A 281,791-nucleotide genomic window follows, 5' to 3' on the forward strand; every position below is an offset into this window, starting at 1 on the left:
TGATCACCCCTGCCAAGGCCGCCAGGGCTCCCCTGCACATGACCTCACCAAGAAGACTTTGCATTATCAACAAAGAACCACGTGCCCATCGAGAGACAGATCCGCTGCCAAGGCGTAGCAAAGAGCAGGTGACAGACCAGAGTGTTTCTCGCTCCTGGCATGTTGACTGTCACGGCAGACACAGCAGTGGCTGTGGGCTAAAGCTCAGGGCAGGCTGTGCAGGACGTCAGTGGAGATCTGGGGCTACGAACATGCTTGGTTGGTGGCCACGAGCGACGGGTGCCATTCACACTGGACTGGCGAGGCAACCCTCTGGGGAAGGAAACCTGCAGCTCTCCAGCAGTTGCTGGACTACATCTCCCATGATCGCTGACCATTGGTGATCCTGGATTGGGATGAGGGGTCCAACCAGGGCCGGCCCACCCAAGAGACACGTTGAGGCAGTTGCCTCAGGGTGGCACGCTCTCAGCAGCTGGGAGGAGTGACAGAACCGCCACCACCTCCTCCTCTACTGTGCATCTGCCACCCTCTGGGTGGGCAAACGGCAGAGGGTGGTGGGCAGGCACATGGCAGAGGTGGAGGAGGAGGCTGGGGCAGCATTTCCAGTTTTGCCTCTAGGAGCAAAACATCCTGGCTGGCCCAAACAACAGCTGGATAGCCAGCAGTTCCCCCATCCCTGCAGCAAAGAGGACAATGGGTCTTCAGTTGCATGCTCTGCATTGCCTTCCTTATGTTTCTTTAACTCGCATCTCTGTGGCAAATGTCACTGTAATCAGCTGTCCTTAAATTGGAAGCGGGTGGATCTTGAAAGGTCACCTTTCTCCTTTCCTTAGTTACCTCCAGGCGCACCTGCACCAATGATTAGTGAAAGCTAATGGATGGACTGATCTCTCCATTGACTTGCAAGGGGGGAGGAGAGAAGAGGCTGTGCCCTCAAGCAAGGGCTGCTGTAGAGAAGGATGAACACAGCTGCATCCCTCCCACTGGGGACCCAATCAATGCCTGGTCGCCTCTCCCTACCTGCCTGCTCAGCCTGTAAGATATCACCAAGCCTTGCACTCACAATCGCAAGCTTATCGTTGCAACCCAAATGAACCAGAAATGTGTGTTTTAAAAACCTGAGTGTCTCAAGAAGCTGCAGCCTACACAATGCCACACTCTGCTTTTCCTGCCTTTGTGCACCATCAACATCCACCCACCCAGAGAGAGAGAGAGAGAGAGAGAGAGAGAGAGAGAGAGAGAGAGCTCTGAATGCCACCAAAACCACATTTGCACTGCGGCAATCTTTTGGCCAGCTCCAGAAACAAACCACAATTTCCCTCTCTAGAGGCTTGGTCTCACATCAGGGATCAAAGTGCTGTAACGTTGCACATGCAAAAGGTTTTGCTGCAAGGACAGCATCACTTTATTGGAGGGGAGCATGTCAAGTTGGATGGAAACTCAGCTCAGGCATATATACATTGTCCTTGATAGGAGCTCTTCAATCATCGAAAAACATCACAAGAAGATATTGTCTGGAAACAAAGAGGGGGACCTGGCTCTGTCACTTTGCAACGTCAAGTCAGAACAGTCATACAACAGCCTCGAAAAGCTCCTTGAACATGATTAGCTGGACACAGCACAGATCATCCAGTGGCAAGGCTGGTTACTGGTCAGCCTTCCTGGTAACCCAGCGCCCTCCTGAGATTTTGAACTCCAACTCCCATCAGCCCTAGCATCATATGGTCACGCCAGCTAAGGCTGATGGGAGTTGTAGTTCAAGATATCTGGAGGGCACCAGGTTGGAGGAAGGTTGGACGAACCACAAATGGGAACCTGGGTGGCTCAGCTATGGCGAAGAGAGACGCCAATACCTGGCACTTGAAGCAGCGCAAGACGAAACAGTTTGCGGCGAGGGGATGGTACAGCTGGGCCGGGTTTAAAAACAACAACGGAAGAATTAAAAAAAATGAAAAGCCCAAGAGCCCACTAAGGTCAAGTGTAGTTAATGCACTGGGTGGTGTTGAGTCTGTGCTTTTGGCCAAGGCTACCAAGAAGCTGCTTCCTCCAGAGTGGCATGGAGAGAAAAGGTTAGATGGGAAAGGTGGCTTCTTCCTGAAGCACAACAGGTGGTGGGATGGAGATAAAATAAAGTCCTGGGTTTAATTTCCACCTAAGAGAACTTAGAGTAAGTGGGGCAGGTGGGGAATAGAAAAGCTTCTGCTTGGTCCTGGGCGGCACACAGCATCCCTCAGTATAAGGCAGCTCCTTGTATTTCATGGAGCGATGAGCAACTCCACTCACTCTGCTGTGCTGAAAGAGGCTTTGCCACAGACCAGGCAAGGATCCCCCGGCCTGGTGCCGCTCATGTGGGCTGGTGCTGCCATCCAAAACCTATGGAGAGCACCAGATGAAGATTAAGCCTTCCCAGGGAGCAGAGTGCAGCTTCAGGGAGTGATCAGCCCTGGATGCTTTCAGTCTTATTTGCCAGGGTGAACCGGTTGGGGCAGAAGCATTCCACAGACGAGTGGCCTGATGTGTTCCTGATGATATGGACACCCTTTTTTGGGAGGAGGTTGCAGAGCCCAGAGGGTAACCAGGACTAGCTGTGGCAAAGGAGTGAAAGAGCAAAGCGTCTAGGCCTGGGCAACTTTAGATACCTGCCAGGGGCATCAAAGAATTCCCCAAGGAGAAGCTGTTTGGGGAATTGGTGCACAAACCTCCCTCCTCCCGCCCTGCCCAGATGCAACAGTAAACTGGTTGGATGAAACCAAAAACCAGACTCCTCATGAAGGCCCATGGAATTTAGGGGAGAAAAGAAAGGCAGTTCTGCCTGTCCCTCTCTGTGTTCTGGGTCTCACAGCTAAGGGCAGGGGTGTTGCTAGAATCAGCCCTGTGATACAAATATGACAAACAGGATTTGCACGTGGTGATTTATACAAATAAATGCTGAACTTTTCGGGGAATAGAAGCCCAAACTTCTTGCTCTTGCTGTCAGGGCTTACTCTGAGCTATCAGATACCGAACATGATTTTCTGGGCCTGGTGCCCTATATGTGGATTGGGTCACACACAAATTAGGATGGCGAGTGGGTCTGGGGTCTTGCCAGTACTGCACTAGGCAGTGCGTCCAGTTTCCCTATAAGCAAAGTTTTTTTAAAAAAAGGTTATGCTTTAAAAGAAGTGGGGAGAGAAAAGGTGGGAGATCTAGGGCTTTAAAACAAAAAACAACCCACAGGGATTCAGCGCCCTGAGCCATCCACTAACATGCCAGGCTTAGGATTGGGTGGGCTGAAGGAATGCATGTCCTGAATGGAGGGGAGAAAAAAATCTGGTCCTTCAAGAGTTTGTAGAAAGCCACGAACACCCAGAGGGTCCCACAGCCAGCAGGGCCGCTGATGCAACTCCTATTTCCTGCTCTCTTGCATCCAAGTCCACAATGGGGGCCACAGAGGTGTTTTCTCCAGCACCAGAAAGAGCACAAAGTGATAGTCCCTCATTCTCTCTCTCTCCGGCAGTTCCCAAGCCAAGCAGAGATGCAGCCCCCTCATCTTCTCTTGGCCACACCCAGCGGCTGACAGGCTGTTGCATCACCAGGCAAGAGGCGGGGTCATCCTGGGGCTGCGCTGGGGCTCCCCGCCAGCCTGCACGTCGCTGAAGGCGCGCTGCGGGGAGAGAAGGAGGAGGCGTGAGAGGCAGCCCTGGGGGTTCCCCAAAGACAAGACCAAGCAAAGAACACACAAGGGGGTGTCCAACAGGGAAGGCTTTCCCCTTTGGTGTAATGGCAAGCTTCTCTTAAGCCCTACAGGAGGCCTGCCAGTCAAAAGGGGACAACTCCGGGCCTCTGGCAAATCAGTCTTTGTCTCCACCACCTCACATCACAAGGTCGTCACGAACCTTAATCACGTTGTGGCAAATTGCGACCCAAATGCTGGAAGCTGCCTTATACCGAATCAGACCTTTGGTTCCTCCAGCTCAGTATTGTCCACACTGACTGGCAGCAGCACTTCAGGGTTCCAGGCAAGGACTCCTTCCCTGCCCTACCTGGCGATGCCATCGGGGATTGAACCTGGGACCTTCTGCTTGCAATACAAGTGCTCGACTGTGGGTCACCCCAGCTGTCCCAGCTGATGGGAATTGTCATTCTAAACATCTGGAAGGCCCCAGTTTGGCAAAGGATGCCCTTCTCCAAGACTGTCCTGTCCCCTGGGGTTTCTTAACTCTTGAGGTTTCATGCACAGAGCCAACTATTTGCTCCAACCAGCAGAACCCCCCCCCCCCTTCACCACCTGCATGTGAGGAAGCTTCCAGGCACACATATTTTTTAATGATTGTTAAGTGCTTCTGTCTTTCTTCATTTCAGGTTGTATGACATGCATCCAACATTAATTTCAGTGGCTCTGAATAACAATACAGTGGTACCTCGGGTTAAGTACTTAATTCATTTCAGAGGTCAGTTCTTAACCTGACACTGTTCTTAACCTGAAGCACCACGTTAGCTAATGGGGACTCCCACTGCCGCTGCACCGCCGTAGCACAATTTCTGTTCTCATCCTGAAGCAAAGTTCTTAACTAGAGGTAATATTTCTGGGTTAGCGGAATCTGTAACCTGAAGCGTATGTAACCCGAGGTACCACTGTAATAGACATGACACACTTAGGTCCTTTAATTTCGAAAGGCCTACTCTCTGAGTAGAACTAACGCTGGATATAGGAGGTGTAAGAAGACACCATTTCCCTTTCTGCCCTGTATTCGTCATAAGCAGTGCTGTTTCTGTTCTGCTGCAGTCCACCTTCTGCCCAAAGTGACATTATTCATCTCACAGTCCACTGCAGTGAACTTAGTTTACAAAATTAATGATGTAAGTTATGTTACTATTGTTCTCCCATCCCATTCATTTTGGTACAAGAAAACAATGCAAAGGGTGGTGCGGTGAATGCAATGAACTGGGTTGCTTGCAACAACAACACTGAGTCCCAATCATATCTGCTGGTTTGACTTCTGTTCTGGGCATGGGACGACTAAGCAAACTTCAGCCATTCCCGTTTCCATTTCACTTCTCATCTGAATTCTCCACCCTCCCTAGTTGGATGCAGTCCTGCATTTTTATGGTATTGTGAGCAGTACTGACCAGGCCAGTGGCCACAAAAGGTATCACGGAAATAATGCATTAAAAAAATAAATTGTATTATTTGTAAGTTGGAAACAAACCTCAAACTTGCTCATGAATTCGGCGAAAATGCCGAAGAATGCTTCCGAGGTTGTGACTTTGGAGTCCTCCCCAAAGAAAGACAAAGCTTTGCCAAACTCATCCATGGCTCTGTGTTGCAGGTCACTCAGGGACTGGATGGTGGGATGAGCACTTTCCAGGAAAGCCTTGAGGAAGATGGCTAAGGAGGATAAACTCTGCCACTGTCTCTGCGTACCTGGGCTGCCAGTACTTAAGAGGAGAACCACTGAACAGACCACAGGAAACAGACTCCAAGCAGCCCCCCACTCCATTTATCCCAATTAGGAGATAAAGAAAACAAACCCACAGCCGTTTTATGCACAGGGATACACATGGGAGCCCAGAAGTGTTGCTAAGCACCAAAATGGTTCATTCCATAAAACTTGCATAAAATTATCAAATGCCAATTTATATGAACAGGTGCAAATTTAGGCTTTTAAATGTCACAGGCAGCAGAAGCCACCTAATTCCCCATCCAAATCACACTCACTCATTTCCTTGGTTAATTTGCACTCCACCCTAAATCACTCCAGATTAGCTCCTCTTTAAATATTTCTCCCCCCACTTATTACTTCCAAATCGTCTCCAGATAACATCATTTCAGACTGATGTATTCACTCAAATTGATATCCTACCTAGGTATCAAGAGCACCTCCAATTAAAATCCCCCCAAATTCAGAAATGCTTGGGGACAATAGTGAAAAGGTTTGGGGGGGTCCATGTCCCAGGGGGAGCTCCTGCGAACAAAGCCCCTGCAGGGGCCAAATTGATATGAATACAAAGGGTCTGTTCAGTGTCACTATTTTGCAGGAAGAATTTGAGTGCATAACGTAGACTTGGGTTTGTGCAATTACAGAGGATTGAATTGCTCTGTCTCCTCAGCACAACAAATCCACTTTGAAACTGAATCCAGCATTTTGCACTTCGGGAAGTGACAGAGAAATGTGTTGGAAAATGTGAGATAAACAAATGGTTCATGGGAAGACACCTTGCAAGCAAATCAGGATGGAAGCGGGGGGAGCCTTGCGGGCCGACGTGGCCCTTGGCAGACGACTCCCCCTGATGCTGGCTGAGCAACCATTCAGCAAGGAGACCAGGGACTTGGCAGCAAGGCCAAGCTGGGCTCCAGGGCACAGAGACCCCCGGTGGCAGGCAGGGCAGAACGGGGATCCCTGTGTGTGCCCAGGGTTATAGCGCCCCTGCCCCCACCCCCATGCTATGCCCCAGGGCTGGAGAGGATGTCCGCAGCACACTGGCCTTTTCAACCAAAGGATACATCCATCACTGTCGCAAACCTGTCCTCCGGGCAATCCCCCATGTTCTGGCAGGCAACCTCAATCTCAGCAATGGTGGTGTGGAGGTCATGGAGGTCAGCCATTAATGTTCTCTGGTTCACTGAGGAAGAAAAAGCAGTAGAGAGAAGAGGATTCTGACAGATACGTCCCCTTCTTTCCCTTTTTTTAAAAAAATATATTTTTATTAAGTTTTACATAACAAATTTAAATTCATGTACAGTGGTGCCCCGCAAGACGAATGCCTCGCAAGACGGAAAACCCGCTAGACGAAAGGGTTTTCCGTTTTGGAGGTGCTTCGCAAAACGAATTTCCTATGGGCTTGCTTCGCAAGACGAAAATGTCTTGCGAGTTGCTGCGATTTTTTTACGCTCCCCACCCTCTTTTTCTAAGGCACTAAGCTGCTAATAGCCTTTTAGCAGCTAATCCGCTAATCCCTTAAGCCTTTAATAGCCGCTAATAGCCGCTAAACCGCTAATAGCGCTAATCCGCTAATCGGGTTGCTTCGCAAGACGAAAAAACCGCTAGACGAAGAGACTCACGGAACGGATTCTTTTCGTCTTGCGAGGCACCACTGTATCCTTTGACTTCCCTCCGCCCTTCCATGGTTACCATTATCAAACCATTTTTTCCCTACTGCTTATCTTATTTTCTCTAATTTGTTTTAAAAAATGCAAGCATTACTCAAATCCTACCGAACTTTTTAGTTGTTTACAATGTTCTCTTAAATACATTATAAATTTTCCCCATTCCTTCTTGAAATTCTTCTCTTCCTGGTTTCTGATTTCCTTCTTTCCTATGACAAGTTCACCACTAGAAAGTGTGTGTTGGGGAAAACTAACGTGGAAATGAGTAAACTATGGGCTTTTTGGCTGCTGGTTGGTTCATAAAAGATATTTGTATACTGCTGTGTCATAAAAAATATACATCAAAGTGGTTTATAGCGATAAAAACACAGAACCACACCATTAAAAAGTTAAAAACTTATATCAACTAACCATCGTGGAACGATGTATTCTTATTTGCTTGCATAGGCCTGGCAGAATAGAAAAGTTATCAGCAAGTATTTAAAAGCTGGCACAGAAGGCACCTGCTGAATTTCTAGTGGCAGAGCATTCCACCGGACTGGGCTGATTCCTCAAAAGGCTTGGTTTCTGTGTTGAATGAGCCTTGCCAACTTAGGGAATGACAGCCAATGCTCTTACAGATAATCTCAGTGATCGAGCTGGGATAGAAGGGTTCAGGCGATCCCTAAGGCATCCTATGTAGTGCAAATCAGCATAAGGATTTAAGCTTGTGCAATGGAACTTCCCCCACCCCATCTCCCCACTCTCCAAATCTGCTCCAGAGAGTGCAGGAAACCCCGGGACAGATTTAGGGAGGCGAGTTCCATTGCACAAGTTTAAAACCTTGTGCCAATAGAAGGATTTAGCTGGCTATTTCCCAAAGCCTCTCCCAGCCACTTCGCCCCACTCCCCGAAACTGTCCCTGAGGCAACTCACAGAGGGGAAAATGAGACCCTTCCTCACTAATCCCCCAGCCTGAGTCTATGGAAAACAATGAAACTGGAAGCTTAACCTGGCAGGAGGAAGCTTTCAAGATGCCTGGGGAAAGCCCTTTGCTGAACCAAACTAATTACTGAATAGGCATGATCCATTTCTTCTGTAAGTAGTTGATTTTTTGCATTTTTAGAAAAAGAAATGATGAAGGGTTTAAAAAACAGTATATTAAGAGCTGTGTGGAACCTCTGTTTAATTCGAGCTAAGTGCAGGAAAGCAAGGATAAAAGAGTTTAGTGTGGAACCCCTCATGGGAAGGCCTGTAGCTCAGTGGTTAGAGCGTCTGCCCCAGGTTCCATCTTCAATGGCATCTCGGGGGTGGGGGTGTTCTGGGAGGGCCCCTGTCTGAAACTCTGGAAAGCTCCTACTGCCAGTCAGTGTCAACAATATTGCACCAATTAGTCTAAAGTCCTGGCTCAAGATTAGGCATTTTTCTATGGACCAAAACAAGGGCTAGGCAGCCTTCCTGCAACTTGATGCCCCCCAGATGTTTTGGTCTATAACCTCCGTGAGTCCCAGGATTGCACAGCTGGCTGGGGCTGATATGAGTTGTCATCTAAGCCATCTGCAGAGCCCCTGTTTCCTAGACACTCCATCCTCGTCCGTTTTACCTTTGGCAGCATGTGGCACGGTGGGCAGGTCCTTGGCAAAGCCCAGGAGTTCTGGGAAATGTTGGCTAAGGGATTTGGCAAGAATGTGCAGGAAGGTGGATTTCCCATCGACAGTCTTGGTGGTATTCAGCTGGAAGAAAGCAAAGGGAAGGTGGAGGGTTGGAAGTGAAGGCTGCCAGGGGAACTCCAGGCCACAAGCAGCTCAGCCTGAGAATGTAGCTGACTTGGCGCAGGCATTTGCTGCTGCATCAAAGTTTCTGGTCCACATGGGTGCAAAAGAATCATAGAACTAAAGCTGGAAGTGACCCAGAGGGTCATCTAGTCAAACCTCAGGGCAAGCAGGAATAAGAGGACAGGGCAGTCCCCTTTGATTTGCTGGTGAATTGCACTGTGGTAATAATCTGCAACTATTTCACAAGCTGATTGTGATTTAAATGTGAAATGTTCAAAGGCTCAACCTGTGGGTCCCCAGATGTTGTTGGACTACAACTCCCATCATCCCTGAGCTCTGCCCTTGCTAGCTAGGGGTGATGGGAGTTTTAGTTCAACAACATCTTGGGACCCACAGGTTGAGAAAGGCTGTGGGTTTGTCTTTCCTTTTTGTTCTGAACCACACTGAGTTCCCTATTGGGAAGAAGGGCGGGATATACATTTCACAAGCAATTGTTGCACAGAGGTTGATGATTTCAGCAGACGAAACTTGCAAGGCAGGCTAGACCAGGGGAAATCCCTAGTCCTTCACAGCTATTAAATGGGCACAAGCACCACCCTCTTCCCCATCTGGACTTCTGGTTGACGACTGTAGCAGAGAGTATCTTGAAAGCGAATATTCTGCCTACACAGAAGCCTGAGGTTTCTACAAATGCACTCATCTCTCTCCATCCTCTGCCCAGGAAGCAAGAAGCATCACTCTGTTTGGGGACACATATCAGCCCAGGCAAAAGCACTTGAGCTGGTGAGAGGTGTGGCCTGGGGATGCGGGCCTGACAGATAAGCCTAGAGGGCCGCATTTTGGCCCCAAGGTCCAGGGACCACCACTCATGCCATCAGCCAAGAGAGAATGCCTCTCCCCTTGGAGGGCTCATTGAATCCCAAAACTGTCAAGTTGGAAGCCCCTTGCAATTCAGGAATGCTGCTCCCACTCCACTTACCTCAGTGAGGAAGTTGATCTTAAAGCCGGTCGTTTTGTTGGTCTTCGGTTGCCCATGATTCAGGTAGTTGCCCATGGCCAGCACAAACTGCAAAGGGAATTTCTTGTGAGTAGCCAGTCAAACGGGCCTCCTCTCTTCCCAACCCCAAGGTAGAACCTCCCACAACATGGTGGCCTTCAAACACTTCAGACTACAACTCCCAGCAACCCCAGCAACCTAGAGTCATGCTGGCTGGGGCTGATGGGAGTTGTAGTCCAAACCGCTGGGAGGAAATCAGGTTGGCAAAGGGTGGTCTACACAAGACCGAGGTCCAATTCCGCACAATGCATCTTCATTGTCTTCACAAGTTGGGACTGACTTCTGCTACACAAGGAGGTGAAAACACATTAGCTGCTCGGATCACCTTCCAGACCACCCCCAGATAGATTTCCCTGAAGCACCAAACATGCTAAATCCCATCAAGAATTTGTTCAGGAGAAGCTGGTCACAGAATTGTAGACTTGGAAGGGACTCCAAGGGTCTTCTCGTCCAACCCCCTGCAATGCAGGATTCACAGCTGAAGACTCCCTGGCAGGTGGTCATCCAACCTCTGCTTAGAAACCTCCAAGGAAGGAGAGTCCACCACCTTCCATGGTAGTTTGTTTGACTGTTGAATAGCTCTTGCTGTCCACCAGGGCAAGGTGGGGCAGAACCCTGCCATATTTTTTCTGCACCCAAGATCCACAGCTATGGTTCAGGGGTCCTGTATGCATAAATTTCTTATAGAATTATACAACTGTAGAGTTGGAAGGCACACACACAGGGTCATCAAGTCACAGATCCCTCAGAGTCCTTCTTGTCCATTTCTCTTGGTAAAAGCAGAACTGGGAAATGACTGGTGCCTTTAGGTATTTGATGCTGACCTCTGGAAATAGGGAACCTCTAGCTGTTAAGTTTTTCTTCTCTGTTGCTTGGGGAAGGTGTCTTAGCTCAGTGATAGAGCATGTGCCTTGCATGAAAATTCTAGTTTCAATCCTTAGTATCTCAAAGGATGGCTGGCAAAGACTCCCTCTCCGAAACCCTGGAGAGCTGCTGCCAGTCAGTGCACACAGAACTGACCTAGATGAACCAGTGGGTCTGATTCAATATATGGCAGCTTTCCATTGGCTTTTGTCTAAGAACTGCTTAAGCCTACACTGAATTTTTTTGCAAAGGAGGAGAACATAAGAATCAGCTGCTGGATCAGGACAATGGCCCACCTAGTCCAGTGGCCAACCAGATGCCTCAATGGGAAACCAGAAGCAGAACATGAGCACAAGCGCACTCTTCCTTCCCGTGGTTTCCAGCAACTGGCGTTCAGAAGCATCGCTGCGTCCAACAGTGGAGCCAGAGCAGAGTCATTAAAGCTAATAGCCATCGATAGCCCTTTCCTCTGTGAATTTGCCTAATCGTCTTTTAAACCCACCTAAATTGGTGGCCATCACTGCTTCCTGTGGACGGGAGTTCCACAGTTTAACTGCAAGAAGAATGGCTTTTTTAAAAATCTGTCCTGCATCTTCCAACATTCAGCTTCATCAGATGCTTACAAGTTCCAGCGTTACGACAGAGGGAGAACAACTTTTCTCTCTCTGCTTTCTCCGGACCATACAAAAAAATTTTAATTTTAAATTTCTATCACGTTGCCTCTTGAAGGATGTTGCCTCTTGAAGGAGCATCTCCAACCACATCGTTCAGCCCAGACACTGAGGTCGAGGGCCTTCTGGCAGTTCCCTCATTGCGAGAAGTGAAGCTACAAAGAACCGGGCAGAGGGCCTTCTCGGTAGTGGCACCCACCCTGTGGAACACCCTCCCATCAGATATCAAGGAGACAAGTAACTATATAACCTTTAGAAGATGTATGAAGGCAGTCCTGCATGAGGAAGCTTTTCATGTGTAATGTTTTATTATGTTTTTATATATGTTGGAAGCCGTCCAGAGCGGCTGGGGCAACCTAATCAGATGGGTGGGGTACAAATATAATAAAATATTATTATTATTATTATTATTATTATTATTATTATTATTAAGCTAAGAAAGGCTGCGAAGAGACCCAGAAAAAAAGACCTCTGCCTCTGGTCACCTTCCATTCACTGTGCTGTTGCCCCAACACTCCCTGCATTTGTGTGAGTTTCTAACCCCTCCCTTGGGTCAAAGATGAGCTTTATGTCTCCAGGAGTCCCAAGGGCAGACCAAGACGGGGATGGAGCGAGAACCCAGTGCATGCCACGTCTTGAACATAACTTTTGGGTTAATCAACAGCCGGCTGAGGACGCTGTGCTGTTAACCAGGCGTGATTCGTGGCCTCATCAGTGGGTGTGAAGAATAGTTTGGAAACCCGCCAGGTCCTCTGGCCTCTTTTTCTCCCTTGGGGGGCCAACTACACACTACAGGTGAACGAACACGTGTGGCGAAGCCCCAGAGCCGCTCACCCTGGAAGGAAAACAGCTTGGGGAAGTGAGGATTTGGAGAAGAGAGGATTGTTAGGAGCAGGGCTGCGTCACCCCTTCTGATGGCCAGCAAATTGGGCAGCTTTAAATAAGGGACATTATTTAGTTATTTATTGCCTGGCCTTCACCCAAAGGTTCCAGAATGGGTTTCATGTTGCAGCGTTAAAATAGTATATTAAAAACTTTAATGAATTGGACTGTGTGGAAATGGCAAAGTTGACGGCAACATTAAGAGACTGAAATAATGAACTTTTTAGAGTAGAATGGAGGCCTTTTGTGAACTACTTGAAAAAAATAAACCAGCCAAATGAAATTTGACAGGGCAGGATTCAAGATAGGAGCAGCGGAAGAAAAACGATAAAATAATTGTATGAGACGGGTTTCTGTAATAGAGGAGAGTTTGCTATATAATGCAGTAGAAAAGGTCTTGAACAAAAACACTGTGGAGGCTTGGGTGGGAAGTCAATACATGAAACAATGTAATTATTCAATTTGAAGTTAATTTATATATAAAAAAGGAAATTCAATAAAAATATATTATAAAAAACTCCATATTAAAAATAATTTGAAGCTACTTACAAACATAAAAATAAGGTGCCGTCCTACAAACATACGCTTCCCAGTGTCAAAAGCCAGGGTAAAGAGGCGCATCTTCAGCATTCTCCGAGCACTGTATAATGAAGGTGCTAAGCACACCTTTGTAGGGAGGGAGTTCCACAACTTAAGGGGCCACCATAGAGAAGCCCCTGTCCCGGACTGCCACCACCTGAGCCTCTGAGACTGGAGGAGGAACATTGGAAGCTGACACATACTTGGTCAGACCATGGTCCATCTAGCTTAGTATTGTCTGCACTGACTGGCAGTGGCTCGCCAGGGTCTCAGGTGGGAGATATTCTCTGCAGGTCCTACCTGGAGGTCCTGCTGGGGATTGAACCTGGGACCTTCTGTATGTGAAACAGCTGCTCTACCACTGAGCTACAGTCCTTCCTCATGCACATAAGATAGAGATCCAAGCTGTACCTGGAGGAAGAACTGTAAGGGGAGAGACTCCATCAGGCAAGGCCTCTTTCCACCTGCCTTGCTCCACCCTCTAGTCTCTGCTTCTCAATTTGTATTGTATTATTTCATGCACTGTGGCTTGCCATTGTTTTATTGATTATAGTCTAGAAATTATTTACCGTAACTGTTAAGGGTGAATTTCTGTAACTTTTATATGCTGATATTATTTTATACTACTCCAATGATTGTTGAATGTTACTTTTTTGATGTAGGTTGTTTGTTCTAAAGTTATGTTTTATTATCACATTTTTGTATTGCATTAGATTGTTATAAGATGTACATTTTTTTATTTCTTCAGTTTGTAAACCGCCTTGAGTATTGTAAGATAGAAAGACGGTATACAAATTTAAAATGTTGATGTTGTTGTTGTTGCAGTCCTTTGCAAAAAAGAGAGAGATGCACAATCGCTCCAGGATTGTGCTTCTGTTCCATTCCTTTGTCAGATTTCTCAAAAGAAGCACTGGAAAAACATGGGAGGGCCATTCTGGAGTAATAAAGATGTCGGGTAAGAAGTGAGTTTGCCCGTTTGCATTCTAAATGCCTAGAGTTGTGAAGCTCTGCCACCCCTGGAACCAGGAGCAAGGGAGGGAAGGAGCCACCAAACTCTGGCTGAGTTTGGCTGAGAAGCGGCTGCCCCCTGGTGGTGCACACAAGCAACAAAACCACCTCTCCTGACCTCTAAGATCTTGGCCAGCTTCTTGCTGTTCTTCAGCTCCAGCGAGGCATTGTAGATGCACTCGTAGCTGGCTGTGAGCTCCTCCATCTTCTCCGGCAGGGTGGTCTTGAAGTGGAGGCTGCGCAGGCGGGTCTTGTAGTCGGGGACCAAAAGCATCTGGAAGAGGAAGGGAACAGGGAGGGGAGTCCCCACTTTATTCCACCATCTCTTTTCGCTACCACCAAAATTGCTGAGGTCTGGGCAGGGCGGGGAAAAAATGCTTGGAGTGGGGGCTAGATCGGGCCCCTGAACCAAGGTCTAGCCAGCCCTTCTTTCAGTTGACCCTCCCCACATCTGCTTTATAGATGAAGTGACAAGGGTGTTTAATAGAAACATAGCTTGCTTATCTCAAAGCCAGCAAGGGTGGGTGGTGCTATCAATTTCAGTTACTCATTTATCCAATCTTAAGTGTAGTTTTCTACATTAGTTTGCAGAAACCATCATGAAAATTCATCTACAAATTTATCCTAACATACATATTTTTGCATGGCAGTTTTAGTTTTCCTTAATAGAGTGTGATTTTGTGTGTTATTTTCACTAGCATACACATTTAATGAGGCTTTAACAATGTGTTTTAGTACATGTTACTGGGCTGGAAAACTGGGCTGCAAAATTCAGAGAAGTATGAATTTTGAAGGATTGCTGTGCTTTGCTTTGCTTTGCTTTGCTTTGCACAACAGTTTCAGAAACGTGACACAGGCCTTTAACTGCAAACTGAATGGGATCCCCCTCCCAGTTCTTTGTCAGTGAGCTTCTCCAGACCTTAATGTCAGAAGGGAATAGTTCCAGCTTGAAAAGCATTTACGGGAGTCTCCAAATTGTTAGTAATTTGCGGTGTGCCAATTTGGCCAATTGAAGTGGATTAAAGCATTCTGCTGCTCTTGTGCAAGAAATCTACCTGGAAAAAATAGACTGGGAAGTGCATTGAAAAGTGTGGGACAAGCAAATGATTGACAGAAATACATAGAAACACCCCATAAGCAAAGGAGCACGAATGTTCAATGTCATTTAACCTCCCCACAAACAATTAAGGATGAGTGATCAATAGAGATCAGGCATGGCCAAACCTCTGCACAACTTTTGTGCAAACAGATAGGGTGAGTGCTCAGGAGCTTGTGTGTGCTTATGTCTCATGTGTGTGTGTGTTTTGAAGAACAGACAAATCTCACATGGTCTTTTGACGAACTACACACCTGGCCTGAATCCGTTCATGGCCCGGTGGGTCACAGCCCCCCCCCCATGCAGCCACACCGACTCCCACTCCTTGCCATGACACTGGGCCAACTTCCCTGCCTTTGTGTAGCACCTTGGTTTTCCCAAACTTAGGTTGCCAGCTGTTTTTGGACTACAACTCCCATCATCCCTAGCTAGCAGGACCAGTGATCAGGGGTGATGGGAGCTGTAATCCAAAAACACCTGCAACCTAAGTTTGGGAAACCCTGGTTTAGACTAGTGGTTCAAAAGGGGACAGCAGTGCCCCTGGGGGGCAATGGGATTAGCTAGGGGGTTGCTAAGAGGCAAAGGGGTGGCAGGGAGGTGCTGGAAGGATAAATGATTATCAGACTTTGAAATGCTGGGTTCACTGGATCAATCTCATCCACTTTGTGGATTAAACAAAATAGTTTGAACTGGATTTTGAATGCATGTTCATTTGTTTGTTGCTATTCTGAATTTTACTGTGTTATGTTCCTTAGTGGGTCATGCAAACTGCTATTCTGAAGACTGCTTTTTATAGGGTAGACAGCACTGGGGATGCATTTACAGACCAAGGGGGCCTGAGAAGATTCAGGAACCACTGGCTTAGACTCACCTGCAGCACAAACTGGTCCGGCTCGCTGAGTTTGCTGAGGCTGCCCTGGTAATTGTGGTACTGCTCCACTTCCTCTGCGTCAGGCGCATAGAGCAGCAGCTGCTTGATGTGAGAAGCCTCCAGGCGGTCGCTCTCCATGGTCAAGAGGATTTGGCGCAGCTCAATGTGGGAGAGCTTGAGGTGGGCAATTAAGATGGCTGGGCAGAGAAGAAGAGCGGGGTGGGTGCCCTGCCAAGGATTTCTAACCCAGAACCAACAGGCTGGGCCAGAGCACAAGTCCACCCATGGAAAGGACAGGCAAATCTGCCCATCTCAGGTTCTCATTTTCTTCCCTGTCTTGTCCATTCCCTCCCCCCATTTTCACACCAGGATTTTGGGGTGTTAGTCCTACTCAGAGTAGGCCCACTGAAGTTAGTAGGCCTGGCTAACTGAGACTCATTCATTTCAATGAATTAGAGGCCATGCTTTATTTTATATTTGTAAATCTGCATGAAAATACTTATGCATGCTGAAGTTTCAGGAAATATGCACGTTTTTGCGTGCAATTTCCCCATATGCAGTCCGTTTTGGTTATTTTCACGAATGCATGCATTTTTTTGTATATATTTAGTTGGCAAAGTGCATTGCAAAATTCAAGCAAGGGAGAACTGCATTGTGGGTGGTGCTTTGATTCGGGAACCATGAATTAGGTTGGTTCCCTTTAAAAACACAATCTGTGCACGTTTCTTCCGCACCTTTAATGTTCCCGAACCCACAAGGGGAGCACCAGAAGACCTTGCAGTGCTTCAGCGGATTGGCACCCTAAAAATATCACAGTCCCCGGCCCCACCCCCTGAGTCCTGCCAATAGAGACGCCAACTGGTGTTGGCTCAACATCTCTCTCTCTCGTTTACCTGCCTGCCTCTCGGCCCCTGGACCTGCTGCGTCCTTCACCAGGCGCTACTTACATGTGTTATAGGCCTTTTTGTGTGACAGAATCTCAACCACATCTTTCTTTTTCAAGGACTCTGGCAGGGGGCTCGGCTCTGGAAGAGAAACTGAAAGATTTAATCAGAGATAAGGACAGGGGTCGGAGGGATTCGGGAGAAGAGAGAGAAAAAAGAAGCGGATGGGATCAGGATGGGATGGAAACAAACGGAGCTTGCAGGGCTGGAGGTTTGCATGCTGGGTGGGGGTCCTTGAGCTCCGTCCTGAGCTTGCCCACCCCCGGCTGGAGAGAGGACATTCGGCTGCAAAAGGCAAGACAAGACATCAGATACACAGGAAATCCCAAACCCCGGTCCTATCACGGCTCACCCACTCTTCGTCCTATTTCTCCACCTGGTGTTCTCTCGGGCAGTGCTTCTTCCTCAAGAGAGTCCACTCAGCTTCTCTCATTCACCTGCCAAGCCTCTTCGCCTTTGCTGTACGCCCACTAGCCCCCCGCTCCTTAGCAGAGAGGTAAAGGTAAAGGGACCCCTGACCTTAGGGTCCAGTTGCGAATGACTCTGGGGTTGTGGCGCTCATCTCGCTTTATTGGCTGAGGGAGCTGGCGTACAGCTTCCAGGTCATGTGGCCAGCATAACTAAGCCGCTTCTGGCGAACCAGAGCAGCGTACGGAAACGCCGCTTAGCTTCCCGCCGGAACAGTACCTATTTATCTACTTGAACTTTGACGTACCTTTGAACTGCTAGGTTGGCAGGAGCTGAGACCGAACAATGGGAGCTCACCCCGTCACGGGGATTTGAACTGCCGACCTTCTGATCGGCAAGCCCTAGGCTCTGTGGTTTAGACCACAGCGCCACCTATGTCTCTTTAGCAGAGAGGTAGGGTGGAATAAAATAACTTCTGGGGCTTCTTCAGGATTAAGGGCCCTGAAGCTTAAGCTTCATTAGTTTCAGAGTACATCTGCCCCCCCATTCATGCTATACATAATTTTATAAATAGTAAAAGGTAAAGGTAAAGGAATGCTGGATAGTTAAGTCCAGTCAAAGGTGACTATGGGACGCAGCGCTCATCTAGCTTTCAGGCCAATGGAGCTGGTGTTTGTCCACAGACAGCTTTCTGGGTCATGTGGCCAGCATGACTAAACCACTTCTGGTGCAACAGAACACTGTGACTGAAGCCAGAGCACACGGGAACATCATTTACCTTCCCGCCACAGTGGTACCTATTTATTTACTTGCACTGGCGTGCTTTTGAACTGCTAGGTTGGCAGGAGCTGGGACAGAGCAACAGGAGCTCACCCCATTGCAGGGATTCAAACCGCTGACCTTCCGATCAGCAAGCCCGAGGCTCAGTAGTTTAGACCACAGCGCCAACTATCACCCCTGACTCACCTTTTCTCTGAACTAAAAAGTCCCAAACATTGCAACCCTTATTCATAGGGGAGTTGCTCCACCCCCTTGATCGTTCTGGTTTTCCATTCCTGGATCTTTCTCAATTCTGCAATGTCCTCTTTTGAGGTGAGGAGACCAGAATTGCACACAGTATCTCAGGTGTGGTCGCACCACAGATATGTCGAATGGCATTATGAAGTTGGCAGTTTTATTTCCAGCTCCTTTCCTAACAATTCCTAGCCTTCTCCACGGTTGCCACCCTCACATCTTCTCAATCTATGACTCAAGGACATGAAGGTGGGCTTGGCCTGGCAGCCCACCCAAAAGGGGAGGACGCACAAGACACCAGGATGATGGGACAGAGAAAACAAAGGGAGCCCCCGCCCATTGAAACACAGAGGGGAGGCAATCCCCTTAAAGAGACAACCACCCCCTTGGAGAGAAGACAATGGCAAGGAGATGGTCATGCTTCTCCCACGTCAACAGCCAGAGGGGATTGGGCAGCAACAGAGTTTGACAAGGGTTCACAAGCAGCCATTGTGCAAATTGTGCGCCCATCTCAGGACCATGGAGGGGACTCTGGCAAGATCCCCAAGACGAGAATGGCTTGGCTCTTGTTTCTCCCTCCACCCCCAGCTGCATCTGGCAGATGAGGGCTGCCGGTGCTTGTGGAGAGAGACAGACAGATGGAGGACTCACTCGCTGGCTTCTGGGTTCCAAAATGCAACTCCAGGTTGAGGTATTTGACCATGTCGCTCAGTTTGTCGTAGTCCGAGTCTTCCCCGAGCTGCGCAAGGAAAAGGCATGGTCAAGGATTCCAGAGGCCAAGAGCAGAGGGTAAACATGCTCTTTCTTCCATATCAGAAGCATACAAGAGGGACTTGGATGGTGCTCAAGCAGGCCTTTATCTGGCAATTTGGGGTCAACCACTGGGACACACAGAGAGAGACACACCTCCCCTGCAGAGAGGGACTTAAAGCAACATCATAGCTGGGTCTAGAACTGGCTGGAGAGAGCAGCCTCCCAGACAGACTTCCCTTGGGTTTGATACAGTGATTTGTTATCTGCAATGTTCATCTGTCTCTTGCAGACCACAAGGACAGCTCCAGCCTCTTGCTATATATTTGGGGCACTTCTCCACAGCTACAAATGTGGAGGTTTGTGCCCCCAAAAGTAAACAAACAAACACTGCCTGCAAAGTACTCTTGTGGCCCGCTCGATATGAAAAGTTGGACTGCCCTGCATTTTTCCACACATTACTCAGCTGGAAAATTGGATCGCAACATTCAGAGATGAGCAAATCTCAAAGGATGGTTGTGGTTCGGTCTGTCTATTATTTCAGAGAGCGCAAACCGAGTGGGTGGACGTGGTGTGGGGGGGGGGATGTGCTTTTAAATGCAACTGAATGGAGCATCCTCAACATTACCTGTCCCCAGATGGTACCTTCGGAATTCTCCACCTGCTCCCAGCGCAGCCGCTTGACGCTCATGTGCTTGGACTCGTTCCTGCGCTGAATGATGCCCTGAGTCACTGGAGGAAGAACACAGGGGACCGGAGGGGGCAGCGGAGGTGGAGGAGGTGGAGGGGCTTGCTGAGAGTGGCTGTCTGGGGGCTTGGGGTGGGGGGCGGAGGAGGAGGGAAAGGAGGAGGAGGAGGGAGTCTTCTTCACGGCCTCCGTGCTCCGGTGCTCCTCTTTGGGCTCGTGGGAGTGCAGCGGAGGCGGGAGTGGGGGTGGGCTGATGGGGGGCGGAGGGATGTGATCGGACAAGGTGGAGTAGGTCAAGGAGCTGCCTTCGCTGCTACTCAGGTACTCGCTGGCGCTGCTCATGTCGTTGGTGACATAGCTGCCCTGGTCGTCGTGGAAACTCATCTGGGGAGAGAAAGATGAGAGATTAGATGGCTAAAGCACTCTGGAACTCCCTGCCGATGGATGTCAGGCAGGCACCTTCGCTGTTCCCCTTTCGGCACCTTTTGAAAACACTAGTGGGACACAGGTGGCGCTGTGGGTTAAACCACAGAGGCTAGGACTTGCCGATCAGAAGGTCAGTGGTTCGAATCCCCGTGACGGGGTGAGCTCCTGTTGCTCGGTCCCAGCTCCAGCCAACCTAGCAGTTCGAAAGCACGTCAAAGTGCAAGTAGATAAATAGGTACCGCTCTGGTGGGAAGGTAAATGGTGTTTCCGTGCGCTGCTCTGGTACGCCAGAAGCGGCTTAGTCATGCTGGCCACATGACCCGGAAGCTGTACGCCGGCTCCCTCAGCCAATAAAGCGAGATGAGCGCCGCAACCCCAGAGTCGGCCACGACTGGACCTAATGGTCAGGGGTCCTTTTACCTTTACCCAGAGGTGGAGAATGCTGGTGCATGCTTTCATCTGCTTTCAGTTTATTGTTGATTTTGTCCTCTGTTTTACAGAGTTGTTCTTGCTGATGATTTTATTGTTTTGTTCTGTTTGAGGGGTGTTGTTTTTTTTAAAAAAAACCCAATCAAACAGTGTATAAATTCTATGCAATAAATAAATAGATGGGACATCTCAAGAGGCAGCTCCAGAGCACCAGAAGATGCCTTTCCCAAGAGGGGTTCTGGGATGCCAAAGGATGCCATTGGCATTGTTAAGGGGTGGCCCACAAGGACAGAGACCCACACCATTTGTACTGGGCCCTGTATCTCCTGCACCTCCCTTTGTTGGCTGGTGGGAAGGGGGCTTCACTGTAAAAACAAACTTGCTTACAGGGCAGTTCCTGGACTGGGCTAGCCTGGCCTCAGGTGCCCGTGCTCTGGTGGCATCCTGTCTGAGTTACTGCATTGTACTGTGGGGGGGGGGGCTGCCCTTGAAGATGGTCTGTAGGGTTGGAAGGGACCCAAAGGATCATCTAGCCCAAACCCCTGCAATCAATATCAATCAATAATATTGTTGCTGATATGCTTGCTGTCCTGGGAACCTTTGGGAGTAAGAGCTGGATATAAATTGAAATTATTATTATTATTATTATTATTATTATTATTATTATTATTATTATTATTGTTATTATTATTATTATGACACCAGTTACCAGCCTTCATTTATCAAGAGGCCTCCATGCAAACAAATTAGCATATGCACAATGTATTCAAATTTATTCCATGGGTCTTCACCCTATGTCCTATATGCACCAAACCACAATGCCCCCGGGCATCACCTTGGTTTTGTCCACAGGTCGAAGCATTATGGGATGCCCATTCCAAGTTTCAGCATTCCCCACCTACACCATCCAAACTGCTGGGTGCAGGGATGGGTGGCAGGGGGCAGGGATGGGTCAGAGGGTGAAGACTTGCCAAGGAAGCTTCCCCCCAGCACTTTTTACCAGAGAAGCAAAGTGCCACCCTCTGTCTCCCACCTCCTCGTAGTCATTCTCGGGCGTGAGGAAGTCATCCACAATGGTGATCCGGTGCCCCAGCTGCTCACTCAGAGCGTCCAGGAAGCGGTCCGTATCCCGGCTGCGTGGCGGGCGGGAGAAGGTGAAGAGCTTCTTCCTCCGGGAGAGCGGGCTGAGGGCGTAACCTGCATGCTTTGGGGACGGGGCGGGGCTGCAGTCCAGGCTGACATAGGGGTTGGATTCGGTGCTGCAGGGGGAGGGGATCCCACCGTGCGAGTGGTAATAGCACGGCTGGTCGGGTGGAGGGTGGTCGTTCTGCCAAGAGATGCTCAGGCCCGACTTCCGAGTACCTGCAGGGGGATGGAAGGGGAACAAAGCGGTTCCGTTGGATTTGGCCTTGCCCTGCCAAATTATTGGCAGCCGATAATTATGGCTCTGAGTTTGCAGAATGTCCACATGTGCAGACCTTGGGATGCTGCCAAGCCAAGACACAAGGAGGGTGGGGAGTATATTTTCACCTGCTGGGTTTCCTTGCTCTGGAATGGGAAGTGATGTCCTGTGCATGGCTAAGTTGCCCAGCTTCCCTCCAAAGCCAGTGGTCAGCCTGGTTTCCAGTTCTGCATAGACAGCAGACATCTGAAAAAGAGCAGAGGGAAGGAAGGAGTCCCTGTGCGCTTAGCTGCCTGCCTGGCCCTATCTCCCACCCCTCCACACTAGCTTCATCTTCCATAAGCCAGACCCAGAACTCACCATTTTGGGGTTGGGCGTCTCCGGAAGGGAAGTCCCATCCCCCGCTTGCCTCTCCCCTGCAGCCAAGCGGACTGGCACCTCGGAGGCTTCGCTGGGACCTGATGGGAAGAGAAATGGAGAGGCAGCAGGGGTAGAAGCTGCCAGAGGTGGCTGGGGACCAATTGGGACTGTCAGAGTGGAAAGCAGGGGCACAGGTGAGGCCAGAACCAATGGCAGGCAGAGCCAACACATCTTAGTTTTGTCCCCATCCTAGTGCCCAGCTGAGTTCTGCAAGGCAACATCCAGGCTATGAAGGAAGAAGCTGGCCGCCAGTTCTTCTCTGCAGGAACACTGTCCTTGTTGCACCATGGCCAAACAGCCAAAGGTAGGGGAGTCCCAAGCAGGAAAGCAGGAACCTCATCTTCTCAAGCCACGCAAGAGCCACTGTGGCATGTCCCAAAAAAGTGAAGAGCTGGGGAGAGGGTGTATGTGGCTCTCCAGGGCTCTCTGTCTGACGCCCAGAAATCTCCCCCAGCCACACCCTTCCCCACAAAGGAAGAAGTGCCTTTATTGTTTAATCATCATGAAAATTCATCAGTGCAAATTTCTCCTAATAAACACTTTTTTTGCAATTTTGATTCATGTACAGTCATACCTTGGGTTACAAACGCTTCAGGTTGCGTTTTTTTGGGTTACGGACCCGCTGAAACCCGGAAGTACCAGAACGGGTTACTTTTGGGTTTCGGCGATCACACATGCGCAGAAGCACTAAATTGCGCTTTGCGCAATTGCAGAAGCTCAGAATCGCAACCCGCGAGTGCGCAGACACGGTGCTGCGGGTTGCAAACATCCCTCCTACACGGATCACGTTTGCAACCTGAGTGTCCACTGTACACATTTTTGCAAGCAATTTCCCTTAATGCGATGCAGTCTCGCTACATTGCTTTCACTAATATATGCACATTTATGCACACTTTACCTTCATACATGCATATTTATAGACATTTCTTGGGCGGGAAACTGCATTGCAAAATGTGTGAATTTCAAAGGAGAATTGAGCTTCAATTTCATATTGTTTCAGAAAGTGAGAATTGGATAGATTTGCCTCTCAATGAGAACTGAAGCAGATTTCTCCACCATCCCAACCTCCTGCATATCAGCTGGGTGAGTGGAGCTAGTCAAAAGTGGAAATGAACAGAAAGACAATCTTCTGAGAACACACAGAGTGTGACCTACCTCCAGCTCCACTGCCCTCAGGACTGTGGGTGGGGACACTTTCCCGGCACACTGAGGCCCCCCGCATGGAGCTGCGGTGCCGATCCTCTGCCTCTGTCTCAACTGCGGCTGAAAAAGAAGTGGAACTGCCTGAGAGATGCCCAAGGCTGCAGTGTTTGGGACTTGACAGTCCCGATTGAAGGAGAGTAAGAGGAGGCACAAGAGACGCTTATCAAATCATACACCACATGGATGGTTTTTGTCTCCATCCGTTGTAACGCTAGAACTCATGGGCATCCAATGAAGCTGAACGTTGGAAGAGTCAAGACACAAAAGAAAGTCCTTCATCATGCAGCACATAATTAAACTATGGAACTCCCTTCCACAGGAGGCAGCGATGGTCATGAGTTGCAATGTTAGGAGAGAGGGTGAAAAACTTTTCTTTATCCACTTTCTCCAAATCATGCATAATTGTATAAGTTTCCTCTCAGGGTTCATCCACACTTCCTCTGGTCCAGCTGTTTCCCCCCAGGAGAAAACTGCTCTTCGGTGCTCAGTCGGAGCAGACAGCAATACAAGTGTTCTACGGATTGCTGTTTGTTCTGATTTAGAGCTAAAGAATAGATTATCCCTGGGAAGAGAGTGCGGCAGAGAGAAAACCGCAAGCAGAAGTGTGCACAAGCCCTTTATACCTTTTCTCTAACTAAAAATCCCCAGATGCTCAAAGGGGAGTCATTGGGGTTGCTCTTTTCTGAACCGTGAGGACATCCGTGAGGACATCCAGCAATAACAAATGCATAAGGCTATCAGCAGCTAGTAGCCACAATGGCTGTGTATGACCTCCAGTAACAGAGGTGGAATGCCTCCCCATATAACTTGCAAGGAATCATAAGTGGGGAGTGTTGATGTTGGACCCAAGGTCCTCTTGCAGGTTTCCCGGAAGAGGAATCCGGTTGGCCGCAGTGAGAACAGGTTGATGGACTAAACAGCCCCCGCCCCCTGTGAGATCCAGCACTGCAGGGCCCTTCATAACAACAGCAACTATTTTATTATTTGTACCCCACCCATCTGACTGGGTTGCCCCAGCCTCTCCTGGTGGCTTCCAACAAATATAAAAGCATCATAAAACAACCAACATTAAAAACTTCCCCATACAGGGCTGCCTTCAGATGCCTTCTAAAAGTTGTATAGCTATTTATCTCCTTGAAATCTGATGGGAGGGCGTTCCACAGGGAGGGTGCCACTACAGAGAAGTCCCTCCGCCAGGTTCTCTTCTCATCAACTTCCTGAAGGAAGCATGGGCTATAAATGACAAAAGTAACATTCAGGGCAAGGGCATGGAATAAAATCCAGGGGGTGGGCTTCAGCAGCTCCCAGCCAGCTATGGCTACATCCAGCACAGCCACACTGGGGGTTTCTGGTCAAACTCTCCATCCATTCATTCCAAGACTACAGGAGCTGTTCCTGGGAGGGCTGTAGCTCAGTGATAGAACACCTGCTTTGCATGCAGAAGGTCCCAAGTTCAAATCCTGACAAAGGTTATATCTAACCTTCAGAAGACATCTGAAGGCAGCCCTGTCTAAGGAAGCTATTTAGTGTGGTGTTGTTGTTGTTTCTTCCAGGTAAGGCTGGGAAATGCTCCCTGGCTGAATCCCTGGAGAGTCCCTGGCAGTCAGTGTAGACAATACTGAGTCAGTCTACAGCAGGTTCCCATGATCTTCCTCATAGCTGCTTTTGCTCTTTTTGACAGGGCTGGTGTGTTTACACACATCCTCTCAGGCGCCTGCTCTCCCAAAGCGCCCTCTCCCCTTTGGCCTCGACGGCATTTGAGCTGCTCCCTGGTGTAAAAATAATCTCATTGCCACAAACACGGGCATTTGCTTGCAAATAACTGTTCCCCAAAGCCGAAGATTAAGACCTTTCATTCTAAATTTACCCTGCTGGGGATCTAATGCCCACAATCCCCTAAAACACACAGCTGGTGCTGAGGTTGCCACAGCAACTGGAGAGAGCAACAGTGCGGGAAGGAGGTGGGGTGGGCCCTTCACGGCAGGAACTCGGGTGATGCGTTAATACCCACACACCACCGCTGCTGCTCTGTAGCAAGGACACTTTCCCTAAAAGAGAGCTTCGCAGGCTGGTATTTTTACGAGCTGGCTGGATTCCTTAACTTATGGGTGGCAAATGCAGCCCTCCACACCTTTCTGTCTGGCCCTCAGGACTCTTCCCTGGGCGCTTTTGCTTGGTTGGAATGTGCCCAGCGCTATGATAATGCCTCTTGCTTGCCTGGGTGCAGAGATATAGATGGATGTCACTCCTGTGTGGCTGGAATGCACCTGTTTTCCGTGGATTGTGTCCAGCTAAGTTTTAATCAGCATCAGACCCATGGAAATGAATACACCTAAGTTAAATCACACTCACTGATTTCAGTGGGTCTACTATAAGGATGACTAATGCGGGGCATAACCCCATTGTATTCATATAGAGCATTTCATCCCAAGTGGCCTCAATGTTATTTACACGGTCGTAAATCTAATTCCAAGTTAACAGAATGTACTAAAAATAGCTACAAGTTATCAATAACAAAACTAAAAACAAACCCAATAATATAATACAATGCAGGCTCAAAAATCATCTAACTATATGCACTCTTGAGGGATTCTCTTGAAAACATAGAACTCTTTATATAATCTATACAGAACATTGAACAGTATGAAACATAGAATCTGACCCCTTGCTTCTTTCAGAGACTTGCTTAGTCTACAAAGACTTTCAGAGTCTTATAAGACTTATGTTTATTTGGTTTTCAAGAGAATCCATCAAGAGTGCATATTTTGTGATTTTCAGAGATTTATAAGTTTTCTGTTTATTTGGTTTTGCAGAGAGTGCATATTTCATATATTTCATACTGTTCAATGTTCTGTATAGATTATATAAAGAGTTCATATTGACATCGCATTGTTGTACTTGGTCATCGTGTTGCCTTGGATATTACTAATAATTGTTTGCAACACAGGGGTTTAATATGCTTGGCTTGAGCAGACACTCGAGCTCCTGAGCGGTGCCACCCACGGGTGCTCCTCCCCACCAGGTGCTGGCTGCTCACCCGCCACTGATTTGTAGCCAAGGAACCTGGTGATCTTCTGTTGGCAGTGCTCCTGCTCCTCATACGTCAGCAGCTGGTAGATGAACTGCCAGATGACCTGCTTGGAAGGGGTGTCCAGGACTGGGTAGACGTCCACTATGAGGGTGTCTATGTTCCTGGACGAGACAAGAGAAAATACAACAGTGTTTTTTGGGGGGAGCTGGAAAATAGGATGCAATGTTCTTTGGCGCCACCAGGAGATGCCCTGGTCTCTTGACCTCTGCTGCCCCTGTGCCTTTAAAAGGAAATCTGACTGGCACAAATTAGTTAGGTGAGGCTTCCCACATTGCTTGTCCTCCTTACCAGCAAGAAAGTGTCACTTTTGTCAGGTTGCTACTGAAGGCACTTGAGAATTCAAAGATGCCTCCCATCTTTCCATAGAAAGATATAAGCTCTGTCTTGCTAGATCAGAGCTTTCCAAACTGTGTGTCGCAACACATTAGTATGTTGGCTGCAGTGTGTAGGTGCGTCAAATGAACACTCCCCATGCTCCTTCTGGGGCTAGAAAGCAGTTAGTTTAACCTCTGGTTTGCTAGTAAAACTGAATTACTGTCACGAAATGATGTAAAACTGAATTACCGTGTCACCTGTCTAAAAAGTGTGTCACCAGCATGAAAAGTTTGGAAAGCTCTGAGCTAGATAGTGCTATCAGGAAGAGACAGCTCTGCTTGGAATTAGGTTGGTTGCAATAAGGCATCAGGGCAAGTTAGACCTGCCTTAGCCCACTTGCTGGCACATGATGTTAGAAGTGGGACATTTTCTTAATAACATACCTCTGGTGGAGATGGAGACCCACCCACCAGCTCCTGGTGCTAGCCTTGAACTGCAAGCCCCTGGCTCCTGATGAAAGGAATTGCATGGACGCAGCTGTCAAAGTGTTGGGTCTACAAGAACCACACTAGGCCCAGATGCAGGACTCAGGTAACAGAGAGCACATGGTAAATGGATGCTGCTGCAGGTCCTAACAGGGCTTTGGGTGCCCCACTCAGAAATGAATGGAGGGAATAACCAGCAGGCTACCTGTGCTGGAAGAAACTCTCCAGTGCTTTGCAGATTGTGTAGCGCTCTGGCGGCGTAAGCAGATGTTCCAGCTGCTGGTGGAAGGTCCTCCCCTGGATCTTGATGCTGGAGGGCAGGATCTCAGCAACCCACTGCAAGGAGGTGAGTGCCGAAGAGGAGTTGGGGCTCTCCGATGACTCGCCGTCTGCACATAAATAGATAAATCATGGCAAAGCAGGAAAAGAGGCAGATGTGCCTTTGAGCCAAGGTGAGAGATCGGGGCATGAACCCTCCAGTGACCATTCAGCATAAGCAAGGGTTTTCGGGGGGTTGCACAATAAATGCACCCCTTTCCCTCTCATTTTGACTGTGCAAATCTTTGCATTGCCCCTCAATGTGGTAGGAAGAGAGGAAGCTGCCTTAGTCAGACCCTTTGGTCCATCCAGCTGAGTATCATCAGGGACCTTTTGCATCCACAGCATGTGCTCTAGCACTGAGATAGAGCAGTGGCGTAGCGTGGGTTGTCAGCACCCGGGGCAAGGCAAGTAATTTGCGCCCCCTAACCCGTGGATTTGCGCCCCCTAACCCTACCCCCCAGATGTTGCGGCCGGTGCGGCCGGCCCCCCCTGCACCCCCCACGCTACGCCACTGAGATAGAGCCCTTTCCCTGAAAATAAGATTCTAGTTCTCATAAAGTAAAGGATCATTAGGTCCAGTCGTAAACCGACTCTGGGGTTGCGGTGCTCATCTCGCTTTACTGGCTGAGGGAGCCGGCGTACAGCTTCCGGGTTATGTGGCCAGCATGACTAAACCGCTTCTGGCAAACCAGAGCAGCACACAGAAACGCTGTTTACCTTCCCGCAGGAGCAGTACTTATTTATCTACTTACACTTTGACGTGCTTTCGAACTGCTAGGTGGGCAGGAGCAGGGACCGAGTAACGGGAGCTCACCCCGTCGTGGGGATTTGAACCGCCGACCCTCTGATCAGCAAGTCCTAGGCTCTGTGGTTTAACCCACAGCGCCACCCATGTCCCTTCTCGTCCCCACCCGTTCTCATGGTTTGGGATAAAGGGCCAAATTATAAGGGCACAGGAAACTTCCTTTTCCCGAGTCAGACCCCGGGTCCATCTAGCTCAGTACTATCTACACTGACTGGCAGCAACCCTCCAGGATTTCATATATTTTCCCAGCCCTACCTGGAGATGCTGGGGATTGAACCTGGGACCTTCTGCAGGCAAAGCAGGTGCTCTACCACTGAGCTACGGCCTTTCCCCAGACCTAGCAAAGTGACTTATCTCTCTATACTTCCCATATACAGGAGTCATACAAACAACAGCGCCACTTCCACCGTGATGTGCACGAGTTTTCTCATGAGTCCGTCCCATTCAGGGGCTTATTCACTAGTAAGTGTGCTTAGGGCTGCAGCCTTAATGCTCATGGATGGCATAGGATTTGGACCATGTTTAAGAATTCGAGCAATACTCTCCCCATATCCACCTGGCAGCTTTATGAAGTTTCATGTGATTTGTTTCTGCGGTGCCAAAGGAGCGGATGTTGACTTCCGTTACCTCCCTAAAGCAGACAACTGCCTATTTTGCAAAATCACAAGCTACAAACTGCTCCTGTCCAAAAGCCATGTAGCAGGTTGTTAAACCTTCGTGTGTTTGAAGGGATGTGGTCCGGAAAGAACCCCCACCGTGATAAATCGGAGTTAGCATTCCCCCTGGAAGTTTAGCTGACATGAACCATGCCCAGTCCTCACCACCCTGGTGTAATCACTGCTCTGAACCTGTCTTTTAAAGTGGCAGTGCTTCCCAATGCCTCCCTCTCAAAGCACATGATTCCATCCCAAGCAAAAAAACAAAACAAAAACCCAGTGAATCCTCTTGCAAATCTTTGGTGGCTCCAAATATTAACTTTCCCCAACACAGAGATCACTCAGGGTACTAATAGCATGGCATCGCTTGTGTCCATCCTTTGAAACAGTCACATTCTCCTTTCAAGCCCTATGAGGTAATTTTTATTTTATTTTGTTGAAACAATTTAACTACAACACTAAACCACTTAACTACAACAGTCTCTAAGCCAGGCATGGCCAAACTTAGCCCTCCAGATGTTTTGGGACTACAGTTCCCATCATCCCTGACCACTGGTCCTGTTAGCTAGGGATGATGGGAGTTGTGGTCCCAAAACATCTGGAGGGCTGAGTTTGGGGGTGCCTGACCTGGGAACCTTCTGCATGCAAAGTAGGGGCTCTGCTACTAAGCTGCAGTCTTCCCCAGGCTGATCTTCTCTTTGCCACTTGGGAACTGTAGTTCTGTGAGCACCTTGACTTCCCTCTGACATAGACTCTTAGAAATGCATGGCTGTATTCCATGCTGTGCCTGCTCAAAGCAGAAGCACTGGAATTAAGGGACATGATCAAGTAAGGTTCATTACTTTCAGTAGGTCTACTGTAAGCAGAACTTGGTTGACACAACCCATAATTTTCCAGGGTTCCTACCTTGGGCGTCCTGCAAGCTGCAGGTGAGAGATGGCAGCTCGCCTCACACAGAGGCTGAGAAGAAAGTAGAATGTGCTCCCCTCCCATTCCAACCCTGGGACCAAATCTTCCCCTCGACCCATCTCTGATCTTACCACTAGAAAAGCTCACGATGCCTTCTTCAACCACCAAGGTGGGCATTGCCCCGCTACCCTGGAGCATGGACACAACCTTCTCATGGGAGCAGTTCCTGCAGAGCGAGAGAAAGACTCTTGTGACATTTCAAGGAGAGTTACAGCCGCACAAGAAAAGCCCTTCGAGGAAGGGCAGGTGGGTACTGCGCTGAGCAGGTTCGCACAAAGTAGGACAGCGTTCATCGACCTGGTGCCCTCCAGATACATTGGACCACAGCTCCCATCAGCTTCTGCCAGCACAGCCAGAGCATCTGGAGACCACCCACCAGGTTAACAAAGGCTGAAGCAGGATAATGCATCTCCTTCTTGGGATGCATGGGATCCCAGAGGGGCATTGCAGCCTCCCTGGGTGCAGGCATTCCAGAGCCCCAGGGGTGATCATAGGCAGACACAAAGGAGCAGCTCCTTCACCTCATATCCAGGCCGTTTAGGAACAAGATCCTGTCCCCAGCTCTCAAGGATGCTTTGTCAGCTGGACTCCCTAGAGATGGGGGGCAGAGGGAGAGAGCACAAATTGATCAGTCATTCAGGACTGGGCAAATGATTCCCTGCCTCAAAAGCAGAGTTTCCTGAAGATACAACACCCACCCCAACCACACACCTTTCTCTTCCCTGATTGCATTTATGGGCTTAAGGTTTGGTCAGAGAAATGAAAAACACACAGAGAACTTGGAGTTAACCCGCAAGTGCCATTTCTGGAAATGAAACCATCAGCGGTATTCCGCAGGACACCTTGGTTCTCCTTACCAGGCAAGACGGACTCTATCCACACGGGGGCATGTCCACGTAACGTAAACCCAAAGCTCCTGCTGCCTTTGTAGACACGAACAGTCCTGGGGGGAAACAAGCAAGTTACTAGTCCTTATCAGTGGCGGAGCTTCATGCTCCAGCACCGGGGGTGGGGGGGCAGAGAGCAGGCAGGGGCGTGGCTGGTACGCATCCTGGCGCTGGGGCGTGCATCCTGGGGGCTCCCCCTGCACTCCTCTTCCTCCGCCAGTGGTTCTTATGTTGGTTGGCACTGGGGAAGGAAACTCCAGGGAAGAACAAGCCTTCTTCTGGCTTCTATTCTCCAGCCCCACCTCCCTTTCCTTGTGTAGATGAGTCTCCTTCTCCCCCCCTTTTTTTAAATAATCAAATTTTATTAAGACTTTTCATAATACAATAAAACAAATTCACTAACCTAACCAAAAGAAGAAAAGAAAGAACAGAGAAATGAAAAGAATTTAAAGTCCTCTCTCACAGGTATATCTTAACTTTTGCCCCATACAGAAAAGGTTGTACCTTCCCAGCTCTCACCTTCCCCCAGCCTAGGAGATCTCACCTCCCCTGCCTCCTTCAACAACCGCCTATCACCTTCATTGGCATGCAGTTCTTCCCAGTTCTGCCATTACTACCTCTGGCTGTGGAGGCAAAGCCAAGCCATCTTGGCTAGTGGCCACTGATGGCCTTCTCCAGCTCTATGAGGAAGAGGCTCGTGAACCCTCACTGCACCTTGAACTTGGGCGTCAGGGTCGCAGTTCCTATCATGGTTAGTAATTCCTAAGCAAGGTCCTGCATCAGATAATGATACAGTGGTACCTCGGGTTAAGAACTTAATTCATTCTGGAGGTCCATTCTTAACCTGAAGCTGTTCTTAACTTGAGGTACCACTTTAGCTAATGGAGCCCCCCACTGCCGCTGCACCGCCGCCGCGCAATTTCTGTTCTCATCCTGAAGCAAAGTTCTTAACCCGAGGTACTATTTCTGGGTTAGCGGAGTCTGTAACCTGAAACGTCTGTAACCTGAAGCGCCTGTAACCCGAGGTACCACTGTATACTGGATGGCTGAAGGAGAGAGACATAGAGATGGTCTCCTCTGCTTGTTGCCATGGTTGTTGCCCCCACCATAGATGGCTTGCTGTACAAAGGAAGGTTGATATGGCACGTTACCTACGCACACCCCACAGCATCAGCATCAAGAGCATGAGGAAGCTTAGGAAAATGTGACAGATTGTTATTTCAAAGCCAGTGCTTCTTTGTTTGTTTATGACATTTCTATTTAACCGCAGGTGAAACAACAGCAGATAGAATCAGGATTCAAGGTGACCTTAACAGGTTGGAGAACTGGGACAAAAGTAACATGAATTCCGACAGGGACAAAGGTAAGGTTCTGCAATTAGGCAGAAATATTCAGATGCACAGATGCAGGATGGGGGACACCTGGCTTGACAGCAGTGCATGTGAAAAGAATCTAGGTGTCTCAACTCTACAATTCTAGGATCAACAGCTGGCAGCCTTGTACGGCACCTGTTAATTCAAGGGTAGCCAATGTGGGGCCCTCCAGTTGTTAGAATCATAGAATCATAGAGTTAGAAGGGAATCTGAGGATCATCTAGCCCAACCCCCTACAATGCAGGAATATGCAGGTGCCCCATATGGGGATCAAACCTGCAACCTTGTCATTATCAGCACCACCCCCTAACAAACTGAGCTATCCTATGAGAGTACAACTCCCATCAGCTCCAGCGCACATGGCCATTGGCTAGGGAGTCTGGAGGGCACTCCATCAACTACGCTCCTGTGCTAAACAAGCTGATACATAAAACAAAACACTTAAGAAGAATCACACAGGGGGTTGTTTTGCAGCCCTTATGATTCTGCGGGGATGGCTTCTTCCTTCATTCTACAGATTTACAGATCTATACTGCTTAAATCGCAGAATGCAGTGAGTTCCAAAGGTCTGTGGGAAGGAGGAGTTACCTGCGAGCAGCCCCTGAGCCCACATTGCTGGCGATGAGGGAAGTCGCCTTCCTCAAGCTTTTGCCGTTCTCCTCGTGGCTCCTCGGCACTGAGCTGGCCCGCGTGGAGACCAGGAGGCGCTCATGGTGGTCCTCGCTGCGGCTGCGCCTCAGCCGACTGGCGGAGTGCTTGCTCTTGGCATGGCACAGTTTGCTGATGAGGCTCTGGGAGACCACCTCGTCGAAGCGCTGTCGGTGTTTCCTGGGGATGAAGATCCTGGAGAACATGGCAAGGGAGAAGCGTTAGGGAAGTGGCAGAGAAAGGGCAGGGCAGGTTCCAGCAATCCAGAGCCTTACAAACCCATCACAGCGGAAGAAAACCCAGCATTTATAAGAGCACAGAGGGAGGTGAAGCAGAGTCCTCTGATCCTCAGCTGCTGCGTCGTCTTATTATCAGAATCAAATGCACAGCTCGTCCTCCTGAATGCTGGATCTAAACACCTTGCAAAGAGAGGAACAAGCTTCTGCGCTCACTACAGCCATGTACCGGTTGCAATTTGGTGCCTTTCACTATTTCACCAGCTACCCTTTTATTCTCCCAACATAGGAAGTACGTTGGATCTGGCAGGTGAAATCTGCACACGGGTGACACGCTTGCCGTTTGCAAGCCAGCCCCGAAGTGTGGAGTATTTTTAAAGCTCAACTCACAGATGGTGTTTTCTCTTCACTACGGTCTGACAGCAAAATCACAATGAGCTCACCAGCCCCGCATCCCACCCCGCTGAAGGCATCTTTGCTGCGCTTGGCATTCGGGAACGCAAACACCCACGCCAAGCCTACCCACGCAGGCAGAGCAGCTGAGGACGCTTTGGTCTTTTTGCAGGGCTACTCAGCAGCTACCAGGATGCCCAACATATTGGAACGAAGCCGCTGCCAGGTGGAATCAAGCGTGGGTTTTGATTTCCCATTACCTCTGCAGGGGCATCCAGGTTGAGATGGACCTCACCTGAGGCTAAAGGTGTGTGTACGGAGGTGGGCTCAGTGGAAGACTGATGGCATTGCTGTGAGATAAGGTTTAATTTATATCAATGTACCAGAATGAGTTTGACCAAACTGCGGGAGGCAGTGGAAGACAGGAGTGCCTGGTGTGCTCTGGTCCATGGGGTCACGAAGAGTCGGACTAAACAACTAAACAACAACAACAGGATGAGCATAGGATGAAAGGATGCAGGGGTGGACTACATGACCCCTGGAGTCCTTTCCAACCCAGCAACTCTACAATTAACACTCCGACGGGGCCTATTCCCCACTTGGTGGTGGGGGAGGTAATCAGAGGGCTGTTGAAGGGACCCCAAGAACATACATTGGGCAAAAGATTCCTGCATTGCAGCGGGTTGGACTAGATGACCCTCATGGTCCCTTCAACTCTACTATTCTAAGGCATCCACCTAACCCCAGTCCTACAATATTTTTCACTGACTGCTTTGTATGCAATTGGGCTATTTCCCCCCTCCCTCCACTTGTGGCAGAGATTGCAGGGCATGTGGGGCACCAGCTGGCAGACCGCCTGGGGGGCTCCTGCCACTTAAGGCACCAGCCCCACCCTGCCTAATGGCTAGGCAAGTTCTCCTCACCGCAGGCGTTCTTTGCATCGCAAATGGCTTTGCCTGAGGGGGGTCACCACCATCCTCCCGCTTCCCCTTCTTGATCCAGAGATGAGAAGGCCTTGCACCTTTCTCCTCCTCCAGCCTCCTTGCTTCTCCCTGCCTTTCCCTTCTGTCTCCAATGCCTGAAGCCCAGGCAGGCAGCCTCCCTTCCCTCTCCCCCTTCTCCTGCCTCTTTCACAGAGCTGCCTGTTTCCCATGGAGGTGACGCCACTGCAGCTTCTCTGAGGAAGAGGGCTCCAAAAAGCACCAATTAATTGGCCTCAAATTACATCCTGTGATCAGGGGGAGAAACTTCACACAGCAAAAGTATTAACAGCAGCAGCGGGAACAGCAGCTATTCTAGAAAAGGCAACACGTACTAATAGTTCACCCTTCGCAGAGTTACCACTCCTGGCTGCCCTTAACAGTGCCCAGAATAATTTGAGGTGGGAAAAAAATATGCTTGGAAGGAATTGTATGTATGCAGCCGATTGATTTTGTTGCTGGGCTTTGCTGGACAGAAGGTCTGCCCCTGGGGGCTGCTGGATCTTTCAGCCCCTTCCTCCTCCCCACTGTTACAAAGTGTGTTGCTCAGGGCACGGACCAGTGATATATTTCCCTGGTGTTAAAGACTTAAGGTGAGCCTGCTGGATCAGGCCAAGGGCATCCTGTTCTGACAGTGGCCAACCAGATGCCTCTTCTGAGAAACCCACAAGCAGCGCCCAAGTAGACATCAATAACCTTTTCTTCCTTTAATTTGTCTGATCCTCCTTGAAAGCCCTCCATGTGAGTGCCATCACTGCTTCCTGTGGCAGTGAGTGCCACAGTTTAACTATACAGTCGCTCACTTGAATCTCTCTCCCACTGAGGCAAAAAGGACATTGAATGAAAATAAGGCCGGTGGCAGAGGAGGGGGGGTTGTGGATGGGAGGCAGCAGAGAGGAGGGGAGTGGTGACCAGTGCGCTGCTTGTGGGCCTAGATCTGCTGCCACTCCCAATGGCCTGGAGGCTGCTGCCCAGAGGCAATTGCTCCACCTTGCCTCATGGGAGGGCCGGCCCAGCCCCCTCCTGATTTGTAGTCAAGTGATGGACCCAGAATGGCACATAATCAGAGAGAAGTGGAAGGTGGGATATTTCTATCTGCCTTCTCTGCACCATGCATAACCTTATGCACCTCTATCGTGTCTCTGTTTTCTTGCCTTTTTTCTAAACTAGGAAGACCCAGAGGCTGCAACCGTTCCTCATCTGGGGACTAGTCCTAGCCCTTTGATCATTCTGCACAGGTATCGTGCAGTTATATTTTTGCACAAGAGGGAGAGGCAGGCAGCTGGTCAGGGCCTGGCCTTGGATAACAACCCCTTGAACTTGTTTCAGCTGCTGAGGAGGTTTAAATAGCCAAATAGATGGGCTGAGTCAAAGAGACACTCACATCCATGTCAACAGGGATTGTGCAGAAGACCCTCCTGGTAGACTTTGATCTGTCATCTACCAGTCCCAAAACCTCCTGCCTTATTTTTCTTCATTCTGGGTCACCTGTTGACAACTCAGTGAGAGCTGGTGGACAGGAGAGGGATGAGTGGGTTATCATTGCAAAAGCAGCTAAAGTGCACCTTGGACCTATCAGCTCCACAGGAAGACACATCTCCGGGTAGATTAAATACATCGCACTGGATTACTCTCGGTTTATAGCGTATAAACCCAGCCAGGCTGCCAGATTGGGAGGGGTGGGAGGAGGAATGAAATGCCATAGCCTCAGGGGACTGTGTTAGCTTGAAACTAAGGACCAATTTACCCAGTTATAGCTGCCACAAATTGCTGAACTTGGCCTGGCGACCAATCTTGCCAATATCTTTGATGCATACTGAGATCCTTGAGGCCCATCTCCTGCCAGGAAAGGCTCCAAGGACTGTGTAGAGAGCGTCAGAAGGCTGGAGTGGGCAAATGGATTGTTTTTTAAGAGCAGAGAATGGCATGGTAGAGGAAGCATCGCTCTTCACAAACACAGGAATCCGCTTTACACCAAGTCAGACTATGGTCACCTTCACGCCATACATTGAAAGCCATATCATACCACTTTGAATAGTCATGCCTTCCCCCAAAGAATTCTGGGAACTGTAGTTCACAAAGAGTTTGCTGAGAGTTGTCAAAAGGCCCTTATTTCCCATACAGAACTTCGGCTCTCAGAGTTCCCCGGGAAGAGGCATTGATTGCTAAATCACTCCAGGAACTGTACTCCTGTGAGTTTCTCCTAACAATTCTCAGAACCCTTCACTACACTTCCCAGGATTCTTTGGGAGAAGCCAGGGCTGTTTAAAGTGATACCAATGCTTTAAATGCATGGTGCAAATGTGGCCAAACTGGTCCATCTAGCTCGGTATTGCCTACACTGACTGGCAGAGGCTCCCTGTGGGCTTCAGATGGGGACATTCTGCAGTCCTATCCAGAGACGCTGGTCCTCAGATCAGAGGCCTTCTGCATGCATAGCAGACGCTCTACCAATGAGCTGCAACCCTTCCTGTAGGAATGCAAGAAGCTGCCTTCCAGAGTCAGACCACTGGTTTAACAGGCTCAGTGTTATCTCTTTTAACTGGAAACGGCTCTCCAAGGTTTCAGGCAGGGGACATGCCCAGCACTGCCAGGAGACGCCATTGAGGGCAAAACAGAAATCAGTCAAGTGAATACAATTGGTCTTAGCGCACATTGTTTTGGGTGGTGGCCTTTTTTAAAGTCTGCAAACAAAGCATTGCATTGCATTGATTGCATTTATACCCCACCTTTTCTCCAAAGAGCTTAAGGTGTACATAGGTCTTCCCCCATCATCATTTAATTCCCACAACAACCCTATGAGGTAGGTCAGGCTGAGAGGCAGTGACTGGCCCAAGGTCACTCAGTGAGCTTCATGTTTGAGTTGGGATTTGAACCCTGGTCTCCCTAGTCATGCTGGCCACATGACCCGGAAGCTGTACGCCAGTTCCCTCGGCCCAAAAAGCGATCTGAGCGCCGCAACCCCAGAGTCAGTCATGACTGGACCTAATGGTCAGGGGTCCCTTTACCTTCACCTCCCAGGCCCTAGTACAACACTCTAAACATTACACCACACCGGCTCTCGTGCAAAATTGACTGTTCTGTTTTGAAGTTTCCTTTGCACTGAAATGAATGTAAGTTGCATAAATAGTTACATAACTCACCATTAAGTAGTGAGCGGTGATAGAAATAACATGGTTATTTGGCAGAAACTGAACTGCATTGGAACGAAAACATAGGACAGGGTGGAAATTGTTGTCTTCATACATCGCTCCCCAGGAGTATTTGATATTGCCTTTGATATTGTTGTGACAACTCTGGGAAATGTTTTTGGCTGGCAACAGATGACAGCTCCATGCTTCCCCCCCCCCCTCACTACAGCTTTTTTTCTGACAGGTTTAGTAGGGCAACCTCCTGTCTGCATTAATCCCCTCTGTGCATACCCCCTGCTGCCATCTGCCTGGCTTGCCATCGCTTCACATGGCCCAGGGCAAGAAGCCAGAAGAGGGGGAGGGAGGAGAGAGGAGAGAGGCCTCCAATGCTCTGCCAGGTATTTGGGTGACCTTCCCTATTAATAGGCAGACACTCAGTCCCTGGGGTGCTATCAGTAGACTGACAGCTTGGTGGACTCCACAGTCGGCTGGGATGCATCGGAGAGAGGTGGGACCTGCTGCAATGCACCTTTTGGTAACCAGAGAAGATCCTGCCTTCCCTGCTTGGGGAATGTAATACACACTGATCAAGTGGCTTTTGTCCTTCCTCCTCTTCCGAAGGGTGACTCTGCCAGTGGAACAGCCAAGAGGGATGGGAAGAGATGGCACTGAAGAGGCAAAGCACAAATGGCTGGCAAGGAACCTTCTGTCCCCAACTCCTCTCTTCTAAGCAGGCTTTCATAGGATCCTAGAGTTGGAAGGGACCCCATGGGCCATCTATTCCACCCCCCTGCAATGCAAGGATCTTTTGCAAAGTGAAAACAGCAAGGTTTTTGCTCTGGCTCAACCTTGTCACTCTCTGGCTGGCACTGTCCCCAGGGGACCTTCTGGCCACATGCCTCATGTGGGCCACTGCACACTCCTTGCCAAAGCCAATGCAAAATTCCTTCAAAGGGGACAGAGCTGGCCGGTCCTACCATGCAGCAGGGGGGAGCAGGGTGCTTCAGGTGCAGGTGGAATTTAGGGAGATGGATGAGTAGAGGAGCTGGTGTTCAAGAGATGCAGCTTTTTAAAGTTGGCCTTCAAACGGATGGAGGGTAAGGCAATATCTTGGGCTGGCCCTGAAGGGAAGTTCCAAAGGAAGAGCGATGCTCCTCAGGAGAGACTGAGCAGGCCTTGTTTTGATAGTTAGGAGTGTAAAGCTCCTCCTTCTCCCCAAGCTCTGGGAGCAAACTCTCCTCACTCCAAATTGGGGGCTCAGCTGACATTTGCAATCTTCAAAGCCCAGTCAATCGCATTGGTTGACTTGCTGTCAGTTCTGAGTTTTCCAATTCTAGCAGACTTTGAAATAATGGATCAGATTTTGGCTCCCCGCAGTGCTGATGCAAACGGAGGAAAGAAGCTCTGTGCATCAAACAGTGGCTCCTATGATCTGACACACACACATAACAAAAAAAAAATCTTTTTTGACAAAACTGCTAAAGCCCTTCCTTAGCTTGCTCAAGTCTTCTGCAGCAGCTAGAGCAGCTTTCCACAACCTGGTGCCCTCCAACTATTTTATGCTACAAATCCCATCAGTCTCAGCCAGCCTAATCACATAGGTACAACCTAGAGTCCAAAACATCTTACAGGGCGCTGGGTTAACAAAAGCGTCATCTCTCTTGATGAATGCAAAGAAAAGTGGATTCTTTATTACTGCGTTTGCAATTGTTCAAGATAAAACCTATTTTGGGGGGGGGACCTACTTTTGACATTTTAATGGATGTTTATTGTTTGTTTACAGATAGTTGCCTTGGTGATATTATCTTGTGTCGATAGCTGTAGTAATTGTATCACCACCCTATTCATTGTTTTATTGTTTTGGCTCCCACCTGTCTGTCCATTCTCAAAAGCAAGGGCTGGCGGTCTGGTTGGATGGGCTCCTTCGCCCACTTGCTTGCTTACACCAAGGCGGCCTCAGCTCCTGGCAACCAGCACCCCCTGGACAGCCCCAGAGGCACTATTCGCCTGTGGAGCTTGTAGTCAGTGTTGCAACAAACAGCTGTGCAAGCCTTTGTGAGGCAGAGATGTGAGAGGGCATCAGAGGAGGGAGGGAAGTAAAGAGGGACAGATGCCAGTGTTGCCTGCAGCACCCCTGACCATCATTCAAGGCACCTTAGGGTGCCCCGGCACACTGGTTGGAAACCACTGCCATAATGAGAAGCCCACAAGGAAGAATTGAACACAACAGCATTCTCCCCTCCTGCGGTTTCCAGCAACTGGCACTACAGCCTCAGTGTGCTTAGTCTGACAAACAGGAGTCCCCATAAGGTCCTGCCATGCCAACAGGGCATGAGGCAGGATGCTCAGGGCACTTCTCCCCAGGTCTGAGAAACCAAATGGCTCCCACCGTACTTCACCGGTTCAGCTGAACAGGGAGTGCTCCAGGTGGGTGGCAGGAGGGGGCTGGGAATGAAGGAGTGTCTGTCTTCAGGCCAGAGTGTTGGCCCTGTAAGAATCCAAATTATCCATATGGAATCAGATTGCCTGGGAGAGACTGGAAAGGGCTCAGTCTGCTCTCAGCCCTTGTTGGAGCACGTGGCTCCCTTTGAGCTCTCCGTGGTCCTGAAACTCCTACCTTCAGCTATGAACTCTAGCACCAGACCAGCAAGCAGTGAAGAGTCCTGGGGAAGAAATGCATTGGAAGGCCTGTCTGAGATGGTTCTTGCTGCCTGAAGTGCAGGACAAAATGCCCCACCCACCCCCATCAGACAGCCCATGTACAGAAATGAAGTAGACTGGCCCTTGAATCCTTACTTCAATAGCATCCTCCAGCCTCCCCAGGCACCTGCCTCCCTCTGCCTAATGACAGAGCTGGCTCTGGTTCCCAGTCATGACTCAGGCATTGAGACTATCACCCCTTGCCAGGCCTATGCAGAGAGACTTACCCAAATTCCGTTTGTTTTATGGGTTAGGGTTATTTATCCAGCAAGCCTCACTGATGGGTGCAACATTTTAATACTGTCACATTTTTAGCAGTTTCTGCTAAAACAAAACATCCAAGCACAGAAGAAGGAGAATAAATTGATTGCTCTTCAGCTACTGCTAAAACAAACTCTACAGCGTTTTCTTCTGTAGTGGAGTATAGTGTCCCTGATGGGAAGAGATTTAATCTCTGCCAGAGACACAATGCAGCTCAGTTCTAGAAACACATGTTCCCCTGCAACCTCCAGGCAAGAGGGAAAGAAAGTAGCTCGACAAAAGAGAAGGCTGTCTAAAATATGCGACCTGCTGCCCTTGCTAGCCACTGTTGGAAAAGCAACCAAAGTAATAGTGGCAAATCAAAGCCTCCATCATACTGCATTGCAGAAAGGGAATATGCGAAAGCAATAAAATCCACTTGAAGAGCCTTTTGGAAAAGGGAAGCTTAAACATATAACTCATTATGAAAGGTCTCTTGGGAGATGAATACAGATACTCTTAAATTAAGTGTAGCCAAAAAGAACTTTTAAAAGAAAATATATTGGATGCTGAAACCACAATCCAAAACCATTGCGGTTTGTTGTGTGAAACTGCAGTGCAAGGGTTCCTCCTGGTCCCTTAACGGAGGTCTACCTTTCCAGGTACTGAAAGAATTGCTCGACATCAGTGCCAGTTTTGGAAGCCGGAGTCAGTACCCTGAGTTGTTGGTGGTGGTGGTGTATAAAACCACAATTCTGCTGAGAAGCTGGATTTTATACATCCAACCATGTCAAGCAAGGGTAAGGAAACAGTGGAGATACAAACCAGAAGGACCCATTTGAGGTTATTAGTTTGAAGACCAGTTTTTGAGTCCATAGTGTTTGTGCAGTCCAGTGTGGTGTAGTGGTTAGAGTCAGGCTAGGACCTGGGAGACCAAGGTTCAAATCCCCACTTGGCCATGAGGCTTACTGGGTGACCTCATCTTCCTCAGAGGGCTGTTGTGGGGATTAAATGGGGGGGGGGGGCACATATACCAGCTTGAGCTCTTGGGAGGAAGAAGGTGGGATATAAATGCAATATATATGAAATGAAATGAATGAAAAACCAAAATGGAAAGTCCAGGAGGTACAACTTAGGCTGACCTGCTGCCCTTCAGATGTTTTGTACTACAACTCTCATCAGCCCCAGCCAGCAACTTGGAAGGCACAAAGTTGGTGAAGGCTGATCTAAAGCAACGGCAGGCAGAGAAATACCACACTGTCCCTCAAACCCATTCCAATTGAAAGAAGAGAAGAGCTCAGGGACAGGGACAACCCAATAACCCTTTTCTGAATTGCAGGACCCTTTCCCTTCAATTCATGGCAGCCCATAAAGACTGACTGCTAGCTCAGATCCTTATACTTTATGAAGATAAGAAGCAGCCTCCTCCATATCCAGATCAGCTGCTGGGGATGTTTCCTCAAGCAGAGATGCTACAGATAAACCCCAAGACTTTTGGGGAGCAAATTAAGTAGAGGCCTGAATCTTTTACTGTGCCCTGCATGTTTCTGGGTAGGAAATAAATTTGGGGGGAGGGGGATGAGCAGCAGGAGTGATCTGAGTCACTAGGTAAGGTATTAATTTGAGGGAATAATTAATTTAAGATGACCTAATTTAGAGATGATTTAGGAGGGAATCTGCAAACCTCAGAGGCTACCATGTACCAAGCCGAACCATTGATCCATCTAGCTCAGTATTACCTACACTGACTGGCAGCAGCTCTCCAGAGTTTCAGGCAAAGGACATTCCCAGCCCTACTTAGAGATGCCATCAGGGATTGAACTTGGGACCTTCTATAGGCAAATCAGGCACCCCGCCACTGACCTATTTGCAACAGGATCTTTGGGGAAATTAATGGGGGTATACAAATGAAAGAGGAATTGGGGTGAGGTATTCTGGGCTGGGCTGCAAATTAAATAAAGGGTTGATTTGGAATTTATCTGAAGGGGAAATCAGTTAATTTGCCTTCTGTGGCATTCTAGATCCACATCTGTTCATATGAACCGGGATGGGCAGATTTCATACAAATATGCATCTCCAGTCCCATGCCCCAAATCTTTTAGGCCCCTAGCAACATCCCCGAATGCAGAATCTTCACCCCAGACCTATGCCCATTCCCCATGCTATAAATCTCTGTAATGTTGTCACTATAAGCAAAGCAGTTTGGCCGCCTGACAAACTCACAAAAAAAAAATGCAAATACTTCAGTGAACTAATTACTGATTTTGCAGCATACTGTGCTTGTCATGCTCACCCTGAAAAGGTGACCCAAAATAGGCAAGACTGACTGTTATATTTATAGAGGACTGGCCAAAGTAGGTGAAAGAGAATGCAAGCATTTGAGTTTCACATAATTCTTCATAGGGAATGTAGCAATCTTTCAAGTACACACAGAGCACTGCTGAGTTTCATAAGTGACTGGAAAACAGTTGCCTTGCTAGGTCTGATAATGGCAAAAGCTGGAAAACCTGAATTGACAGCAGGCTGCTTGCAAAGCTAGCCTTAAAAGTGCAAAAAAGTGCAAATGTTTTCCAGTAGCTTGGAACCCACCAAGCTGACTCTAGTGAGTTCACTTTCCATTCCACCAAGGGAAGAATTCTTTGAAGACTGAAAGCTTGCATACCTCTACCCTAATCTGCCCATTTCAGTTTTCCCAAGGTTTCTTATTTTTCCAGCTTGCCACTTTTCTTCATGAGTGTGATTTTAAAAAGTCCTCATCAGAATTCATCAACATTACAGGACATGTTTCTCCTAAATATATATACATAAATATATACATTTTGCATGTAATTTGCACATTTTGCAAACTCATTTAGTGGATTTTTGGTACGTTATTTTCACATATACGCACAATTCCCCCCCAATGTATAAATTTTCATATGCATTTTTTTTGTGGACAGAGAACCCAGCTTTTGCAATCCAAATATCAACTGATAGATGTGTTTCTATTTGCATGTTGGTTCCACAACTGAAAATCAGGTAAGGTTCACACTACAATCCAAACTGAGCTGAACTGAATTTCTCCACCCATATCAGCCTGAGCTGGTTCAAATATTTTGCTTTTACTCCCTGCCTCTTCAGATTGTAATAACGGAGGGGACTGGGTGTCTGACCACGATGTGTCTAGATGAGTGGTAGAGCATCTGCTTTGCATGCAGAAGTTTCCAGGGTTCAATCTGCAGTGGCATCTATAGATGCAGCTGGGGGGTGGAAGTCCCTGCCTGAAACCCTGGAGAACCACTGCTGCGAGTCAGTGTAGACAACACTAAGCTAGATGGACTGTTGGCCTATGTGAGCTGTGCCAGTGTAATGCATGCACCCAGAAAGAACCTATTCTCACATTAGTGGGGGACCAAGAAGCTTTAGGACCACGGGTCCAGAATCACTATTTTAAAAGACCCTTTCCCCAGAAGTGTAGCACCCAGCTTCTCTGCAATCCCCCTGCAGATTTAACAGCGGTCCAAAGTCATCTCAAGCTTTGAGCATCAGCCGTCTCCATCATCAAGATTACCCACCAGCAGCCCCTAACTGCCCCGTCTTGCCACAACATCTGGTCACCCCCGCTGACCTTGGTGTGTGACAGTAACCCCATGGTGTCCAGGCCACCGTTTCCCTGGTAACGAGAGCCCGGAAATCCCTTTTTGTCATGAAACGCTTTGGACGGGATGACTCTCATGCGTCTACTGGACTGCAGCAGAATTGTAAGTCTAAAATAAAAAGTTTGTCTGTCTCTCTCTCTCTCCCTCTCCCTCTTTAACCGGGTCACATTTGCAAAAGCCGGTTGTTTTCTTTGCTTCCTTTTCTCCTTTCTCCTAGAGGATGCCAGCAAACCTTTGCAGATGCAGTGTGCTACAATTCATTGCAGAATTTAAGTGGTTTGAGTAAAAAAATCATAAAGGCATTTTCTTTCTTTCTCTCTCTCTCTCTCTCTCTCTCTCTCTCTCTCACACACACACACACACACACACAGACACACACATACAGAGCCTTCTGAGTGCAAGAAAAGACCAATTTGCCACTTACCCAAGACAGCTCATCTTCCGATTCTGTCGTTCTTCTCTCGCATCCTTGAACGGGAGACTAAAAATGTGCACTTTTCCAGTGTGTGCAAACCATATGGCAGTGTTGGGGGGGGGGGTTGGAGAGACACACAAACAGGAGAAGCACGTGCTCAGCCCCTCGCCTCCCCGCCCCAGCCAAACGGATAAAGAAAATGTCAGCAAATTAAAATCAGATAGAGCTTAATTCTGGATAAATAGGTTGGAAATCCATGGGAGCCAGAAAAAAAAGAATAAAACAAATAAATAAGCAAACAAATAATAATGATTAAAGGGGAAGGGGGAGAACGAGTCTAGTGGAGAATGTGGGGGGGGGCAGATGCAGGGGGTCTTTGATCCAGCCAGAGGATTTAGCATGTGTCGGATGTAGGGAGTCAGGGAGGATGCTACAAGCAAAATGCTATGCAAGGAAGATATCAGTCGCTCCTTCAAAAGAGGAGGGTAGTGTACTGTATATAACACAAGAGGCTGTCCGGAAGAGTAGCTGTTCTCCCACCCCGCTCCCCTTGGTGGTGGAAATAAGCAATAAAGGAAGATCCAATCAGGCAGCTACAGAAGGTTCTTGTCTCTCCTTGGAATGTCAGAGATGCATTGCTGGGCATGGGAGACTACGGCCGCAGTCAAGGGTGCGCATGGAGGGAGATGGGGAATGATTAACAATCTCACAGCACACATGCATTAACACACACACACACACACACACACACACACAAACACAGGCACTCTCCCTTCCCCAAAGCAAAAGCAGCAGGAAAGTTGTCTCAATCCCACAGCACAAGTGGCAGAGCTGAGCATGATATCACAGCCCAACCCTGGAATCCACTCTGCATGGTGTCAGTGCTGAGCCCTGGAAGGTTCCAAGTGAGAACAATAGCAGCAAAGTCTCTGCCACGGTCTCAATGTCTGACCTTGAGCAAGATTCTCTCTCTCTCTCTCTCTCTCTCTCGCTCTCTTTTCGACTCAGTTTTGCCATATGGGTAATGGGGCCACAGAGGCCCACCTCATAGGGAAGTTTTGAGAGCTCTAAAGCTTTTAAAACAGTACTTTTAAAAAAAGCAACATAGTAAAGATAATTGCAGTTTTCTGTTTTCCACCCACCACCCACCCTCCCAATCCATTTTTCCTTTTGTGTTGTGTCTTTTAGTTTGTATACATGAGGGCAGGGGACTGTCTTATCATTGACTTTTGTAAGCCGCTCTGGGAGTTGTTTCAGGACGAACAGCAAGAGGAAAATATTGTAAATAGATAAATGATATTAATAATGTGTCAAAGAAGGTAAAATTATGGCATTGGCACTCTCATGCAGCAAGAGGCAACAAGACTGTCTGACCCACAAAGTACCTGTGTATGAACTTTATTAGAAAATGCCCAGAAACCTAGAAATTCTTTTTTTTAAATCAAGATGGATGGAGGATGTTAGAAAGAAGCCAGATTTTCAGTTAGAGTTGGAAATGTAAAGCCCATTTCTGAGCACCCTTTAAGAAGGATGTTGACAAGCTGGGACATGTGCAGAGGAGGGTGGCCAAGATGATCAAGGATCTGGAAACAAAGGCTCTTGAGCTACGGTTGAGGGAGTTGGGTCCGTTTAGCCTGGAGAAGAAAAGACTGAGAGGTGATGTGATAGTCATCTTCAAATATGAAAAGATGAAGCAAGTTTGTTTTCTGCTGCTCTAGATGGTAGAATGACCAGAAAGGAGATTCCAATTAAACATTAGGAAGACTTTTCTGATGGTAAGAGCTGGTCGACAGTGGAATGGACTCCCTGAGAAGGTGGTGGACTCTCCTTCATTGGAGGTTTTTAAGCAGAGGGTCATCTCTCAGAGCTTCCTGAGCTGCGATTCCTGCATTGCAGGGGGTTGATGGGACCTTTGGTTCCCTTCTAGGATTCTAGATTTCAGTGTTGCTAGCATAGACTAATGGAGAGGAGAAGTCGCCTTCCCAGCCTGCACTATGTCTTCCCCTCTCGTATCCCCGGGGATTATTCCGCAGTGGGGCACTGTCTGCACGTGAGGCTCATAGCAGGGATTAGAGACCCTGGGAGCTCCTGGTCATTAAGCAATCAGGCCTCCATCTGGCCCTGTTTTCCCAACTCCTGCTTGTAATCTGTGGAACCAGGAGAAATTGCAATATCCAGGAAAAACACTCACAAAGGGTTAGGCAAAGTGGGATGCCAACTAACCACCCAAGCTGAGCTTAAGACAAACGTGATTCCATTTGCCAACATTCTTCCCAGTCTCTTGAGTGCAATCCTGGATATTACGGCATCTCAAACCTGCCACATTCTGTTCTTTGTTTCCCACCCCCAGCAATGTTATCTGGGCTTAATTGCAATTTAAAAAATAATTGAATAAACCAATCCAAATGCCATCATCCCACAGTCTCAAGGAGAGGGGTGGGAGTGCTTAAGTGCAGAGTACACAGGTAGGAATTGGGAAGAAATTTGGTTTGGTTCAGCATTTAATGCCAACACACCTAATATGTGAACTGAAATACAGTGATCCTTTTGACCTTGGCAGTTGCTCTGAATTCAGCGATGCAGTTCTCCAACCAAATGGTTTGGGCAAGTATGTGTGGGCAAAAGATTCATATATACCGGTGAAATGGACATGCAAAAATGTGTGATGTTAGGGAAAATTCCTCGCAAAAATGTCCGCATTAGGCAAAATACCATACAGAAATTTGTATGTTCAGCGGAAAAGCGCCCTGAAAGTTCTGTGAGGACTTCCTTTATCTAAAAAAATTGTAAGCTGGTGCAAGAAAGTGGCAGACTGAGCTGAAAACTGGGAAACAGAGAAACTGAGAGAACCTGGAATTGGCAGATTCACTCATCCTGGCATGCAGGAAGAGATGGAAGAGGATAACAGGGGCAAAGCAGGCCAGCAGGAAGGTAAGATGAGCCCTGCAGCTGGATCAAACCAAAGGAAGACCATCAAGTCCAGCATCCTTTTCTCACAGTGCCCAACCAGATGCCTAAGAAAAGTTCCCAAGCAATAAAAAGGTAAAGGTAAAGGACACCTGACCATTAAGTCCAGTCGCGAACCACTGTGGGGTTGTGGCGCTCATCTTGCTTTACTGGCCAAGGGAGCCAATGTTTGTCTGGGTCATGTACCCAAGCACAAAAAGCAACCAGTTTCCAGCATCTGGCATTCAGAAGCATCGCTGCCTCTGACATTGGAGGCACTGACGGAGGAAGAGGGGTGCGGGGGGAGCGCACCGCCCCTGGCAGCGTGATCCCGGTAGGGTGCCATGGCGGCTTCTCCCTCGCCCGTACTGGGCGCCACGCACCTGGGGGTGGCGTGCCCCGCCCCCAGGACATGCGCCAGCTCCGTCCCCGCCTGCTCTCCGCCCCCCGGTGCCGGAGCATGAAGCTCCGCCACTGGTTAGAGGTACAACACAGCCATCAGGGATAGCCATTGAAGAAATCAGGTGTGCTGGGGCACTCAGAGCCCTTTGTGCCACTCATCTCACATGCCTATGCTGCATGAAGGTTATCAACAAGGGCAGGGAGGATAGCATAGAAAAGGTGTCCAAAACTAAGTACCTGATATTGTCTATAAGGAGATGGTGTGAGTCCTTGGTGAGGATCATGGGGAGGGCGTAAGCTAAGTAATCAACCTTCCTCTCAGCTGCATATTGTTTTAAGATGGTGAACATCTTCTCTTTCACCTCTGGTTGGTCACCCAGGATCTCTTGCACCTGCACAAAGGACAGAGCAAAGGGGGAAATGGTGGAGGTTGCAATTTAAATTTGTTATGCGAGATCGTAAACCACTTTGCTGTTGTTTTTGGAAAAATGAAACTGGTGTTTTTTACACAAAATTAGAGAGATAAACATTCCACCCACTACCTCCAAAAGGTCTCCAGACCTAGAAACAACAAACTTTTCAAGGTAGCAAATTCCTTTCCTCTGCATTCTTGTTTTATGTACCTGGAGTCTTTATTGCTAGTGTTATTCTCTATGGACAAAACGGGACCTGTCAGGGTGACTATGACAGGCCTAAGAATGCTTTGCTACAGAGGCTCAAAGTTAAAAAGCAGAAAGGCAATCCCATCCCATTATGGGAAGATGGGATATTGTGCTTTTGACCACCCAATCTGTTTTTTCAAGCTGAGAATAAAAAGTTTATAAGGTCACACTTGGGTCAACTGCATGGCGAAGGGTCTGCTCCAGTGATGGCTGCAATATGGTGGGCAAATTCTGGTGCTCACCAGAGGAGGGCAGCAGAGAACCCTCAAAGCATTTAAAAAACAAAACTCCACAATGCGCACCCCACATGATCCCGACTCCAGTACCAGGTGTGCCCTTTTATAGTCTGCAATAATTGCAGATCGTTATCACCTTCCCGGGGCCAGGACCTCTCCCCAAACTCCACTCCTCATTTCCCCTGTTCTGCACTCTCATCAGAGGCTAGAGTGCGCTCCTGAATTACAGTCATGTCTTTTGCGTGCCTTAATAGAGGATGGAGAGATATATATTTGGCATTTGCATGGCTGGGACAACGTGCAAGGAGCATGTGCAAAAGGAAGGGTTGCTCCACTCACTGTGGCTTCTGGCTCCACCCACCATTGGCAAATGCCAGCCCAGAGGTTTGCCCACAGAGGCATGTGGCCCTCAGGCTGAAAAGGTCTCCGTTCTCTTGCTTTAACAGAAGGTGCAAGCTGACCTCTCTTATCCTTCTTGTTGGATCCCGTTTAGAGAGCAAGTGGAACCTTTCCTGTTATGGAGCCTATTCTGACCCCACAAGGTTCACTTATTTAGTCATAGCAAATCTGTGTACAGTAGTACCTCAGGTTAAGTACTTAATTCGTTCTGGAGGTCCGTTCTTAACCTGAAACTGTTCTTAACCTGAAGCACCACTTTAGCTAATGGGGCCTCCCGCTGCCGCCACGCCACCGGAGCACGATTTCTGTTCTCATCCTGAAGCAAAGTTCTTAACCCAAGGTACTATTTCTGGGTTAGCTGAGTCTGTAACCTGAAGCGTCTGTAACCTGAAGCATATGTAACCTGAGGTACCACTGTATTAGTATTAGGTAGAAGGAATAACAATGCTGCCCCTTTAAGAAAAGATTGCACCTTTCCCCCTTTTAAGACCCCAAGGCAGGTTGGGAAATGTAGGTACAGAAATATCCTACTTTCTATTGGCTCTGTCAGAGAGCGGGAAAATACCTCCTTTCTATTGGCTCTGGCCAGAATGAGAAGAAACCTCCCTGCCTTCTAGTGGCAGTCTAGTTATGGCAAACCCAAGAAGAAGGGTGAACTCATCCTTACAGAGCTCCACAGAGAACTTCATAAAAAGTTTCTAATCATCTACATTCAGAGCCATAGAAAAGCCTATTTGAATGTGAGCAATATTTCTACATGTGCCTTGATTATCTTCAATGACTCTATGTAGGAGAGAGAGAGAAATCACCAGATGAAACAGAACCCAACCTGCTCACTGCTGCAGATCAAATGGCAGTTAAAGTGACAGTTACAAACCCAGCTCAGGTTTTATTAAGTATCTCTATCTGGTTTTTACACCAACATACAATGGGGAAGGAATGAGAAATTCAACTCAGGTCACATTCAAAGGCAGACTTGCCTAAATCACCATTTCCAAAACAGTAAGCAAACTCATCCTTGGAAATGCATACTTTTCTGAATTTTGCAATGCAGTTCTCCAGTCAAGTAACATGTGCAAAACTGCACATACAACGTGCATACAAATGCATACGTTAATGAAAATAACAGAAAAATGCATCATATTGGGCAATGTTGCATGCCCAGATGCGTATATTAGGAGAAAACAGCACTAAATACTGATGAGTTTTTGAAAGGATTATATGCATATGTGGTGTGGAAATGTGAAGAACTGAACACCAGATTGTAAAAAATGAGAAACAAAGAGAAACCGAAATTGAGAGATGCACCTCCTCCTCACACAACCAGCTGCCAGGGCACTTTACCAAAGTTGGAGTTAAAATGCAACCAAGTATCAGCAAACTACATCTGACCACCCAGCTCTAATCAACAGCAGGGTGGGAGCTCAGACTCCCCTTCTCCCTTTTCTGCAAGATGGGCAGAGGTGAAGCCAAGGAGCACCAAGCCCCTCTGGCACTCTGTCCTTTGTGCCAAAGCCTGCCCACATCTGGGTGGGTCTTGAAGCGCAGGAGGAACAGAGGGAAGGAAAGCACCACTCATCGCCAGCGCAATCTGGCCTGAGCAGAGCTCAACTGCCCCCAAACACTCTGTGTGGGTACTTTCAAACACTGTCCCAGTTTGGACATCACACTAAGCTATGGTTGACAAGAATGAGCCAATTTCAGGAATGGGCAAATCTATTTCTAATATCTCGTCTTAAGTTTGCTTCACTCCATTTCCTGCAGACATTTGCAAAAGAAAGTATGGTTTGTTTAAAGAAGCCTGATTGATATGAAGCACAAACAAGCCATATGAACAAACCATACTTAACATGAACCACAGTTTAAGGTTTGGGCAACACACTAAACTGTGGCTGGTGGAAAGTCAAAGCAAAAGCTTCTGAACTCCTCCTCTCACCCTCATCAGAAGATAGGGTAATATGGCTCATTCTTAATGTGTTAAACTGCATTTCAGGGTGATGTACAAATGCAGCCGTACAGCCCTCATTCGCACATACTACAGACATTTTGTGCATGCTTTCAAAAGAGCGGTAAGTTGTGTCATGACCCCGTCCTCAAGGTCCCAGTGTTAATTTTGAGGAGGACTCTGGTTCAAATAATGCACGTCACCCCACTTGGGGAGTAACCCTCAGCACTGCCTGCTACACTGCCCTAGCCTGAGGATGTGGTGCAGGCATAGGCAAACTCGGGCCCCCAGATGTTTTGGGACTACAACCCCCAAGATCCCTAGCTAACAGGACCAGTGGTTAGGGATGATGGGAATTGTAGTCCCAAAGCATCTGGAGGGCCGTGTTTGCCTATGCCTGATGTGGTAGCTCTCTCATCATAGTCTGATTCTCCTGCAGCCTCCCTGGTCTACAACCACATGCAACTGCAGAATAAGCTACATAACAATGACATAGTGCAAACAGTACTCTGGTGGAGGGGGAGGCAAAATCACTAGAAGGTCAAGACTTTGTAGCCTTTTGAAGGCATCAGATGACTCCAAGCCTTTGCTGAGACAACATCTTCCCTGACTCACTAGGAGCTCTCCCAGGTCCTTATGCTCTTGACTCGCTGGAACTGTCCAAGGTCCTGATCTGCCTTGCCCTAGTCTCTGGTCCTATTCACCCATTTCCCCTGCATTCCCCTGGGACACAGCAGAACAGGATAGGTTTCTCCACCCCTGCAACAATCCATCCGCAATGCTGGCATGGTTATGGGAGCTGGAGTGAGATGCATAAGCAGAAGAGAGGGAGCTGTTCACATCCCCCCTGGTGCTCGTCCCACTTTGATGCTCTCCAAAGCCAATTATCACAGGCTTTTTGTAACCTACATCCAGAAACCACAAGGTACCCAGCAGTTTCAAGGCACCATCATGTGACCAGGATGGAAGTCCTAATGAGGCACCAGACATTTCAAGGTTACTACATCTGGAGCAGCGACAGCAAGAAAGGGGTCTCTTCAAGGAAGCTGCCTTGCATCCCTTTCCATCTCTCATGATGGGGAAAGCAGGATTCTTTGGAAGACAGAGAAGGGAGCTCAGTGGTAGAGCAGTGAAACCCTGGAGAGCTGCTGCCAGTCAGTGTAGACAATACTAGGCTACATGGGCCAATGGTCTGAGCCAATATGAGGCAGTTTCCTATATTCTTAATTTACTGCCCATTCTCGACAATGAAACTTTCCTATAGGCATTGGGCTGCAGTCACAGTCTTGCTCACAGTCACAGCCCTCAAATCCATAGCACAAACAACAGGATATACAGTGGTACCTCAGGTTAAGTACTTAATTCATTCCGGAGGTCCATTCTTAATTCGTTCCGGAGGTCCGTTCTTAACCTGAAACTGTTCTTAACCTGAAGCACCACTTTAGCTAATGGGGCCTCCTGCTGCCGCCGCACCACCGGAGCACGATTTCTGTTCTTATCCTGAAGCAAAGTTCTTAACCTGAAGCACTATTTCTGGGTTAGTGGAGTCTGTAAACTGAAGCGTATGTAACCTGAAGCATATGTAACCTGAAGCATATGTAACCTGAAGCATATGTAACCTGAAGTGTATGTAACCCGAGGTACCACTGTACATCAGATACAAACACAGGACCAGATTTTGCAGCAGAATCCAGAGGCGAATCCTGTCCCCATATTCACTTTGACAACACATAAGAAATAAGAAAATCCAGTTAGATCAGGCCAGTGGCCCATCTAGTCTTGCATCCTGTTCCCGCAGGAGCCAACCAGATGGGCCAGTGGGAAGCCAGCAAAGATCTGAGCACAAGAGCAACTCTCCCCTCCTGGAGTTTCCAGCAACTGGGATTCAGAGGTATTGCTCCCTCTGACCATAGAGGCTATAGTCTAAACCCCCATGAATTTGTCTAATCCTTTGTTGAAGTCATCCAAGTTGATGGTCATCACTTTTTCCTGTGGCAGCGAGTTCCACAGTTTAACTCTGTGCTGTGTGAAGAAGTCCTTTCTTTTATCTGTCTCACATTCAGTTTCGTTGAATGTCCATAAAGTCTAGTGCCATGCATCATTTTAGAATAATTTATCATGTCACCTCTGACTCATCTCCCCCCGCCCCCCAACTATAAAGTCCCAAATGCTGCAAGCTTTCTTCATAGGGGAGTCATTTTGATTGCTTATCTCTGAAGCTTTTCCAACTCTACAATATCCTTTTTGAGATGAAGTGACAAGAAACTATACACAGTATTTCAAATGCAGTTGCACCATAGATTTGTATAACAGCATTATGATATTGGCAGTTTTATTTCCAATTTCTTTCCTAGTGATTCCTTGCATGGAATTTGCCTATCTCACAGCTGCTGCACACAATGTTGACATCCTCATCGAACTATCCACAAAGGTCTTGTTCCTGGCCAGTCACACCAGTTCAGACCCCATGAGCATGAAATTAAGATTTTTTTGCCCCAGCATGCATCACTTTACACTTGTTTATATTGGATTGCCTTTGCCACTTTACCACTCACTACAGAGGTCCTTTGGAGAGGTCCTTTTGGAGCTCTTCACAATCTCTTTTTGTATTATTAGATTCTGTTCTCTGAGCAGGGCGTTTTTTGTGCTTACCCCAATGAAGATAGCACTTTGCTCATGCTCAGAGGCATCCTTTACCAATGGGGGGGAGGAATATAAATTGGAGAAACAGGGTTTTATCAGTCACTAGATGGCTCTTCTGTTACTCTTAAGTGATGATAGATTCACTGGGACTACTCTGAATGTGACTGAGGTTGGAGATACCCCTTGGAGTTTTTAAATCATTAGTTTGTGATCAGATGGAGGCCTTCCAGTCTTCAGGCCAAATGTGGCTCTTCAGAATACTTTCTGGCCGCCAAGGCTCTCCCCAGGATACACCCCTTGCTGGCCTTGCTCCACACACTTCTCAGGTGTTTTTGCCCGGCTGGAATGTGTCCATGAACTGTGTGATGCCTCTTGCTTTCCTGAATTGGAGAGGCAGGAGAGTGCGTAAACTTTTGACTTTTGCACAGCTGGAGTGGAGACTCCTGTGCAAAGAAAAGAGCCACATCTGCTGCTCCACCCATCCTTGCATCTGGCCACATCTAATTTTTGCCCCTGCCCCCTGCTGGTATGCAGCCCCTGGGATGTTGCCTATGTGGGAGGGTGGTCCTCAGACTGAACAATCTTCCCTGGTTCAGTAACTGTACCCATGAAGGGCGGCTTGTAATAAATCCCATATTTTTCGCTCCATAAGACGCACTTTTTTCCTCCTAAAAAGTAAGGGGAAATGTCTGTGCTTCTTATGGAGTGAATGTGTGCCCAATCGCCGGCTCCCTTTCTGGCCCCGCCCCCTTGCTCAGGCCTCCATTGTTGAATGTTCTGCAGACAGAGGCTGTTTGTTTCCCCAGAGACGTGTGACTGGCTGATTAGATTATCTGTCTGGAAACTGTAGAAATGGCTCCCTTTCCTTTCCTAAAGAAGCTGCAGAACTGCGAGTTGAACCCCATAAAAACAAGATTTTTTTCCCTTTGCAAAGTAAGCTCAACAACTTTGAGCTAATCCTCAAAAAAAGCAGCTTTTCTCCTTTGCAAAAGAAGCTGTACAACTGTGAGCTGATTTCCCCCCCCCCCAAAAAAAAATGGGGCTTTCCCCCTTTCCTCCTCTAAAAACTAGGTGCGTCTTATGGAGTGAAAAATACGGTATTTTTAACCATAAACAAACACACACACAAATGAATCACTCCTGGGGTGTACCCACAACTGTGAAGCTTGAAGAGGTTCTGATGATGCACCCTACTCTGTGACCATTGGCTGAGGACTGACTGTGATGTCACAAAGGCACATGTCTGCTGAGTGGATATAAAGGTGGGGCTTTTTCCTCTTCTCCAGCAGAACACACCAGGCAGCAGTTGTGATATTCAGCATTGCCCAGTCTTCTTCCACTTGGAGGAGACAAATTGGCAGGTGAGTGGCAGATGCTATGAAGGATGCTGTAGGAGCATATGGAACGATAACAAGGCAAGTTTACTTCCTAAGAGGTATTGGCTGATATCCATGATCTGAAGTTGGCTGATGTGTGGTGATGGACCTAGTGGAAGTTGGCAGATGTTTGGTGGGTGGAAGCCAGTGGGGTTCTCATTCGGAAGCAAGGCTGAATGGAGAGTGAAAGATGAGCAAATGGCGTTCTTCATGGATGTCGGCTGGCCGTGTGTTTGTGTCTGTGAGTGGGAGGTTTTGAATGTGGTTGAGACACATGGTGTGTATAAGCGTGTAAATGGGATGTGCAAAAGGTGACTGGTGGATATTCATGAATAGAAGGAACTTTTGGCAGTGGGCAGGCTGACGTTATGGATTAAGTTTTCAGGCTGAAGCCAGTGGAGGTGCCCGGATGATGCTGTCGGATGGTAGCCATTCCCCACCACCATCTGTTTCTCCTGCCCCAGGGACGTCTGATGCTGGTGAGTTTTCCCCAAGACTGTGCATGAAAGCATGGAAGGAGGCCATGGGGAGCTGAAACCAACAAGGCTTTCTCAAGACATTCCCGTCCCTTTAGAAAGCATGCCAACTTATAGTTCCAAATAAGTGTTTTTCAAAATACATCCAAGTGTAATGTCTATTCTGTCTGCGTTATATGATATTCCCCTCCCTGGTGTTAGCATACACGAAAGGAAAAAAATTTAATAAGTGAGTTGCTGGTGAGATGCCCCCACAATGTCAGGCCTGGAGAGGGTGACTGTTGCCGTTAGCTACAGATGGTCTGTGACATCACAAAAGGACATGGCAACATCATCCCATGTCCTAAGAGCATCTTCAGCTGCAGTATCCAGGGTTCATATATTTGTTCATCTTCCAACACGTTATATGCCGTTATCTGCCACCAATGTCCTTCTGGCTTCTACGTAGGACAAACAGTCTCCATGTGGAAGAATTAACAGGCACGAATCTGACATTAGAAAGGGCAACTTTCAAAAGCTAGTGAGGGAACGTCTCCATCTCCCAGGATACTCCACGGCTGATCTAAAAGCTGTATCTCCCAAGACACTCAGCTGCATTGATCTAAAAGATTTTCTAACAAAGGAATTTCAAAGGGAGACTGCAGTGTGAAATTTCAGAATTACAGCTCATCGGGACTTTTTAGTCTACACCTTGGGGAGGAACAAAGAGAATGTTTCTCTTTCCCACTAAGACATCTTACCCCAGCGATGCTGTTGTGCTGTCACCCAAAAACGCTGCCATGAGAGGTCTCTGCCCCTCATTCTCCATACATTTAAGATCCAATTGAATTGTCACCACCTGTATTTTTTCATTTACAGTGGTACCTCGGGAAACATTCGCTTCAGATTACATACGCTTCAGGTTACAGACAGCGCTAACCCAGAAATAGTACCTCGGGTTAAGAACTTTGCTTCAGGATGAGAACAGAAATCGTGCTCTGGCGGTGCTGCAGCAGCTGGAGGCCCCATTAGCTAAAGTGGTGCTTCAGGTTAAGAACAGTTTCAGGTTAAGAACGGACCTCCGGAACGAATTAAGTACTTAACCCGAGGTACCACTGTATTTGAAATATAAACAGCTAAGCATTACAAAACACCATAGTGATGGACAGCAGCAATTAAAACACAACAAATAAGAGCAATTCTCCAAAGAGGAATAAGATTTCTTCAATATCCATTTCCTGCTGACGCTGCTAGAGTGTAAGACTGGGGAACCAGGGTTCAAATTCCCACTCAACCAGGAAGCTCACTGGCTCCTCTTAGGCCACAGTCACTATATCTCTGCCTAACCCACCTCACATTTGGAACACAAATGCAGCAAATAAAATGAACAGATCTCCTCCACATACATACTATACACCATTTCTGTTTTGAAAGAAAGAACATAAGCAGAGCCCTAATATATGCATCTATGTAGACATTGTTTGGTTGGAGAGCTGGATCACAAAATTCAGAAAAGTGCCAAATGTTGACGGATAGCTGTTTTTCAGATCTCATATTGTTTCAGAATGCACTGGTCTCCTGTGCCTTTAAATGAGAACTGAGCAAGACTTCTCCCCTACCTGTACTCGCTAGATCAGTGGTTTCCCAAAAATAAAAAAATAAAAATTGGGGCCACTACCCCCTTCGTTCCATAAATTCACCCCCAGTGCCCCCTATCCTACCCTATAAAAAACAACATTCAAAATAGCAGTTTGTACAACCCACTAAAGAATATAATAACAGAATAAAAATTAAGGCAGTAACAATTAATTGCACATTTATTGACAATCCAGTTAGAGCCATTTAGTTGAATTAATTCAGCAAAATGGATAAACTTGATGCAGTGATCCCAGCTTTTCAAAGCCTGATAGTCCTTTGCACCTACAACACCCCCTTGCCACCCGCTTGCCTCTTAGCAATGGAATAAGCAATCCCACTGCCCCCCAGGAGGGTGGTACAACCCACTTTGGGAACCACTGCTCTAGACGGTCTGGACCACAATTCCTTTCAGTCCTGTGCTGGCTGGGGCTGATGGGAGTTGTAGTCCAAATTCTGCCGAAGGCTTCCATTTCAGAGACAGCCTTACCTTCTTGCTGAACTCCTGTGCCTTCTGCCTCCGCTCTTGATGGATGGCGTCAGCGCTTTGGACAAACTCCCGCACGCTGCTGCTGGCCCACCTCTGCTGCCGCCCGAGGCGCAGGAGCCCCAACCTGAGGCCCTTTCCCTGGCACGCCTGGATCATGACAGCTGCCTCTTCATAGAGCTTAACTGGGGTCCCGTTGATCTCCAGGATGTAGTCTCCAGCTTTGACCCCGCATTCGGAGGCTGGCGAGGCAGGATCCACGCTCCCCACTTGCAAGGGGCATCCTCCCTCGCACGCCAGAGTGAAGCCAAAGCGCCCCTCTTGGCCCGGCTTGAGTTCCACCTGCTGGATGCGCGAGACCACCCCAATGCTGGGGGGCACGTTCTCGCACTGCCTCGCCAGGGCAACCAGCGCCTCAGCGTTCATGGAGGAGACGTGCTGGCCTTCAATCTCCAGGATCTGGTCTCCCAGTTGGAGGCCGGCCAGCTGGGCGCTGCTGCCTTCTTCCACTGCCAAGATGTAGCAAGGACCATTCCCGCTGATCTTGAACCCAAATTCCTCAGGCCATCCATCATTGGTAGTTGGCATGGCGGTGACTGGGGAAAAGGAGAGCATGGAAAGGTCAGCCGCTGAATCTGGTTCCCTCATGGAAAGAACGGTTCCTTGATTCAGGCCACGTTCCCACCAGACATCTAAAGCACTAGGACAGCACTTTAAACAGTCGTGGATTCCCATAAAAAAAATAAATGAATCTGGCAGGGGAGAGTTATTAGAAGACCCATTTTCCCCTCACAGAGTTCCCTGTGAAGAAGGGTTAATGTATAAACCCATCTGGGAACTGCAGTCCCATGAGTCGAATAAGAGCCCCCTAACAATTAGCACCCTTAACAAACGACAGCTCCCAGGTTGCTAATCTGTTAAGGGTGCTATTAGGAGTGTTAGGAGACCCCTTGACCTCCACCCCCGCCGCCACCCAGTTTCCACTCCCAGAGTGGTTTTACAGTCAATCCCTCTTCCTAGGAAACTCTGGTAATTGTGGCCCTATTCCTTTCAATAGGGGCCTCCTAACAACTCTCAGCCGAGACGCAGGTGGCACTGTGGGTTAAACCACAGACCCTAGGGCTTGTCAATCGGAAGGTCGGCGGTTTGAATCCCCGCAACGGGGTGAGCTCCCGTTGCTCAGTCCCAGCTCCTGCCAACCTAGCAGTTCGAAAGCATGCCAATGCAAGTAGATAAATAGGTACCGCTACGGCGGTAAGGTAAACGGCGTTTCCATACACTGCTCTGGTTTGCCAGAAGTGGTTTAGTCATGCTGGCCACATGACCCGGAAGCTGTACGCCGGCTCCCTTGGCCAATAAAGCGAGATGAGTGCCGCAACCCCAGAGTCGGTCACGACTGGACCTAATGGTCAGGGGTCCCCTTTACCTTTAACAACTTCAGCACCCTTGACAAGCTACAGCTCCCAGAATTCTTTGGGTGGGGAGCCATGACTGTTTAAAGAGGCATTATCTCAGATGTAAGGTGTGAATGTGGTCTTAATCAGGTTCTTTCCAACCATATGCACAATTTTCAACACAAATATCAACATTTGTGTGCTCAACCACTCCTTTGAAAACTTCCCTGAGAGGACAACATGATAGTTTCTTCCAACAGCATTAAAAAAAAAAGTTCTATGGCTTCTGAAAGACTAGCGATTTAATTTATTTTGGCCTAAGCTTTTGTGGCCTCGAGCCTACTTTGTCAGAGATATGAAGTAAGTTTGCCATTGGACCTCATTGCCATTCAACTCCCAACTTACAATTAGATGTTCAGTTGCCTGGCTGTCTGTTCCTTATTTATCCTAAATGGGATCAGACCTCAGTTGAGACAACCTCTGGCACCTATGGGAGGGACTGTAGCTCCTTGACAGAGCATCTGCTTTGGAGGCCAAAGATCCCAGCTCCAATCCCTGGTGGCAGCTCCAGGTAGGGCATATCCTCCAACATTTATCTGATGGAAATAAGGATGTCCCATTCCATAATTTTACTATTTATACTCCACACATTTTACTTGGTTGCCCCAGCCACTCTGGGCAGCTTCCAACATATATAAAAACATAATAAAACATTAAACATTTTTTTTTTTTAATTCCCTATACAGAATTGCCTTCAGATGACTCAGGGGTCAGATAATGCCATACCCTCCAACATTTCTCCAGTGAAAACAGAGACATCCTAAGGAAAAGTGGGACATTCTGGGATAAAATCAGAAACCAGGCTTCTCTAATTCAGGGAGGTCCCTGGAAAATAGGCACACTTGGAGCATCTGGCAGGGCTGGGAGAGACCCCTGCTTGAAACCTCAAGAGCCGCTGCCAGTCAGTGTAGGCAGTACTGAGCTAGATGGACAAGGGATCTGATTTTTTTTTTTAAGAAGGGCTGTGACTCAGAACACCTGCTTTGTATGCAGAAGGTCCCAGGCTCAATCCTCAATGGCATCTCCAGGTACAGCTGGGAAAGAAACCCCTGCCTCAAACCCTGGCAAGCTACTGCCAGTCAGTGCAGTCAATACTAAACTAGACGGATCACTGGTCTCAGAGTAAGGCAGCTTCCTATGTACATCCCATTCTGGACAACAATATTCCCTTTCATATATATATATATATATATATATACACATACACATACACACACACACACACACACACACATATATATATATATATATATATATATATATATATATATATATATCTCCCACCTTTCCTCCCCACACACAACGGATTAAACAAAATGTCTAAAAACAATTCCAGAACAGGTGCAGTCTGGGTGGGCCTGATCTTGCTGACAGACACAGCCCCCTCAACTAAAGCAGCTACTCACAGACGATGGAAATGCACAACAGAGACACAGACACAGGGTCTAGGTTCTGAAGGGACCAGACTCAAACACTGTCCCTATATATCCTTTCTGGAAATGCATGCCCTAAGGCAGCCTCCTGTACACTCACCTGACTGGCCCTTACTTTGGCCCTGATAATAGGGCAGCATCCTCCAGCAGGGCAGCTGCGTCATGGGGTGTGAAGCTCAGGACAGACCACACACAGAGAAAAATGGCTGAGGAGCTCGGAGGGGTTGACCACTGCTGCCCCCCACCCTGGCGACAGCTGCCTGAAGAAGCCACCTTGTTCCTCCACTCCCAGGTCTTAAGAAAAGACTTACAGAAATTGCAGGCCATTAGGATCTGGAGGAGGTCTTGCGAAGAAGGCTGCCGTCATTTCTCTGCGGGGTCTGGAGTTTTGTGGTTCTCTTCAGCTTGGGAAGCTGCTTTCCCTACCCCAAAGCGTCACTTGCCACGGAAAATGGAGGACTTGGGTACAAGAGTCCCCCAAGCCCACAGTGCTGACCAGGCCACGTTCTTGAGAATGTGGAAGGCCAAGTCACCTGAGAAGTTCATCCAACGTGGGTTGGAGCTTTTACCTTCCCATCCCCACAAGCTAGGAAGATGTGACTGAGCTCCAGCACAGCTGAGCCCTACTCCTTCCCTCCATTGTCTCCCTACTTGCCTGCTTTTTTTGGGGGGGGGGGGAATATTACGACCAAGTGGGTAGATGGATCGACTAAGTCAAACCCAGACAATGACCACGTCTTCTTGTCTCTGAGGCCTCTGAGGGGAATTAGAACTGGTCGAGAGCTAAACTGGATTAGAGGCCCAGTCTGGGTGTTGTGTGAGCAAATTGAAGTCGACGCTAATGCAACAGCAGACAAGGCTCACGTGGGTTGAGACAGGAGGACAGCGACAGTTTGCTTCGGAAGGAGGTGGGGAGATGCCATCACAAAGAGGAACACTGGAAGCTGCCTTAAACTGTGCCACAGCATCAGCCCATCTAGCTAAGGCTACCAGACCTTTATTCAAAACCATGAGGCCCTGTGGAACACCCTCCTACCAGATGTCAAAGAGAAGAACAATTACCTGACTTTTAGAAGACATCTCAAGGCAGCCCTCTTTAGGGAAGCTTTTAATGTTTAACAGACTACTGTATTTTAATACTTTGTTGGAAGCCGCCCAGAGTGGCTGGGGAAACCCAGCCAGATGGGCGGGGTATAAACAATAAATTATTATTATTATTATTATTATTATTATTATTATTATGACTGAAACCACAGCACCTGCTTTACATGTAGAAGCTCTTGGGTTGAGAGACAGGACTTGGAACATCCCTTGTCTGAAACCCTGGAGAGCAGTTGCCAGTCATTGTGTAGGCCATGGGTAGGCAAAGTAAGGCCCAGGGGCCAGATCAGGCCCAATCGCCTTCTAAATCTGGCCCGGGAATCAGCATGTTTTTACATGAGTAGAATGTGTCCTTTTATTTACAATGCATCTCTGGGTTATTTGTGGGGCATAGGAATTCGTTCATTATTATTTTTTCCAAAATATAGTCTGGCCCCCAACAAGGCCTGAGGGACAGTGGACTGGCCCCCTGCTGCAGATGTTTGCTGACCCCTGGTGTAGGCAATATTGAGTCTGATGGACTTGGAATAAGAGGACATGAATCTTTTTCTAAGTGCTCTACATGCTTCTAAGTGGGTGGTGTGTTTGTGGGGAACTGAATTGGGTGGGAAGGGGGCAATGATCTGGGTTACTGGGTTGAATATTAATTTGAAGTAAGATATTCATGTAACTGAACTTTATCTAAAGAAAAATTGGAGGGCAATGAAAGTGGGTAAATGGAGGGAAAATGAAGTGATTTGGGGCAGGCTCTGTTGGAGAATTATTATGTGAGTAAATTGAAGAGGAACTGATTTGGGGTGCAAGTTAACTGAAGAATCTGTCAAGGGAGAGTTGGAGGGGGTACTAACTGACTTGCCTTCTGTGGCACTGAAATTCTAAAATTTGCATCTACACCTATTAATTAGCATATGTAAATTTTGTTTCTAGGCCCCAGATTTTTAAAGCACCTAACAATGCCACACCACAAGGATTCCATTTTAGCTGCACTGTTGCACATATCAGTCAGAGCTACATGCACCCATAAAGCATGTTTATTTATTTCATAAAGTTTATACACCACTAGATTGTAAAAGGCAAAAAAAAAATCTCAACATGGTTTACAAAAAAGATGAAACATTATCAATAAGAAGTTAAAATAACAATAAACTGAAAACAGATGAAAACTTGCATCAACTTTCTAAACATCTGGGTAGGCTTGTCTAAACAAAAATATTTTTTAGCAAGGGTACAGTGAAGGCACCTGCCTGATATCAATTGGCAAGGAGTTCCAAATTGTAGGTGCTGCCACACTAAAAGGGGAAGTTCTCACAAATAAGGAATGGGTATGTGGTGGCACCTGTGGACAGTGCCAGTTCTGCACTGCTGTGTGTGAGGGGGGGGGAGCGAGGGAGGGAGGGAGAGAAGGTAGGGCCTGCCTGCTCCACTTCTCCCTGGGTGTCAAAGCTTCAGCCACTAATTGCTGCATCCTGCTAATGGCTCAAAAAAGTGTTGTGCTAATTTTCAGGGCTATTCTAATAGCACTCCCCCCATCCTCCACCTTGACACAACTGAAAAGATGCAGCTTGCAGACTGTGATGGGTTTGTTATTTTTAAAAAGCTGTCGTTAGTCAAAAACATTTGCTTCCTTTTGCAATAGCTCCTTTGACAATAATTTAAGAAGTCTTCTGCGTTGATTCCCCCTGACCCCCTTTCCCTTCCTCCACATGAATGCATGTCAAGCAAAGCTTACCTCTCTTGCGCAGGGCCTAGCCTGCACCAGTAGCACAGAATGAGGACCTGTTACCCAGCTAAACCATCCTGGCAGTTTCAGCACTTCTGGATCAATTTCAGACCTGTGGGGCAAGCGCCTGAGTTTCTATGGCAAACTCTATCCAGGCACGGTAACCTAATAGGACAGTCATTAGCAGGCTGACCTTGGCGGGGAGCGAAGGAGTGCAAACGTCTGGGAGAGAGGCAGCTTCTCTGCAGCTACAGAGGCAACTAGGGAATTTCCCAGCTCTCAAAAGATTTAAGCAGCTTAGAGCTGTTACGGAAATTACAGGGGGGAGCACATCTTTAAAGTTGTTAAATGTTACAAATATTATGCCTGAATGTATCCTTTCGACTTCATAGCTCAGGGAAGATACCTAGCTTTATAAATCATATAAAATCAACCCCTTGAAGACATGTATACACACCTCCTACCCCAGGAAATGCCCAGAGGTGACAATTGCTGGGCTCATTGTTCTCCAAGGGAAGCCAAATCTCATCACCAGACTTGCCTCAGGCTCCAGACATGCAAAGGAAGTTCTGTTGCACTTTTGGGTGGTGGGTACTTACCTGTAAGACATGTTTGCCTATGCTATTCTTGTGTAACCTTCCCCTTTTGTGACATGTTAATGATGTAGCAATGATATATTGATGATGCTGTGAGAACTGTATTCTGGGATATGGTAGGAAAATTTTAAAAGTCAATGTCGCCTCATGCTCTGGTTTCACTCGCTGCTGTTGAACCTGTTGTGCAACAATAAAGGATCTAAGTCTATGGACAGCTGTTTTGCTCCAAATTGCTTGGCTGGAATTTCCTTTTACTGACCACATGGATCCACGGGGGACTTGTAACCCAATGAGCTGCGCTGTTGAGTAGTCTCTCAACCCAGAATTTTCCTTAACAGAGCATATATGGGGTGGATGCTGAACCCAGAGATGATGTGTGCATGCTGCTGCTACAAATTCAGGATTGGTTTGAACCCTTCAAGCTAAGAAGAAGCAACAGGCAATCTCAGAGACACATTTGTTAGAGCTGGTGTTCTTTCAACAAAGGTAAGCTCAATAAAGTTATATTATAAAAAGTCTCCTCTTATATTCTTGTTTACAAGATGGTAAAACATGGGCCGGAGAATGCTGCTGTTAGGTGACCCCCACAGTCAGTTGACTAACCAAACCCAACAAGGTCTTATGAATGACTCTGTGTCCAGGGTTGCAGATCCAAAAAATCAACACTTCCGATATGGGCTGCTATGTGTCCAGATTTTCCCAGATGTTTTTGCCACTTTTTGAAAATTCTGCCTGGACACTATTTTTGATGGACGAATCCATGGTATGTCCAAGAAATTCCGGGTGTATGGCACCTCTGTCTTACTCCTTCCTCCATCTTCTGAGAGTTAAAGTCATATGCAAGGCAAGGCAAGAGTGTATTGGATGTTCCATTCCTGGCAGAGGTGCACTTGCAGCAGGCGTCAGAATAGTTGAGATTGGAACGGTGATATACAAATGCACCGTGACTGAGGTTTGACATAACAATCCCAAGACTCCAATCCAGCCTCCCCCAATCTGGTGCCCTCAAAGCATTTTGGACTACAGCAACATCCATCAGATGGCCACATATCCTCTACTTTAGCTTACTGTAACTCAGTGCCATGCTGGTTGGGCCTGATGGGAGTTGTAGCCCAACACATCTAGAAGGTACCAGGTTGAGGAAGCTGAAATGCAAGTGAACGGGTGCCATGGAAAGAGCTACTTTTCTACTGAGCTTTCCCATTCACTTTTGTCTCTGTCCTTATCTTGACCCCTCAAAGAGATTTCCATTATGTCCCATAAACAGCAATCAAATATTTGCAGCCAGCATTAAGCGATTTGTGTAGGGTCAGGGAGTCCAAGATCTAAATCCAGCCTTCACCATTAGAAAAAGGATTTATTGGGAAAGCCCCAGGGCTAGAGACTGATCCAATTACCCACAGTGAGCTGCAGGAATACTGGAGAAGGCTTCAATCTTCCTCAGCCATATGGAACTACTATTCATTTTTCTGTTCTTCTGTGCTGTGAATAAACTGTATCATGGGCTTCTAAAACTCAGATCAGAGGTCAGCAAACTTTTTCAGCAGGTGGCCCGTCCACTGTCCCTGCGACCTTGTGGGGGGCCAGACTATATTTTGAAGGGGGGAAATGAACAAATTCCTATGCCCCACAAATAACCCAGATGCATTTTAGATAAAAGGACACATTCTACTCATGTAAAAACACGCTGATTACTGGACTGTCTGTGGGCCGGATTTAGAAGGCGATTAGGCCGGATCCGGCCCCCGGGCCTTAGTTTGCCTACCCATGACTTAGATCCACGCTATACATTTAAAGTACATGGCTTCACCCAAAGAATCCTGGGAACTGATATGGATGTGACAATGAGGGAAGAGCTCTAGTGGGCACCCATTGATACCAGGCAGGAGACTTCACTATGCTCTTTTCAGTGCCTACTACAAACATTATTGTTCAGATAAGCCCATTTAGAAAATTGATGCGAGTTTTAATCTCAGTAGTGACGCCCTCCCTGTGGAACACCCTCCCTTCGGATGTCAAGGAAATACAAACTATCTGACTTTTAGAAGACATCTGAAGGCAGCCCTGTTTAGGGAAGTTTTTAAGGATGGGTGTTTTTATTATGTTTTTAGATATGTTGTAAGCCGGCCAGAGTGGCTAGGAAAACCCAGCCAGATGGGCTGTGGTATAAATAATAAAATCGTTGTTGTTGTTTTTACTATCTGAAGTGTTATTTTAACTGTATTCAAAAGTGCTAAATTATTGTTAATTCTTATTGACAATTTCATTATGCTATCTTTTTTGTAAGGCATTTTGAGGTATTTGTTTTTTAAAAATAATAATAAAGCAATGTATAAATTTTATTAAATAAATGAACCCACCAAGCCCCCAAGCCCCACCCCAGTTATGCAGGACATGAGAGAGGCGTGACACTCAGACACTGCCTGCATCACTTAATCCGGAGCAGTTATGGCCTCTCTCCGTGGTCCCAGATTAGGAAAGTCAGCTAGCAAACCTAAACCACGCCAGAAGAAGAACTTTAGGGGGTCAGCTACCCCGTCGTTTTAATCCGTTGCAAGAGGGGCGGGGCCAGAAAGGGGCGGGGCCGTGACGCGACCGTAGCAGTCGTTGGGTCCCTGGCGTCATCGCTGGCTGCTCTCGCGTTTCCGTGGTAACGCGCCATGAGGCTTCCGGCGCTCTAGGAAAGGACTCGCCGTTCTCCGACCGCTTCCGGCTCCGTCATGGCGGCGCCCTAACTTGGAGTCACGTGAGCGAAAAGCGGCCTGCTTCTGGTGCTGTTGCCAGGCAACGCGCCTTCCCCAACCCCGGCAACTCTGCCTCAATGGATGGGGTGGGGGTCGCTCTGCTAGTTCTCCCCTCTTGGCCGTTGCATGTAGCTCTTAAGGGGCGGGGGTTTGACGGGAGCGAGGCGGGCTGTGTTCTGGCGCCGGATCTGCCCCTTCCGCCAAGCAAAGAGGAAACCCCCCACAGCCCTCCTTCAGCAGGGCCGCTCGCGGGTCTTGGGTTTAGATGGCATCAAACGTGGGAAGACGGGCTCTGCCCCAAGGAGCCTGCAGTCTCCCAAGTCCCATCATCCCTGAGCATTGGCCATGCTGGGTGTGCTAATGGGCGTTATTTATAAGCAGTATTTTTGTAAAATTTATACACAACTGGATTGTGAAAACGAACAAACCTCCAAGCGGTTTACAAAAAAAAACCATAAAATCACCATAAATTGCTAACCATAATTTAAGACCTTTGAAAAGTTATCTTTTACCCTATCTGAGTAGGCTTGTCTAAACAAGAATGTATTTAGCAGGTGCTGAAAAGAGTGCTGTGAAAGTCTCCTGTTGATATGAATAGGCAGAGAGTTTCAAAGAGTATTTTATTGTTTTTTTTATTTATTAGATTTAGATACTGCCCTTCATCAAAAGACCTTAGGGCAGTTCACAAGATAAAAATACAAGATAAAAACACAGATAGTTAAAGTAAAAACCACAAAGCAATATAATATTCTACCATGGCTGAAGAATTTTAATCAGCCAAAGTCAAAAGTGTAGGTGCTGCTGTTTTTAAAAATTGAGTTCTTACCAGCGGGGGAGAAGTATTCTGTGGCACCTGTAATAGTGCCACTTGGGCACAGCTATTCCCCATGCCCTGCACTAAAACAAGACATACAACGTTGGGAGGGGGAACAGGATGAAACTGCCTGAAGGTGTGCAGAAGGTGAGCAGGGAATTTCCCTGCTTCTCTCAGTCATAAGATTGGAACTCAGTGGGGACATGCAAGAAAGCTGGAGGTTGGGAGATTCAGGACAGGCAAAAGGAATCAGACAAATTCAGGGAGGACAAGGCTATTGATGGCTACTAGTCACAATGACTATGCTCTGCTTCCACAGTTAGAGGCAGTAATGCTTCTGAATACCAGTGGGTGGAAACCACAGGATAGGAGAGTTCTCTTGTTCTTGAATCCTGCTTGTGGGTTTCCCATTGGGATATCTGTTTGGTTGCAGTTGAGAACAGGATGGGCCATTGACTTGATCCATCAGGCTTTCCTTATGTTCATATTCTGATCCAAGAAATAGGTCCGCCTGCTCACACACCTAGCTTAGAGACCAATATCCTGGCATGTTTTATGGGAAGCTATGAATTGGCAAACCAAGAGATCAGCGCCAGACCTTGGCACACAATGGGTGAGGCAAGTGGGCAGGGAGCAGGCACAAAGCTTGTTCCTGGACTGTTAGATACAGCCTTTCTTTGGTGGTATATTTGTGGGGGTTCCCTGCACTTTTTCCCTGTTGGAATTGGCTCCTCTTTAATCAGCTGCTTTTTGGATTTTGTAGGGCAGGATGGACTTCTTGAGCCTCTTCCTCCTCTATGTGTTTCTGGTTCTGCTGACCATTCTCCTTGTTTGTTTCTATTCCGGAAGGAAGCAAAGCATCCCCTCAAGGCTTATCACCTGCATAACTCAGGTAAGGAATGTTTAAGCTGATCACATCAGTTTGTCATCCCACTGCTGTGCCCACTTGCCAACAGTGGTACTTAAAATTTGCCAGCAAGGTTTCTAGCATGATGGCAAGTCAGCTTCCATCCCACCAATCTCTATTTCATGCTGCCAGAGGAGCATCTACACAAAATGGTGATGTTCAGTCTGTGTGTCAATCCTGTTCTTCCATATTGCAGGTAAAGGCAGGTGTTCCCATCCATCATTGGCTCTTCAGTCTTGTGATAGAACGAAAGCATTTTTCTATGACAAATATATCGTGACTTGTATGTGAAAGAGAATTGACTAGTAGTGATTATTTATTTACATTTAACAATTTACATTTAATACACACACACATACACACACGCACAAAATAACTACAAATAGGCACATAAACAGCCAACAATAAGAACAGATAAAGGTAGAGCATGACCAGTGGTTACAGATAATGAGAACTGGAATCCAGCAACACCATGAGGACCACAAATTCTCCTCCATCTCCATTCTCTTTAGAAGAGATGCAAATGCCATTTCCTAAAAACAGCAAAAGGGGTAGACTTGAGTCTGGGTTGTACTATTTCAGTAGTGCAAGTAAGGAGCTCATGGATGCTTCTCCATACAGTTACAAAAATCTTTACACATAGAAAGCCAAATGTTAGGGAAATGAATTCTAGCTCAATCTTCTCTGCTATGAGCTAATTTTATATGTGGGTGAGTTTTCTTTCCTGTGGGAGGAAGATTTAGTCTTCTGAACCCCACTGGCAATCTGAAGTGGTTCACCCTCAAAACCAGTTTGAGAACTAGACCTTCATGCCAAATAAACAGTTTCTGAATTCTTCCAGTGTCAAGAATCAGTTAAGAAATACAGCTGGATTCTGTCCATGTGGCACTTACTCTGTCACCCCAAGAATGTAAAAAACTCAATGATTGGGGATGTTTTATTTCCCCCTTTAAAAAAAATATTTCCTCCCTCCCCCTTTGTCTTCTGTGATTTAGGTGCTGTTGCGTATAGTCCCATCCCAAGTCCAAGGAGCTGCTCATTGGGTGCTTCATGGACTCTTCCATAAACGGTACTCCTTCTACCCCTTCTTTTGTGCCTTTTCCTTGCCTGTCTGGTTGTTAGCACTAACATTTTAATTTTATTTATGTCACTTTTTAAATTATCATTTCAATTTATTACCACAAGGTTCCAGGGTGCAATGTTAAGACAATTTAAAACAAGCCACAGGCATGAGAATAGGGTGAGTCACAAAAACATACATCTCAGATATCAAAGGCAAGGGTGTGTATTTCTATGGTGCCTATCAGTTGCCTTTTCTAAGGAGGCTCACTTCCACATTAAGACACAAAGTATTACACCCCTAAAGTCATAGTGTAAAACTCTTTGAATTGCCATAGCTTTGCGGAATGGCTTCCGAAGATGACTTTCCTGTGCTTTCCAAGAGTGCAGCAGGTCTTCTGCATTCCTGGTTCTCTGTTGTGCACTGATGGCCATGCTGGTTGGGGCTGCTGGGAGTTGTAGTTGGAACCATCTGAAGGGCTTCAGGTTAGGCAAGTCTGTTTTAAGCCATGATTTTTCTGTATATTTTGGGTAACCCTTGGAGATAGAGAAACTTCCCTTTTTTATCTGGGTGACTGTTTTGTTGCCAAGACTGGGTGCGTAATGGCGTCCGCTTCACCATTCAAGGAAATGGAGTGGCATCCCAGCAAAAATAGATTCGAATGAAAAAGAAAACATGGTAATGCAAATTATTGATGAAAGCATACAGAAAGTGACACACAAGAAGGAACTATCAAGATAATGGGAGACAGAAACAAATAAGAGTGAGCAAATGATTTAGTAATGTGATATATCTTCAGGACTTCGCTGTTGCTTTTACTCCAGTTTAGCAAATGCAGGTATTTTTGCTTCATTTCCTGGTTGGATTAAAGTTTCTGCATTCAGAATGTCACTGATTTCATCCAGCTCAAGAGAAACAGCAAGGCTGACAAAGGGTAAAGAGGTAGTCTTATTGTACAATCCTGTGCATATTTATTTGGAAGTGTGTTTAATTGGGATTACTCTCAAGTCTGTTTAGGATGGCAGCTTTATTTCTTTTATTACAGTTGTTTTCAAAACAGGACCAGTTAGGAGACCAGTAGCTTAATTTGGCTTTTAGGTTTCTCTGAGGACAGTTACTCTTTACCTCTAAAACACCTCAGACTGCAATATCCAGTGCAAAATATCACAAGCCTGATATATTTCCGAGTGGGAGTCTAGCTTACCCTTACGCACCTCTTTTCTTTTTGCTGCAGAAACTGTACATTTGTGGTCCTGCACTTGCTCTTGGAAGCTTTGGTTTACGGGGAATATGCCTGGGAAGTGTTTGGCTATTGTCAGGAGCTGGAGTTCAGCAGTCACTTCCTCTTCCTCCCTTACCTACTCTTGGCTGTGAACACAGGTTTCTTCATTCTGTGCTCCAAGACTAACCCAGGTAAGACTGCATTCCCTGCAATTGTAACTCTTGGGCAGCGGGAAAGTACCCCATAAATGGCCTTGACTTCAGCGGATGGGGTGATGAACCTATGCCTGCTTCCAGTTAATATAAGACGCTCATTATAAAACCTGGGAATACAAAGAAATGAGCATTCTTCTTCAGTTGTTCTGTGACCTTACAAAGAGCTTCAGTTGGGTAGATTCTGCAGCTAGACTAGAGTTTTGGCTGGTGCCCTACCCATACTGTTTATGCCAGCTTTTGCCAACTGGTGCCCTCCAGGTCCTTTGGACACCCAGGCAGCACAGCTGGTTGATGGGAATTGTAGTCCGTACAAGGCACCAGGTTGGCAAAGGCTGCTGTATACACACATACACCAAGGATGCATGGCTACCTCCTTCCCACTGAGTTATCTTTGGATGGCCAAAGCAGGCACCTCTCTGGAACATGCAGACTAGGTAATTTCCCCCTCCTGCAGGGAAGTTCCTTCACAGTACCGCTCTTTTAGTTCAGTTCACTTATCTTGTGTACATTATTTTCCAGTTATTTCCTCCTTTCATTTTGCTTCACCCTTTGGGCACCGTCCTTTTGCTATGTGCCGAGCTTTATGGCCCAGCCAATTGTCTTCTTTCTCAAGTGTGAGAATTGCAGCAGTCACAACCTGTCTCCTGGGTTTTGGAGAGTCTCACCAACACGTGCAAGCACTATTATGCCTTCACCAAGCAGTTAAACTACATTATTTTCTCCCACAGGTCTTAGGTGGCCTAAAACGGGAATTAGACAAATTTGTGGAGAATACTAAGGATATAAGTGGCTACTAGTCATGATGGGATGGCTGCATACTGCCTCTGGTGTCAGAGTTTGTTATACCTTTGAATGCCAGTTGCCAGAGAGCACAACTGGGGAAAGTTGCTGCTTTTGCACTCAGGTTCTACTTTTGGGCTTCCCATTGTGGCATGATTAAGAACAGGATGCCGACTTAGATGGACCCCCTTTGGGCTGATGTAGCAGGGCAAATTATTATATTTGCTGGATTTTGAAATCGGATGTCAGGAAAGAAGTCTAGCAACAAGACACCATTTGCTACTTCCTTTCCCGGTCCAGGTACCATAACCAAATCCAACCAGGTGCAGTTTCTCCATGCATATGCCTATGACGGTGTGATGTTTGAGAAAGGGGTTGAGTGCTCCACTTGCAAAGTGAGGAAACCTGCCCGATCCAAGCACTGTGGTGAGTTTATATTATAATTATTCCCACATGACTGTATATGTGTGCCAAGATCTGCCTTGGAGGCCATCCATTTAAGGGGTCCCACCATCATGGGCCGTGAGAAAGGTAGCGGCTGGAGACACATGACGTAGGATTGTTAAACACCACTCCTGTCACTCCACTTCCACTTATTTTGCCGGTCTTGCCAGAGCAGATGGCTATCTCTTGCCTGCTTTGTCATCATACAATAATCTGACCTTCACCTATGTTGATGAGTCTTGACAGAACTTTTGGTCACCGTTTTTGTTTATTGTTGTTATACTGTTCAGTTTGTGTTGTAAAAAGCACTCTTGAGAGCATTTGTGTTGAAAAGCAGAATGTTAATGTCTTTTTAGTAATTTATTTGTTAAATTTGTATCTTAGGACCTCCTAGGATTAAAAGGGTTTGCTCATCCTGGCATCTGTTTCTGCTCTGGCCCTAAACTCCTTGTATCCACTGTGTCCTTTTTCTAGGTTGACCCATCCCATTTTGCCAAGAAGGTAGCACGCATTTCTGCTGCTCGCCCCCCCACTTACCATGTCCACTGAAGCCCTGCTTACAGAGGTCACACAGTTGAGGGCTCTGGTTCCAGTGAGAACCTCACGAAATCATGCAGGGGCCTCACATGACCTTCCCCAGACCCCAGCTGCCTTGCTTAACAGAGGCCTCTGCGTAATCTCACAGGGATCTGGTGAGATTCCCCCTACAACCCAGAAGCTGCCATAGCCACACCTGAGGCAGTTGCCTACGCCTGCCTGATGGCCCTGCCTTTTTAAAATGTCAAACACCCCCTCCCCCATCTGCCTTTAGCTCTGCTCTCACCCTGTGCATTGCTGGAGGCCTCTTCAGAAGAGATTTTGCACCAGGAGACCTACCACGTGTGGTCAAATTGGGTCAAAAATATTTTATTTGGTTTGCTGCTTTCTTTCCCTCCACTCATTCGCCCACCTTCCCCTTTGAACAATGGGGCTATTAGGAGCAACCCAGCATGCTAATAGCTCATGCCTGGTTTTTCATTTGTTTGTTTTAACTGGTATGTTTTAAACTCAGGAGGGTTTCTTGATAACCAGAACATCATGACCTTTCTTCTGGCTTTGATCAGGTGTGTGCAACAGCTGCGTGCATCGTTTTGATCACCACTGTGTTTGGGTCAACAATTGCATTGGTGCCTTCAACATCAGATACTTCCTGCTCTATCTCCTTACCTTGACCTCCATGGCTGTTTCCATCGCAGTCTTAACAGCCACTTTCCTCATCCAGGTGGTCTTTCTGTCAAATATGATGCAGGGGTATTACACAGATGACCAAGGCCAGGAGCGCCCGATTGATGCCTTCTTCCTTATTCAGGTAAAAACTGACAAAGTGACGTGGGCTGTACCCAACTAAATCCTGCTCAGAGTAGCCCTGTTGAAATTAATGGACCAGTAGTTGCAGTGAGCCTGCTGTGAGCAGGGTTTAGTTGGATACAACCCTTAATTTCTGATGCCTTCATCTGTATGTAGCTGTGGACTCCATTGAAGGGAACAGCAAGCTTTTGCTGAAAGGGTCTCACTTCTTCTGATCTGCAGAATAGATTTCAAAGCTTGAATTAAATTTAATCAAAAGAATCATTAATTTGGAGACTAAATATGCCTTTTCTGACGTTGACATTAACGTGCTTTTATTATCAAGGGGTGGGATCCAGCTAAACAGTTCCACTAGTCGCAAGCTCTTTGGATGCACAGTGGAAGTTCTTTTCCCCACCTACCCCCTAAAGCTTAAGGCTTGGGGTGACCCCCAGAACAAATATAGGGGATGCATAGGGTTGGGATTCCATTGTGCAGTCAAAAATGCTAGCAATAGTGAAACTGTTCAGATGGATACCACCCAAGAAACTAATAGAATGCACCTTCTTGAGAATAGTTGTTTTACAAAGCTACTTAGATGTGCCTTTGTCTTTCTTTGATATAAGGGCTACTGGTACTAAAAGCAAAAGATAAGTGCGTATTGTATGGTGATCAAAGGAACTATGGTTAGTCTTATGGTTAGTCTGCTTGGCAGGGGGTTGGACTCGGTGGCCCTTGTGGTCCTTCCAACTCTGTGATTCTATGATTCTAGTCTGGGCTTTCTTAGTAATTTGAATTTTAGCTTTTCTTTTACTATCAAGCTAAATTTTCAAATTATTCAAGATGCAAACTTACTGATCACATTGATCAAAGTGCAGTATTGACAAGCTGTCTGTCATTGAAGGAAGAAGTAGGCACATGAATCACCAGGACGGGGGGGGGGGGGGGTTTAGGCTATGCTTTGTGCATTTTGACTCCAGCTGGGTATTTTTATCTTTGCAGCATCTTTTCCTGACCTTCCCCAGGATCGTATTCATGCTGGGCTTCGTTGTTGTCCTTTCAATTGTACTGGGCTCCTATTTTTGTTTTACTCTGTATCTGATCCTGACCAACCAGACAAGCAATGAGTGGTTCAAGTCAGCAAGATATAGATGTTCATCCTCAGAGAACGACACCAGGCAGAGGGGTTACAAAAATATTTATTCTAGAGGCATCCAGGGTAACATCACAGAAATTCTTAAGCCAATTATGAGCCCTGAAAAAAAGCAAAGGTGAGTTACCATTGACAGCAGTGGACTGTACAAATCTTAAATTGTTAATCTCAGCACGAAAGTCCCAGGCAAAATTAATCTAGCGCAAGGGTAGTCAATGTGGTGCCCATGGGCATCCAGTGTGCCGGACACTACCTACCTCTTAACAGGGCCTGTGAAAGGTCTTAGTTCTCATCACACTGCCCAGAGAGGGTGTTTGCTCTTTCTGTCCACTTCCTTTTTGCACTGTCTCAGCCTATCCTTCAGTGGCTGGCAGAACTGGATATAGTGGTCCTCCACCCATGCTCTTGGAAGTGGCAGCCATCTCCAAATGTGCCTACTGGCCCCAAAAGGTTAGTGACTCCTGACCTTAACTGTTGAGTCAGCCTTGCAAGCAAGCCCCAACTTACCAGTGCAACTGGAGTAAACATACCTGTTTACTGCTAGTGTCTGGCTGAAATGGAAGTTGAAGCTGCAGTTTGTAGTAGGGACAAGGAACTAACCTCTAGGATACTGCACTGAAGATGGTTGGACTATACAGTGGTACCTCGCAAGACGAATGCCTCGCAAGATGAAAAACTCGCAAGACGAAAGAGTTTTTCGTTTTTTGAGTTGCTTCGCAAGGCGAATTTCCCTATGGGCTTGCTTTGCAAGATGAAAATGTCTTGCGCCTTTTTTTAAAAACCATCAATGCATTCTTATGGGAAACCGTCAATGCACAGTGGTGCTTCGCAAGACGAAAAAACTCGCAGAACGAATTAATTTCGTCTTGCGAGGCACCACTGTAGATGACCCTCATGGTCCCTTTCAATTCTATGATTCTGCTTAGGAGCCCTAAGCCCCTGCTTGCTTCTTGGAACTTTAGGAAACTTTACCCTAGTTTCCAATCATGAGAACTAGAAACTTGTTAACTGGAATAATCAAAGGCTACTGACTGCTTTTGCACAACTAACTTTCATTCATTTCAAGAGTCTGGCATATACAGATTCCTGCTGGATTACATTTAATCTGTAGGATAAGAGAAGTGACAGCTACTTTTTACCAAAACAAAAAACAAACAACCAGCTTTCATCTAATAATAGCTCTCTTTTTATTACATCAGAACTTTGTAGAAAATTATGTATTTTAAAAACATTTACAAACTGTACAATAAGCAATTAAATGTTACATGGTTACAAAATGTACATTGTGGCCTTTATGTAGCAGTTGCAGGATATTAAGATAACCTGTTTTCCTGTATAGTAAAGCATTTTCAAACTTTTCTTTAAAGTTTGCGTCCATTATGAATAGCTTACATTCCATGCCTTATATGGACTTACATACGAAAGGCAAGTAGGTGCCCCAGAAAGGAGGCCTCTGGTTGCATGGCATAGTTTAATTTCTCTGCAAATCCCCCCACCATCCATTTTTTCTCCTCCTCCCACTAAGCTAAGATTAAAGTGCTTCGCTCCATCACTGCCTGATTTCAAGCAGCACCTGAGCACAAGTGCTATGAGGACACTAGTCATCAAGCCCTTTGGCACCACCAGAGTGCCCCAGCCCCATGTGACATTTCCCACAGTGCTGAAGACCACCCACGGGGCAGCCTCCAGAGATTGAATGTAGATATGGCTCTCTCTCCCCTGGTCTAGACTATAACAGTCTGAACCTCCACTTCCTCCTCCTGGGTGGCAATCACAAACTCCCCCGTGTGCTCCATTATTTCAATTTCTTCGGATGCCACCATTGTCACCGTTGCCTCTTCAGCCTCGCTGCTCCCCTCTGTGGCCAACACAGCTCCTTCACCAATGGCTGAAGCCAGCGTCATGGCAACCTGCTCCGTGAGACTCTCGGGAGTTGCTATGGCAATTGTGTCTGTGTCTGTGCCGTCGGGTGTCAAGGCAGAACTTTCTGCCACAGTGACATTCTGGACAATTATCTGATGGCCAGAATTTGCTTGGTTGACGATCTGCTGAACTACTTTCATGATGTGACTGTCCACCTGCATGGAACGAAGGAAATACACCAATGATTCAAAGCCAGATTTGCACACACTGTACCAGAGTTGTTGCACGTGTAGTTTGAGTCCAACAGAGGATGACAAGTGTGGCATACATTTTCATGAACAGCAGCCTTCCCCAAGGTGGTGCCCTCCAAATGTTTCAGAATACAACTCATAGCCAGCACAGCCACTCTTTTAAAAATGTGTCCAGAGAGAAAGAAACAAAAACCATGGAGCCAAAAAGCCCTAAAGGAGGGGGTATGTCAACTACTTGACAATTAATAAATGTTAGTTCCTTTTCACCTATTCTATAAATTGCAAAGGAATATATAGGTAAAGGGACCCCTAACCATTAGGTCCAGTCGTGACAGACTCTGGGGTTGCGGCGCTCATCTTGCTTTATTGGCCGACAGAGCTGGCGTACAGCTTCCGGGTCATGTGGCCAGCATGACTAAGCCGCTTCTGGCGAGCCAGAGCAGCGCACGGAAACGCTGTTTACCTTCCCGCCGGAGCGGTACCTATTTATCTACTTGCACTTTGACATGCTTTCGAACTGATAGGTTGGCAGGAGCAGGGACCGAGCAACGGGAGCTCACCCCGTCGGGGATTCGAACCGCCGACCTTCTGATCGGCAAGTCCTAGGCTCTGTGGTTTAACCCACAGCGCCACCTGCGTCAAAGGAATATATAAGTGGACACAAATCTGACATGCTGTCCAGCTCCAAACTAGCAAGTTCTTCCCTCCTCCAGCAAACTAACAGATGGGGTGTGAAGAGTCCAAAGATAAAGGGTGGGGAAGAGAAGAGAAAATACAGAGGTCGGCAGTGGCTCTTGCTTTAAAATCAGAGTCGCTTTAAGACCAAACCACTTGTTTTTCTTTCTCAGTGCCAGGAACTGGGGAGGTTCTCCTCTCTGAAAGGGGTTGTGTAACTTTGGGAAGTGGACACAGAGCACCTGTGTTGCATACAGAAAAGCTCAGGTTCAATCCCTGGTGGATGGCAAAGACCTTATTCTGCCCTAGATCCTGGAGGGCAGACCCGGTAGAAAGCAGCTTCCTAGATCCACTCTCCCACCCAAGAAGGTATTAAACAAACAGGCTGCCTAGTCTTTTGTGTGTGTGTGTTTTCTACAAAGACATCTCTTGGTAATTTTATCAATGAATTAATCACTTCAAGCTTTAAAGATTTTAGTAGCAAGGATTGTAAGGAGCCTCTTCGGGGAGAGCAACCCACCTCATGCCTTGTCCCTTCTATGATTTCAGCAGCTTCCGTGGTTTCCATCTCTTCGGTAGCTGTCTAAAAGAGAGAGAACACAGATTTCCCCTAAAGCAGGAACTTTACTTTGCAGTGTTTTCACATGCAGGTAATGTCCTCAGGAATGCTCTTTGCTCCAGGCACAATCCACCACATACCTTCTGCTATGCCTCTCAGGCTCAGCCAGCACAGCCATAGGATGCTAGTGCTCATGAAAATGGTTCAAAAAGTAGAATGAACCGGGCTGGTGAAGCCTGGCCTAGTCTGTTCAGAAGCGCTTGACAGATTACAGTCTGGCTCTCACTGCCCCTGGACAAACCACAACTGAAAACCACCCACCAACCCTGCAGTGTAGGAAAACTTGGTTTTCTCAAAGAGATGCTCCCTCAGTGCTGCTCAGCTACCTCAATGATGTACTCTTGCGTATCTGCCACCACTGAAGAGAACTCCACGAGGACTGTAGGAGGATCTTCAGAAATGACTGTTGCAGCCAAATTGTCAGCAGACTGACCTTCCTCCGACACTGCTTCTTCTTCAGCTTCTTTCAAGGCAAGCAGACAGCCACCTAGGTGACGGATAAGGTAACTCTTATCAAATTAAAATAATTTCTGGATACGTGTTCAATCCTGACATGCTCAAGTCTTTTATCAAAATATCATGTCTAAAAACAATCCCCTTTCTGCCAAGGAATACCAAATTCTTGGCCCCACTGTTTGCAAATATAGCTTGTTTCCTTATTCTGGATTATTTGCTCAGGGAGCAACGAACTATTATATAATATTTTAAAATATTAAGCCATGTATACATGCTTTTAAACAAATACTCAGCCACTACAAGAAATCCAGTTCTCCCCACCACCGGATCAAAAGATTCTGACCTCTAGAAACTTCACCAGGAAGGTTCTGCATCCGCCTCCCAACCTTTTGGCCTCTAAATCTTATAGCACTCTACAGAGATGGCAGGTGATAGGGTTGCCAAAAAGCTTCTCTTATTCTAGAAGCTAGCACATGTTGTCCTTGGCTCCAGCTTGCATTTTACATGAAAAGGGCAGCTCCCTTACCTTTGGTCCTCAGGTGCCTGTTGAGGGTGCCATGCTCTGCAAAACCACGGCCACATTTGTAACATTTGAAGGGCTTCTCCCCTGTGTGGTGGCGGATGTGGCGCACCAGGGAACCCTTTTCCCGAAATCCCTGACTGCAGAACTGGCAGACGTATGGTTTGTCATCGAGGTGTGTCCGAAAATGCACCTGCTGGGCATTCTGCAGGACAGGAGAGCATGGAAGCCATGAGTGAACATAGACAAATGCAGCAAACTTCCCACACTGGACCTCGTGGGCAGACAGAAGCATTATCCATCGCACACCACTCTTAAAAGTATTTTTAAAAAATCATCTGCTTCACTTTGAGCACTTCACAAAGCTTCTTGTCTGCCAAGAGCAGTTTTTTAAATAAAGGACAGGTGACTCCAAGGCGCTGGAGGCAGACTTGCTGCCAAAGAAAAATAAACCACCCAACTTTTGGCACAAAGCCCAGCAGAATCCTCCAGCAGTGCTCAGAAATTTTCATTTGAGCACTTTCAGGACACTCAGAGAACTCTAAAGAAGCACAACTCGTGTCCTTCGGGCAAAATGGGAAGCAATGCTCCTCACAAGTCTCCCAGCCACTTTGAGTGCTAATGCCAAGGTAAAATTGCTCTGCCCACTTTTCCCTACTGGCACATGGCCCTCCAAAAGTCACCTAAAAGGGAATGCGGCCCTGGGGTTTAACCAGGTTCCCATCAAAGAACAAGTCCCAAAAGATGTGAGGCTCCTACCTTCGTCTTGTATCTCTTGCCACATTTGGGGCAAGGATATGGCCGCTCATCAGAGTGAACCCTCCTGTGTCCCTTCACATGCGCAATTGTTTTGTACAGCTTGCCGCAATCCCCACAACGGAACCGCCGCTCGTTCACGTGCACTTCCTGGTGTTTTTTCAGCAAGTAGCCCTTGGTGAATCCTTTGCCACACTCTTCACATGGGAAAGGTTTGTAGTCTGGGCAAGGGGTGGGAAGTTTCACAAAAAAGAGGATTGGAGCAGGTGGAATGTCCAGTATTTATGACATTTGAAAATGCAAGGCGGTAGGATATCAAAGAAGAAACTGCCTTCATAGCTGCAGAGGAACTGCCCATAAATTTTCTGTTCGTAGCAAAGACGACAGGTGCCTCAGGCATGAGGCTGATTTAGCCAGAGATCTCAGGGTTGACCTTTGCTCAAAGACTAACCTGCATATAGAAGCTAAACTTAAAGCCAGTATCTGCAATACTCAGCTAAATAATTGAGCAAGCCCCGAGACATCTACCATTTTTGCTATTGAGTAAATAATTTCTCAGTAATCCTGAGGCATTCAAACTATTTTTAGTTTTATGGTATCTTGCAGAAATGTGCACCAAACTAACAGAGAAAATAAATTATTTGCATGCCTTGGAAAGCCACCCAGCTAAAGCCTGATAAAACTTTGTGACTGTACAAGGAAGCAATTTGTCCATGGATACCTTGACGAGACACAACAAGATGTCCCCTTACCAAAATGTCTGCTAATGTGCTGGTCAAGAGAGCTGTGTTCCCGGAAGACTTCACTGCAGTAGGGGCACACCTGGCCCTCATCAGTCGCATCTGCATCTGGCTATGAAACAGAGGGGGGCAGCATAAGTACTTGACATTGCAAAAGCTTGAATCGGGATATCCTATTTGAAAGGCAGCATATGCCACTGTTAAAGCAGCACTGAAGGCAGCAAAGGGCGGCGCACGTCATGTGTTAACCCGTATACAGCTGCACACCACCAAGACCTGTTGTCATGAATCAGCCAAACCTGACTTCAGGAGAGGTGAGTTAACCTAAATAAAGGAAAAACAGCTACCCTGACAAACTTACAGTTTCTGCTTGCTCGATCTTCACGTACTGCTCCCCACACTGCTTCTCAGGCATCTCCACCTCTTCATTCTTTGACTCCTCTGCAACAGTCACCTCATTGGCTTCATCTGATTTGGTCGCCTCCTCCATGGACACCTGTTCTATCACAATCCCAGAATTCCTCATGGCTTCCCTCAGCAAGTTCTCATTGTCATCTCCCTCAGGGGGCGGATCCTCAGGATTTGAAGGCTAAAGAAAACCAGGGACAAAGGCAGGGCAGTTAACTGCAAAGTAGAGACCAATTGTTTTAGCCCCAGAAGTTGCTAAAAGCTCTCTCTTAAGCCAGCATTCCTCAGCCCTTTGAACTCAGGAAACCACTGGCATCTCTTCTCCTGGGCCCCACAACCCATCAGAAAATGCAAATGACTCCCAGAAAATGCTGTATGCAAGGTTTAGATTGGGATTTAACTCCCAGATGTTCCTTGCCTCTCCGCAATTTAGTTAGAATAGCCATTTTTGAGGAAGCAACATTAAACCCCTACCACTGGGCCTGCTCGCTACAGAATCTTTTTACCCTCTGCAATTTTACACTTACACACACTCAGTAGTGGCCCGTCTTACAATTTGAGACCCACTCTCTTAAACAGAAAAACCAAACTCTGTTAGCCAACTGATCTCAGATGCCTGTGCAGAGCGTACCAAAAGTTCTCAAATTTCTAAAGAGGGCGACATAATTAGAACTGCTTGCTTTCTTGCAGATGAGCTTTGAGTTTTGATGCCTTGTGTTGGGCTTGAAATTATCCAGGTAAACTTATCACCTCCAAGATTTCAAAGCAAGACTTCTTTAGAATTTTCTTTCCACCTTGCCCCTTGAGACTGGTCAGGCATGTCGTCTCATAGCTAGAAATCAGTGTGCGTCTCTAGTCTAAGCCAAATGCCAACCTTCCCCTCATCATGAGTGGCACTAACCTCTTGGCCCAACAATTTCTCCTCTGTGATTGGGAGCTCCTGCACCTGGACATGGACTTCATGGAGGACATTCCCTTTTGCATCCGTCACTAAATGAATCACAGGAGGGGACTCCACAGACTGAGCTGCTAGTGAGGGAACAGCCTCTACAGTGGAGTCATTTGACCCTTCAAGAAAAGCAGCAAACAAGAGTCTCAGCAAGCCTAGCTCCCAAATACAACTTCCCACCTTGAGGTCTTCTCTTCCCCCAGTATCCAAAGCAATTTCCTCTGTTTGCAATATTTCTGCATTTACATGATGCTTTCAAATTGTCGAAGTACTTCAAACACCATCTTGTTTACAAGCAACTATTTAAAGTAGGCATGTTGCGGGATGCCTAAGACCTCCTAGAGGCAAGACTTGGATTTCTGTATTAAGAGCCTTGTTGCTTAGCCACCATGCTACTCTACAAGAAAACGCCTCTCAGAAAACAGAGGCAAAGTTACAGAGGACACCCCTCACGTAAGGTCAGAAATGTCCCACCTTACTCAACTGCCTTCTAGATCTGCCATAAACATGAGCTGCATCTTGCTTTGGATCAACAGAGAATACTTTCAATGAAAGACAACAAAACTGTACAAACAGCAGGGCAAGCTGCTGGTCTTTTCACTGACCTGCTGCTAAATCCTCTTTGCTCACAACTATTTCCTTGTTCATATTGAAGCGGGTTTTCTCAGTACAAGGAGTCAAGGATTTCAGGTGCCGGGTCAAGGCTCCTGACTCTCGGAAGCTTTTCCCACATTTCTTGCACTTGTAAGGACGCTCATCTTAACAGGTTGAGAAGTAAAAGACAAGAGTTATGACATGGAAGAAAATGGCCCATGGACTCCAGCTAAAAATTTTTCCCTCTTCTGCTTCTCTCAGAAAAGGAGGCAGATGGGGATGATATGACTGGATCTCAATGGGATGTTCCTTTCATAGCATCCACTGCAGCATCCTTTTGGCAGTGCTAGCAAACTGGAGCCTTAGTCATGGCTCTCATGCCTTCCATTGTCACCAGCAGAGGGGGTTTGTCCATTCTGAGTCAATGATTATACACCAACAAGCAATGAGGGGTTTTCTACACACATAGCACCATCATGGATTTTATAACAAACCAATCTGTCCTCTCACCTGTATGACGACGGTGGTGTCTGATCAGCGAGCCCTTGGTCCTGAAAGATGTCCCACATATCTTACACTCATAATCCTTCCTGCTGCTGTGAGTTATCATGTGAGCTTTGAGGATGCTGGCCTGGAGCAAGGAGAAAGGAACTATTGGTGATGCTGCCAGGCACACAGATCACCTGTTTTAACCAATGGAGAATTTCAAGCTGTAGCTACACAAGCACACACATATATTCACACACAAAAACAAACACACAGTTGTACCTCGGAAGTCAAACGGAATCCATTCTGGAAGTCCATTCGACTTCCAAAACATTCAGGAACCAAGGCACAGCTTCCGATGGGCTGCAGGAAGCTCCTGCGGCCCATCGGAAGCCGCAACGGACGTTCAGGTTCCAAAGAACGTTCACAAACCGGTTTGCACCATTTAGGAGCCAAAACATTCAACTCGCAAGGCGTTTGACTTCCGAGGTACGACTGTATAGGCAAAAATGATGGCGTATACATAAAAGTTAAAATCTGGTTTCGATTTTGAAGGTTTGGCAACATTTTACTTGTACAGTGGTACCTCTGGTTACGTACTTAATTCGTTCCGGAGGTCTGTTCTTAACCTGAAACTGTTCTTAACCTGAAGCACCACTTTAGCTAATGGGGCCTCCCGCTGCTGCCACGTCACCACCGCACGATTTCTGTTCTCATCCTGAAGCAAAGTTCTTAACCTGCGGTATTATTTCTGGGTTAGCGGAGTCTGTAACCTGAAGTGTATGTAACCTGAAGCGTATGTAACCCGAGGTACTACTGTATTCAGATTTGAGTTTTTTACTTGTCTATTGCAAGCCACCCAAATGCTATGAATAAATAAATCTATAAATCAATCAATCAATCAATCTTATTTATTTTTATACGATCTGGTACAAACTTCAAACATACCGTTTTGAATGTCTTGTGGCAAAGTTCACAGACGTATCGGCCTTCTTTATTAACCAGCAGCTTAACTTTGATGAGCTCCATGGAGGCCCCTTCTTCTGGGCCTTCAGGACTATCCTGCCCCTCTCCAGTGTCACCATCAATGTGGCCATTTGGGCTTTCAAATACATGGTCTCCAGCTACAATGACTTCTTTGATGTGCCCACTACCTGCAACCAGAACACCACACAGTAAACCAGATACTATCAAACCATACAAACTATCAAAGTCTGCATAAAGGTCTTATGACAATGACCATTTTGATCCTTGTCATAATACTGTCTTGTATATTTTTTTCACTTTTTCACTGCAAGTGCATTTGATAGTTTTACTAAGTTATTCCTCACAACCCCAAATTCTCTTTCCTGGACAGCCAGTTCATTGCACCCAGAACTTGCGGTTAGTTAGTTATTCTCACAAGTTAGTTATTCTCCTAACTTATGTGCCTCACTCAGCTTACGTGTACTCAGCTTACATTGAACCTCATTTGCCGTTCTGCCGACTGTTCATCTGGTTTGGAGAGCCTATCACATTTCTCATTGTTTGCTTGGATTTTCACCATCCTGCATAATTTGGTTTCATCTGGAAACTTTGCTACTTCATCAAACCCCAGGTTAATTATTAGAGTTAAACAGCTTGGGTCCCTGAGCAACAACACTGCATTTTCCTGTGTTGTGAGAACTGTTTACTCCTACAATTTTTTTGCTGTTCTTTCACCAGCTACCAATCCCCATGACAAGCTGTGAATGAAAAGTTTACTTAGGAACTTTTATTAGGGGGGGTTGTCAAAGGATTATGGAATTCAAGCTTATACTGTTTGATTTACCTTTATGTACTTTCTGCAAGTTTATTGAAACACTCAAAATACCTCAGAAAGTTTGGTGAACATACCTAGTATTGCAGATGTGTTGCTGATTTCTTCTGTTATTGGAGAAGCTTCAACAACTATATGAGCTACAGTTATAGGCTCTTCAACAGATGAAATGACCTGTGCAGCAAACTGAGTTTTAGTAAAAGAATGCATATTGCAATAGTTATAGCCAAACAGTGAGATACAAAATTAAAAATATTTCTCTGCTCACACTTTATTCACTCTTCCCCAAAGTGATGGAGGTTTGTTGTCTGCACCAATCAAGTGCTGCTTGCAAAGGAACACCTGGGAACTCCTTTTGAGGTTCAGTGGTTCCTTTGGAATCATGTTTTTAGATGCCTTAAAACCTGACATCAGATGTGGAGGTGTGCTTTGGGGGAAATGGCCTCACAAGTCAAACGAGGACCCATGCCAGGCCCAATTAGGTCCACTGGCCAGAGGCTTCCCACTACTGATTTCAACAGTAGTCAGTTGACTTACCCTGCCACTCTTGCAGTAGGACTTAAAAAAGACATCTGTGAATTTCCAGGCATCACACCTAAGCCTCCCTCAAACCCATCCAGTAATTACCCAAAACTACTAGAGCAATATTGCCATGCTTTCCCCCACCCGCTGCCCACAATGAGAAAACTTGTCCTAGCAAGCAGTCTCAGGGCTAGAAGAAAATCCAGCCATCGCCTTCCCCACATCCTGCCTCAGGAAACTTGCCGGGGTTGTTACTGCTGTAGTATCTTGCTGCCTCTGGCAAAGCTTTTGTAATTTGTGCTGTACAAATTCTTCCAAAGAAGTGAACTCAGACTGGCACCGACCACACTTGTGTCTGTCATCTTCATCTAAAATTCAAAGGATAAGAAAACTGTCACCATCTTCAGATGGAATAACAAGACTATTTAAAGACAAAGCATTCAGACCAGCTGGTTTCTAGCTTATATTGGTCATTATATGACAGGAAGGAAGTTGTACAAATTGCTACCTAAGCATTAATAGGATATCTTGAGAACACACCTTGACATAAAAGCATCCAGTAAATATGAAAAACAAGCTGAGAAGAATTTAACATTGATTTTGCAATGCTTAATAAGGGTCAAGTGCAGAAAGGGGCAGAGCTCCTGCAGCCTAAAAAGCTGTGTAGAAGAGAATTTCAATACAGCAGCTTGCACAAGTTACACTGCTGAAATCGCCATTCCCAGCACTTCCACTGTCCTCTCTTAAATGTGACCATGAAATACATGCTTTCTCAGAGAAAAGATGTAGGCAGGAGCTATTTTACAACTGAGCAACTCTGGCTAAGAAACAAGTCTATCATGTTTCTTTCCTGACTCTGGCACATTAGCAGAAGCAGTGTTCCTGATCATTCTCATCCAGGCCGCGGTTTAAAAGAACAGGTGTTGGGTTACATTAAAAAGAAGTGAAACTTCAGGGATATAAACTCTGAAAGCTCAGTGCGGCTTTCGCAGACCTGCCACCTTCCAGACGTCTTGGCATAGATGTCAATGTTTCCCTTTTTTTAAGGGAAATTCCCTTATTCTGAATAGGATTCCTCGCAAGTAAGGGGAAAAGTTGACAGCTATGTGTCTTGGGCTACAACTCCCATCAACCTCAAGCATGGCCACGTTGACTGAGGCTCATGAGAGTAGTAGTTCTGAGAGTTGTAGAGGCTGGAAGCGAGGAACCCGACAGGAGGCTGCGTGGCACCCTTTTCCCGAGGCTCAACCAACTTTTTGCCTGCAAGTGAGTCCCACGCTTGCCATTTCTCGCTCCAAAGCAGGAGGGGCGCAGGCGCGACACCGTAATTCTCAGAAGAGGGAGGCCTCCACTCTCCCATCGTATTGGACCTTCACCTTTATTCGGTGGCTTAAGGAGCTGCTGCATCGACAAGTCCAAGAGTGGGCTGCGCAAAGAGCTGAGGGGACCACAGGCACCCCTTCCTCCTCAGGAGGAACATTACTTTACAGAGAGTAAGAGACCCCTCCCCTCCCCCCCATCCCTGCCTGCCTGCCAAGCCGGTACCTTCTTCACCGAAAGGCGCCGGGAGACTGAGGAAGGCGGCGGGCCCCTGGTTCGCGCCGGAGACCGCCTCAGCCGCACACTCCTGTCCCCGTGGCCCAACTGCCGTAAGCCCCGCCGGCCCAGCGCTCGTTGCCATCGCGGCCTCCATGTCGCAAGGCGCCGCAACCATCAAGATGGCGGCTTTACGGCCGTGTCGTCATAACAACGAGCCCGGCGCCGCCACGGGGCGGGGCCGCAGAGCCCGAACTTTTGCCAATTGAGGCGAGGCTCGGGGTTTCCTCTCCTCAGCTCACCTGAAGTGGGCAGAGCCGCCACGGCGCCGCAGCCAATGAGGAGCAAGGGCGGAAAGGCTCTATTTCGGCTAGGCCAATGGGAACCTGGCAAATGCGGACGAAGCCCGAGCAAACGAAGCGAGGAGACGGCGTCTCACCCAATAGCAAAGTGGCTTCGCTTCATCTCGGCCAATAAGCAGCTACGGCGGGCGGGGCTCAGGCAGGGGTCTAAAGGCTGCGGTCACCTCACTCTCTCCCTCAAGGCGCAAGATGAGGCGGAGCCTGAAAAGCCGGCCCCGCCCAATCAGCGCCAGCTCGCGCCGCCTCCCAACCAATCGACGTCGAGCAGAAGTCGTGAGAAGAAAGCAGCGCCGGTTTCTCTCAGTCCGTCCATCTGAGCAGGTCCGCGATGGCGAAGCGGTGCGAACGGCTGGGAACATCGGCCGCGGCGCGGTCGGCGCTACGGGACGCGGAGGCGGTGCTGTTCGACTGCGACGGGGTGCTGTGGCGGGGCGAGGCGGCGATTCCCGGGGCGGCGGAGGTGCTGGGCCGCCTGGCGGGCGCCGGGAAGCAGCTGTGCTACGTGACCAATAACTCTTCGCGCACGCGCCAGGCCTACGTGGAGAAGTTACAGCGCCTGGGCTTCCCGCCGGCCGAGACGCGGCAGGTCTTCGGCTCCGCCTACTGCGCCGCGCGCTACTTGAGCCACGCCCTTCCTGCGGGAGGCGCCGCCTACGTGTTGGGCGGGGCCGCCCTCAGCGCCGAGCTGGAGGCGGTGGGCGTGGCGCACCTGGGCACGGGCCCCGCCCCCGAGCCGGGGTCCGCCAACTTTGGCTCCCGCGCCCCGCTCGATCCTTCTGTGCGGGCGGTGCTGGTGGGCTACGACGAGCACTTCAGCTACGGCAAGCTCTGCCTGGCCCTGCGCTACCTGATGCGCGACGGGTGTCTCCTGGTGGGCACCAACCGGGACAACCGTCTGCCGCTCGAGGGAGGGAGCGCTGTCCCCGGTGCGTACACGCGTGTTATTGTGTATGTGTGCGCGCTCCCGCGCGCTTAAGTGCGTCAGACCGCATTTGAGCTCCAGCTGAGCGCGACCGTCCGGAAGGGCACAGGTGGTTGAGCGAGCATAGGACGTGACGGAGGACACGTTCACACGCTCACATTTAAAGCGCTACAATATCACTTGAACAGCCATAGTTTTCCCTAAAGAAAGCTGGGAGTTGTGGTTTAAAGGTGCCGAGAGTTGTCAGTAGACCTCTAGTTGCCTCAGTTCACAGTGTAGTGTGACAATCAGTCCCTCTTCCCAGGGAGCTCTGGGAATTGTAGCTATGTGAAGCGAATGGTGGTCTAGCAATGCTCAGCATCCTTAACGATCTGTGGCTACCATAAGTCTTTGGGCAAAGCCACAACTAGTTTAAAGTGGTGTACTGCTTTAAATGTATGGTGTGAATGTGGCCTGTGTCTGGCTACCATCTGAGTGCATGCAGTCTCCCTTGCCTTTCCCCTGCAGGAATGCTGCTTTTTAATGTTTTAATGTTTAGTTATCCTTCTAGCTTACCGTGTATTGGAAGCAATTTTTGAAATCCAGCCCAATTTTTATCATCACTACCCTGTTGAGATAGATTACGCAGTCCAAAATCACTCAGTGAGCTTCATAGAGAGCTTCATCTGAGGTCAAGACTAACCCTCATCCCAAGCTTCCTTTAGCCCATTTGTTCTGTCCTGTAAGCCCTCATTAGTATGGCTAAGTGTGAAGAATGATGGGAGCTGTAATAGGAACAGAGAATGCTCCCTTATACTTAAATCATTAGCCTCTCTAGTTCGGGACCTGCTACATTGACTGGTAACTGCTTTCCATGATCAGTACTTTTATGGTATGTGGGCTGCACGCTGCAACAACCTTTATTGGTAGTGGGTGAACACACATGAAAGAGAGGGAGGAGGCCTAAAATGAAGAGAAAGTTCTGATTGGGTGCAGACAGGTGGAGGCCTTTCTGATGAGGAGGACCTTGCTAGGACCACCACACTAGCTGCTTCCTGATATGTGGGCAGATGTTTTCATTTTAAAAAGTTTAATGTCTTTTATCTGGGTGAATAGTTGCTTCAGGGGGGAAAATGCCCTCTGCTCTAGAACCTCAACCCCTTAAAGGTAGCCTCACAGTTGTTTTGCTCTCAATTTGGTCTCTTCCCAACTCTTTTCAGCATTTGTCACACACCATGGTATGACAATCCTATGTCAGTCTTTAGCTGTGGGGGTTGTCCAGTGGGATGTACTGACTAGTGGTTGTTGTGGAGTACCAGCAGCTACTTTAAAATGGTGCAGAGATTAGGATAGACATGTGGACTGGGGGTGGGTGGGATCATTTGCGAGGCTTGGCAGATTTGACCTGAAAGATTGCCTTTAACATTTCTGAGGAACAGGACTTTAGATTGTTCAGCCAATGTGGGAGTGATACTGTTTTCTGTATGATTCCCTGCTTGGGTATTGCTCCGCGCATGATTTGTGTTTGCCTTCTTTAGTAGTACAACATAGCTGAGTTCTCACAGCTGGCTTCCCCCACTGACAGGCTTTATAGACTACTGAGATAAGTTTGGGGTTTGCACTTGTTCCTCAGTGCTGTATCTGGCTCACAATTGCTTTGCTTCTCTTTTTAGGAACTGGCTGCCTTGTCAAAGCAGTGGAGACGGCAGCAGAGCGTGAAGCATTCATCATCGGCAAGCCCAACCGCTACATCTTTGAGTGTGTGGGCAAGGAGTTCAACATCGATCCAGCTCGCACCATCATGGTCGGCGACCGCTTGGACACAGACATCCTCATGGGCAACAACTGCGGCTTGACAACTCTTCTGACCCTCACAGGGGTCTCCACCCTAGAAGAAGTAAAAGGTCACTTAGAGAGTGACTGTCCTGAGCGGAGAAAGCTAGTCCCCGATTACTATGTTGATAGCATAGCCGACCTTCTCCCCACCCTCCAGGATTAAAAAAGGGAAGTTTTCCAGCTTTTAAAATGTATCTTCTCCCCATCCCCTGCACCCTCAGTGGCTCGAGGCTGGTAGTAACCCTCAGTTACTGCAATGCACATGATTGCTGCTTGTAACTTCAGAGACTTTTAGTGTGTAACTTAGAATTCAAGGTCTCTGTTTACAAATTCCTTTAAAATGCACTTTGGAACAAAGAGGGAAGTGTGTTGTGTTGGTTAGCTTTCAGATGTTGTGAAGCATTAGGTATGTCTTAAACAACCGCAGTGTTAATGGCATCAGGGTAGAGTCTTGCTCAGCTGGGTTAAAGGGATTGGGCAGGCTTCTCTTAAAACTTTTCACTGTGGTTCTTTGTGGAAACTATATCCACGTCTGTGGGAAATTCAGGGAAATGAGCAGTAGGAGGGCAATTGCTCTTTTCTGACCTGTAGAACTTGACTTTAAGCTTGGCTTTGATGCTTACTCAGGTCCCGGTTTTAGGCAGCCTGCTTCAGATGTGATTTCAGGAAATAGAAAATCACTTGTGTGTTCAATAATTTTGTTGTTGCGCCTTTCCACACAGCCATTTGCACTTGCTTCAATATGCAAAACACGAAAGATGCTGTCGTGTTTCATGTATTCCTCTAAGATAGTAGGGGTGTGTGTGTATGTGTGTATAAATATAAATATATATATAGTGATGTGAAGAACAGATATCTATTTTAAAAGTGAATTATAATATATCAAAAATAGAATTTATTGTTCAGGAGAAATATCAATAGATTTCCAAAAGATCTTGCTTGTGTTCTTCAGTACATACCACAGCAATACCTGCACAGTCTGCAAGGTGAAGTACCATTTTAAGTAAGGATCATTTGAGGATTCCCAAATTGTGCTAATGGTTGAATTACACATGCAAAGTTACAAAAATGGCACAGTCACATGAAGGTCTTCCTATAAGTTGTAGTAGTTAATGATCCCAAGCATAAATTGTACCATCTGTGGGATCCTCTGGCATAAATATTTTGCGTTCAAGCCATTTTGAAGTCACTGCTGATCAAGCAACTACAGTAACTTGTCCTGTGCTTCCTATTAAGATCTTAATAGTGGTTTGTTCAGAGGACATTGGAAGTCCTTTGCAGATCCACCTTGGCACCAATTGTCTGCTGAAAATGGGAGTTCAAGCCATTTTGTTTTGCTGTTTTGTAGGAAACATGATTAAATGCACTCTTGAAGTGTCTGGGTAGTTTTGTCCTTTTGACACTAAATGCCAAATTGTGTAATAACAGCTGAAGAAATCTGATATGGAGATGTAAGGATGAAAGCAGCACTCACTTTGGGTAAACAACAGATGATGCTTGTTTGCTTTCATTTTCCAAATTGTGTGCACATCCATTGTGTGCAGATTATGCTTCCTGTATCACAGACACTTGAAACTTGCATGAACTTGCCACTTTTTGATGCAGCAATAATTGTGTTGTCCACCGTGAAATATATTTTGTATTTATAAATATTATAGGATTAGCATTGACACTTAGAAGTGCTAAAGATACACAATAACACCCCCCCCCCCCAGCAAGGTACCCTTTATAATCTGTTTCCCAATAGAACTTTTTTTCTTCTTCGGCTTGCTGAACTGATTTGTAAGTCTAAAGGTTTTCTCCATCTTCGATGATAATGCAAACGGTTTCTTTCTTGCTGTTTGGACTGACTTGAAAATAATATGATGTCCTTTTGCTAGGACTTGTGCTTATGCAAATCTGGGGAAATTGAGGAATTGTTCCATATATGATAAATGTTGTTTAGAAACCTGTCAACAACTGCTCATACTTACTAGCCATGCAATAGAGCCTTTCACCTCTTTTCACTGTTTCTTCCCTTGTTGTGAAACTGTGCTGGTGAAAGACCAAGCAGTCTGTGTAAAAGCATCTGGGGAAATTCAGTCCTGTTCTTGAGTCATATTAAACAAGAAGTCTCTCTTTTTTCTTTGTGTTGTTGCCTTTTAATTTTGCATGCTATAAACCTCATTCATGTTCATCAAAAATAATAAGCAAAATAAGCCTTTTACCCTGTTTTTTTAAATTGGAATTGTTTCCATAAGGTTTCATTTGAATTGTCTGTAGCTTCATGATCGAATGTGGAAGAGACCTGCTTGAGAGCTAAATTGTGCAATGTTGTAAATATCCAGGAGACACCAGTGCGAAGAAGATTTTTCTTTTATTTAAATTGGCTGTGTGTTCTTTCCTGTTTCAAATTAATAGTTTGAATTTCTGGTTCCTAATGTAAGGTTAGTGAGAATTGTTTTTTGGTAAACTAAGACTAGCAATCCTATATACCGTATTTTTCGCCCTATAGGACGTACTTTTTCCCCTCCAAAAATGAAGGGGAAATGTGAGTGTGTCCTATGGGGCGAATGCAGGCTTTCGCTGAAGCCTGGAGAGCGAGAGGGGTCGGCGCGCAGGAAGCTATCCGCAAGCTTGCAAGCCCAGCGGGAGTTCCCGCGGGCTCGCAAGGCTTGTGGGCTGCAGCCCGAAGCATGGGGCGCCCTCCAGAGAGCGCCCGGTGCTTCGCACAGGTGTCCGCAAGCCTTACGAGCCCGGCGGGAATTGCCGCCGGGCTCGCAAGGTTTGCGGGCTGCAGCCTGAAGCATGGGGCGCCATCCAGAGGGAGTTCCCGCGGGCTCGCAAGGCTTGCGGGCAGCAGCCTGTTCTGGGGGCTGGGGTGGGGGGAAGCTCGGGCGGCTGGGGGGGGGGAAATAAATGTTTTAAAATTCATTTCCCCAAAAAAACGCGGGGCGAAAAATACGGTAACTTTGTGTAGAAATAAGTCCTACTGTTGTCAGTGGAGTGGAGTTGCAGCCTTAATCTCCCTTTTTAGAACTCCGTACCTCTTTACACATACAGACTAGGTTCAGAAATAATGGCAAATTGTCTGTCAGGTCTGAGCCTTGTGTTTGCTTGTCACGTCATCCCTGGAGGTTTTGGATTTCTGGAAAAAAAATTATTCAGAATTAGTGCCCTAAGGCAATAGAGATTTAATTTAGCATGTTTTTACTTATTTTTAGTGAAAATAAATCTCCAGATGTTTTGTGCTACAACTTCCATCACTTCCAGCCAGCACATTCTTTAAAGAATTCACCACCCTGAGCCGGTATTTGGCTACATATTGCAAAGTTGATGACTGGTTTGCTTTTAGCTATTTAGAGACATGAAAGGGCTGTTTAGCCACAGCTGAGCAGGAGCAGAATGGGTGTTCTGAGGAAATGGTGCCAGAGGAAAATGTGCCCAGCCTTAACTTTGAGCCATGAAATGCACGAGTGTGTCTGTTAATTATGAGAATGAGCATGTCTGCATGAAAGCATTTTTCTTCTGGCCCCCACCCCTTTTTCTAATAGGCCTCAAGCAAACAGCGCAGGACAGCGGTATGATCTTTTGCCAGAAGAAATAGCTTGGAAGCAAAATATGGCAGGTGCTTCATAAGACAATGATGACAAGCTGTCATCATAGCCTTGCCCCAGATGATCTTGGGGCAAGCTCACTGTGGAAATAGCCAAGGCTTCAGGCCATTTCATTGGACGTGAAACAAAGTAAACTGGGCCAGTGCTGGTGAGCTGCTCCACTGACTCTACAAGTAGAGATTCTTTCTATGGGCCTTTGGATTCTATTTTCTAGTTTCTCTTTATTCCTGTTCTCCACCTATCATAGGTATGTGCCCACTTCGCTACTTGCATTTACTGACATGGATGATTCTCCTCTGCTTCCTCCCAGGAGGCTGTGGTGCAACTTGGAAACTGCCAGCACCTGAAAGTGCCTCATTTGAATGTGTGCTAGCTCCTATCACACTCCCATATCACACTCCCATCTTAAAACTTGACCAGCTGCAGACAAGGATGGCTTGAGAGAAGCAACCTTTATTCTCTCTTCCCCACCTTCTGCAAAAAAAACTTTTTAAAAAAAAAAAACACATCTAGCCTGATCATTCTCAGTGTCAATGGCCATGCTGCCATCTTAAAATGGGACGATCCAGTTTCCCACATGGTTGAAATCGCAAAGTTGTCTCCTACTTCCTCTTCCTTCAGAGTCCTCAAAAAGACACCTTTGTTTGACATGCAGTACTAAAATATATTTATATTTGATAATTAATGACATCAAGTAACATTTTCCTGTTTCTGACCATATTAATTCTGCAGAGGTTCGGAAGGTGATAGGTCTGAATGGCAGGTTCTCTCCAGGAGCAGATGTCTCAGACCTCTGGGCAGGCTGGCACTCTTCTCTACTTGTTTTCACTTCCTTCCCTCCCCCCACCCCAAATGAGAGAGATGTCTGGCCCATACCAAGGGCGGCTGCCAGAATGCAAAGGTCTCACACAAAGCCCCCAATTGTGTTCCCCATGAATGTGTTAGCTGTCTCACAAGGAAGGACAGCGAAAGCATCACCGTGCCCAGGACAGCATCTTTCTGCAGCCTCTGTTCCCTCCCACCATTTAGAGCATCTAACGTTTCACCACCACGTGGCTCCTTCTCCAAGTCAAGGTGCCAGGGTGGGCAGTAAAATGGGGCATGTTCTCAGGTTTCAAACCGGATTCCGAGGGATTTGATAATGCACAAGCTCTATACTGTCAGAAGGCAGAGTCAGAGGAGCAAAGAGGGCATCGAGAATGGAGGAACAGACTGTGGCCCACATCACCCCCTGTCCAGTAAGTACCCTGCCGCCTTTTCTTTCCCCACAACCCAGCACCTGCCACTCCTTGGCACCAGTAAATGTCCCTTGATGGGTTCCTGATCTGTTTCTCTTGGGATTTTTCCTTTTAAAGGAATGGAGTGATGCACAGTCACACAGGAAAACTTGCAAATGGATTGTGTCCCACATTATTGGGACGCCTGGAGTTCTCAACTCGGGCACCAAAATACTCAGGGTGTCTTGGGATCAGGGTAGAAGTGAGAGAATGATACAGGTTGAGAAAGGGAATTGAGAGAATTCTCTGATCCAAATCCTTTCATTGCCCCAGGACAGGGGTACCCGATGTGATGCTCTTGAGATGTTGAGCCCCCAATTCCCATCAGCCCCAGCCAGCAATACCAGTAGTCTAAGGTAGTGTGGTTTGTGGTCCCACAACATCACAAGGGCACCATGTCGGCTGTTCCTACCCCAGGACTATTGATGCAGATCTTGGTGTTCCTGGAGACTGAAGGTACTCCGTAAGCAAGAATGATCAAACTTAGTGAAATCTTTCATAACCTTAGGGAAATTATATATGTTATAGGAAGTCTTACCATCAACATTAAACTAATACTTTGTCAGGCAGCTGCCCTCCAGATGTATTGTACCATAAGCCCCAGCCAGCACAGGTCCAAAACATCAAACTACAAGGTTGGGGAAGACTGTTTTATACTTTATATTCTGAATTTCTTGCATTTACTTAGGCAAAGTACAATATTAAACATTTTAGTTTAAAAGCCTGCCTAAATATCTTATACTGCAATCCTTTACTTTGGAGTAAATTCCTCTTACCACAGTGGGACCTGTTTTTGAGCAAGCCTGCATAGGATTGCTGTCTTAATTTCAGTTCTGTGCACTGAAGATTTTAAATCAAGCCAGACTTCTCCAAAAACTGATAACTACACTGCTTGAGATCCCTATGCTTTTGCAGAGTAACAACTTGAACACCAAAATAATACAAAGACTTAGATACCAAGGGAAAGAGGAAGATGTATGATCCATGGAATCCCTGTGGATCATGACCAAAAACATTTTGAATACCTTGTATTACCTGTCTTTACATAGTCCACAGCTTTCGGAAAACCAGGGATCACTCATCCAGCAATGGGATGAGAATGAGTTAATTTCCATGTCAACAAACCATTAATAATAATATATTATTAATTACCTGCCCTTAGGTTCCAGGGCAGGTTACAACCATATAAACTGGGTAGGCAAGCCCTGAGCTGCTTATATCGCATAACTACACCTTCTGTAACCATCAAGTACATCCATGTTTGCATTTTTGTCATGCCATTTTATTGTACTTCATTTTCTTAACCAGAATAGGAAAGGGTTGGAGTCCTTCAAATGAAGGTTGCATGTGGTGTTTCCCACTAATACTTTTGATGTTCAACTTATTGGTTTCTGTTTGACTGATGGGCTTATCTTGGCTCTTAGGAGAGAGCCTTGCCGGCAGAATCCAAAAGCCCTTCCAGGACATTTTGGGTTGTTCTTTCTGTCATTTTAATCTGTGGAATCATCTGCATTGCTGTGGCAGCAACTCTCAGCTTCGCAAAAACATCTCCCAAGGTAAGGAGATTCTCTTACCCGGGGAACGCAATACTCTGTTCACCATCCAATTTTGCCTGCAAGGAGTGGCTGAAACTGTTCATCAGTTATCAGCAAAATAAGGTTGCAGTCCTCTATACCAGCCTTCCCCAACAGTGCAACCAACCAGCCCACTCCACCACCCCACCGATGCTTTGGACTACAACTCCCATGAGCTGTTTACAGCTGGAGGGTTCCAGGGTGGGAGAAGGCTGTTCAGCATGCTGGGCTGGGAGTATGTCCCATTGAACTCAATGGGACTTGATTTGATTTATTAGATTTGTTTATTGCTTTATATTATTACCACTGGAAAACTCTTTATCTGTATCCCCTTCCCTGTATTTTTGCAATGATTTATGTACGAACAAGTATGTGTTACACATGAGAGAGCATTTTCTTTCATCTGCCCTGCGCGTTGCATCAGCAACATGTTCTTCTGTTTTGAGAAAGAGTAAATTACTCCTGTCGTCTCCCTTCTTGCACCAGTTGTGATTTTGCAAACCTCCTTGCAAACACTCCATTAAAACATCTGTTTTCTAAGCTGAAGAGCTGAAAGACGTAAGTCTTCCTCTTTCTGGCTGTTGCCATGACTATCTTTAGCACACCCCCAAGAAAAGGACCAGGGAGGGGAGCGCACAGAATCTTGCTGCAGCCGATAGCCCAGGTAGTTTCTCCCACCCCCAACCAGTCTTAACACTGCATATCTTCATAGCCTCTTTTGCAGGTTGTCCGGTTAAACTTCCAGAACCGACCAGGGTCCCGTATGAACCAGTCGGCTTTCATGAACAAGTCCAAGAACACAGTTACTTATTGCATAACTTCCCCAAGTAACCAAACAACGTCAGTCTTGTTTGACAACAAGAATGTGAGTGTCCTGGTGGTCCTTGCCTTTCCAAATTGTGAGGAAGGGGATGGGGGAAGGGTGCACAATGCTGAGAAATTGCCGGTGCAGCCACAAAGCCCACCTAAGCCGTGAAGCTGGCGGGTTCTCCTGGCCAAGCCACTTGAATGGGAAATCCTCATGGCCTGTCTGCCTCCCAGGATTTTTGTGATGGTAAAAGAAGCAATATTTGTGGCATTCCTTTATCCTCTTCACAGAATTTTTTTATGAACAGGTTATATATAAATATAGGGGAAGCTGATGCAGTTTCCTGGCATGCAAAGGAGCGTGGTGGAGCACTGAGGAGCCGGCGTTAGAAATAGTAAAGTGAACTATGTCTGAGCAAGCCGCCTCTTGCCCTCCTGCTGCTCAGGGCTCAATGAAATGAGCATCCCTCTGGATGTGCAGGAGGCCCCCAGAACAAGTGTGGGTTTCAGTGTAACTATACAGAAATTTCAGCCGCTCTGAGCAGTGTTGGACATGCAGGCCCCTAGAACACACACACACACAGAGCAGTCTTCATCCCAGGAATCTTGGATAGAATAAAATGCCCAGGGGCATGTGCAGAGTGCATTTTCCTCTGCACACAGCCATAAGACCCTAAGCATGTACGTATTTACACACACAAAATCAGTATTGGAAGTCAAAACCTCCAGTTGAGGAAGGATGTGGCTTCCAGATCAGAAACCTCTGCATCTTTCTCTCTGCAAATGAAACACAATGGAGCAACTCCCAGAGCCTGTGCCTTAAAGAAGTTCAGGAAAAACAACTATGAGAATGTATTGCAGGGGTGGCTAACCCATAGCCCTTCAGGTGATGCTGGGCCACAGCACCCATCCTCTCTGCCTGCCGGCCATGCTGGGACTGGGAGTCCAGCATCTCTCACGGGCCACATATTAGCTCCCCCAAGTGCATTGCTGGTGCTACAGGAGGCAGAGAGGACAGTACTATGTTCACTTAGTGGATCAAGCAACCTGCCAACAAACAAAACAGGCTTATCTAGTTTCTTCTGTTCAGGGCTACGTCTGCTACAAGCCCTCAGAGCAGAACAATTGCTACCTGCGGATGATGGATGACCGAGACCGAGACACTGTCCAGATGTCCTTCAACCTGTCAGAACACAGGGTGAGCACAGAATGCTGAAGCAGCCTCCATAGAATCCAGATTCTCTATAGTCTATTGTCTATTTTCTTAGTTTAAATGAATTTTGAAGAAGCATCACCTGGAAAGCCAGGAATATTTCATCTCCCACAAGAGGTGATGAAAGACACTAACTTAGGCTTTAAAGGGGGAATTATTCATTCCCTTTAGGATGCATCTTAATCAGGAGTGCCTAACCTCTGGCCCTCCAGATCTTCCTGGACTCCAGCTCCTGTCATCATCCCTGACTGCTGGCCAGCTACTGAATCTGAAAACCCAACAGCAACTAGAGGGCCACAGGTTATAGAACTGTAGATTTCAAAGGGACCCCTTGAGTCATCTAGTCCAACCCCTGCAATGCAGGAATCCTTCCCACAGCTGTCTCTGGGTGGGTTCAAAACACCAACCTTCTGGTTAACAGCAAAATGTCTTTGTCTAGCCCTGTTGGGCATTCAGAACATACGATGTCACTTCTGCATGAGGCTAGTGGCCCATCCAGCATCCTGTTCTCACAGTGGCCAGCTAGATGTCCCTTCCAGCAGCTCATTTTCAGAAGCATTGCTGCTTCTGAACAAGGTATCGGAGCGTAGCCATTGTGACTAGTAGCCATGGATTGCCTCTTCCTCCTCCCTCAATGTGTCCAATCCTCTTTTAAGGCCATCCAAGTTGGTGGCCATCATTGCCTCCTGTGGGCGTGAGTTCCATAGGTTTAACTGCATGAAGAAGAGCTGTCCTTCATTTTATCCTTCCCGAATCTTCCAACATTCAGCTTCAATGGATGCCCATGAGTTCTAGTGTTATGAGAGAGGGAGAAAAACTATTCTCTCTGTGCCTTCTAAGCCAAGATGAGTGGGTTACTCCTATCCATTTCCTTTAAGTAAAAGGAAAAGGAGACGAAAATGTAACATAGTGGCGGGTGAGGGGGCCGGAGACAAGGAGAGGAAACCCTCTTTCCAGCTCGTGGGCAATTGAAGTAAGCCAAGGAAACAAAGGTGCTTTTGTCAGTGATTCCACAGCAGCATAAGTCTGAGTAATGATGCATAAGAGTCATCCAGACAAAATGTTAATGGCTTCAGGTGAGGGGCGAGGGCAGAGGTTTGATTTCGGAAAGACAGAGGCCCCTGTTCTGCCGGGAACGTCAGGACAAAGCTCAGTGGGGTTGGTTTACCGCCCCCACTTCCATTTAGCAGGGAGGCAGCGCTCCTGGCCAGCTCTGCCAACGCCCCCCCAGAACTTTGGAAGAAAGTAAATGGGGAGGAATGTGAGACACCCGGCAACCTTGTTAATGAAAGACTGTTTTGAAAAGGTCTGGTTCCCATATGTCAGCTGTGTAAACAGAAGTGATGTTAGGGACCTTGGGGTGAAGGGCAGGAAATAAATCTTTAAAATAGACAATTTCTTCATGCAGCACGAAGTTAAACTATAGAACTCGCTCCCGCAGGAGGCAGTGGCAGCCACCAACCTGGATGGCTTTAAAAGAGAATTGGATAATTCCATGGAGAAGGGGGCTTTCAATTATGCTCTCTCTGCCTCCACAGTTGGAGACAGCAATGCTTCTGAATACTAGTTGCAGGAAACCACAGGAGGGGACAGGACTCTTGTGTTTGGATCCTGCCTGCAGATTTCCTGCAGGGCCATCTAGTTGGCCACTGTGAAAACAGGATGCTGAATTAGATGGGCCATTGCTCAAATCCAGTCTGTTAACGTCAGACTTCCAGCCCCTCACACTTACTAAAGGAGAGGCTATGCCATGGATAGTTGAAGGTGATGGATTTACTGTTTCAGTCACTTGCCACTTTTCTTTCTCATATGTGACTTATGGGTGGGTGGATACATGCAATGCTCTGCATGTTTTGTTGAGGTTGAACAATGCCATTTTATTAAAAGGTAAAGGTAAAGGTACCCCTGCCCGTATGGGCCAGTCTTGACAGACTCTAGGGTTGTGCGCCCATCTCACTCAAGAGGCCAGGGGCCAGCGCTGTCCGAAGACACTTCTGGGTCACGTGGCCAGCGTGACATCGCTGCTCTGGCGAGCCAGAACCGCACACGGAAACGCCGTTTACCTTCCCGCTAGTAAGCGGTCCCTATTTATCTACTTGCACCCGGGAGTGCTTTCGAACTGCTAGGTTGGCAGGCGCTGGGACCGAACAACAGGAGCGCACCCCGCTGCGGGGATTCGAACCGCCGACCTTTCGATCGGCAAGCCCTAGGCGCTGAGGCTTTTACCCACAGCGCCGCCTGCGTCCCATTTTATTATAAGACGAATAAAATATTTACCATTTTTTTAAAAAAAGGACAGGTCAGTGTGGCCTGGGGCAATGGCATATAATTGCAGCTCCCCAGTCCCTGACCCCTTGGCAGAACTAGATGCTGGTGTTCATCTGTCCACACCAGCCTTCTCAAAGCTGGTGCCCTTCAAATAATAATAACGTACCCTGCACATCTGACTGGGTTGCCTTAGCCAGATGTTTTTGACTACAACTGCCAACATCCCTAGCAAGCACTGGCGTGATATGAGCTGTAGACCAAAACCTTTGCAGGGCACCAGCTGGAGTGAAGGTTGGCTTATACCAGCATCTGTTCAGTGCTTCCTTTTGATGGTCACTAATGAAGGATTAAGGAATGCAGAGCCCTGACACTTGGTGCTTCTTGTTCCTGCCAAGGTGGATCAGCTGCCGCTTCCCAACGACAGGACCCAGTACTACCGTGAGTTCCTGGGGATCGTGCCAGGGAGGCAGGTGCGACCAGAAGAGGCAGGGGAGGCTGTCAGGTCCTTGTGTGGGCAGGCGCCCATCTACTGGGTCAAGAAAAAAGACGGTGAGTGGACTCCTGGACCCCAGCCCCTAACAGACGCAGCCAGCTGGGGAAGGGTCATCGTAGCTCAGTGGTAGCCCATCTGCCTTGCATGCAAGAGGTCCCAGGTTCAATTGCCAGTGGCATCTCTAGGTAAGTCTGGGAAACCCTGGACAGCAGCTGCCAGTCAGTGTAAAGAACACTGAGCTTCATGGACTAAAGGTATGACTGTATAAGGCAAAATCTCGCAGCATGTTGTGAGGATGAAATATAGAGGAAGAGGCATGTAAACCTCAAGCGAAAGGTGGGATAGCAATATAATTAATTCAAAAACTCCTGCCTCTCAGCATGCCCCTACATCAGCTAGGGTAAATAAAAATAATCCCAAGCCAGGTTGTATTCTGAGGACCATGTAGAAAGGTGGACAACAGGTATCCAATTAAGAGCTTTCAGGCTTGCATTCAATCTGCTGAGCAGAGCTCCAGTCCCTCAGATTGAATTCCCCTAGGATGAGAAGTGCTAAACAAGCTGGGGTGTCTCCCACTGTCTTAAGAGCTTAGAGGTGGGGAGACACCCTTTCTGGAACACTGGAGCCTTTTGGTTTCTTGGATGGGGGATGTACAGCAGCAGAGCCTGAGATCTACTTCTTGAAATTTAAATACGCAAAATTATTGAAAGTGGGTGGTTGCCTTTTTCCAGATTCTGCAAGAGAGCTGCATTAATACGCGGCCTCCCGCCCCCCCCCCCCAATAATCAGTTTTAATAGTAAACGCTCTGCATTTGGATGCTGTCCATGCACTAACCGCACCCGTCGCACACCTGTTCTCCTTGTAGGTCCTCCAAAGCAGCGGCTCATCTACCTGTGCATCGACATCTGCTTTCCGAACAACATCTGCGTCTCCATCTGCTTCTACTACCTTCCCGAATGAATGGCCTGGACCACCCTCTGCACCTCTGCTCTTCTCTACTTGAATACAAGGGCAAGGCTCTGCTGTCTCCGCCAAGCCCACGTTGCAATTCAGGGCTCTGGATTGGGCAAGAAGGGCTACAGGAACCTTCCCCAACCTGGTGCTCTCTGGGTGCTTTGGACTACAATTCCCATCACCACAGCTGTGCTTCCTGGGTCTGATGGGCTTGTAGTCCAACAGCACCTCCTGAAGGGCACCAGGTTGAGGAAGCTTGAACTACAGCGACACTCAGTCAAGATGGCAGTATATACATATGTGTGTGTGTGTGTGTGTCTGTGTGTATACACTGTATGTATATGCATACTCCTGCTTTATTTACAAAGAGTGTTGCCCTTTCAGCTATAAGCCTGTAAATAATTGTCTGCGGGGAGAAGAAACTGCGTGGTGTAGATCCAGTTAAAAATCTGAGTCAAACAAACATTTTGTAAATCAAAGTATTTTTTAAGAAAAACCACAAACCACTCATTTTAAGGAGCTACCCTGGTGTGTGTGCATGTGTGACAATAATTAAAAGCACAAAAAATGAGGAAATGAGCAGCTTGAGATGTGTGTTAATAGCAGCAAGGGAGGGAGAGAGAAAAGAGAGGAACCAAGAACTCCTGTGTCCCACCCTCCAGGGCTAAAAGCACGCTTGCACTTCTCCAAGCACATTTCCCTGCTGGAGGTCCTTTTCAGTCCTTTTTTTCCCCAATTCTGTGGACCGGGATGACAGCAGTACACTGCTTGGCTAGCTCAGTTACTCAACCAGCCTTCCTCAAGCTGGTGCTCTCCAGCTTTTTTGGACTACGACTCGATGCCAGTCACAGACAGCATTGCCATAGGGTGCTGGAGCTTATGGGAGTTGAAGTCCAAAACAACTGGAGAATACCATCTGGTAATTAATAAAGGCACTTCTGAGCCCAGAACAGGGTGCGGCCCCCCCAACGCCGGGGAGAAGCCATTGCTCACTCTCCCCACGCCTGGCTCCAGCATTGAATGTCAGGCCTAACTGCATTTTTACTTGCAACTTGATTCAGTTAGATTCAGCTCTCCCATAATGCTGCCCCCCCCCCAAAAAAAAAACCTGGATTGTCCAATGATGCCAATGTTGGAAAAATCAGGAGGGACAGAAGCAAGTTCTAGCTGAACTATGGGAATTTGCTCCAACAAGATGCAGTGATGGCTACTGACCTGGATGGATTTGAGAGGGGTCTCTACTCTAGACAATTCATGGAGGATGAAAAGGCTTATCAATAACTACTAGTCAAAACAGTAACCTCCAGGAGCAGAGGAGAAATCACAGAATTGCAGTGTTGGAAAGGACACAAAGGGTCATCTGGTCCAACCCCCGCAAAACAGGAACCACAGTGATGAGTTTTCCTGTGCTCACATCCTACTTGTGAGCTTCCCACTGGTGTAGCTGGCCTAGATGGGCCTCTGATCCAATCCAGCAGGTTATAACCATGAAACAATGAGGGTAAACCATTTTTCTTCCAACTGCAGTGAGCCTTCTGGAGCAGGAGGTGGAAAGCTTGCAACAGAGGCCGCCTACCTTTGCTCCTGGCGTGGGAGAAGGGGGGGGGGTGTATGCACATTAGTTGGAATGTCCGCTTAGCCATTTACGTTGGGCAAAGGTGAATGGAAGGAACAGAGGGCAGCCTCACCTAAACAAAAGCAGTTCCCCAAAGAGAGCAAGTTGAAACCCTGTGTTGGGAGATCCATCCCATACAGTAACATCAGTGCTGAGTGTCACAGTTTCTCCTTACAAACCACTCTTTGTTATGTGATACAACAAAAACTGGGGGTTCTGTTTTAAAACTGCCTGCCACTGTGCAAAGATGGTTAAGGTGGCTTCAATTTTACTTGAATCCGGCTCTTCTGCAGAAAGGCAGCTGTGGGTGGCAACACAGTCTTTGCACACCTGACCCCCCCAAAAAAAACCAGTCTTGCAGCAATCTTGTGAACGCAGCCTTCCTTCTCAGCCCAGGACGCTGTCATTGAAAGCAAGGCACACGACCGCTTTCTGATGCCCACTGTATTCCCGCTTGATCTCGCCTGTTTCCACACACCAGAGCCTGGCCAGATTATCCGAGGAGGCTGGGGAAGGAAAAGGGACACCGTGAAACCACACATACAAACACACACAACAATCGGCAATTAATGGGTGACACTGAACTGCTTTACAAGGTTGCCGTAACAATTAGTGAGCTACTTCATAAAGCATTTATAGAATTATATACAGTGGTACCTCGGATTACAGACGCTTCAGGTTACAGACTCCACTAACCCAGAAATACTACCTCGGGTTAAGAACTTTGCTTCAGGATGAGAACAGAAATTGCGCCGCAGCGGCAGCAGGAGGCCCCAATAGCTAAAGTGGTACCGTAATTTTCGCTCTATAACACGCACATTTTTTCCTCCTAAAAAGTAAGGGGAAATGTTTGTGCGTGTTACTGAGCGAATGTGTGGTCCCTGGAGCCGACTGGCCCGAGTGCAGGAGCAAAAATCAGATCACACGTGTCGCGGAGGAGGGAAGGGAGGGAAGGCTTCAGAAGCGAGGCTGCTGCTTTCCTGCATTCTGCCTCAAGGTCTTACTGCCCACCCTCTTCGGTTGCTGTGTTTGCTCAAACGCAACAAAGAGCAGGGAAATCCCCTGCCCTCCTGGCAAGCAGAGGGGAAAGTAAAGGATTGCGTCCTTCCTTCTAATTCCTTCTTAGTCACACTGCGCGCAGGCTCCAGCCCACCCGGCTCAGGTTCCGTCGGCTAGGAGCGCAGCCTACAGCCACCACCTCCTCCTATCCGTGCTGCTGCTGCTGCTGCTGCGTCCAGCATTCTAGGGACTCGCAGGCAGCCGGAAAACATGCAGGTGGGAGGGAGGCAGACAGAGAGAGAGAGGGAGGGAGGGAGGGAGGGAGGGGGCTGGCTTGGGTGGGTGGGGGAAAACTTTTGTCTTCCTTTCTTCCCTCCCTTTAACCCCTCTCCTGCATTGTTAGCCAGCTGCACACCCCTCTCGTGCTCTTTGTCCCTTCTGTGTTTTTCCTTCCCTCTCCACTTAAAACATGGTTACAAAGCACGGATTCACATGGAACCTCAGGATCTTTGCATTGGGTCACCCCAAATTCACCATCAGATCACATAGCATGTCCATGGCTACAGCCTGCACCAAAAAAATCACACACCCACTGTTGCCTGGGGCTGCAATGGTGCAAATACGTGGTTACAAAGCACAGATCCACAGGATTTTTGCATTGGGCTACCCCAAACTCACTGTCAAATCACATGTCTGTGGCCACAGCATGAACCACAAAAATCATACATCCACTGTTTCATTCAGAATTTTTTTTTCTTGTTTTGCTCCTCTAAAAACTATGTGCGTGTTATGGTCAGGTGCTTGTTATAGAGCAAAAAATATGGTACCTCAGGTTAAGAACAGTTTCAGGTTAAGAATGGACCTCCAGAACGAATTAAGTTCTTAACCCGAGGTACCACTGTACTGATTAACAATGTGTACATTGTTCAAAATCTTCGTGTTTTTAGTAGGGTGGGAAGGAGAAATGAGACGGGCATCGTTTGATTTTCTACATAAGGTTTCAAAATAGCTTGGCCTGGCCACAGGGGGCTTAATGTCCCTCGTCATCCTTCCTATTCATTCTCCAAGGAAAGGTGGGTCCACCCTTGTTCACCTGTGACAATGTACTGAGAGTCCCCTGAAAACGCGCAGTCCCACATCCAGCCGCGGGAGGTTTCCCCTGGGTTGTTGCTCTTGATGCTCAATTCTGTCATCAGAGAGAAGTTAGACGTCCTCCAGATCTTGCAGGTTTGGTCAGCAGAACAGGTTGCCAAAAGCCTGGAACAGAAGACGGAAGACTAGTCAGAGTGGGGCACGGCAGGTGGAACACAGGCTAGAAGTGTCACCCAAAATAACCGATAACATAAAGTCCCTATTTATACTGCCGGATTTTAAAGAATGTATTAATTATTTTCATCCCCTCCTCAAGGTGGCATACACAGTTCCCCCCTTCCTCATTTAATCCTCACAACAACCCTCTGGTGTAGGTTGAGGCTGAGGCAATGACTGGCCCCCCAAGGTCCCCCAGTGAGCTTCATGGCAGAGTGGGGATCTGAACGCTGGTCTCCCAGGTCCTGGTCCAACGCTCTAACCACTACACCACACTGGCACTAAATGGAGAAAGCTTCCATAGTTATGGGTCCCAAAAAGAATCCTTATAGGGAAGGTCTGTAGCTCAGTGGTAAGAGAATCTGCTATGCAGGCAGGCAGCCTTATGGCATCTGCAGATAGGGCTGGGAATGCTGTCCCCCGCCCCCACCATACGAAACCCTAGAAAGCCAGTCCTACTCACGTGGAGTCTGGGCTGAATTTGCACTGGAGAGCATAGCGGCTGTGCGCAGGAATCTTGGTCTTTGGGATGAGCTGCGTCACCTCGTCACCTATGCCACCTGTGAGATTCCACACGTAACAGTTTCCCTGCAATGGGAGGGGAATGAAACATCTGAGAGGCCATCTGCCTGCCAAATCCCTTGAAGGCTTAGATCTGGTTGTCACATGACACCAAGCCATAGTTAGTTAACCTAACTGGCATGTGCAAACCCAGCCCAGCATGGTTTGAGGTAACTATGGTTTGGCAAACTGAGGAGCCTTGCTTAACCATGATTTGTTTGACCAACCCACCCCAGGCCTTCGCTGAGCTACAGCGGCCCGAGGCAAGAGCATCTGGAAAACAAAAACTTTGGATGGCTTGTTTGTTCCTCTGTCAGGCAACTCATGGTTTGTTGAACAAACCATGGTTAAAACAAACCCTGGTTTAGTGCAATGTGCAAACACAGCCACTGTGGACTCTTTAAACAAGACACTGGCAGAGAAGCAATAGGCAGGCTGTAGCGCCTCACTGAACCACAAAGCCAGCCAGCACTTACTGAACTGTTAACGGCAGCCATGTAGCTGGCATCAGGATCAATATGAACAGAGTTGACAGAGACTTCCGGCTCTGGGATGAGCTGTTCATTGTGGTCCGTCTTCAAGTCCCAGATGTGAATGGCCCCACTCTGGTCCCCAACAATAAGTTCTGCCTGTGGACAGAAACACACACAAAAAGGGCCTTCACCTCTCAAGACGACAGACCCTGCAAATCCCCACCATTTGGAAGACTGCATGAAAAGAGGAGATGTTCCCAGGGGATGGTCTGAAGGCACGTGAGGCCACCTCCCTGCTGAAGCTAAGCAGGTCTGGGTCTGGTCAGTGCCTGGGTGGGTGACTGTCTGGAAACCCACAAACCCACCCTTTTGGATTCCACAAGGGATGAAAGGCGGAATAGGAATGTCAGAAAATAAAAGTATCTAGAATGTGTGGGTGGGAGGGCTTCATGTTGACTGGTTTGGGTTTCTCTAGCCTGGTGAGAAGAATAGTGAGAGGTGATATGAGAGCCACCTTCGGATATTGGAAGAGCTGTCACATGGAAGATGGAGCAAGCTTGTTTTCTGATGTTCTGGAGGGGAGAACCTGAACCCATGGATTCAAATGAAAAGAAAGGAGATTCTAACTAAACATTAGGAAGACATCCCTGATGCTAAGAGCAGTCTGACAATGGAACAGACTCCCCTTCACTGGAGATTGGATGGCCACATGTCAGTGACTTTAGCTGGAATTCCTGCATTGCAGGGGGTTGGCCTAGGTGACCATTGGGGTCCCTTCCAACTCTACAAATCTGGGATTCATACCTGATTGGGATGGAGGCAAACACAGTTGATGGGGGCATTCACTTGAAAAATGCGCTGGCACTGGAGGTTGCGGGACCTGTAACAGAACAGATGCAGGCAGAATGACAGGTGAGCCAAAGCATAACCCCTTCACTGCCATTATGCCAGGGAGCTCCAAAGCACTTTTTGTGAATTTCATTCCCTAGGAAAGCCTCCTATGCAATCAGATCTTATATTTCAAAGAAACATCTCCTGGCCAAACCCTCGGCGGAGCGCATTAAACAATGCTTAGGGGATCACATCCTAAATGTGCAGATTCCTCTTCCTGAACTAAAGGTAAAGGGACCCATGACCATTAGGTCCAGTTGTGACCGACTCTGGGGTTGTGGCGCTCATCTCGCTCTATAGGCCGAGGGAGCCGGCGTTTGTCCACAGACAGGTTCCGGGTCATGTGGCCAACATGACTAAGCCGCTTCTGGTGAACCAGAGCAGCGCATGGAAACACAGTTTACCTTCCTGCCGTAGTGGTACCTATTTATCTACTTGCACTTTGATGTGCTTTCAAACTGCTAGGTTGGCAGGAGCTGGGCAGGAGCCCACCCCATCGCAGGGATTCAAACCGCCGACCTTCTGATCGGCAAGTCCTAGGCTCTGTGGTTTAACCCACAGTGCCACCGGTAAACTTACATTGTGAGTTTACAATGTAATCCACCCCCCCCCATCATAATTTAAATTCACCCTCAATATATCCACTCCTGCAACTCAGGAACAGATCATGCATCCAATGAAGTGGCATGTCATCTCTAAATCTTATACCATTATAAATTTCTTTGCCTTAAGGTGCAACAGACTAACCCAGCAACCCCTCTGAAAATCAGCAGTTTGTTCACTCCCAAAGCTCCCAAATTTTAGGTCAGACAAGCTGGACTTCTCCCCCTCTTCCTTCTACTCTCCTTTCTCTTGTAACATTAAACAAGACTGTCAAGAATTAAACTGGCAAGCCACTAGATGCAGATTCAGCATGCAGGCTGCAATCCTAAAACTTTAGATAACCACTTTTAATTCTGAGTTCTGTATTCTATGATCTTACAATTTCTGGATGTTTTAAATGATTTTATTGTACACCACCAGATTTTTTTTTGCAAGTTGGTATATTAATATTCTTATAGATAAATTAATTCACTAGGAAGGAAAGCTCATTAAACTCAGTGGGATGGGAGTTTTGCTTGAGGTCACGCTGGAAAACCCTTGGCTCAGACAACCTTGTTCCTGCACTGGGAGTCAAACTTCAAGTCTCTTCCAGTTCTGTGGTGCCAGCCTAAACTGAGACAGCATCTGATTTAGGCTGCAAGAACCATTGGCCATGACCCCATGACACCTGCCTTCTTGCCTACAATGCTGCTTAAGCATGATTTGAGGAAAGAAACTCCTGTGTATCTTGCAGATCGTCAAACTCACTGACTTTCCTTGCAGATCCATGGTCATAAGAAAAGCTTTGATGCTGTATCAGGTCAATGGCACATCAGAAGTATTTCTGCCTCCAACCACAGAGGCAAAGCATAGCCGATGTGGCTATTGGCTATCACTATTTTTCTCCTCCACTAATTTTTTCTAATCTCCTTTTAAAGCGATCCAGTTTGATGGCCATCACTGCCTCCTGTGGGTGTAAGCTCCATAATTTAACTGTGCACTGTATGATGAAATCATTTCTTTTTTCTGTCCTGAGTTTTCCAACATGCAGCTTCACCGGGTCTCCTGTGAGAGCGGGAGAAAAACTTTTCTCTATCCCCTTTCTCCGGGTTATGAAAAGGAGCAGAGTTCCAGAGGCTTACCTGAGGTCCCAGATGCGGGCCATGCAGTCCTCGCCTCCCGTGTACATCCAGCGGCCATCTTCATGGAAGCCAACAGAGGTGATGTTCTTGCTGACACCGTCGTAGTTGATAACAGGGTTTGGGTTATTGGAGTTCAAGTCATACATACGGATGTGTTGATAGCCTGGGCAAAAGACCCCCGAATTAGTTCATAGCTAGTTCAAAAGCACAAATTTGATCTTTGCACAGAATTTTCTGCAGAAAACTGGCAGAATAAGAACTCGTGTCAAGACCCACAAAAGATTAAAGTGGTCATTCTCCTTCAGCTGCAGTGGCAAGTATTAAGGAGATGGAGACAGCAAACTGAAATTTATTTTGGTTTGCTCATACTCAGGTAGGTAGGACCTACACCGGTGGGTTCAAAAGCAGGGTTTCAACTAAACTTCTTAGTGGAAGTTAGACTAGAATTATGAGGTCCTTTCCAGTTCTATGATTCTATGAACTGTAAGCAGTTTATCTTATTAACCAGGAATCCCTGTAACAGTAAATCCCAACACTATAAACAATAGAAGGGTCCCCTCTTCTGTGTCTGTCCTTTCTTCCTAGCCCTGCTCCCATCCTAACTGGAGAGCCAGTGTGGCGTAATGGTTAGAGTGTCAGACTAGGTCCTTGGAGTCCAGGGTTCAAATCCCCACTTGGCCATGAATCTCACTGGGTGACCGTGTGGGCCAATCACTGCCTCACAGCCTAAGCAACCTCACAGAGTTGATGTGGGGATTAAATAAGGAGAGGGAGAACCATGGGCACCACCTTGAGCTCTTTGGATAAAAAGGTGGGATATAAATGTAATCGTTCAACTCCAAATAAGGACAGGGGAAAGGAATGACCAGGGCAGTGGGGTGGGGCATGTTGCATTTCCTTCACTTTACCTGATGATATGGCTGGCATCAACTAACAAGCATGGGGGTGTTTCTCTGGGCTGGAAATAACCTCCCTAGCTTCTCCTGAGGCCATAGCTTTGTGATCATGGAGAGAATTCCCTGTTAGATGTCTCACAATTCCTTGGCAGAGCCATCAGCATTACAGACATCATGCCCTTGGAGAGACATGGTTGGAAAGACAAGGTTGCACCTCTATGCTCTTGGAATAAGCCACACTTACCTGCAGCAGCAATCATGCTCCGATCTGGGGTGATCTCGAGAGCATTGACCTGCTGGCAAATGTGGTTAAGGAAGACAGAACAGGCTGGCCTACGTAGTTATAGTGAAACACTAAGTAAGGTTAGCAGAGCCAAAATCCTGTTACAGCTGGCGCATCAAAAGGATACAGAATCTTGGTGCTGGACGGTCCGGGTGCATATCCCACTGTGGGCCTGCCAGAAGCGAACTGTGTGGTCATAGCCGGCAGTGGCCAAGATGACGGGGTCGCTGCCCACAGTGCCCTGTGCTGTGTTCATGGTCCAGGTTTCTAAGGACACAGAAAGAGAGAGGGGTAGGAGTCCCACCCATGTGGCTAGAGAGGAGATGCCCTACCTTCTTCCAAAGAGACACTGGCAGGAAGTGGGAGACTCAGCACTGCCCAGGAAGGAGCTGAGAGCTGACAACATGTCCACTAGCCACAATGGCTATGCTCTGTCTTCACAGTCAGAGGCAGCAATGCTTCTGAATACTGCAGCAGGGGAGAGGGCTCTTGTGCTTGGTCCGGCTTGGGGGCTTCCCAGAAGAGGCATTTGATTGGCCACTGTGAGGACAGGGTGCTGGACTAGATGGGCTATCGGTCTGACCCAGTGGAGCAAATTCTTATGTTCTTATGCTAAACTGACAAGCCACGCTCAAATCACATTGTTTTCCATGGAGTCACTGCAAGACTTTCTGTCTGTCTGCCTGTCTATGTATGTTGCCACGTCCCTGCATCTTTCAGAAGGAGGATGCAGGAATCTGAAAGAAACCCCAAGTGTGTGTGTGTAGACCCTTATTAAAAACTGTTAGGAACCTGGATCAAATTTGTAGAGCAGAGCACATACACTGGAGAGGGCTGGGAGGGTGAGGGTGGGTTCAAGCTATTCAGGCAATATGGATTAGCTCAGCCTTGAATTGCAATGTTTGTTGTTGTTTTTTCATTTTTATACAGCCCCCTCAATGCACACAGCACGCTCCCCAAATATCAATAGTGACATGCAGCCGATCGCTGCTTCCCCCACCCACCCAAGAAGAGGTAACAAGGCAAGGAGTGATGCAGCAGATGGAGTGTGTCTGACTAGTCCTGGGTTCAAAGCCCAGTTCTATCGAGTCCAAACCATACATGACTCACAGCCTAGTTGTGACAATAAAATGGAAGGCTGGAACAGAGGGCACTTTGAGCTCCTCAGAGGAAAAAGGGCATCTAAATCCAAGAAGCAAATAAAATAAGTTTGGACCGCTGAAAGCAAACAAGAGGGAAAGGGTGAGCATTGCAAAAATTAAAATGCAACATAAATTAAAATAAATATTGGAATAAGCATGAAAACTTGCAATTATACATTATATTTTCATCGCAGAGCACTGTCTCTGATGCACAGAGGGAGATTCCCTGCCCCATTTATTGGGGACTGGCGGGTGGAGAGGGGGTGCGAAAAGGAGGCTTACCTTCAGAACGCCGTATCTTGCCCGGTTCAAACTACGCTTGCGTCGGAAGAAATCAAAGGGCAAATACGCGCCTGCGCACAAAAGAAAAAAACCCAAGTCTTACGTTTCTAGTGTCTTTTCATAGACTTGCCAAATTATAGATGCACATCAAGTATCTGACTTCCGAGTTCCTTTTGTGAGGCCTACCCAAACAATCAAGAAAACCGGGATTTTACAGTGGAAACCTACACATGTCTACTCAAGCATAAGTTCCATGGGAGTTGCTCCCAGGTAAGTGTGTAGAAAAGCACGTCCTTCCCTCCAGCAACATGTTTCTCTACACTTTGGTGCATCTATGGACTCATCCTGCCTGCCGCCCAATAAAAACTGCCCCTTCTGTTCATTTGCAGGAGGAACAGGCCGCAGCTAAAATGAAGCATGCGCAGTACGATCTGACAGGAAAAAAAACTCCAAACAGCCTTCCCCAGCCTGGTGCTTTGCAGATTTTTGGACTACAACTCCCATCAGCCCCAGCCAGCAGAACCAGGAACGGTTCTGGGGCTAATGGGAGCGTGACCTGGCTGACTGAGGCTGGTGGGATTTGTAGTCCAAAACATCTGGAGGGCACCAGGCTTGGGGAAAATAGGTTTTATGGACATATTTTGACAGGCCATTGGTAAAGGCCGCCATAAAGCCTCCAGTAAGAGAGTTATCCTGGGACAAAAACTCCACACTCCCCTCCTGCCTCACACCCAGGAAGGGAACACTTTCATTCAGGAGCATGAAACCACTTTCACTTACACCAATCCAGGCCACCTATTTTGAATTATACTGTGACTTCACTTAATTGTATTAATTGCTTTGATGAATCTGTTCTTGTTGTGAGCTATATTTATCTGCTGCTGTTTTTGATATTGCAGTGACTGCAACACTCAGTTGGTTAGAGCATGGTGTTGCTAACACCAAACTTGCAGATTCGATCCCCCCAGCTGCATATTCCTTCATTGCAGGGGTTGGACTAGATGATCCTCAAGGTCCCTCCCAACTCCGCAATTCTATTATTCTAATTGTCGCCGTTTTTTTGGTGCCACTTGGAACTCAACATTTGCTGCTGGAAAAGCAGAAGTACAAGTATTACATCAAATCAAAACATCCAGCCTCTCACCTCAGAAATGGCCCAGGAAAAAAACCACAGCAAACCCCCAGAGAAATAGACAAACGACACCGCACAGAAACCTGTGCACATAAAAAAAAAAAAAAAAAAACTGAAACAGGTGAGCTCTCTTTGCACCCCAAAGAGACAAACTCCTCTGGAGTCACCCCTGGTAGGTTGGCCTTAAATCCTCACTTCCCCAGCACAGGTACAGCTTAAGGTGGGCAGGTTTGGCCTGATGTCTATAGTGCCAGGTGGGTCTAGGCCTGATGAAAATGACCTCCCAGAGACACCAGCCTCTTAGAGACAACTGCTTTCACAAGGGGAGCAGTAGCTCTCCCCACTTTCCCTCTTCCAGACAGCTGCCTTTTCCCCACTTACCTCCTTCTACTACAGCAGCACAATTTCAAAACCCAATTGTTATTCACCTTTTGGTGTCTGCTGCTAAATTCTGGGGAAATCTTCCCTTTGACAAATCTCAATTATTTGTAAAATATGGTAAGCAGCCTCACTTGAAAAGATCTCCCCAGCATTAAAAGGTTGTCAGGGGACAAAGCACACAGGACAATTTTTTGTGTGCAATTTGGCATCACTTTATCTCCTGTGCTAATAAGGCAGAACATAATCATCCCATTGTTCCTCCAGTATACAGTACAGTATAGTCATACTTGGCTTCGATAAGAACAAAGCGAAATGACTCTCATGTTTTAGCACAATTGTGCATTTAACACCCCCCTGGAATGATTTACATTGCTGGGGGTTTAAATTGCTCTGTGCTGCGTGTTGTAAATTTCAATTTGTTTCTACTTGTTCCTATAGCATGGGAAGGCAAACTAAGGCCCAGGGGTCATATCCAGCCCAATCACCTTCTAAATCCAGCCCACAGACGGTCATGTTTTTACATGAGTAGAATGTGTGCTTTTATTTAAAATGCATCTCTGTGTTATTTGTGGGGCTTAGGAATTCATTCCTCCCCCCCTGCAAAATATAGTCCGGCCCCCCACGAGGTCTGAGGGACAGTGGACCGGCCCCCTGCTGAAAAAGTTTGCTGACCCCTGCTTTATAGTAAACAAAAAAACGCTTACAAATAATGACAATAGAATAAAAAAGAAACATGAAAGTCCTAGGGTAAAAAGGGAGTCAAGCAGGAGAGATTGTACTGAGAGATCAAGAGGGATAAGGATCTAGCGCCATATTGTTGGATATGGAGGTGAGGAGCTCATCAGAAATTTTATGGAGGGCTGTTTCAGCATGCGCAGGGGGCAGAAGCCAGCCGAGTGCCCTCCAGATGTTTTCATGTTCTCAGCAGCCCCAGACAGTGTGCCTGAGAGGCAGTGTGGTCTAGTGGTTAGGGTCTTGGACTAGGGCCTGGGAGACATGGGCTCAAATCACCACTCAACCATGGGTGACTTTGGCCAGTTACCATCAGCCAGCACTAGCCTGCTTCACAAAGCTGCTGTCAGGATGAAATGAGGAATGGGGAGAAGGCCTTGAGGCCCACCTGTTCCTCCTTTGAATAAAAGTATGACTATTAATAAAATAAACGTATCACATCTACATGCCAAACTGAGCAAGCTGTGAGTTGTTGTGGTTATTATGATTATTTTCAAAAGCCCAAAAGATTAAGTGTGCTCATACTGTTGGGTCACTGACCTGTGATGACTCTTTTTGTACGCATAACCTAAAACATGCAGGGCTCGATTCTTGCCTGGCCTCAGCTCCTGAACCCTCCTTTTCCAGTCTTGGAGCTCAGCCTTGGAGAATGTGATGTGACACTACAGAGAAAGAGCTCCTGAGCATGTGTGGAGTGCGGAGTCTTCAGCTCACCACTCATACGTTGGATCAGTGGGTGCTGGCCAATTGGGGCAAATGGGGCACTGCTCCACCACCAGTCTTCCCTGCCCTTGGCCAATCCCTAGCTAGCTGCTTATTCAAAACCAGTCTAGAGGGTAGCACTGCCAATTTGGTTCCTCCTGCTCCTCCCTGCTGAGTTTACAAAGAGGATGAGGATGGGGACAGAACTAGAGTTGGCTTTGCTTGTCATTGGCTCTTGGTACGACATACTGTCAGGATTCTTGCATTCCACCCCATCATTCCCAATAGACACCAGCCATCACTGCATGGGGTCAAGGGCAAGGGGACCATGTGTGAGGAGATGGTGCCTTGAGCCCCTGCACCTGTCTTTTTGGAAATTGTATGACCCCCTCCTCAGGGCTTGGGTTGAGCAGCCCCAGATCCCACACAAAGGGCTATGGCTCAGTGTTTTATGGATCTCTTTGCCTGCAGAAGGTGCCAGGTTCAGTCCCCAATGGCATCTCCAGGTAGGCATGGGAGAGAACCATGAATGAAGTCCTGGAGAGCTGCTGCCAGTCAGTGCAGACAATACTGAGCTAGATGGACCACTGGTCTGACTCAAGATAGGACAGACCCCTAAGGCAGAGATTCAGTTAAGAGAGGGGTGGGAGATATCAGGGGCAGAGCAATCTGAAGTAGCTCCTTCTGTTCCACAAGCTTAGTGGCAGAGCCCCAGCTTTGCATGCAGAAGGTTCCCAGGTCAGGCACCCCCCAAACTCAGCCCTCCAGATGTTTTGGGACTACAACTCTCATCATCCCTAGCTAACAGGGGCAGTGGTCAGGGATGATGGGAATTGTAGTCCCAAAACAAATGGAAGGCCAAGTTTGGGGATGCCTGTCCTAGCAGCTGTCAAGGCCCTTTACAAATTACAATTCCCAGGAATCTTCGGAAGAAGCTGTGGCTGTTAGTGCTTTGAAGGTCTTGTGTGGATGTGACCACTATCATCTTCCATCTCCCTTCCCCTCCTCGCATTTGGCCCCCGACAGATGTTTTCGGACTACAAGCCCCATGGGAGTTTTTGGACTACAACTCCCATCCGGAGGGAGGCCAGGCAATGGGAACTGTGGTGCAAAAACACCTGGAGGGCACCAGCTTTTTTTCTTCTTTTTTTGCGGGGGTGGATGAGCGAAGGCTGCTCTCTTCTCTGCCATAATGCTGCTCTTCCTTCTCTGGCTGGCACCTCTCGCCCTTGCCAGGCGGCCTCGGGGCTTCCCACCCCGCTCCTGCTGCTCGATGGGAGGGCGTCTCCTGGCTGCTCCGCCCCCGAACCGGCTCCCGCTGCAGGGCTGGGCGATGCCGGAGCGGCTGCTCGCGGCTGCTGGGCGCACCTGGCTGGGCCAGGTAGGAAGAGGCTGCCGGCAGGTGGAAGGGGCTCGGCGCGGCCGCTGCGTCTCCCCGCTGCCAGATCGGAATCCCAGGAGCGGCAGGTAAAACTACCTGGGCGCGTGGGTGGCATGCGGAGCGGGCAGCCGATGACGCGGGGGGAGGGCGGGGGGCAAGGAGCTGAGAGGGGGGTCCCTCTCTCCACCCCTACCCCAGGATGGCGTGCAAAGAGCAGTCCCGGGGTGCTTCTGGGGGCACTGGGGCTGGAATAACCTTCCAGTGCCAGGCTTGGGGTGGGGGCGGGGGCGGTTGGCACAGGCTGCGGAGGCCTGTTTGGCGGTGCCATGACGGAGAGAGAGCTTGCCAATGCGCAGCTAGATGGCATTTAATGAGCGCAGGGCATGGAAGCTGGCAGGAGTCTGTGGACACCACCGGCATAGGGTGGCATGAGCAGAAGAGCAGGTGCTTCTGCCCAGTGGGGGAGGAAGGGGTTAATGGAGAGGGGGCACAGCTGTTGGCTATGGGGAGGCAGAGGCAGGCATTTGCCCCATGCCAACCCAGGTGCTTAGTACAATGGATCTATCTCTCAGGGAGGGGGGGGCAAGAAGGTTGGAGGAGGAAGTGTTTTGGGGGGAGGCTCTGGTGTGCCACCAGCTTATTGTGGCAGGAGGTTGGTTAGAATTGATTTCCGTTTTGCCCAGATCATGCAGACAGGGGTTGGGGTTGGGGGTCGAACTGTCCTGCCAACTGCATCTGCATCCTGTTCGCTATATCCCCAACAACCTTGGAAGAGGCCTGGTGCGTAACAGAAAGCGGGAGCCCTTTATAATCTAAAGCGTTATCATCATCACATTGTTATTTTTAAACTACTACCCTCCCCACAGATTAGCAAAGCTAGCTTTGGCACCTGCAAGATGACTTCAAATGATATTCAGACTTGTCTGACTGTTCTGCCTTCTAGGAAACGCGGTGGGGAGGGGCTTGGGACCGGCAACCAGGGACCTTGGCATTGTTTTAACAAACTCCCTATATGTTGGGGGGGGGGGGAGCAGGGAAGGAAGTGCCATGACAATTGATCTAGAATTCAACCAGTTTAAATGATGTAGATGCACTCTCAAACAGGCATGCTGCAGCCTGGGTGCTTGTTGGCCTTCCTCTGATGCATTCTGTAAGAATAAAGTGCTTGGCATTTGGATATAAGATTATTGTATAGGTGCAGTGCTTTTCCCCCCCTTGGGGTACGCTGGGATATGCATACCCCTAAACATTTTGTGAATCTTTGTACTTTTGTCCATTTACTGTATTTATTTTCCCCGATCTGAACGATAAAATGGTGATTTTCTTGAGTCAAAATGAGAGTATCCCTAAACATTTTTTAAAGGAAAAAAGCACTGTGTATGTGTATTATACAGACACATGCACACTCCCCCACTACCACGTGTGCGACACAGCTGGCTCTGTCTTTCCCCCCCCCCCCGGAGGAAGGTTAGTCAAGGAAAGCTGGGGGGGGGGGAGGTGTTTGTGTGGTTTGTGCAAGTGTGTATCTGTTTTAATTATTAATCTGTTCTTTGGTCTCCTGTGTTTGCTGACCTTGTGAGAAGGTTCCCAGCTGTGCGCAGAGTGCTTTTGGCTGGGCCCCTCATAATGCTTGGTTCTGTTAGATTGGGAGGGGGGGGAGGACGTATATGGAAAAGGGTGCACCATGCCCACTGGCAACTCCACACACCCCGCCCTCTGTGCCCACTACAAAGTCCAACATAATGTGTGGGGCAAGGATATGGGGCTGGTCATTTTTTAAAAAAGCAAAAAAGGTGCCGGTATTCACCATGGAGTTACAGTGACACATGTTTAACCTGTCTAAAAATAAATAAAATAGAGATACAGTACATAAATAAAAATGCTGGCACTGTGTACCCTTGACTGAGTACGCCTGGAAAAAAGCGCTAGGGCTTGGAAGGAAGACCCTGGGCATGAGGGCTGCTGGAGATTCGGGGCTTCAGAGGAAACAGGGGCAACCAAGCCTGCTGATATAGCAATGGGTAACAATAGAGTTAAATATTGTTTCCAGTGACTGTGGGCTGCAGCCAAGCCTCCGCCCTTCAGCTTAATCTTGAGGTTACTTTCATTTCCTTGCGGGAGAGCCTGTTCACCGAAGAGCATCCTCTGGTTCTGGGCCTGCAGAGTGGGTAACGTTCTCTTATCTGCCTATATAAAATGTAAGATTGTCGCGTCACCAGCAGTTTGCACCGCTGCTGATAGGTAGTTTTGTGTGGCCACCACGTGTGGCGATAGAAGATGGGGGGCAGAGGCGCTTCATACAACAGTTTAGCAAGCCGCTCTGTGGAGCCTCTTCTCCTCCTGAAACGTCCCTGCAAGCGTGTTTAACGAAGAAGTACGAAGGCTTGCTAACTCACTGTGGGAAGCACCTCATCCCCTCCTTTAAAAAGAGCTTGTTTGGGGGGGGGGGCAAGATGGTGAAACTTACTGGAATCATAGAATCATAGAGTTGGAAGAGACCACAAGGGCCATCGAGTCCAACCCCCTGCCAAGCAGGAAACACCATCAGAGCACTCCTGACATATGGTTGTCAAGCCTCTGCTTAAAGACCTCCAAAGAAGGAGACTCCTCCACACTCCAGCAAATTCCACTGTCGAACAGCTCTTACTGTCAGGAAGTTCTTCCTAATGTTTAGGTGGATAGGAATAGGACAAGAAGAAGAGAGGCTTTTAAAAATAGAATGAGGAAGATGTATTGATTACTTGAAGATAAACAAAGTAAAACCTTTACCAGGATTGATATAAACATGTGCAGTAAGAAATGATTACCATATTTTCCCGTGTATAAGACTATATTTCCACTCTATTTTTTCAAGTTTACAATGGGGGGGGGGGTCATCTTATACACGGATAGTGCATATGAGGTATTTCTTTATTTGGAGTTCCAAAAAATAGGGGTTGTGTTATACACTGGGGCGTGTTATACACAGAAAAATACAGTAAATAGGAAAGATAAGGAAAAAATTAAGTAAACAGATTTGAACAGGATACGCAGCAATGAAAAAATATAAATTACGCAACTGCAGAAAGGAGGAAAGTCGGCGGAAATGTAAACTGAATTTGTAAAGATTTTGTTTTTCTAGTTTAAAATATTTGGGGGGGGGAATTTGATTTTTTTTTTAAGGGCTCGGGGTGAGCTGTGGGGGGACAGATGGGGAAGATGTAATGGGTTTGATTAGGAATGAAGGAAAGGTGGTTGGCGAGTGAATTGAGCAGACTCAGCAACCTCTAGTTATAATAATAATAATTTATTATTTATACTGCGCCCATCTATCTGGGCTTCCCCAGCCACTCTGGGCGGCTTCCAACAAAATATTAAAATACAGTAATGCACCAAACATTAAAAGCTTCCCTAAACAGGGCTGCCTTCAGATATCTTCTAAAAGTCTAGTAGTTGTTCTTCTCTTTGACATCTGGTGGCAGGGCGTTCCACAGGGCAGGTGCCACTACCGAGAAGGCCCTCTGCCTGGTTCCCTGTAACTTGGCTTCTTGCAGCGAGGGAACCGCCAGAAGACCCTCACTTCTGGACCTCAGTGTCTGGGCAGAATGATGGGGGTGAGACGCTCCTTCAGATATACTGGTCCGAGGCCGTTTAGGGTATGGTTAGAACTTAGCCGTCTAAAGTATTGTTAGAACTTAGCAACAGAGGTGGAAAATGCAGCATAGCTGGAAACAAGCACCCTGTCCGATGGTCCAAAGCCTGCTAGAGCAGTCCCGACAAAATGCCTCCCTTCCAGGACAAATAGGATAGTTCGCATTGTGTGTGTTGTTGTTGTTGTTGTTGTTTGTTTATTAGAACTGCAACCTATGCACACCCTCATCCCTTATTTGACTGCAAAAAACTACCAGCATAAATTAAAACCAAACAGGTCTGCACAATCCATTTTAGCCCTCCAAATATTGGTGGACTCTTAATTCCTATCAGCCCTAAGTGGCATGGCCAATGGTCAGGGATGATGGGAGCTGTAGTCCAACAAATATATGGAGGGTTGCAGTTGCCTCATCCTGGGTCAAAGCCTGAAACAGCATTCAGTATATAAAAGAGAGAGAGAGAAGAGAATACAGCACATCATTCATTGGAGGGGATTGGATTAAATGACCCTTTTTGTCCCATGTGGGCTTCCATTTTTCTTGGGAATGTATTGGTGGGGAAAGGGTTAACCTCTATCTACACACCCCAGACCTGCTGTCCCTCTGCCCCCCTCACTGCTTATTGGTGTTTGTGTGTTGCATTAAAAATAAATAATAATCTAAGAATGACAACGTTGCAAACCCCCAAACAAACATAAATAACTCCTCCTCTCCTTACAAGAATGACGTGTACCAGATACACCCTGCCACGGTTGGGCCTTCACTGTTGGCATTTCTACATCTGAATCATTTTCTAATATGCATGTCATAAAGGCATACCACCGTTCAAATAAATCATTTACTGCTCGCCGCCCGTTCAGTGCTTTTGACTGTTTAGTCAGCTTTTCCATTGTCCAAACTTTCTGTCTCCAAATGGATAACTGCAAATTATCCAAACCCTCCCAATTTTGAGCAATCAGTTGAGGAGCTGCAGTAGCCAGTTTCTGAAAAGGGAAAAAAGTAGACACTTTAAATGTAATCAGGCATTTAATGGGGTCATTTGGTTTGGCCCTTGTCTCAATGTGGGATGGAAGAAGTATGAAACGAGGCTCCTCCCGATGACTTATTAATTGTGCACTCATCCTGAGTTGCTTGCACTAAGTGAACAGGGAGGTTAGATCATTTATCCAGTCCTCTGTGTTTTTATTATTCTTATTATTTTCATTTATATATCACTTACTATCTAAAACAGTGGGTGGTGGGATTACCTCCTAGAGACCTAGACCATAAGTAGGCAAACTAAGGCCCAGGGGCCAGATCTGGCCCAATCGCCTTCTAAATCTGGAATGTGGACGGTCTGGGAATCAGCGTGTTTTTACATGAGTAGAATGTGCCCTTTTATTTAAAATGCATCTCTGGGTTATTTGTGGGGCATAGGAATTCGTTCTCCCCCCCAAAAAAACCCCAGTCTGGCCCCCCACAAGGTCTGAGGGACAGTGGACCGGCCCCCTGCTAGAAACATTTGCTGACCCCTGACCTAGACTAAAGGGAAGGGGGCAGCAAGGGGGTGCTGGAGGTGTAAATGACTATCAGACTTTGAAAAGCTGGCAACGCTGAATGAACTGCATCCATTTTTTTGCATTAATTAAACCACATAGTTTTAATTGGATTTGGAACAAATGTGCCTTTGATTGTTGCCGTTTTGAATTTTATCGTGTTGTTATCTTCCTTAATGGGTTCTGCAAACTGATGTTCTGAATAATACTTTCTTTAGGGTAGGGTAGAGGGCACTGGGGAGGAGATTATGGAACTAAGGGGGCAGTTGAAAGGTTTAGGAACCACTGGTCTAAAAGATATTGAAGCTGTTTACAATAGATAAATGCAGAAGTGTGTATGTACACTGAGGCGACCCATTCCATTTCGGCACCTGAGGCGAAAGGGAAAGCTGCTGCCCTGCACACTTTATGCCCCCTTCCCCCACCAAAGCCTCCCTTACCAGGCTGTCTGGAAGGTTGTGTGAGGCCTCTTTGCAATCTTGCAGGGCTCTTGTGAGACTCTCACAAGATCTTGGAAGTGCACTAGGGGGACGCACCCACAGAGGTGCCCCCTGGATTCCACTGCCTGAGGTAGCTGCCTCAGTCTGCCTCATGGACAGGCCAGGCCTGATATATAAGTATGTACATACGCAAAATAAGCACAGTAACACCATGTCAAAATACATAGGCTGTATCCATATCTATAGACATGAAATAGATAAAACCAAAGAGCATATTGTGTGTGTGTGCACCAAATAAGTAGAGCAACACTGTATCAAAATACATGCACTGCACCATAATAGTTATTATAATAATTTTATTATTTATACCCCGCAACTCTGGCTGGGTTGCCCCAGCCACTCATGGATACGTATCCATATCCATAAACATGAAATAGATACGTAAGCCACTCGCACTCAGCAATATGACAACGCAATGCCAAGCATAGAGAAATAAGATCCACTCCTAATTTGATGGATTCATTCCCCATCTCCTCTGGGACATCTAATACTCCTCTCTCCTCTCTCACCTGAGAGAGGCCAGAGCTGTACCTGGAGAGTTGAGTATGACTTCCATCCACTCACTGCCAACATCAACAGTCATAACCTGCCTGGTACTGCACAATCTTAACACTAGGTAAAGCAACAGTCAGCACTGGTAGCAGACACAAGCATCAAGCTCACACTCAAGGTAGCTGTAAAGGTCACCATAGATTCAAATTGTTGCTGCCAGCCAGCTGCTAGGCTCTCCTACTCCCCCCAGCGCCTTAGCCTGCTCCATCTCGTGCTCCACTGGGGTCTTCTGGGCAAGCATTTTGTGCTAGGGCTGCCCACCCTTGGCTGAGAGGCACAGGATGAGACCTTTTGACTCATGCCCTTGCCAGGCACAATATTTTGATATAACAACAACAACAATTTATTTATACCCCACCCATCTGCCTGGGTTTCCGCAGCCACTCTGGGTAGCTTCCAACAAAAGATTAAAAATACATTAAAACATCAGTCATTAAAAACTTCCCTAAACAGGGCTGCCTTCAGATGTCTTCTAAAAGTCAGATAGTTGTTTATCTCCTTGACATCTGATGGGAGGGCGTTCCACAGGGCGTGCGGCACTACCGAGAAGGCCCTCTGCCTGGTTCCCTGTAACTTGGCTTCTCGCCATGAGGGAACCACCAGAAGGCCCTTGGAGCCGGACCTCAGTGTCCAGGTTGAACGATGGGGGTGGAGACGCTCCTTTAATACCTGGGAAGGTAGGAAAGAGGGGATAAAAAGCACAGTCTTCTGTCAGAAAACCAGTTGAGAATATAAGAATACCCCTACAGCTGGATCAGGCCAGTGGCCCATCTAGTCCAGCATCCTGTTCTCACAGGGGCAAACCAGATGCCTCTTGTGGGAATCCTGCAGGCAAGGTCTGAGCACAAAAGCACTCTCAACTGCAAGGGTTTCCAGCAGAAGCATTCCCTGCCTCTGACAACTGGAGGCAGAGCGTAGCCATCATGGCTAGTGGTTATCGAAAGCTCTCTCCGCCATGAATTTGTCTAACACCCAATCCCCTGCCTCCTGGGCACCTTCCCGTTTGTTGTTTGTTTGCCCCACATTTTCCTGGCACTTTCCAAACCACAAAAAGTCAGATTCTTTGTTCTTAAAGTGGGTTGCTTGCACTAAGAACACTTTGATCCACTTTAACTCTGCAAACATCTAAAATAAAACCAGCCTTCTAAAATCTTTATCCCAGTCGGTGTCTGTCTTGGACGTGAATTGATTTTATTTATGCACTCTCTTTTTTTTACGTATATAATTGCTTTTTAAAGTTGCTTTGATAGATGTAGCTGCTTTCTATTTTCTGTTACATTATAAATGCAGACCTAAAAATCTTCACACAGCAGGAAGCCTCTCTCTGATTGATTGATTGATTGATTGATTGATTGCATTTATAACCCACACTTTTCTCCAAGGAGCTCAAGGTGCTGTACGTGGTTCTTTCCCTCCTAAATTACCGTAATCCCTACAACAACCTTGTGATATCTCACTAGACTGGCTGAGAGACAGCGACTGGCCCAAAGTCACCCAGTGAGCTTCATGGTTGAGTGGCGATTTGAACCCTGGTCTCCAAACTCCTAGTCTGACACACTAACCACTCAGCATTGCAACCTTTATGAGATTCTGCCCATCCTTGGTACAAAAAGTTCCAGGGCTGCGTCAGAGAAAGGAATGTCTCCTTCTCCTCTGAGAATATGAAAGCCCTTTGCTGATACGAGCAGACGGGTCCCTTGTAAGGGCAGACAGCAGAAAAGGGGGAGGTGTACATGCAGAGTTTTGCTATGAGCAAAGCTGGAAATTGCCTCAAATAAACCTCCGGCTACTCCAAGAGGACCATCAGGATTTCCTTCCACTTCTCCTCTCCCTCTTCTTTTGAGGGACCTTCTGCTCTGATCAGTGCTAGAAGCAGAGCTGAAGAATTCCTGGCTGGCTTTCATCTTTCCAGAGGGGAAGGGACTGTTCCTTCTCTGTTCCCTCAGGCCTCTGCTGGAAGGTGAGATCTCTTTGTACTAAGGATGGCCTAACAAAGCCAGCTCTTTCATTGGGCAAAGTGAGGCAACCATCTCAAACGGCAGATGCTGGGAGGCGGGATGGCAGAGAGCAACAGTGAAGTGTTGGAGGGTGGGATGGTGCAACCCGTACACTCAGTCGATGATGCAGCCTCATCCCCAGGGTTGAAGCAAGATGCAGACACCAGTATGGTCATCTCCTCGGCATGAACATATACAGGAGTTTTTCCGGGGGGGGGGGAGTAAATACTCCAAACCAAGAAGCAAACTAGCATGGTAGATTACGGCTTGGGAGTGGGGCTGTCTCTTTTGTCCTTCTGCAGATGCCTCTGTGCCTGTGCGTAGAATTGGAACTGGACACCATCTCATCTTTCGCCTGGGTCAGCAAAATGCCCTGGGGCCAAGGCAGTCGGCCTTCCCCTCCAATCCATTCCGTTGTCAGGCTATTCCAAACTTTCTATCCATTGTGCCCATCTTGCATCCCTTCCTCCCCATCCTTTCCTTCCCTATTTTTGTTCAGCTTAGCAGCTGGGTAGAAAGGAACTTATATAGTCAACTCTAGAAGGTGCCTTTTTTCCCCTGGCTGCATTATTGGCTTCTGATTTTCTTGCTACTGTTGCATTTACAACATCCACTTGTGTCATTGCAAAACATGGTATTCTTAGGCTGGGAATATTTGCTCTTGTGCATTTCTTGGGTTGTTCTAGTTGTTGACGTGTGCAGGGACTCGAATACCAGAAGAGAAAAGATCCAGGGGGGGGGGGGTGATGAACGGGAGGGGGATTCCCCCCCCATCCAACTTCACCCACCGGTATAGATGGCAAGTGGCAATATTTTTTTTTTAAAAAAATTAACTATTTATCAACCACACTTGCATAGAAAATAACATAAGATGGTCGACAACTTAAAAAAAAAAACCCAGTAAAAACTATTTTTAAAATGTCAAATGTGGCAAGGAATCTGTTAAGAACACAAGAAGAGCCTTCTGCATCGGGCCAGGGGCCCATCTAGTGTAGCATCCTAGTCTCATAATGGCCAACCAGATGCCCCAGGGGGAAGTCTATAAGCAGGAACTGAGCACAACAGCATTCTCTCCACTTGTGATTCCAAGCAAATGGTTTTCAGTGGCTGAACACAACCCTCATGGTTGAAGGGAGAGTGCTCAGATTCTGCTGGCGGAAATACAATACAAGCCACTGTGAGACCAGGATGCTGGACTTGAAAGGCCTCCTTTGGTCTGATCCAGCAAACCCTTCTTACTTTTTAAATTGTAGACAGTATCTAAACAATAGAACAAAATAGTTTTTAATTATGCGGTGGCTGTGACTTGCATGGCATTCGGGACTGACAAAAGGAAGTGTTTTTCACAATTCATTATTGACTTCTGTGCAAGAAAAAGTAGTGTCTTTTTTTGTGTATAGGGGTTAGTTTAGGCGTGGATGAAAAGGCTCTCCTCCCCTCTTAGACCTTTAAATACCAGATGCTGGGGACAAAGCATGGCCATATCCCTCATGTTCTCCCTGTGAACATCCTGGAGGCATCAGTCCTGTCTGCTTGCTGTTAGAAGATGGAGCACTCCAGGAAAACAATCCAGATGTTCCCAGAATCCATCTTGGCTTGTGCACTCCTGCTGCAGCTGAGCGAATCACAGCCCTCAAATTGTGCATCTTTCCCAGGAGACACTCCTCTGTGCTCTGACATGTGCCAAAAAAAACCTGGAACAGAGTTTCCTTGCTCCCCACACTAGTAATTAGCTAACGCAGCACCATGGAGATTCCACAGAGCGTTATTCCCAGAGGGCAGAAACTCTGTCACCCTGCCCTCTCTTTCTTGCAGGAAGTGTGTGTGTTACTGAACGTTTTTCTGTTTTGAGAGGTGCAGGAGGAGTAGCATGCGGTGATGACAATGCCCAGGGAATTCCTGCTCCCTTAAATAGAAATCACAGTTTTTAAACGGAGTAGGGACTTGGCCAGGTGGCATGCAAAGCAGCGACAGAGGCAAGAAGGGCTTCAAATGGCTGCAGAAGGCAACAGATCAGTTACCCAGCATCAAGAAAGTCCTTCACACAGTGCATTGTTAAGCTATGGAACTCCCTCCCACAGGAAGCAGTGATGGCCACCAACTTGGATGGCTTTAAAAGAGGATTAGTGGAGGAGAGGGCTATTGAAGGCTACTAGTCATGATGGCTGTGCCCTGCCTCCATAGTTGGCAGAAATGCTTCTGAATACCAGTTGTTGGAAACTGCAGGAGGGGAGAGTTGCTCTTGTGCTTGAATTCTGCTTGCAGGAGTACAAACATCTGGTTGGTCACTGTGAGACGAGGATGGTGGACTAGATGGGCCTCCTTTGGTCTGATCCAGCAGACTCTTCTTACTTTTTAAATTATAAAGGTAAAGGGACCCCTGACCATTAGGTCCAGTCGTGGCCGACTCTGGGGTTGCGGCGCTCATCTCGCTTTATTGGCCGACAGAGCTGGCGTACAGCCTCCGAGTCATGTGGCCAGCATGACTAAGCTGCTTCTGGCGAAACACCGTTTACCTTCCTGCCAGAGCGGTACCTGTTTATCTACTTGCACTTTGAGGTGCTTTCGAACTGCTAGGTTGGCAGGAGCAGGGACCGAGCAACGGGAGCTCACCCCATCGTGGGGATTCGAACCGCCGACCTTCTGATCGGCAAGCCCTAGGCTCTGTGGTTTAACCCACAGCGCCAACCGTGTCCCTTTTAAATTATTAGACAGTATCTAAACAATGGAACGAGATGATTTTAAATTATGTGATGGTTGTGGCTTGCACTGCATTCAGGACTGACAAAAAGAAGTGTTTTTCACAATGCGTTATTGACTTCTGTGCAAGAAAGAGTGCTGTATTTTTTTGGTGTAAACTCTTGGGCTTGGATTCTGCTTGCAGGAAAACAAGCATGTGGTTGGTCACTGTGAGAACAGGATGCTGGACTAGATGAGCCATTGGCCCCATCCAGCAGGCTCTTCTTACGTATGGGGAACTGCTGACAAGTAGATCGGCACTCCCCCTTTCAGCCAAGGTGTTATTTGTTTGTAGACACAGAAATGTAAAAGCTCAGAATACATTCCAAGAAAATGTATACCCCTGGCTTGAGGTCCCAGTGGTGTTAGGCCCCTAGATTTTCCATAGTCTGGTCACCTGCCCTTTCCCCATGTAAGGGGGTGTTGTTTCAGGAGAATATCAAAAGAGCGTTGCTGGATCAGACCAACATCCTTTCTTCCTGTCAGCCAACAAGATGTCCAAATGGGAAGAAGCCCACATTTAGCAAGGAGTGCAACGGCAGCACCCTCACTGCTTATGATTCCAAATCCCAGTCTCTGTGAGACATCCATCCTATGATATTAGAGGCAGTACACAGCCATCAAAGCAAGTAGCCATTGAGAATAACCTCCATGAATTTGCGCCACCCAAGTAGGTAGCGATCACTGCAACTTCTGGTAGTGAATTTCATAGTTCATAAACTTTTTTTTTTTGCCCTCTACAGCAGGGGGACTTGCTAAAATTTACCTCTTTTTTATTTGTGAACTGCCCTGGGATCTCTTGATGAAGACCGGTATATTAAATCCATCCTTCCATCCATCCATCCATCCCTCAAAAAGTTGCCATCATTGATACAGATGAAAGTAGGCATGTGAAGACATATAGCAATAATCAGCAGTTTTAGAATTTATCTGCTGGTCGTTATGATACAATGACCCAATCAAAGAAAGTAAGTAATACTTGAGTCCCATAGAAATTAATAGGGTATAAATTGGGTGCAAATTAGGGCCCGGAGCCTTTGAGGCTACTACCTGTTGCAACTAAGCAGAACTGGGTCTCATCAGTGCCTGGATGGGAGGCTACTGAAGAACCACCTTCATGCTGACTTGGAGTCCCTGACAGAAGAAATGGAGGGTAATAAATGTAATAATATTTGTTCTTTTGATTAGTCCTGTTGCACTGCAGGGTGTTGGGTCCCTTTCAGCCCTACAGTTTTATGATTCCAAGTCCTTCCTTTAGTTTGTCCTGAATCTTCCAGCATTCAGCTTCATTGCTGGACTGTATTGGCTTCTAGTATTATGTGAGGTGTGGGGGGGGGGGGACCTGTTTCTCTCCACTCTTCACTTGTTCATAATCTTACCTATCTCTACCTTGTTTGTCAGTGGCCTCGTTCTTGGTTCCTTTTCTGTTGTCAGCATGGGAACATTGAGTTCACTACTGGAAGGAGGGAGAATGTGCATGTTATCAACTGAAGAAAGAGGGAGGGAGAAAGAACTTTCCTTTCATACCCGTTTCAGGTTTTTTTGTAACCATTTTATCGCTAATCCCTACAAAACCTTTCATGTGTGAAAATTTTTGGGTGGGTACAGAGTCAGAATTTTAGAGCTGGAAAAGGACAACCAAAATGATAGAGGGGAAGGAGCAGCACTTTTTTCCTGGGATACACAAACACCTAAATATTTTGTGAATCTAATTTTGGCCTCATTGAGGGGCAGTATTTCAATATGAGTAGGAAAATGAGAGTACCCCTAAACATTTTTTTTAGGGGGGGAAGCCCTGAGAAGGAGTGACTCCCCTGTGAGGAAAGATCACAGCATTTGAGATTTCTCAGTTTTCAGAAAAAGGCAAGTAAGAAGCAACAAGATAGAAGATTGTGGATTTATGCCTGGCATGGAGGCAGTGGATAGAGAGAAGTTTTTCTCCCTCTCTCTTAACACTCGAAATCATGGGCTTCCAATGAAGCTGCTTGTTGGAAGATGCAGTGCAGAGAAAACTTCTTCATGCAGGGCATAGTTAAACGAAGGAACTTGCTCCCACAAACTTGGCTGGCTTTAAATGTGGATTGCACAGATTCATGGAGGACAAGGCTATGAATGGCTATTCTCTGCCTCCATAGTTGCAGGCAGCAAGCAATGTTTCTGAACACCAGCTCAGAGAAAAGAGAGTTTTTGTGCTCAGCTCCTGCCTTGCAGGCTTCCCTTTAGGGCATCTGATTGGTCACTGTAAGAACAGGATGCTGGAATACATGGGCCCTTGGCCTGACTCAGCAAACTCTTTTTTTTCCCATGTACTTATATGGGGGACAACAGAGGCCAGCCCTACCAGGAGTTAGATTGAAGAAGCTGCCTCAGGCAGCAGAAATGCTGCTTATGTCACAAAGCCTGCTCTAGGCCCCCCCTAAGCCAGCCAGCTGTGCTCAGGGGCAGTAGAGGATACTACAGTGGTACCTTGGTTCTCAAACTTAATCCATCTTGGGAGTCTGTTTGCAGCCCAAAATGGTTCGAAAACCAAGGCTCGTCTTCCGATCAGCTGCAGGAGCTTCCTGGACTCAATCGGAAGCCGTGTCGGACGTTCGGCTTCTGAAAAACGTTTGCAAACCGGAACACTCACTTCTGGGTTTTGCGGCGTTCAAGAGCTGATTTGTTCCGGAGCCAAGCCGTTTGAGTACCAAGGTACCACTGTAACTGATCACCAGCACTGAAATATTTATTGATTTGGATTTATATCCTGCCCTCCCTCCCGAAGGAGCTTAAGGCAGCAGACACAACAATAAAAAAGCATTTGTTGATTCTTTTCCAAAAATGTCTTTTGAGATGTTCAGCAGCGTCCCTGGGGCTGATTCCACCATCCCCACACACCCCTCTCCACGTCATTTGATGTGAGTCCCAATGTCATCTGGCCTTAAAGATCCCCTGCAGCACCCCACCCATAATCCTGCTTGCCCTATAATCCATCCATTGCGGGAGAAAATGCTGTCTTTGGCATTTTGTCTGCAGCCCTTTTCTGATGATTGAACCTTCCTGAGCAGCTGCAGGACCTTGTCGGATGGCAGCTGGACAGGCAGAGGAGCCCATTAGCGATATTACATGGGGCTGCGATTCCCAGCGTGATCTGTCAAGACAGCAGTCCCCGGTTCACCCTAGCTGAATGGCAGCAAAGGGCATTTTGCTCAGAGATGAGGATCCCAAGCAGAGAAGCTGGGAATTGGAGCAGCAGTATAGTGGCGACTTCAGGAGCGTGGGATCCCTTTATGATAGTCACAGCCACGTCCCTTCTTAGGTTATACAACTTTCCAGGATTATACAATACAGTGGTACCTCGGGTTAAGTACTTAATTTGTTCCAGAGGTCCGTTCTTAACCTGAAACTGTTCTTAACCTGAAGCACCACTTTAGCTAATGGGGCCTCCTGCTGCTGCCGCGCCGTCGGAGCACGATTTCTGTTCTCATCCTGAAGCAAAGTTCTTAACCTGAGGTACTATTTCTTGGTTAGCGGAGTCTTTAACCTGAAGCGTATGTAACCTGAAGCGTATGTAACCTGAAGCGTATGTAACCTGAGGTACCACTGTAATCATAAAGAGGGATGTATTGCAACTATCAATGCAGGTCTCTTGGTGTTGCCTTTTAGCTAGCTCTACTATTTTCCACGCACATATGTGGGCAAATGGTTTGGAGTGTTCCAATATCTTCTTTCAGAGAGACTGAAGTTGTGTTCTCCTTGACGCTTGCATTTTATGTAACAGAACTGGCACACCTTTTTCTTGAAGCTGAAGCACATTGTGTTGTCAGTGCTCCTAAATACTGTACTCAGCTTTGGAGCATATGGAACAACTCCTTGGACTTCTTCCTGCGCCTTCTCCAGAGAGACCCTAGGAGCCCATCCTCAGTGGCTGACACACCTCCTTTCACTCTGATTGGCTCCAATGGCCGAGAAGACGTCTTCTCATTGGCTAAGAAGTTCCCCTTTTGTGGTGATTGGGCAGCTTTAGGATGCTGGAGACAGAGATGCTGCTGCAGAAATAGTAACAGATCTTTGTCCTACCCCATGTCCCCAGACCACTGTACCTCTGAATTGGAGGCAATGTCTCTCTACCATGGCTAAACTCTGGAGGGCTGCAGGTTGGGGAAGGCTTTTCTCTATTGCTCAGAGGTTGGTTTGTATCTAATTAAGTTATACTCTAAGTGTAGGCCCATTGAAATAAATGGACCCCAGTCATGCCCATTATTTTCAATGAGTCTCCTCTGATTAGGACTCGCATAGGCAACAACCTTCACTGCCTGATGTCAACTAGGCTTTATTATTATTATTATTATTATTATTATTATTATTAATAGTAATAATTTGACTTATATACCACCCTTGATCGAAGATCCCAGGCAGTGTACATTAAAAATATTTTAAGAAGCATAATAATAAAACATAATACAAAACATAATAATAGGCAGCATAATAATGAAATAATCATAAGAACAGCCCCTCCCCCACACCTTTAACAGACTATAGATTATGTATTGACTGAAGGCCTGGGTAAAGAGGAATGTGTTTGCTTGGCACCTAAAGACATGCAATGATGGCTGCAAGCAAGTCTCTCTGGGGAGAGCATTCCAAACAGTGTAGAAATCATATAAATAAATATATAACCAGGGCAGCCAAGGTGGTCTTAGTCCCAGAGCCCAGTTCACTAAGCTCCTAGTAAGCTTTGGCACATGCCCAAAGTCACCTTGGCATATCCTGTTGCATGCTGGGTAGTTTCAGCACTTGAGAGGTGCCTGGCTTTTTCTAGGTCCGCTATCGAGCACTTAACTACAAATCCTTTGGCGATTTGGCCAGGAATGGGGCTTGGAAGAATCACCCTTGGCTCTCAGAATTGGCAATCATAGTTCTGGAAGGCAACCAAAGAGTCGTCCTAGTACAACCTCCTGCAATGCAGGAATCAGAGCTAAGTCAATATGCTTTGTTTTGAGACTCCAAATAGATAGACAGTTTGGTATGTATTATGCTCCTGATATCTTCTATCCCCATGCCTATTCCTAGGTGCTTCTGACCCCCTTTGGCTCTCTGGTAGGGCAGGGCTGCTTCAATGAGACCCAACTGTCTCTGCCGGTTGAGAACGCCTGTCCCTAGGCTAGCACTGCTGTCCCTCTAGTTCTTCCCGTTGGACCAGCTGGGATTGAGCAGGTAAGCCCAGCTACTGAAGCAACAGTTGTACTGTTTTGCTTAGGTATTATGACACACACAAAGCCTGGGGTGCCTTCAGGTGAGACAGTCCCTTGAGGACTGTGTGATTTGTAAAAAGGAAGTCCCAATTTCAACACCCCAGGGGCATCTCCCATTAACAAGGCTCTCTTTGACTAAGGTTCCCAGAGAGTGGCTGCCAGTTAGGTTATATTGCATTAGATGGCCTCATAATTACTTTATTATTTGTTTATAAGATTGATTTAGCAGTTCCTTTTATACAATACAGAGTCTCAAAGATGCTCAATGAAATAAAAGTACAACACATAAAAGCAATTTAAAGCTATAGTTAAGTAATATAGTGAAGGTGTGAGCCATCACCATTATTTTGTCTGGAAATTTCTATTAATTGTAAATTAAAAGCAATGTGTCCTATCAGTATTGTAACTCAAGGCCAAGAAGCTACATTGGGAGGGATATAAATCTAGCTAAATTTCAGGGAAATGACTAGTTGGAAAATAGAAAGCTACCTTTTACTGAGTCTGACCATTGGTCTATCTAGGTCAGTATTGTTTACACTGACTGGCAGCAATGGTTGTCCAGGGATTCAGGCAGGGGACACCCGGAGATGCCACTGGGGATTGAACCCATGACCTTCTGCATGCAAAGCAGATGCTGCCTGCCTCTGGGTGATATCCTTTGACCCAAGAGCCATTTCAAAAGTCTGCTCTGAATCAAGATCTGTCAGGCCGTTTCTGCTGACCCCAAAAAGGGCAATCCCTGTATGAAAAAAGCTCAGAACAGGCCTGCCCTAATCCTAGGAAGCAGCAGGAGTCAGAAGAATTTGAATAGTAGTAGTGTTTATTTATGAATAACAGAAGAAACAAAAACTCGTAGCAGCTAGGACTTGCTATATAGGCCAAACTAAGGCCATGTTCACATGATACATCTAAAGCACTATGATACCACTTTTAACAGTCATGGCTTCTTCCCCCAAATAATTCTGGGAGCTGTAGCTTGTTATGGGTGCTAAGAGTTGTTAGGGGACCCCTTGTCCACTCACAGAACTACAGTTCCCAGAGTTTCCTGTGAAGACAAATCCACTGTGAAGCCACACTGGGAATTGTAGCCCTGGAAGGGGAACAGGGTCTCTTCGCCCCTCTAAGCATCCTTGACAAACTATAGTTCCCAGAATTGTTTGGGGGAAGCCATGACTGTTTGAAGCGGTATCAAAGTGCTTCAAATATATGGTCTTGATGTGACCTACGTTTCTTGTTATTTCCCCAAAGGGCTGTAGAGGGAATCTCACACTCCCAGGGAGGGCAAGTTTCTTTTACAGCCTGGGCCGGCAGGGCACTAATGCCAGCCCAATCTCTCCTTCTCTGGTTAGATCAGGTAAAAGATGTTTTATTTATTTATTCCATTTATACACTATATTTCCCCTAAGGAACTCAAGGTAGTATATACATGGCTCTCCCCCTCTCCCCATTTGATCTACACCACAACCTTGTGAGGTAGGCTAATCAGAGGCAGCAACTGGCCCAAGGTTATGAGAGTGAGGATTACGAAGCCTTGTCTCCTAGGTCCAGCGCTGTAACTGTTATACCACACTGGCTAACCATGCTACTAACCATGGCAGCCACATGCAACCATTTGAGGGAACTCCCCTCCCCAAAATTAATTAATCACCCTATCATTTGTTGCCGTGGTGAATTATCTGTGCCAAACCCAAACAGAAACAGTGAGTTGGCTCTCAGGGAGATATAACCGATACGCTTGCAATTAATTAAGTCGGTAAAGGGTGTGGCAATTTCTCCTTGCAGATAATTCCCGAGGAGCACGCTCAGTGTGTAGAACGTTCTAGAAGTTCAGTTTGGCCTAGGATTACGGCAGGTTTGGGGTTGTGGAGGGGCTGTGGGCATATCTCCCCGCACTGTGGCATCTCATGAAAGTGGGTGTAGTGGAGCCTTAAAATCCAGACTGCTGCTGGCCCGTCTGGGTTGTGTTGAGCAGAGCTGTGACATGCCCCTTCGTGGCTCCTGTTCCTCCCTAGCAGGGATGGCGCTCCACCGGACCCAGAAGCTGAACCTCTTGCGGCTGTTGGTGCTTCTCACTGTGGTGCTGGCGGCCATCAAGTATTTCTTCAGGGACAGGTGAGTATCTTTCAGACAGGCATTGCTGTCTTGCAAGACATTGCTTGTCTTGCCTGCAGCCCTCCCTAGATGTTGCCGGACCCCAAACTTCCATCATCTCTGACTATTGGGCCTACTGGCTACTGGGAGCTGGAGTCGGCCAAAATACCAGGGATGGCCACAGGGTCCCCCATCCCTCTTGGTCATCCAGGGTCCTATAAATGGGGCTGGCTCAAAGCTCTTTTGCAGCCATGGGTGGAAATCAATGTTTGCCTATTGCTCTGGGGCTGTTTCAAGATTGTGGGGTACAGCTGCCTTCTTCAACCCAGTCCCCTCGAGATGTTCAGGACTATAATTCCCATTGGCCAGCACAGTTGCAGGATTTCTTTATTTGTTTAAATACTTATATGGTGCTGGGGCTTTGTTTATTTTAAAATATTTATAGGCTGCACTTTCCTAAGAATACAGAGAGCTGGTATAAAACAGATGAGATTGCAGTAACTTTGATTAAGACAAGAATTAAAGCATCAGAAAGAGCATAATTAAAAACTCCCATAAAAGATGTAGTTCAAAATGGCCGTGCTGGCTGGGACCCATGGGAGTTGTAGTTCAAAATGGCTGTTTGTCAGGAGCCAGAGTCAGCAATAAAACACCCAGTGCCAGAAAAGTTAACTCTTTGTTTGAAGAAACCATAACAGCTCAGGCCTAGTGATCCAAGCAACTCTTCCCAGTAGCTCTTGCCCCAGTGAGGCAGTTGCAAGGACTGAAAGGTCCCTGCTTTTCCACTGCTCTCTAAGACTCCTTCCCTGAGTCCTTCCCAAGCAACCTGTTGGGAGGGGAACTGGCCACAGCAGGAGGGGGAGAACCCCATGGCTTCTTCATCAGCCTAGCTCATCTCTGGCCCCTGACTCTGCTCCAGCTTCCTCTCCTGCCGCTAAGTCTGGACTACCCTCTTCCCCAGCCTCTCCCTGCTCCCTAAACCCTGTTGCCTCTTCAGCTTCTAACGCCTCCTTCCCCCAGTCTGTTCCTTCTTCTCCCTCGAACCACTTATCATCGCCATCCCACCACCAATCCCCTAGCTCTGAACCTTCTTCCCCTGGGGGTTCCCCCAGATGGTGCCTCCCACCATTTCTCTGCACCTAGCCAGTCCATGACACCATGCTCGTTGGGGCTGATGGGAGTTGTAGTCCAAAACATGTGGAGGTCCCGAGATTGGGGAAGGGTCTGCTCTTGACATTATGGGGAGGAGGGAACTCAGTTCCACATTTGCCAGCAGCTGCACCTTAACCATGTTGGTGGTCTTCTACTCTCTTCCATGCGTGCAGCTTCTCCCTGAATCAACACAAGGGATCCAGCCAGGAGAGCAGCTTTTGGGGCAAGGCCGGCGACCTCAAGCACTCCGCAGAGCCTCAGGGCCAGTCCTTGGGTATCCCGGATGTCAAGGTCGTGGCAGCCGCCGCCCCTGCGAGGCAGGACGCCAAGAAAAAGGCCCTCCAGGATTTCAGCTTGATGCAGTTGCGGCTGGTCCATCTGGACCTCAAGGGAGCAGCTCCAAAAGTCTCCTACCTGGAGCAGGTGAGGAGGCCCACCTTGAGCAGGGCTTGTAGGCCAGGTGAATCCTGGTGCTGGAGAAATTATTATAGAGAGTGAAAACTGAAATGTGTGTAAAGAAGTCTGAGCAAGTGATGGTTGGAATGTGAAGGTTGTATTTGCAAGAGAACAATGAGAGAAGGGCTGGATGACAGGTATGCAGGAAGTATTGCTCTAACTAGTAGAAGGAAGTATTGTGATATAGGCACACAATTGCCCTTTTGTTTCCATTTCCTTCTAAGTGCTTGTGTTGTCTTCATATCTAGTGTGCCACTCTGCACTATTTGCTGTTTGTGTTGTACCAGCTTTGCAACACCTAAATAAATGTCCCGTTTTGCGGACTTCTGGAGTCTGGGTTTGACTGGCCATCCAGGTGGAACCCAGAGGGTATTGTACTCCAATATTTCCCCAACACTGGAAGAGGGGAGGGGAAGGGAGAGAGGGGGACAAAGTTGCCAGATTCTTTACTAACCCCTGTCACTGTGCTTGATGCCACATCCTGAGCAGCAGACATTAATGGGTGATGAGGTTTCCTTCAGTGCTTGAACACAAACTGCTTCCTCTGGAAGGCTTTTAAGTGAACTCTCCCCCCCCCCCCCCTTCTTTCCAGAGAAAGCAATTTAAATACAAACCACTTTTTCTGCAGAGGGGAGAATGCTGAAGGTGCGGTCCCACTGTGAACCACCTGGTTGGTGCTGAAAAGACGTCTTCACAGGAGGTTGCTGTAATTTACTGGCCAGAAGTTATACCAACTATGTTTGAACTTAGACAGGTGTCAGTTATCTGACATCATTATCATCTCTGGCGATTGACATGGGAGTGGTCCCTTCCACCTGTCAAATGTGGTCTGCAGGGAGATTAGGAACTGGCCCATGGCCTGATCCAGTTAGCACCTGTCAAAACTAGAACCTGGGAGACCAGAGTTCAAATCCCCACTCAGTCATGAAGTTCACTGGGTGACCTTGGGCCAGTCACTGCTTCTCAACCTAACCTACCTCATTGGAGGGGTGTGTGTGTGTGTTTCACCATTATTTTATTTTGTATACATTGTCCTTAACGGAACTGTGCACTTTAGCTGCGTTATCTCACATGGAAAGATTTTTAACCAGGCACTTATAAATCTTCTAATCAAACCAATAAACCAGTGAGTGACGGCCATGCTGGCTGGAGCTGCTGAAAGTCACGCTGGCTGTGGCTGATGGAACTTTTAGCTCAAAACATTTGGAGGGCACCAAGTTGGGGAAAGCCGCCTTGGATGGTTGCACTGCTAAGCTTAGCAATGGTTCCCATGAACCAGGATTGGGCAGCTGTGACTACAGCTACAACTCCCATAATCCCTGAGCACTAGCCTTGCTGGTTGATGGGAGTGGCAGCCCAATAAGATCTGGAGGTCCACAGCTTCCCTGCTTCTGATTTAAGAGAGACCTATTAGTGGATTGAAGCCCAGATGGGAAATCCTTTGTTTCTCTCCTTCTGCCTCCTCTCTGGAGCCAATTCTAAGAACAGAAGAAGAGCCTTGGAACTGGATCAGGCCAAAGGGGACCTATCTAATCCCACATCCTGTTCTCACAGGGGTCAACCGGATGCCCCCAAGGGAAGCCCACAAAACAGGATCTGAGAGCAATAGCGTTCCCCCATTCTTGTTCACCACTCTAGGGATCCATTTAGGAATCATAAGAAACTACAAAAAGCCCTGAGTCTGCATCAGTCCCAAAGGGGGGGGGGGAGGGCATCTAATCCTGTTCTCACAGTGGCTGGCCAGATGCCCCAAAGGGAAGAAGCCCAGATGAGTCAAACAGCTCTCTCCCCTCCTGTGATTCCCAGCAAGTGTCATTCCAAAGCACAATGCCTCCGACAGTGGAAGAGAGAATATAGCCATCAGGGTTAGTAGCCAATGATCACCTCCACAAATTTGTGCAGGTTCCTTTTAATGCCATTTGAGGTGGTGGCCCTTAGTGCCAGTTCTGCCAGTTAGAGTGTGCTTTGCCACTTTGCAGTTGTACCCATATGGCAGCTGGATGGTACATCTCACATGTGCTTCCCTTCAGATCTTCCCGCTTTTCTCCAAGCTGGGTGCCAACGGCATCCTGATCGAATACGAAGACATGTTTCCTTTCAAGGGAGACCTCGAGATCCTCAAGTCTCCATACGCTTACAGGTAAGAGGTCTGCCTCAGTCGCTACTGGCCTGCTGTGTGTGTTTGGTTGGTGCCATACAGTTTTGAGGGCATCCAGGCCAAGACCTGACCCTGTGCACCAGAGAGGTGGCGCTCCTTGGATTGGGGTCTCTATCCCATTTCATTGCCTCATGGCAGGACCGGCTCTGTGTGGTTTGACTTATTGGAAGCGGCCTCCCTTTCTGCTCCTACCCGCCAGCTCAACAAGGTCTCTGGGATGCTGGCAGCTTGTGGCTGACTGGTGCTCTTGTCTCCTGACAGCGAAGAAGACATTGAGAAAATCCAGGAGTTGGCAGCGCTCAACAAACTGGAGCTGATCCCTTTAGTGCAGACCTTTGGCCACGTAGAGGTAGGAGAACCCCCTTCTTCATTCCAGCATTGCTGGTCTTTGGTTGCCTTTCTGGTAGATCTATGACCTGGTCTCTCCCCTTCCCCCACCCTGCCTTTGGTGTCCATGCATACCATGCTGGCCGAGGCTAATGGAAGCTGTAGTCCAAAAACAGGGCTGTACTAGCTGGGAATCATGGGAGTTGTAGTCGAAAGCATGCCTATCCTGGCTAGGGCTGATGGAAGCTGTAGTCCAGGGTTTCCCAAACTTGGGTCTCTTGCAGTTTTCGGACTACAATTCCCATCATCCCTGACCACTAGGGATGATGGGAGTTGTAGTCCAACAACAGTTTGGGAAACCCTGAGCTAGGAGAAGGCAGACTATTGACAGCTGCTTTTCGCCTGTGTGTTTTGTAACCTTAATGGCTGTGTTGTTTTAAAATTGTACTCCCCCCACCCCATATTTTCTGCTGCTGCTGCTGCCTCCCGTCCCCTCCAATAGAATCTTGACCAGTCTTGCTCAGGGAGGGCTAGTCTTTCCTTGGATTGCCTTCAAGGAAGAAGGGTGTAACTGTTCAGAGTGATGCAGCCTTCATATCTGGTTAGGCCAGTTCTTGCCCAGGGAGCTGGACTCCAGTTGTGCCGCTGAGCAAACAATGACTACTTGTTCTGATTTGCTAAAGTTGCAGAAACTGGTTCTCTTGACCTGGGCGAGCCAGCAGGGTGGGGTGGATTCTGCACGGAGCAGAATCTTTAATAGCAGTCGGATAGACAAATTAAAGATGTGAAGGAGTGTTTTCTTTTTGCATGGAGAGAAAATTATGGAGGCAGCTAGGACTGCTGAATGTCTGAGTATCAGGTTGTTTTTGCAGGGATGCACAGAATTGCAAAGAAGGAAGGGATCCCAAGTGTCATCTAGTCCAACCCTCTGCAATGGAAGAATCACAGCTAAATTGGCTGCAGGAAGGGCCATAGGAAAGTGGGAGAACAGCTGCCCAGCATGCAGAAGGTCCCAGGTTCAAACCCCAGCAAGTCTGTGTGGGGCTGGGAATGTCCTCTGCCTGAAACTCTGGAGGGTCACTGCCAGATGGTGTAGGCAATTCTGAGTTCGATGGACCTAGATCAGACTTGTACTGCTTGCCAACCTGTGTTACAGTTGCCCCCAGGAGAGGAGCTGCAAGACGTTTTCTTAACACAGAAACTGCAGTTAGTATTTTCTACAGTGGTACCTTGGGTTACATATGCTTCAGTTTGCATATGCTTCAGGTTACAGACTCCACTAACCCAGAAATATTACCTCATGTTAAGAACTTTGCTTCAGGATGAGAACAGAAATCATGCTCCGGCGGTGCGGCAGCAGCAGGAGGCCCCATTAGCTAAAGTGGTGCTTCAGGTTAAGAACAGTTTCAGGTTAAGAACGGACCTCCGGAACGAATTAAGTACTTAACCTGAGGTACCACTGTATTTGCTGGACTGCCATGAAGGACTTCCTGTTAGTATATTTTTGGGAGCAGGCGAGTTAAATGGTTCAGTGTGGACTAGTCACTTGCGAAGATGCAATAGATGGTCTATGCCAGTGGTTCTGAAAAGGGGTGGTTGGATTACTTAGGGAGGGCACTAAGAGGCATGGGGCAGCAGGGTGGGGGTTTTTGTGGGCCTCTCCAAGTGCATTTATCTCTTATTTACAATTGCCCAGGCTAGAACCTAGAGCAAAACAACTTCCCTGCTTGGTATTTAAAGTTTTATTGCTCTTATCGCTTTCAAAGTGTTTACTATTCTGAGTTGTCACAAGTCACAGGACAGCCAAGTATTGGGAATAGCTATTGATTTTCTTATAAATTACCGTAGTTACCATACATATCTGTGGTAGGTGAACTTTTCTGCGTGTTTAATAAGTAGTTATATATTAACATTTTATGCTATGCATTTCCTTATGTTTTCGTTAGGAAGAAGACATAAAAAAAATTGTGTGCAATGTCTGGTATCACTGGATCGAGTTGATCATTTTTGTTGAATTAAACAAAGTAGTTTTAATTGGATTTTGAACCAATGTGCAATTAATTGCTACTGTTTTGAATTTTATCTTATTAGATTTTATTATTGCTTTTGATGCTGTACCCTGCCCTGGGACATTAGGGTAAAGGGTGGGTACCGTAATTACGGTAATTTAACAACAACAATGTATGAATGAATGAATGAATGTGCCATTTTCCTTAGTGGGTCATGCAATCCATTAGTCAGAATAATGCTTTTTATAGGGTAGGGGGCACTGAGGATGAGTTTACAGAACCATGGGGGCTGTGGCCCAAAAAAGTTTGGGCACCCCGATCTGTGCTGTCCCCCTAGGCCTTCCCCTTTCCCCATTCATGCCCCAGCTTCCTCTCCTCCTTTCTCCTGCAGTTCATCCTGAAGCATGACAAATACCGGCACCTCCGGGAGGTGGAGCGCTTCCCCAACAGCTTCAACCCCCACGTCCAGGAAACAATGACCGTTGTGAAGTCTGTGCTGACCCAAGTCCTGAGCAAGCACCCGCAGGCCAACTGGGTGCATATTGGGGCAGATGAGGTAAAGGAGCTGGATGAAGTGGGGCGGGGGGGAGGTTAGATAAGGCGGACAAGGTCTGTTCCTCAATGGTAGAGGACCATCCTGCATGATAAGTACTTAGCTAACTGAAGTCATTCACAAAACAGTTGTTGATAGCACAGTCATCCTGGCATTGGCACCAGAGTCCTTGAGCTCTGCTCAAGCCTCTCTCTTGCCTTTGAACAAAAGGTAGAATTCATATCTGTTGCTCCGCCTGTTTTGACTCTGGCCCTGCCCTCCACTGGCATGTGGCCCTCAGATGGCTATCCGGAAAGGACTCCACGTGGGTTCAAATATGCCCCCCCCCGACCACTGCTTTAGGAGCAGAGAATGTTGGTGTTTTCACTGGTGGCACCAGGCTGGAACAGACTACCTGGGCAGGTGGAGGTCTCTCCTTCATTGGAGGTTTTTAAACAGAGCTTGGATGGACATCTGTCAGGGATTCTTTAGCAGCAATTCCAGAACAGCAGGGGGTTGGACTAGATGACCCCTGGGATCCCTTCCGACTCTTATGATTCTAGGATTGCTCCCAGCAAATGGCCCCCTTCCTTGCCAGCATGCCAGGCAGGCTCTGACTTGTGAGACTGCCAGGTTCCTCCTGGTACCAGCCTTGGCCCTGATGTTCGTACCTGGCTCCTCCTGAACCTTCCGTTACCACCTGCCCTCCTTTCTCCTTCTGTCCCTCCAGGTCTTCCATCTAGGGGAAGGGATGGACTCTAAGAACTGGATGAGTCGCAATGCCGGCAACATGGGCAAGATGTACCTGAACCACATCCGGGAGGTGGTCAGCTTCATCACTGGCCAGTGGGGTCTGCATACCCTCCTCTGGGATGATATGCTGCGGAAAGTTGACATGGCAGCCATTCAAGGTCCGTGATGCTTTCAGAGTCTTGTCTGGTTACTCCAGACTTTGCCACCCTGGGTTTCTTTGGGAACAGGAGCAGGATTTTATTTTATTTTAGTTCTAAAGACTTTATTGCGTAACATCGCAGCAAAGAACCAAGTGGTGACCTGCTATTATAGACCCATAATGGATGCTTAGATATTACCTTGGAACAGAAAAATCTTCTATTTAAAACCTACAACTGGATACACAAAATTGTTTTTTTTGTGATGGTGGTTGTGTCTCTAGCAGCGATCAGCTGAGTTGCCTTTATTTCATTTGTTTATTATCCCAGTTCTAAGTTGTTAATAAAACTTGGCTTATTAAACCGTGGCTTAACACCACGTATGAATCCTGTTTGTTTACTGCCAATAAACCTTAGTTTCTTGATGGACACAAACCTTGGTTTGTGTGAACTGTGGTTTGGCATTATGTGTGAACCATCTCGGCCTTTCTGGACTACAGCTCCCATCAGCCCCAGCCAGCATGACTGCTGATCAAGGATTATGGGAGTTTTGAGTCCTTCAACATTCCTGCAGTAGATGTCTGGGCACAAGGGACTAGGCTTAGGAAATTAGGGCTATGGGTCTGAGGACAGCAGTGAAGAGCAGCAGGATAGAGGGGAGAGAAGGGAGACGGGAAGAGAGAGTGGGCAGAGAGGAGATGTACATGTGTCCTGGGGCCACAAAGCCGTGGAAGAAGGAAGTTCATAAGCTGGTGTGAAAGAGCCAGCCAAATCTTTGGCTGCAAGGCTCTAGTCCTTAATGTCTTGTTGCTGAGGTTGTTGAATCTAGGGTGGGAGCAGCAGCACCTCCTCTCCACCTTCTCATTTTGTTTGTCGATTTAAATCTTTTCAGACTCCGGCATTGCCAAACACGCTTCTCCTGTATTGTGGTTTTACGCCCCGGACTTTGATACGCAGCAAATAGGTTTGTGGGGGTTATTTGTTCATTTTTATTAAATAATGTATATCTTGCCTTTCTATTAAAAAACACACGTTTTCATGGCAGCTTACAAATGGAACATTAAAATACAAGAGGGAAAGCAACAAAAGGAAACTGGTGAAATTGGCAGATAAATTTAGAATTAAAAGGCGGGGTAAAGAAACCAGGTGTTAGATGAACCTTCCCAGGAAGAGAATTTCATAGCCAGGGAGCCACCATCAAAAAGGCCCTCTCCCTGCTATAACCTATCTCACTTCAGATAGTTGGGGGCTGGTCTTGGAGGAGGCGATCCCTTCAGGTAGGGAAAGACTGGCAGGGAATAAAGGAGTGGGGACACCAGGATGTTTTTGTAGAACATGTACAATTCTTTTACATATATATCACATGTGAGAGTCAGCATGGTGTAGTGGTTAGAGTGTTGGACAAGGACCTGGGAGACCAGGGTTCAAATCCCCACATTGCCATGAATGAGGCTCCCTGGGTGACCTTGGGCCAGTCACTAACTTGCCTCACACGATTGTAAAATGGGGAAGTCTGTATGCCACCATGAGCTCCCAGGAGGAAAAGTGGAATATAAATGTAATGAATAAACATACAAACACCCTCCCCCCCCCCCCCAAATAAAAGCCATGGCAGCATGCTAGCAATAGAACAAAATAAGCTCCCTCAATCAATAGCCCAGCTGGTAGAGCATGAGACTCTAATTCTCAGGCTCTTATTCAAGCCCTACATTGGGCAAAGAATTCCTGCATTGCAAGCGTTTGGAATAGATGACCCTCATGATCGCTTCTAACCCTAAAATTCTATGATTTTGTGATCAAGGCTGGGGTGGAGGGAGGTAAGTCTATCCCTGGCACTGAAAGATGGCACAGCAGACCTAACCCGTCAATGTCTTCTGTGCATCCAGGGTGATCCTTCCTCATCTGTCTTCTCCCCTGCCTCCTAGGAAAATACATTGCCAAGTATGCAGAGTGTGGCTTCAAGACCATCTGGTTTGCCAGCGCCTTCAAGGGCACAACAGGCCCTGCTCAGGCTTGGACACCCTTAAACAACCACCTGCAGAATCACCTGAGGTGGCTGAAGGTCATCCAGTCCATGTCGAAGACGCCCTCCATCCGGTTCCAGGGCATCGTCCTCACCGGGTGGCAAAGGCAAGTCCAGGGAGGGAGCTCTGCCATGGGCTGGGAGGGACCTCAGGCCCTCCAGGCATCTGTGTCTGGCCCTGTTGACTCTCCCTGGGCCACACCTTGTCTGTAGGAGACAGCCTCTCTCTCACCTGTCTTCCTCCACTGGCCCTCCTTGAGTGCTTTTGCTTTGCTGGAATACATCCTTGAACCCTGATAGGTCAACATTCGCAGCACACATTTAAAGCTCTGTTGGTAGAGCATGAGACTCTTAATCTCAGGGTTGTGGGTTCGAGCCCCACGTTGGGCAAAATATTCCTGCATTGCAGGGGGTTGGACTAGATGACCCTCGTGGTCCCTTCCAGTTCTTCAGTTCTGCGATTCTATGATTTTATGATCTACAGTGGTACCTCTGGATGCGAATGGGATCCGTTCCTGATCCCCGTTCGCATCCTGAAGCGAACGCAACTGGCATCCGCGTGTCTGCGCAGGTCGCAATTCGCCACTTCCGCGCATGCGCGTGACGTCATTTTGAGTGCGCATGCACGAGTGGTGCAGACACTCAAAATGACACACTCCATTATTTCTGGGTCGCCGCGGAGCGCAGCCCGGAGCTACTTCAACCCAAGGTGTGACTGTAACTTCAAACAGTCATGGCTTCCCCCAAAGGATTCTGGGAGCTGTAGTTTGTTAAGGGTGCTGAAAGTTGATGGGAGACCCCTCTAATTCCCCTCGCAAAACTACAATTCCAAGTGGTTTAACAATCAACCCCCCCTCACTAATAACTCTAATTCCCAACATCCAGGGCCTATGTATTACTATTTCGTGGGGAAGGGAAGGCACTCTGTTCATGTTCAGAGGCAAGTTGTTTATTCCAACAGGGAGCTGCTTCATACTGAGCCAGACCTTCAGGGTTTCTCTTCCAGCCCTACTGGGAGTTTCCAGGTACAGTGGTGCCTCGCAAGACGAAAAGAATCCGTTCCGCGGGTCTTTTTGTCTTGCGGTTTTTTCGTCTTGCGAAGCAAGCCCATTGACGGAGTAGCGCTATTAGCGCTATTGACATTTTAAGGGCTAAAAACGGCTTTTCAAGGGGTGGTGGATTAGCGGTTTTGCTGCTAAAATGCTTTTAGCAGCTTAGTGCTTCAGGAAAAGGGGTTTTGGAGCGGGAAAAAAATTCAAAATTTTTCGTCATTTTTCGTCTTGCGAAGCAAGCCCATAGGGAAATTCGTCTTGCGAAGCGCCTCTGCAAACGGAAAACCCTTTCGTCTTGCGGGTTTTCCGTCTTGCGAGGCATTCGTCTTGCGGGGCACCACTGTATTGAATCTGGCACCTTCTTATAGAATGGCTTTCTCAGAGAATCATAGAGCTGGAAGGGACTCTATGATTATAATCTAGTCCAACCCCCTGCAAATCTAGTCCTTAGGGCCTCTTAGGGGATCAAACTTGCAACTTCGCCATTGTCAGCACCACTTCTGCTTTCAAAGCAGTTGCTCTACCACTTCCCTATAGTCCTTCCCTTTAAAATACAGTAGGATTCCAGTCTACATTGTTCTGAATATAGGACTGGCTTAAATAATAACACAGGAAGCTGCCTTATACCAAGTCAGACCCTTGGTCCCTCTAGCTTGGTATTGCCTACCCTGACTGGCAACAGGTTTCCAGGTGGGGGTCTTTCCCAGCCCTACCTGGAGATGTCAGGGACTCCATCTGGGGCCTTCCGCATCCAAGGCAGCTACTCTACCACTGAACTTCAACCCATCTCAGAGAATCCTGAGCTACCAAAGGAATAGAGGCTGTTGTTTCTGTGAGCTTTCTGTGGACTCCCAATGAAATGTGGCACCAGGAGGGTTGTGGTGATAAATAATGGGGGGCTCCCACCCAAAAGGTATCGACTGGCCTCTCTCCTCTCCCTTTGCAGGTATGATCACTATTCAGCTCTGTGTGAGCTCCTGCCTGTGGGGATCCCTTCGCTGGCTGTGTGTCTGCAGACTTTGGTGAATGGTGAGGGGACCTGGCTGGGGAGCTGTGCAGCGGGAGGGGGTGTCTGTAGGAAAGGCAGGACGATGGGTGGAGTATAAGTCTTGCAGTCGCATCTCATGCGCATTTAACTTGTGTGATTTCAACCGCGCGTGTGTGGTTGAAGGCAGACTGGCCGAAACTGCGCAGATTAAATCTAAGCAACGGGTTGGGTTTATTTGGCTCAGAAAGAGCTTTTCAGCTCTCTCCCTTGCTGGGGGGGGGGGGTAAGTCCCAGTCAGCATGCCAGCTCTTGCGAGATCTCACAGGGTCATCTGAGTTCCTGCGAGATCTTCCACAAGCATCTCTAGCGTTCCAGAGCCAGTGCACTGAGCAGGCCTTGCCCCCCAAGCAAGACAGAGAACTTAGCAGCTCTTTTTGCATGAGGTCTGCTTGGGGTTTCCTGGCACAAAAGAGCTTTTGATCTCTCTGCCTTGCTTGCTAGGCAAGGCTCTGGAAGTATGGGGGGTTCTCTCTCTTTCCCCTCACTTATTAGCTGTGTGGGCAGCTCCAACATTTGGGGTTTTCACTATTTTTGTGTATATGCAGAACCCTTGGCACCAAACCCCTGTGTAAGATTTGATTGCAATGTATTAAGTGTCTCTCGCTTCTTCCTTTGCCTTTAATCTCAGTGCCAATCAGCTAGTCTTGGACCAGCAGTGGAGCAGCGTAGTCTTCTTTCTTGCCCATAAGCCACAGAGGACTAGCCGCTTAAAGTTCCCATTCACATCACCCAGTTTAGAACCCCAAGTTGCTCTGCATGGAAGCACTTGCTTCAATGGAAACTCAGCTGGGCAAAATATCCACTAACACATCCCCTCTCCCGCACCCTAAATTCTCTTGCCACAGGGGGATTTACAGAAGCTACCAAGAAGAAGGTTCTGTCCATGCTTGGCTTCGAGAACATGCAGTTGGAGAAGAGCATATGGTGTGTAGGGGGTTGAATGGGGCAGGGATGTCACTTGGTGATAGGGTGGGGGGCAGTTTTCGAGTGTTTGAGTGGTCATTCTTGTACCAAGCAGTTGCTGGGCTACTTGTGGATAGCCAGTGAAGCTGAACGTTGGAAGATTCAGGCCAGGTAAAAGGAAGGACTTCTCAACACAGCATGTAGTTAAACTGTGGAACTCACTCCCACAGGAGGCAGTGATGGCTGTTAACCTAGATGGCTTTAAACAGGGGTGGAGTTTGGTAATATGGCGCTTTGAGCAGGGACCAAATCCCCCCCCCCAATATTTCTTATTTTCACAATAATTTATTTTGGTACAGTTGCTTTTAAAATGGATGTTTTTGGGAGGTACCCATTTACAGTAAATATAGGTCTTACTATTCATCATCATCAGCAGCAGCATTATTTCCTAAATCTGGCACAGCTTTAAAAGAGAATTGGACAAATTCATGCAGGCAGAGACTATTAACGGCTAGCAACCAAGATTGCTATACTCTGCCTCCACATTTGAAGGCAGCAATGCTTATGAATATCATTTGCTGGGAACCAGAGGAGGGCAGAGTGCTCCTGTGCTTGAATCCTGCTTGCTGGTTTCCCACTGAAGCATCTGGTTGGCCACGATAGGAACAGGATGTTGGACTGGATGGGCCACTGGTTTGCTCCAGCAGGCTCTTCTAATGTTCTTATGTGAGCAAGTGCGTAGAGATTTAGCTGGGGGCGAGCTGGCAGCCATTTGTACACATCTAACTCAGCATCTGTGGTGCTTCAACATTTCTCTCCCCACCCCGCCCTTCCTGTGTTTTTCATTAGTGATGGCAATGGGGCATTTCCAGGTTCTGATATCTACCGTATGGTGGAACAGGTCACGGGGCAGCTAAGAGACTCCGTCATCAAAGTCCTGGAAGAAGAAAGGTAAGGAGATCTGGAATGGTGGCAGGGAGCCTCTGCAGCCATGTGTATGTGCATGTCAGGGTGAAACCAAGGTTCCTTCCACCGCCATAAAATAATAAATAAATCTAAACGTATCTATTTAACAAAATCTACATGCCCCTTGATTATAATAAAGCTTCAAAATAACTTACATAAAAGAAAGCATTAAAATAATCAATGAATGACAGTCTAAAAAGCAGGTATTTAAAAAGCATTGAAACCAAAAACAAGCAACAATAATCTAAAAATGGATTAAGACACATGTAACTTTTGCCAGGATCGCTTTGCTTAAACAAAGAAAATAATGTTTAAGTAGGTGGTGGAAAGCATATGTAAAGCATAGGACTTTCCACCAAAGAATCCTGGGAACTGTACTTTACCCCTCATAACACCCTTATCAAAACACAGTTCCCAAGATTCCTTCGAAGAAACCAGGCACTTTAAATGTACAGGGAAACTGTGATGCAAGGCAGCTTTCCCCTTAAATTTGCCCACCCCCCACAAGGGTGCTGGTCTAAATGGAAAGGGGGGGTAGCAGCACCTGTGTTGCAAGTAGCTTGGGGACGGAAAACCTTTTGGGATGACACGATATAGTATTCCTTACCTCCACAAACGACCTTTTCGGAATTGTCCCATAGCCAACCTGTGTTCTATCCCGCCTTACAAACGAGGTGGATGTTCATTGGTGCTCCTGAGTTGACAACAAAAACTAGGAAATCTGTCTGCTGTCCAGGATTCTTGTTTACTGAAGCAGGATGCAGAGGGAGCTGACAGCAGGAGAAGGCGGTTGGAAAATGGGGAGAACGGAAGAACACAACATTTGCTCAAAATCACAGCAGTGTGTGCTCATGGGGGATAAAGCAGCTATCCGTGGCTACCTGCCACAACGGCTGTGTTCTACCTCCACTAGTGGAAACAGGATGCTTCACAATACCAGGTACCAGGAATTGCAGGAGGGCAGAGGGCTGCTGAATTCAAGATATTTTTGTACTCTAATGATATAGTCGGGGACGTGGGTGGCGCTGTGGGTTAAAGCCTCAGCGCCTAGGGCTTGCTGATCGAAAGGTCGGCGGTTCGAATCCCTGCGGCGGGGTGCGCTCCCGTTGTTCGGTCCCCGCGCCTGCCAACCTAGCAGTTCGAAAGCACTCTCGGGTGCAAGTAGATAAATAGGGACCGCTTACTAGCGGGAAGGTAAACGGCGTTTCCGTGTGCGGCTCTGGCTCGCCAGAGCAGCGATGTCACGCTGGCCACGTGACCCGCAAGTGTCTTCGGACAGCGCTGGCCCCCGGCCTCTTTGAGTGAGATGGGCGCACAACCCTAGAGTCTGTCAAGACTGGCCCGTACGGGCAGGGGTACCTTTACCTTTACCTTTAATGATATAGTCAGGTTTTAAAAATGATTTCCACTGTTGTGCTGTAAAGTTCCTGGCAGCTGCCAGCATTCATGTCAAAAGATCCTTTTGGCAAAATGTCTTTGTAGTTCACATATTTCGTTAGGGATAAATGGAGGGAGATTTGAATGTGTGTTTAAATAACCTTTGATATCTCCTGATAAGTTTCATTGTGGAATGAAGCAAGGGTATTCACATCATAGATTGGTGGGGGGAGTCCCTTTGTCCCCACAACCTCTCCAACAGTTCCATGATGTATTAGAAGAAATATGGGAACATTGAACAGGCGTCTTACATTCTTAATTGTTTTTAGCCTTAATTTTAAGGTTCGCCCTAATTAATTACTTTCCCTTACGGCTGCTGCATACCTGCACGGCCCCTTAAATAAAAAGAGCTGCAGATAAGGAAAGTAATAGTCCTACTCTATTCTGCCTTGGTGAGACCCCACCTGGAGTGCTGTGTCCAGTTCTGGGCACCACAGTTTAAGAAGAATATTGACAAGCAGGAACCGTCTGCAGAGGAGGGTGACCGAGATGCTCAAGGGTCTGGAAGCCAAGCCTTGTTTATGTGGAACAGTTGAGGGAATTGGGGATGTTTTGCCTGGAGGAGAGAAGACCAAGAGGTGATATCACAGCCACCTTCAGATATCTAAAGGGTGGTCCCATGGAAGATGGAGCATTGGCTTCCAGTACGTTTCCGAGCACAATTCAAAGTGTTGGTGCTGACCTTTAAAGCCCTAAACGACCTCAGTCCAGTATACCTGAAGGAGCGTCTCCACCCCCGTCGTTCTGCCTTGACGTGGAGGTCCAGTGCTGAGGGCCTTCTCGTGATTCCCTCACTGCAAGAAGCCAAGTTACAGGGAACCAGGCAGAGGGCCTTCTCGGTAGTGGCACCCGCCCTGTGGAACGTCCTCCCATCAGATGTCAAAGAGAAGAACAACTACCGGACTTTTAGAAGACACCTGAAGGCAGCCCTCTTTAGGGAAGATTTTAATGTTTAACACATTACTGTATTTTAATACTTTGTTGGAAGCCTCCCAGAGTGGCTGGGGAAACCCAGCCAGATGGGCGGGGTATAAATAATAAATTATTATTATTATAAGCTTTCTTTCTGCTGCTCTGGAGGGTAGGACCTGAACCAGTGGATTTAAATGGCAAGAAAGAAGATGCCGACTAAACAATAGGAAGAGCTTTTTGACTGTAAGAGCTGTTTTGACAGTGGTTGGATGTTCATCTGTCAGGGATTCTGGAGCTAGGAGTTGGACTAGATGCCCCTTGAGGTCCCTCCCAACTATGCAGTTCTTCTTAATCCTCTGGATGCGATTTTCGGGTGTGTAGGACACAGCAGGAGCTGTGGAATATCCTGCTGGGTTGAGGGAAGAGAGGAAGCAGAGCCTGTGTTACCCAGAGCTCCTGTTCTAAATATAAAAGGAAGCAAACAAACCTTTAAAACAATCAGTTAGCTTCCTTTCCTGGAACAAGCTGTCTCAGCCTTCACACACTGCTGTTTGCTTTGCTTCTTAAGTTGTACCTATTTATACATATCGATAGCACAATTACAATGTAATAACATTCTAGTTCTGAAACTGACAATTAAAAGTCCGTACTGGCAGTCCGATCCCCAGGAATGTTTATATGGAAGGCAGGCTGAGACCCTTCTTGCCCTGGATTGCAGGCCTTCTTTAGACATTGGCCAGAGTCAACAGAAGATGATCTGAAACTGTTTTGCTAGCCTTCCAGCCAGAGAACAACAGGAAATTTTAAGTTGAGCCACTAAACTGCAGGAAAAGCTGGGCAACAAAGATCAGGATAGAAGTTCAGGGAAGAGTTGTAAATCAAGCATCCCCAAAGGTGAGAAGAGGGTAGCAGTGCAGCATTCAGGTTCAAAGATGCAAAGCTTCAAACTCAACCTCCTTTAGAATATAGGTCAGCAAAACAAACCAGATAATGCAACTGGCTAAGATAAATGGAAAGACATTGTTTTGGGAGCTGTACAATTGCGCTTTGGTGGAATAGCGCAACTAACGCATGTGTGCAGACTCCAAGTCAGTAGCCACACACACACAAGGAGGGTGCTAAAATGGTGGTGGTAAGCACCTGTCAAGACGGGTGTGTGTGTGTCAAAAGGGGGGTGTTGCAACACTGTCTCACCCTCTCTGTGAGCAGAACATAGAGATGTACACCCCCCAAAATAAAGTGGTGTATACCGTTAAGTGCAGACCAGGGTGGTCCAACATGTTTCTCAAGGGCCGCATGTGGCCCTGAAGCCTGTCTGGAAGCACCTCAACAGCCATGTGGACCCACTGTTTTACTTCTGCTTCCAGGGACTGCAGAAAATTAGACAAGGAAACTGCCTTAGTCTGACCAATTGGTCAGTCTAGCACAGTACTGTTGGCAGTTGCTCTGCTGCTAAGCTGTGGCACTTTCCCTGTTTTGCTTTTAGCCTTAATGTATCAGCAACCCACATTTCTCACCCCCAGAAGAAATAGTGTTAGGTAAAGACATCCGCCATCTTGAAAACACTCCCCTCCTCATAGGGGGAGAAACTAAATTGGACCAGTAATAAAGGGAATTTTGGCTGCTGTTTAAAGGATGCATTTTTAGTGTCCCTGATGCTGCTGAGTTAGGAGTCATGGAAGTTTCATTGCCTGAGTCATAGAATCATACAGTTAGAAGGGACCTTGAGGATAATCTGGTCCAACCCCCTGCAACGTTGGAATATGCAGCTGTTCCTTATGGGGATTGAAACTACAACCTTGGCATTATTGGCACCACTCTCTAGCCAACTGAGCTATCATAGCTTTGAGTGTTTTGATGCAATTGCCAGGTCGGTCTTTGTTTGGCTGCTTAATGGGGTTTCTCTTTCTTTCTTCTCTCCCTGTGCACGACAGCTCTGTCAAGGGATGGTTCAGTCCTTACCATCGGAAGCACCAGTTTGGAAACCCTCGTAACCTGGAGAGCTTTGGTAGCAAAGTTCTCAAGTGAGTGAGCACATCCACCCTGCAAGTGATTGAGGGGTGGGGTGGGAAGGCAAGGGGGTGGGGGCTCAGTCCTCTATTTATTTATTTATTTATTTACTTACTGCATTTATATCCTCCTTTTTCCTCCAAGGAGCTCAAGGTGGCATATGTGCTTTCCCTGCCTCCCCATTTTAGTCCTCACAACAAACCTGTGAGGTAGGTTAGGCTGAGAGTGAGTGACAGTCCCAAGGTAACTTAGTAAGCCTCATGGCTGAGTGTAGATTTGAACCCTGGTCTCTTCCAGGTCCTAATCCAACACTAGCCACGACACTATATAAACCGAGACCTCTCTTGACTAGGAACAGGCAAATCTGTCAATCACGGTTTCTCTCAGTTTCTCATTTATCTATGTTCAGTTTCCACATCAGTTCACGAATTCTTTTTCTTTTAATGTCCCCATGAATATCCACTAGTGTTTCAGTGCAAACTTCATCTAAAATATACTTAATACATTTCTGTATGTTATTTTCAGTAATTATATGCCTTTTTATGCACACTTTACCCTAGTTAGTACATGCACATTTTTGTACATGTTACTTGACTTTTGTACATGTTACTTGACATTGCTAAATTCAGAGAAGCAAACATTGCAAAGGATGGTCATGCTTCTGTCCGCATATAGTTACAGGAAGTGAGAATTAGGTAGAGTCACCTTTCTATGTGAACTGAGTCACATTCCTTCGCCATTCCTAACTATTGAGTACCAGCTGGGGAAGTTGCGTGTGTTTTATGAGTACATGGTCATTTGCCATTGCAAACAGGCAGGAAGGGACATTGCATTCTAGGCCAGCCTTTGCCAACCTGGTGCCCTCCAAATGTCTTTGACTACAACTCCCATCAGCCCCAACTGGTGCAGATGGTTTGGATGCTGGTCCAAATCTTCGAGAGGGCAGATGTTTGGCAAAAGGTTGTTTTTTTGCAGCTGAACTTGGACATTTTTCACAATAATCTTTATATAGAGGATGCTAGGTATTGTCTTCTGTAGCCGTTTTACATAAAACACACATAAATGCTGCTCTAAAGGTAGTTTCTTACTGGGGCCATTAGGGCTGGGCGATAGGTTTTCAACTTCGTGATATATCACCAGCTAAATATCACAATATATTGATATATCACGATGTCTGAAATAAGGATGGAGCTATGTAGAAGCATTGGTTGGCTTCACTGTCATTCCCACACTGTGGTTTTTGTACAGCACACACATACATCATGATTCACTATATATTGCCAGGATATATATATATATATATATATATATATATATATATATATATATATCTCACCCAGCCCTAGTGGCTATCCAGAAAGGCAGAAGGAAGAGCACTAAGCCTTAACTCTGTAAAAGCAATACTACCCAGAGCCAAAGCAATCAATTCTGAATTGCTTTTTGATGATCTGTATTAATACAGGGATATAGCCTAGAAAGTCTCAAGGAATGGAGAGTTAACGTATCAGTCAAAGAAGCTCTCTCATACACAGAAAAACTCTGCCTGCCATTTAGACGCTGAGTGGACTGAACATGTGAAGATGACCCATTTGCCCATCTAGCTCAGCCCTCTCCTTTGTCTGGGGGGCAGCAGCATCTATCCATGGCATCTGGGGAGGGGGTACCTCCCCATCCACGTGCTTCCTGGTACAGTGGTACATCGGGTTACAGACGCTTCAGGTTACAGACTCTCGCACAGTGTGAGAGCTTTCATGTAAGGCAACCTGCAGCACTGAACAATCATCATTTGTGGACAGAAGATATAAACATAAGTTAATTGGGGGTTGAACTAGGTAGCTCCTTGGCCATCAGTTCTATGATTACAGTGGTACCTCGGGTTACAGACGCTTCAGGTTACAGACTCCACTAACCAAGAAATAGTGCTTCAGTTTAAGAACTTTGCTTCAGGATGAGAACAGAAATCGTGCTCCGGCAGCAGCAGGAGGCCCCATTAGCTAAAGTGGTGCTTCAGGTTAAGAACAGTTTCAGATTAAGAACGGATCTCCAGAACGAATTAAGTTCTTAACCAGAGGTACCACTGTATTGGAAATCCTTAACTGAAGAGGCCAGCTGGGAGTTGAACCCGGTGCCCTTCCCTTGCCAAGCCTTTGAGCATTGTGCCACACGTTCCCGGGGGGGGGGGGGGGCATTCCACGCCACCATCCTTCCTTCCTGACTCTCTTGGGCTCTTTCCCCCCACCCCAGAGTCCACGAGGACTGGGAGAACTTCGTCCAGAGCTTCCGCTCCCGCATGGAGAGCATCTACTTCCCAGACACGGTGGAGGAATGGATGGAGGAGAACGTCAACCCCTACCTGGACCGGTTGCGCGAGTTTGTCCGGGACTTCAGGGAAGTCATCCGCCTCAACGCCCGGCCCAAGGCCCTGTAGCGGGGTGCCCCCACCCCATCGCCAGCCCAGAAGTGGGTGTCCGATTCAGTTGCTCCACTGTTGTGTTGTCTTTTAACTTGGAAGGAGTGTGCAGGCCAGAGGAGAGGGGTCTTGTGCCTTGCCCTTCGGCCATCAAAGCAGAGGCTCAGTGGGCAGAGTTTGGAGGCTCTTTACAGCCAGCCTCCACCAGGCTTCATTCTCCTACCCCCTCGGAAGATGGAATTAGGGCTGAGCCAAAACGCCCCAGTCCCCCACCCACTGGGAAAAGCAGCGGGAGCAGCGGCTTCCCCATTTCCCCCCTCTTCCTTTTACTTTTCACTGCTGTAAGTGGTGGGCAGTGATGTGGTCTCCCCTCCCTCTGCAAAATGACACTTTCCTTCTTCCTTTTAATTCCTGCTGCTTTAAGTTCTGCCAGAGGCCCAGTGGCTGCCGTTTTACACCACATTGCCCCCCTTCCCCTGGGAATGTCACTATGCCATGGCATGACATCTCAATCTCATGGGGTACGTGTTGGGGGTTGGCAGTAGGCTGGTGGCCGCTTTCTCAACAGCCCCTGCCTCACTTCTTTTCCTTCCTTTTAAATGCTCGCTTAGCCATCCCTCCACCTTCAGCTCTCCTCCCTCCTGGAATGACTCTTAACCCCCTGCAATGCTGCCCCATGGAAATGACCAGATCTGGGATAGGCAACGTAGTGGTGCCCTTCAGGCTGGACTCTCTCCATAAGTCCCAGGAGTTGAGGATGGAGGGATTTGGAGTCTTTAACAACATCCTGAGGCCTCTGTATTGGCTGCCATATTTGCATCAGGGATTCTTCACCCACCTTGCAAATCTCCCATTTCCACCTGGGGGGGACGTGGAATCAAAAGGAAGCGTTTGGAGCAGCTCCAACCAGGATAGTGGAGTTTTTTTCTCCTGGGGGAGTGGTTGACATTGGGGGGCAAACTTTACCAAAACGCCTGTTTGAAGAGGCAGTCCTGAAGGGGGGGTGAGCCGAAGCATCAGTCATCCTTCATATGCACCCTCCTCCAAGTCTGCTGATGTGGCTGCTTCTTCCTCCATTGATCCCTTCAGCCTCTTGGTTGACTTCACACTGGTAGCATGGTGCAGCAGTGAGAGTAGGCAGGTTAGGCTTGGAGGTGTCAGTTGCCAACATCTAGCCTAAAAAGCACAATCCCAAATCAGCAAAAGTTAGGAACATCATCATTAGCTGTGAACTCCCTTCCTTCCTTCCTTCCTTCCTTCCTTCCTTCCTTCCTTCCTTCCTTCCTTCCTTCCTTCCTTCCTTCCTCCTTTCCTCCTTATCTCTCTCTTTCTGCATGAGAGGAAATCCCTCTGTTTACCACAACAGCTGTTATTGGGCTGGATCCTTAGCCCCATATAGAATAGAGCCGTTGAGATCAATGGGATTTGAGTTATCACCAGCTTAAATGATTTCAGTGGGCCAGCTCTAAGTATGGCTAAGCCACGGCCCAACCTTTTGCAAAGAGTCCCTGCAGAAACTCATCCCCTCGCCTTCACGACCTCTAAGGCAGACTCTCCCAACCTGATGTTGTTGGACCACAACCTCCCTAACCCTCTGGCTGGGGCTGGTGGGATTCGTAGTTCAAAACATTTGGAGCTCCCCAGATTGGAAGGAGGATGTGCTAGTCGGGTGGGGAGGAGTCTTGCCTTCTTTCGCAGCCAAAAAGAAACATTGGAGGTTCTCTGGTGGGTCTGTGAAAGCAGCTGACCTGTTGCAGGCAGGAAACCTTTCCTTCTGGGGCTCCCAAAGTGAGCCTCCATGCCATTGCATCCCTGCATCCTTTGCTAGTCATGGCCAGGCAGCAGAGCTTCCGAACAGGCCGCTTTGGAACAAAGCAAGCTGGCTTGGGTTTCATATGAATGTGGCTTTTAAAAAATGTCCGGCTCTTGGCCTGGTTCCAGGTTCTCAGCGCAGTAGAACAAACAGCCAAAAGCTGCCTGTTTTTTTTTTAATCTGAAATGCTGGTGGGTCTTTGGCACCTGCTTGTCTTGGACCAGTTGTGATGGATGTATCTTGAACGCCCCCTGCTGCTGCTCTGGAGCCTCCCTGGGGTTGAGTTTGTTTTGATTGGAAGATTTCTGAAAAGTTCTATTCCCCCCCTTCCTCCTTCCTCCTTCCATTCAGAGGCAGAGAATCAGCTGGTGAAACTTCCTTGTTCCTACAATATCTGAAAATCAACCCCTCTCCTTTTGTGCTTTCTGCCTGATGCTTCTTCTGCCTCTCTATCAATTCCACTTGCTTGATCACTCACCCTGTTTGGGCTGCTCACCTCACTCATTTCTCCTAAATTCAGGCTGCCTTCTGGATAAAAGGTCCCCATTTCTCTCCCCCTGCTGTGGATTCTGCTGCTCTGGTATTGCTCCGGTGACTGACAGCTGTTGCCCCTCCCAGAAGGCGTGATCTCGGTCACTGGTGGATCTGGTTTGGTTGGGGATCTCCAAGTTGCATTGCTGTTTGGGTTTTTGGGGGGGTTTTTTGGTACAGAACAGATTGCTTCTGTAATGTGGATGACAAAGACGATGGTAATAATAAAGTATTTTTTTAAAGAAGTGGTCCTCTGTATGCCAGTGTTTGTGCTAAATAGACATGGGGGCCGATATTGGGATATCTTTTCAAGGTTCGTATTCTGATGTTGGCTAGAAAAAAGGACATTAAAGAAAAAGTTTTTGTTTTATATAAGATTATTTATATACTGCTTTTGCGGGGATCTTGTTTGTTCACCTATTTATTTAAACATGACCATGTCCAAAAAATACGACTGGTCTAAATGTCTAATGAGTCCATTAGTAGTATGAGCGATCTTTTTTGCTATTATTAATCTTTTCGTTTCTAATTAGTGACATACAGTACATATAGAGAGAGGTAAAAAGAAAACATTTTGTTTGAAAATGAACTTAAAGGAACAAACTGAATGAAAATTCAGAGATTTTCACACTGTGGGCCGGGTGCTGGAGCTAATGGGAGTTGTGATCCAAAACTTCTGGAGGGCATCAGCTTGTTGATGGCTACACTATGGAATATTTAAGTCACTGAGGAGATAGGTCCTTGTCTAGCTATGTTGCTTTTGGTTTGGGCTTTTTTGTTTTATTTTAGTTTTCAAACTAATCTAATGATAGATAACTTGTGGAGATCACCCACCCAAATATTCAAAAACTGCAACCCTGTTTTTTTTTGGGGTAGCCCCATTTTGCTCTATTCCCAAACTGGTAGCCACACAAGCTAGATGCTGTTATAAAAATAGAGTCAATATCCCATTATGGATTCATTTGGGCTCTTACTCTGGGACAAGAAACAGCAAAAGAGAGAGAAAGATGGTCTCCAGACTCACTGTTTTTCAGGAGAGATTCAAGCACATTCTGGGGAGAGATGTAGGTTTGTGCTATTTAAGTTAATTAGACAGCCTGGTTGACAAATCCACACTGAAATAACAAAGACTTTTTGCAGTTTGGGAGGTGTTAGGGAAACACATTGCAAAGTGCAGGATGAACAAATGAGGAATGGGAAGATAGGTAAACACCCTGCAAGCTAATTGGGTCGCATTCTCCAACCACTGTTGGAGGCAGAATGCTTCTAAACACCAGTTGCTGCAGAATGCAAGGGAGCGGGGGCTTGCTGCTGTTCTGCTCTGGGCCTGCTTGCTTCCCATTGGGGCATCTACATAGTCTCTGTGAAAACAGGATGTTGGACTAGATGGACCGATCGCTGGCCTGATCCGGTACTGCAGGGCTCTTATGTTTGCCATGCAGGATGTATGCTTGTTTTTCTGTAGCCGTCCCATAAACAAATCACAATAAATGCTCAGTAAAGGCTAGACAGTCTAATCTCCATGCAAGCAAACCAGTCTGCATGCTCAATAACAGGGAGAGCTGGAAGAGCCCCCAGAGTGTTTCAGCCAAGCATCACCACCACGGCCTCTTTGCTGATACAGTTTCACATCTGTCCCTTGTGGTTTTTGCGCTCGATTTGGAGGCAGAACTCTTTCAGCCAAGAGGTGGAGCCGTTCTCTCAGACCTCTTGCAGGGAGGCAGGTGCGACCGTATTTCTCCCGAGTACCAGCAGTTCCATCCATGGCTGTGAGAGGTTCTCTTGCATCCACTCAGAAAGCCGTTTTGCTGATTTTATTTATTAGGGAGATTTGTGCCACCTGTCGTCCCCCCCCCCCCCTTTTCAATTTCAGAAGCTCAAGGCAGCTCACACTAATGGGGTGGCTGGGAGACAGACAAAAAGGTAGGGCTGATTGTCATTTGCGTTTATATCCCACCTTTTCCTCCAAGCAGCTCAATACAGTGTGCATAGTTCTCCCTCACCTCATTTAATCACCACAACAACCTGGCAAGGTAGGATAGGTTGAGAGTGACTGACTGGCCCAAGAGTCACCCAGTGAGCTTCGTGGCTGAGCAGCGATTTGAACCCTGGTCTCCCAGGCCCTAACCACTTCACCACACTGGCTCTATCCTCTTCTTCACGCAGCAGGTGTTAAACTATGGAACTCACTCCCACAAGATACAGTGATGGCCACCAATAAAGCAATGGTTATGTTCTACCTTCACTGTTAAAGGAAATGCACTTCTGATTGCCAGTTGCTGGCGGTTGTGGTGGGTAGGAAGAGTTGCTGGTGTGCTCAGGTCCTGCTTTCATACTTCCCACTGGGGCATCTGGTTGGCCACTGGGAGGAGAAGATGCTGGACTAGGTGGGCCTATGACCCGATCCAGCTGATGTTCTTCTTTTTCTTCTGATGTTCTTAAAGCAAACTAATGCCACACAAACTTTTACTGCCATACACAGGTCGGAGGAACCTGTACCATAAGCATGGCCAGTCCCTGCGGTTTTTTTCAGATTCACTGTGATGGCCTGGGATTTGGACTCAGAGGTTGAACCTGAGGAATCCCAGCCTGCACAGGAGTCCCCGCCTCCAGAACCAGCTGAGCCGGGGCTGGGGCCTCAGCCTGAAGGGTCCTCTCCTGTGCTGGATCCTCAGGTGCAGGCACCAGCTGAGTCTGCTCTGGCCCCTGAGGTGATGGAGGACCCATTGCCTGCAGGTGCTCCACTCTCAGCCCAGTTAGGGGAAGAAGAGGTTGCCTCTGAGTCCGGTAACCCTCCAGCCTCTCCTGAGCTACAGAGGCTCAGGGCAGAGAGGCGGAGGGAACTAAGTTCCTGCAGGAGGAGTGCTCGCCTCCAGGCCAGGAGAGGCAAGTCACCTGTGGGCCAGGGCCGCCCTATGCCCTCGGGGCAGATAAAAGCCAGTCAGCCCCATTCCCAGGTTGCGGGAGCAACGCTGTTGGTAGCCTCTTCCTGCCAGCACCCTGTCCTGCTTTTCTGCCAGAGTTCCTGACCCCACCCGTCTCCCTGCCTTGGACCCAGCTACAGCTTTGACGGACAGCCTCCATACCGCACCATCAACCTCAGACTGGACTCGGACCCCGCCTCTTGGTTAGCCCCCAGGACCAGCACATTCACCGATGAGCTGGGCCCTATCCACCGCTCCAAGGTTTCTCTGGATCTCGCCTGCCAAGATCTCGCCTGGCGTTTGGCCCCAGAGCCTGTCTGGAATGCTTGAGCCCAGTCTGGCACCCGGCTAGACCCAAAGCCGTTGGTGTTCCTGAGCATGGGCAAAGCGCTCTTTCCTTTTGGCCAAGTAGCTAGAAGCAGAGCGGATCCTTGGTGCAGCGCTGAGCCAGGTGTTGCGTCGGAAGGTTGGCGATTTCTCAGCCTTTGGAGAGCAAGATGCTGTTTAATCAAGGGAGCCGAGCCGTAAGAGACGAGAGCCCGCAGCCTCTTGCTGCCCTGCCGGGAGAGCAGGATCCATCCATCTTGCTTCTTTGCCTGCCTCGCTCCCTGCTGAGCCCAGCACTTCCGCGGCGGGGGAAATGTAGGCACAGCACTGCTACAGGCTCCTGCCACAGACAGGAATCTGGGTCACTCCTGCCTGGGTGACAACGAGTCCTCCTGAGAGGGAACCGCGTCCCTCCCTGGCAGCTGGTTGGTCTCTCCTTCGGAAGGCAGCCGGCACTGCCGCCTTCAGGGCAAGGTAGCTCTGACAGACAGAGGCCAAGTTCTCACCAAGGCCACCAGCCCCTGTGTTACAAACAGAGGAAGCTGCCTTATACCGAGCCGGGTCTTTGGTCCATCCAGTTGCCCGAGAGCATCCTTGCTTTCCAGCAGGGCACATTCCCAGCTCAAGCTGAAGATGCTGCCCCTGGGGATTGAACCAGGAACCTACTGCATGCAAGGCAACTGCTATTCCACTGTGCTATGGCCCTGCCCTAGCAAATGCTGAGGCTATATTCCTTTTAACCCCATCCAGATTGGTGTCCATCACTGCAACCTATGGGAGCAAATCTCCCAGTTTGACTAAGTGCTGTGTGAAGTAGTCTTTCCTTTAATCTCTAAACAGCTGGCTTCATTGGATGACCCTGTTGGGATCTAGTATTACCAGAGAGGGAGCAAAAATGCAAATTACTCTCTCTCTCTCTCTGATAATAATTTTTATTAGTTTTCAATTACAATCCAATAATAGTCTCATTATAACAATGCCAAATTATAATACAATTACTAATACCAATAATTCAGATACCAAATTATATAATTTAGGTGGGCCCCGCATGCTAGAATTGATGGTTTGATGGTTTACTTTTTCTCTGCATTCCAAAATCCTATTAATTCAAATACATTCTGGTCAAAATAACAATCCTCATACAACAACTGCAATATTAACAACTTCCAATCGTATTGACACATTAAATGATTTATAAAACTACTTTCTCTGCACCATCTATCATCTTATGCACCTTTATCATGTCCCTACTTCCTTGCCTTTTTTTTTTTCTAAATTAAGAAGCCCCAAACCTTGTAATTTTTCCTCATTGGCGAGCTCTTCCAACCCCGAAGAGAGCCAGCGTGGTGTAGTGGTTAAGAGCGGTAGACTCGTAATCTGGGGAACTGGGTTTGCATCTCCGCTCCTCCACATGCAGCTGCTGGGTGACCTTGGGCCAGTCACACTTCTTTGAAGTCTCTCAGCCCCACTCATCTCACAGAGTGTTTGTTGTGGGGGAGGAAGGGAAAGGAGAATGTTAGCCGCTTTGAGACTCCTTTGGGTAGTGATAAAGCAGGATATCAAATCCAAACTCCTCCGAATTCATTTTGGGGGGGAAAAGTCTTTCTAAAGCAATTGGCAAGCCTCTTGCTTTTATAGCATCCTGCCAGCCTCCAAATCTACACAGAGTATCGGTACGAGTTGTGCTTAAACCATCCGTCAACAATTCTCAATCACATCCTTCTGAATCGAAACGCTGGGTGACCTGTGTTTATCTCATGGAGCCAGTCACAATATCAAGCAAAACTCACAATATCAGGCAAAAACATCACCTGCCGGCCCTAAAATGTAACTGACATAAGTTCATATGAACACAGAAGAGCCTTGCTCGATGAGGCCAATACCCCGTCTAGTCCAGCATCCTCGTTTCGCAGAGGCCAACAAGATGCTCCAAAGAGAAATCTGCAGGCAGCACGTGAGAACAAGAGCCCTCTCCCCTCCTGTGGTTTCCAGCAACTTGTATTCAGAAGCATGGCTGCCTGTAATAGCCTGATTCTCCATGAATTGGTCCAGTCCTCATTTAAAGCCACTGGCGGAGGATGATATACAATGAATTGGAAAAAAATGTTTAAAACGACATTTGTAAAAAAAACAACCAGAAGCATTTTTGTTAGGGATTGTAGGACAAGACCTACCAAGAAAAACAAAGAACTTACGGTATTTATGTATGCTACAACAGTGGCAAGGATGGAAGAATGAGGAAATCCCATCGAAAGAACAGTGGCAAGAAAAACTGATGAGCTATGCAGAGGTGGCTAAACTGACATACAAACTGCGGGACAAGGACAGCTGTGACTTTAAGAAAGAAGGGGAGCTTTTTACAAATTATCTAAAAAGACAAATTTATGAACTGGACTCCTTGGCATACACAAATTTATTGGTTGATAACATGATAGATAGATAAGGTAAGGAGATATGTATATTTTTGTAACATGCAGGGAATAATATGTGCAGAGAAAGAGAGGAGCTGAGGGAAGTCCTTGGGGGGAGGGGGGAATGGAAGGGGGTGGGGAAAAAGGGGGGAAATAATGTATGTGATTATACGGTTTGATAATTTGTTATGTTGAAATTGCTTAATAAAAACATTAAAAGTAAAATAAAGCCACTAGCGGAGGAAGGGGGTGCGGTGGGTGCGGCCCACCTGGGTTTCATCCCTGTGGCGGGGAGTGGGGGGGTAGAGGAAGGGGTGTGTGGTGGAGACGGCCCGCCCTGGGTGTCACCACTGAGGGGGGGCGTGACAAAATGCTGGGTGGCACTCACTGCGGGGCCTCCAGCACGCCCGAGCCACGCGTCTCTCTTGGGGGTTGGGCGCCCGCAGGCTCTACACTGCCCCAAACGGTCTGCCCACTGCCTCCCCCTCAGCTGTAGGGCGGCTGAGTGGGAGGAGGCAGGCAGACTCCTTGGAGGCCCCACGGAGCGTCCTGCCCCGGCTGGCCCCGTCCCATGGGTGGCTGGCCCTGCCTCCAGGCTCAGGGCACACACGCTGCCCCAGGCGCCCGATTGGCTTGCTCCGCCTCTGTTTAAAGGCCCCCACTGCCTCCTGTGGGTTTGAGTTCCACAATTTAACTATGCGCCACATGAAGGACTTTCATTTCCCTGTCCAGAATCTTATAACATTCCAGTGGTGAACATTTAGAACAAAGGTGCATAATTCCTAAGGCCTTGAGAGACAATATCGAAAGCTTGACGACAAAGTGCTATATAGCAAGTTGACACTTCAATCTTTGCTTGTAAAACGGTGGTACAAAAGCAAGGCTGTTAAAAGGGGGTGTCCTGCTTGAATGAAGGCAGATTCAAGAACAGAGGGGAGCTGCATCGGTTAGGATGTGTCAGATTGGAACCAGTCTTGAAGCTCTTCAGAGTTAGATAATTACAGACTCGCTCATTTATTGCAAAAGGAGAGCAGAGTAATTGAAATAGAGAAGCCTCTGATCCAGGAAAAACTCCTGGATCAATGTACAGTGGTACCTCGGGTTACATACGCTTCAGGTTACAGACTCTGCTAACCCAGAAATAGTACCTCGGGTGAAGAACTTTGATTCAGGATAAGAACAGCGGCGGCAGCGGGAGGCCCCATTAGCTAAAGTGGTGCTTCAGGTTAAGAACAGTTTCAGGTTAAGAACGGACCTCCGGAACGAATTAAGTTCTTAACCTGAGGTACCACTGTATTTGGAACACCTTAGTCATGTGGCCAAAGGATAAGACCCAACACCCCTCAGCTGCAGCCTACAGAAAATGCCACACTTCTGAATGTGCCACCCTCTCAGTGTAAGATAACTACCACCTTGGCTCCAGCAGCCCTCTTTGATTCAAATCAGAGCAGCTGAAGAAGGCGGAAGCTGGAACGCTTTTTTCTCCGAAGACTTTAATATCTCTGTTTTGTTAGCCCAGCTGCCTGCATTTTTGGACTCTCGGGGAGAGGGGTGTCACCTGCTATCTCGAACACCCGTGCTTCAAAATGCTCAAAATTATGTTGCTGACCTTAGCTGTCCTTGCCCCAAAGCAGGCTTCCCCAACCTGGTGCCCTCTAGATGTTATTGGAGTACAAGGATACTCTGGTGGTGTCACAGCAGCAAATAGCCTTGGGAGGGGAAAGGGAAATAATTCATGCCTCCCCCTTCCTCTGTCCTCCACCCCTTTGAGAGGCTTGCAAGCCATGGGAAGGGCTGTAGCTCAGGGGTAGAGTACCTGCTTTCCATGCACAAGGTACCTGGTTCAATCTCCAGCATCTCCAGGTACGGCTGGGAAGATCTTCTGTCTAAATCCTGGAGTGCTGCTGCCAGTCAGTGTAGACAATACTGAGCTAGATGGACCAATGGTCTGACTCAATGTAAGGCAGCTTCCTATACAAGGCTCCTGTTCCTGTACAAGGCTGCTTGAGCCATGAATGAGAACATTTCTAAGCGGGTGGGGATAGGCTGCAACATTTTGTTGCAGCAGGGTATTGTCTGACCTGTCATGCGGAAATCCCCAAGCAAGTCTGTGTCTAGCAACCATAGAAGTTGATCTTGGAGGCAGCCTTCCCACAGGTGGCTGCTGGCGGGGGGCATCAGGCATGCAGTTGTGTGAGAGATTGAGGGATCCAAGCCCAAAGGGAGATTCTCTTGCACAAGTCCAACATTGGCATGAAGTGACGCTTTTGCACCATCTGCATTCCTCTGGAAGGGATTTGTGTAAGAGAGCCTCTCAGCAAACCATGATAATAGAACCAAGGGGCGTCTAGTCTAACACTGTAGGAATCACAGCTAAAGATTCCCTGCAAGAGAGCCATCCAACCTCTGCTTATAAACCTTCTCTGAAGGAGCGTCCATGACCTTTCAAGGAAGTCTGTCCTTATAATTTGAATCCATTGGTTTGAGTCCTCCCCTCTGGAACAGGAGAAAACAAGCTTGCTCCATCTGCCATGTGACAGCCCTTGAGAGATTTGAAGATGGCTATCATATCTCCTCTCAGTCTTCTCTTTACCAGGATAAACATACCTAGTTCCCTCAACTGTTCTTCATAAGGCTTGGCTTCCAGACACTCTATCATCTTGGTTACCTTCTAGCTCGTCAATATCCTTCTCAAACTGTGGTGCCCAGAATTGGGCACACCACTCGAGGTGGGCTCTGACCAAGGCAGAATAGAGTTGGACTATTACTTCCCTTGATCTGGACACTATACTTCTGCTGATGCAGCCTAGAATTGCATTAGCTTCTTTTTTTAATGCTGCATCACACTGTTGATTCGTGTTAAGCTTGTGATCTACTAGACTGCTAGATCCTTATCGCACGTACTACTGTCAAGGCAGGCGCCCCCCATCCTATATTTGTGCATCTGTAAAACCTTACATTTGTCCCTATTGAAATTCACTGTGTTAGTTTCAGCCCAGTTCTCCAATCTGTTAAGGTCATCTTGAATCTATCTTCTAATTTGCCATCACCTGCAAATCTGATGAACATCCCCACTATTCCTGCATCTAAGACATTTATAAAGATATCTGTCAGGGGTTCAGGAGCAGAGGCACAGGAGAGGGAGGAAATGGAGAGCGAAGGGGAGGAGTCCGAAGGAAATGTCAGCGATGACAGCGATCCGAGGTCTCTGAGTCTGTCCAGTGAATCAGAGGATTCACAAAAAGGGGCTCCCATGGTCAGGGCAAGGGGAGTACTCAGGAGGGGTGCTTCGAGAGCTCACACAAATCAGGCAAGATGACTCCAGAACAGCAACTGACAGAACTGCGAAATGCAGTAACTCAACTCAACGCGGAGGTACGGGCCTCCAAGAAAAGGGAAGAGGAAATGGATGCCGCCTGCAGAGATCTCCGAACCAGGTTGGAAGCGCTCACTACACTGGGGCAAATGGGACCCAGGTCCGAGGGCATTGGACTGGGGAGGAGGGGAGGCAGTCTGGTATCTCATTTCGACGGGAGTTTACAGCAGTACCCCAACTTCAGAGCCGACCTGCTGTTTGCGCTGGATCTGCTAGAAAAAGACTTTAGAGAGGAGAGAGAGAAAGTGGGGTTTATCTTGTCCCATTTGCATGGGGAGGCCAAAACGTGGCTGAGGAATTTATGGAGAGATAATGATCCGGCGCTCCAAGATGCGAAGGCTTTCATTAAAGCAATGGATTCGTGTTTTTTATCAAAGATAGACATCGACATTGCCAGAAGAGACATACACGGGCTTAAACAAGGCAGAGCCAGTGTGAGGCAGTACCATGCACGCTTTTTTGGCTTAGTTCATGCACTGGGATGGGAGAAAGATTCTGCTCCAGTGAGAGACCTCTTTTGGGAAGGCTTGAATGCAGATGTAAAAGCTGAGATTGCAAGGGGAGAGAGGCCAAAGAACACTCAGCAAGTGGTCCAGAGGGCGCTGGAGATTGGGGTGCGCTTGGAGGAACGTCCTTGGAACAGAGAAGAAGGATGTTGGGGAAGGGCGCCAGCCAGAGCACCTCCCTTCTCTCCCAAAGATGCAACGCGTGCGCAATCCACACCCTCGCAGGGAGGGGGAGAAGAACCGATGGAGATCGGAGGTGCCAGGGCTCAGTCAGCTACCAGAGCCCTAACACCGGGAGCAGTCAAAACGAAGCCTCCTAGAGGGAACAGGAAGTGCTACATCTGCGAGAGTGCTCAGCACATGGCGAAAGAGTGTCCCCAGAGGCTCCACAAGCACACTGCAGCCTCGGCAACAGTCACAGACGCAACTCCACAGGGAACACCGCAACAGGGAAACGACGGAGTCTGGCTGGAGGAAGAGGCACTGGGGTCCAGCCAGACAAGTCAATGAAGCAATCCCCAGCAATTTTGCAGCCCACAGACCCCCTCCCACCCAAACCAGTGGTGCAGCTTACAGCATCTCTCCAACTGCCCAATGGACGCACTCTGGAAGTGCCGATCACCATTGACTCCGGCAGCAACGCCGACTTTATAGGACTGGATTTCATTCAGCAGCACAATATACCACTACTACCAGCCACGCTGCCCCTGAAGGTTGTCACGGTGGATGGCAGAGAATTGTTGGGGGGGCAGGTGGTGCAACAAACGCAGCCAATGGTGATGCGGATTGGAAATCACCGAGAAGTCATCAGCTTCAATGTCACCCACCTGTCGGACACACCTGTAGTCTTGGGCATGAGTTGGCTGCACAGGCACAGCCCAGCATTGGCGTGGTACCAGCGCCAACTGACCTTCGGCTCATCCTATTGCGTGGAACATTGCATCCTACCTAGCCCGGAAGAGGGAGGGGAAGACACGCAGCTACAATTAGGCACGCTGCAAGCAGTGCCACGCAAGTACGCAGCGTTTTTGGAGGTTTTCTGCGAGAAAGAAGCAGACAAGCTGCCTCCCCACAGGCCCTATGACTGCAAGATTGACCTCCTGCCAGGGGCGACGCTGCCAAACGGGAAACTGTATTCTATGTCTGAAGACGAGCTGCAGGAGCTCAAGGAGTTCATAGACCTCAACTTGAAGCGCGGTTTCATCCGGGAGTCGAAGGCAGTGGGGGGCAGTCCTGTATTCTTTGTGAAGAAAAAGGACACGCCCCAAAAGAGACTTGTAGTTGATTTCAGACTCTTAAATTCCAAGACCAAGCCCACGGCCTTTCCCATGCCCAAAATAGATGACCTGCTCGCAACGGTGAGGAAAGGACGCGTTTTCACAAAGTTGGATCTGCGAGGGGCGTACAACCTGATTCGCATACGGGAGGGAGACGAGTGGAAGACTGCCATGTTCACGCCCCTGGGCACCTATGAATACAGAGTTATGCCCTTCAGTTTACAAAATGGCTCTCACTGTTTTCAAGCCTTCATGCATCACGTCCTGGCGGGTCTCCTCTACAAGAAATGCGTCTGCTTCTTGGACGACATCCTGATATTCTCAGAATCAGAGGAGACCCACGAGGGAGACGTCAAGGAGGTTCTGCAGAGACTGCAGGAGCATCGGCTGTACGCCAAGCTGGAGAAGTGCCAGTTCGACAGGAAGGAGGTGGATTTCCTGGGCTACAAGTTGTCGGACAAGGCGCTCGCCATGGACAGCGCCAAGGTTCGCGCAGTGTTGGACTGGAAGAGCCCGCGCAATCGGAAGGAGGTCCAGCGGTTTGTGGGTTTCGCCAACTTTTACCGCAAGTTCATCAAGGGGTTCGCGATGCAGACAGCGGCCATTACCGACACGCTCAGCTCCAAGAAGAAGAAATTCATCTGGACGGAGCAAGCGGAGCAGTCCTTCCAGAACCTTAAGCGTCTCTTCTCGTCCGAAGGGCAGCTACTGCATGTGAATCCCAGCAGACCGATGAGAGTTGAAACGGACGCCTCAGACAGAGCCGTGGGCGCAGTACTGCTGCAGCAGGACCCGCATGGGGACTGGAGACCGTGTGCCTTCTACTCCAGGAAGCTCAGCAAGTCAGAGCAGAACTACACCATCTGGGACAGGGAGTTGCTGGCCATTCATGCAGCATTCAAGGCGTGGCGGCACTTCCTCATCGGAGCCAAACACACAGTGCAGGTTCGCACGGATCATAAGAACCTGGAGTACTGGCGTACGGCAAGGTTCCTGAACCAGCGGCACATCAGATGGGCGGAGTTCTTTGCGGATTTCGACTTCAGGATAGAGTACATCCCAGGCGACAACAACATCATGGCAGATGCACTGTCCAGAAAGCCGCAATACCTCGAAGAGGCGGCACCAGCAGCGGCCAAGCACATTTTCGCACCGAAAGCGTGGGCGTGCGCTTCAGCAACCGTGGACCTGGATGCGGTCCGTCGAGCGCTGCAGGAGGACCCCTTCGCACAAGCCAAAATGGAGGAGGTGCACAAGGGCACGGTGAAGGACGACGAGTTCCAAATACGTGATGGATTGCTCATCAGCAGAGGGGCACTCTATGTACCGGGAGACGACCTCCGCGCGAAAGTACTGCAGCAGTTGCACGACGCACCCACCACCGGGCACTTTGGCAAAGAGAAGACGGCAGAATTAGTTGCCAGAGATTTTTGGTGGCCCAAGATGCGGGGGGAAGTCGCGGAGTACGTCTCGAGGTGCGACACCTGCCAAAGGGCCAAGTCAGTGCACAAACCTCCGGCGGGACTGCTCGAACCGCTGCAGACACCGAGCGAACCGTGGGAGAGGGTGGCCCTGGACTTTGTCACGGATTTACCCAGCTCGAGGGGTAAAACGGCAGTGCTAGTGGTGGTGGACATGTTCACCAAAATGGCCCACTTCATTCCGTGCGCGAAGGTGGCCACGGCGGAACAGACCGCCAAACTGTTCATAGACCACGTCTTCAGGGTGCACGGTCTGCCACGGTCGATCTTGTCCGACAGGGGGCGACAGTTCATCTCGAACTTCTGGCAGAAGCTGATGGGTTTCCTGAACGTCAAGATCAACCTAGCGTCGGCGAGACACCCGCAGACCAACGGACAAGCGGAGCGCGTCAACGCCATCATGCAGCAGTACCTGAGATGCTATGCAAATCAGCAGCCGGCAACATGGGTGGACTACCTGCCGCTCGCTGAGTTCGCCTACAACAACACGAAGCACGTGTCCACGGGGGTGACACCGTTCTTCGCCAACAACTGGAGGCATCCCAGAACCTTCCCGGGATTAGAGAGACTGGGGGAGGGGGAGCCACAGGCAGCGGAAGTCTTAGCGTCAGAATTGCAGGAAGTTCACGAACAGCTTAGGAGGCAGTTAGAACTTGCAAAGCACGCATACAAACTGCAGGCTGACAAGCACAGAAGGGTCGGGGAGGACATACAGGTGGGAGACTGGGTGTGGTTAGCGGCCCAAGCAGTGCCGACCAGATCGTTAGCGAAGAAGAAACTCGGACAAAGCAGCTAGGACCTTACCAAGTTGAGGCACAGATCAATCCAGTGGCCTTCCGGTTGACACTTCCGGAGGGATCCAGAATGCACCCAGTGTTCCATAGGTCAGTGCTCACGCCCTACAAAGCACCTCACCGATTCCAGGCGCAGGGCACGGCACCAGACCCGTATAGGGAGACGCCCCCAAGGAGGGAGTCGCCAAGAGGGGAGCCCATCAACCAGGTCACAGAGATTCTAGACTCGAGATGGGGGGAAGAGGGAGTAGAATATTTTCTCGCCAGTGAAGGTACCCCGGCCAGCGCCAACCGTTGGGTGCCGGACTATGCCCTGAACGAGCCTCTTCTCAAGGAGGAGTTTCATGCCTTGTTCCCACACAGGCCCATGCCAGCCGAGTATTTCGACGACTGGCTTTTCACACCCACGCTTTCAACCAGCACATTCCAGGGGTTCACCTCGGACGAAGAACCGGCAATAGAAACACGTTCCCCGGAGGGATCGCCCTCGGGGTTTGCCTCAGACCGCTCGTTTTGGTGGGACGATCAACCAGAGGAGCGGTGGAGCAGGAGGTGGCTGGGGGGTCCTTGGCAGGCAACGGACCCAGAGGTGACAGAGGGAGAGATGGACATGGACGTGCTGGGGGAGGACGTTGGGTTCGAGCACGGCGGCACAGAGATGGAAGCAGAGGAAATCGAGGTCGGCGAGAGCACGGAGGACGAGCCGGACTTATCCGGCTGGATGCACGCCACGGGGGACGAACTGTATCCGCCATTCACCCCCACAACGACGGAGCACCCAGCACCCACACCTGAGGAAGGGGAGGGGGGAAGGGGGGGCTTCGAGGGGGGGATGGATGTCAGGGGTTCAGGAGCAGAGGCACAGGAGAGGGAGGAAATGGAGAGCGAAGGGGAGGAGTCCGAAGGAAATGTCAGCGATGACAGCGATCCGAGGTCTCTGAGTCTGTCCAGTGAATCAGAGGATTCACAAAAAGGGGCTCCCATGGTCAGGGCAAGGGGAGTACCCAGGGGGGCACTTCAGGGAGAAGGGGACTCAGAGAGCAGCAGCTGGAAATCTGGACCAGCGTCCACACCAGAGGGAAGTAGGGGGGAGGAGTCCCAGGCATCGGGATCAGGCGGCGCGCTACCAGCGGGAGAACATGAGGCAGGATTGACCACGCCTCCGTCAGGGAGCGAGGAAACGGTTAAGAGGAAGGTTAAACGCGCGCGCGCGCCAAGTTCAAATGTACAGGAAGGCGGCACAGTTGGCAGCCCGGGTAGGGAGCCAAGTCCTAAAGCCCGCCGAAGAGAGCGGGAGGAGTCAGGAGGGTCAACGTCTGCGTCAGAGGAGTCCAGGAGGGAGGAGACCCCGGGGGGCAGCAGGACCCAGAGGAGAAAGGAGAGAAGGAAGAGGTGGAGTAAGATTAGAGTCTTAAACTGGTGTACAGGGGGCGGAGATTCAGACGGAGCTTCGCCGGTCTAGACTCTAGACGTAGAGCTGGGGCGCTGAGGTTTGGAAATGGAAACTATTCTTCAATAAAGACTTTGATACTTTACTACCGGCTAGCGTTGGTCCTTGGTGAGCTGGGACCAGGAGCCAGCTCTGACAATATCGAATTACACTGGACCCAGGACTGAGCCCCGCAGCACCCCAGTTGTCACTTTTTCCCAGGATGACTGGGATAGCTCAGCCGGTAGAACATGAGGCTCTTAATCTCGGGGTTGTGGGTTAAAGCCCCACTTTGGGTGAACGATTCCTGCACTGCAGGGGGTTGGACTAGATGACCCTTGTGGTCCCTTCCATGGTGTGTGTATGTGAGCTGTTTGGAGTTGGTGCTGCCAGTCCTGGGCTCACCCTGGTTGCCATGCTGCACTGGCACCAGCAATCCCTCAACCCATCGCCCAGTCAATTTGAAGAATGGAACCAGTTTGCAGCAAGCTGATTAAACAGGTCTCCTGCCCTTCCGCTGCCTAGAGCATCTGCTGCTGCTTAAGCCCATCTCTTGTTCTCTAATAAACTGGGAGGTCTTTGGATTAAGGGCTGGGCGGACAGATGCCACCATGCATGAATGCCTAGCCTGGCATGGCTGGCAGATCACAGAGGTAGAGGCAAAGAGGTTATTCTAGCAGGCTGCAGCCTGATGAACAGAGAGGCAAAGAGAGCAACTTGAGTCATCCCAGGATGGTACCCAGAATGCTTTTCCTGAATGAGGGTGGTATAGTGAGGAGGTCCAAATCTGCACAGTACATTTGAAGCACTTTAAAACAGCCATGGCTTCCCCCAAGTAATTCTAGGAACAGTAATTTTTAAGGCTGCTGAGAGTTGTGCTGGATTAGTTTAACAATCAAACACACCTCACAGGGGATTTATAGTTCTGGGAGTAGAATAAGGGCCTCCTAAAAACCATCAGTGCCCTTAACAAACTAGAACTCCCATAATTTTTTGGAGGGGGGGGGGACCTCCAAAGGGTTTTAAAAGCATGGTGTGAATGTGACCCTTGGGAACAAACTGATATCCAGGAATTGCATCCATGCCATATACACGGTTATATGAAAAGTTATAGGATTTAAGCAGGAAGCTATGGAATATGCGCTGATCTGCTATGTATTTTGGAAAGCGATTTGCCTGTCTGGTCTGTTCTTTAGGGGTTTGGACGCCTCTTGAGAGCTATGCACAGGGGCCGGCAGTCTTCGGATGCCAGGCATCATTTTGAATCAAGATGGTGGACCAAAACGTGACCTTGGCACGACTTCAGCTGATTCTTGGTGTGATGTGTCCAAACTCACAAATGACATCCATTTAAAAACCACATTTTTGTTTGTTTGTTTGTTTGTACAGATTCCTGGGCAGCGCCAGGCACTCCCTGCTAGGTGGAAATAAGAAGGTAAGACAAGTCTGCTAGATGAGGCCAGTGGTCCATGTAGCTCAGCATCTTGCGGCTGACCAGATGTCCCAGTGGGAAACCCTCAATAGTACTTTGCCCACTTGTGACTCCTAGCAGCTGCCACTTAAAGGCATAATATAACAGTAGGTCCGCCCCAAAACCTTGGCAGGTGCAGATGTGGGATCACTTCTAACTGACCATATGCAACCACGAGTGCAAATAATCATAAATGCACGATAAAAAGGACATATGGGGGGGGCACATATAATCCCTAATGATCTCCTTGAAATCATTCAGAGATCTCCTAGCAGATCCCAATCTACCTTCTCCCCACCTCCCAGCTTCAAGGCTGTTTGTCCTTTGCAAAGGCTTCACAGCTACTCCCTGCTAGAAGCTCTTAATATTGGAAGATAGCCCTTTCCTCTAAATAAAACTGTAATTGCTGTTTGGGATGGAGTGTCTGCCGGTTGACCTTTAGGCCCGGCTGTGACTTCCATGAGCGAAACATTATCAGGGTGCAGAAACATCACCATTACGGCGGCCTGGGAGGTAATGAGACGGCAAAGGACCTCGCCCAGAGCAATGCGGCTGGTTAATAGACCAGGAAGTGCTGCTGATGCTCCAGTGCATCAAATACCTCTACCAGTTGAAGCCCTGCCTGCCATTCCTGGACTGGGAAAGCTTGGCCACAATAGTTCATGCACTGGTTGCTTCCAAGACTGGAATACTGCAATGCGCTCTATGTGGGCCTTCTGTTGCGCTTGATCCGGAAGCTGCAGTGAGTGCAGAATGCTGCAGCACAATTGCTGACCAGAGTGAGGACTTTTCAGCATACAACCCCGGTGCTCAGAGATCCACACAGGTTGCCCATTTGCTACTGGGCAAAGTTCAGGAAGTTAGTATACAGCATTCTTAACAACTTGGGGCATTTGTAAGGAATCAATCTTATAGCAGGTTGGCACCAGATGTACACTCTGGAACTCCCTGCCTGTTGATTTCAGGCAGGCCTTTTCACTGTACTCTTTTCAGCAGCTGCTAAAAACATTTTTGTTTGGACAAGGCTACCCAGATATCTTGAATGCTCATGTGCTTTTAGCATATTGCTGGTTTTAATTTCTGAATGTTTTAATTGTTTTCACTAATGTTCTTGTTTTATTCTTGTTGTATTGGAGTTGTTGTTTTTTAAAACTATCAAGCAGTGTATGCATTTTATGAAACGCATATTTAAAATACATTGCCTGAATTTGTCCAATCCTCTTTCAAAGCCATCCAAGCTAGTAGCCATCCCTGCCTCTTGTGGGGAGTGAGTTCCAAATGCGCTGTGTGAAAAAGGACTTCCTTTCATTTGTCCTGCACCTTCCAACATTCGGCTTCCTTGGATGGTCCCATTGGTTCCCAGCATTATGGGGGAGAGAACAGGTGCTTGAAATGTCTTCAGTCAGTTCTGGTAGCTCTGCGACAGCAGACCCTGTCCAGGGGCACCAGGCACTAATGAAACTGGGGTCAAGAACTGTGTCCCATGATCTATCAGTCATGGAGCAGAAGCTGCCGGGATGCGGACTCAGGTTTTAAGCAATTAAACAGAGCCAAAACAGGGTGGTGCTGTCCCTGCAGGTGGCAAAAATTCAGCCAAGGTTGGACCTGGAAATTTTCACCACTGTGCTTTTGAGGGGTTTTTAAAATAGCAATTAAGCAGTGTATCCATTTTAAGAAACAAATAAATACAATGACAAAATAAATATACTTTAGTTAGGCAAAATGGGGTACAGGAGTGGAACAAATGCAAAAGGTTGTCCCAAAACTGGCTAAAGCAATTTTGCTCTCCTGCTGCCTGACTTATCCATACGTCATTTCTGTGCCCCACCTTTGGTCTGCCAGGAGTACAGAGCAACCAAACCATATAAAAAAAGATAAAAGCAAGATAGCAATAAAATACTCGTAATTTAAAAATATAAAATCCAATCTAACTTCCGTACACCGTCACCATCAGAGTACTAAAACAGCACTGGCAACACACAATTGGATCCAAAGGCTTGAGTAAATAAAACTCAATTTTGTTCTGCCCATCTCATTTTCTTGGGGAGAAAATGTCAGGCTTCATCTTCAAGCCCCCCCCCCCCATTTGCAGTCCCCTTCCCCTGTTTGGCACAAGCAAATGGAGTGAAGGGATTTTCAATCTGTTCACTCAAATGGAAGCATGCACTTATATGCATTAGCCTGCAGTAAGTAAAGGAAGTCATTTATTTACACCCCCACCCCCCGTTTTCTGCCAGAAGAGAGAGAGGCTTCGTCACATCAGAAACCCAGAAGAAAAGGAATAAAATATACCGTGTAGCTGCCAAGCCCTGGGAACTCTGCTTGCCAGGTGGATTCCTGAGCCGCTAACTGGGCTGAGCCATCTCTAACCTGGCCCAATTGCTGCCCCTCCCTTTCCCAGGCTGTGCCCCCAGCACAAATGGCATCCTAGCCAGCCACCCAGCATGGCAGGGCTCCCTTCCCCCACTTTCCAATCCAGGGCATTTGGGATTCCACGATTGGGGGTGGGTGAAACCGTTTAATCTGCCCTTTAATCTTGCTGCAGCGGATGCTGCTGCTTTCTTTGAGGCCTGGTCTCCAGGGGTTTGGGGGGGGGGTCCTTGTAGGCAGTCCTTAGAACAGCCTCTCTGAGCCCGTTGCCCTCCAGATGTTTCGGACTATTGCTGCTTTTATTTCATTAATGTATTGCTTCCTATGATGCACCACCAGGCCACTTCACAATGCAATAGCAAACTACACAAGGCAATTGCATAGGAACAGTTAAGACAATTGCACATAGGAATGCAAGTGCGGCGAACAAATCCTAGTCAGATTTATACTGCACAAGAGAAGCCAGAAAAAGGGAGGAATTAAGCTGTGATTCCTACATTGCAGCGGGTTGGACTAGATGACCCATGGGATCCCTTCCAGCTCTACAACTGTATGAGTCTATGAATAGACAATTGAAACAGAACGCATATTTTATGCCCTGACTTTTCCTTGACTCGTCTGTCTGCCCCCCCCCCGATTTATGTATATGAATTCTCCTGATTCTTTTTTTTTATTTGCTTTTATACTGTTTCATTATTGATGTTAGGCTGATGTTTTCTTTGTCATGGATACTGTTTTTTATATTGGACGTAATAAACCGACAAGGGTTTATTTTATTTTATTTTTTGAAATATTAAGCAGTTTAGAATGGCTTTGAAATAGATAAATGCTATAGCAACTGAGGAGATATATAATTTATACTCTACTTGATTGTAAAAACAAACAAACAAACAAAAAACCCCACCTCAAAGCTGTCTACAAAAAAGGCAAAACAATGAAAGTATTAGGAAAAACTAACAACAGATAATTTAAAACTTTAAAAAAGTTGTAATAACAATAGACTAAACCAGGGCAAAACTTGCTAATCGCCTTCTTTGTTGAAAGAGGAAAAATATTTAGCAGGCAAGACAACAGAGACAAGCACTTGTCTGAATTGCAGTGGGAGAGAGTTCCACAGGGCCAGGTACCACCGCACAAAAGCCCCGATTCTGACATCATACAAATCCCATCAGCCCCAGCCAGCACAACTGCCCTATCATCAGCCCTGGCATCCTACTGAGTGCAAAACATCTGGAGGGCACCAGCCTGACAATGGCTGCCCCAGAGTCAGATTTTGCAGTATTGACTGAGCAGGGCTGGCTTTGTGCAAAACCTGCATTTTTTATTTATAGATAAGCTTCAGCCACTGCCAGCCCCCGGAAGGATATCCTGATCAAAGCCTTCCTTCCAGGCCCTCTGCTGGCTACCTACACAGTAGTGGGTTCAAATGCCAGAGCTGGTGCCAAGCCAAAGCAGCTGTCAAGATCTGAGAGCGGGTGGGTGGCTTGGCCGGATACCTCTTCTAGAAGCCTCCTTCCCATGCCAGAGGAGAAAAGGGAGGCCTTGTTCTTTCCACCAACGTCTCAGGCCCAGAGCTCGATGGAGAAGCCTTCGCCAAGTCTTCCATGCACTCTTGGCCGCGGCAATCCATCTGTGAAATGGGGATAATAACTGAGCCATTTTGTCCCCTGTGAAAGAAAGGAATGGCCTCTGTCCACACCTTGCGGGAGCCTCACAAAACTGAGGAGCGGTCCGTGATCAGAGCCAGGAGGACTTGCAAGAGCGTAAGCCACTGAATCTCTTTCAGTGCAGGCAGTGAGAGCTAGTGTGGTGGACTGTTGATTAATGGCTCAGGTTCCCCACTGGTTGGGTCAATTGCTATCTCTCTCGGTCTGATCTGCCTCACAGGGTTGTGGCGAAGATCAGGGGGAGGTCAGAGGGAAGGAACCAGCTCCCCTTCCTTGAGCAACTTGGAAGAAAGTCAGTATATAAATTTAGCCAATAAATAAATGACCAGCATTAAAATAACAAACAAAACGACAGCAGAAGCCTTTCCTTCTCGCTAAGTAACCTGCTGCTAACTCCTGCTGCAAGACCAAATACCGCCTCCTACAGGTGCCTTTTAATTTTGCTGCGGGTTCAAAAACGCCCTCTGCTTATGCTCAGAAACTACCATCCCTGGCACTGGGCAAGACCTTTTAAGCTCTGCGTCCATAGCCCACTTTAGCCCAGGTGCCTTCGGGCGAACGGGAGAGAGAGTGGGCGCAAGCCCTTCGAGACTCTCTGCACATGCTTGGCTGCCCTCTGCTCTTTCTCAAAACGTCCCCGAAAAGGCCTTTGAGGGCACGTCCAATCCTGCCCTCCGAGGCTGAGAGCCTTTTCCGTCCTTCCAGGCCGGGCATTCTGCACGCGCTCAGAGACCCTCTCGCCCTGCGCCGCTGCTCTTCCCCTTCCCCTCCACCACCCCGGCGGCGGCGGCGGCAACCCCATCAAGCTTCCTTGGCGGAGAAGAGGCGGGAGTGAAGCCGGGAAGCAGAGGTGGGGGCTCCGCCCGGATGCCCCCCGCCCTCGGCCCCCCGCCCAGGCGAGGCTGCGGCGGGATCCGCCTTCCTTCCGGAGCGGCGGCGGCTGCAGCAGCAGTAGCAGAGCGCGGCGAGGCGTCGCGTCGCGTTTGCAGCTCCAGCGCGCCCGGACCATGGAGGGCTCGCCGCTGCCGCCACCAGGGGAGGAGGAGGCGGCGGCAACAGCCCGAGCCGGAGCCGGGAGGAGCCCCAGCGCAGCCGGGCAGCGCTAGCCGCCGCGGCGTCGCCGCAAAGCAGCCGAGCCCGGTCCCCGCCCGCCCGCCAGGCGCTGCGCTCCGGCCGCCGCTGCCACCGCCGCGCGTCTCCATTGCGCGCAGCATCTGCAGCCGCCGCAGGAGGAGGAGAAGGCGACACCCCACCTCCGCGCCCGCCCGGGACCCGATCCGAGCCGGCGGGGATGCGCGGGCTCTGAGCGCCCCTCGCCCTCCGGCCCTCCGCGCCCCCGGGGGCCGGTCTCCCCGCGCTCGCCATGGGCAAAGACCAGGAGCTGATGCAGGCGGTGAAGGCGGAGGACATCGGGGCGGTGCAGAAGCTGCTGCAGAGGCCCAAGCCGGGCAAAGCCAGTGAGTGACCAGCGCTATCCCCCCCCCATTAATTCCTCGATTTAATTCCTCTTCCCCCACCTGGCCTTTGAAAGAATAAAAATAGGAATGGGATGCAACCCAGAGCGCGCCTTCTGCCTGGATGGATGCCCAGCTCCTGGGGTGGGTGGGGGGAGGGAGTCTAGGGGAAGGATCCCTTCCCCAGATGGCATCAGGAACCTCTTTGCAGAGGGTGGGGCGGAGGGGGCTGCTGCTGCTCTTCTGCATTATGCTGCCCCTCCTCCCGCCAGTGACCCCCCCCCCCATATTCACCCACACCCAGCCAGGGTGGTTCCTGCTCATTCCCTTATTCCAGGCTGGCACTGGGGTTTTAGTTGGCTCAGAGCCCATCTCCCCCCACCCCCGGAGGAGGGGGTGTCCAGGGCTGCTGGGGGAAGGGGCATTTGCCTAAGCAAGGCTGGATGTTGTGGCATTCCACAGTGCCACTCCGTAGTCACTCTCAGCGCCGCTGGCCCATGTAAACAGGCTTTACGCTGGTGATGTGTGTGTGTTTTTTGGGGGGAGGGAGGTGAGATGAAATTCAACGTTACTCGCCTCGCCACACATTGCTGCTCCACACCCACCTGCCCACTCACATGGCAAACTGGCATGGGGGGGTGGCGAGGAAGGTGCCACGCTTAGCCACTGGGGTGTCTCTCCTGCTGGCTTTGAACTCTCGAGTGCAACTGAGTGAGAGACGAGCTCCTCTCCTGTTAGCCAGTGGCTGTTGCCCCAGGTTGCGTTTTCTATTTGATATCAGCGACATAGCAGAGGATTGCCTTGGCGCTGGCACCGAGTGGATTAAGGGAGGCTGAAGAGCTCTGCGAGGGCAAAGTGGTTCCGAGTGGCTGGAGGGAGCTGGTGCCTGAGTGCCAAGGCCGTGTGCAGTGCCTCTGGCTCCATACCCATCCCTGGGTTGTAGTACGCTGCTTGCTGCCCGCTCTCCAGATAAGAGGTGCCCGCTGTGGCTTCCCTTCTGCACTTTGAGAAGTGTCAGACTGGCAAGGGGATGTGGGCATCCTTCCCTCCTTGGCCTGGAAGAGCGGCCCTTTCTGGGCTAGGTCTGGCTCTAAGGGGAGGTGTGTGGCCGTAATTTTTTCACCTGGCTTTGCCAGTCCTTTCTGAAATGCTTTCCTGTAGCCGCGTGCAAGGATGGCTGGATTTTATTTTATTTTTGCGCAGAAGGAACTGATTTTTGAGCTGCCTGTGACATCTTAGCTAGGGGGAACTGGGATCAGATTGGTGCTCAATTTCTAGAAGAGGTATCAGATTTCCACTCCATCTGAAAGCATCGCTGGCTCGCTGTGGGAGGAACTCCATCTGGCTGGTCCTCGGATGTGTGTGCGGATTCCCGGTCAATACTCTGTGATGTATGGAGCATTTGAGCCTTGCATTGAAAATAGGCTGGGAAGGCTGAGGCCTGGGAATCTGGAGACTTGTTGCCCCTCCAGACATCCTATTAGTTGTGCATTTGTCATGTTTTGTGCTCAGGATGGTTAGACGTCGTCCTCTTTTTAGAACAGTTCGCAATTGCAAAAGTTTCATAGCGGTCAGACTGCTTCCATGTCCCAGCGGTGCATGTCCTGCGCTTTCCTGCTGAAATCTTGTAAGTTTTCATGCCACAAGTGTTCCCGAGTGGTGTGTCATTCTACTTTGGTTACGCTATAGCGCAGGAGTGCACCTCTGGATGGCAATAATGCAGTAACATTGGGGGACACACGCAAAACAACTGATAAAAGCAGAGTGACATGTGGATGGTCTGGTATGAATCTGCTACTAATATGTTATTTCCATCAATGAGATGTTGCAGAAAACACCAGCCTGGGAGGGGTCCTTAGGCATTTTGTGGGGGGCAGCTGAGTAGTCCTGGTTATTGTGGGAGTTGTTGGGTTTAGGTATGAGTTAGTCCTGAGCAGAAAATGGCTAACTAGGTCTCTCTGTCTCTCTCGTACTCTGATGCTCCCTTGTGCTCCTCTAGACAGGGGCAACTCATTTAGTTCTGTGTTTTGTCCAACCCCAAGCAAACTGTTGGGAGAAACTAAGGTTAAATGGTGGGTTTTAGTGCTTGGGGGAGCTGTAGCTTCCTGGTCCAGAAAAGCGCTGCAATTAAAGCAGGTCTTGGTGCTGAGTTAAAGTTGCCCTAGCAGGGATCTTGGTCTTGGAAGCGCTGCAGCTCAGCGGTAGGGCATCTGCTTTGCATGCAGAAGGTCCCAGGTTCAATCACTGGCATCTCCATTTAAAGCTGGGCATGTTCTGAAACCTTGGAGAGCTGCTGCCAGTCAGTGTAGACAATACTGAGCTAGATGGACTTGGTGGAAAGCAGTTTCCTGGACTTGGGCAGAAACAGGGGCTGTTGAGAGGGGCTAGCCCACCTCCCCAAGCTGGTTTGATGTCCCTCATTGCTGACCACCCAGGCCAGCACAATATATTTTCCATACCGTGTAATCTAAATGGTTTGCCCCACGAGTCCCTTACAATGCCATGGAGGATGGTGGGGTGTGTGACATGCAGCAGTGCAAGGGATCTTGGAATGCTCTGCCTGGGTTGGTGCCCCTGAAAAGGTCTCTGCCGCAAATGGGTCTGGGGTTTGCTTTCTAGGCAGATCACCATGGGATTCAGGATCTTGTTCCCCTTACAAGGGATCTCCTTCCTTAAATTACCTGATTCTTGCCTTGGTGGACGGCAGAAGTTCAGAAGTCTGTCCTTTTATTTGTATACTGCTTTTCTTGCATGCGTGACACTCAAAGGGGGTTTGTTCACCCCACCATCTATTTGGGGCTGTGCCCACTGTGTGTGTGAGAGAGATGGGGGAAATCTGCTTTGTGCAGCCTGCTGTGCTTCCCAGCTAATGGGTGTGTGCGTGTTGCAGCGTCAATTGCCCAATGCCAGGACTTTGCAGAAATGCTGAGCTCCTGCAGCTTTCTTGGCCTTTGGACAAACACTTTTCGCCTCTGAGACCTGGGCGTGATTGCAGGTGATGCAGCCTTGAGTTGGGCTTCTTCACGCTTGCACACAGGAATGCACTGACCTGCGCTTCGTGGAAGTGCTGCCTCCAAATTGGAAATCCTTCGACTGCGACCCCTGTCCAAGAGGGCTTCTCTTCTCTGGTGCTACCTAATAACAGCCGCTCTGCCCCCCTTGAAACCTATGTATTTATTTTGAATGCAGGGATCCTGTAGCAGCTGTGGGAATGCTTTTAGGGACAGAATGCATGAGAGATTTCTGGTCCATCATATTGGGGTCTATCCTTTGAGGGACTGGGATAGCCCAAAGCCCCTTATTCTATTTATATAAGAAATATATATATACCACACTTTGTCAAAAAGCTGCAGGGCAGTTTGCAACATATTAAACAACACAATGTCTGTGCGTAACATAATATCAATAAAATAAACACTCAAAAGAAATGAGATATAAATAATGATATAAATACAATTCATAATAAGCAGTAGTGTCAAGTTATTCATATGCTATTTTGGTCACAGATACCCTCATCCAAAAGCCTGCTAGAAGGGGTCAACTGTTTCCTTTTTTTTAAAGAAAAAAGTGGTTAGATAGACTGCAGTAGGAAGAGCATTTTTCAGATGTGGAGCCGCTACTGAAAAGGCCCTTCTCTTGCATCCTGTCACTGTACACTCATCCACTAACTTCAGAACATGAGGTCAGCGACAAAGTCAGGTGAAAGGGCTCTTGGTGGTTGCTCTGAAATGAGGAGGCCTATCCTCTCATTTGTGTGGGGAATAAGCAGGAGTTGGAAGTTGGGTAGATGCCCAGATACTCAGGCCTCATGTGGGGATGAAGAGGTCTCTTTAAATATTTTAAATATTTTATCTAGGTACAGTGGTACCTCAGGTTACATATGCTTCAGGTTACATAGGCTTCAGGTTACAGACTCCGCTAACCCAGAAATAGTGCTTCAGGTTAAGAACTTCGCTTCAGGATGAGAACAGAAATTGGGCTCCGGCGGTGCGGCAAAAGCGGGAGGCCCCATTAGCTAAAGTGGTACCTCAAGTTAAGAACAGTTTCAGGTTAAGTACGGACCAAATTAAGTACTTAACCTGAGGTACTACTGTACTACTGTCCTGAAACTGAGATATAAAATCTAGGAGCCAGATGGCATCTTACGCCTAGGTTTCAGTCGCCATAACGGAATGCCCAGGCACAGCACCGAAAGAGGAGCTGGGGTTGTGCTGCTGCATGAATCGGTTGGCTCACAAAGCACCGAAATATGTGCGTCTTTTGGTGCCGTGCTGCCCCTCCGACCCACTGATTTGTGCAGCAGTACGGCACCAGAAGTGGAGATTGTTTCAATGCTGTGCTGTCCCGCAAGCCAGCTGACTGGTTTGGCACGGCAGCGGTGCCAGCCAGCCGGATGGAGATGTTAGTTGCCAAACCTGGCAACCAGACATGTCCTCTTCCTTACCAAAGGCTGGTTGCCTGTTGCAGAATGCAGCTGGTGCCTGGTTAGTTTTGAGCACTCTCTGCTTCCCTTCCAGATTTGGGGAAGGGTCATAGCTTGAGTGGCAGAGCATCCGCTGAAGATCTCAGGTTCAGTCTCCATCACTTCCAGGCAGGGCTGGGAAAAGACTCCTGCCTGAACCCCAGAGAGCTGCTGCCTGCCATTGTAGGCAATACTGAGCTAGATGCACCAAGAATCTGACTCTGTATACCAAGCAGCTTCTTGTGTTGCTGTGAGTTAGAAGGGGCGGCAGGGATGTCCCGGTTGGGCCGCTGTGCGGCTGAGGCACCCCCGCTGGCACTGCCACACCCTGTGGCCAAACAGCTCCCTCTTCCCCCTTTCCAGCCAAAGTTTATCTGGGCCAGGTGGAGAGATCAGCCATGCAGCTACCAAGATGACCTCTGTCCACCTCTGCAGCTCCAAGTTTGAGATGGTGCTTGGGGCTAATTGCACTTGTCCAGTGGCGTAGCATGGGTTGTCAGCACCCGGGGCAAGGCAAGTAATTTGCACCCCCTAACCCGTGGATTTGCGCCCCCTAACCCTAACCCCCAGATGTTGCGCCCGGTGCGGCCGGCCCCCCCTGCACCCTCCACGCTACGCCACTGCACTTGTTGGAAGGCAGCCGTCGTGGTGAGAAGAAATATGCAAGTCTGCTCAAGGTGACTGGGATGACTTTAAGACTTTATTTCTTTTTTTTTGCCTTTATACCCCACCTATTCTCCTGGGAGCTCAAGGTAGTGCACGTGGTTCTCTGCTTCCTAACTTAATTCCAACAACAACCCTGTGAGGTAGGTTAGGCTGAGAGAAGGCAGCGATTGGCCCAAGGTGAGCTTTGTGGCCGAGTGGGGATTGGAACCCTGCTCTCCGGGACCCTAGATCAACACTCTAACCACTACACCACATTGGCTGTCAGGGGTTGGTCACTGTCAAAACAGAATGCAGGATTAGGTTTGCCCTCGTTGACCTGATCCAACCGTGTCACCCTTCTGTACAGTAGTAACTAGCATGGTGTCCTCCAGATTGTGTTGGACTCCAACTCCGGTACAGCAGTTGAAATTCGCCAGGTGAATTTTGCACCTGCCTATTGACCACTTGCTTCCAAATGAAGATACCTGGGCATCAGGATGGCACCTGACATCTCTGCCATCTGGAGGTGCGTCCTGGGAGAACCAAACACTAGCACAACACATCCTGCAGAATCTATCAGTTATATTCTATCTGCACAGTTGAAATTAATTTCTGGAATCAATTTTTTTTTCCTGTGCAGCCTGAGCAAGAGCAGTCACCATTAATAAAAAGAGGTCGGAATAGGCCAATATATATGTGCGGACTCTCCTTGGATCAAGTGACTTTTCTTCCTTAAGTTCTCAAAACTCTCCTTGGATCAAGTGACTTTTCTAGCTCAAGGTAGTCATCAGAACTAGCCAGATGTTTAACTGAGAATCAACCACAGCCAGGCAACCCAGCCAGATGGGTGTGGGGGTATAAATAATAAAATTATTATTATTTGAAAAATAAGACTTTAGAGCGGGCTTACCCAAAAATGACAACTAGACATTCCATTTTGGGGACTGTAACCTTGGTTTAATGAGCCATTTGGTGCCTATTTTTAATATGTGACATTTTAGTGTATTTTTCATCTTTGTTGGAAGCCACCCAGAGTGGCTGGGGAAACCCAGCCAGATGCGCAGGGTACAAATAATAAATTATTATTATTATTATTATTATTATTATTATTACTACTACTACTACTACTACTACTACTACTACTATTTGAGTTTCTAACACTGCTCCAGTAATCTCTGATTATTACTTATACTGGCTTGGGTTGAAGAGTTCAAAGGGCCCCACTAGATGTCCTTATTGTGCATTCATGCTCATTTGAGCTCATGATGGCATTAAGGCACTTAGAGGGTGGATTGGATGACCCTTTGGGTCCCTGCCAACTCTACAATTGTTTTTGTGGAGTTACAGCTCTGCGTAGAGTTGTATTCTATGATTCAGTGACCCCGTTCTTAATACCCCTTGTACCTGCAAACGTTTCACACCGCTTCATGTACGATCTGCACACATCCTGCAACTTCCTGCTGACACCCTGTAACTTTTCAGCTCACAAACATAGCGAGGCTTTGAGATGTTCTTCTGAAAGTGGATCCCTCTGGACAGCTATAATGCGAGGGAAGCTTCTCAGAACAACTGACAAAGCAGAATGATATGAGGACAACCCGGCAGAAACCCACCCCTAATGCACTATTATTGCACCAGTGGCATGTTGCAGAAAACACCTGCAAAAACCTCACCACCGCACTGGAGGGGGCCAAAGTCCAGCAACATCTGAGGAGGGGCATCACCATGTTGGCTGCTCCTGCGTTGGGAAGTTCAGCCTTGCAAATAAGTTGACCAGAAGCGCTGGCCTCCAGGTTCTCTTACTCAGCTTCTGGCTGGTGTAACCCTGTGTTAGTCATTTGCAGCCTGCAGGAAAATAAATAAGAACCAGGCCTGGTAAATTTCCCCTGCCTGGAAGTGATCACGATTTAGCCACTGGCAACCAACTGATTGACTGCTCAGAAGCCACAGCTGCAGGGTCTCTGTGCCAGGACACGAGGGTGAGATTCAGGACCTAGTTAGCTACAGTTGTACATCATGGTAACTTCAAGGATGGGGAGCCTGTGACCCTAAAGATGCTGTTTGTTTGTTTGTATATTATTGATTGAATTTATGCCCCACCTCCAAGGAGTTCAAGGTGACATGAAGGGTTCTCCCCCTCCTTATTTAATCCCCACAACACCCCTGTGAGGTAGGTTAGGCGGAGAGGCAGTCGCTGACCCAAGGTCACCCAGCAAGCTGTATGGCTGAGTGGGGATTCAAACCCTGGCCTCCCAGGCCCTAGTCCGATACGCTAACCACTATGCTGCACTGCTTCTGTTGGAGTCCTGGCTCCCATCAGCTCCTGCCACCCTGGCCAATGGTCCAAAATGGTGAACTTTGGGAGTCCAACAGCCTCAGGAGGGCTACAGATTTCCCATCCTTGTGCTAAGTCATAGTTAAAAGTTTCCTGTGAAGAGGTGATCCCTCTGCTGCTAGCAAGTGGGAACGATGGGCAAAGATCCCTGACATAGCACTGGGGTTGTGGGTTGCTTCCCACAGAAAAACCAAGCACAAACTCTGGCTTCAGATAAAAAACAACCACAGTCCCCAGTTTGGACACAGTGCAAAGCCAAGAGCCATGGTTTGTTTCTCCTACTCTAACAGGGTGGAACAAAGCAGGGCACTCTGTTCATGCACGAGAAACCTTTGACCATGGCTTACCATGAGGCGCAGACACACTGTTCAGTAATGATCTGTTTGGGGATTGGAAATGTGTGGAAATGATTATTCTTATTTACAATAAAGGGCCTCATTATTGTACACATACCTTGCAGGTATTGACAATTTTTCTTTTGGGAAAGCTTCCCCCCCCTTAAACTAGATACTCAGCAGATTTTTTCATCTTCAGATTGCAAACCTTGCTAATTCATATAACTGGGTAATAATACAATGGTTCCTACTCCACCCACCACATTCCTGATAATCTCCGCATTAGGAAGAGATTGTGACATGTAAGGTAAAGGTACCCCTGCCCGAACGGGCCAGTCTTGACAGACTCCAGGGTTGTGCGCCCATCTCACTTAAGAGGCCGGGGGCCATCGCTGTCCGGACACACTTCCGGGTCATGTGGCCAGCGTGACGAAGCTGCTCTGGCGAGCCTGCACCAGCGCAGCACACGGAAACGTCGTTTACTTTCCCGCCAGTAAGCAGTCCCTATTTATCTACTTGCACCCAGGGGTACTTTCGAACTGCTAGGTTGGCAGGCGCTGGGACTGAACAACGGGAGCGCACCCCGCTGCGGGGATTCGAACCGCCGACCTTTTGATCGGCAAGCCCTAGGCGCTGAGGCTTTTACCCACAGCGCCACCCGCGTCCCCGACATGTAAGGTAGCCGTCCAAAATCTTACGAAGGTTGATTACCAAATGCACTCAGGGTTTGGGGGGGGGGGAATCAAAAGTGCACAGGTTCCCCCATCCCACCCCAGTATCAAAATTTTGGGAATTTATGAATTTCCCCATTACTGTCTGCCTATACACCATTTATTTAAAGCACACACACCTCAAGAATCCTGGGAGCTGTCAAGGGTAGTGTGGGGTAAGCTACAGTTCCCATGATACTTTGGTGGCAGGGTGGGGGTTTTAATTGTGCTTTTAATTCACTGTACACTGCTGAGAGTGCACTGACTGGCAGTAGCTCTCCAGGGTTTCAGGCAGGAGTCCCTCCCAGCCCTACCTGGAGATGCCAGGATTTGAACTCAGGACTTTCTGCATGCAAAGCAGATGCTTTGTCGCTGAGCTACAGCCCTCCCCCTGTGGTCTGTGGTCATCTGTGTTTACGTGCCCAGCTAACGCTGCGCTTGACATGACTGCATGTGTGAATGGATGATCTTTTCATGGTCAGAGAGTGTTCTCTGTGGATGGCCTCTGTCTCTTCCAGTCTGCCATGGGAGCTTTGTTCTTTCACTGTCACTGGTAGGACCTGGGAAAGGCCAGAAGAATCACTCGCTGTTTCTTAGAAGTACAGTGGTACCTCGGGTTAAGAACTTAATTCGTTCCGGAGGTCCGTTCTTAACTTGAAACTGTTCTTAACCTGAGGTACCACTTTAACTAATGGGGCCTCCTGCCACCGCCGCACAATTTCTGTTCTCATCCTGAAGCAAAGTTCTTAACCCAAGGTACTATTTCTGGGTTAGCGGAGTCTGTAACTGAAGCGTCTGTAACCTAAAATGTCTGTAACCCAAGGTACCACTGTACAGTGGTACCTCGGGTTACAGACACTTCAGGTTACAGACTCCGCTAACCCAGAAATAGTACCTCCGGTACTATTGAAGAACTTTGCTTCAGGATGAGAACAGAAATTGCGCCATGGTGGCATGGCGGCAGTGGGAAGATTCACATTGCATTTAAAAGCAAACCAACCTAATTCACACTCCTTTAAAACAGTATGAGAACCGGAACACAGATTCATAGAGCTGGAAGGGACCACAAGGGTAATCTAGTTCAATCTCCTGCAATGCAGGAATCTTTTTGCAGAATGTGGGGCTGGAACACTTGACCCTGTCCCTGAGATTAAGAGTCTAATGCTCTACCAGCTGAACACAACCATCTTTTGAAATTCACACTTCTCTGAATTTTGCAGTTCAGCTTTCTAGCCAAGGAAGGTGTGCAAAAAAAAAGGCCTATTCTAGGGCAGCTGTTCCAAAATTTTGGACTGTGGACCCCCAGCAGCCCATGAGCTTCATTCAGGTAATCCACAATAGATATTCATGTTGATTTGTAATTGCATTTTTATTGCTTCTTTCCTTTCTTATGTTGCATTCTCATGAATTACAGTTTGAATTCCATGGAATGCAAATTGCAGTACAGTGGTACCTTGGGTTAAGTACTTAATTCGTTCTGGAGGTCCATTCTTAACCTGAAACTGTTCTTAACCTGAAGCACCACTTTAGCCTGAAGCACAATGGGGTTTCCTGCTGCCGCTGCGCAGCCGGAGCACGATTTCTGTTCTCATCCTGAAGCAAAGTTCTTAACCCGAGGTACTATTTCTGGGTTAGTGGAGTCTGTAACCTGAAGCGTATGTAACCCGAGGTACCACTGTACAAGAAAACACAATCTAGAAGAAAATGAAAGAAGCAATAAAGATGCAATTAAAAGCTATCCATTGTCTAGCACAGCGCAGTACAATTGCTGCAACTGGCAGAAAAGCCGTTAGGTGGTCTGTTGGGACCCTCAGCAATTTTCAAGTGGTCCATGGGAGAGGAAAATTGGGGCGCACTGTACTAGGGTAAAATGTGCATGTAAATGCGTATATTAGTAAAAGTAACCTACGAAAATGCATGGTGTTAGTGCTTTTATTCTGGGGCGAATCAAGGGTACGCAGTATCAGCACCTTCTCTCCCCCCGCCCCCGGTTAAAATGTGGCATTTTCTGTATAAGAACTTCATGTTGGGCACCGACACCTTTTTTCCTAAAACAAACAAAAAAATGCAGACTGAAGTAAAGATTGGAAGAACAAGAAACAGAGAGGAAATGAAACCAGCAGGTTCTCGTATCTGTGGCTGCCTGGAATGTGTCCCTGGTCTATGATGATGGCTGTAGTTTACCTGGATGTAGGGTGGGGAGTTGGTAGTGGCTCCTAAAAGGTTTCCTAAGTGGGAATGTGGCCCTCCAGTTGGAAAAAAGTTCCAAACTCCAGGGCATGCCTTTGGAATGACCTGGCAGAATTCTTTGTATGTTTTTATGGGGAGGGCAGACAGGTGCTTCCCCCTCCCCCCCCCCGCCGCTGCTTTGCCATGAAGTGCTCTCCTTGTTAGTCGTGCTGCTTGATTCTTCCCCTTTAATTGTCTTAAAGCTCCCAACAATCTCTTTAAAGCTCCCCAAAGCAGCTTAGCCATGATAGCTGCAGCAGGAGCCCGTCCTTACGTCGGGGCGATTATTTCTTGTTATTGTGTTTGAATGTTAAAGCTCTCTCGAACAATGTTTCTTGTTCCTACCGGAAAAGAGGTTTAAAGAGAGGCGTTTGTGTGTGCGCGAACATTGCAAAGGTGTGTCGGGTTCCTAGCGGGGAGGAAAGCGTGGGCCCAGGACCCTGCAGGCACAGACCCCACAAAGTCTGCTCCTGTCAAGCTCAGATGCTCAGGCAGAAAGGCCCCTTAATCGAGTTGGAAGTGTTTGCGTTAATCTGCCAGCCTCACTTGCAAGAGCTGGCGTGCTCAGATTTCCTGGAGAACTGTAGGACGGTGCGATCTTGTTAGAAGGTGAGAGCACAGGTGCCACCATTTACAGAAGGCTTTGCCAGTTTTCAGCAATGCTTCCTGGTTCAGGTTTGCTCCCCACCGTCCTACTTATCTGTGCCTAGCCAAACCTGCCATTTATACGTACAGCCAGGTTGTTCCCATCAGGACAGAGAAATGGAAGTCGTTCTTCACGCAGCACATTGTTGAACTATGGAACTCACTGCCACAAGAGGCAGTGGTGGTCACCAACCTTTGGACAGTTTCATGGAGGGGCAGGGCTATCAGTGGCTACTAGCCATGATGGTTATGCAATGTGTCCATGGTCAAAGGCAGCGATGCTTCTGAATACCAGTTGTTGGAAACCGCAGGAGGGGAGAGGGCTCTTGTGCTTGGATCCTGCTTGCGGGTTTCCTATCCCATTAGGGCATCTGGTTGACCTCTGTGAGAACAGGATGCTGGACTAGGTGGGCCATGTGCAGAGCATGTGCAGAGTTCACTCGTTTTCTCCATGCAAGATGAATGTTCAGATCCAGTAGTGAATACACTCAGCACTTATTGAGAGAGTTTGTTTGAGAGAGGAGGGTGGGGCATCTTCATCGCCAGGATGATGTTGGTTTCTGTATCTTACGATGTTGGGACATCATTGCTTGTCGTGCCTTGAAAACTCAATGAGCTCTGCTACCCAGAGAGAAATGGCTGGGGCCTTTTCAAAAGATGCATCACTTGTGGGCAGTCTGTGGGCCCCTAGCTCAGTGGTAGGGTATCTACCTTTTATACAGAAGGTCCCAGGTTCAGTTCCTGGCATGTATCTCCAGGTAAGACTAGGACATTCTGGAGAACTGTTGCCGGTCAGTGTGGCCAACGCTGAGCTTGATGGACCAATGGTGTGGCTCATTATAAGGCAGGGGCCACTTTCATAATAACAGGGTGCAAAATTCACATGCTCAGTAAAAATAATGCATCTCTTGGGACCAAACAGCATTCACTGTGCAGCAAACGCTCAGGCTGGAGTTGAATCAATCGGAAGAGCTTTGCCTTAGTGGGATCTCCTCCAACTCTACAATTCTATGATTCCATGAAAATGTTGCACACTGTCTCTGTGCTGTCTTCCATGCCATAGGTGAAGATGAGAGTCATTCCTTCCCTTCACAGCAAGAGGATAGAGCTATGAACGGCAATGCCTTAACTGCTTCTGGAGGGGCATTAGAAATAGGGCAGGCGAGGGTTAACTGCTGAAGCTCTCCTAGGGATAAGTGGCTGCTGTTTGGAGTGGGAAGATGCTCAAGGTAGCTTAAAAAAAAACTTCCCTGGGCATGGCCGGAGGGCTGGTGATGCAGAAACCCAAGGGAAGGCAAGCAGGTCTGGGTCTGAACGGAAGGACAGAGTCTGTCTGGAAATCTCATGAAACCTGCCTTTGAGTTTCAGGCTATGGAAACGGTTGAAATAGATTTGAGTGGGCAGCCGAGGAGCACTGCATGATGGGTTTTGATGTCTTTGTGACCTTTTTGCATTTGAGGTTTCCATCGATTGCACTGGACACCTGTTGCTGCTGACTGAACGGCGCCCTTGAATTATGATCTCTCGATTTCTTGTGCAGCTTGACTTCTTCCAGCTTTTGAGGGGTGTTTGTGTGTGAATGTGGGATGGATGGATGCAGCCAAGGGGTCAAGAGGGGCTGTTTCCAATGATGGAGACAGGTTGCATCCCACCGCCCACTTTCACTCTTCAAAGCCATTTCATTTGCCTAGCTGAATAATGCAGAGGCTTATAAATATGCAGATGCCAAACTCTCTATTCCTTTGGGATCCAGGTTGTTCATAAAAGCGCGACACAGATGCTGCGATACAGCACATCCACAGGATTGGAATGTGCTCTCCTTCTTAGTGGAGGTGAAGGAATGTGCAAGCAAAGGAGAGGGGAAGGAACAGCTCAGTTTATTTCACTTAATATTTATTTCATAAAATTGGTATACTGCCTAATTGTCAAAACAAACAGACTTCAAAGTGGTTTGCCAAAAAGAATAGAACAACAGAATTATTGGCAAAAAGACGACCATTGAAAACCTTAAAAAAATAATTAACATTAACAATAAGATAAAAACCAGATTAAAGCACATGTCAACAGCAGTGTTAGAAATTAGCCAGGTGCAAGGCGCATTTTGTGACCAGTGTGGGTCCAGTTGCGACCACGTGGAGATCTCTGGATGTTGGCAACTGAGGAAAGCAAACTGTTGCTTAGCGAATGATCTGAAATATTTCATTGAAGCTTGAATTTGTTTTATTCTGGATTGTTTTATTTGATGTTTTAAGGTGTTGTAAACTGATTTGAGATTTTTCTTTAAAATGTAAAGCGATATAGAAATTAAATGAATAAAAATAAGAATAAGAAAGCTCACCCCGAAAAAGCACCCAGACAAACAGCTGTCTGATTTGTTGCCGCTATTGTATTCTTATGTTCCCAAATCAGCAAAAGGTGATGGGAAAAGCCAGTTTACTGCAGCAAGACTGTAGATTAGGATCTGACATCCTTCTTAGGCCTTTGCCAAGTGGAAACTGTTCTTCCGAGCTAGAACAATGGCTCCTCTGCCCAAATCAACCTCCCTTTGAGAAAGTTATTGTTGGCTCAATGTTGACTGGGAGGAATGTGCCAAAGTTTTCTTTTACTTCCCAATTAAGCCGTTCACAAATGATCTGGAGTTAGGGGTGAGTGGTGAGGTGGCCAAGTTTGTAGATGGCCCCAAATTGTTCAGAGCGGTTAAAGCAGAAAGGGATTGCAAGGTGCTCTGAAAGGATCTCTCCAAGAATGGGAAGGAAAATGGCAAAAGCAAAAAACCCTAACTTCACTATTAATATCTGAGCTAGTGGTGATGAACAGGAAGGAGATATTGAGGTCGAGGTGGATAGCTTGATGAAAGTGTTTGAGAGCGCTGTTAGAAATTAGCCAAGTGCCAGGCACATTTTGTTTTATTTGATGTTTCAGCGTGTTGTAAACCACTCTGAGATTTCTTCCTTATAATATAAAGCAGTATAGAAATGAAATTAACAACAACAGCAACAATGACAATAATAAAATTTTAACGGGGGGTAAACCCAGTCCCTAGATGTTCCATTATGGTGCCTATAACCCAGGTTTAAGGAGCCATTCGGTGAATAGCTTATATATCTGACACTGCTTTAAATCAGTGGTTCGCAAAATTTTGGGAGCTGCCCTGCTTGGTTCCACAAACTCATCCCCAGTTCCACAGCCTATAAAAAGCATGATTCGGAATAGTGATTTGCACGACCCAATAAGGAATATAACAATCCAATATCATTCAAAACAGAAACCATTAATTGCACATTTGTTCAAAACCCTGTTTAAGCTATTCTGCGATGCCTGCTCTTAAACCCTGGAGAGCTGCTTTCAGTCAGTGTAGACAGTCGTGAGTTTGCTGAGCCACTGTCCTGACTTTGGTGTAGGGCAGCTCCAAATGCCCGTTTGCATGCGGAGTATTGAGTGTGAACGTAAATCCGAGCCTTCCTTCGCCGGCAGTCTTCAGGGGAGTCTGCGCTTCCTTCCCAGCCAGCCTCTGTTTCCAAACCTGTCATGTTCTGTCTCTGATGGTTGAGGGAACCCTCCATTCTCTTGCGGCTGTCAGTTAATTCTGGGTTTCCTCGTTCCATTTGATCACTTTAATAACTTCCTCCTCCGGCAGCCGTGTTTAATGAAACCCAGAGAAGGCTTTGCAGAGCTCTGAATGTTCTCCTTGTGACGTTGCGGCAGAAGTGTATCTTGCAGGCAGCAATGATGGGAGCTGGCCATGATGGGGTGGTCCAGATTCTGATAGGAAGGAACTGGGGTCACTGGTTGTGTGTGTGTGTGTAGAGGAGGATGTTATTGGTGTAAGTTTTCATTTTCAAATGAGAGGCCAAATTTGTTGCCCTTTTCACAGCTGCCGTGCGAGGGTCGAGCCACTCATGGTATAGAATCATAGAGGTAAAAAAAGGTAAAGGACCCCTGGACAGTTAAGTCAAGTCAAAGGCAACTCTGGGGTCGCAGCGCTCATCTCCCTTTCAGGCCAAGGGAGCCGGCGTTTGTCCACAGACAGCTTTTCAGGGTCATGTGGCCAGCAGGACTAAATCTGGTGCAACAGAACACTGTGACGGAAACCAGAGTGCACGGAAACGCCATTTACCTTCCCGCCCCAGCAGTACCTATTTATCTACTTGCACTGGTATGCTTTTGAACTGCTAGGCTAGGTTGGCAGGAGCTGGGACAGAGCAATGAGAGCTCACCCCGTCGCGGGGATTCAAACTGCTGACCTTCCGATCGGCAAGCCCGAGAGACTCAGTGGTTTAGACCACAACGCCACCCGTGTCCTAAGAATCATAGAATTGGAGAGGGACCCTTAAAGGTCATGCAGTGCAACCCTCTGGAATGTAGGAATCACAGCTGAAGAATCCATGACAGGTGGCTATCCAACTCCTGCTTAAAAACCTCCAACAGACAACCACCTTCCAAGGTTGAACATTTGCTGCCATCAGAAAGCTCTTCCTAATGTTGAGTCAGAATCTCATTTCTTGTCATTTGAATCCATTGGTTTGGATTCCTCTGGAGCAGCAGACCTTGGTCAGGGATTCTTTAGCCGCGTTGCAGGGGCTTGGACTAGCTCCCTTACAACTCTACAATTCTGTGATTCCATGAATGACAAACCAAGCATGATTCTGTTAGAAACTCTCAGTAAGGGAAGTAGAGGGGGTCGGTGGGTTAGGAGCTTTATGGGCTGAAGTTCTAAGTTTTTGTTATCGAGGAGAAAGCAAGGGATGCCAGCTGTGCCTTTGCCCTTGACCGCGGGGCTGCTCCTTCCTTCAGAGAAGGTGGAATTCCAGATTGTCAGGACTCCTCTCCTGGTGCTGTTCCTCTCTCCCCTTGCTGAATTGCCTCCTTTTGTAAAAATAATGATGCTACATGATTTATCCTGCTGCTGAAATAATTGGACAGTACACTAACAAGCACCGCAGGCGATCTGGAGAGATGTGTTGTTTAAATATTGGGGGGGGGGAGAGGAGCCAGTCAAAACCAAACTCCTGAGAACCTCTGGAGGAACCTCTGGAGTGTTGGCCAAATCCTGCCCTCCAGACCTCGCTGTCTGGTCCTCCAGAACCTCTCACTGACCTGGTTTAACACACCCTTGCTGCATGTTCCTGGGTGTCTTCTGCTGGGAGGCAGATGCTCTCATTTGCTGGAGATTCAGGGTTCTGTCACCAGGGGGTGAGAGAGGAGCTGGGCCCTGTCTTGCCTTCACCCCCTTGGCAGTTTGATCTGTCTGAGAATGACCAACAGTTTATCAGCACACAGAACCATAGAACTTCAGAGTTGGAAGGGACCTAAAGAGTAATCTACTCCAACCCCTGGCAATGCCGGAACCACAGCTACGTATATACAGTGGTACCTTGGGTTACATATGCTTCAGGTTACATACGCTTCAGGTTACAGACTCCGCTAACCCAGAAATAGTACCTCAGGTTAAGAACTTTGCTTCAGGATGAGAACAGAAATCGTGCTCCGGCGGCGCAGTGGCAGCAGGAAGCCCCATTAGCTAAAGTGGTGCTTCAGGTTAAGAACAGTTTCAGGTTAAGAATGGACCTCCGGAACGAATTAAGTATGTAACCCGGGGGACCACTGTACATATATTTTAATAATAATGATGATGATGATTTTCTATTAATTTTTAATAAGTACACAAATAGATCTATTTATCATGTAGGTGGAGACGGTAAAATGGCTTCCAAACATCTTGTTTGGTACCTTGCCTCCATTTTGTAATCGTATTGGGTCACTGATACCATTACCTGTTTAGTCATTAAATCAGTTATACAGCAACAGCATCCTTAGACTAGATTAAAAATAAAGAAATAATCACTATTATTAGCACAGTGGGATAATCCTCTGTCGCCTGTCTTCAGACGTCATAGAATTGTTTATATTTACTCTTCCTTTCGATAGGCAATGAAGTTTACTGTTATCAGTAGATCCCAGACCTTTGTGGATTAGTGTGTGTTGTACACAGAAGTGCAAAGTAGTTGCAGCCCCCTCCCTGCACATAGAGTAGGGTTGGCAAAACTTCTTTCTGAGTTTCATTCTGGGCAGCCTTCGGGGGGCCAGTGGTGGGTTTGGCCAAAACAGAAGAGGATGGAACAGTGGCTGCCAATCTTTACTTTTTTCTGAATTAATTTTTTAATTAATTTTCCATTAATAACAATCCAATGGAGGCCACATTAATACAATGCCAAATCAAGTGCAATACCCTAGCTTTGACACACCCTTGTCTGTGCTCCCTCTGTCCATCCCTCTGTCATCAGAGTTCAAGCACACATTGCAAAGAGTTGATCTAGATGATCCATGAGGTCCCAGGCAAGGAAAAACACCTGGGGTGTGATGCAAGGCCAGTCCAGGGTGTGTGTGGCCTGTGGAGTATTCCAAGGGCCTGATGGAGTGGTCTTGAGGGCCACATTTCGCCCCATAGAGGGTATAGCTTCCAAGTCAGAGAGAGCAGTTTCCAGAAAAGGATGGGCCTTGCCACCTCTTTTGGTTAGAAAACAACCGCAGTGGATGATGGGAGCATGGTAGTGGCCAAGCCGTGACGGGTGACTCTTGGCAGTTGTCTGCATGGTGTGTTCCTAGCAGAGTCTTCGGCACTGGAGACCTGCCCTCCCTGCAGAGTTGGCAGGCCACCCTTTCTTGCCTCATCCTTTCCTTCCCAGGCATATGTTAGAGGGAGGGGGAGTCCAGGCCAGACAGTTTTGGGTGTCTCTCTCCCTAAGTTAGGACGCCTGGTGTGCTCTGCTCTGCTCCAAGTTCCAGGCTGGCTGGCTGGGAGGTGGAATTAGTCAGCCTAGGGAAAACAGGGGAGTCATTGTCTCTTTCTCTGCTGCTCTGGAAGCCGGGAACTTCTTGCTGTGGCAAGGTGCAAACATCCAGGCCATGGCATTGATGGGGCCGATAAATAGGGAACGGCCAGTGGATACACCCAGGGATACAGCTGTCCTTGGAGTGTACCACTTTAGGCCTGTAGGGGTGTGTGTGTGTCGTGTTTTCGGACCCTCCCTTATGGAAACACCCCCTTGCAAACAGAAAACCATCCTGTCAGGAGGAAGACAGGGTTGGTTTCCCCCCTCCCTGTTTTCCTTTATGTAGGGAGGTGTTGGGTTTTGTTTTCTTCATTGGGGAGGCATTCAAAAATGCAGCACACACACCACTACCCCCAGCAGTCTGAAGTGGCACAGACCTGAGAAAGGTTCCCCACAGCATTAGCCAATCTGGTGCCCTCCACAGAATCATAGAGTTGGAAGGTCCTCTCGCCCAACTCCCCTGCAGTCCATATGTTTTGTACTGCATTTCCCATTGGTGTTGGCTGGGGCTGATGGGAGTTGTAGTCCAAAACGTCTGGAGGGCACCAGGCTACCAAATTCCGGTTTACCCAGGAGGACTCCCCTGCTGAGCACCTGAGGGCCCCAGTCCTGCCACTCATCACTTGGCCTAGGACAGGGCCTGACAGGCTCCATAAAGGACTGCTGCCGTTGCTGCTGGACAGAGAGGGCTCCTTTTTTGTTGTTTTTAAAATTGCTGTTATTTTTTACCTTTGTCATTTTAAACTGTGATCTTAATGCTGTATTCTTAGTTTTAGATTTTATGTGGAAATTGCTTTCCATTTGGTTGCGTATTTTTTTGATGTGGTTTATTGATTGTTTATGACTTTTGTAAATATGTAAATCTTGTCATGTTGTAAGCCGCCTTGAGCATTGTTTATAATTGTGGAAAGGCGGCATACAAATAAAATGATGATGATGATTTACCACTTTCTTCTAGGGACATTGGTGTAGGGAAGTATTCACGGGGTGACAGAGGATGACGAGGGGTGGGGTGGGGGTCAGTGCACAGGAACCAGAGCAGCAGGACCCATCACAAGAGTCAGAGGGACCCCTGTACTCCATGAGCATGGCAGGCTGTGAGGCATAGGGAGCAGGCAAGGGCCCACAGCCCAGCTCCCTAGCTGCCCGGGTGGGGCTTGCTAGCTCTGGGAGGAGGGGTATGATTCCTCAGCTGGAGTTGGCTTGGACAGGTGAGGGTCATAGGCTTCATCAAGCCCAGGTGCTATAATCAGCATGCAAGTTATAAAAGGGCAGCAGAGCTGAGGTGCTGTGTCTGCTCAACCGCCCCTGTTGATGGATCTCAGCTTGGATGCTGCACTCTCTGTGGGACTGTGCTTTGGTTTGGACTTTGGACATGTGGATTGACCCCAAACAGGGGACTTGACATACCAAATTGCTGCCAGATAGGCTGGTAATGGTCAGGGGTCCCTTTACCTTTACCTTTAGGGTGGGGTTCAGGGCAGAGTGGCTCTCCAGGTCTTTCCCAGCCCTACCCAGAGATGCCACTGGGGACTTGAACTTCTGCATGCCAAGCGGGTGCTCTGCCACTCACTTCCTTTTGTTCTTCTCCCTAAAAATAAAGATTTTAATCCTCATGATCTGCCACTGAGCCCTGGCCTTCTTTATCTGCTGAGCATATAAATTAGGCCTCACCTGTTTAGGTTCTGGCTGTGGGTGTAGCTGTGTGTGCAGTGTATAGATTTCTGTGCAAAGACAAGTATCTGACTGGTGCTTGTTAACGACGCAACCTGTTTGCCAGAGCATTTGTTGACTGTTAATACCACACTTCTGGCAGTTATCCTGGCTTTATGGTTGGTGTTGCTGTATGCATCATTTTTAATGCATTGCTTTTATTCAAAATGTTGACTGGGGCCGATGGGAACTGTTTTTATTTTATTTCATGAAATTCATACAATGAAATGATCGATAGGAAAAACCGACAGCCATAATTTAAGACTTTCAAAAAGTTAAAATAGCAATAGACTAAAAGCGGATTAAAACTTGCATCAACTTTCTAAACATCTGGGTGGGCCTGTCTAAACAAAATTGCTTTTAGCGGGCATTGAAAAGACTACAGTGAATGTGCCTGCCCAGTTTCAATAGGCAGGGAGTTCCAAGGTATAAGTGCTGCCGCAGTGAAATACTGATTTCTTACAAATGCAGAACGGGTATTGTGTGGCACCTGTAGCAGTGCCACTTCCACAGATCAAAATGGTTGAAGAGGAAGAGTAGGAGTTTGGATTTGATATCCCTCCTTTCACTCCCCTTCAGGAGTCTCAAAGCGGCTAACATTCTCCTTTCCCTTCCTCCCCCACAACAAACACGCTGTAAGGTGAGTGGGGCTGAGAGACTTCAAAGAAGTGTGACTGGCCCAAGGTCACCCAGCAGCTGCATGTGGAGGAGCAAGGAATCGAACCCGGTTCCCCAGATTACGAAACTACCGCTCTTAACCACTACACCACACTGGCTCTTGAATAGGCATATATGGGTAAGGCAGTCTCATTTGAAACATCTGGAGGGCACCAGGTTGAGAAATCTGCAGTCCTTTGACCAAGAAAGGAGGATTTAGAAGGCCGTTTGGAATGGCACTCCTTGCTTAGGCAGGGAAATAACAGTCACTCTAGAATCTGCATAGGACCATGCTGGGGTGAATTATTGGCATGAAAAGGACACTGTGGAAGGGGAGATTGTGTTTGCTAAATTCTCTTGCCTTTTTTTAAGAGCACCCATAGTCTTGGCTACGGTTTTGTTCTTCTGTTCGCCTTTGATTTTTGGAAGCTCCATGTGGGCAGAGACCAGAATATTGATGATTTTGCCACATGAAGCATGGGACTCCCTGCCTTATGACAATTCTTGATGCTGCTGATGCCCTGTGAAGGCAAGAGGCAGATCTCACAGGGATCCCTGCAGGGCCAGTGGCCTCAGGGAGCCACTGGTCAGTTGAGCCTGAATGCATAGCTTCCAGGAGCTCCATAAGCTTGTTCATCTTGCCTGTTCTAGAGGCTGATTTTCTTGGGGTGCTGTGCAAGGTGAAAGGGGACACCAAGTCAGCCCTTTAGGCTGCTGCATCCCGAATCACAATCTTGTTTGGGCAGCTTGAAAAGTTGTGAGTCAGGCTCCAAAAATATCCCATATAAGTGGCTTTAAAAACAGGATGAGCCTGGTTGGGTTTTTTCTTTTTTCTATTTTCTAATGCATTTTCTTGGTGGTTTTCAAGAGGTTTGAAAGGAGACAGGGATTTTTGAGCTACTCTCTGTGGCCGTGTCTCTGCACGTATTGGGGGCCTCTTGAATGGAAGGAGGCAGGCTGGAGTGAGTTCAGAGGAAGGGGAAGAAGAGATATATACATTCTAAAAAGGGTTTTGAAAGCAAGAGAATTTGGGGAGAAAGAAGCCTTGTTTCGTTTGTGTGTCCATTCTGCGTAAACAGTGAAGGTTGCATTCTGCGTGGTTCAGGTTGCATGACTCAGCCTTGCACTGTTGTCATGGGATGCTCTGGAGACCCGAGGCGCGTCTGTCAGATTCGGTGTTTTTCAAAGGATGCCGCCAACTCCGTCCCACTCAGTCAACAGAAAGGCCTTTGAGCTCGGGTTACTAAGGAGACTCTGGGAGGGCTGGGTGAGCAAATCGTCAGCAGTGTTGTTAGGCAGCCGGGGAGTGCGGAAACACCGGCAGGGACTGGGGGAGATCTTCTGGGGTTGTAGCTCTCCAAAGGGAACCCTAGCTGATCGCAAGCTGTAGTGGGTGCAATTCCCCCCTCCCCTTTCTTTGCCCTTTACGGTGTCTGGATCAGCCTTCGCCAACCTGGTGCCCCCTCCAGAGGTTTTGCACTGCAAGTCATAAGAACATAATTTAACAAGAGCCTCCTGAATCAGGGAAATGGTCCATCTAGTCCAGCAACTTCTCAGAGTGACCAAATACCTAGGAATCTAGATAGACTGCACCTGGATCTGGAGGTTCCATAGGAACATAAGAAGAGCCTGGCTGCTCAATCAGGGCAATAGCCCATCTGGCACAACATCCTGATCTCACAGTGGCCAACCAAATTCCAGTGGGAAATCTGCAAGCAGGAACCGAGCACCAGAGCACTCTGCCCTGCTCTGGCTTCCAGCAGCTGGTGTTCAGGAGCAATGGCGCCTCCAAATGTAGAGGCAGAGCATAGCCTCTGTCATGGCTCATAGCCACTGATAGCCTTATCCTCCTCAATGAATATTTCTAATCCTCTTTTTAAGTCATCCAAGCTGGTGGTGACCATCATTGCCTCATGCAGGAGCGAGTTCCAACTTTTAGCTATGTGCTGCATTGTTTGCCCTGTCATGCTAGCTGGGGAAATGGGAGTTATAGTCCAAAACCTCTGGAGTGTACCAGCTTTTGGGACAGCCAAGCTATACAATTCAAAGTGTTGGTGCTGACCTTTAAAGCCCTAAACAGCCTTGGCCCAGTATACCTGAAGGAGTGTCTCCACTCCCATCATTCAGCCCGGACACCGAGGTCCAGCTCCGAGGACCTTCTGGCGGTTCCCTCACTGTAAGAAGTGAGATCACAGGGAACCAGGCAGTGGGCCTTCTCGGTAGTGGCGCCCGCCCTGTGGAACGCCCTCCCATCAGATAGTAAGGAAATAAACAACTATCTGACTTTTAGAAGACATCTGAAAGCAGCCCTGTTTAGGGAAGTTTTTAATGTTTGATCTTTTATTGTGTTTTTAATATTTTGTTGGGAGCCGCCCAGAGTGGCTGGGGGAACCCAGCCAGCTGGGCGGGATATAAATATTATTATTGTTGTTGTTATATTCATTTTATTGGAGAGCAAGCCCATCGAAGCAGAGAGAGAAGCCCAGTGTGTGTGGCTGAACGGCATCTTCTGCAACAGGACAGGCTTGCATATGAGGACATAGGAATGTGCATCATATGAAGTCTCTTGAAAACGATCTGTTAGCAAGTAGTGAAGAAGATGCCTCTTAGGCAAAGCATGGACTATATCTATAGTATCATAGAATTGTAGGGGGTCATTTTGCAATGCAGATTATATGACCCAAAATAGTGGAACGTAGGAAGTTGCTTTTTATGTTGAACCAGGCCACTGGTCCCATTGGGCTTAGTATTGTCTGCACCATGTTTTCCAAACTTGTGTTTCCAGCTGTATTCAGACTATAATTCCCTTCATCCCTGACCGCTGGTCTTGCTAGCTAGAGATGATGGGATTTGTAGTCCAAAAACAGCTGGAGACCTAAGTTTGGGAAACGCAGTGGCTCTCCAGGGTTTCAGAGCAGGCTCTTTTCCAGCCCTTCCTGGAGATGCCAGTGGTTGAACCTCCATGCAAAGCAGATGCTGGACCACTGAGCTATAGAACGTAGCAGCTGCCTTATTCCATGTCAGACGTCTTGGCCCATCAAGCCCAGTACTGACTACAGTGACTCTCCGGGGGTTTTCCGACAGCTCGGCAGCCTCCTGCTGAGCTAGAGCTCTAGTGCACAGCACCTTCTGTTGTTCTCTATATTTTCTTATTTTATTTTCTGTACCCGCCCTTCATCACCTAGATGGCTGGGATGGCTTCCAAACTTCTGTACATGAAAACTATAAAAATACAGCAGTTCACAATGGAAACCAGCTTGAAACTTCAGCCAATGGGCTTGGCTAACACCTCTGCCCTGATGTTGCTGGTGCTTCTGGGTGGCAAGCAGCGAATGGAAGTGGGGCTGGTCGCTTTCAGCTGGGCAGTTTGGGGCATCGTTTACAGGGCGGAGGAATAGGCCTTGTTTAATTCTTCTTTCACCCACATATTTTTATGGAGCTTCGCTTGAATGTAAAGCCCCGAGATCCTAAACACAGCTGTCTAATAAGCTTAAAGATACTTAATTTTTAATTGGAGAGGCTTTAATAATTTATCTTTCAATATCTATAAAATCAAGTGCAAAGTGTTCTAGGAATCCCAGTGGCTTTGCTTTGGCCAGAATGTTGGAAGGCAGGAACAAGGACACCTTCTTAAGGAGCAATTGGGCAGGACGTCACCTTGGGAGTCACAAGTTCTCCCAAAGAATTCTGGGAGCTGCAGTTGGTTAAGGGTGCTAAAGGTCATTAGGAGACTGTTGTTCTCCTCACAGAGTTACAGTTCTCAGAGTGGATTAACCATCAATCCGTCTTCTGAGAGAACTCTGGGAATTGTCACTGTGGGAGGGGTAAAGGGGTCTCCTAACAGCTCTCAGCAACCTTAACAAATGACAACTCCCAGAATTCTTTGGGGGAAGCCATGACTGTTTAAACTTAGAGCATCATCATAGTGCTTTAAATGTATGATGCAGTTGAGGCCCTTGTCTCCATCCTGCAGGGTTTATTTTAATCAAATACAGTACTGCATTTTGATACTTCCTCCCTCAAAACAACAACAACAGCTTCAGTCAGAATTGTGACAAAGAATGACTTAGTTGTGTTTTAATATGATAAACTAGGCCTACATCTCCCATCAGTCCAAGCTGATGTGGCCATTTTGTATGACAATCTGGACCAGCGCCAACCAGCATGACTAAGCATCTGGAGGAGGACTAAGGTATGGAAGGCTCAGGTATTGCCTCTTCTGACTGAGATTTCACCAGCAAAAGGGTCTAAGAACCTAAAAAGAGCCTGCAGGATCAGGCCAGTGGCCCATCTAGTCCAACATCCTCTTCTCACAGTGGCCAGCCAGGTGGGAAACCTTCCAGCAGCACTTGAGCACAAGAGTCCTCTCCCCTCCTGTGGTTTCCAGCAGCTGGTATTCAGAAGCATTGGTGCCTCTGGCCATGCATGGAGGCAGAGCAGAGCTGTGCTGGCTAGTAGTGATCAATATAGCGCTCTCCTCTTCCAGTGGGCTTTTCCCTTACAAGACACCTGGAGATGCTTCTAGAAACCGTACCTGGTTCCTTCCAAATGGCAACTGAGGGCTCTGCTCCTGAGCCTGAGTTGCTCCCCCCTCTGCAGATGTGAAAATGTGTCCCTCTTCCTGCTTGTTATATGGATGAAAGAAACCGTGTAATTGCTCTGGGCACACTCTCTTCCCTCCCCTTTCCTCCCACAAGGGTGGTAGATAATAGGCCAGGACCCAGAAACGATGTGGGACGTCCGGTGGGGGGGGCTCTTTTGTGCATGCTGCCTTTGTCTGAGCAGCGCCCATTGAGGATCTCTGAATGTAGGTCATGCGTAGATGAGAGAAAGAGGAACGGAGAGCGTGCGCAAGAGAGAGAGAGAGAGCACTCTGTCCTGGAAAGCAGAAGCCTAGGAAAAGAGGAGAGGCTGTTGCCCCTGAGTCCTGCTTAGGGGCTTCCCTTTGGGGCAGCCGGTTGGCCACTGTGAGAACAGGATGCTGGACCAGATGGGCCCCGTTTGGCCTGCTCCATCAGCCAAGCTTTTTTTTTACGTATTTATGGGGCCTCCAGGTCCAGACACAGTCTATCTTAACTCCTAGGTTCTTAGGGGCATTTGGCCACAGTGAGAAGAGGGTGCTGGACTAGATGGGCCATCGGCAGGGCTCTTGTTACATTCTTAGGAGGCGGTCCCAATGCCCACATTGCATTTGTTGTGTGTGGATCAACTTGGGTGTTGGGGTCAGCGCTCAATGTTGACATGGTTGGGCCTGTGCTGAGGAACCTAGTAGGTCCCCCCTGACAAGATCCCTCCCAATCATACTCCCTCTCTGCACCATTGCAATCTGGTTGTTTGCTCACCTGGTGCAGACAAGATCAGGGGCAGGGAACCTTTTTGGCCTGACAGTCCTGATCTTTGTCTTTCCCCCTCCCCATGGGACAATTTGGATAGGTGGCTGAGGCCACTGTTTGCTGGTCACCTGGTGTCATGATGACATCAGGTGACTGAAGAGGTGGTAATGGTCCTTCCTACCTGTCAAAGTTGACCCTCATGGGTGGGGGTGGGGATCTACTTCAGTATGCCGATCCCTATCACCCAGCAGGATTGAATCCTACCCATTGGCTTTGGGTAAGTAAAAAGTGGCCATAAGTGTTTTTCGGGTGGGGAAATGACTTCGCAGGTCAGATTGGACCTCCTGGTTGGCCAAGACTGGTCCACAGACCAGAGGTTCCCTGTCCCTGTTCTGAATCGTATACAGTGGTACCTCAGGTTAAGCACTTAATTCATTCCGGAGGTCCGTTCTTAACCTGAAACTGTTCTTAACCTGAAGCACCACTTTAGCTAATGGGGCCTCCTGCTGACGCCGCACCGCCGGAGCACGATTTCTGTTCTCATCCTGAAGCGAAGTTCTTAACCTGAAGCACTATTTCTTGGTTAGCGGAGTCTGTAACCTGAAGCGTCTGTAACCCGAGGTACCACTGTAATCATAGAACTGATGGCCAAGGGGCTACCTAGTTCAACCCCCAATTAATTTATGTTTATATCTTCTGTCCACACACAAATGATGATTGTCCAGTGCTGCAGGTTGCCTTACATGAAAGCTCTCACACTGTGCTACTCTGAATGAGTAAAGCCTCGTCTTAAAAAGACATTTCGTTCCATAATAGTAGTCGTACTAGTAATAATATTCATAGGGGTTTTTTTGTGTTGTTGTTGTTTTTTTACTTGTTCTTAAAATTCTTAATTGAAGAACAGTCTGGGGGTGGGAAGGTCTGAACAGAAGAAAACAACCAGCGCTTTTGAGTTTTCACAGCTCCCAGCCAAAAGTGTTTTAACGCTCCCTCTCAGTCACCCAAGCTGTGAACAGTCTGCCGGTTTGCTGATTTCTTGCTAAGCGCAAATCTCCTTGCTGCAGCACACCAGGAATTTGTGAAGGTGCCTCTTGTCAGCACCCAGTGTTGGGTGGCATCTGTCTGTGTCGGGAGACAGTGGAAGGGTGTGGTGAAGTCAAACCTCTGCAAAGTTACAGCACCTGCTGTGGATGTAGATACAGGAGAGACGATGATTTTGTTGCAGCTGGGGCAGATAAAGGTGTCCGGTTGTGCTGATGCAAATGTACAGTGGTGTTTCTTCTCCCTCTCTGGTCACTGCTGTGGGATGCATGACCTGCTTCTCTCCAGGCGCTGTAGCCGTCTGCAAGGGATTCCCACATGGCGGAAGTCCCAGGAAAGCCTGAGGGAGATAATTGGCTAGGACTTAATGGGTCGATCTCTGTGGCAGCCTAATTGGACAGGCCTTTAGGACTTGCCGATCAGAAGGTCGGCGGTTTGAATCCCCATGACGGGGTGAGCTCCCGTTGCTCTGTCCCTGATCCTGCCAACCTAGCAGTTCGAAATCACATCAAAGTGCAAGTAGATAAATAGGTACCGCTCCGGCGGGATGGTAAACGGTGTTTCCGTGTGCTGCTCTGGTTCACCAGAAGCAGCTTAGTCATGCTGGCTACATGACCCGGAAGCTGTACGCCGGCTCCCTCAGCCAATAAAGCGAGATGAGCGCCGCAACCCCAGAGTCAGTCACGACTGGACCTAATGGTCAGGGGTCCCTTTACCTTTAAGCCAGTCTTGTGCCATTTGGCCAGCTGCTTCTGCTTCAGGTGGTGATGGAAACTGATGCTCGGAGGTAACCAAGGGGTGGGGAAGAAGAGGAAGCATCAAAGGTCAATGGCAGAGCCCTTGCTTTGAATGCAGATGGTTCCAGGTTCTCACTCTGGCAACTCCAGGTAGGGCTGAGAACGACCCCTGCCTGAAATCCCGAAGAGCCACTGCCAGTCAGCGTAAACAGTATTGAGCTAGGTGGACCCAAAGGTCTGTAGAGGCAGATTCTGGTGTCTCTAGTTAAATCAGCCCTTAATTCTGAAACATGAGGACTGGAATCTTGTTTTCCTTTTAAGGGAGAAGCCGTAGCTCTGTGGTAGAGCACCTACTTTGTAGGCAGAAGGTCCCAAGTTCAGTCCACAATGGCATCTCCAAGCTAGAGTGGGAACAGGCAAGGAAACCCGGAAGAGCCACTGCCAACCAGTGTAGACAATACTGAGCTGGATGGACCAATGCTCCAACTCAGTGTAAGGCAGCTTACGATAGTCTTCTGATTTTTCTAAGCTTGTGGACGCAGCTGTGCCTTCCATGTTGGTGTTGACTTCTGTGCTGAACACAGAAATCAGCATCATCCCAAATCTCTTCCTTTTAAGAAATAGTACCTTACTAAGTTTCTAGTCCTGGTGATTATAAAGAGAAACTTTCCAAGGACAGCTTTTCTGGTTATGTTGTCTCTCTTTGTATGTGTTTTACCCCGAAGATCTCGCTTTCCATGTATGCATTTACGAAGTTGTACCTTATTCTCTCCTCTTTTTTTGGCCTTCTGTTCATATTGTAATTTGCTTTGTAAACTAATTTTGAAAGCAGTGCGTGCATGCTTTGAAAAGAGAGGCTTGAAATAGCAAAACTCGCTGACCTGCTTTACGTCTAGGAAACAGAATAAATTATACAAAGCCCTGCAAACAAATTCGCATAAACTCATACAGGTTGCAAAATCCAGCTTTTCTGGTCTTGGGCTCGCTCAGAGCTTAGCCACACTTTCTCTTGTCGCCCAGCTTTCCCCTGGAGAAGGGCCACTCTTTAGCACACAATCTATCACTAAATATTGGGTTTTCCCTTGTAAAGGAGCAGGGTATTGTGCTTTCTAGGCAGGGCACAAGTAGAAGTATGGATGAGCCCATAGGTTTCTGCTGAGTGTAGTTATGGGCTATGCAGCCCTGCTTGTGGGAAATGGAGAGAGAGAATAGATAATACTTTTTTTAAAGTTGCATCTCCTTCCTTGTATTGTAAAATTTATTTTTTTTGGGGGGGGGAGGCTGGAAAATTCTCAAAAAGACACTAGTTTTCCACGCTGGAACGTTCGAAACTGAATCATGACATTTTAAACAGCACGTTTGTTTGCAACATTAGAATCATTGTAATAGTGCTGGAAGGGACACAAAGGGTCATCTAGTCCAACCCCCTGCAATGCAAGAATCCCAGCTAATGTTCTTGAAACTCATCATGCCTTCAGAGCAAGCCTACACATTAGATGATCGCTGTTCCCATCAGGGTGGATTTGATTTAAATCAAATATGATGTAAATGACAATTTAAATACTACTCATTAAGACTTGATTTAAATCATTTCTTTTTTACAGAAAGACTCATTCTTGCCGGTATAATCCTAATATTTACAACCAGAGGAAGGTTTCGTTTTTGGAACAATCAATTTTCAGAGTAGTTTTTACAGTTATATAAAAAATTACTGATTTGGTTGTACTGTTAGAAATACATAGACAGATAATTATGAAATTATTGTGAGGTTTGTTTATATTTGGACAACTTTTCTTCTGTACTTTATTGGAAGGAGAAAAATAATCATTTCCGTAATAACAATTTAAACTATTTATTTAACTAAAGCAATAACATTATAGCATATGCATCCATGTTTGTTAACTGATGTGGTTGAAGTTTTTTCTTTTCTTTTGTTTTGTTTAAAAAACACACCTTAGACTGAGTTTTAGCACACATGAAAAACTTAAAACAAATCCTTATTTCCTGATGAATAGCCTTTGGACTATAAAGTAACTTAAATAGAAAACTATCTTTAGAAAGATCTTTCCTCCAAAAGCATTTTATTTTAAAAATCTGATTTAAATTTTTTAAAAAACCATAATTTAAATTAAAAAAACTGATTTAAATTTAAAAATCTGATTATTATTTTTTATAAAAAACAAAAACCATTGATTTTTATCCACCCCGGTTTCCATTTTCTGGTCAGGAAGCTTGAAGAACTTCCATCACGGGGACTAGAAGCCTGACACTGAAGTTAAATTCTATGTGTTGTTGCTGGGTTGCGGGGCTTGAATGCAATTGAGCAGCACAGGAAAAAAACAGCCACAGAAGCCCCCCTCTCCCTGCTATGGATGGCCCCTCCTGCTGCCTTCCAGACGAGGATTTCCATGGAGCCGCCATCTTCCTGCGTTTTCAGATACTTCCGAAATAGATTTTCGCTCCATTAATATCTGGCATGATTAAGCAGCCGATTGCCTGGGTCTGGACTGGATTTCTGTCTCCAGATGAGTGGTGCTGCAGTGCTGAAGCATTAGTGTGCTCCCAGCGGTCACCAGCAAACAATTTATCGGGCACTTCTAATTTGCAGAGAGCTCTGCAGTCCATCCTGTCGGGTCCATCCTTGCAGTGACCCTGCCAGGCCGCTTGTTGCACTTGTCATTGTGAGAGGTGAGGAGGGGGAAACTGAGGAACTTGCCCCAAGTCACCAGCTGAGCAGAGGGCTGGAACTCAGGACCATTGTAGTTCAAGGCCTACCAAAGAATCATCTGTTTGGAAATTGCTTCTCTTGGCGAAAGGGCTGTAGCTCAGTGTGAGAACACCTGCCTTGCAGGCAGAAGGTCCTAGGTTTCAACCGCCAATGGCTTCTCTAGGCTGGACTAGGGGAGAGCCCTGCCTGAAACCCTAGAGAGCTGCTGCCAGTCAGTGTGAGCAATGCTGAGCTACACAGTCTAAATTCTGAACCACCGGACTGGAATCTTCCCTTGTTTTTAAGGAAGCTGTAAGTGCAGTAGATAATCTGCCTCGCATGCAGAAGGTCCCAGGTTCAGTCCTCAGTGGCATCACCAGGCAGGGTCTGGGAAGTGACCCCTATCTCACACCCCAGAGAGTGGCCATCAGTCACTGTAGACCAGGAATGGGGAGCAGCTGTGACCCTCCCAATGTTATTGGACTCCAACTCACATTAACCCTGACCTGCTGCAGGTCCATTGAGACCTGGACCTGGAGTCCAGTGGCCTGTTCTGGGCGCCACAGTTTAAGGAGGATATTGACAAGCTGGAATACTAATACTAATACTAATACTAATATTAGTACTAATACTAATACTAATACTAATACTAATATATTAAATTTGTATACCACCCTAGACCTCTAGATCGCAGGGCGCTTCACAACATAAAATCAGTGTGTGTGTGTGTGTGTGTGTGTGTAATGCATAATAAAAAGACAGCCCAATAAACTTCCCTTCCACAACCCATTTTAAAAGGGCATCAGATGTCAATTAGCCAAAGTCTGGTCAAAGAGGAATGTTACTGCCTAGTGCCTGGACGACTGAGATTATAAAAGGTCTTGAAACCAAGCCTTGTGGGGAACGGTTCAGGGAGTTGGATATGTTTAGCCTGGAAAAGAAGAGAGTGAGATGGGTTCTGAGATCCATCTTCAAATATCTGATGGGCCCTCATGTGGAAGATGGAGCAAGCTCGTTTTCTGTTGCTCCAGAGGGGAGCAGAAAATTACAAGATCTACCATCTCTGCTGTAGGCAATATGCTGAGCACAGTGGACCCAAGGTTTGACACAGGACGAGGCTGTTTTCTGAGTGCCTGAGGGCTACCCAGCCTCACTTGGCTTCCTCTTGTCCAAGACTGGCTCTCACCTCAGTTCAGCCTCTTCTGTTTCAGTAATGTGATCTGCCTCTTGTCCGGCACTGGTGCTGGTCTGGAGGTAGGGACAGCTCACTGCCTTTGGTTGTCTCATGGAGTAACAGGAGAGCTCCTGATGGTTTCCAGATGAGGCTGTGAGCCACCCAGCAAAAAGCCACCTTCCTGGCCTCAAAGTAGATTTTTGTTGGGGGGCGGGGCGGGGCGGGGCGGGGAATTGGTCCTGTTCATGTTGGACACAACTTCTCAGCTGACCTCCCAGCTTTTTGCAAGGCTGAATTTTCCCTCCCAAACCCTTCTGCCAGATTCTTCGTTGAGTGGAGCCGTTCTTCTGACGTCTGTCTCTCATTTTCACGCTTCCAAATGGAACAAAATAATGAAGGGAACAGATGTTTCTTTCTACATGAGATACGGTGGTGGGGAGGGAGGGAGGGAGGGGGGGTGCTGGAGATGAATCTGCTGAGTAAAGCCTCGGACACTCTGGGAGGCGGGTTCCAATTCTGGCTTGGCAGAGGTTCTTCCTGGTCAAGATGCTGCCTTGACGAGAAGGGACAGCTTTGCAGGACTGATAGGCGATGAGCAGACACCTCCCTCCTCTGACATGGAGCTGTAAAGAATGAACCACACGGCAAGAAAACTCTGTGTGTACCGCATTCCTCTTTGCGGGTTGGACAAATTCAGGCAGGACAGGGCTGCCAATGGCAGCTGGCCATGGTGGCATTTATGCTCTGCCTCCACAGCCAGAGGCAGCAATGCTTTCAAATACCAATTGCTGGCAAGTACAGAAGGGGAGAGGGCTCTTGGGCTCGGGTCCTGCTTTCAGGTTTCCCACAGGCATCTGCTTGGCCACTGCGAGAACAGGATGCTGGGCTGAAATGGGTTCAAATGAGATTCCAGCTCAACATTAGGAAAAACTTTCTGAAGGGCAAAATTCACTTGCAAGGTGGTGGATTCTCCTTCATTGGAAGTCTTTAAGCAGAGGCTGGGGGGCCGTCTGTCAGGGGTTCTTGGCTGTGATTCCTGGTGGTTGGACTTGATGACCCTTCCAGCTCTACAATTCTGTGATTCTATGAGCAATGGCAAACCTAGACAGCATCTTAAAAAGCAGAGACATCACCTTGCCAACAAAGGTCCGTATAGTTAAAGCTATGGTTTTCCCAGTAGTTTATGGAAGTGAGAGCTGGACAAGAAAGAAGGCTGATCGCCAAAGAATTGATGCTTTTGAATTATGGTGCTGGGGGAGACTCTTGAGAGTCCCATGGACTGCAAGAAGATCAAACCTATCCATTCTTAAGGAAATCAGCCCTGAGTGCTCACTGGAAGGACAGATCCTGAAGCTGAGGCTCCAATACTTTGGCCACCTCATGAGAAGAGAAGACTCCCTGGAAAAGACCCTGATGCTGGGAAAGATGGAGGGCACAAGGAGAAGGGGACGACAGAGGATGAGATGGATGGACTGTGTTCTCGAAGCTACCAGCACGAGTTTGACCAACTGTGGGAGGCAGTGGAAGACAGGAGTGCCTGGCGTGCTCTGGTCCATGGGGTCACGAAGAGTTGGACATGACTAAACAACAACAACAAAACAGCAACAACGACTTGATGGGTGCTCGTTCTGATCCATCAGTCAGGCTCTATTAAAGGACTGCTTTGTTTGGTTTGTCCTGAATCTTCCAAGGTTTTCAGGAGGTTGCAGAGGCCCCTAGGCTTCACTCTTGTGCCTGGATGGTGAGGACAGGAATCTGGGGACTGCATCCTGGTGAAAAAGACCCCACTGGCTTCCTCCCTGCCCCATTCCTCCTCTCCCGGCTGCTGTGCTGCCTCTCCCTCCCTCTGCTGTTATCTGCTTGTTTTCCTTAGGCCTCCTGTGAGTCACCAGATGCCCTCCTCTACTGCCAGAGCTCTGTGCTGTGGGCTCTCAGGCCTACATTGCTGCAGGTCCACTGATGATGTATCACTCGTGCATGCAGCATCCCAGATGCCAGGCTTGGTGGGGCTCTTGATGCGGCGTCTCCACTGGCAAAGTTTCTCAAAACTGTGAGTTTTGCCTTCAGTTGGGATGCTTTGCTTTATCATAAGAAGAACCTGATGGGTCAGGCTAATGGCCCAACTGGTCCAGTATCCTGTTCTCACAGGAGCCAACCAGATGCCCTAATGGGAAATCCACAAGCTGGACCCAAGCACAAGAGCAGCTCTCCCCTCCTGTGGTTTCCAGCAACTGGCCTTCAGAAGCATCCCTGCCTCGCAGGATGGAGGCAGAGTATAGTCATCATGCCCAGTACCCCTTTCCTCCATGCATTTGTTGAATTGTCTTTTAAAGCCATCTAGGATGGTACCCATCGCTGCTTCCTGTGGAAGTGAGTTCCAGAGTTTAACAGTGTTCTGTTTGAAGAAGGACTTCCGTTTCTTTCTGTGGAGTTTTCCAGGCTTCAGCTTCATTGGATACCCATGAATTCTGATGATATGAGAGAGGGAGAAAAACTTTTCAGTCCAGAAGAAAACCACCATGGATGCATAACTATTGCCTCAATGGCATTTCGTAGAAAACACTTGGCTATGGTGAGAAAAGGATGTTGGACTTGGGGACCCCTCTGGACAGAGGGTTTTCTGCAGGTGTCTAATAAATATTTATAGAATCAGAGTTGGAAGGGACCACCATGCAGGGGGTTGGACTAGATGACCCTTGCGCTCCCTTCCAGCTCTTTGATTCAATGACTATATAGTGGTGCCTCGGGTTATGAACTTAATTCATTCTGGAGGTCCGTTCTTAACCTGAAACCGTTCTTAACAAGAGGCACACTTTCTCTAATGGGGCCTCCTGCTGCTGCTGTGCCGCTGGCACGCAATTTCCGTTCCTATCCTGGGGGAAAGTTCGCAACCCGAGGTACTACTTCCGGGTTAGCGGAGTTTGTAACCCGAAGTGTTTGTAACCTGAGGTGTTTGTAACCTGAGGTACCACTGTATATGGGCAGCTGCAGAAAACTCTGTTTGGAGGGGCCTTTAAGTCCAACATCCTTTTCTTACCACGGCCAGTTTCATGCCTATGGGAACTCAGGCATGCCTCCCAAAAGCTGGAAGATTCAGGCCAGAGAAAAGAAAGCCATCCTTTGTGCGGTGCAGTGTTAAACTAGGGAACTCACTCCTGCAGGAGGCAGGGATGGCCAGCAACATGCCTGCTAGCCAAAATGGCCCTGCTCTGCTGGCACAGTTGGAGGCAGCAGTGTTTCTGGAAACCAGAGGAGGGAAGAATTCCTGTTGTGTCCTGCTCCCTGGTTTCCCACAGAGGCATCTGGCTGGCTGCCGTTGCATCAGGATGCCTGACTAGACAGGCCATTGGCCTGATCCAGCAGGCTCTTCTTTTGTTCTTCAATGGCATATTCACAGCCCTGCTCCCCCCCCCCCCGGGTGAGGCCAGCTCCTCACAGACCCACGTCAGAGGCTTCCTGGACACAAAGCCAGCCTCAGTCCAGGGGCTGGCATGGAGCGACGCTGATCCTGACTGTGTTATATAATTCTTTTTGCTACTGGGGGATGGACTTGGAGCCAGGCAGCCTCCCCCCCCCCCGCTTGCACTGCCTTATGGGGCCATCTTCAGCCAGAAGACGAGTGTGTGTGATTGGAGGGGGGGGTGGCTGTGGGTTTTGCTTTTTCCTTCTTGGTCTCCTGGTCCAGCCAGTCCTGCAAAGGCTCATCTTGTCAGCCACAGAGCCTGTAATTTTCTCTGGCTGGCCAAGCAGCCTCCTGTTCCTTCCAGCGCTCGCTCGCTCTCCCCCCCCCCCCGTTTCTCTCCCCCCTCCCCACCTCAAATCCAATTGCTCAGCTGTCTCCTGCCAGAACAGTTAGGTGGGACAGCAGCCAAACGCTTCCAGATGTGCCAAAACTATCAATCAGGCTCCGCCAGTCAGGAGGCCCCCTGAATTATGAGCGTCCCCTGCGTTCGGAGAGCTTGATTGGATGGGAAATGAATCACTGCGGCTGACACAAACGCACACACACACATCGGTCAAAGGATCGGCTTAGGGGAGCTTAGGCCCTACCTAAAAGCATCAGAGAAGCCTGGCTGCCAGAATCGTAGCATTGGACGGTACCCCAAGGTTCACCTGGTCCAACCCCCTGCAATGCAGGAATCTCTGCTAAAGCATCCATGGCAGATGGCTATCCAAATTCTACCTTACAACATCTATCCCAGCATCCTGTTCTCACAGTGGCTGAGCAGATGCCCCGCAAAGCGAGTCCACAGGCCAGGACCAGAGCGCAACGTTGATTCTCTGTCTTGCAATTCCTAGCGACTGGTATTCAGATACATTTGCTGCCTCTGACAGTGCAGGTAGATTCATAGTCATCATGGCTAGTAGTTATTGATAGCTGCATCCTCCAGCTTGGACTGAGCCGTAGATTACCTGGGACGTTGCTGCAGAATTGGGTTTCAGGTTAGCCTAACACCTTGTCAAAAGGACCTGGGGGCAGGAGAGAGAAGCTCTGAGCATTTGTGGAGTGCCTCCCCTCCCTCGTAGTATGGGAAGTCCTTGCAAAGGACTTCCAAAGCAGAAATTGGGCAGATGGATCAAAGTAATGGGTTGAAAAGATTTACTGGTGTGACTGGACTGCATGAAGGTGTTATTCGTTCTATTTATTTTTGCAATTTCATAAAAATTATATATCTCTTACAAAAACGAAAGGCTTCTAAGCGGTTTATAATACAGTGGTACCTTGGGTTTCATACGCTTCAGGTTACATACGCTTCAGGTTACAGACTCCGCTAACCCAGAAATAGTGCTTCTGGTTAAGAACTTGAGGATGTGAACAGAAATCGTGCTCTGGCAGCGGGGCGGCAGCAGGAGGCCCCATTAGCTAAAGTGGTGCTTCAGGTTAAGAACAGTTTCAGGTTAAGAACAGACCTCAGGAACGAATTAAGTATTTAACCCGAGGTACCACTGTAGTTGGTCCAAGATAGACAGTGAGGTGCCAATAAAATTATAATTGAGAAGTTACATTGGGGGGATATAAATTAAAATCGGAAATTATAAACAGCTGAACTTAACACCATGTGTGAAGATTGCATGCTGAAATCACATGTTTGGGGAGGCTCGCTGGAGCAGAAGTTTTAGCAGGTGCTGAAAGCAGTAAATGAAGCTGCCTACCTGATGTCAATGGGCAGGGAGTTCCAAAGTGTTCATTCTGCCACACTGAACAATCAGTTCCTTGCAAGTGCAGGACAAATTTTATGTGGCCTTTCTAAGCAGTCAAGTGGGCACATGGGGAGTAAATTAAAATATTTACCTGGTTCATAGGTATGCATGTGCATTTCCTGTCGTGCTTTAGAATAGTCTTCGCTAACCTGTAGCCTTCCAGATGTTTTGGACCATGACTCCCATCAGCCGTGACCATTGGCTGGCTATGCTATAGCTGGGGCTGACGGCGCATCACACACCCTGGTTCTGGGCAGGTGTCCTTTTTGCATGTGGCTTGGGGCAGAGACTGCAAAACTGCGCCGGCTCCTGCATTCTGCAGTGGCCATGCCAATAGGCCGCTGGCAGACCTGCACCTGTTGCGGCCTGAGTTCACTGTTCATGGATGTGCCAGGAGAGCATTGTCCTTGCTAATGTGCCTCACCTCCCTGCGCACACATCCCTACCTGGCCCTGAATGAAATCACCATGTCTCCCCCCCCCCCCAATCCTGCTCTTGTTTCTTCCTGCCTTTACATCGCGTTCTTCGCTGCAGCGTCATGATGATGTCGGATGCAAAGATGAGTCATGCCAAAAAAGAGGGGCAGGGAGGGGCCGTGACCTTTTGCGTTATTCGAGGGTCACTGGAAAGCTGAGCGGCTAAAAGCCTCTTGTTGCTCTGCAGATGTCCATTTCCTGTGGATAATGCAATGTGAGTGAGCCACAGTTTTGCGTCGAGGGGTGGGGAGAAATAATCTTCAGTGCATCTGCTTTGCATGCAGAAAGTCCCAGGTTCAATATCCAAGCGGGGAATAAACTCCCTGCCTGAAAAGCTCGGAGGGCCACTGTCAGCCAATAGTCTGATTCGGTGTGACGCAGCTTCCTATGTTCCAACTGAACTCAGGCTTTTATTCACAACCATGAGGACTAGAATATTATATGTTAGAGAGGAAGGGATGTGAGTGAGCAGTAGAGCACTTGCCATGCAGGTATCACAGCTAAAGATTTCCTGACTGATGGCCATCCAACCTCTGGCAAAAGACCTGCAGTGAAGTTCACCACTTTCTGAAGTTATGGAATCACAGAGTTGTAGAGTTTAAGGGGACCGCTGTGGGTTAAACCACAGAGCCTAGGTCTTGCCGATCAGAAGGTCGGTGGTTTGAATCCCTGCAACGGTGTGAGCTCCCATTGCTCAGTCCCTGCTCCTGCCAACCTAGCAGTTCGAAAGCACGTTCAAGTGCAAGTAGATAAATAAGGTACCACTGTGGCGGGAAGGTAAACGGCGTTTCCGTGCGCTGCTCTGGTTCGCCAGAAGTGGCTTAGTCATGCTGGCCACATGACCTGGAAGCTGTACGCCGGCTCCCTCGGCCAATAAAGCGAGATGAGCGCTGCAGCCCCAGAATCGGTCAGGACTGGACCTAATGGTCAGGGGTCCCTTTACCTTTACCTGGATCATCTAGTCAAGCCCCCCCCCCCCCCCGGAATACAGGGATCACAGCTCTGGCCCCTGGTTTGTTTTGGCTGCCCTTTTCTTTCCCAGCCCGACAATATCCTTGTTGAGGTCCAGTGAGCAGAACATGGCCTTCTAAGGGCTGTTCTTTTACCAAGGCAGTAAATCACGACTGCCTGTCAGAGGAAGCACAAACTCTCCTCTCCTGTGACCTACAGCTTTGCTCTGAGCCTTGGTCAGCTCCTGGAAGTGGCCCTTCAGCTCTTCCCGTCCTCTGAGAGGCCCTGAACCCCCATGGACATATCCTGGCCTTTCAGATGCACAGGGAGGTGGAAGGCTTTGCAGCTGCTATGGCAGGCAGAAGCAGCCTCGAATGAGCCATGGCTTGGCCTTTCGTTCCAAGGCTAGTGCTGGCAGAGCTGTAACCTCTGCGGCCGTACATCTTGAGGGTGTTTTTATTTCTCCTCCCTGGGCTGTTCATCCTGGCGCTCTGCAGCCATAAAGCCTCTCCGATTAACTTCTCCATTTGCTGTGACAGCTTAGACCTCCCCCTCCTTCTGCTTCTGAGCAAACTGAAGGGTGCTCCAGAGCAAAGCTTTGCCCTTTCTCCTGCTGGGTGTTGCTGGCCTTTCCAGACTGGGGGAGGGGGTGGGATTTTTTTAGGCTGGTACCTTCTGCAGCGTGCCATTGGCGCTATAATTCTCACTCTCTTGTGACACTAGAATTCGACATCCAATGAACCTGGAGGTTGGAAGATAAAAGAGAGATAAAAGAAAATCCTTCTTCCCACAGCGCAAAGTTAAACTCTGGAACTCCCTCCCACAGGAGCCAGTCATGGCCCCCAATGTGGATGGCTTTAAAAGAGGATGGGATAAATTCATGGAAGAATTGGCTATTGATGGCTATTAGTTGCAGTCGGAGGCAGCAATGATTCTGAAGAACCACAGGAGGGGAGAGTGCTTTCAGATTTCCCATTGGGGCATCTGGTTGGCCACTGTGAGAACAGGATGCTGGACTAGATGGGCGACTGACCTGATCCAGCGGGCTTTTCTTAGGTTGCTACCAGTGTTATTTCGCCAGGCATGTTTTGCAACTGGTTCAGGTCCAATTGCGACCAGGTTGGCGACAGGGAAGACTGGTACAGTGGTACCTCGGGTTATAGACGCTTCAAGTTACAGGCTCTTCAGGTTACAGACTCCGCTAACCCAGAAATAGTACCTCGGGTTAAGAACTTTGCTTCAGGATGAGAACAGAAATCGTGCGGCGGCAGCGGGAGGCCCCATTAGCTAAAGTAGTACCCCAGGTTAAGAACAGTTTCAGGTTAAGACCAGACCTCCAGAATGAATTAAGTTCTTGACCCAAGGTAACACTGTATGTCACTTGGAGGAGGATCTGAAATGTTTTCTTTGAAACTTGAATTTGTTTTATTCTGAATTGTTTTATTTGATGTTTTAATGTGCTTTATACCACTTTGAGATTCGTTCTTTAAAATAGAAAGTGGTAATCGAAATGAAATGAAGTCAATAATAAATGAACAAATGAATTCCATTGGGGGGAATAAACAGCCTCTAGACATTCTGTTGTGGTGACTGTAACCTAGGTTTAAGGTGCCATTTGGCAATTAGATTATATATCTGAGTTTCTAACGCTGGTTCTTACATTTGTATCATATGGCACAAGTGGTGGATTTAGACTGGACCCCCCCCCCCATCACCATCTGGAGAGGCACTCTTGTGTTATAGTGCAACAAAAGTAGGACAACCCCCCCCACCTCCTTTCATGGTATGAAAAAGTTGCAGGTGTACAGCAGATCTGCTCTGTAGTAGCTTCAGATCTGTGTAATTTAACTTCCAAATTTCTCACAAGGAGCCAACACAATCAGTTTTGGGAAGGACTATAGAGCCCCCGTTTGCCTGCAGAAGAAGCCAGGATCAATTCCCCAATAGCACCTGCAGGTAGGGCTGGGAAAAGACTCCTGCCTGAAACTCTGGGCAGCCACCCCCTGCCAGCCAGTGTAGATGGAATACTGCGAGCCGGATGGACCTGTGGGCTGATGTGATGAACATGTCAGGAGAGCCCTGTAGTTGGATCAGTGCAAAGGGGGCCCGGATGCTTCTTCTGGGAAGGCTAAGCACAACAGCAGTACCTACGCTCACCAGCACATGGTACTCAAAGGCATCCTTCCTCCAACCCTGAAGGCTGGCAGCCATTGATGGACTTATTCTCCATGCACTTTGTAACCATTCAAGGGGCTTTCATTCTCGGAAAAAGTACATTAAATTTTGTCACATAAATAATGTGAAATAAATTTCTCTAGCTCCCTTTTTCAGCTGTCTGGGTTGGTGGCTTATCATTACATCATCTGCCTGCAAGTAGCAGCAGCAGCAGCAGCAGCAGCAGCAATAATAATAATAATAATAATAATAATAATAATAATAATAATAATAAATAATTTGTATACTGCCCTTCATCTGTAGATCTCAGGGTAGTTCACAGCATAAATTCCCTAGTTTTGCTGGATGTTGTGTGAAAAAGGTCCTTCATTTTGTCTGTCCTGAATCTTCCAACGTTTAGCTTCATTGTATGACTGCACTGATTTCTAGTAAGGAGCCCATGGGCATAGCCAGAGGGTGGCAGCTGCCCCCGCCCCAAGTAAAACAATAGAAATACTAACTGACCAATCATGTTGGTTCTGCCCCCCCTAACAAAAGTCCTGCCCCCCCAAAAAATCCTAGCTACACCAGTGAAGGGCTCAGCTTCTTTCTGTGATCGTCAGTTTTTTAAATCAGCTATAAATATTGTGCTGTTAATTCTGTAATTAACAGCACAATATAACAGCACAAAATAATTCTGCTCCGGGACGTTTGGGTTAAAGGTGGGATAAAAAAATAAAATAAAATAAAAATACCAGGTAACAGAAGTAGAAACGCCCTTTGTTTTCTTTCTCCACAATAGGCATAATTCTAGTTATCATGTCACCTCACTCCCCCCTCCAGCTAAAGAGCCTCAAATGCTGCTCGCCTTTCCTCGCTCCGTCCCCTTGATCGTTTTAGCTGCCCATTTCTGAACTTTTTTGTCTGGCTCTGCAATATCCTCTTTGAGGAGCTGCGACCAGACTGGCCCACAATCTCTTCCCTCTCCCCCCCCCCCACTTCTCCCTCCCTCCTCCACGTCCTCCGTCCTCATCCGACCTCTCTCCACCATGGCCTTTCCCAGATTTCACGATGTGCCAATCGATATCTTGGCTTGGGTGACACAGGCGTCTTGACTGTGCATCTGCGTCTCTCCTGGAGCAAAAGGAGGCAGTGGAATGCTAATAATGGGACCGATCACAGGTTGGGATGGGGGGGCGGGGGCGGAATTGGATTCATTTTGCATTTAAAGGCAGGCCTTCCTAATTTGCACTCTCTGGAGCCTGTACAAGAACCAAAAGACAGCCATCCTTTGGAATTCACAATTCTCTGATTTTTGCAAGGCAGTTCTTGAACCAAGTCATGCGTACAAATGCTGGGGGGAAATGTACGCATTAAAATGCACATATTAGTGAACATAACACACCGAAAACGCATTATAAAAGGGAAAATTGCTTTGCAAAAGAAAAAAGTATATTAGGCAAAATTGTACACACACATATATTTTAGGTACTAAAATGATGGATTTTCATGAGGCTTCTTTTTCCACTTGCAAACTGCTGTAGAAATGTAGAGCACTGAACTCAAGATTGGGTTTTCCCAGTTTCTCATTTTTTTCAAAGTGGACCAATTTCCTCCATCCCTGAGCAGATGCTCATTTCATGGGGCGAGGAATTGTCTGTGTGGCATGAACCACACAGGGATGGACTTGATGTCCTGCCTCTCAGCATCACCGTGGGACCAAATAGCTGCAAATGCAGCTTCGGAAGCAGTTTTTAAAAGCTGCTGTCCCGGGTCCTTGCTTTTGGCACCATCATGCCTCTTCTGTGCACAGTGCAAGGTGGAACAACTTAGGCAGAAGATGGGTTCCTGCCCCAGAAACCTTACAGTTCACACAGAGGGAAAACCCTGCTGTAGATCTCCCAGCAGTGAGACCTTTCTGCACTTTGTTTACCCAAAAAGGTGGGCAGCATTGAGGGCCCTGCTTGGCATTGAAGGATGGCGCAAACATAGGAACTTGGGATGCTGTTTTCTACTGAGTCAGATCATCAGGCTCTGTATCTCTCCAGGTACCGTATTTTTTGCTCCATAAGACACACTTTTTTCTTCCTAAAAAGTAAGGGGAAATGTCTGTGTGTCTTATGGAGTGAATGTGTGGTCCCTGGAGCCGAATTGCCCAGAGGCAAAAAGCAGATCACACTCTTTTTTTTAAAGAGGGAAGTGGGTGTTGAAACAAAGCCGCTGATCGGCAAGCGATTGGGAGGGAGATAAGGGACGCTAGCAATAAAGGAGACTGCCTGGGAGGGGAGAGGTAAAAGCCTATGGATCCTCAGGATTTTTACATTGAGTCACCCCAAATTCACTGTCTGATCACATAGCATGTCTATGGCTACAGCCTGCACCAAAAAAAACACACTCTCACTGTTGCATGGGGCCGCAATGGCACAAAAATGTGGTTACAAACCATGGATCCTCAGGATTTTTGCATTGGGTCACCCCAAATTCACCGTCAAATCACATGTCCGTGGCCACAGCATGAACCACAAAAATCATACATCCACGGTTTCGTTCAGAATATTTTTTTTTCTTGTTTTCCTTCTCTAAAAACTAGGTGTGTCTTATGGTCAGGTGTGTCTTATGGCGGAAAAAATACAGTAGCTCAGTCGTTGGAGCTTGAGAGGTAATCTCAGGATCATGGTTCAAGCACCACATTGGGCAGGTTTACTGCATTTCCAACTCTACAACTCTATGATTCTATCTGCCTGGCAGTGGCTGTGTGTGGCAATGAGGCTTGTTTCATCATTAGAACAGGGGTGCTAACTTGAATAAAATATGGGGGGTGCAGGTAAGCCCTGCCTCGTGTATTGATCACATGACAGGGTGCATGCACGCCATTTGAATGGCAATGCCCATCAACTTTGGCAGGCCCTGGCCCCCTCAAATATTTTATTGGGGGCTCCGAAGGGACCTTGGCCCCCAGGAGTTGGGGTCTGTTCGGGGTCTGTTCCCTTGCGGGAGCATCTTCCCCTGGGCTGGAGGGATGGAGGGAAGTGTTGAGATATTAGACAGGCATGGTTTCTGTCCATTGCAAATGCTTTAGCTAAGCCTCTGAGGCAGAAGCGCTCCCTCCTCCTCCCCCCACTCCCATTTGTAAAGGGATGAAAAGGAAAAGGAGAATGAAACCATTGCCTCAGCTTTTCTAAAGGCCCATTAAAGATTCTTGGCTGCTCCAGGGACAAATGTCCGCTCCCTCCGCTTCCTTCATACCAATCTGTTCCATGGGAGGCAGGCCTGACTGCCCCACGAGGCACGTGAGGAAACAGAGGATTAGATGCGGAGATACAAAGCGCATTTTGATGGATTATTTTGCAGAAATAGGAATGGAGGGACCTGCCTTATCCTGAGTCAGACCATCAGTCCACCAAGCTCATTATTATCTACATTGACGGGCTGCGGTTCTTCCAGGCAGGAGTCTTTCCCCAGCCCTACCTGGAGATTTCATTGGGGGTTGAACCTGGCACCTTCTGCATGCAAAGCATATGTTCCACCAGTGAGCCTTGGCCCTTCCCCTGGGTGCAGGTCCACGTTAGTGGGAAGGAGCTTTTAAATGGAAAAGGCAACTTATTGCAGAAGAGCAGCTCCATCAAGACACACGGAAAGCAGAAGGTGCTGAGGAACCCAAGGTGTTCCCATCACCTGGGTCACGGGATGTTATTTTCTAAGGAACAGCAAAAGTATTGGACCATGGGGTGGGGTGGTGGGATGACTCCAGCATCCATAATTGGCAATACTTTTATTCAGTGGTGTAGCATGGGTGGTTGCCCTCGGATGAAAACAGGGGTGGTTACCCTGGATGCAAATTCTTAGGGGTGCAAAATTTCAAGAGAGAGGAGGAGAGAGAGAAAGTAATAAATTTAAAATAGTGTGCTCTCCTGCCACCCCTTAAAATCTCCCAGTGTTCACATGGATGGACTGAGGAGTGGATTTGAGTGACAGCTGGGTGCGGGGACACTCTCTACGCACGCTTTAGAAAGATACCCGCTCCTGACGAATCCCCCGTCCTGCTCTGAACCGTGCTCAATGCTCATGGGGTGCTGTGGCTTCTACATGGGTAGGTCGCTGAGCTGTTGGTTCTAGCCTATTGGCGGATGGTGCCAAGGATACTTGCCTTGCCCCGGGCTCTGGCGACCCATGCTACAACACTGCCTTTATTGGGTTTTGTCCAGCTGTGGAGTTTGGAGTTACCCACCACCACCACCAGGGAAGAGGTTGTGTGCAGGAGAGTCCCTTTTGGCTTCACAAACAATAAATTTCCTGCTCACTCCTTTTTGCATCTTGATGATATCTGAATGGCAGAGATCTCTGAAGGAGGAGACAGGTAGGCTTTGGACTAGGGAGGTAAGGAGGCATCACTTTCTGTTCTCCCCTCTGCTTGCTGCATGCAGTCCTGTTTCTGTTCTGCTGCGCTTCATCTTCCACCAAAGCCTACATTATCCATCTAGCTGTCCTGCGTGGTGAAATTACACAAGCTGCATAATTAGTTGTGTAAATTGCATAGATTATGTAAGTTACGTTGTCATGGCGTTTTTGCACCCCATTCTTTTAAGTTCAACGGAAATGCATCGCAAATAAGGAAACTTCACCAGTTATGTCTCGTTTGCAAAACAAAAAGCATTGGCAACTGATCTGATTCACTGGGTTGATTTCTGTTCCGTGCACAAGCCCAGTGTGGTGTAGTGGTTAGTGTATTGGACTGAGGACCTGGGCGACCAGGGTTCAAATTCCTACTCGGCCATGAAGCTCACAGATGGCCTCTTAGCCTCAGCTATTACCACACAGGGTTGATGCAAGGATTAAATGAGATGGGAGAGAACCATGGGCACCACCTTGAACTCCTTGGATAAAAATATGCCATATAAAAGCAATAAATGAATGACTTGAAAATGAATCAGCAAACTTTGGCAATTTCCGTTCCTGTTTCCGTTGGAATTCTCTGACATGATTACCTGGGAAGGAGGGTTGGACAAAATGCTCCTTCAGTCCCCCTAAGCTTTCGCTTTAGAGGTACCTTCAAATGGGTGCTCCTTATGGGATGGGTGCTGCTCATACTTGCAAGGGTGTTTTGGTTTTTTGCTGTGTTTTTGCCACAGAGAGACCCTTTCTCCCTTGCATTGCCGGAGGATTGCCCAGGGATTCCCTTTGGAATCCTTCCCTGGGCAACAGCAACCCCTGTTCCCCAGTGCCGTTTTCTGGCTGGCTGGCACAACCTCTCCTCTTAACCTGCTTTTATTTGTGAGCGGAAGGTCTGATTGTTCTCTCCATAGTAGCCGATTAAGGCCCCAGGAGCTCCTGGCCCCATTTCACGGCAGCCCGAACAGAAGGGGAAGGCAGCTATTTCTGTTTCCTCGGTTTCCTTGCCAATTCACAGTGTTTTCTGTCACCCAAACCACCCCTCCCTGAGTCTCCATCGTGAAAGCGCTCTGTTGAAAACAAAGACACATGGTGAAAGTCTGGCACCAAAACAGGAGCAGGTTATGGGCAGAGTTGCGGGAAATAATACAAATAACATTCAAACGCTTGGCTTGGTATTTTTTCAATAGTCCTTACAACAACCTGAAAAGGTAGGCCAGTCTTATCATCTTCATATTGGCAACTAGTGGTTTGATGATGATGAAGATAATAATAATAATAATATGGTGCTCAAATCTGCATAGATAACAGTGACACAGCCAGATGGGCAGGGTAATAATAATAATAATAATAATAATAATAATAATAATATGGCCTGGAAGTCTCTCTAGACTGTCACTATTTTTCTGGAGGGATTCAAGCGCAAGCTAGCAATTAAACTGGACAAAAGCTGCCTAGGGCAACAAATCTCTTAAAAACAAACTACAGGCTGTTTGCAGTTAGGAAAGTGGTGGAGTAAATTCACTGAGAACTGTGTGATGAACCAGTTGTTAACAGAAAGGTGTATGAACACCTTGTAAGCACATCAGGGTGAATGCTCTTCTTGTATGGTTGTTGGCATCCATCTGTCGCGGGAGACAATGGAAGAGTGCAGCTTTGGGGGGGGGGGCATCAAACTGTTGGAGCGTCACAGCACCTGCTGTGGCTGTAGAGACCAATACAGGAGAGGCATGTTTTGTCGTAGCTGGGCCAGACGAAGGCATCCAGTTGGGCTGCTGCAGATGCACTGTGGTCACTGCTGTGGATGCATGACCCGACTGTCTGTCTACAGGCAATGCAGTCATCAGTAAGGGATTCCCATATGGTGGGGTTAATGTTGCCAGCTTTCATGTCATGTTTACAGACATCTTTGTGATGCAGAGTTGGTCAGCCAACAGGCCTAGTGACTGAAGCTAGCTCCCTGTAGAACACATCCTTGTGGGTCCTGCCATCTTCCATTTTGTGGTCATGACCCAAGCTAGCATAGACATTACTGAGAGAGAAGTACAGACATTCTGGGAATGTGGGCTTGGGGGGAGCACATCTTTGTTTGAGGCTCTGTCTGGTTATGTGGTGCCCAAAATCTTCCTGATACAGTGCATATGGAAGGCATTGAGGCGTCACTCCTGACAGCTGTAAGCTGCCCATGACTCTCTTCTGTAAAGCAATGTGCTCAACACACAAGCCTGGTAGACCTTCATTGTGTTATTGGTTATTTGCATCACATTCTCCCATATCTTTTTGGATGGGGGGGGGTGAGCCATTGCTGTGGCTGCCTTGTCCAGCTCAACATCAATGGGAAGGTTGTTGGTTATGGTGGAACCCAGGTAGACAAAATTGTCTGCCACCTCAAATGTGGGGTCACCATTGCTGATGCGTGGAGTGCTGGCCATGTCCTGACCCCAGGATGTTGGTCTTTGTCAGGCTGATGGTGAGGCCTAACTCCAAGCAGACTTGGGCAAAATGGTTGATGAGTCTCCGTAGAGCTTCCTCAGAGTGAGCTGTCAAGGCTGTGTCATCTGCAAATAATACCTCTTAGATATGAACCTGCCACACTTCGGTCTTGGCATGGAGATGTTTCAAGTTGAAAGACCCTTGTCGCTCCTTGAATGAAAGTATACACCATCTTCAGTCAAGCTGCAGGCATAGGAGATCAACAGGAGACAGAATACAGTGGTACCTCGGGTTACAGACACTTCGGGTTATAGACACTTCGGGTTACAGATACTTTGGGTTACAAACTCCGCTAACCAGGAAGTGGTTGCTCCAGGTTAAGAACTTTTCCCTAGGATAAGAATGGAAATTGTGCGCCAGCAGGAGGCCCCATTAGCAAAAGCACGCTTAAGGTTAAGAACCGTTTCCGGTTAAGAACAGACCTCTGGAACAAATTAGGTTCTTAACCCAAGGTACCACTGTATGCCAAAGACAGTCAGGATGAGAACACAGCCCTGTTTCACCCTGCAGGGAAGGTGTCTGAAGATGAGCGTCATACTGGTCGGTGCTGTTCATGTTCTTGTGAAAGGACACCATTATCTTGTGACGCTTAGGTGGACATCCTATCTTGTTGAGCCGTGTGGAGAGTCCTTTTTGGCTGACAAGGTCAAATAACTTTGTCAGGTCTATGAAGGCGATGTACAAGGGGCGTCTTTGCTCTCGGCTTTTCTCCCGCAGCTGGCGCAGTGAGAAAATCGTGTCAGCTGTTGACCTCTGAGCTCTAAAGCTGCATTGTGATTCAGGATAGACCCTGTCAGCGAGTAACTGTAATCTGTTGAGAACTTACATGGGATAAAGGCGTTCCTCGCAGTACTCAGCAGGGACATTCCACGGTAGTTCTTACAATCATGGCGGTCACCTTTGTTCTTGCAGAGGGCCACAATGCTGGGGTTGTGCATGTTTTGTGGCATAGATCCTTTCCCCCAATGCTGCAAGTGGTGGAGCTGCATTATGGGGGAGGAATTGAGGCTGGCTTTCAGCACTTGGAATTCCTGGGAGTTGATGGCATTCTTTCAAGTTGTCAAGGGAGGGAGGGGCATCCAGCTCTTCCAAGACAGGCAGAGATGCTGTTGATTGCTGTTGGATGCAGTGTTTTCCTGTGAGTACAGTTCTTGATAGTGCTCTTTCTACCACTTGATCTGCTTGCTGCAGTCTGTGATGATCTCTCCAGACAAGGTCTTCAGTGGTGCAGTTTTCTGGACTGTTGGTCCAAAGGCTGTCTTCATGTCTGTGTACCTTTTTTTGTACAAAGCTCCCTTCTTATATAAAAGGTAAAGGTACCCCTGCCCGTACGGGCCAGTCTTGACAGACTCTAGGGTTGTGCGCCCATCTCACTCAAAGAGGCCGGGGGCCAGCGCTGTCCGGAGACACTTCCAGGTCATGTGGCCAGCATGACAAAGCCGCATCTGGCGAGCCAGAGCCGCACACGGAAACGCCGTTTACCTTCCCGCTGGTAAGCGGTCCCTATTTATCTACTTGTACCCGGGGGTGCTTTTGAACTGCTAGGTTGGCAGGCGCTGGGACCGAGCAACGGGAGCGCACCCCGCCGCGGGGATTCGAACCGCCGACCTTTCGATCGGCAAGCCCTAGGCTCTGAGGCTTTTACCCACAGCGCCACCCACGTCCCTATCCCTTCTTATATAACCTCCCTGCAAACAAATGACCCTAAAGACTGGACATAGTCTAAGTTTTTGTAAGTTTTGTGCAAGAAAATCAGGATGCAATGGCCAGTAATCAGGTCAGCCAGCCCTAGCTGCCTCCTTTCCGTGCATGGAAGAGGCTTGTTCCTGTATACTCGCTTGTGAGGAGAGTATACTCTGCTTGTGCTCAGAGACACCCTAAGAGAGCATGAGCAAATGAGCCTAGGGTACATAGAGCCCCCTCTGTCTCCCATTGGATGTTGTAAATTAGTTGCTGGAGTGCTGAGAAAGATTGGTTGTGCACTTAAAAAAAAAAAGAACTCTGTTAATAATTAACCAATGCATCTTCCTCATGTTGGTACCACTCTTCTCTGGAATATAGCTATAATTTGAGATTTTAACAAGGACTAGGACCTCCAGACACTTTTAATATGATTTGGAATTCTTTTATGGACTATCCAGCAGAGCAGTCATTTTCAAGATAACCCACATCACAAGCCAGGTGAATCTGGAACTGTACTTGATAATCAGATAAACGCTCACTTTCTTTACTTTGACTTTGTTAATTTAACCCCTGTACAACTGCCTATTTTGTAGTTTTGATTTTCATCTGTGGTTATAATTGTTCTGCTTTACATACACTATAAAAAAAATAAATTAAAACTTGACCAGAGAAACCCTCATCACATCTTCCCCACTGTTGTGCTTTTAGGAGGCTGGGAATTGGCATCACTGACCCAGAAGAGGGGGTTGCTTCTGGGGGAAGGGATTAGGAAGGGCAGAATCCAGGTTGGCACAGCTGCCTGCGAGGCTGCCAAGTGGGTCAGAGAAATCTCCCCGCTTTGGTCCTCGGACAGCCTGCTGTTGCAAGGCTTTGTGGGGGTTCGCGCCCGCCTGCCAGACACTCTCGCTGCCACCCCTGGCGCAGCAAAGCGCAGAGCCTGCATCACCTGCTGGGAGATGGATCAAATCAGTTGCCTTTCAGGTTCCCACTGAACGAGGTGGCTGTGTGTGTGTGACTGTTAGACTTTCCCGCAGAGAGTGAGGTAGGAGAGTTGCTTTGTAGCTTGGCCAGGCATCTTAACTATCAGCCCAAGACACATCAGAGAAGATGTCTGCAGCTGCAAAAGCAACTGCAAAAGCCTCTCCTTAATTTCTGACTTGGCTGCGAGGGAAAGCGTTGGCACTGATTTTGGGTGCCGTTATAGGCGACATGTTGAGAGATGGACGCTATGAGAGGCGGGAAGCACAAACCCCTGAGAAGTTCTCCTGCACAAGCACCCTTGAAAGGAGCCACCCATCGCTGCATCCTGGGAGAGGCATGTTGCTCCTTCCTCGCCACCGGGGGGCGAGGGAGAGGGAAGCCTCCTTTTCTTGACAGCCACTGGGCTCCGATCTGGGAGAGTGTTTGCCCACAGACGCAGCTTGTTTGCCGTCTCTTGTCGGTGGCAGATGGCTGGCTTTCTCCTTCCTCCCTCTCTCCCCACGCATGGGTATGTGTGTGTGTGTGTTGTGTGTACTGCCCTGGGGGGTGATGGCTGTGTAGGAAGCTTGCAAAGGGAACCTGCTGGGTTAGAGAAACACCTCCCACCACCTTCACCCCGCCCCCACCCCAGGTTCTGGGTTTCCCTTTTCTTTTACAGTTTGTTTCTGCCATTTCCCAGTCTGGGCCTATAAGTGGAAGGCGCCAGCTTGGGGTGGCTGAGCAATGCATTTGGTCAGAGAGCAGAAAATGTGGATGCAGCCAGAGAGGCGGTGTGTGTGTGTTTGTGTGTGTGTGAATGCATCTTCTACAACAGGACAGCAATATGTCAGTGGCTGCAGAATCTGCCCCATTGAAATCACACTGCTGGTTGCTACAGCTCCAGAACAGAGAGGGATGTTGGCGAATTCCAGTGAAAACAGAAGCAGGAATTGCAGTTTTTTTAAAAAAATATATATATTGCATTTATACCCCCCCCCCCCCGGAGCTCAAGGTAGCATACATGGGTCTCGCCCTCCCTATTTTCTCCCCCACAACAACCCTGTGAGGTAGGGTAGGCTGAGAGACTAGAATTAGATTTTTACTATTACGGTCACAGACCAGTTCCGGGAGGCTGAGAGACTGTGACAGGCTCAAGGTTACCCAGTGAATTCAATGGGGATTTGAACCCTGGTCTCCCAGGTCCTAGTCCCAACACCGCGACACTACCCTTGCCTATTTGTCCTGTGTCTGGAACAGAAATCAGTCCAGCTAATGCAATCAGTATTCACTGTGGTTGCTTTCAGTACAGTACATAAATGGTACATAATTGACTGCATTTTCCTCCCTGTTTGTCATTTTACTGCAAAGGAAATGCAACACGATGTCGCAACAACGTATTTTAATTGCAAGCGTTGTGTTAAGTTATGTGATTTCACCATGGTGACAGCAAGACAACCAGTAAGGTGTTTCGGTTTTTTTGGCAGAAGATGAACTGCAGAACAGAAACGCCGCTGCATGCTGTTACTCCTGCATTGCAGCAGGTTGGACTAGGTTGCCCTTTGGATCTCTTGCAGCCCTACAGTTTTATGCATACAGTACAGAATGGAAAAGGAGGCTGCCATGCATCCTTCGTGACAGAGCCCCTGCTTGGAGAGGGTCCCAGGTTCAGTCCTTGGAATCTCCAGGTAGAAGGGTCTCAGAAAGCAATGGGGAAGATGCCTCTTAGGCAGAGCACAGACTAGACCATGCCATAGGGACAAACGGTATGGCCTGGAATATCGGAACCTAGTAAGCTGCCTTTTATACTGAGCCAGCCGACTGTTGGATTGATGATCTGCTTTTTGAGGCTGCCCTCTTCAAAGCGGCTTACAAGCACATGCAGATGCAATATAAAACCATCTCGCAATATTAAAATGCTAGCCGTTACAAAGATTACAAGCAAATCCCCAGCCAGCCGACAACGGCATTTCGCATCGTCTGTTGATTTGTTCGTGATTTATTTCTCCTTAGCCTCTATGTTATTATATAAGTGTTGTAGTTTTTGCATTATTATTATTATACCGTTTTGCATCCGTGCGCCAGGCGTGGTCTTGGTCTGGTCTGTGCACATGGTGCCTCTCACAGAGTGCGACCGAAGCCTTTGAAGAAGGCAGCCAGCCTGGTTAATAGGCGGTTTTGTTAACCGCTCGAAAACTCTGCGTGCTTTTAGCTAAAACTAGAACCCAGCAGTGAGGCCTCTCAACCTCGTGTGTGGCCAATTATTCCAGGATATTACTAGGAGAACAAGTCAGCCTCTCCCAAACTGACACCCTCCAGAAGTTTTAATTGACAACTCCCATCAGCCCCAGCAAGCACGGCCATTGTTCCACCTAGTTCAATATTGTCTAAGCCTGTCTTTTTTAAGCTTGGGTTCCCAGATGTTGTTGGACTACGACTCCCATCATCCATAGCAAGCTATGTATCAAACAGGTGCCGTAGCTATTGTCTTTTAGGCAGCTGTTGAAGACCTTCACTTTTCCACAAGCCTTTTAATATTGGGTCTGGAATTATTTTTATTTTCTTGTTGTTGATTTCTTTTTCATGGGATGTGAATAAATGAAGAACAAGGCCAGGACCCTGGGTCCAGTTGGCCACCCTAAGAGGGAAGCAAAAAAAAAAGGAGAGGGCACAGCCTAAGCTGTATTGCACATGTGCTGAATGAAATTCTGTCATCCGCTGGCATACCCGCTTCTCATAGGCCAGATGCAAATAATAATAATAATTTTATTATTTATACCCCACCCATCTGCCTGGGTTTCCCCAGCCACTTTGGGTTGCTTGCAGTACATTTAAAAACATAGTAAAACGTTGAACATTAAAAACTTCCCAGTACAGGGCTGCCTTCAGACATCTTCTGAAAGCTGTGTAGTTCTTTATCTCCTGAACATCTGATGGGAGGGCATTTAACAGGGAGGGTGCCACTACCGAGAAGGCCCTCTGCCTTGTTCCCTTCGACTTCAACATAGCTGTCAAGAATCTGTATGAGGACTGTCCTGCTTGCCAGATGACAAGAGGGAAGCCTTTCCTCATGGCACTCTATCATTATCATCATCACCACCAGCAGCATTACTACAAAAAGATGCCCACTTGACACCTTCAGTCAGAGGAACTTGCACTTCCACAGGTTCCACATAACACTCAATTTTGTAAGAACTCAAATCTTTTAGTGTGGCAGCCCCTGCACTTTGGAACTCCCTGCCTATTGATATCAGGCAGGTTCCTTCACTGTACTCTTTTCAGTGCCTGCTAGAAACGTTTGTGTTTGGACAAGCCTGCCCAGATGTTTAGAAAGTAGATGTGAGTTTTAGTTGATTGCTGATAGATAGGTACTGTATTAACTTCTTGAAAGTCTTAAATTATTGTTGTTAATTTTTCTTACTGATAAATTATTGGGGTTAAATTATCAGGAGGTAAATAATGTTTATGAAATAAGTTAATAATAATAATAATAACAAGAATAATAATAATAATAAATAAATAAATTTTCCCGCCTTTCACCCTGTGGTCCCAGGGTGGGTTCCAACATTAAAGCACAATATTAAAACAGTTTAATAATAATAATAAAAAAATTTATTTATACCCCACCCTCCCCAGCCAAGACTGGGCTCAGGGTGGCTAACACCAGGTATAAAAACAATTGATTAAAATACAACTTAAAACAATTTACAGAAATAAGATGGGTCTTAAAAATATGCGTTTCAGATTTCAAAATCACAGAATCATAGAATTGTAGGATTGGAAGGGGCACCCAAGGATCATCCAGTCCAACCCCCTGCAATGCAGGAACCACAGCTCAAGAATCCCTGACAGGCTGTCATCCAATCTCTTTTATAAAAAACCTCTGAAATGTTGCAGGTGATGTGATGGGGCCCCTCTCTAATCCACCCCCCCCCCCGGCCTATGAAAGCAGCTGGGTGACACCCTCCACCCATCCAGTCGTAAGCGCTGTCCTTGCTGATGACTGTACCACGTCAAATGATGCAGGATGGGAACTCTCCGGGGAGTTGACACTCCTGCTCTGGGGTTTCATTTTTTATTTTTTATTTTAAAGCCACTTTGGGCTTGAAATGCCAGATAATTAGTAGCTGCTTGTTGAGAATTAAACCCACTGCATAGTAATTGGTTGCTCCGCTCCTCGTCTGCGCTCCTTTTTTCTTCCTCCCCCTCCCTCCCTCCCACCCCGTCGCTCCTTTGCGTTAATGTTTATTAGGCATCCCCGTGTTCAGATTATGAGCAGATTATACGAGCACCGTTGGGATGTGGCAGGTTTTGAAGTGCAGAGGAAGGAGATCGGGCGATGCTCCTGGCTTGTTAAAATGTTTCGGCAGTGGGCCTGTTTTTGTCAAATCGCCAAGGCTGACGATGAATAATTTCCAGGGCTTCTGATTGCACAGGGAGGCAAAGGGAGGGGGGAAGCCCCTATTTTTAGTGCTCATCAGTAGCAAATTGTGCCCAGTTCCGAGAAGGCACAATTTATCCGAGTGGGGTGGTAAAGGGGAGAGTATCCAAAAATAGGGGGGCTTGTAATACTCCTGTTCTGGGTGGTTTACATTTATTTATTTATTTGCAAGGATATTTATATACTGCCAATGCAAGAAAAAAAGATATTGTGCGATGAAATCATTAAAACATTATGGCTGAATGTCAGCTGGCCTGGAAGTAGAGGCAGCCAGGTGAGTCAGAGCATAACAAGAGTCCAGTCGATCAGTCCCATAGTCCAACAAGTCCAGCATCCTCTTCTCACAGCGGCCACCCAGATGCCCCCAAGGGAAGCTTGCAAGCAGGATTAGAACACAAGAGTGCCCTCCTTGGAAAGGTAACGTAACCCCTGACCATTAGGTCCAGTCGTGGCTGACTCTGGGGTTGCGGCGCTCATCTCGCTTTATTGGCCGAGGGAGCTGGCATACAGCTTCCAGGTCATGTGGCCAGCATGACTAAGCCACTTCTGGCGAACCAGAGCAGCGCACGGAAATGCCATTTACCTTCCCGCCGGAGTGGTACCTATTTATCTACTTGCACTTTGACATGCTTTCGAACTGCTAGGTTGGCAGGAGCCAGGGATTGAGCAACAGGAGCTCACCCTGTCGCAGGGATTCGAACCGCCGACCTTCTGATTGGCAAGTCCTAGGCTCTGTGATTTAACCCACAGCACCACCCGCGTCCCTTTAGAGAGCGTCTGCGTTCTTGGAGAGACCAGGGTTCAAATCCCGACTCGGCCATGAAGCTCACTGGGTGACCTCAAGCCAGTCACTGCCTCTCAGCCAACTCTACCTCGCAGGGTTGTTGTTGTTGTTGTTGTGAGGATGAAGGTGGGGGGGGAGAGAGGAGAAGTATGTATGCCACCTGGAGTGCCTTGGAGGAAAGGTGGGACAGAAATCTAATAAATAAATAGATAGTGGGCACTTTGGCGGGCTAAGGTGGCAGAATTGATGGTGGGAGCGAGGAGGATGGGGGATTGGAGCATAAAAAATAATGCCCCTTTCCCCAGAGAAGGCTGTCAAGGAACCGGTTCCTGTTGCCCAGCTGTGGGCGCCCTGCTGGTCCTCCTCCTTCCTTCCCTACCCCCTCTTACTGGTATGAAGGGGGCGGCGGTCCTGGTGGTTCTTTCTGCCAAGGGCTCCTCCTTCCCTGCCTCCCTCCCCAGCTCAGAATCGTAACATTCAATGAGCATTTAATGGGCACCTAGAATCTCTAATTAAGCCCCAGCCAGTCTCGGAAGAATGTGCAGAGCTTTGAGCTTTGGCACATCTCTGGAAAAAAGGGTCCGCCTGCTTCGAGGCAAGCGATTGTACTGAAGACCAGGGACGCATGCTCAGGTTCAGGCAGAAGATCAGCCAAGCTGGGGGTTTCGTTTGCCGTTTGTTCTTCGCTGCCAACTGTTGGGCAGTTTTGCCAGGCCACCTAAAGAACAATAAAACTATCAGTGCATATCCTTGCCTTCTGGCCTTCCTAAGGATGGGCTTTGGGAACACCTGGCCTCAGGAAACCCATCAATGGATGTTCATTGTTCCCCTCAAGGGAGGGGTGTTGTGTACTTGACTGTATATCCCAAGGATTATGGGGGAGGGTGGTACAGTGGTACCTCGGGTTAAGAACTTAATTCGTTCTGGAGGTCCGTTCTTAACCTGAAACTGTTCTTAACCTGAGGTACCACTTTAGCTAATGGGGCCTCCCGCTGCCGCTGCATGGTTTCTGTTCTCATCCTGAGGTAAAGTTATTGACCCGAGGTACTATTTCTGGGTTAGCGGAGTCTGTAACCTGAAGCGTCTGTAACCTGAAGCATCTGTAACGCGAGGTACCACTGTATCCAAGTTGAGTACGTGACCTCTCCCTTAGAGGATTATGGAGGAAGACGATGTCCAAGTCTGCCTTTCCTTTTGAAGCAAAATGTCATTGAAATAGGGGAGAAATGCCCTTGCATGAAGTCTTGGGTTTGCAATTTTGGGAGAGGGGAGACTGCAGTGCTGGGGAGTGGGCAAGCTGGCGAGACCCCCTAGATTTAGAGGCCTGAGTTGCCCTGCCCTCGCATGAAGTCTTTGGTTTGCAGTTTTGGGAGAGGGAAGACTGTCTGCAGTTCTGGGGAGCGGGCAGGCTGGTGAGGCCCCCTAGATCTAGAGGCCCTAGGCTTCAGCCTACTTAGCCTGTACATAAATCCAGCCCTGCCAGGCACGCTGGTAACCATGGCAATCTTGGTTATTTTCGGCCTGGAGTGGTCACCCCTTGGCCACCTTTAGCTACCCGATAAAATTGCATTCAATGGTGGGAGCGTGGGCTGCCTGTTTCTCGTTTGGGCCCAGGAGGTGGAGTGTCCCCATCACTACCATGGCTCATCGATCTATTCTTCCTCCAGTCCCCGCTTTTAAAGCCATATAAGTCACATGTCTATAGCATGTGGTCTGTGTGTGGACTTGGGATACCAGAGTTGAAATCCCTGCTTAGCCATGAAACTTGCCAAGTGATCTTGGGCCAGTTATTGTCTCTCAGCCTAGTCTACCATGAAGGGTTGTTGTGAGGTAAAATGAGGAGGAAGAGAAGCAAACATTCCACCCTGATCTCCTTGGAGGAGGAAAGATGGGGATATAAATACTATAGATAAGATAAGAGGAAGAAGCCAGTGGCCCTCACCAGATCCTGCACTGGCAAATTTCCTTTGCCTCTTAGCATCTTCTGATCTTCATTGCTAAAGGGCCAAGGCCCCAGCACAAGGAGCCAGCGAGGTAGACTTGAGTGGGGAAGATCTGTGTTCGAATCCTGATTCAGCCATGAAGCTCCTTGCAGGGAAATGCTGAAATCTCTCTCCTCTCTCTCTCTCTCTCTCTCTCTCTCTCTCTCCAGCCTTCTTCAGCCTTCTTCATTCGCTCGTCAGGTTGTCAGTCACACTCCTGTCCCACCCCTTCCCATCCTCAGCATTATTCTCATCCAGGCTTCTCCAACCTGGTGCCCTCCAGTTGTTTGGGACTATAAGAGGGTGATGCTGTGGGGTGATGGGAAGCACAGCCATGCTGGCTTAGTTATAGTCTGAAATATCAGGAGGGCACCAGGTTGGAGAAGCCTGGATGAGAATAATGCTAAGGATGGGAAGGGGTGGGACAGGAATGTGACTGACAACCTGACGAGCGAATGCAAAGGTGGGTTGCGATTGAAGGAGGGATCGTGTGGTTCTTGTTATTAATCAATCCAAGAGCATTTTAACACAAGGGGCAGACCCTCACCATACCTTTAGAAGCACAGCCAATCCACATTTAATGCACTTGACTTTCTCCAAGGAATCTTCTTGGGTGGTGGGAATTGTAGCTGTATGGGGGGGGGGAACTACAGTTCCCAGGATTCCTTGGGGGGGAGTCATGTGCTTTATAGGTGCTTTAAATGTAGGGTGTGCACTTACCCCATGAACTATCGGATACCGGTGTGCAAGAGCTTCATATCTGTTTTCTGCAATGTCGATCGTGCTCAGAGTTTCTGGGACTTCTGTGTGTGTGTCTGAACCTGTTCATGGACAGCACAGGAAGAGACGAATGTGGCAATGGAGAATTGCAACTTTAGCATGGGGTGGCAGGGATTGCAATGGAGAGGCCCACTGGTGTGGAAAATCACTCTTGAACCAGCTTCTCCCCGCAGCTGTGAATGGAAGCTGTCCCTTCCTCCTCTTACTTAGAATCACAGAATTGTAGAGTCAGAAGGGGGCCACCAGGGGTCATCTAGTCCAACCCCCTGCATTGTAGGAATCACAGCTAAAGAACCTCTGACAGATGGCCCACCCAACCTCTGTTTACATACCTCCAAGGAAGGAGAGTCCATCACCTTCCAAGCGAGTCCATTCCACTAAGTCAAACCGCTCTTACCATCAGAAAGTTCTTCCTAATGTTTAGTCGGAATCTGCTTCCTTGTCATTTGAATCTACTGATTTGGATCCTACCTTCTAGAGCAGCAGAAAACAAGCTTGCTCCACGTCTCATGTGACAGCCCTTTAGATATTTGAAGAAGGCTGTGCTGCACCTCCCAGTTCTTCTCTTCCACAGGCTAAACATCCCCAAGTCCCTCCACCATTCCTCATAATGCTTAGTTTCCAGACCTCCCACTCCTCTTGGTTGCCCCCCTCTGCACACCTTCCAACTTCTCAATACCCTACTTAACTGTGGTTTGTGCTGGAGTGCAGATCTACCCTTCCTTGGCTGCGTTCACACTATACATTTAAAGCACATTCAGTGCACATTCTTTCCCTCAGAGGTTTCTGGGCAGTGGTGGTCTTTGGGCTTTCAAATTTCAGTTGCACCAAAATTTGGTGCCCTCTCACCTTCCGTTCTAAGTCATTGTTGCAGTGCCCCCTGTGGTGCCCTCTCAGCTTGGCACCCAGTGCAGGCAAACCAGTTGCGCTGCCCTAAAACCGCTCTTGTTTATAGTTCACACCACTCAGCACAGTTAGAGTTCCCAGCAACTCCTCGCAAACTATGTTGGCCAGAATTTTTTTAAGTGGCAAATGCAGCCAGCCGGGCTCTTGGTTTAGAGTTAGTAATATGCAAGGCATGGAAGAGACATTTGACTCAGTTTGCATTTTAATGTGAACCAGCCTAATTCAGCTGCCTGAAAGAATCAGCAATTGGGGGATGCAGCTGTCCTTTGAAATTCAAAATTCTCTGACCAAAATATCTCTACAAAAGATGGGTCTCTTAGGGGGAATCGTGCATGAAAATGCAAAAAATGCATTTATTTGCATAAAATGTGTATACAGTATTAGCAAAAATGCACACAAAGAAGGGGGAAATTAAGAAAAATCCTCGATAAAATGCAGCAATTTTTTGGTGAGGGTTTTTTTAAAAATAGCAAAAAATTGCCGATCCATCCCAAATTATAACTAAGAATGAAATTACTTTTGAGGAGTTGGCTGTCCGCTTGAAAGGCCTTTAATTTTCTTCATCGTCAGAACCACCAAATGATGTAAGCCAGTGCAATTGTTTATTTTTCTGGGGTGCGACCCCTGAGGAAGGTGAGGAGCTGAAGTCCTGTGGCTACTTCTTCTAGGGAGAGTTTCTGGCGTGAGCTCAGCTCTTGTGGAAACCTTGACCCCCCAACCCCGATCCCAGCATTCTGTAATGAGAGGGTATTAAACTCTGCACATGCTCATGGGTAGCCTCCTCTTTATTTAGGCTTGACGCACATCAAACCCAGAAGTCTGGATGGGCTTCCCTGAGTGCTATCGAAGATCTGTGCAAGATCACAAATTGGCTGAGATCCAAACCCAGGATCTCCACCTCTGAGTCCACTGTGATTTGTCTGCCCCAGGCTGTGATGCATTAAAATCCGGCACCTGCCTTTCTTCGCAGACCCTCCCTCCTCCCTGATTCCATGGAGCTGTCCAAAGTAATGAAATCCAGGAAGAGCTGGTTTCTTTAATATATAAATCATATATAAAATAAAGAATAAGCTGGCTTATATTCAGTTTCAATTTCCCCCATTGACAGGAATTCGATTCTCTGGTGTAGCAGCAAATCGATCCCCATCGGTGGAAGTCATTAGCATCTACTTGCGCCAGCAGTTTCTACCCACAGGCGGAGGCCAGATGGATGCCAGGGGGGTCCCTCGCCTCATCTCGTGCCCCCGCCCACCCACTCATCCACCTCCCCTTCTTCTTCCGCAGCCCAGCCAACCTGTTTTGCTGCTTCTTAATGTCATCGTGTTGACAAGCTAAGCGATAAGATCAAATAAGGCTTCTCCGCTGCTGAGAGGCGCAGTGGTGCATCTTGGGAGATGATGCTCCAGAGGCTGGAGCGTGCGCTTCCAAACTCAGCCTTCTTGGGACCTCAGCTGACCTCGGAAGCTGAGGCAGCCCCTGCATCAGCTCTGCTCTGCTGGCAGGGCAGGCCCTTAAAACTGGGGCACTCTAAAGAGTGGGTGGGTGGAGATTTGGATTCTGAAGGCTGCACGCAAGTTTGAATACATTTGCATGCACCTCTCTAATTTGCATAACACTCGCTGTTTGTCTTGAGGAGTCTTGCCTCCTGGCAACCCTGCTCAGCAACCCCACTGAGTTCTTTTTGTCTTTCTGCAAAGCTCCACACGTTTTCTAAATGATTCTCGTGGCCACGAGGACTAGAAGGGTGCCTTTCAAAATGAAAAACGGGAATTGGATGCCAGGTACTGAGGCCGGCGCTAAGACTGAACATTTTGCCTCCATGGCCCACCTAGTGCAGCATCCTGCCCTCTCAGAGGCCAGTCAGATGCTTTTGGGAAGCCCGAAACAGGATGTGAGTTCAAGGTCCTCTCCCACTGCCTGCATCCCTGCAAATGGTACCCAGAGGCATACTTCCTCCGGCAGCACAAGTGATGATGTACAGAGCTAGGTGTCTTCTACCTGTGTGGCCGCCTGCCTGTGGCTTTCTGCAAGATGAAAAATGTGCTTCAGTTTTGAAAGGTCTTGTCAGGCGCTGAATTCACAGGTCGATGTGGTTGCTTTAAATCTGTCTTTGCCTGTCGGTTTCCAGTGATCTTCAAAGCCCGTAGGTGAAATTTAACCCAAGTACTTCTTTGCTACCTTGCTGGGTAAGGGGTACAGGCAACGACCCTCCTCTAACCTTTCAGCATTTTCCTCCCTCCCTCCCTCGCTGACAACAACCTCACTTAACTTAGGGTATGGATAGTGTCTGGAAATCATTCACCCTGGTGTGCCATGCAGCAAACTGCTTGATGCTGTCTCCCATTATCCTGCCAAATGAGAAGGAACACTATCCAGGGTGAGGCTTGCAGGGGAGTTGGTCACATTCTCTATAGCATATAAGTAAAATCTGGTACTCTATAGCCGCCAACCTCAATGGCTTCGAAAGGGGTTTCGGTAAATTGGTGGACAACAAAACTATCAGTGGCTACCAGTATACCTGAAGGAGTGTCTCCACCTCCATCCTTCTGCCCGGATACTGAGGTCCAGCGCTGAGGGCCTTCTGGCGGTTCCCTCGCTGCGAGAAGCCAAGTTACAGGGAACCAGGCAGAGGGCCTTCTCGGTAGTGGCACCCATCCTGTGGAACTCCCTCCCACCAGATGCCAAAGAGAAAAACAACTACCAGACTTTTAGAAGACATCTGAAGGCAGCCCTGTTTAGGGAAGCTTTTGATGTTTAATGTTTAATAGGTTATTGTATTTTAGTGTTCTGTTGGAAGCCGCCCAGAGTGGCTGGGTATAAATAATAAATTATATATTATTACTACTACTACTACTAGTAGTAGTAGTAGTAGTAGTCGTGAAGGCTGTATTCTACCTCCCCAGCTAGAGGAATAATGCCTTGAATACCAGTTGCGGAGAATTACAAGTTGGGAGGCTGCTGCTGTGCTCAGGTCCTGCTTCTGGGCTTCCCAGAGGGGCATCTAGTTGGCCACTGTGAGGACAGGCCCTGCTTTCGTCTGATCCAGCAGTGCAAGGCTCTTCCTATGTTCTGATGTTCCTTCCTACCAGTCATGATAGCAGAGATGCTTGCTGATATAAGAAGTGGCTCTGCACACACTATGGGAGTTAAGTAAAAGTACCACTCTATTCTGCCTTATGAAGAACGGTTGAGGGACTTGATGGAGGAGGAGACGGAGAGGTGACAAGTCTCTTATGACTACTCTGTTTCAGGGCTGCAATAAGTCAGCCACAGAGCAAGTGGTGAAGTTTTTGAATATGGCCATCTGTATTTGACCAGTTATAATTGCCTGATATATATGCACATGCTGTGTTTGGCATTATTATTCTGGGTTTTGCAAGTTGCATCAGTGTGCATTTTTAGCAGTGTTATTGTCAATTGTTATATGATGGTCATTAGTCGCCTCCACAGTTGGAGGCAGCGATGCTTCTGAATACCAGTTGCTGGAAACCGCAGGAAGGGAGATTTGCTCTTGTGCTCAAAGCCTACTTACTCGTTTCCCATGAGCATCTGGTTGGCCCCTGTGAGGTTGACCTGACAGGCCATTTGCCTGGTCCAGCAAGCTCTTCTTATGAGGCACTGCTGCCTGAAACCTTGGAGAGCTGCTGCCAGCCAGTGCAGGTGATACTGAGCTGAGTGGACCAGTGATCTGGCTCTGTGCTTCTTAATGCCATCAACACCCCATATACTTACGTGGCTTAAATTGCAAATGATTCATTCATTGCTAAATAAAAGCAAATTGTGGAGCGCACGTCCTTCCTTGCACCCTCCCCATCCATCGCCACCCTTCACGTCCTCTTCTCCATCCCCCCGCCTTTCCTTCTGCACTGCTCCTTAACAAGCCAGCCTCTCTCCCTGATTGTGCTTTCCCTGTCAAGAAGACCGATGGCTGTTCTCTGCTCTTAACCCCATTATCAGCACACTGCTCCTTCTCCTGGTCTCAGGGAAGCATCAAATGGGAAATTGGATTGTGTGGGTGCTTCCTCCAAGCCTGGGGTGGGAGGAGGGGTGGGGGTGTGGAAGGCCCGATCCTTTCCTTCACAGGTGCCCATCCCGTTGTCTTCATGGGTCTTGCGATATAGACTGGGGTGGGGGTCCTGATTCCCCCCCCTTCACTTTCTCCTTTTTGGACTGCAATGTCGGAGCACATAGGAAGTTGCCTTAAACGGTGTCAGATCTTTACTGTCTGCACCAACTGGCAGCAGCTCTCCAGAAATTCAGGCAGGAATCCTTCCTGACCTTCCCCTAAAAAAATAAAATAAAGTAAGAGTCTAGTCCTTATGATTCTGAACAAAAGGATGAAATAATAGCAGGCTTATATTGTATCAGACTTTTGGTCCATCTAGCTCAATACTGCCTACACTGACTGGCAGCGGCTCTCCGGGTATTGGAGTCCTTCCTGGCCTTACCCAGAGATGCCACTGGGACATCTTCTCTGCCTCTGTGGCCCTTTGCTAGATGTCAGATGGCTGTTGCGGTTGCTCGAGAGTAACCAGGCAGGACTCCAAACCTGTGTTTTACAGGTATTATTTTGGTGCAAACTATTTACAGTGAAGAGCTCCAAAGCTCATGTCTGGCTCAATCGCTAGCAGAATCCGGGAGTCGTCTCTTTTTGGACCTCCCCCAACATAAGAGTTTCGTTACCCCCAACCTTCTCCTTCCCTCTTTGCTCCTTAGGCTACTGCGCAGGATGGGCAATGGCAAGGGCGTGTTTCCCTCCTGTCCGGCTTGCCCAGGAGCGGTGTTAAGGCTCCCACCAGCATCCTCTGGTCCTTGCACCTCTTCCCCACTAGAGGTGGGGCTTTCCTCCTCCCCGGAAGAGGAACTGCTTCGCAAGATTTTCGGAGGCTCCCTGTAACACCTGCCCTTCTATTCCTCGCCTCTGAGCCAATGGCAGTTCCCTGACACTAGATACCGTATTTTTCGCTCTATAAGACGCACCAGACCATAAGACTCACCTAGTTTTTGGAGGAGGAAAACAAGAAAAAAAATATTCTGAATCTCAGAAGCCAGAACAGCAAGAGGGATCACTGCGCAGTGAAAGCAGCAATCCCTCTTGCTGTTCTGGCTTCTGGGATAGCTGCACAGCCTGCATTCGCTCCATAAGACGCACACACATTTCCCCTTACTTTTTAGGAGGGGAAAAGTGAGTCTTATAGAGCAAAAAATACAGTACATCTCTATATACAGTGGTACCTCGTTTTACAAACTTAATCCATTCCTGATTCCGTTCTTAAACCAAATCCATTCTTAAACTGAGGCACCCGTCCCCTAATGAGGCCTCCCGCCGCCAGTGTCCTTCCATCATTCGGATTCCGTTTTTAGACCAAGGTAAAGTTCACAAACCAGGACACTACTTCCGGGTTTGCGGAGTTCATAAACCGAATAGTTCGTAAACAGGGCTGTTCGTAAACCGAGGTACCACTGTATTCCTTTCTGCATTAACACACAATCCAGATTTTTAACAGTGAGCATTAGGAAATCCATAGCAATGCTTGTGGGGATTCGGCTGCATTATGCGCTCTAAAGCATAATGCGCTCAACATGGCGCCTTCCAGATATTTTGGAGTACAGTTCCCATCAGCCCCCTCCCAGCACCACCATTTATTTCTTTAACCCCCTCCAGAATTAATACTACCTGATTTTAATAAAGCCTCAAAGCAGAACATTAGAAGTATCAGTAAAAGCACAAGAAACTAAAATCAGCACTAAATGATCAAAACATGTGAAACGTCGCTTGGGTGAACTTGTTATCATATCATCTGTGCTGGCTCAAGGGGCAGATGGGAATTTAGTCCAAAACATATGGGGTGTGGGCACCAGATTGGGGAAAGCTGCCGCCAAGGGGACTTTGGTTTCACGTGGACATCTCAAGGCTCCCAGTGTCTTCTCCAAGATTGAAGCAGATTTTCATCTGTCTCCACGCACACCCCAAACACACAGAAACCCTCCCAAGACAAATCTGGGGTTGCCATAGCAACGTCTTCCCCTTGCAATGATATTTGTGGAATTTCTGATCCCGGGAACCTGCAGCTCGTTTGTCTTATCCTTCCTCTGTTGGCAGAAATGGCCATGTGTGGTTGCTTTCGCATGGGCCAAGGACCCTTTTCTAAAGCAGACCTCTCACTCCCCATCAGCCTCCATCCATCTTCTGAATCAGCCACAGCAAGTGGTTTTGTGGGCATGCAGACCCCATCACCCTCTCCCCAATTGAACATAAGAACATAACATCAGAGGAGCCTGCTGGATCAGGCCCATCTAGTCCAGCATCCTGTTCTCACAGTGGCCAACCAAATGCCCCAGGGGGGAAGTGGGATTTGAGGGTAAGAGCACAGCAGCTGGTATTCAGAAGCATTGCCTCCTCCCGTAGTAAAGGCAGAGCATAGCCATCATGGCTGGTAACCATTGATAGCCCTTTCTTCCACGAATTTGTCTAATCCACGTTTAAAACTATGCAAGTGGATGGCCCTCACTGCCTCTTGGGGCAGTGAGTTCCATAGTTTAACAATGTGCTGTGCCAAGAAGTCCTTTCTTTTACAGATAGAAGGATGGCTGATAAAATGATGGGACTTGGCTGAGATGGCTAGGCTAATATGTTTAATTAGAGAAAAATCCTTACTAACGTTTGTTAAGGATTGAACGTTTCTTGCGGACTTTTTGCGTGAAAGAGAAAATGAACTTGTAACATCTGGATTTGAAGATCATAGAAGATAGAACGGTCGGATCTTAAAGAATGGATATCGTTTGTAGCTGCAGAGAGCCAGAAGTCCTTTTATTTTACTCTAGTTTTTTCTTTCTTTTTTCCCCTCTTTCTCCTCCTTTAGATTTCTCATTTTCTTCTATTTTCTTCCTTCTGACTTTGTTCTCTTTTAGACTAAGCAGCTATTTTATCTCAGTATATTATAAAAAAGAGGCTTTGTAGTGGGTACGTATTTCTGTATATCTTCGAATAAGGATCAATAATGAAAATTTAAAACAAACAAAAAATAAGTCCTTTCTTTTACTCATCCTGAATCTCCCAACCATCCGATTCGCTGGATGTCAATGAGTTCTAGTGCTGTGAGAAAGAACGTTTCTCAATCCACATTTTCTGTGCAATGCCTAATTTCATAAACTCACCGTGTTGCCTCCAACTCACCTTTCCTCTAAACCATGGGTATGCAAACTAAGGCCCTGGGGCTGGATGTGGCCCAATCGCCTTCTCAATCCAACCCACAGATGGTCCGTGAATCAGCGTGTTTTTACATGAGTAGAATGTGTCCTTTTATTTAAAATGCATCTCTGGGTTATTTGTGGGCATAGGACTGTGGCAAGAGAAACTGATGGACTATGCGGAATGTGCGAAATTGACACATAATCTATGTGACAAGGATAACTGTGACTTTAAAGAAGAATGGGAACCTTTTACGAAGTACTTAAAGAAACAGAATGAACTGGACTCCTTGGAAGGTTTTGAATAAACATTCACAAACTCTTTATTGATAATATAGAGACAGATAAACTGAGGATCTCTACAATTTTATAACATGCACAGAACAGTATGTGCTGAGAAACCAGAAAGAGGAGCTGAGGGAAGTCTGGGGTGGGGGGGAGCAATGAGGATGATGTATTTTTGATAAATTGTTATGCTGAAATTACATATGTATATATATATTTGTGGGGCATAGGAATTCATTTATTTTTTTTCAAAATATAATCTGCCCCCCCCCCCCGCAAGGTCTGAGGGACAGTGGACCGGCCCCCTGCTGAAAAAGTTTGCTGACCCCTGCTCCCAAACCTTGCAACCTTTCCTAACAGGCGAGTCGCTCCATTCCCTGGGTGTGTCCCCAATCCTCCGCTGGGATTAGATAAGGCATATTGCTGCAGGGCCGATGAGGAAGGCAACCTTCCGCCTGAGCCAGAAGCAGTTTAGACCAAGTCAGAGCACCGCCACATCTAGTGCAGTATTGCCACTCTGGAGGAATCCTGCTCCTTATTCTGTTTCCTCCACACCTACAATCCTTACCTTCTTTTTCTCATTGTTGTTTTTTTCTCCCCCAGAGCTCCTGGGATCAACCAAGAGGGTGAATGTGAATTTCCAAGACACTGATGGGTAAGTAGGCGACATCTGTTTTTCCATTAGCACCAGTGGGGTAGCGGTCCAGTGTCATGGGGGTGGGGGTTTGAAGGGCTGTTGCTATCTCTGCAGCAGGGTCCTTGTCTCCAGCATCCAGCAGGTGCCCAGGGAGCAGGAAAGGGGAGATTTTTAGCTACCGTATGATCCAAGGATTTTTGTTGTTGTTGTTTAGTCGTTTAGTCGTGTCCGACTCTTCATGACCCCATGGACCAGAGCACGCCAGGCACTCCTGTCTTCCACTGCCTCCCGCAGTTTGGTCAAACTCATGCTGGTAGCTTCGAGAACACTGTCCAACCATCTCATCCTCTGTCGTCCCCTTCTCCTTGTACCCTCCATCTTTTCCAACATCAGGGTCTTTTCCAGGGAGTCTTCTCTTCTCATGAGATGGCCAGAGTATTGGAGCCTCAGCTTTAGGATCTGTCCTTCCAGTGAGCACTCAGGGCTGATTTCCTTCAGAATGGATAGGTTTGATCTTCTTACAGTCCGTGGGACTCTCAAGAGTCTCCCCCAGCACCATAATTCAAAAGCATCAACATGGAAAAGGCAAGGAAAGCAAGCCTTATGAGGAACGGTTGAAAGAGATGGGGATGTTTATCCTGGCGAAGAGAGGACTGAGAAGAAGGGTTATGTTAGGCCAGGCTTCCTCAACCTCAGCCGTCCAGATGTTTTTGGCCTACAACCCCCATGATCCCTAGCTAGCAGGATCAGTGGTCAGGGATGATGGGAACTGTAGTCTCAAAACATCTGGAGGGCCGAGGTTGGGGAAGCCTGTGTTTAGCATCTTCAGATATCTGAAGGGCTGCCAGACGAACATGAACCAAACTTGTTTTCTGTAGCTCCAGAGAGAAGGATCCTAACCAATGGATTCAAGCGATAGGAAAGGAGATTCCTTGAGAAGCCCAGAGCTATTGGTCAAGGCTTCCTCCAATCCGGTCAGATCCTGGACACAGCAAGGCAGTAGCCATTAAGAATCTTTCTGTCTCCCACAGATGGAAATAGTTAATGATCAAGATGATCCTTTTTTTTTGTCGGGGAGGGCTAGATAGTAGCTTTCCCCAGACATTTGTAACTACAACTCCCATCAGCCCCCAACATCAATACAGCTCCGCTGCCCGAATCTGATGGGAACTGTTGTAGTCCTCAAAATTGGGAGGGTAGCAGGCTAGGGAAAGTTGCTGCCTAGGGGACTTGCTCCAGCTGTGCATGGGCAGAGCCAACCTCACAGGGTTGTTGTGAGGCTAAAACAGGGAGAGGAAGAGAATTGGGCACGCCACCTTGAGCTCCTTGGAGGAAAAGCGCGATAAAGAAGTAATAATAAAATAAATAAGTGGATGGAAAGGCTTTCAGGAGGGGGGCATGAAGAAATTTCTCTTTGTTCTTAAGACCCCCTTGTGTTGCCTGCATCCAGTTTTGCAGGGGACCTCATGAAGCTCTCTCTGTGGCCTCCTCTGTGCATCACAAGCACTGTGCCTGGCCTCCCCATGACTTAAGATCATATAAAAAAAAGCCTGCTGGATCAGGCCAGTGGCCCATCCTGTTCCCACAGTGGCCGACCAATGGGAAACCTGCAATTCAAGGATTCAAGCACAAGAGCCCTCTCCCCTCCTGCATTTTCCAGCAACTGGGCATTCAGAGATGCATTGCTGCCTCCAGCTGTGGAAGCAGAGCTGTAGCTATTGATAGCCCTCTCTTCGATGGTTTTGTCCCATCTGCTTTCAAAGCCATCCAGGTCGGTGGCCTTCACTGCCTCCTTTGAGACTTGGATCTTGAGTGGCGCGTTGCACTCCATCCCACTCTTTAGCAAAAGATGGAAATGACGCAAAATTAGAGAGAGCCATTGTACAACCCTGTCTGAGTTGCGTAATTTATGCCGGGCACAGAATTCCGAGGGCAGAATTCTTAAGGGGGGAGGGGGGGGAAGAGAAGCAATTCTGCTGCCTCATGAGGTGACCTCGTTTGCTTCCTATTGAAGTGTATTCCTTTTCCATTCCTTTCTTGATATAAGAAAGCTGCTCGCAGCTGCCGGGGCCCAGATAATTTCACTGTTGTGATGATTTGTAGGAGATGAGAGGAGGCAATTTTTGCTGAGATGGAAAATAGTACAATGGAGCAAACTTTCCCCTCCTCCTCTGCACTCCCCAGGTGTGATCTCTGTGAATTCAGGTTAGTGTGTCCTTCCAGAAAACCAAAGAACATAAGGAGAGCCTGGCTTCCGGATTGGGCCAATGACCCATCTAGTCTGGCATACTGTTCTCACAGGGGCCAGCCACCAAATGGCATCCAAACAGCAGCAAACACAAGCTCTTTGTCCAGGTTGTGGGGCAAATACCAGGGGATGACTATTGGCTTTATGCTTCAGGGCACCTGACTGGTCTCTGCTGGAACCAGCATGCTGGACTAGAATGGCTTTTGTTCTAAACCTGTAGCAAACCATACATATAAAGCACAAAATTTCCCCCACAAGAATTATGGAAATCGTAGTGACCTCTAGCAGAACTACAGTTCCCAGTACCCTTAAACTACAGTTCCCATGATTCTTTGGGGGAAGTCACGTGCCCCAGAGGAAGGGTGGGATATAAAGCCTCATAGGGTCCAAGATGGTTTGATTTGGGGAAGGTGCACTGTTAGGTATAAATACAACTCGGGACCAGGATACCCAAAAGATCATGGCACCCAGTCAATCATGGCTGTTTGCAGGCTGTCTTGAAGGCACCATCTTCCCAAGGACATCTGTTCCCTACAATGTAGGCATTGGGCTTTTAGTGTTGTGGCACCAGCCCTTTGGAATGTCCTCCCCTTAAATATTAGACAGGTGCCATCTCTGACTTCTTTTTGGTGGAATTGTTCTTAAGCCGCTTACATTGTTTAATAATCGCTTGTTTCTTTCCATCTTGGGCTCTTTTATTTATTTTATTTATTTCAACAAAGTTATGCGCCACTTGATTGTTTTAAAAACAACAACCCTCAAAGCGGTTTAGAAAAAAAAGATAAAACAATAAAATTGCCCGCGATAATTTTAGACTTTTGAAAAGTCTAAATAACAATGGACTAAAAACAAATTAAAATTTGTGCATATGTGGATAGGCTTGCCTAAGCAAAAAAATGCTTTTAGCAGGGACTGAAAAGATCACAGTGAAGGCGCCTGTCGGTTGTTAAGGGCTTTGAACTTGGCCCTTTGAGAGGAAGGGTGGGCTATAAATTTAATAAATAGTCGTAAATAAAAAGATCAACTTCTGGAGGGCTCCAGGTTGGGGAAGCCTGCTTTGGCGGAAGAGAACGGCTCTGTCCTCTCCCGGGCAGGTGCCACCTCCCTTTCCAAGCAGCCCATGCAGACGGCTTGGCAGGCGGCAGCAGGCGAAGGAGACGGAGAAGTAAATGAGTCTTTGCTGAAAGACAAGGGGGCGGAAGGGGGGGGGGGACGCTTCTTCCATTAGCAGGAGAGAGGCGCAGACTCCCACGCAAAGCTGGGCTCTTCAGGCAAGGGATGGGTCTCAGCACACAGGCTTTTCTGGCCCTGTGCAGGCAGGGGAGAGAATAGGTTGCTTTGGTCAGTATCCTGAGCGGTCTCACAGAGTCCAGAAGCCGCCCAAGCAAGGAGCCACGTGTGTGGCTGAGAGAGGAAGGGAGAGAGAGAACACCTCGTTGCATTGTATCTCAGTGCGCCAGCTGAACTGGTGCCACCACTGTGGCGTTGCAGAATATTCATTAACGGGTGCATTTCATACCCCACCTTTTCCTCCAAGGAGCTCAAGGCAGAGTATACGGTTGTTGTTTTTCCTCTCTCCCCACTTTTATTTTATTTGGTTATTTAACAAATTTGTATAACCACCTGTACCCATAAGTCTCAGGGCTGTTCACAACATAAGAACACAGAAAAACAAACCGAAAAGGCTCAGTGGAGAGGGATATTTTTGCTTTTCTTGTTGAGTGATCTAAGGAAGAAAAATAACAGGAACAGCCTCCCTGCTGGAAGCATTTCGGAGGCGCCCAAGTGCGTTTCTCACGTCCTCCCCATGGCCCCCAGACGCACAAATCCCAGGGAACGCTGAAATCCAGGCTTCTGGGCAGCTTTCCTGGAAAGAGCGGGAGAGGCAGATTTGCTCTCTGTTTCTCTCTCTGTGTATGTGTGGAATCGCTACAATGCCAAGCAGACCCCACGAACCCTGTGCTAAATTGGGGCATTCCTTAGCAGCTATAATAACACTGCTCTGGTTTACATCTGCAGAGTTTGGGTCTGTGCTTTTATGGAAATGTTTGGAAAGCTGCGTGCGTCTACCCCAAATATCCCGGGATCGAGATATGATTTACGTGCACGCATCCAGCCCGTAATCCTCATCTCTGCCTCTCCGTCCAAAAACCCGCCGGTCATTTAATTCCTTAATTTATTTTTCAAAGTTTTCCGCCTTCCTCTTTAGCCCCCAAAGGTTCTCGGAGCAGCTACCCATTGTTTAAAAGCAGTAAAACGATAATAATCTGGAAGTAGCAGCGAGAGGCAGAGTTGTATAGCAGTACCAAATCCGGTATAATCCAGGATCTAAAAAAATTAAGCTAAAAACACATAGATAATTTTTAAGTGTGTGCCGGTCAGCGGGGAAAGTGCCAAGATAGACATCAGGGTCTTGGCAGGCCTCTCCTGGAAGGTCAGCATCTGCGTCCAGAGGCTGGGATAGCAAGGAAGGACTGGTGGTGATGATGATAAATTAACTTTATTACCTGCTCTTCACCAGCAGATGCCAGAGAGCCAGCAGATGCCAGAAAGCCAGTGTGGTGTAGTGGTTAAGAGCAGTAGACTCGTAATCTGGTGAACCGGGTTCGCTTCCCTGCTCCTCCACATGCAGCTGCTGGGTGACCTTGGGCCAGTCACACTTCTTTGAAGTCTCTCAGCCCCACTCACCTCACAGAGTGTTTGTTGTGGGGGAGGAAGGGAAAGGAGAATGTTAGCCGCTTTGAGACTCCTTCGGGTAGTGATAAAGCGGGATATCAAATCCAAACTCTCAGGGTAGGATGCAACCAACTAACACTAAAGCCAGTTAAAAAAGGATGAGTTTAAAATCCATGCACATGCTTGGGACACCATGACACAGAAACATCAGAAACTGGCGTCTACTGAATCAGACTTTTCTTGCTTGGACTCTGAGCCTGGACTAGCCCGGGATACTATTTTGGTTGCTGCTCCCTTGAGGTTACTGCTGGCCAGTTGCCTGCTTCTTCAGGAGCCCAGGGAGAGCAGGACAGCAGTATGTCCTGGGATAGCTAAGTTGGTAGATTGTGAGACTTAATCTCAGGGTCCTGGGTTTGAGCCCCACGTTGGTCAAAAGATTGCTGCATTGCAGGGGGCTGGACTAGATGACTCTTGTGGTCCCTTCCAAGTCTAGCGTTCTATCATTCTACCTGGGTAAAAGGTAAAGGGACCCCTGACCGTTAGGTCCAGTCACTGACGACTCTGGGGTTGCGATGCTCATCTCGCTTTAATGTACAGCTTCTGGGTCATGTGGCCAGCATGACTAAGCCACTTCTGGTGAACCAGAGCAGCGCACAGAAACGCCGTTTACCTTCCCACCGGAGCGGTACCTATTTATCTACTTGCACTTTGATGTGCTTTCGAACTGCATATCTAGAAACACGGTCCTGCTCTTCCTCAACCCGTCGCAGGGATTTGAACTGCCAACCTTCTGATCAGCAAGCCCTAGGCTCTGTGGTTTAGACCACAGCGCCACCCGCGTCCTGGGTGCATGCAACTAAAGATAAGAACATAAGAAGAGCCTGCTGGATCAGGCCAATGTCCCATCTGATCCAGCATCCTGTTCTCACAGTGGCCAGCCAGATGTCTCAGTGGCAAACCCACAGCAGGACATGAGCACAAGAGCATTCTCTCCACCAGCCATCCCCAGTGACTGGTATTCAGAAGCAATTCTGCCTCTGGCCATGCATGGTAGGAGAGAGGGCATAGCTGTCCTGGCTTGTTGCCATCGATAGCCCTCTCCTCCATTAATTTGTCTTGTAAACTTTTAAAGCCATCCAAATTGGTGGCCATCACTTCCTCCTGTGGCAGTGAGTTCCATGGTTTAACTGGGTACTGTGTGAAAAAGTAGTTCTGCAAAAATCTGCCCTGCATCTTCCAATGTTCAGCTTCATTGGATGTCCACCAGTCCTGTAACCAAAGAAGCCCTTGCCTGCTGGCAGAATATCAGCAAGTGAGGGGAGTGTGGGAGCCAGGAAGGATCCTGGGGAGGTCCTTACCTTAGTGCTGGGGTTCACGGCAGAGAAAGCCTTGACCTGCTTTTGTGCCAGCTGTACCTGGGCAGTGCGTCTCCTGCTGATCTAAGGAAAGGGGAGAGAGCTCTGGGAGCAGGTGCTCTGAGCTAGCCTGGAAATCTGAAGCAGGGCCAAATTTAGCAAGGGTTAGAAGACGCCTGCTTCTTGGGAGAAAAGCAATGACAAACCTAGACAGCATCTTTAAAAGCAGAGATGTCACCTTGCCAACAAAGGTCCATATAGTTAAAGCTATGGTTTTCCCAGTAGTGATGTATGGAAGTGAGAGCTGGACCATAAAGAAGGCTGATTGCCGAAGAATTGATGCTTTTGAATTATGGTGCTGGAGGAGACTCTTGAGAGTCCCATGGACTGCAAGAAGATCAAACCTATCCATTCTTAAGGAAATCAGCCCTGAGTGCTCACTGGAAGGACAGATCCTGAAGCTGAGGCTCCAATACTTTGGCCACCTCATGAGAAGAGAAGACTCCCTGGAAAAGACCCTGATGTTGGGAAAGATGGAGGGCACAAGAAGAAGGGGACGACAGAGGACGAGATGGTTGGACAGTGTTCTGGAAGCTACCAGCATGAGTTTGACCAAACTGTGGGAGGTAGTGGAAGACAGGAGTGCCTGGTGTGCTCTCGTCCATGGGGTCACGAAGAGTTGGACACAACTAAACGACTAAACAACAACAACAACTACAAAGCTTTTTGTGGGGTGGCTGCTTTCTGCATTGGCGTGAACTGAGAGTTGGGGAATTGGGCAGGGCAAGAGGAGGAGGAGGAGGTGGTCGTGGTGGGGAGTCTCTCCGGCACTTGACATCTTCTTTGCCCCCTTTCCTTGCAGATTCTCTGCCCTGCACCACGCGGCCCTCAATGGCAACACAGAACTCATCTCCCTGCTGCTGGAGGCTCAGGCTGCTGTGGATATCAAGGATAACAAAGGCAAGCACAGGAGAGGGACTCCTAGAAGGAATGCAGAGAGCCCCTGGGGGTGGGATTTGGGGAAAGGTGGGCGGGGCTTTGATTGAGTGGGCGGGGCTTTGCTTTGGTCATGGTGGGTTCTGGAATTGGGGAACTGAGCTGTGCTACAGCAGAGAACAAAGAGAGAGGCAGAGGGGGGGGGCAGATCTCACAAGGTGCTGAAGGTTGTCCTATGGTCTTTTTTCATGAGCATTCCAAGTATCCCATTTCTAGAGGACAAGACTGTTAGTCTCTTGCAAAGAAAAGAACCTTAATGATGGGAGGTGTGGCGGGACGTACGTACTATGGCCTAAGACCTTTTGGGCTGCATTCCACTTCATCAGAAGCATGCAATAATGCATAGATCATGATTTGAGGGCTGCGAGGGCAGGAGGAAAGACAAGGCAGAAAAGTAGAGACAGTGATAATGGTTATGTTGCACTTCCACACAAACCAGGCATTGATACCACAGACACCCTGGCATCGGTAAGCCAGTTAACACATGCAATCAACCTCTTGATGAATTGCAATTCAGCTGTTTTTCACTGGTGCCCCACCCTGTTCCTCTGTTCCTTTATGGCCACCTTAAGGTCAGCTTCGGAGTACTCCCATGGGCTTGTGGCTATTGCCAGCTTTGAGGTCAGATTTGTGCCCATCTACACTATGACCTTAATGTGTTTTTATTATTAAGAACCCTTCTTTGAAGGCAGCTGGAACAAGCCCAGCAAATATAATTCAACCAGTGTGTAATCAAGTTGCAAGTGTATCCCACCATGTCCTGGTGTATTAACTAAATGTGGTTTGGGCAAACCACAGTTTCCCATATTCTGCTACTGTGGTTTGTTTGAGGTGGCTGTTGGACACTTCCAATGTTTTCCCTGTGCCTTGAGAAGTTTTCCCAGTTCTTTTGGATTGAGTTATGCCCCCAGAAATGAAGGGTGGTTTCAATACTAGCGTTGATAATCTCTCTCTCTTGCCCCACCCCCTCCTGGATGTGGTACAGGGATGCGCCCCTTGCACTACGCTGCCTGGCAGGGTAAGAAGGACCCCATGAAGCTGGTGCTGAAGGCTGGCTCTTCTGTGAATGTTCAATCGGATGAAGGGCAGATCCCTTTGCACCTGGCAGCCCAGCACGGCCACTATGATGTGGTAAGGGGCAAAAGGGGTGGAGTAGGGGGTCCTGCCTAGGGATAGATGAATCTGTCAGTCTCAAATTCTCAGCGCTTCAATATGAAATCCTCCCGATAAACATTTTTGCATGCAGTTTTGGCTGATAGATATATTTTGCAGGCAAATTTTCCATTGACTGCAGTGCAGTTCTGTATCTTATTTTAAGTAAGATGACTTTTTTTTTTTGCTCGTTTCCCCCCAATATATGCATTTCTGCACGCTTTGTTTGTCTGGAGAAATTCAAAGGAGAGCCAATTTCGAAGGCTGACCCTGTTTCAGTTGGCATATTGGTTCGAGAAGTGCAAATGAGGTTGTTTTTCATTGAGGTGCAGACAAAACCAATTTTCTCTTTCATCTGCGCCATGCCATGAGAGATGCATCTTGTTCCAGCTCTCTGGGGGTGGGAAGAGAATTTTACTTGCCCAATGGCATAGAGAATTTGACTTGCTTTTGACTTGCAAAGGGCCCATAGAATCCTTAAGCAAACCGTCCCTGCAGATTCTGGGCAACATTGGGGTCTGGTGGGTGGGGAGTGCATGGCATTGAGGGAGGTGGGGCTTACATGTGCCCTACCCCTACACCACATGTGCCCTACACCACCCAACACCACAGCCAGTGTGGTGTAGTGGTTAAGAGCGGTGGACTCGTAATCTGGTGAACCAGGTTTGCTTCCCCGCTCTTCCACATGCAGCTGCTGGGAGACCTTGGGCTAGTCACACTTCTCTGAAGTCTCTCAGCCCCACTCACCTCACAGAGTGTTTGTTGTGGGGGAGGAAGGGAAAAGGAGAATGTTGGCCGCTTTGAGACTCCTTCAGGTAGTGATAAAGCGGGATATCAAATCCAAATCCAAACCCCTGATCCCTTACGCCTGCCCCTCTGCTCCCTTATGGGGCTTGGCGCATAAGTGTTCAGGTGAACGCCTGAACACACCAAATGTTATTTGCCTCTCCAATGTGGACTCTCCCTCCTGCTGGAGTGCTGTGGGAAGAAACCCCTGGGAAGCAGCTCCCCACCCCCCACCCCAGACACTCCAGCAATCAGACAGTGGACTGAGAGATCGAATCCTCTGTCTGGTGGATTTTGGCCCATGGCTCCACTCAGCGTCTGCACTTTGTTGTGCCTGCCTCTTTTTCGCTCTGTCCATCCCGCAGTCAGAGATGCTCCTCCAGCACCAGTCCAACCCCTGCATCCTGGACATTTCGGGCAAGACCCCGCTCGACCTGGCCTGCGAGTTCGGAAGGGTTGGGGTAAGTCAACCGGCAGAAATGGGGGACGAGCGTTTGAGATGGGGTGGGGTGTATAACCAAATGCTTCCCTGGGAGAAGCAGGAGGTTGAGTTCATTCCCTCTTCCTGTAGGCTCAGTGGGAGAGAACACACCAGGAATTCCCAGCTTCAACCCCCAATGGCTTCTCCAGGTGGGGCTGGGGAAGACCGCTGCTGAAAACCTTGGAGAACCGCTGCCAGTCAGTGTAGACCAGGGTTTGCCAACTTCAGGTCTCCAGCTGATTTTGGACTACAATTCCCATCATCCCTGACCACTAGTCCTGCAAGCTAGGGATGATGGGACTTGTAGTCCAGAAATAGCTGGAGACCCAAGGTTGGGAAACCCTGGTGTCGAGAATACTGATCCAGATGGGCTAGTGCTCTGACTTGGTATGAGGCACCTTCCTTTGTCGCCATGGAGTGCAGCCCTCGTTCAGAACGCTGAGGACTAGAACTTTGCTTTATTTTTTATGGAAAGGGCCATAGTAATAGAGCACCTGCTTTGTGTGTGTAGAAGGCCCCGGGTTCAATCCTGGCATCTCTGGAGAGACTTGAGTGGGACTCCTTGCCTGAAATCCTGGCAAGCCATTGCTGCTGGTCCTTTGCAGACAATCTTGAGCTCTGGCTTGGAATCTGGCTTGGAATCAAGTGGCTTCCATTGTCCCTTGTGCTGCTTCTCCTCCAGCCACCTAGTTATCTCTCGCTTGGACTACTGCAGTGCGCTCTATGTGGGGCTACCTTTGAAGGTGACCCGGAAACTACAACTAATCCAGAATGCAGCAGCTAGACTGGTGACTGGGAGCAGCCACCGAGACCATATAACTGGAAGACCTACACTGGATCCCAGTACATTTCCGAGCACAATTGAAAGTGTTGGAGATGACCTTTAAAGCCCTAAATGGCCTTGGTCCAGTATACCCGAAGGAGCATCTCCACCCCCATCGTTCTGCCCGGACGCTGAGGTCCAGAGCCGAGGGCCTTCTGGCGGTTCTCTCGCTGCGAGAAGCCAAGTTACAGGGAACCAGGCAGAGGGCCTTCTCGGTAGTGGCACCCGCCCTGTGGAACGCCCTCCCATCAGATGTCAAAGAGAAAAACAACTACCAAACTTTTAGAAGACATCTGAAGGCAGCCCTGTTTAGGGAAGCTTTTAATGTTTAATAGGTTATTGTATTTTAGGGTTCTGTTGGAAGCCACCCAGCCAGATGGGCAGGGTATAAATAATAAATAATCTATTATTATTATTATTATTATTATTATTATTATTATTATTATTATTATCATCATCATCATCTCTTTTGCCCCTCCAGGTAGTGCAGCTGCTGCTGAGCAGCAACATGTGTGCCGCCCTCCTGGAGCCCAAGCCAGGAGACATCACCGACCCCAATGGGACCAGCCCCCTGCACCTGGCGGCCAAGAACGGCCACATTGACATCATCAGGTATGTCCCCTTCTGCGTGGCATCTGGGGAAGGGTAGAAGCAGAATGGCATTGGCACAGCGCATGAAAGATGGATATAAACCATTAAGTGTTTGTCGTGGGGAGATTTCATCCTCCGCTTCGAAGTTCCTGCAGAACCGCCAAGGTGCCAGTCAGCTTTCAGATATTTGACAAATCTCCTGGGCGGCCAGCCAGGATCTGCTCTCCAGGCTTTTCAAGGTCTAGGTGCCTGCATCTCTGTCTTGGCATCAGCACTGGCGATCTGACTGGCCGTCCGGCTTTCCTGCGGCATAGGATTATCCCTACCCCCACTCTGCTCCCGGTGCATTAGTGGCTGAAATTGCAAATCCCAAGACTGCCGGGTCCACCTCTCATCTCTGGTGTGCGCCAGTGTGTTAGGAAGGGAGCCGCCCTGCGCACCCCGCTGGCACGCAACTCACTTAGCAAATTGTCTGCAGCCTCTGCTGCGCTAATCTGGGGCTTGTATCTCAGCAGGATAGCAGCTGCTAATCTTGGCCTCTGGAGGCCTCTCCCGCAGCGCTTAGGATCATTTGTGAGATTTCCGTGCTGTGTTTCCACTTGAAGGAGCCCGGAATGAGGCTCCTGAAGGGGGTGGCGCAGCCTTCCTCAACTTGGTGCCTTTCCGATGTTTGGGACTACAACTCCCATCAGCCCCCAGCCAGCATGCTGATGGGACTTGTAGTCCAAAGTGGACAAGCTGGGTGGGGATTTGTAGTCCAAACCATCTGGAGGGTGCAAGGTTGAGGAAGAGCAGGACCGTGTTTCTAGATATCATTGTTCTTAAAATGCTTTTTTGGGGGGTGGGGAACCAGATTTTTGCTCTTCCTCCTCCTCCCACAATAGTTAGGATTGTTAGCACTCTGTTCACAGACAAATTGCCCCACGTTTATTTATTTCTCTGTATTTCTCAGCAACACCTCGTCTTAGATGCGTTTGACTTGCATGCTTTCAACCACATGCAGTTGGAGGTGGGCTGGTTGAAATTGCACAAGTCAATGAATATTAATAAAGGTGAAGAGGTTAGTAAATGAAAGGAGTTAATGTTATGAGAAATATGAATTTGGAGAACTGTTACACAGGTGACATAATGAAATTCAGTTAGAGGGGATTCGAGGAAGTCAGTCACCAATGTAAAGAGATTTAGGTAGTTGAAGTAATAATTTTCTCTCGTGTTTAGTTTAGTTTATTGTAGTTTATTGTGTTTTTCTTTGTTGTGTGTTTTGTTATGTTTTCTTTGTGATAAATGTGGAAAATCAATAAAAAAATTGGGGGGGGGGGGGAGAAATTGCACAATTCAAGTCCCAAGCAAAAGCTCTTATAGTGCCAGTTCCGCTTGGGGTTAACCAGTACGAAAAGGGCTTTTAAGCCTTGCTTGCTTGCTTAGCAAGGCCCTTTCCATGCACTGGCTCTGGGATGTTCTCGTGAGATCTTGCATGATAATTTGAGTTCCCGTGAGTTCTCACGCGAGCATCCCTGGCCTTCGAGAGCTGACAGGCTGAGTTGACCTCACCCCTCAAGCAAGGCTTAAAAGCTTGCGTTGTACCAGGTCTGCTTGGGTTACATGGCATGGAAACTGCTTTTAAGTTCTCTGCCTTGTTTGCTGGGCCCATTTACTCTGGGGGTGCTCTCCCCCCCCCCTTGCTAGCAGTGGCATGGCTCCAAGGGTCCTGGGCATACACAATTTTTGTATATATATATAACCCTTGGAACCAAACCCCTGTGTAAGATAAGGGATTACTGCATTATTATTTTTTTAAGCATCTGTAATCCTGCTCTTAAGCTGATGATTCAGGACAGATAAAAGAACATAGCACATAGTTAAACTATGGAACTCGCTGCCACAAGGGGCAGTGATGGCCACCAACTTGGGTGGCTTCAAAAGAGGACTGGACAGATTAATGAAAGAGAGGGGTCTCTATGGCTGCTAGCCAGCATGGCTCTGTTCTGCCTCTGCAGTCAAAGGGAGAGATACTCCTGAAAACCAGTTGCAGGAGGGGAGAGGGCTCTTGGGTTCGGATCCTGCTTACAGGCGTCCCATGGGGCATCTGTGAGTCCAGCATGAGATGCTGGACTAGATGGGCCATTGGCCTGATCCAGAAGGCTCTTCTTAGGTTCTTATTCAGCTTCCACCATTGTTTATATCCATGATAGGACTCTTCCTACCAGCAAGCCTAGGGTCTTAAAAAAACCTACAACGTGTATGGAATTGGGAGGGAAGAAGCTGCTAAAACTGGTCATTGTCGTGAAGTCCTTGCAATGACCAGCTGGGTTGGGAGAGGATGAGCCAAAGACTGGTGGCCTTTCAGCAGATGCAGAAGTCTCAGACCAGTTTGTCTCCCTCTCCCATAGCCTGATGGAATGATGGATGGGGTGGGATGTCCCTATTGGGGTAGCGCAGGCCCCCACTGTGCAATACTTTATATAGGGCTTCTTCTCTTCCCTGGCATGTTGAGGGGACCCCACTGCGGTGGGTTGAACCCCAGCATGTTCCATATTACAGCGTCCTTTGCTTTTGCCCCCTGGGTTCTGCCTCTGTGTGGGATGCCTGGATTTTGAGCTTCTCGTAGTATTTATTACCCATGAGAGCCAGAAAGATTCATCCCTAGCCTATTATGGGCAACTGTCGAAATGCTCTGCATCTGCTATCTCGCTTGTCCTCGCATCAGCCTTGTAAGGTAGGGAAGGGCCTGGAAGGCTTCAGAAAGGAGAAGTCAAAGCCAGAGGGCGGCAGGAGCTGCAGGCAAAGCATTAATCGTAGGCATCTCTCTCCCCCCCTCCCCCGGCCAAGTCATTTCCTGTCCTGGGAGTTATTAATGGGGTAATCTTGCGGGGCCCAAGCGTTTTGTGGACAGGAAGCAGCCACTTAATAGCCCAGCAAATGTGAGGGTCTTCCTCCAGGGGCAAGGAGTATTCAGAGACCTTGCCTGGGGAGGAGCAGAGAATTGAGGCTGAAATGAGGTTTCATCAGGGCTAGAGCCTTGATTGATGGAGTGGTTTTGAATCCAGGAGGGGCTAAGTGAGATCGCCTAGCTCAGCTATCCTCAACCTGGTGCCCTCTAGCTTTTTGGGACTACAGCTCCCATCAGCCCCAGCCGGTACAAATCTGCTCCCATAAACTCTGGCATCGGATGGCCTCGTTAGGCCACCTCACCTTATCTAGCAGGGCCACCCTACCCAACCCTTTCTCCCCATTTTTAGTTTGTCAGGCTCACACGGTCTTGCGCACCAGATCCAAGGAGTGCGTGGAAAGCCTTGTGAGTCGAGGGTGACTCTTCTTCCACCTCCTGGTGTAAGGCACTGATACTGTGTGCATAGGAAAGCCAAGCCAGGGCAAACGTTTGGCCAAAGCAAATGCCCATGGGTTTAATGCGCAAGTGTGCCGCTCATTTCTTTCCCCCTGAAATTAAAAAAAGGTCTTCAGTGCTGCTTCTGGGAAATGGGTTTCAAGACTCAAGTAGCCATGGCTCCTTCGAAAGCCCAGAAAGCAGAATGAAAGACATTATTTGTGTGGGATTTGCAGCGGGTGAATGTTTCCAGACCTTTTTTTTTTTTTTTTTTTTTTTTTGTCTTCTCTTTCTCTGGGGGCTCCTTGTCTCTGTAGCTCCATTTCCAGGCCTCCACAGTGGCACCTGTTGGATTTCTGCCCATCTGGCGGGTACCCTTGAACCTGGGAGCATCTGCCGGGGGTTTGGGGGCTTAGTTGTTGTTGTTGTTTTGCCCTCTTTCCTCCCGCAGACTCCTGCTCCAGTCCGGGATCGACATCAACCGGCAGACGAAGGCAGGCACTGCGTTGCATGAGGCGGCCTTATGCGGCAAGACGGAGGTCGTGCGCCTCCTCCTGGATGTAAGCACCCTGCCCCGGTCCGCTTGCAGGAATGGCGGGGAGAGGGAGGGCACAGAACTTGGGTGGCAGCCCCTCTCTTGTGCCAAGGTGCAGAGCTTGGTGAGGGTTCCCTGAGCTCCAGAGAGCCGGTGCCCTCTCTGGATGGCATCTTCAGGCTCTTCCTTGCCCTCACAAGCCTCGCCACGATTCCAGATCTCCATTTTCCTTGTCTCAGGCAGCCCACCCTATTCCCCACCCCACCCCTGTCTGTTTTCGCAGAGCGGAATCAACGCTCACATCCGAAACACCTACAGCCAGACGGCGCTGGACATTGTCAACCAGTTCACGGCCACCCAGGCCAGCAGGGAGATCAAGCAGATGCTCCGAGGTGAGGATAAGGGATTTCGGCTGCGATGCCTGCATTAAAGGGGGTTGGACTAGATGACCCTCAGAGCCCCGTCTGACTCTACGGTCAGTCTAAAGTTGGCCGCACGTGAGTGGAGGTGTTCTGCCTTCTCCCCTCACACAAATGTAGCCTGCAGAACGGGAGATGACACAGCTGGCCTCCCTGGCAGTGCTGTTGTTGCACAGCTCTTTTATTGAACTGGATTGTACCCAACTCATTTTATGCCAGGCCATTAGGCCCATTGAGGTTAATGGGCCTCCATTAGCCGTGTTTCATGTTAATTTCAGCAGGCCTATGTGGGATCCAACCCACTTAAGTGATTAATTTTGTATCTCTTAGACCCAGCATTTCCTCTGGATCAGAGCACGAGGCTGCTTACAACACAGCTGTTGCTTATTATTATTATTATTATTATACAATTTATATGCTGCCCTTCTGACTGGGTTTTCCCTGCCACTCTGGGCGACTTCCAACAAAATATTAAAAGCACAGTAAAACATCAAGCAATAAACGTCCCTATACAGGGCTGTCTACAGGTGTAGTATTAAATTAAACTATAATATTAAATTTAAAATAAAAAACTGGAATGAAATCATACATCCTTTATATAAAAACAGGAACATGGAACCTTAAACCCTAATCAGCATCAGGATAATCAGGCTACAAAGGCCTCAACAAATAAATAAAGCTAATGTGGAGGTTTGTCATATCTCATTCTGGTGGGGCGTGGGGAGTTCCATAAGGGGAGGGGGGCAGGCACTGAGAAGGCCTTGCCTTAAGTTGCTATCTTGCCTATCACAAGGAGGGTCTCTCTGACAGACCTTAAGGCCTTCTCTTTCCTTCACTTTGGAGCATGCAGCTTTGGGGTTGTGAATGTGAGGCCCTTTCAACAGTCAGAAAATGATAAACGCCAAATATAAGAGGAATGGCGATGCCACGGCGCTCTATCTCCCTCTAGCGTGTTTTTAAGCTAATGTAGGTGCTTTCTCTAAAGTCCTAAAATCACGTTGTAGGCATTCTCTCCCAGTCATCATCACAACAGCTACCTGTTTTGATTGTTTATACCCATTTCGCTTCAAAGAGAACGAAGGAAATCCAGGTTGCCAGACGCCACCTAGCGGGTTTGTGGGGCCTCATTTCCAGCCCCTTTCACTAGCTCTGTAGTTACCTCAGAATTGGGAATCTCGCAGTTTATAAACATAGGTTTCAGGAAGCGGTTTGCAATGGGCGAACCGTTCATTTTCCAAGTGGGTTTAATCTGTAGAGCAGGGAGAGAAACTCACCCCAAATTTGGCTGTTCCCAGGTGAGTCTCTTCTCTGAATATTCCTAAATGCTGGGAGCTGGAGGGCGATACCTGTGCAACGCCTCATTTTAGGGAGGCTTCTCTGGAAGAATTCTTAGCCAATTACACACTCCCATCTTAACACAGGGCAGGAGAAGGGATGCCGGAGAATTCTGACGAAAACAGAAACGGGAACGCAGATTGCTCATGTTTACTTAATTGCCCCAGAAGTTAACCCAGCAAATATAGTTGGCATCTGCTGTTGTTGATTTTAGTCCTCAGATTATACACACACACACACCCCACCACCATCACCAATTTGCATTCCTTTGCATTGAAATGAACAGGGTGGAATGAAAAAACAACTTACGCAATTACACAAGTTATGTAATTTTGAAACAACAGGATGAACAATGTAATTTGGGGCAAAAGGTGAGCTGTAGGAGAATGAAACAGTGTTGTGTGTGACAGGTGCAGGGCAGAATGGGAATTGGCGCCTTCTTCCCTCCCTAGTCAGAAGAGGTTGTCAGTTGGATTTCTCTGCCTCGGTTTCCCCAAATGTCTTCAGCCAGGCAGATGTCAGGCTGGCAAGGTCTGCTTCGTTTTTTTGCTAGAACACAAACATCTACCACCTGGAACAGGTGCAAAAGATCTACAGCTATAGCATTAAAGAGTGAGGCACCTCTGAGCATGTTCTGAGTGCAGGGTTTTGCTTTCAGAACCAGAGCTCACAATCCTTTCACACAAACAACCTCTCCTGGGTTACCAATTTACTTTGCTTTGGTTTTCCTGTTGCTAAACAATGGGAAGCTGCAAATCCTTCCTCTTCCATTTATTTACTGTTCATTATTACATTTATATGCCACCTTTCCTCTGAGGAGCTCCAAGAGGCACCTATGGCTCTATGTTCTTATTTGCACAACAACCCTGTGAAGTAGGTCTGGCTGGCAGACTGTCCTGTGGTCACTCAGCAAGTTCCATGGCTGAGAGTGAACTCTGGTCGCCCAGGTCTTAAACTACAACTCTTACCACTACACCACACTGCCTTTTACTGAAAATCACCCAGATCTGCCCCACTCCTTGGTCAAGTAAAGCTGTGCCTTTAAGCATGTACAGAGTACCCATCTGCCACCAACGCACAACCTCTGCTGGCCCCGCCAAGGGTTCAGAGGAAGGGTCCCTGGGTGGAAAAGTCCTGCTTCCCTGTAGCCTTGAGCCCCAGCGCCTCTTTCGCTAGAATGCATGTAACTGCCTCCTCCTCCTCCTTTACCTTTGTCTCTGCCTAGATGCTTCCGCCGCCCTGCAGGTCAGGGCCGTGAAAGATTACTGCAACAACTACGACCTGACCAGCCTCAACGTCAAAGCTGGGGACATCATTACAGTGAGTTTCCCTGTTGTTCTGGGTGTTGGGATGCTGCTAAGGAATCAGGGGCAATTGGCAAGCCCCCAGCTGGCTCCAGCCCACCGGCCAACGTGCCGGCCAAACTCCAGTCCTTGGTGCAGCATGAATCTGCGACCCAGAGCTTCAGAAGCTGGGCACACAACTCAGTAGAGTAAACACACAACAGAAGTGCAGGGAGAGGCTGTGTAAAGCATATTTACAAGCAGTTTATTCAGCATACATCAGGACAAGAGGAAAAACATGTCTTCTCCCCTTCGTGTCCAAGCAAGCAGGATAAGCTATATGCAAACAGAAGTTCCCAGCAAGCTGTGCTGGAGTGTAAACAGGCATGTGACACACAACAGTCATGCCTGTCCCTCTTAAGGTGGAACGGAATATTCTAACCCTGGGCTGACCAAGTCAGGAATGGGAGATAAGCTGAGGACCCAGAGGAGGACTCCAGCCAGATGTGGGGGCCTCTGTCGGGAATGCAGGAAGCAGCTAGTGAGGATCCGAAAGGGCAGGGGCTTCCCTGGTCTCCTTCATCTGCAAGGGGAGCCAGGAGAGAACTCCCTCTCCCTCTCTGTCACCTCGGACATGCTCACCCCAGCACCATTGGACACTGGGAGTGTCCTTGCCTGCCCAAAGGGGGATGTTGCACCAGACATGGCCACATCTCAGGAGGCAGAGACGCCTCGCTTGTCACCTGTGTCCAGAAGGAGCCAAAAGGAAGGGAACAGAGGACTCTGCTCACTAGGGGTAGCAAGCAATTGCAGGAATGCTTTTGGCCTGCATGGTACGACTGTGTCGTACGCACAATTAACTTGTGCAAGTCCAACTTTGGGGCCAGCTTAGCCCGGTGGTTCCATTGACCAACACATTTCTTGGATCTTCCAATTGCCTACAGCGATTTGAAACCTGCCGGCGCTGCTTGGCTTAAAAAACCCCCACACCTTGCGTGGTTGAAAGCTGGCCAATTAAATGCAAGCAGAAAGAGCTTTTAAGCTCTCCACCTTGTTTCCCAGGCAAGCCCTGCTCAGGGGTGCTCTCGCAAAATCTTGTGGGAATTTGGGCAGCCCCGCAGAGTCTGCACCCCGAGCGAGACTTGCCCAGTAAACCAGGTGGAGAGTTTTTACGCTCTCTACCTTGTTGATTGCTGGGGAATGAGAGAGGGTAAAGCCAGGTTGGTGCATCGGCTGTGGAAGATAAGGATGCTTATGCAAGTTCAAATATAGGTGTTTTTGTGTATGTGCACCATCACTGGAATGTAGCCCCTACTCAAGATGTGATGGTACCATACATAGGATATCCTGGGAGTCCAACCTCCTTCTCCACGTTGGACAGAGCCTCTCTCTGACATGCCTTCCCCAGGTGCCCTTGGATACTGGGAGCATCCCTGTCTGCCCAGAGTGGGATGTTTCACAGGTCCCAGACACCTCTCAGGAGATGCCTCCCCCATCACTTAGGTGCAGGAGGAGCCCAAAGACAAGGTAGCAGAGGGTTCCACCCACCAGGCAAAGTGAGAGATTGCAGAAATGCTTTCAGCTTGAGGAACCTGCCCGTTCCTATATATAGGATAGCCAAAGAGTGTGAGTGTCGGATCAACATCCATGGCTTTGCCAGTTAGAGCACCTGCTGCTATTGTAGCTGTATTTAGGATTAGCCACCTGCATTGCCTGAAGTGCCTGAAGCCAGCCATCTGCTTGTGGACTGCAGTAATCTAAGCATTAGAGTTTTTGGAAAAAGCTCTTGAGCCTTGGCAGTGCACTGTGCAAAAGGGGTCTGCTCTGGGCCAAAGACAAGGCCTGGTTGAGATGTGGCATCCTCTGGATGTTGCTGGATCCCATCTCCTCTCATCCCTGATCCTTGGCCAGTGCTGATGGGACCTGGAATAGCTCAGTCGGTAATGCATGAGATGCCTAATCTCAGCATCACGGGTTCGAACCCCACATTGGGGCAGAAGATTCCTGCCTTGCAGCAAGTTGGACTATGTGACCCTTGTGGTCCCTTCCAACTCTGATTCCATAGTGATTGGCTCAAGGTTAACCAGCCCAGGGTGTGAATTAGAACCCAGATCTCTCCCCAAGTCCTATTATGAAACACCTGGAGGGTCCTACCCTGGTTTCCTCCTCATTCAGAGCATTTATGTCTGGGATGGAAAAGCTTTTTGCCAGTCTGGGGGCCACATTGCAATCCGGGCTGTCTGGGGGGGGGCACATGGTGGGTGGGCGTGGCCAGAGACAAAAAGGGCGGAGCAAGGAATGCACATCTTACCATAGGCTGGTTTCTAAGTGGACCAGCTCCCCCTGGCACACAACTGAGGAACTGCAGTTAGGACACTATGGAGTTAGTAGGGAAGACTTTTTGAGTTAGGGGGCTGGGGCTTGGAGGCCGTCTCGAGGCCTTGAAACACCCCAGGCTGGGTGGCATCTTCTTGTTCCCATGGGCAACCTGTTGTCAAGGCCCTGGAGCAACCTACTTTGAAGGTGGCCCATTACTTGGTTCCCCCCCTTCTCTACTAACCCCCCACTACCCTCCCAATTTCCCAGGTCTTGGAGCAGCACGCCGACGGTCGGTGGAAAGGCTGTATCCACGACAACCGGACCGGCAATGACCGTGTGGGCTACTTCCCTTCCACCCTCGTCGAAGCGATCAGCAAACGAACAGGCAAGACTTCCTCCCTATGTGGGTTATTCTTCTCCTATTGCTTTCTACCTGACCTGCCTCATTCTTGAGGTACGAGGCCCTTTGCAGACGGAGACCCCGGAGTTTTCTGTTCATTGCCATAAAGCAAATCAGTAAGGGGAAGTTCGGAGCAGAGGCAATTCCGATTCTGCACCCTGAATGGCTGTTCTTTGGGAATGCCAGGGAGGTTGGAGCATACGCAGGACCTTTGAGCTCCTCCCACTGAGGCCCACCCAATTTCCATGGCTCTGACTCCTGCATTGCAATGGGTTGGACTAGCTGAGTTCGGGTCCCTTCAAATTTTAACAATTATGACTCTTTGCAGCTGGCTGGGGCAGGAAGTGCAGATGTGGTTTCCATAGGATCACAGGCTGGCTCAGTAGAAGAACATCTGCATTGCATACAGAAAGGTTGGGATGGGAATGTCCCCTGCCTGAAGCCCTGGAGAGCTGCTGCCAGTCAGTGTCGACACTACTGAGCTCGATATACCAAGCTAGACCTTTGGTCTAAGGCAGCTTCCTACATTCCTAATGGGAAGGGCAGTAGCATTGGGTTCAATCCCTGATGTCTCTAGGTAAGACTGGGAGAGAGCCCCATCTGAACCCCCAGAGAGCCGCTGCCGGCCCGTGTAGGCAACACTGAGCTAGGTGGATCAGTGAAGGCAACACTGAGCTAGGTGGACTCAGTGAAATGCAGCCACACAGGAAACGGTTGGGGAAAGTCTCCTGTCCCAAACCCCAGAGAGCTACTGCCAGTCAGTGCTGACAGTATGAAGCTAGATGGGTCTGACTCCCTATCTTCCAACTTTGATAGGCAGCTTAAAAATCACCTTCCTCCTCCTCCTTCTCCAGGTCTGCAGGACCCATTTCACGGTTTGCCTCTTGTTGTTTCTATTGCCAGGTCCGTGGGACGCTGGGCCTTACCCTGGGCAGTTCCAAGCCATCTCCCTCCCAGCTGGAGGGGCCTCGGTGCCTAATGGCCATTCCTGCTTCTCCTCCTCCTCCTCCTCCACCACCACCTCCTCCTCCCATCATCAGGTCCATTTCCTGCCTCCACCTCCACCAAACCCCCACCAGCCTCTTTTCAGTTCCTTTGGCTACCGCCGGCTCCCCCACGGCGCTGTGGAAGGGCCTGGCGCCGTCCCAGGTAGTCTGTCCTGCATCGCTTCGTTTGCTTCTGATTTGTGCTTTTGTCATGTTTTTGCGTTGCTCCCGGGGGGGTTCCTGCATTCCTCTCATTCCCCATCCTCACCCGGGTTCTGCTCTCTATGTGTGCATGCGTCCAAGGATGTGGGTCAGGTGTCGAAAGAAAGTGTGGCTGCATAAGGAGCCTTCTGAAGAGCCAAGGTTTGAAAGGGGCACATATAAACAAATTACGCTAGTAGGACTGCAATAAGTTTTGTAGGGAGAAATGCCGTATTTTTTGCTCTATAAGACTCACTTTTTCCCTCCTAAAAAGTAAGGGGAAATGTGTGTGCATCTTACGGTGCGAATGCAGGCTGCGCAGCTATCCCAGAAGCCAGAACAGCAAGAGGGATTGCTGCTTTCACTGTGAAGCAATCCCTCTTGCTGTTCTGGCTTCTGAGATTCAGAATATTTTTCTTCTTCTTTTCCTCCTCCAAAAACTAGGTGAGTCTTGTGGTCTGGTGCGTCTTATAGAGCGAAAAATATGGTATATGAAATATTGCAAAGAAGATAAAGGAGAGAGACATTAGTTATGATATTTAAATGTAATAGTGGAAGTATGAAATGTAAATTAAGTGGAAAAGATTGGAAAATTTTCAGATGTGATTGGCAGAAGTCAAAAAATTGTATAAGATACAAAATTATATTTTATAATTACAGTGGTACCTTGGGTTACATACGCTTCAGGTTGCAGACTCCGCTAACCCAGAAATAGTGCTTCAGGTTAAGAACTTTGCTTCAGGATGAGAACAGAAATCGTGCTCCGGAGGCGCGGCGGCAGCAGGAGGCCCCATTGGCTAAAGTGGTGCTTCAGGTTAAGAACAGTTTCAGGTTAAGAACGGACCTCTGGAACCAATTAAGTACTTAACCCGAGGTATCACTGTATTGAAAATGATATGTTAAAAATTAATAAAAATATAAAAAAGAAAGGGGCACATATAAGAAAAGGGAAATCACGAAGGAAGAGTATACACAAGTAGCCAACACTTGCAAGGAGGAGTTCGGAAGTTTGGAACAAGCTCAGGCTTGCAGGAGAGGTTGAAAATCACAAAAAATTACAAGGCTTTACAGTAGGAAGAACTTTTTGAGGGTAGGAGCTGCTTGGCGTAGAATGGACTCTCTCGGAAGGTGGTGGGCTCTCCTTCATCAGAGGTTTCTAAGCAGAGTTTGGATAGCCCATCTGTCAGGGATTCTCAGTACAGTGGTACCTCGGGTTACAGATGCTTCAGGTTACAGACGTTTCAGGTTACAGACTACGCTAACCCAGAAATAGTACCTCGGGTTAAGAACTTTGCTTCAGGATGAGAAAAGAAATTGCGCGACGGTGGCACGGCAGCAGTGGGAGGCCCTATTAGCTAATGTGGTACCACAGATTAAGAACAGTTTTAGGTGAAGAACGGACCTCCGGAACAAATTAAGTTCTTAACCCAAGGTACCACTGTATGTGGTTCCTTCATTGCAGGGATTTGGATTAGATGATTCTTGGGATAGCTTCCAACTTTACAGTTCTGATGATATGATCTGCGTATTTATGCAATGCCTGGTAATATAAAGGTGCAAAGACGGGCTTGTCAAGCAAAGTAAATGAAAAAGAGAGGTCTCTGCCCCGAGCAACTTACAGTCTTAAATTTTGGCCAAGCTGAAAGCTCTCCAAAGAGCTTGTCTTGAAATTTTGGGTGGTTTGGGGGGCTATGAAACCCTCTCACACACCCCCACAACCAGATCCTTGGCCAATCATCATCATCATCATCATCATTATTGTAGTGTTTTCCCAGGGGGATTCTGGGAGAGGAGAGCTGGCAGCCAGTAGCTACCCAGAGGAGCACTGATGATGACGCTGAATGCCCCCATTGCCCCCAATCCCTATAAATAATCAATATTACACACACACACACACACACACACACACACTTCTGCAAATGAGACTGCACAATTTTGGGGGCCGGGGCAGTATTTTGTGAATGATGAAAGCCAAGGACAAGACGAAAGAATGAAAATCTGGCACTCCTGAATGCATTTTGGGGGGAAATGTTCCTTTTTCAAAGGAGACTTCTTTATTATACTCCTTGACAAAATCTGCCTGCAAGAAACTTCCTTGTTCATAGAATCATAGGACTGGAGAGCTGGAGGGGACCCAAAGACTCATCTATCTAGTCCCAACACCCTGATATGTTGCCACTTATGAAAGCAGATGGAAGTCCAAGGTGGTGTGTGTGTGTGTGTGTGTGTCAGTTTCAGTTTCAGGTCTAAGGTGCAGAAAGAGGGAGAAGGAGGGAAGTCGTTTCAGAGGAGAGTAAGAATCGACAAAGGCAGAACGGCAGGAGCAGCTTTTGCCAACTTAGGAGTCCTTCAGATGTTCTGGTCCGCAACTCCCATTAGCTCCAGCATCCCAGGCCCATGATGGCTGGGACTGATGGGAGTTGTAGTTCAAAGCAGCTTGAGAGCCCCAGGCTGGGGTAGAAACTAGGGTTGCCATCAAGGCCCATTATAATAATTCGTGTGTGTGTGTGTAACAAATTGCAGAAGGGCTTTCCTGTTAGGCTGCAATAAATTGCAATGGATTGCTTTGAAGTCACTTTAGCACCAGATTAAAAAAAACACACACACAAATGTCCCTCAACTGCCCCACCCTGCCCTCTCCTGTATTTTGCAAGAACAAAGGTAGGAACCCTAGACTCAGAAAAGCAGGGTGCTTGGGGGTGCAATGAAGATCTGCGAAGGTGTGGCTTGTGTCACAGGCAGATGAGGGTTGCAATGTGAGGTGTAGCATGACTTGAGTGAGGTGTGAGCCCCGGAGTGCAAATGCTTCCCTTTCCCCTGTTGAGAACCATTTTAGTGTTTGTTTTAGCACCACTGCATCCCATCTCCTCCCTCCTCCTCTCCCCCTCCCAGCAGCCCCCCCCCCCCAGCGTGTGGCTCTTTGCACAAGGGGGACAAACATCCCTGTCCGATAAACGGGTGGACCAGAAAAGTTTTGTTCTTGATTGCTGAGCCAAGCTAGGGGCTCTTCAGGGCAGCGCTGGCTCGCTCCACTTGTTAGCTTTAGCACTTTCGAGCCCCATACGTGTGGCCAGAGAACACAAATGGAGATGCGCACAGGATTCACCTGCATGGTGGTTTATTTGGGCCAGCAGAGGAGCCCTGCAGTGCTGGATCAGGCCAGTGGCCCATCTAGCCCAGGCTCCTGTTTTCACAGCAGCTGGCCAGGTGATCCCAATGGAAGCCCACAAGCAGGACCTGAGAGCAGCAGGAACTCTTCTCTCTCCCCCCCCCCACCCCCATGCATTTCTGATTTTCAGCAACTGGTGTTTGGAAACAGTGCTGCCTCTGACTGCGGTTTGTAAGCTGCTTTGGGAGATGATAGATAGATAGATAGATAGATAGATAGATAGATAGATAGATAGATATAGATGATAGATAGATATAGATGATAGATAGATAGATAGATAGATAGATAGATAGATAGATAGATAGATAGATGTAAAGGTAAAGGGACCCCTGACCATTAGGTCCAGTCGCAGACGACTCTGGGGTTGTGGCGCTCATCTCGCTTTACTGGCCGAGGGAGCTGGCGTACAGCTTCCGGGTCATGTGGCCAGCATGACTAAGCCGCTTCTGGCGAACCAGAGCAGCACACGGAAACGCTGTTTACCTTCCCGCCGGAGTGGTACCTATTTATCTACTTGCACTTTGACGCACTTTCGAACTTCTAGGTAGGCAGGAGCAGGGACCTAGCAACGGGAGCTCACCCCGTCATGGGGATTTGAACCACCGACCTTCTGATCGGCAAGTCCTAGGCTCTGTGGTTTAAAACCCACAGCACCACCCACGTCCCAGATAGATGGATGATAGAAAGATAGATAATAATAAATCACTCTCCTTACCCCCTTGCCCCTACAATAGATCCCCGTGTCTCTTGAGTATGAGATGCTAAGGGCAAAATATAAGGGACAGGCAGCCACTGCCACCTCCGTGCCCTTGAAGCTCACAAAGTGACTGTGGAACTCGCTCCCACTGGCGGCAGGCATGGTCCCCAACTCAGATGGCTTTAAAAGAGGTTTGGACAAATTTGTGGAGGGGTAAGGCTGTTGAGGGCTGCTAGCCAGGATGGCTGTGCTTTGCCTTGACACTTGGGAGGCAGCAATGCTTCTGATTGCCAGTTGCTGGGATCCACAGGAAAGGAGAGGGCTCTGGCATTCGAATCCTGTTTCCCACGGTGACCTGATAGGCCACTGTGAGAACAGGATGCTGGGCTAGATGGGCCGCTGACCTAATCCTGCAGGCTCTTCTTCTGGACCTTAGTCCGTGCTGGAGGGGGGGCAGGGTGGGTCGGAATGCTCTGGGAGGATTGCAATGGCTGAGAATAACTCTCTTGAGCCCTGGGCAATAATTGGTGCCCCCTCAGAGGGAGGGGCAGCCTCTTGCAGGCTGACCACCTCCCAGACCCTGTAGATATGGAGGTTGGTTGTGGGGGCAGCTGCCGCCATTTGTGCCCCCTCCTCTCTGGCTCACACACAACTTCATGGGGTTCTGTTGACTTGCTTCATGTTCTTGCTCTCTTTCCTGTGGTCTTTGGCCAAGAAGGTTCCCGAGGGTCTGACGCCAGCCCGTCCCACTTGTCCCCATCGCCAGGCGCTGGCACACCAGCCCCACCAGAAGAGATCTGGGTGCTTCGCAAACCCTACGCAGGTAAGAGCATCAGAAGGGCTCTGATGGATCAGGCCAGAAACCCATCTGGTCCAGCACTTTAGAGCTGGGGTTCAGTGGCAGGACACCTGCACTGCAATGCAGAAGGTCTCAGGTTCGATCCCCAGCTTCTCCAGATAAATCCTGGCTGAAATCCTGGAGAGCTGCTGCCAGCCAGTGTAGACAATACTGTGTTAGATGAGCCAGTGGTCATAATCATGAGGCAGCAGCTTTCTAAGCTCCTGGGAAGGGCTGCAGCTCAGTGGCAGAGTGCCTGCTTTGCTTGCAGAAGGACCCCAGTTCAATTCCCAGTGGCATCCCCAGGAAGGGCTGGGAACGTCCCCTGCCTGAAACCCCGGAGAGCTGCTGCCAGCCAGTGTGGACAGTATTGAACTAATGGGCCAACGGATTGACTTGGAGTGAAGCAGCTTCCTATGTTCCTGTGGGGTAGAATGAGATATCACTGGCAACAGCTGTGTGTCAGCCATGACACCTGGTCCCTCCACCCCAAGTTTTATTTATTTCTTGCATCTATACCACACCTTTTTCTCCTCGAGGAGCCTGCTTGGCTTCTCTGCTTGGGGCTCTTTCCTCTAGCTGGCTCACAGTTCCCTTGTACGCAGTGGTCCCGGTGGTCACCCCTGGCTACCAGGCAAGTGCTTAACATGCTGCAGAGTCAAGTCAGGCTCATTATCTTTTTTCTCGCCGCCCCTCTGGGCCTTTAACCGCCTCTCCCCTCCCTATTGGCTAGGTGGCGACCGCAGCAGTGTGGGCAGCACGGGAAGCGTGGCCAGTGGGCGGAGTTCGGGGAGTGGCCAAAGCACCGGCAGCGGAGGCCACGCCCCCCTCCATCCAGGCTCGGAAGGCGTCAAGGTGAGCTTGCCTACGTTGCCTCTGCATTGCAGGGGGTTGGGATAGATGACCCGCAGGGTCCCTTCCAGCTCTTTTGATTCCATGATTCTCTAAAAGGATCATGTGCCTCTAAGCATGTTCGGAGTGATGTTATCTTCATCAAGAGAGTCTGAGATGCAAGGATTATCTCCCCTCCCTGAAACAAAAAACCCCACATCCTTGCTTCTTTGAATCCCAGCACTTAAAATTATTATTATTATTCGCATTTATATCCCACTTTTTTTCCTCTCCAAGAAGTTCAAGAGGTTTTCCCCCTCCTCATTTAATCCTCACAACACAACCCTGTGGTGTAGGGTAGGCTGAAGGACAGTGACTGGTCCAAGGTCACGCCCAGTGAGCTTCACAGCTGAGCTGGGATTCGAACCCAGGCCTCCCAGGTCCTAGTCCTTCACTCTGAACCACTACACCACCCTGGCTTCCAAAAACAAGCTCAGCTACGTCCCAAGAAAGCTTTCTCCCTTGCACGTTGAGTTGGGCAGCCTTCCAGAGGATTTGGACTACGGCCTTGCTGGCTGCGGTTGATGGGAGCTGTAGTTCAAAACATTTGGGAGGGGGGTGGGCACCAGGTTTGTGAAGATAGCTTTAGATACCATTGGCAGTTTTGCACGTCCTCTGCTGCCCCCTGGTGCCCGCAGCCTGTGTTGGTGCACCTCTTCTGTCTACTTGGCAAACTGACCAGGGGCTCATTCCATTCCCTGGAAGAAGTGGGCCAGGGGGAGGAGGGAGGGAGGGAGAGAGAGACTTCCTTGCACTGCCCCCCCTCTGCCCCCCAAGCCGTTCCTTTTTCTAGATACCGGAAGCCTCTTTCAAAATTTGTGCTGCAAGGCACGCATGCCAAGCAGCCGTGCCATTGTGCCACCTGTTTTCCTTCTTGTACCCAAATGAGTAGCTTTGCCAACAGAGTCTTAGATCTTTTGGGGTGGGGGGCTGCCAGTTCCCCCCTGCCTTCCAGGACCCTATTTGCAGTCTCTTTCTTTTTAACTGTGTGTTTGTGTGTTTCTCACCCCCCCCCCCGCCTGCCGTTCCTCAGCTTCTGGCAACCGTCCTTTCCCAGAAGGCGTCTGTGCAAGAATCCGGCGTGGGTGATGGGCCTGCCAAAGCACTGGAGACGCCTGCAGGTGCGTGGATGCTCACAGCTCATCCGCCGGAGCCTTTTTGGGTCTCCCCTCCCCTTATTTCCTTGAAGAGCTGCAGGGGAACCTTCCGAGCTAAACATGACCCTTCCTCTCTGCTGCTGCCATGCCTTCGCTTGCTTTGGTTAGTAGGGGGAAATTGGGGTGGGGTGGGGTGCTGCTGCCAGGGTGAGGTTGGGGGGGGTTGGTGGTGCCTGTGTCCCAGAAAGAGCCCCCCACCCCACAATCTGGCTTCCTGGCTGTCCTCCAACCTCCAGCGAAGGAGCAATCTGGTCCCCGATTGCTGTTTATCGCTGGCTGGTCTGCCTTTGCCTGCACCCCCCTTCGAAAAAACCAACAACCCGTGTATCTGTATTCTATTTTGAGGGGGCTCTGAGCTCCAGACATCCCTTTCTGAAATACTGATGAGGACCCCGCTTCCTAGAGGTCTCTGCTAGGTCCCCCAGGCACAGGCCGCCAGGAGGTGGGTCTCGGCGGACCCCCACCCCACCCCTGAGAACGATGGTTCCTGTTCCCTTGTTGGCACAGTGAATTGAGCTTGGTGGCAGTGCATCTTCAGAAGTGTGACGATGTTCCCGGTTGGGGAACGCGGAGATGGGCAGATGGCGGCTTCCCCCCCTTTTAGCTCTGCCTGCTTCTCAAGGGTGATGTTGCACATGTTCCTTTTCAGGCAGGACTCAGGTGGGAATGCCGAGACGGTTGCGTCCCGGGAGTGTGCGTGTCTGTGTGTGTGTGTCGCATTTTCAGGTTGATTTTTCCAAAGTGGAATAAGTTTCTCCTCAGCCTCGCTCTGCCACTCAAGCGTGGAGATTCAGCAGTCTGTGGAGCTCAAGGTGTGGCTCCAGGGATGTTCTCCAGCATGAGAAAGGGTTGCTTATTATCGGCCAGGAGTTTCTGTGGACTCTGAAAGGGAAGATGCAGCTTCGGGAGTAGAGTCTGTCTTTTTATTTTTTGGGGTTGGGGGTTGTCAGTGCTAGCATCCGCCAAGAAACCCAGGCCCCCTACCCGTCTAGCCAAAGATCTCTCTTGGAGGCTTGGGGTGCTTTCACCCCCTTGATCCAGATGGCTGGGTTGCGTGCCTGCTGGCTGAGAGAAAGCACCGATTCCTCGCTGGGGAGCTTCAAGGTCACCTTGGCTGCCATCTTGGACTGGTTCCACCCCTGTGCGGACACAGGTGCCAGGCCTCTGCTTCTGGGACAGTGACTTAGCCTTTTGTTTCCAACCCAGAATTTCTGGGGCTCCCTCTTTCTCTTTAGGTCAAAGGTGAGAAACCTCAATGCACCCCCTGGACTCCCTGCCTGGCCCTCTGAATTATCCACAGGATCATCCCTGTCCTCACTCCCCAGGCCAAACCCTTCCCTCTCCCTGCTCCGTTTGCCTGGGTGGGACATGTCATAGGATCGTAGGAAGCTGCCTCTATACAGAGTCAGACCTTTGGCCCATCTAGCTTAGTACTGTCTGCACCGACTGGCAGGGGTTCTCCAGCATTTCAGGCAGGGAGGTTTTCCCCAGTCCTACCTGGAGAAGCCGGGGATTTAACCTGGACCTTCTGCACTCAAAGCAGGCACTCTGGCACTGAGCTGTGGTCCTTTAAGGAATGCAGGAAGCCATCTTTTACTGCCTCAGGCCATTGGTGCATCCAGCTCAGCATTGGCAACACTGGCTGGCAGCAGCTCACTGTGCTTTAAGGCAGGGGGTTTTCTACCTGCAAATCAGGCTCCCTTCCGCTAAGCCATTTGTGCCATTATGCTTCCAGGTTTCCCACAGGCACCTGGTTGGCAAAGGTGAGAACAGCATGCTGGCCCCCTATAGGCCTGATTCAACACTGATTCAACAGGCTCTTCTGATGTCATCCTTTCTGATAGGGAGGTGCCTGTGTTTGCGTAGATATAGATAGAAGCCTCTTGACTTTTGCATGGCAGGAATGCAGTCTAAAATGAAAACACACATTTGTTGCTGCACACACTTTTGCCTCTCCCATGGGGGTCCACGGGGCCCTGAGGCTGAAAGATGCCCCTGTCCATGATACTTGATGCATGGACAGCTGGACACCAACCTTGCCACTTGCTTTCATGGGAGCTCAAGGGCAATAAATGTCCTGTCTGGCATTCTTACGACAGAGAGAGAGAGACGCAGCTGGGAGCCACTTTCAAATGTTGCTCAGAGGATGACAAACCAGGGGCTCTTGATGAGGCCCACTGCTCTCCCAAGATCTGAAATGTGGTGGGCAACCTGGCATCCTTGCTGTTGGCCTTTGTGTGAAGGGTCCCAGTAGGCCTCTCCGTAACGCTAATCCACCGCCTCCCTGCCTGCTTTTGTTCCAGGTTCTTCTCGGACGCATAGTTTGGGCACCTCATCATACCCAGGGCAGCCCTACAGCGAGCAGCCGAAGAAAGTGGAGCCCATGTCAGAAGGGAAGGCAAGTCTGAGAAACTCGCTGCTGGGGGCTGGTGTTGTGGTATTGATGGAATAGCGCAGGCATGTGGGAAAGTAGGTGGGACACTTCCTAGCAATAGTTTTGAGGAAAAGAGCAGTCCAGGCTTTCTAGGGACTCTTGTCCAGTAATTTGAATTCATTGGTTTGGGTTTTACCAGCACAAGGGCCCACAGCTCGCAAACACACACACCTGTGCTTGTAAACTCTGAATCACAGAAATTGCAACGCGCTACACACAGGGAGCTGGTGGCGCGACTTCTTGTGTGATATAAAGAAAGAGAACAACCCTGTTTATTTCAGGGGTCGCCAGACTTTCTGGGCCAGTGGAATTTTGATAAAGAGCCGCAGGCACCAGTCACAAGATGGCTGCCACAGGGGCGGGACACGCCACAAAATGGCTGCTGTGGGGCTGCGCCAGCGCGAAACAGGAAGCAAACAGGAAGAGCAAATATTCTTCTGTGTACTGCAGATTTTTGAGGGGAAATTTACTGAGACCTTTGCAAGCACCATTGGTTAATTGGTGTACACACCAGCACCCACCAGTGCTGCATTGGTTTATTTAAGCATCTAGCCCTCCCTTTTTCAAGGGTTCAAGGTAGGAAATTTGCAAGTGGATTTAAAATAGCCGTGAATAATTGCTCATCTCCCTGCTGCCAGAGCTCAGAGGCTGTCTACCAGTGGCTATACAAGTTCCAGCTGCAGCTTTATGCCTCCAACTTCATCAATGCTGGGTATGACATCCCTACCATCAGCCGGATGACGCCAGAGGTGAGGGCTGGCAAAGAGGGAGGTGGGAGGGAGCTGAGTTTGCCACATGGTGCAATGGCAGGCTCTCTTTCACACAAAGCTCTGGTGTTAAGAGCTGGCTAATTTTACAGGTGTGCAATGCATCCCTGCCAAGTAATTTCCTGACAGTAAGAGCTGTTCGACAGTGGAATTTGCTGCCAAGGAGTGTGGTGGAGTCTCCTTCTTTGGAGGTCTTTAAGCAGAGGCTTGACAACCATATGTCAGGAGTGCTCTGATGGTGTTTCCTGCTTGGCAGGGGGTTGGACTCGATGGCCCTTGTGGTCTCTTCCAACTCTATGATTCTAATTTTGTCTTCTATATGTTGCCTGGCAATGGATATTAAGCAACGTAACATATTCTGTGCTTTCAATCAGCCTTTCCCTAACCTGGTGCCCTCCAGCTTTTTTTGGACGACAACAGCCATCAGCCCCAACTAGCATGCCCAAAACATCTGGAGTGCACCAGGTTGGGGGAAGGCTGGTTTAGATGATAATATATTTTAAAATATAAGAAGTATCAGGTGCATGGTGAAACGATCTTGGATTTCTTCCCTGCTTGCTTGTTCTTGCAAATGTGCCTTACACAGTAGGCCTACAGAATCTCTTCTATCAAGTTTTAGTTCCTTTCCAGCAACACTCTCTCTTTTATGTTAAATGGAAAACTGGGTGGAGACTGTGGGTGGGGGCAGCCAAAACGAGCCTCCCATTGTAGGCCATGGCTGGCACCCGGAACACTTCTCTGAGGAGGGAGGAGACGCTGCCACATTCTGTACGCAATTATGATGTTAACTTTGCTTTTGGTCTTTGCCTTCAGTCCACGAGCCATGTTTACCTAGCTGGGCGAGTGGACAACTTGGTCGGGTTCAAAGGAAACCTCAAGGCTTTGCCCCTCCTGCCTTGATGGGTGATTCTTTGGGGTTCCCACTGATCCCTTTTTGGGGGTTCTGCTTGCTGCTTTTGCGGCACCTAGTAAGAAGTGGCTCTTCTGTTTGTTGTAGGACCTGACTGCCATTGGGGTCACAAAACCAGGACATAGGAAGAAGATCGCTTCAGAGATCAACAGCCTAAATATCCCCGAGTGGCTTCCAGAGTACAAGCCAGTAAGTCTTTTCTTTCTTGCACACAGAGTGGTCACCATCTCAGACTCATTACCCTGAGACTCATTACCTTTTTCTGTCTCTCTCACAACTCCCAGCCTACACCAACCAAGAGAAATTCCAGGGTGTCTCCTGTCACTTTTGGGTCCCCATGTTTGCTTCTGCACTTGGCCTCTCTTAAGTGCTGCTAAGGCACTGCTTTTTCTGCAATGGGCTGGAACCAAAATTAAAATTCTGGTTCCATACATCACTTAATATAGCACTGTATCCAACAGTTTCTTTCCTCATAGTTAGGATCCAGCTACAATGTCAGGAAAGAACCTTGAAACATTAATTAAAAGCTTCCCGTTTATAGTTTCTGCCTTTTCCCCCAGTTCAGTGTAATGCAATATTACTAATAAATTACCTTCTGGGTTACCCTGAATGTTATACATGTTCTTGTTCCCATGGTGACGAAGCACTGGGGATAGAATCTTTAATCACAGCCAGAACTGGTCTGTGACCGTAATAATAAAATTCATTCATTCAAACTTTAATCACTGGAGGAAGCCACTACTAAAGCCTCCATTTGCAGAAATAGAAACTGACAATAAGGGGCAATTAATACCGCTATTTAAGAGGGACTTTATTGTGAATTATTAAACCTGCCGTCCTGTTCTTCAGAAAGCAATAAAAAGGGTGGAAGCTGCAATCAGAAAGTGTTTAATTAAAGGTGCATAATCCTCAAAATGGCACACTAGAGCTTCAGTAGACAGGCTGGCAATGATCTGGTAACAAGGTACCTTGGATACTCGATAAAACAGATTCCAAAGCATGGCAGCCCAAAGACCGAACTGTTACTGTGGAAACAACTCATGGATTTAGGGAGAAAACAAACTGCACCAAGGTTTGATTTCAGAGCTCTGGTGGTTTCAGTTACGATGTGATTCAGGGACTGCTGTTTACATACTTTGTCCTCTGTCCCCCCCAGGCTAACTTGGCTCTCTGGCTCTCCATGATTGGGCTGGCACAGTATTACAAGGTCCTGGTGGAAAATGGTTATGAGAACATTGACTTCATCACTGACATCACTTGGGAGGACCTGCAGGAGATCGGCATCACAAAGCTGGGTGAGAAAAGGCAGATTCCCAACCTGGTTCTGCCGTCTCTCTCTCTGGGCATTTGGGGGCGGGAGGCGCTGGGGGGGGGAGTGCAGCATGTCTTGTGATTTTGCATTTGTGCATCCTGTCCACCTACCTACATGCTTTGTTTGTGGGAAGGTGTGGGCTTGGCAGGGAGGGTGGCTCAGATTGCCTGGGACATTGCTTTTGCAATGAGAATTTAGTCTGAGCATAGCAGGGATGTCCAGCTGAATGTGTGACATGCCAAATCTACAAACTCTCTTACCTACCCTTTAAAAAAGTCTTCTCTTTTGCCTTATTTAGATGATGTCATTAAAAAGGAGGACAAATGGAGAAAATGACACAATAAGGATGTTACAGTGGCTGCATTCACACATTATTCTAAGTCATGGTTTGTTTTAACCATGGTTTCTTCACAGATAAGCAAACCAGCTACCTGGCTTGTTCTCTCCCTCCCCCCCCCCCCAATGTTTGGGTTTTTCCCCTCAGCTGGTCTTGCCTCTGTAGGCATTTGGGGTGGGGTGACCGAACAACAGTTAAGCAACACTACTGGATTTAGAAGTTTGTTTAAAACCATTGTTTAAACCATTTAAACCATTGTTCAAGCAAGCCCTGCAGTTCACAAGCCCAAATACAAAGCATGCCTTCATATTGTGGCTGTGTTGCCAGAAAGAAAACCATGCTTAAGCCTGCTGTGTGAGGTTTGGCTGCTCAAACTGACCTTAATCAGGCGAAACAAACCATGGCTTAGAATTACATGCAAAAGAAGCAATTGTGTGTGGAGGGTAAAAGAAAAAGAAAAAAGACTGCAGCTAGACCCATGGACACAGGATATGGGGTTTTTTTTTGGCAGAGGGGGAGTTTGCCTTAAATGCCAGGGAAGAGTTAAGTGGCCACATAAAGTTGTTGCTGCTGCTGATGGACAAGCCCAAGCCCAGGAAAAGGCCCCTATCCATCCATGGTGCATTTTGTAGCAAGGAGTAAGAGAGATGCCCTCCAGCAGGCCAAAACAGGCTGAGTCCTTAACTGGAGAAGGCTTGGCTCAATCCAGTTCATGACTGGTGGTACAAGGCTGGAAAAAAGCAACTCTGTTCCCTGGAGTAAATTATAAGTAATGTTATAAGGACTGAGCTGAGTGTTTTCCTAGCTGATGAAATAAAATAAAATATAGAATCGCAAGATCATAGAATTGTAGAGTTGGAAGTGTCTCGAAGGGTTATCTGGTCCAGCCCTCTGCAATGTGTCATTTCCCACTGTTGTGGTTTGCAGAGTCTCGGGATTTTGAACAGCGGGCTGGGCTTTTTGTGCAAAGAGACAGACTCCTCTCTCCCCCATGTTCTTTCAGGCCATCAGAAGAAGCTGATGCTAGCAGTGAAGAAGCTGGCGGAGCTGCAGAAGGCCGAGTATGTGTCGGGGACGCTGAAGAAGAAAGGGGCACCACAGTCTCAGGACTCAGTGGCCATAGAACCCCCTCAGCAGGAAGCAGCTGAGTGCCAGTCTCC

General features: G+C 48.1%; 8 protein-coding genes and 2 long non-coding RNA genes across 36 annotated transcripts in view; 6 read left to right on the forward strand and 4 right to left on the reverse strand.

The window, feature by feature from the left end:
• Positions 1-1,376: 1,376 nt before the first annotated feature.
• On the reverse strand, positions 1,377-64,517 carry GRID2IP (Grid2 interacting protein). Of its 5 annotated transcripts, XM_083413965.1 has the most exons (23): positions 64,188-64,517; positions 58,026-58,618; positions 48,422-48,576; positions 33,044-33,298; positions 31,053-31,138; positions 30,717-30,786; positions 30,267-30,361; positions 27,650-27,833; positions 26,591-26,745; positions 23,506-23,613; positions 22,291-22,388; positions 22,059-22,176; positions 21,562-21,890; positions 19,614-20,057; positions 18,887-18,974; positions 16,817-16,906; positions 15,870-16,066; positions 14,021-14,176; positions 9,821-9,907; positions 8,670-8,799; positions 6,485-6,603; positions 5,190-5,354; positions 1,377-3,643 (listed from the first exon to the last, which is right to left on the reverse strand). In XM_083413965.1, the coding sequence occupies exons 2-23, from the start codon at positions 58,608-58,610 to the stop codon at positions 3,569-3,571; spliced, it is 3,789 nt and encodes a 1,262-aa protein (XP_083270091.1). In that variant the 5' UTR covers positions 58,611-58,618; positions 64,188-64,517; the 3' UTR covers positions 1,377-3,568. The 5 variants fall into 5 exon arrangements, 4 of the variants coding, with proteins under 4 accessions (XP_083270091.1, XP_083270090.1, XP_083270089.1 ...); XM_083413964.1 differs by lacking the exon at positions 64,188-64,517 and having other exon boundaries at positions 23,506-23,607; positions 58,026-59,002; XM_083413963.1 differs by lacking the exon at positions 64,188-64,517 and having other exon boundaries at positions 58,026-59,002.
• ZDHHC4 (zDHHC palmitoyltransferase 4) lies at positions 55,362-84,210 on the forward strand. 8 transcript variants are annotated; one of them, XM_083414030.1, is made up of 9 exons: positions 55,362-55,430; positions 66,718-67,072; positions 68,648-68,776; positions 69,787-69,860; positions 71,086-71,264; positions 72,369-72,494; positions 73,616-73,860; positions 74,841-75,615; positions 75,865-76,268. In XM_083414030.1, the coding sequence occupies exons 3-8, from the start codon at positions 68,654-68,656 to the stop codon at positions 75,111-75,113; spliced, it is 1,020 nt and encodes a 339-aa protein (XP_083270156.1). In that variant the 5' UTR covers positions 55,362-55,430; positions 66,718-67,072; positions 68,648-68,653; the 3' UTR covers positions 75,114-75,615; positions 75,865-76,268. The 8 variants fall into 8 exon arrangements, with proteins under 8 accessions (XP_083270156.1, XP_083270159.1, XP_083270158.1 ...); XM_083414033.1 differs by lacking the exon at positions 66,718-67,072 and having other exon boundaries at positions 55,412-55,430; XM_083414032.1 differs by lacking the exons at positions 55,362-55,430; positions 66,718-67,072 and adding an exon at positions 64,670-64,812.
• LOC310664684 lies at positions 55,472-57,732 on the reverse strand. Its single transcript, XR_014505037.1, has 2 exons — positions 56,757-57,732; positions 55,472-56,709 (listed from the first exon to the last, which is right to left on the reverse strand). It is a non-coding gene; the product is annotated as an uncharacterized lncRNA (long non-coding RNA).
• Positions 76,155-87,476, reverse strand: E4F1 (E4F transcription factor 1). The gene is made up of 14 exons (XM_083413992.1): positions 87,174-87,476; positions 85,872-85,996; positions 85,184-85,280; positions 84,257-84,462; positions 83,333-83,453; positions 82,834-82,986; positions 82,181-82,347; positions 81,233-81,460; positions 80,884-80,983; positions 80,135-80,352; positions 79,382-79,580; positions 78,726-78,886; positions 78,301-78,363; positions 76,155-77,069 (listed from the first exon to the last, which is right to left on the reverse strand). The coding sequence occupies exons 1-14, from the start codon at positions 87,340-87,342 to the stop codon at positions 76,716-76,718; spliced, it is 2,361 nt and encodes a 786-aa protein (XP_083270118.1). The 5' UTR covers positions 87,343-87,476; the 3' UTR covers positions 76,155-76,715.
• On the forward strand, positions 77,079-78,167 carry LOC310664683. Its single transcript, XR_014505036.1, has 2 exons — positions 77,079-77,327; positions 78,090-78,167. It is a non-coding gene; the product is annotated as an uncharacterized lncRNA (long non-coding RNA).
• A 302-nt stretch (positions 87,477-87,778) lies between the features above and the next one.
• PGP (phosphoglycolate phosphatase) lies at positions 87,779-92,384 on the forward strand. Its single transcript, XM_083414044.1, has 2 exons — positions 87,779-88,452; positions 90,101-92,384. Exons 1-2 carry the CDS (start codon positions 87,855-87,857, stop codon positions 90,424-90,426), a joined length of 924 nt encoding a protein of 307 aa, XP_083270170.1. The 5' UTR covers positions 87,779-87,854; the 3' UTR covers positions 90,427-92,384.
• Positions 92,385-93,215: 831 nt separating this feature from the next.
• BRICD5 (BRICHOS domain containing 5) lies at positions 93,216-103,025 on the forward strand. 2 transcript variants are annotated; one of them, XM_083414055.1, is made up of 7 exons: positions 93,216-94,106; positions 94,592-95,097; positions 96,561-96,692; positions 97,423-97,575; positions 98,608-98,715; positions 101,394-101,547; positions 102,358-103,025. In XM_083414055.1, the coding sequence occupies exons 2-7, from the start codon at positions 95,059-95,061 to the stop codon at positions 102,450-102,452; spliced, it is 681 nt and encodes a 226-aa protein (XP_083270181.1). In that variant the 5' UTR covers positions 93,216-94,106; positions 94,592-95,058; the 3' UTR covers positions 102,453-103,025. The 2 variants fall into 2 exon arrangements, with proteins under 2 accessions (XP_083270181.1, XP_083270180.1); XM_083414054.1 differs by having other exon boundaries at positions 93,216-95,097.
• On the reverse strand, positions 102,912-112,703 carry MLST8 (MTOR associated protein, LST8 homolog). 2 transcript variants are annotated; one of them, XM_083414036.1, is made up of 9 exons: positions 112,621-112,703; positions 111,324-111,463; positions 111,158-111,206; positions 110,018-110,180; positions 108,207-108,282; positions 107,406-107,558; positions 106,832-106,956; positions 106,154-106,317; positions 102,912-104,567 (listed from the first exon to the last, which is right to left on the reverse strand). In XM_083414036.1, the coding sequence occupies exons 2-9, from the start codon at positions 111,450-111,452 to the stop codon at positions 104,449-104,451; spliced, it is 978 nt and encodes a 325-aa protein (XP_083270162.1). In that variant the 5' UTR covers positions 111,453-111,463; positions 112,621-112,703; the 3' UTR covers positions 102,912-104,448. The 2 variants fall into 2 exon arrangements, with proteins under 2 accessions (XP_083270162.1, XP_083270161.1); XM_083414035.1 differs by having other exon boundaries at positions 111,158-111,209; positions 112,621-112,702.
• A 4,133-nt stretch (positions 112,704-116,836) lies between these two features.
• LOC310664655 (hexosaminidase D-like) lies at positions 116,837-158,099 on the forward strand. 10 transcript variants are annotated; one of them, XM_083414013.1, is made up of 15 exons: positions 116,837-117,034; positions 132,953-133,096; positions 135,147-135,246; positions 136,551-136,800; positions 138,864-138,973; positions 139,253-139,340; positions 141,719-141,883; positions 142,590-142,770; positions 143,642-143,713; positions 144,675-144,879; positions 146,771-146,853; positions 147,718-147,796; positions 148,625-148,726; positions 153,025-153,114; positions 155,345-158,099. In XM_083414013.1, the coding sequence occupies exons 3-15, from the start codon at positions 135,152-135,154 to the stop codon at positions 155,526-155,528; spliced, it is 1,704 nt and encodes a 567-aa protein (XP_083270139.1). In that variant the 5' UTR covers positions 116,837-117,034; positions 132,953-133,096; positions 135,147-135,151; the 3' UTR covers positions 155,529-158,099. The 10 variants fall into 10 exon arrangements, 9 of the variants coding, with proteins under 9 accessions (XP_083270139.1, XP_083270140.1, XP_083270141.1 ...); XM_083414014.1 differs by having other exon boundaries at positions 135,150-135,246; XM_083414015.1 differs by lacking the exon at positions 116,837-117,034 and adding an exon at positions 119,070-119,116.
• Positions 158,100-178,839: 20,740 nt separating this feature from the next.
• The window catches only part of CASKIN1 (CASK interacting protein 1), a 113,645-nt gene continuing 10,693 nt past the window's right edge, over positions 178,840-281,791 (forward strand). Inside the window, exons 1-19 of one of the 5 annotated variants that reach the window (XM_083413958.1) lie at positions 179,119-179,344; positions 246,175-246,226; positions 253,350-253,447; positions 254,469-254,614; positions 255,787-255,882; positions 257,207-257,337; positions 261,093-261,201; positions 261,460-261,568; positions 264,156-264,250; positions 266,800-266,917; positions 267,836-268,081; positions 272,701-272,808; positions 273,557-273,678; positions 274,748-274,835; positions 277,175-277,269; positions 277,944-278,054; positions 279,070-279,171; positions 280,139-280,277; positions 281,635-281,791. The exon at positions 281,635-281,791 is cut by the window's right edge and continues 1,973 nt beyond it. In XM_083413958.1, coding sequence (XP_083270084.1) covers positions 179,251-179,344; positions 246,175-246,226; positions 253,350-253,447; positions 254,469-254,614; positions 255,787-255,882; positions 257,207-257,337; positions 261,093-261,201; positions 261,460-261,568; positions 264,156-264,250; positions 266,800-266,917; positions 267,836-268,081; positions 272,701-272,808; positions 273,557-273,678; positions 274,748-274,835; positions 277,175-277,269; positions 277,944-278,054; positions 279,070-279,171; positions 280,139-280,277; positions 281,635-281,791 — 2,216 coding nt within the window. In that variant the 5' untranslated portion in view covers positions 179,119-179,250. Of the gene's footprint in view, positions 179,345-246,174; positions 246,227-253,349; positions 253,448-254,468; positions 254,615-255,786; positions 255,883-257,206; positions 257,338-261,092; positions 261,202-261,459; positions 261,569-264,155; positions 264,251-266,799; positions 266,918-267,835; positions 268,082-272,700; positions 272,809-273,556; positions 273,679-274,747; positions 274,836-277,174; positions 277,270-277,943; positions 278,055-279,069; positions 279,172-280,138; positions 280,278-281,634 lie in introns of those variants that run through there. The other 4 variants (XM_083413959.1, XM_083413961.1, XM_083413960.1 and 1 more) reach the window with 4 other exon arrangements.

The sequence above is a fragment of the Podarcis tiliguerta genome (assembly GCF_965153285.1).
Source record: "Podarcis tiliguerta genome assembly, chromosome: 14".
Classification (NCBI taxonomy): Eukaryota; Metazoa; Chordata; class Lepidosauria; order Squamata; family Lacertidae; genus Podarcis; species Podarcis tiliguerta.

What these genes read in the sequence shown, in the direction of transcription:
- GRID2IP (XM_083413963.1), bottom strand. Translation starts at nt 58,757, where the DNA reads ATGGGAATCCACGACTGTTTAAAGTGCTGTCCTAGTGCTTTAGATGTC. An exon ending in CTAAACGGCCTGGATATGAG is followed by an intron (nt 30,362 to 30,716) that starts GTGAAGGAGCTG and finishes CTCGCTCTGCAG; the next exon opens with GAACTGCTCCCATGAGAAGG. An exon ending in CATCGTGAGCTTTTCTAGTG is followed by an intron (nt 27,834 to 30,266) that starts GTAAGATCAGAG and finishes ATTTATGTGCAG; the next exon opens with ACGGCGAGTCATCGGAGAGC.
- ZDHHC4 (XM_083414027.1), top strand. Translation starts at nt 67,336, where the DNA reads ATGGCATCAAACGTGGGAAGACGGGCTCTGCCCCAAGGAGCCTGCAGT. An exon ending in CTGAGCATTGGCCATGCTGG is followed by an intron (nt 67,423 to 68,647) that starts GTGTGCTAATGG and finishes TGGATTTTGTAG; the next exon opens with GGCAGGATGGACTTCTTGAG. An exon ending in TTATCACCTGCATAACTCAG is followed by an intron (nt 68,777 to 69,786) that starts GTAAGGAATGTT and finishes TCTGTGATTTAG; the next exon opens with GTGCTGTTGCGTATAGTCCC.
- E4F1 (XM_083413992.1), bottom strand. Translation starts at nt 87,342, where the DNA reads ATGGTTGCGGCGCCTTGCGACATGGAGGCCGCGATGGCAACGAGCGCT. An exon ending in GCAAGAGATACAAGACGAAG is followed by an intron (nt 79,581 to 80,134) that starts GTAGGAGCCTCA and finishes CCTGTCCTGCAG; the next exon opens with AATGCCCAGCAGGTGCATTT. An exon ending in CGCAAGAGTACATCATTGAG is followed by an intron (nt 78,364 to 78,725) that starts GTAGCTGAGCAG and finishes TCTCTCTTTTAG; the next exon opens with ACAGCTACCGAAGAGATGGA.
- PGP (XM_083414044.1), top strand. Translation starts at nt 87,855, where the DNA reads ATGGCGAAGCGGTGCGAACGGCTGGGAACATCGGCCGCGGCGCGGTCG. An exon ending in GGGAGGGAGCGCTGTCCCCG is followed by an intron (nt 88,453 to 90,100) that starts GTGCGTACACGC and finishes TTCTCTTTTTAG; the next exon opens with GAACTGGCTGCCTTGTCAAA.
- BRICD5 (XM_083414054.1), top strand. Translation starts at nt 95,059, where the DNA reads ATGGAGGAACAGACTGTGGCCCACATCACCCCCTGTCCA. An exon ending in TCGCAAAAACATCTCCCAAG is followed by an intron (nt 96,693 to 97,422) that starts GTAAGGAGATTC and finishes ATATCTTCATAG; the next exon opens with CCTCTTTTGCAGGTTGTCCG. An exon ending in CTGGGTCAAGAAAAAAGACG is followed by an intron (nt 101,548 to 102,357) that starts GTGAGTGGACTC and finishes TTCTCCTTGTAG; the next exon opens with GTCCTCCAAAGCAGCGGCTC.
- MLST8 (XM_083414035.1), bottom strand. Translation starts at nt 111,452, where the DNA reads ATGAACACAGCACAGGGCACTGTGGGCAGCGACCCCGTCATCTTGGCC. An exon ending in TTTGCCTCCATCCCAATCAG is followed by an intron (nt 107,559 to 108,206) that starts GTATGAATCCCA and finishes TTCTGTCCACAG; the next exon opens with GCAGAACTTATTGTTGGGGA. An exon ending in TGGCTGCCGTTAACAGTTCA is followed by an intron (nt 106,957 to 107,405) that starts GTAAGTGCTGGC and finishes CTCCCATTGCAG; the next exon opens with GGAAACTGTTACGTGTGGAA.
- LOC310664655 (XM_083414011.1), top strand. Translation starts at nt 135,116, where the DNA reads ATGCCCCTTCGTGGCTCCTGTTCCTCCCTAGCAGGGATGGCGCTCCAC. An exon ending in AAGTATTTCTTCAGGGACAG is followed by an intron (nt 135,247 to 136,550) that starts GTGAGTATCTTT and finishes CCATGCGTGCAG; the next exon opens with CTTCTCCCTGAATCAACACA. An exon ending in TGACATGGCAGCCATTCAAG is followed by an intron (nt 142,771 to 143,641) that starts GTCCGTGATGCT and finishes AAATCTTTTCAG; the next exon opens with ACTCCGGCATTGCCAAACAC.